The following is a 204,993-nucleotide window of genomic DNA, read 5'->3' on the forward strand; positions in this document are numbered from 1 at the left end:
CTGAAGCGACGGTGGATTCGGTGCACGCTGCTTTCTCAATTCCACAATATTCAACATACCCTTCTCTACTTCGAGCGTAGTACTGGTGTCCAGAATGGAAGCGCCTTCATATATCAGTGCACCAAAAACCTCATTGGAGTAATTAGCATTAGAAGATAACTCTCGACCGACATGCGACGTGCCCAAAGCATTACGATCATCAGAATTTAATGCCACAGACACTGAGGGATCATCTCCCGAGGATTTATGGGCAGTCAAAAGAATTTGAGGTAGCGACTCAGTAGATGAAACTGATTCGGTTGTTCGGGAACCTGGCGGTTGCCAACTCATGCTAAAACTTCTGTCCAAACGTGGCACAACGTTGCACGGAGGGATCGAACGACCATCCCAGGCGAGTGACTGTTCAAATCTAAACAATTCTCCATCACCTAAACTCCGCAAAGTATGTTTCTCTAGGCATGGCTTCATATTATTACAAAAGGATGGCCTAGGACGTCTAGCTACATATAGAGGATCTTTTTGCGCAGATACAAAAGAAAGAGAAGCAGCATTACCTTCAACCTCATGGCTAGAAATCTCGCTCTGCTTGCGAACCTGTTGTGATGCACACGAAAGAGCTACTCCCTCATCAGGAGCATCAACAACGATAGGAACTGTATCGACCACTGATTCTAGCATAAGTTTTTGTGAATCCCCTTCAAATAATTCCGGAGCAAAGTGATGATATGAACAAGTTGGTTGTTCAACTTTTAAAGCAGCAAGGGCAATATCTCCAGCTTGATATGCATCTGCTCTATTTGATACCCAACTCCCCTGAACAACAGTCGGAATTTGATGCACACGATCTACTACGATTGACAGCTCCTCCACATTTAATTCCCGAGCAGAGTACTTGTGATGTTCTCTGGCTTCAACATCAGCTAAGTCACCCCGTATCTCACATAGAATGTGCCTCCCCATGGTAGTATCCCCACCTATGTGATATTCGTCAGAAATCGTATCACACGAGACATCTTCATTGCTGCAAAAAACTGGAGCTGCATCCGGAATTGAAGAATCCAACGTGACTTTGTTTGGTGCATAAACAATAATCTCAGATTGATGGACATCGTCTACCATATGTGAATGCCCATCAAGGAACTCGGGGGTAAAATGATGATAGACTGCCACCAAGAAATCCTCCCAACCCTTGCCGGGATTTTGACCAGTCCAGTCAGCCATCCAGTCAGACGCCGGAGGATCAAACAAGTATTGAGTAAGGTACAGCCGATCGGATAGAGGTGTATACTGGTGGTTGTAATAAATCTGCATATTACAAATCCACTCTACGGTATTCTCTCCGTCAAAACGAGGAGGATCAACTCGTAAGCGCGGCAAGGTTGCAGGTGTTATGCCGGGCGGTGCCTACGTAAGCGATGGTGGTAGTGACCAGCTGCGCGAAGGCATCACAACTGGATCCGGAGGCTCTTTCACTCGTGCGCCGGTGACGGCGGCTATGAGTTTGGCGAGGGTTTCCTCAATTCTTTTGTGAACTGAATCTTGTTGTAGTGCCAATGAGTCGTGCCTGAATTCAGTCGCCATCGAACGTGTGGGAGAAGAGTAGCTCAAGAAAGCACCAGTTGATAGGATTTGAATCCTATCGGAATGATTAGAGCACACGAAATTGTGAAGAAGACGATAAAGAAACCTAGTTGCGTCAACTAGGGTTTCGAAACTTGGGTTTCAAGAAAAGATTTTTTATTTCTTTGTTCTTGAATGCCTTTTTTTGACTCTCTAATGGACCCTTTATATAGAGTCCGGACCCTTCTTGATTCGACTCTACGATTCGGGAAAGAATCAAGAAGAAAAACCGAAAAGATATAATAAAATCTACCTAAAGATATTGTCAATAAAAATGATAAAGCAAGGACATAATTAAGAAAAATAACTATTCTAACTAATATAACGAGTAGCCATTGTTGCTGGTGGCCGATCTTCGGCGTCGGACTCGTTCAGTTGATCATTTGGTTCGAGGTCCCTATCACATTGCTAGTGGACCCCATCAATGTTTAGAAACTTGGAGATATATCAAAATTGGCGAAACAAATTTTGGCCATAATAATTTATGGTGTTATTTATTCACATGCATGTATTTTATTTGTGGCAATAAGCCAATAATAGAATGTAACATCTTTCCCCTTAATTCCATATGCTACTCTTTTCCGTAAAGAACTAAAGATCATATTCGTAATATTGATATAAAATATCACAAACTTGATATTTTGTTTGTCATTTTCCAACCTAGTCCAAATAAGATATTTTTAACAAAAATTTTATTTTATATGGACAACCATGAAATGTGTATATGATATTTTATACTACTATTTAAATTCGTGGAAAATAGGATAACAAATCACGTATAACACGTTGATTTAGTAGTGTCAAGTAGGATAAATAATGCATGTAAATTATATCGAAAATTAATATAACATTTGTAAGATTTTAGACCAATTTCAAAACTCAAGGAAAAGTATGAACTTTTGACCAAATTTAATAATTTTAAAGAAAAATATTCCCTAAATATTACTACTACTATATTTTAATTTGTCTGACCCAAAATAACCGCCACGTGATAGTAGAGCGAAGCCCCTGGATTGAAATATTGGAAGATTTATGGGCTAATAGCGGGCACGGCCCAATTGAGTTTAATTTTATTTAACCTTGATTTATTGGGAGAATTATGAATCTTTGATTCACAAAGAATTCAAATATATGGTGTTCATATTTCTTTTCCATTTCTCACAGTTTAATTTGGGATATGAAATTTGAGAATTCTACAAAAAGAGACAATTCCAAAATTTTATCATTTTACTCAAACAAGCAATAATTTAACCACGTCATCAATTTAAAACACATACTTTAACCAAATCAACAACTTATTACCAACACAAAATTAAACTATTTCGTCATAAAAAAAATTAAAAAATACGCTATTAAAATTTATTGTCTTTACAGAAAAATGTCTCATATATTATCAATAGTGTCTAAAAGTAATTTTATTTCTTCAATTTCTATCTTAGTGTTACTAACCTCGGTTGGTTTTTGCCAACTCTACAAATCGGTCAATAAATGACATTGTTGTAATTATTAAAAAGAGTGAATTATAAAATATGTATTGGGTGAATTTCATTCGCATATTTAGGGTACCTCGTAGATATTAATAGCACCAAAGGTTTTATTGAATGACTTTATATGTATTACATTTGAGATTCTTTTGCTATATTTTCAAATATTTTTCGTTTTTCTATTTTTTTTTTCTTATAGGATATTTTGTAGTTGTACCTCGTACAATGTATCTTCACTTCGTCATTTGTCTCTCGTTTTTCATTAAATGATTTATGTCCAATCTCTCCTCTTCTTTCATCCACATATATATATATATGAATATGATGTCCAATCTCTCTCCTCCTGTTATTAGTATACATTTTCTCATGTCACTCGCTCTGTCGGCGCTCCTCCATATACTAACATATGGACGTAAAAAATGATGAATTTTTAAGATTTTCAGCATCACTCATAGGTTTTGGCTTTTTTTCAGTCAACAACTTGATGAAATTAATGTGTGTGTATAGATGTATGTGGAGTAAAGAGGCCAGAGAAATCAAAAGGAGATTATTACATTTAAAATGATGAAAATGTGTGTGTATACATGTATGTGAACTGTGAAGTAAAGAGGAGAGAGAAATTAAAAGGAGATTAGGCGAAATTTTTCGACACAGAATTTAAGAAAGAAATGTTAAGTGTGTTAAATAAATAAAAAAATAAATAAAGTAAGAAAGAGAAAAATATAGAGAGAATAAAGTAAAAAGTGAATAAAGTAGAGAAAATAAAGTAAGCGATAGTAAATAAGAAAGAGAAAAAAATTATATATGTGCAAATGATTCAACTATGATGGAATTTTTCAAAATAGAAAAATGACTCAACTACGAGGGAATAGATGGAGCATTTAAAATGCGTGGTATATGTATATGGAGTAAAGAGGGGAGAAAAATTAAAAGGAGATTATATTTAAAATTATAAAAATGTGTGTTTATGTGTGTGGAATAAAGAGGAGAGAGAAATCAAAAGGACATTGCATTTAAAACGATGAAAATGAAAGAGAAATGGAGTAAAAGGAGAAGTCAAATTGTCTAAAATACTTTTCAAAGCAAAAAAATGAAGAGGCAAAAATGTTAAAATAGTGCAAAAGTATTATAAACATAATAAATTTTTTGACCAAATACGAATGAGACTATTAATTTTTATGAACTAACGGAAAGCAAATGTGCTAATCACATATATCGGATACCTTCTCCTTCGTGGAGAGCTAAAGATACCTTCTCAAAATAGAAAAAGTATAATAGTTTCTCATTTACCTCTTCCTTTAAAATATAATTTTTCATTAAAAAGAGGCAAATTTGACGGTTATCACATATTACCTTCCCCATTTATCTTTGGAGTTGGTCTTAGAGCACTCCCAATGGTCCGGCTAAAAACTCCCTTATTTCTCCCTAACTCCTGCCACATCAGCACCAACATTTATCCCCAGTTTTTAGCCAACTTTTAGCCAACTGCTCCAATGGTTTCTCCCTTATTTTTCCATAACTCAACATTTCATTTTTACATCATCATTTTTAATATTGTTTAATTTTCCCTACAAATATCTTTAATAAATAGATTTATAATAAACAATTCATCGTTGTATTAATCATTGGAAAATATAATACAACGAGAAAAAAAAACTACAAATAAAAAACCATAAAAAACAAAGATTTAAAAAACTAAGAGGGAGGGGCGTCCGGCGGGAGGCCCATCAGGTTCTTCATATTTTGGATGGTCGACCAGAGGGACTGCTTCTCTTCTGGGGTTCCGCCGCCGGTGAAGTACAGCGTGTACAGCTGCGTCAGATTGGCGACATTGGCAGAGAGCGTGGCTTGTTGTATGAACTGGGGTTCCGACTGGGCATCCGACGATGCGCCCTTCCCCTTCCGCCTCCCCTTCGCCTTCTTCGTTCCCACAGGGCGCTCGTGCGGACCATCCCCAGTCAAGTCGATGGGGGTCGCGCTTCCCTCACTCTCCGCACCGCTAAGTCGCGAGCGCACCGATTTCCCGTGCAGCGCGGTATGCATCCCCGTTCGGAATTTGGGGAGATCCTTCAGCCTATCATAGATGTTCCAATACTTGAAGCCCTTCGACAAGAACTGGCCATTATACCTCTGCATGGCCTCATCTCGGACCATGTGCTCGTTCTGGCCACTCGTCATGTTCGTCATCAAGTTAGAGTATATACCGTTGAAGTGGCCACAGTCCCTCATGAGGCGCTCCCAATGCCGGCGGATCGCCTCGCTGCCATGGTCCTTCATCGAGGCAGTCTTGTTGCTCGTGTACTTCTCCGCAACCCGCTCCCAAAATATGAGCTCAGTCTGGTAGTTGCTGCGCTCCGCGTTCTGCGTCGTGTCCGCCCAGCAGTTGGCTATAAGCTCGGACTCTTCCAGAGTGTAAGTAGTCCTTACCCGCTTCGGCTTCTCATCGGAAGCCGTATCAGTCGCAGCCGTCGATGCCGGCGCCGGCGCCTTCCCCTTCCTGCTCCTGGAAGGCGGCTCGGCGGGCGTTTCTTCCACCTCGTAGTCATTCGTGCTGAGTGTAGGATCCGTTGTGTACGTCGCGTCCTGAGATCCTTCGTCGTCTGGGGTGGATCTAGGGGTGTCGAACAACGATGTGACTATCTGGGGGCGATACACATCGTCGGCTGGAGAGGGCATGCTGAGGGCAGACTGGAAGTACGGAGAAAGTCTGCGCACCGGAGGAGTCTGCAATGGGGACGGACCCGCATATGGATATTGGCCGGGAGGAGAACCTATCGACAACAACGAGTTCATCCACTGCTGATTTGCTTCATCAGTGGGAAATTGTGTACTCGGCTCTTTGCCCTTACCTTTTCGGGAAATTTTCCTACTTGAACTCATAATTTTGAAGATTGAAGATTGAGATAATGAGATTGAAAAATTGAGAGAGAGAATGAAGATTGTGTGTGATGAATGGAGGAGGAGGAATTATATATAGTGTAGGAATTATAGCCGTTGGTTGCAAAAAAAATAAAAAATAAAAAATAAAAATAATCGCCGAAAATCGCCGAATCGCGCCTACAGTGGGCGCCGATGATTCGGCGATGAATCGGGAGTTGGCGATGAATCGGTAGAATTAACGCCGAATTATCGCCGAAATCACCCCAACGCCCGGCGAAAATCCGGCGATTTTCGGCGATTTTTCGCCGACCCTAACGCCTAACCATTGGGAGTGCTCTTAGGTGTTATCATCTGTGGAGCTAACTCATGTAAGTCACGTGTGATTACTCTAGTTAATACAAGTAGTTAATAAATTAAATTTATCTATAATTATTCACATAATGAACTAAACATTATAAATGTATATTGAAGAGTTACTTTCACTCCCCCACGAGCTAATTTAGGACTGTCAAAAAACTAGCACACGTAGTTCAATTAGTAAAACATTTAATCTCTAGCCAATAAACTTGAAAAAATTATTCGGTGGCCAAGACGGACCAAAGTGTCAATACTATTTGGTATATCCTACTAATAAATCTTTGACAAATATAAATATGTATATTCATATTTCCAATTAGATATATTAACAATGTACTCCTTCTGTCCCGGCTAAGATGACACATTGCTTAGCCGGTACAAGATTTTAGGAGTTATTGGTTAAAGTGTTTAATTGGAGAGAGCAAAGGTGAGTGTAAGTATTAAAGTAGAGAGATAAAGAAAGATGAATATTTTAATGAGAGTGAGAAAAAATGGTTGAGTGTATTAATTGAAGAGAGAAATTTTCCAAAAAAGGAAATGTGTCATCTTAGTTGGGACAAACTAAAAAGGAAAACGTGTCATTTTAAGTGGGACGGAGGGAGTAACATTCTAAATTATATGGAAAGCATCTACTCATTCCATGTATAATTCATACACTAATATGTAGTATTTCAATATTTAATCATTTTTCACAATTATTGTCAAAGTCGTTTTACACATAACAGAAAATAATCACGTCACACATTTTTAGATTTTAGGAGATTACTTTTTTTTTATCTTTATTATATTAAAAAATCTAAATAAATAAAATATGTAATTATAACTGCAAGTTTATTAGCATTGAATACTATCAATTAAATTAACAATATAAATAATTCTAATGTGTATAAATTAAGTTAATTATATGACTGTTTATATAGTGTAGTTTTTGTTTAATTTTTTCATTGCACACTAATTGTATAAATATCATATACGAGTATAATATTAAATTATAAAAATAATTAATAATAATATAAACAGATAGATGAGAGTATATTGATTTATGAATAACATTTAAATTTAAAATTATAAAAAACAAAGCTACTAGTATAATAAAAGTGACCATCAAAAAATTCCATAAACAGATAGATGAGAGTATATTGATTTATGAATAACATTTAAATTTAAAATTATAAAAAACAAAACTACTAGTATAATAAAAATGACAGTAATCTCCAGTTAAAAATTTTAATCTTACCAAAATTACTTGATAGTAGATAAAGAATGAAAATTTCCCAGTTTCATTATAAAATAAACAACTAATAGTTGTTTTTTATATTTATGTATAAAATGATTGACGATAATTATAAATGATGATTGAATATTTAAATAAATAGAATAATGAATATCTCCTGCATATGTAATGTATTTATTATACGTATATGGAATATGGAGAAACTTTCTATATAATTTAATGTTTCCATTGTTTATATATCTAATTTAATGTTGTTAAAAAACTTAGCATACCGTAATTGTGCCTACACAAAATATGTAGAAAGTACTCTCTCCGTCAATCAATAAATGTCTCATATATTTTATTGGCTCGGATTTTATAAAATTGTTTGACTTTGTAAAATAAAGCGGTAGAAAAAGTTAGCAGAATGTGTTTTCAACTTTTATGTATTGATTTACTTAATTACTGAATATAGTAAAAAAAGAAAAATGAGATATTTAACAGCGGAGGAAGAAAATATTATAAGATTTTGGAAATTTTTGGCAATCTTGATTTTACTAGTCTTATGAATTTTGATATGGTGGAGGACCACATACTATGATTTTCCTCGTATTATGATATTATATTTTGGTAGTTATAAAAGAGGTTTCGAATTTAGTACTGGTAGACCACTACGAGCCTACGACTCTAAAATTTTTGAAAGAGATGCCACATATATAAATGCACGAATATTATCTGTCTACAAATTTTTGAAACAATGCGACATAAATGCACGAATATCATCGACGATCACCACATATATATTGTGTGACTGATATTTGTTTTATCATAACTGTTAGTGTATTTTTTGTGCAAATAATATAATATGTTTCATCATTAATTTGGAAATAACATCAAAGCTACGCTACATCAGTTTTTTTTTCTTTTTTTTTATTGAAGGATTCAACAAACTCAAATATCTACATGGAAAATTTTGGTTATTTATTCGAAATTGAAGATGTCATATGTTGTAAATAAGCCAACGACATTACTGTCATTGGGCATTGAAATCATGATATTCTAAAGTTTTGATGTAATTCATAAAAAAGCGAACATTGAAAGATTATAAAATATCGAAAAACAAAACAGCAAAATGTTTTCACTCCTCAAGATGATTCTTGCATAGCTCAAAACATAGTAAAAAAAACATATATTTCACGTTTTTTCTATACTGATATAGTACTCTACCTAAAAAATAAAATATCTGATCATCTGTCTATATATATGTGTATCTTCAAGCTTTACAACTACAAAAACCAAGTTTGGGATTTGGATTTGCAAACATATATCAATGACGGCTGCGAATTTGAACAGTTTGTATCATCGTCCAGAGGCCAACTTCTCCCCCAGCTTGTGGGGCGATCGCTTCCTCAATTACATTTCTGACTCCAATGTATGCATGTCCACACACTCCTTTTTTTTTCTTTTTTTTTTTTTCCAATTACCTATCAATTAAGTTTGAAGAAGGAGATTTTAATTTTGAATCTTTTGTGGTTGTGAGTTATAATTATTTGGCATTGTAGGTGAAAGAAAAGTATTCCAAGACAGTTGAAGAACTGAAAAATGATGTTCGAAATCTGCTAACAGCTCCAGAAACCAACATGATAGACACCATGAATCTGATCGACACCCTTGAGCGTTTAGGCATCTCGTATCATTTTGAAAACGAGATCGAAGAGAAATTGCAACATTATTTCCATCTCAATACCAATTATCAGGATGATGAAGTCTATGACTTGTGCACTGTTGCTCTCCATTTTAGATTGTTTAGGCAGCATGGCCACCCTATATCTACTGGTATGTCTACTACATTCTTCATTAATTTCTTGTTTATTGTTTTTAGTTGGAAAATAACTGATAATATCTGCTTTCTTTTTTTTCAAGAAATATTTGGTAAATGGGTGGATGTGGAGGGAAAATTCAAGGATGACCTCAAGAGTGATGCGAAGGGTCTGCTGAGTTTGTATGAAGCTTCGCATCTGAGGACACGTGGAGAAACCATACTAGATGACGCGCTTGCTTTTACTACGGCCACTCTCAAATCCATGGCCCCAAACCTCGAATCGCCCCTTAAGGAACAAGTTGCGCATGCCCTCGTGCAGCCCCTGCATTTAGGCATTCCGAGAGTTGAAGCACGCAGTTTCATCTCCGCTTACAAAGAAGAAGAGCAAAAAAATGAAACCCTGATGAAATTCGCCAAGATAGACTTTAACTTGCTGCAAATTATTCATAAAGAAGAGCTCAGCCATATCTCAAGGTAACATATTTCCAACCTAGACAATTTATCTTGATTGCTTACTGTACTGTATAGTGTATACATAGAAAATAATCTTGACTGCTTTATATACATACATATATTATATATATAGGTGGTGGAAAGAATTAGGGCTTATCTCGAAACTTAGTTATGCAAGAGATAGGGTGGTGGAGTGCTACTTCTGGGCGTTGGGAGTGTGCCATGAGCCACAATATTCTCGTGGACGTATCATGCTGGCCAAGACCATTGCTATGACATCTCTGATAGATGACACTTTTGATGCTTATGGTACAGTCGAGGAACTCGAGATTTTTACTGAGGCAATACAGAGGTAAACCTTAAACCCCAAACTCTATTTTTAGGCCAAAAAAGTTGTGTGCATCTTTCCTGAGGGTTTTTTAATCACAATAAGGGATTTATAACTTTGTCTACAACTTAGGTGGGATGATGGAGAAATTGCTCAACTACCCGAGTATATGGTACCTCTCTACAAAGCAATTTTAGAACTCTATGAGCAATTCGAGGAAGAATTAACTAACGAAGGACGATCCTACGTAGTATACTATGCCATTGAAACAGTATGGATTCAATGGCCTTCTTGACTCTTCAAATAAACATTTATTGCTATTGTAAAAGTGTGTATACTTATCAAATTTAATTTAATAACCGTAGCTAAAGGAATTGGTGAGGTGCTATCTTGGTGAGGCGAAGTGGTTCATAAAGGGATATTTGCCACCATTTGAGGAATACCTAGACATTGCTTTCACAACAAGTACCTACCATTACCTCACCACCTCTTCTTTCATGGGGATGGGATCCGCTCGAAAAGAAGACTTCGAATGGCTAAGTAAGAAGCCTAAAATGCTTGTGGCTGCACTCACAATATGTCGATTGGTTGATGATGCATCTAGTTATGAGGTACACATGCAAATTCGTTCCATGATTATAAATATTTTGGAAACATATTTTGATTTTAAGAAAGTAAGGTTTCTTTCAAAAAAAAAATTCATTTGATCATATCAATGATGATGATGTGGCATGCATTTGAGTCTCACAACTTAGAATGAAATGTTTTAATTTGGTGTGTTTAGATAGAGAAGGAGAGAGGTCAAGTTGCTACTGGCATTGACAGCTACATGAGAGAGAATGGTGTGACAAAAGAAGAAGCCAAGGCTAAATTTTGGGAAATGTCTATGGATGCTTGGAAGGATAGCAACGAGGAATATATAAAGGCGTCTTGCAACATACCAAGGGATATTCTTATGAAAATATTGAATTTGGAAAGAATCATCCATGTTGTATACAAGAACAATGAAGATGGATTTACTAATCCTCGGAAGGTTTTGAGGCCTCATGTTATTGCATTGCTAGTGGACCCCATCAATGTTTAGAAACTTGGAGATCACAATTTGGCCATAAAAATTTATGGTTTATTCACATGTACTAGTACTATTTTATTGTGGAAATAATAGAACGTAACAACTAATTTCCCCTTTCCTATGCAACTTGATTCTGATCATACTCGCAAGGTTCACAAGTTAAACAACCATGGCGGAGCTAAAATGGGGAGAAAGAAATTAGGTCGATGAGGAGAGAAACGTCAACTGGAAAAAACCAGAAAAAAAAATTTCTCCTTTATCAACCAATTTTACTTCAATTTTATCCCCTTTTAGCTCCAATTGCCTGACCAATCAATGGGTTTTTGATTCTCCAAGCGCAAAGAAAGGGGGATTCCCACCCGCCGGAGCCTTTGTTTCGCCGCCGGGAAAGTTTTACCACCACCGTAACTTACACGAGAACGGCGTCCTTTCTTTCCCATTTTAGGGTTAAACAAATGTTACCTGATGTAGGGCTTGAATCTTTAATTTGAGGGCTAAAGGAATTAGGCCCCAATGCATCAATTGGACTTTTAATATATTTCAAAGCCCAATATGACATGTAAGGAGTTTATAACATTTTCTGAAGATGGAATTTAAATGTCATTTTTATTAATTTTGTTATAGTAAAATTATTTTTATAAGTATATAAATACGTTATTTAATCATCGATTTTAGTGACAAGTTGTGGTGTAGAATGTAAAATTGTAATATACAAAATGATTGAAATCAACATGTGTCTATTATTATAATTTTCAAGTTATTTAATTTTATATTTGTAGTTATCTAATATAGTGTTATTATATAATACTTCATCCGTCCCTAAATTTTGTCACTTATTTCTATTTTCTTCCGTCCCTAAAAATTTGTCACCTTTCACTTTTACCATTTTTGGTAGTAGACCCCACATTCCACTAATCATTCTCATTCACATTTTATTATAAAACTAATATATAAAAATAGGACTAACGTGTCATTAATATTTCCAACTCACTTTTTATTATATTTCTTAAAACTCGTGACAGGTCAAATGGTGACAAATTATAAAAAATGGAGGGAGTATTTTTATTTTTAAAATCCACATAATAATATTATTTTTATTCTTTCATATATATTGATTTATTGAGAATGAGTAATCAGTACTTGAAAAAGATTTGGCCCGTGCATCGTACGGGTGACAACGCTAGTTATCTATAAAACCTTAGTGGTTCTGATTACAATTATTCATCATTATTTTTCCAAAAGAAACAAAGAATGATTCAATTTCAAGTAATCCAAATAATATTAGTACTTAGTAGAAGTATTTAATTCCGAGTTCGATTGTGAACAAATAAACAATTAATGTTGCAAGTGTTGCGGAGACCTATTGCTAATTATATGCGTCTGAAATGGTATGAATGTTGTTCCAGCTTTATTAAAATGTGGTTTTTGATTTGAAAAGGAACAAAAGACAAATAAAAGACAAATATAAGAAAGAGAGAATAAATTAAGACATAGTAAATTTATTATATTTTTACTAAAAAAAGAACACAATTCAATTTATAATGGAATGGTTTAAAAAAATAACTCATTTATTATGGGACAAAAAGGAATATTAAGAAAGTAAAATTAAGATATTGTATATGAAAATTATTTTGAAAAATAATCATAATTGATGTTACTTTTTACAACTATAGTATCAAAAACTAAAAAAAAAGGAAAGAAAATAGGAAAGAAAAAAATGCTGAAGAAAAGGAAAGATAAATGGCTTACTAGTATACAAACAAAAAAAAATGTTTTTGATTGAAAAAGAAGACGACAAACAATGTCGTTGAAATTTTTTGAATATGTTATTATGTCAAATTATAATGTTACCTCTTATTAAAATAAAAAGGTCGGTCATCTATTTATGTCAAATTATAAAGAAATGCTTATTTTTTCATTTTCGTCGGTCCCACAAAATTTGTCCAAGTTCAACTTTTTTCCATTTTTGGTGGTGGATCTCATATTCCATAGTTCATTCCTACTTAAATTCCGTCGGTCCTACTTACATTTTGCAGACTGCAAATCCATATTCCACTAACTTTTTCAATTCATTTTTCATTACATTTCTTAAAACACATTCCCAGTCAAAGTGAAATAATTTTTGTGTGGCGGTGTAATACCTGCTCTTTTATTTGCTTAAGTTTTAAGAGTTCTACCGAACTTTGGAAAAAATGTCACTCTCTTTTAAGTTGAAATAAATAAAACTCGTTACTTTTATTGATACTTAAATAATGATGTTTCGCAAAGCAAAAATAAAGAGGGTGCAGACTGCAGACTGAACTAAAACAATCACCTATATTTATAAAACATAACAAACGTCGAGGAAGAATATGAAGAGTTCATTCCCGAACTAGAATGTTTGACTACACCCCAAACTACACTTTAACTTACTACATAATGTGGGTTTATGAGTTAAAAAAAAAAAAGGAATTATGGATGCTAGTACAAATACACAAGTATGGGCCAAGGAGCCTTAGAAACTACTCCCTCTGTCTGCGAATAAGAGTCTCGTTTTTCTATTTTAGTCCGTCCGTGAATAAAAGTCCCGGTTCATTTTTACCATAAATGGTAATAAAGTCCCACCTTTCACTAACTCATTCCTCACATTTTATTTAAAACTAATATATACAAGTGGGACCCCTATTATACTAACTTTTTTCCACTCACTTTTCTTAATATTTCTTAAAACTCGTATCGCCCATGAATGAGACTCCTAATGGTGGACGGAGGGAGTATATTGCTATATAGCTTGCACTTTTGCATTTTATTTCGAAATGAGTCAACGTACGAGCCAAGTCCTCTTCCCAGCAGCTGTAGCATGAGGTACTAAAACTAGCTGTCTCCTAAGTAAAGAAAAGGATGCAGCAAACTTTCCAAAATAGACCAAAATAGCTTGCCAAAAAAGGGGCAAGGGCAGCTGCAGCTCTGACTCCCAACAAATTGCAGTTAAAGTTGGTGCAGAATCATAAAAAAGAGGATTTGCTGCAGGCCTCACGAGTAACATATGAACACTCTCCTACACACTCTCAAAGTAAAATACTACTATTACTACTATCTGACCATCTACTATATATATGTGTGTGTTTTATTATCAACAAATATTCAAAGCAAGTTTGGGATTTGCAGACATACATACATACATAAATGGCGGGTGTAAATTCGAACAGTTTGTATCATCGTCCAGAAGCCAACTTCTCCCCCAGCTTGTGGGGCGATCGCTTCCTCAATTACATTTCTGACTCCAATGTATGCATTTTTTTCAATTTACCTATCAATTAAGTTCGAAGAAGGAGATTTTAATTTTGAATCTTTGTGCTTGTGAGTTATAATTATTTGGCATTGTAGGCGAAAGAAAAGTATTCCAAGAGAGTTGAAGAATTGAAAAATGATGTTCGAAGTCTGCTAACAGCTCCAGATACCAAAATGATTGACACCATGAATCTGACCGACACCATTGAGCGCCTTGGCGTCGCCTATCATTTTGAGAACGAGATCGAAGAGATATTGCAACATTATTTCCATCTCAATACCAATTATCAGGATGATGAAGCCTATGACTTGTACACTGTTTCTCTCCATTTTCGATTGTTCAGGCAGCACGGCCATCCTATTTCTACTGGTATGTATATACATGAAGTAATGCGTACACTTCGTTTAATTTATTGTTTTAGTTTGATTTTTTTTATTATTATTTTTGCGTTTGTTTTTTCAAGAAATATTTGGTAAATGGGTGGATGTGGAGGGAAAATTCGAGGAGGGCCTCAAGAGTGATGCAAAGGGTCTGCTGAGTTTGTACGAAGCTTCGTATCTTAGAATACATGGAGAAACCATACTAGACAACGCGCTTGCTTTTACTACGGCCACTCTCAAATCTATGGCGCCAAACCTCAAGTCGCCCCTCAAGGAACAAGTTGTGCATGCCCTCGTGCAGCCCCTGCATTTAGGGATTCCGAGAGTTGAAGCAGGCATTTTCATCCCCATTTATGATGAAGAAGAAGAAGAAGAAGAAGAAGAAGAAGAAGAAGAAGAAGAAGAAGAAGAAGAAGAAGAAGAAGAAGAAGAAGAAGAAGAAAACGAAACCCTAATGAAATTTGCCAAGATAGACTATAACCTATTGCAAATGCAACACAAAGAGGAGCTCCGCCAAATCTCAAGGTAACATGAATTTCAGCCATACAATATTCCATCAGATCAGATAGACGTGTAGTAATACTAGAAATTAAATTAATCTTGTTTTGTTTTTTATAATTAGGTGGTGGAATGAAATAGGGTTTGTCTCGAAACTTCCTTATGCAAGAGATAGAGTGGTGGAGTGTTTCTTCTGGGCTGTGGGAGTATACTACGAGCCACAATATTCTCGTGCCCGTATCATTCTAACCAAGACCATCGCTATGATATCTGTAATAGACGACACCTATGATTCTTATGGTAAAATCGAGGAACTCGAGCTTTTCACCAAGGCTATACAGAGGTAATCAAAATCCAAGAATTTCATGCATTATATTCCTGCTGTTGTTGTTAGTATTTAACTACTACTTTGCTTGCTTAGGTGGGATGATGGAGAAACCTCTCAACTGCCTGACTACATGAGACCTCTCTATAAAACTATCTTGGAACTCTACGTTCAATTTGAGGAAGAACTAGCTAAGGAAGAACGACCCTATGCAGCAACCTATGCCAAAGAAGCAGTATGATTCATTCGTATATATCTTTCAACAAAAAATGTGTTAGTTACTAACCGAAATTTGATTTGATATCCGTAAATATATAAATATAGCTACAGGAATTGGTGAGGTGCTATCTTGTTGAGGCGAAGTGGTTCATAGAGGGATACTTACCATCATTTGAGGAATACCTAAAGAACGGTCTCGTTACCAGCACTTCCTGTTATCTCCCCCTCTGTGCTTTACTAGGAATGGGATCGGTTCGAAAGGAAGACTTTGAATGGCTAAGTAAGAGGCCTGAATTACTTGTTGCCGTACTCAAAATAGGTCGACTCGTTGATGATGTGGCTACTTATGAGGTATAATTTTGAAGAAATACACCATAGTCCATATATATAGATTACAGTATATATTATGCATTTTGAGTCTCGGTTTTCTGATATTTTTTGTGTGTTTAGACTGAGAGGGAGAGAGGTCAAGTTGCAACGGGAATTGGGTGCTACATGAGCGACTATGGTGTGACAAAAGAAGAGGCGATGTCCAAATTCATGGAAATGGCTAGCGATGCGTGGAAGGATGCCAACAAGGAGTCTCTAAGGCCGTCTTCTTATAAATCCAGGGATGTTCTTACACGTGTCGTCAACTTCGCACGCTTAACAGATGTTACTTACAAAACCGAAGATGGATATACGCATCCTGAAAAGGTTTTGAAGCCTTTTATTGTAGCCATGCTGATTGACCCATTTCAGCTCTAGTCATTTCATGATCGATCATCTCTTGCCAACAATAATCAATTCACCATATATGGTGTTCTATTTGTGGCATATGTATTGCTATTGAAATTCAATATTATAATTAATCAAATTTTACAAGTCTATTTGCTAACCATGGATTTGTGTGAATATAAGCAATATCACAATAATATTGTAATGACTCCGATGATAAAACCAAGTTCTAGATTTGAATTAATATAACCTTATAAAATACTATTGTAATGACTCCGATGATAAAACCAAGTTCTAGATTTGAATTAATATAACCTTATAAAATACTATAAAGTGGAGATAGAATTATCAACTTTGATTCATACTTTCTTTTTTAGTTATGGAAATGAACGAATCCAAATTATCCTTAGAATCAAAGTATACGAATACATATTAAATAATTATATAAATATCTCAATTTCCAATTAAAGTATACTACAAATATTCATCATTATTGTCGGTAAATAAACACAGGTAATCACAAATATGAAAGAGAATGAACACAAGAAATTATTTACCCAGTTCGATACGATGTGTATCTACATCTGGGAGCGAATGTCTATAGATACGTGAAAGGATAGAAACAAGGAATATTTAAGGGAGTCTTGATATATAACAGAGGATATTCTTGTAAAAGTATTAAATTTGGGATGAGCAATCAATGCTATACAAAGAATGAAAATGGATATACTCATCCCCAAAAAGTTTTGGAGCCTCATATTATTGCATTGCTAGTCAGTTCAAGATCATAGTTGGCTAAACAAATATTTTACCATAATAATTTCTGGTTTTATTTATTCACATGTATTTTCTTTGTGGCAAATTGGCAATAATAGAAAGTAACAACTTTCCCCTTTCATATGCTAGTCGATCCATAGAGGCTAGGTCTCATAGTGTATTCAAAGCAGTTTATTGACATACCGATCGAATTTCATTTGTGGCACTAGCATCATACACTCATTGGCGAAGCTACATAGAGACTAAGGGGAATCGTGAACCCCACCAAATTTCATATGTTTTTTATATATACTTCCTTTATCATATAAAATTGTAATTTTATTGATGAACGAAAGAAAAATAGTACTCTCATTGGTGATCGAACAATGAGATCGAGAGAAAAATAGTACTCTCATTGGTGAACGAAAAAGAATATTGTAGACCGAATATGAGAAAAAGATTGAAAATTAATAAATAATAAATTTAAAATAACTTTTTATTTTTAGTACGAGACTAATTTTGATTAATAAATGAAATCAAAAGTTAGACTTTTTTTCATATGGACGGAAAAAGCATTACATATTTATGATTGGGGAAACAACTTCGAGATCTTAAAAATGAAAGGAAAGCGATGCTTCATATCGGGCTCTATTAATTAAAAATTTGTGGGCTGTATTAGTGGGCAGGGCCCAAATGAGTTATTTTATTTACATGGGTTTAAAAGAATTGAGTCCAAAAAAATTCATATTTAGGATGTTCATATTTTTTTTTCGTTACTTTAATTTGGGAGAAACTGTATCTAACGTGCCATTTGAAGAATTTTGCAACCTAAATTTTATCACGATTCTCAACACACTAAGCAATAACTTGATCACATCATCAATATAAAATACGTATTACCAGTATAAAATTAAACTATTTTACATTAAAAAAAAATAAAATCCATGGTGTTTACAGAAGAAATGTATCATAAACTATCAATACTTCAATAGTCTCTAAACATAATATAATTTCTTCAATTTTTATATTAATCTAACCTCGTTGATTTTTCCCAACTCTATAAATCGATCAAGAAATGACATTGTTTTGATTATTAAAAAGAGTGAACAGTAAAAAAAACTATATCCGGTAAATGTCATTTGCATATTTAAAAATTGAAATTTAAAATTTAATTTTGTAAAATTAAATCTAATATTGAAATAAAGAAACAAAGTGAAAGATGACAAAAGGGAAGAAGAATGATAATTTTGAAATAATATCAAATTTAGTACGTAACTGAAATAATATCAAATTTAAAATAATAAAGATGTAAAAAGATCAAATTGTCCAAACCCTCCTCCCCTCCCCCCAACTCCTTTGATATTAACCCTTAGTCCAGGGACTGCTTGTGATATTTTTAAAGTCCAGGGACCATTTATGAGATAACCCCATAGTTCAGGGACCATTTTTGTAGTTCCCTCGTATGAATATGATGTCACTCGCTCTCTCGTCTATCCTCCATATACACATGGACCTAAAACAATGGTAAATTTATAAGATTTCCAGATGACTCTCAAACTTTAGATTTATATTTCTATTGCAAAAAGTTGTGACTAAATAACACTAGTAATTAATTTATCATATTGCGCTAACATTCGAATTACACCCAAAATATATTTTGTTATATTCATTCTTGATTTCATGTCTTTCTCTTTCTTTTTGTATTTTTATATTAAAAAAATTCCATCTCAGCTACTGTTTATCCAAAATTAAAAATTAAATCATAAAAAATCCCAAATAAATTGATGAAAATGTGTGTGTACATGTACGTGGAGTAAAGAGGAGAGACAAGTCAATTAGGAGTTTATATTTTAAATGATGAAAATGTGTGTGTATATCAATTATCAGATATATATGTGGAATTAAGAGGAGAGACTAATTAAAAGGAGGAAATTATAGTATAAAATACTAATTAAAATGTGTGTGTATAATATATGTATGTGGATTAAAAAGAAGAGACAAATCAAAATAGGTGTTCTCATCTGCCACCTCATGCGAGTCACATGTGATTACTTCATGCGATTCATCACATCTGATTACACTATTTAAAAGTCAATAAACTTAATTTATATATTTATGGGGATGTATAGTATAGGGATTTAATCAAATGGCTAACTAATTAGCCATCCCAAATTGAGACCAATTTTCAACTATTAGATTAGAAGATCTTGTGGTTAATATAATGTCAAGTGTAATATATTTTAAATTTAAATAATTATTAATTAAATTAAAAGGGTATTAATGTCAAATTGTATATGTAGTAATTATAACTAACTACTTTCTCTCTCCTCAAAATCATCTCAAATCTTTAAATTTACGTAACTCTCTCAATTTAAATTATTTTTTCGTAAAAAATATATCAAATTAAAGATAATTTAATAAGGATTCCAACGATATCTCAATTGCATATGTTCCGACGACGTTCGGATGATGAAATTTGATATTTTTTATTTTAGTTTTCGTAAATGTTGATACCCAGATTTTTATCAACAAATACATCAAAAAATCTCAATAAAACCATGTAAAAATCTCAATAAATATGTGTTGATATTTTCTTGTACTAATGTTGATATTCTTATATCATATTGTTGATATTTGTAATACACAATGTTGATATAAAAAAAACACCCACGAAAATTATCATATGATAACATAATGACGATATTACCCTTTTGTTGATATTTTGTCTACTATTTATTGAGATTTGTGAGCTTTAATCTCATCCACTCATTTTAAAATTCAAGGGTGGAGATTTAGTCTTGATTTTGGATTAGGGTGCTATAAGCATTAGAATAAGACCCGTATAGTATATATAATATATGATCAGTGTAATTATTGAAGTAAACATTATAAATGATAGAAGAGCGCGTATTCATGTTTAATTTTACTATAAAAATTTTAAACTAAAGCTAATACAGGAACAAAATTGTGCGAGAAGAATTAGTTTTTTTTTTTTTTTTTGCCCTCAACGGCTAATTTAGGATGGTTAAAAATGATTGAACGCAGTTCAACTATCCAATAACTTGGGGATTGACAAATTATGGGTAGATGAGAACATAATTTTGAAAAGTTTGGCAATCTAAATTTTCCTCGTCTTATTATGAAGTTTGGTATGGTGGAGGACCACGTACTAAATGTATACTACTATGATTTTCCGCGTCTTATGATTTTTTGTTTTGGTAGTTATAAGTGGTTTGGAATTTAGTATGCAAGACAACTACGATACGAATTTTTTAAAGAGATGCCACATATATTAATGCACGAATATAATCGACGATCACTGCATATACCTTTTGTGATTGATATATGCTTCATCATATTTATCTTTTTGTTTAACTTTTAGTGTATTTTGTGTGATTAATATATCTATTTCTTCATTAATTTGCATGTGCGAGCATTCATCATTAATTTGGATATAACATCAGTCTTTTTTTCTTTTCTTTTTTTGGGTTATATTTATAATTAGATACTCAGATTTTTCTGGTGCCGTGTGATTGTTTTTATTGAAGGATTCAACAAACTTACATAACTACGTAGTTAGAAACACTGCTACTAAAATTTTGTTAACAATTTTTCATTTTTAAATTGCGAGATAGAGAAAATGGGAAGTGTACCTAGTCTTTCACTCTTTTTTTACTTTATTAATAAATATAAAGAAATTTTTAAAATAGATGAACTTGAACTCAAAAAACTTTTAACATCAAATATTAACCATTTTACAATCTCCAACCATTTACACCAAACTCAAAATTTACACCATTTTTGGGTTTTTGCCTCACAAATTTTTTGCAGTAACACCATATTTGGTGTTATTTCACAAAAAACACAAAAAATGGGTTTGAGTTTGGTGTACGATTGAAGAAGATTTCTACACCAAAACTCATTTATGGAGTACGGTTGGAGATGATCTTAAAAATATAAAATATATTTTCAGTCAAACAAATTAATTAGAGACTTATTGGATATTAAATCATCTTCAATAGTACAATAGTACAGTAAAATTGGAGTAAATAATTAGTTCCAATGGTATTCTAAAATCAATCTCATTCAAAATCAATCTCATTTTTTGTTTTTGAGTAAAATATACCTATAAATCCAAATATTTTTAAAAATTTTGAGTAAAAAAAAATAACATAGAGAATAATTTTTAAGTTTGAAGTTAGTGTAAATGGTTGGAACAAAATTATTATATAATATGACATTTACTTTAAAATATGTTTAAATTTAATGTAATTAATGGTTGAAAATACTCTTATGTAAAATTATTATAATATCTTCCGCTAATTATGTGTATGGTAGCGTTAAAGTGAATCGAAATTTGAATCAAATTTAAAGTCAAATGTGGTTTCATCGTATCAAAATTGAATGGTGTAAATCTAATTTATCGAGGAACATCTTTTTTTGTCTACAAACTTTGTTAAAGAATCATTTTAGGTCGGTGAGCTTTGAAAATATCATTTGAGGTTTGTCAACTATGAGTTAATATTAATTGAAGTACTTTTTTACTATTTCCAAATTTTTCTGGACGAAAATACCCTCAATATTTTAAGGATATACTATATTTTTAATAAACTTATCATATAGTCATATTTTTTATAAATGTCTTTACTCTATATTTTTGATGAATTTTCAAAATATAATTTGACCTTCAATATTATCACTTAATTTTGTGACATGCAAGAAAAGATCTTTATTCAATTTTTTATTATTAAAGAAAAGTTTTTATTTAATTTTAAAATTCTTTAATATAAAAAATTGAAGAAGCAATTTGACTTGCATGTCATAAAATTAAGTGATAATATTGAAGGTCAAATTATATTTAGAAAATTCGTCAAAAATATATTGTAAATATATTTATAAAATATATGAGTATATGATAAGTTTATTATATACTCCCTCTGTCCCATTAAAAATGAAACGTTTTCCTTTTTGGATTGTCCCATTAAAAATGAAACGTTTCCTAAAATGGAAGCAACACTCTCTCTACTTTTTCATCTCTCTTACTTTACTCTCTCTTCAACAACTCACAAAATAACACTACATAAAATCTCGTGCCGATTCCCAAATATTTCATTTTAAGTGAGACGGAGGGAGTACCTTTTAAGGTATTGAGGGTATTTTCGTCCAGAAAAAACTTGGAAATAGTAAAAAAGTACTTTAAATGATATTAACTCATAGTTGATGGACCTCAAATGGTATTTTCAAAGTTCACGGACCTAAAATGATACTTTGGCAAAGTTCGTGGACTAAAAAAGATGTTCCCTCTTTATTTTATGCTCATTATATATACACAATTTTAAAACAAATGTGGAATTTTTTTTTTTTACTCAATCCGTCCCAAATAATTCGTCTCACTTTGACCAGACACGGATTTTAAGAAATGTAATGAAAAGTGAGTTGAAAAAGTTAGTGGAATATGAGTCTTACTTTTATATATTAGTTTTATAATAGAATGTGAGTAGGAATAAATTAGTGGAATATGTGATCCACCACAAAAAATAATAAAAAGTGAAATGAGACAAATTATGTGGGTTGGACCGAAATGAAAAAATGAGACAAATTATCTGCGATTGGAGAAAAAATTCCCTAGTCAAGGAATACCAAGTTGGCAATCCTACTTGGTATGTCCTACCAATAAATTTTTAACAAATGGAAATACTATATATCTCCAATTCCAACTAGATACATAAATTATGCAAACAATTTAAATATAACTACACAGTGTTAAATAATATGGAAAGTTTATGCACATTCCATAACAGATGCACTAAATATAAACATTTATTACTATATAATTGGGGATAACAGTCATTTTCATTATACTAGTAGTTTTAGTTTTTAAAATTTGTTAATTTAATGCTTTATCATTCAACAATTTTCTGTCGTATTTAAGTTTTTAAAGTTTTTCATATATTAAAAATAATTCATATAATAAAATCAATTTTTAGATAATCTAATTATTATTATTACTATTATTTATTTTTTTAAAATTCTTTCTATATTTTAATATAATGTATAATATTCATAATGTTACTATGCAATGATAAAATAAAACACGAGCTACACTATATAATTATTAATATACTTAGTTTAATTTATACATATATAATCATTCATATTGTTATTTTAATTTATAGTTTCCGCTAACAAAACTGAAGTTATACTTACACTTTTATTTGTCTATATTATTTTTGTACATATATTTATATATATTTGAGAAAAATTATAATTTCCTAAAATCATAAAATAATTAATCACTTCTTTTATATTTACGTGTGAGATGATTGAAAATAATTGCAAAAATGATTAAAAATTAAAATATACAAGTCTTAAATATTTTTCTACTACAATACATGGAATGTACATAAAGTTTTCATATAATTTAATTGCGTGTGGTTACATAGATTGTTTCCATAGTTTATATATCTTGTTGGAATTAGGGATATATATATTTCCATTTGTCACAATTTTATTGATATGACATACCAAGTAGGATTGCCAACTTGGTATTCCTTGATCATGGAATTTTTTCTCCTGGAATTGAGGGAGTAGCATTTAATAAATGAATTATTAAGGCATCATCTTGCCTTATATTCTGAAATTAATATTTTATACTTAATTAGTGAAAATTATAAAAAAAATTGTTCGACTTTCGAAAATTGTAAAAAAATTAATATAATATGTATTGAATAAAATTACTTTCTCCATTCCATAATAGTGAAGTCATTTTCTTTTTGGTAAAGGAATACATTTCTTCTCACTTACCTTACTCTTTCTTCATCTTTCTACCTTTTTCATTTCCTAATTTATTCTTCATTTACTTAACTCATTTAACACAATTTTTCTTAAATCACGTACCGAAAAAAAAACATCACCAACGGAGGAAATAAAAAATATGAATATTTTATTAAAATTATAAAAAGTAATGAATATATTAATACTCGCTCCATCTCATCTCGTTGTCATACTTAAATCAAAATAACTTATAATCAATTTATAGAAAATGTCAAAATCAACCCTTTATCCATCATGATTCCAAATCTATATTCATACATAGTTCCCAATATCTATGGGATTTTCAATTCATGACCTTATGTTACATGTGTTTCCTATACTAATTTACTCCTTACCTAATTAACAGAAAAAGAAAAATAGTATTGTACTACTTCCCATCTGCCTATATATGTGTGTCTTCATGCTTTACAACTACACAACTAAATGGCGGCTGTGAATTTGAACAGTTTCTATCATCGTCCAGAGGCCAATTTCTCCCCTAGCTTGTGGGGTGATCGCTTCATCAATTACATTTCTGACTCCAATGTATGCATTTTTTTCAATTTACCTGTCAATTAAGTTTGAAGGAGGAGATTTTAATTTTGAATCTTTTGTGGTTGTGAGTTATAATTATTTGGCATTGTAGGTGAAAGAAAAGTATTCCAAGACAGTTGAAGAACTGAAAAATGATGTTCGAAATCTGCTAACAGCTCCAGAAACCAACATGATAGACACCATGAATCTGATCGACACCCTTGAGCGTTTAGGCATCTCGTATCATTTTGAAAACGAGATCGAAGAGAAATTGCAACATTATTTCCATCTCAATACCAATTATCACGATAACGAAGCCTATGACTTGTACACGGTTGCTCTCCATTTTCGATTGTTCAGGCAGCATGGCCACCCTATATCTACCGGTATGTCTACTACATTCTTCATTAATTTCCTGTTTATTGTTTTTAGTTGGAAAATAACTTATTATATCTGCGTTTTTTTTTTCAAGAAATATTTGGTAAATGGGTGGATGTGGAGGGAAAATTCAAGGATGACCTCAAGAGTGATGCGAAGGGTCTGCTGAGTTTGTATGAAGCTTCGCATCTGAGGACACGTGGAGAAACCGTACTAGATGACGCGCTTGCTTTTACTACGGCCACTCTCAAATCCATAGCGCCAAACCTCGGATCGCCCCTCAAGGAACAAGTTGTGCATGCCCTCATGCAGCCCCTGCATTTGGGCCTTCCGAGGATTGAAGCGCGCAGGTTCATCTCCGTGTACGAAGATGAAGAGAACAAAAACGAAACCCTGCTTAATCTCGCCAAATCAGACTATAACATGTTGCAGATTCTATACAATGAAGAACTCCAGCAAGTCTCAAGGTATCATTTTTTTTTCAATACGAAATAGAGTGACACTATTCAGCCATATTATGACTTCTATAATTCAAATTTAATTACAAATTGTTTCGTCGATGAAATAGAATTAGATTAAATTAAAACTTTAGGGGTTGATCAGTAATGTTGGAGTGATCAAAATGTAAGTAAAAATCCAAAATGATTACTTAAAGATAAATTGGAAATTACTTGGAAGAAGCAAATTAAGTCCGAAATATCACTAAAAGATCATTTTTTTTATTACAACTTCGGTAGAAGAAAATTCAAAGTTCTTCATGACTTGTTGAAAGAGATCAATTACAAGTGATCAATAGTTCATCCATCCCTAAGTCGTCTATGTATATGTGTGAAGGGTTGAAGGAAAAACATATAACAAACATATCAACATCACAACTTCTCTTCTCTCTCTAAGTTAGTCTCTCATATAGTAGCTACTTTAGGAGCATCGGTGAAATTGACACTATTCAGCCAAATTCAAATATAATTAAAAATTGTTTCGTCGATGAAATAGAATTAGATTGAATTGAATTACGTGATATTAGGGGTTGAGTAATTAATGCAAGAAATTATCTTTAATTTTGTAGGTGGTGGAAAGAAATAGGCATTATCTCGAAACTTCCTTATGCAAGGGATAGAGTGGTGGAGTGTTTCTTTTGGGCTATGGGAGTGTACCATGAGCCGCAATATTCTCGTGCTCGTATCATGCTCACCAAGACCATTCTTATGATATCTCTACTCGATGACACATACGACTCTTATGGTACAATCGAGGAACTCGATGTTTTCACTAAGGCAATACAGAGGTAAGTCCCGAATTTTCAATTACACGTATAGTTGATAACTATTCAATTTTGTCAAATCGTTTTAACATTTTATCTCACTTTTTGGGTCAGGTTCAAAATGGCCTAAATATAATTTCCCAACGAAATTCATATGTCTTTAGAATATTTCTAAAGTCTCCTACTATCTAATGGCGATTTCGTCAAGCTTGAAACGTTTCTTATAACCTAAGACTAAAATTGAAACATTAGGCATTATAACTTGTTCTTTTTAAAAAAAGCTTCTTGGTTAGGTGGGATTATGGAGAAATCGATGGACTCCCCGAGTACATGAGACCTCTCTACAAAGTTGTTTTGGAACTCTTTGAGCAAATCGAAGAGGAATTGGCCAAGGAAGATCGATCCTACGCAGTGCACTATTCCATAGAATCAGTATAATTTCTTAGCCCTTTACTCTTTTACAATTCTTTTTATTACTATCATTAATATAGTAGTAGTAAGATTTTAATTTTATGCATCTAATGTTTGGTGATTGGTATGCATGTATAGCTAAAGGAAGTGGTGAGGAGCTACTATGTGGAAGCGAAGTGGTTTATAGAGGGATACTTGCCACCATTTGAGGAATACCTAGAGATTGCTCTCATTACTTGCACCTACTGTTATATCGCCACCACTTCTCTTCTAGGAATACAATCAGCTATAAAAGACGACTTCGAATGTCTAAGTAAGAAGCCTAAAATGCTGGTGGCCGCACTCACAGTGTGTCGAGTGGTTGATGACATAGCTACCTATGAGACAGAGAAGGAGAGAGGTCAAGTTGCTACTGGCATTGAATGCTACATGAAAGAGAATGGTGCGACGAAAGAAGAGGCGATGGCCAAATTTGCTGAAATGTCTACAACTGCTTGGAAGGATAGCAACCAGGAGAATCTTTGTGACAAGTCGAGGGATATTCTTATGAACATAATAATCAATATGGAACGCTTAGTCGATGTTACTTACAAGAACAATGAAGATGGATATACTCATCCCCATAAGCTTTTGAAGCCTCATATTGTTGCATTGCTAGTCGACCCCATCAAGATTTAGTCACATCATGCATGCTTGTCAAAATAATTTACCATAATATATACTTTATGGTTCTATTTAGTATTCACATGAATTCTGTTTCATAGAAAGTTGTACTACGTACCAAGTTGCTTAATGCTCCCATATAGATGTTTTTAAAAACGGCTTCGTCTCCAAGGTAACATCACCTCAAACCAAACTAGCTCTGACGAACTACGCAAGGTGAGGACATAACTTCGAGTATGTATTTTTATAGAAATTAACTATGCAAAGTTAAGTAATATAGAAATTACTATTAAGCAAATTTTATTAAATTGAATTAGAATATTTACATTTCGAATTTGACTTAAAAAAAGTGGATGTTCGTATATTTCGATTAAGTTTGGAATTTTTTTATTCTTTTAGAATAAAAGAAGAGCCATACTACTCACTAACAAAGAATTAATAGGAGATAGTAGTACTACATGTTTGTGATGGACAAATTCCCTTTGTTTGAATTAGCTAGCCTTTGTTGGGGCTAAATTAAACTATTCAACACGCTTTTTGTTTGATTTTCTCTTCTCACATGATATGACACCTCATTTTAGATTGCTTTTGGATTAACCTTGGTTGGGGCTAAAATTATTCAACATCCATGCATTTTCTATAGTAGAGAAGAATGCGATAGGGACAGAGAGTTGACTTTCAGTGTGAGGTGGTTGGATTTTCACTTACTACGAATTTTCATAAATATTTAAAGATATTAAATTATAAATAGCAATATGTTTGGTCAAATATAATTTTTAGAAATCGGTTATTAGTATAATTTTATATTTTTCTCAATTATCTAATGAAAAGTTCTCGCATGCTATGTTTCTGAATTTATTTATGTGACGAGTGCATATATAAAATTAAAGATATGACCGATAAGTATATATTAAACAATGTCGTTTAAGTTGCCGGATGTTTTGTTCGCATAGCAAATAATGATTGACAAGGGTGTTTCGCTGAACCATTAAAATTTTCAGTTACATATTAAGTATTAATCTATAGAATTTGATTTAACCAAAAGGCGTCAATGTTTCCATAGTCTTGTATGAAATAAAACGTAGTAATGAAGTGGAGGTATGTTAAGAGTTATTGAATATATACAAGTGGCAGTAAAATACAAACATATAGTAGGAGTAGTATGAGATACATATATGAGATGTTAAAAAGTGGAGTATACTAATCCGTACAATTTCACCAATCAGTTCCTAATCCTCTTGTGTTGAAGAGCTGGTCAAGGTACTCGCCGACTTGAGCTGCTGAGGATATGAACTTCTGCATCTCAATTCTTGATGAACTTTCTGAAAGAGGAAAATCGATTTTCTATCAGTTCATAGTAAGTAAGAGATGTGCAGAGGCATAATATATAGTAGAACATATTCACCATCTTCATTGAGTTTGATTAAGAGTTGTGCCCTTGTGGGAAAGGCATCAAACATTCCTGCAGTCACGTCTTTTCTAATGGTAAATCCATGGTGTGAAGAGAAGACTGAGAAAGCTTCTATAGCTTGATCCTTTAGGGAATTTCCCCTACACACAACAATCTAGTGAATGAAATGATAATGATAATGATAATGATCACTTTTTTTTAATTTCATACTCTGTAGAAATGATTTTCTCAAACAAAATATTGATCATGTCAAGTACACGCTTGAGTCTCAAAAGATTTCTTGTGTGACTCCCGGCCTTGCGCACACAATCTGATCTAACATCCTCATCTATCATCTCCGCCACCACAGATACTGATTTTGAAGCCTCCTCAAGATCCTTCACCTTCTCGTCCAACAATACAACAGTACACACATAGCAATCAATAATTAATCGCAATTTTGGTAAAATTATCATCACAGCTAATAATCGCAATTAAACTAAATCCACAAATCAACGATATTTTAATTACTTTGGAAACATATTCGATCTCAGCGTATAAGAAAGCACCGCCGAGACATCGGATGAGAGGAGAGACGGAAGAGCAGGCCTTAACAAACGCAGCGACTTCGAGGCCAGCTTCTTCACCTTCGGGAAACTCATTTAATCTGTTGCTCAATTCTTTGAAGGCCTCCGCCATGTTCTGCAGCGGTCTACCTTCCTCCATTGCTTCACTTTGATTGGCCTAAGTGGAACACAACTTCTTCTCATATATATACACACGGATTCTAAATTACTCCATACTAATACATCTAGTAATTATTTACAAAAGATAAATTATCATAGGTTTGACATGTAATACACATTTTTGTAATACTATTACTTCTACTACTAGTAGTATTTATTTATTTCAAAGGACTTTTATCGATCATACGTGTCACATGTACTAGTAGTATTTATTTACTTCAAGAGATAAATAAGTATACACTACTACTAATATTAGTACTTATTTACTTCTACTAGTAGCATTTATTTATTTAATAGTAGTACTATACTAACTTAATTAAATTGTTTATTTTCAATATAAAATTTAAAGGAGTAGTGTTTAATACTTTCTCCGTCCCAAAAAAATAGAGCAGTTTGTGTATGGCACGAGTTTTAATGTAGAATTAATGAAGGAGGAGAGAAAGGAAAAAAGTACTGAGAAGGAGAAAAAGTAAATGATAAGTGGTGTTAGTGGAATGATGTAATATAAGGTTATTATTTGTTGAAAACTTTCCATTAATGAATGTGCTCTATTTTTTGTGAACGGCCAAAAATGGTAATTGTGCTCTATTTTTTATGGACAGATTGAGTAATTAAGTAATGAATAAATGGAGTAAGAAAGAGAATAATATAGAAAAGATATGACAATGTGAGAAAGAATAAAAAATTTATTAGTATAAAAGAAAAAATGACTCAATATAATTTAAACAATACGGTCAAGGAATTTAGTTTTACAAAGCTATTAATTTTACAAAATAAAATAATTTTTTTAAAAAAAATCATATAAAAGGACCAAAAAGTAGCAACTTATTATAAATACTTCCTCTATTTCTAAAAATAGCTTCATATTAGTTCGTCCCAGAAAATTAGTCTAACTTCTATTTTTTTTAAATATTTTCACCAGATATATATTACACTCTGAATAAGATAGGTCCGCTATGCTAGTTCAATTACTCTTATCTTCATCTCCTATTACTACTATACTTCTTGTATTATCATGAAAGTCTATTTTTATGGGACCAACTAATTAAGCATATAAAAGCGGCTAGTGTGGCCCATGTAATGACTTGAACACTCAAGAATGGAGTCTGTGGTTTTTATAGAGATGACAGAGTGGCGAGCAAATATAAAATATAGGTCAAATAAAATAAAATTAATTATGGTATTAAAATTTTGGAATTTGACTTCAGAATATTTTTGGATTTTGGGGTTCAGGGTTTATTTCAATTTTTCGAATGGGGTTAGACTTAATTAAAAAAAATGGGTGCTCTTATATTTCGATTAAGTTTGGATTTTTTTTTTCCTTCTAGAAATTTAAAGCTTCGAATAAATTTCAAACGACAAAAAATTGATCCAGATCTTCATGCTTTCATATTTGAGTGTGACCTGGTGCCAACGACTTGGTGCAACGTAATTAAGCAACCACCAATTTTAAAATGTTTTGCTTATAACTCTATTTGCATTAAATTTTGTGGAAATTGTGAACTACTACTACTACTAGTACTTTGTTTAATTATGAAAATTTGTTACTTGCAATTAGCAAATAGCATGTCGCATTCTGAAGCCTTGCCATTCCTCAATTAACAATGAATCTATACATGTTTGTGATGGACAAATTCCCTTTGAATTAATTAGCCTTAGTTGGGGCTAAAATTATCCAACACGCTTTTCGTTTGACCTTCTCTCTTCATATGAGATGGCATGAGACCTCATTGAGCATCCGCAGCCAATGGCGGATCCAGAAATAAAATATCGTGGGTTCGAACCACATTATAAATATTTAAATAATATTTATATTAATTATTTTTTAAAAATATATTTTAATATCAATCATTTATGCGAGCATGGATATTCTTAAAACAATATACTCCCTTAGTCGCACCCTTTGAATACAGATTTAAGAAAATGATGTTTAAAGAATTAAGTAAAATAAAATAAAATAGAAGATGAGATAAAGCAAAGAAGCAAAAAGATAAAGTAAACGAATAATTATGTTATATTTTTCCAAAAAAAGACTTATATTATTTGGGACATCCATAGAATATACGAGTCGCTTATAGCGGGATGAAATGAGTATACTTTTTTGTAACATTCCAAATTTTTTAAAATTAAAAATAATTTGAATATAAATAATAAGGTTGAAATTTTAAATTATAAAACTGAAATTAGAAAAAATTAAAAAATATTTACTTCATATAGGTACGTGTTTATTTAGTGATATATAAAAAATACATGTAACAATAATTAAAATATTATGTGAGAATACACATTCAATGTAATTCTGAGAACTAATATAATAAATAAAGGAAAATTCAAAGGCCATTTTACAATTAGATTACATAATTCAAGATCACTAATCTTTTAAATTTAGCAAATGATGTCATTTAATTCTAGGTCCCTAGGTAAATGGAGTATTGGAAAAAAAGCAATAATGACAAATTCCGTCTCAATCCTCACTCATATTGCCAAACACCCATTTCTTTTCTCTCTCCGGCGAAATTCCTCTGCCGATTGCCGCCTCCTCGACATCTAACGCCTCCGCCATGATTCCGCAGCCAGATTCTGGACTACTTCCGCCCCACTTTCTTTCTTTCTCTATGTGCGGTCTCATCTCACACTGCGTAAGGTGGGGGCGGAGATGCGAACGCCATAGGGTCGGAGGTCGAAGAAAGGAGCTTTCCGGCGGCACTCCAGGGCAGGGTGGTGGGGTCGGCCGACCCCACTCGACCCCACCTGGATCCGCCGCTGTCCGCAGCGGTGATTTTTTTGGCGTCAGTCCATCCGTTCCGCTGAGCAGGCAGCGTCCGTCCGCCGCTGAAGCTCGTCCTCCGTGCCGCTGAACACCATTACGTGGCAGCTTCTGATTGGCAAACGGCATAGTCGTTGGAAAATTCAATTTTTTTATTTATTTTTTTAAAAAAATTTGAAATTTATTTAAAAAAATGTTTTTAATAAAAAAAAATATTTTCCCAAAAAATTATATCCGCTTTCTACCCACTTTTAATTTTTTTTTTCAATTTTTTTTCCCCCAAAATTCACATTTTCATCTATAAATACCCCTACTTCAACACAAAAAAATCACATTCTCATCTATTCTATCATCTACATTCACTCATCTTTTTTCTCATATTCTCTCATCTAAATTCCCACCACACTACACAATGTCCGGCTCCGGCGATCACCCCTCCGACAATCGCGGTTGGAACCACGATTGGTTCGACTCCGGCGAATTCCCTAGTCCGGAAACGCAATTTACGGTCCCTCCTCAAACCCAAAGTTCGCAATTTTCAGGTGGCTACCGTCCTTACCCGGTGCACGACCAAAACGCCTCCGGGTTCGGGTGGGCACCCGAACCCGGATCGGAAGGGAGGAGCAGCTCTACTCCTACTCCTACTTCTATTCCTACTCCTACTCCTACTCCTACTCCTCATGTTCGTGGCACCGGCACCCCGTACACTCCGAGTGAGATGATGGCGATGTTCAAAGCCTACTTGGCAGTCTCCGAAGATCCGGACGTTGGCACGAACCAAACCGGGGATACGTATTGGTGGCGCATCACTCGCCTTACAATGAAACCCGGTCAGCGGGAACCATCTATCGCAATGAGAGTATGATGCGCAATTGCGTCTACAGATGCAACTTGGCAATCGGTAAGTTCCAGGGGTACTTCCAACAGGAAGAGCGGGAGGCGGGGAGCGGCACGAGCGAGCTCGACATCATCAGTGCCGCCTTGGCGACCTACCAAAGCTTGGAGATTATACTGTTCAAGTACCTCGATTGTTGGCAGGAGGGGCACCGACATCCGAAGTATAGGGGCGGCGTAGTAGTATCCTCCTCCAGCTCCTCTAGCAAACGGTCGAGGTCGGTAGCCCTATCCAACGGCGCCTCCGATGATGTGGCTACCCAGCTTGCCGGAACTAACTTGGGTAGCCCCGACGCTGGCCTGAGCAGTTCCCGCCGACCGCAAGGAAGGAAGAAGGCGACGGCTACCCGCCGTCGCGCCCCGACTCTAGCCGCCCCCGCTCCCTTTGTGCCTCCTCCACCCCCAAACAACTCGTTGTGGACCCTCTTGGGTCAACTCTATTTGAACGATACGTCTAAGATGACTCCGGATCACTTTGCAACACATGAGCAAATGATCCGGGGTCTCAAGAGGCAATTGGGGTTAGAGGACTAGTCTTCCACGTGTGTAATTTTTAATTTGTAGGATTTTAATTATGTGTTTTTTTTATTTTCTAGGATTTTAATTATGTATTTTTATTTTTTAGTATTTTAATTATGTAATTTTTATTTTTTAGGATTTTAATTATGTAATTTTTATTTTTTAATGTATTTTTAAAATGTAGAAATGTTTTTAATAATTGGAGTATTTAAATTGAATAATAGAATGGTGGGACCCTTGAGCTTGTACTTAGCTAAGAGCACGGATGTGGGTGTTGTGCTCTTAGCTAAGGACAAGGAGTAAAACTGGGTCTGGACCCACTTCCGTGCTCTTATCTAAGAGTACGGATGGGGATGCTTTTTTATTAACCTCTGTTGGAGCTAAAATTATTCAACATACATCCATTTTCTCTGTAATTACTAATAATTATTTAAAATAAATGTGAAGAGTACATTTCAAATCTTACACCAGGAGTAGAAATTGGAGGAATTATAGCTCTCATCTTTGCTTTCGGGTTAAGTATTTTTAAAATTTTGGAGTATTTATTCATGAAGAGAAAACAATTTATCGACCCTGCGAAAATGTGTATTGGGTATTGTGAGGAAATAAGTTGTACTTAGAGATGTCAAGTGGGTCGGGCCGGCCCAGCCCGGCCCAGGCCCATGTCTGTGCCGGGCCGGGCCGGGCCTGGGTTTTCATATATAGAATGAGCCCAGCCCAAGCCCGGGCCCAGTTGGTAAGTGGGCCGAGCTGGGCCGGTCCGGGCCGGGCTGGGCTGGGTCAAATTCAAAATTTTTTATTGTGCTAATTAAATAATATTAATCTCTACTTGAATAGTACTAATGATGTATATAAATACATATTCCCACAAAACAAGGAATCAAGATTTTGCATACATGAAGTTTTATATATTCACACAAATTTTGTGTATTATATTTATAAATTACACACGCATAAATACCCACAAATTTAAGAATTATAATACTATAATTATGGAACTATTTTTAATGGAGATAAATCTATAAAAAACTAATATCTATAATTATGCAAATCAATTAACAATTAATATTTATTAGTATTATGCAAATCAAAATGGAAATATATTTGTTATAAGTTTTTATTTAGGTTGAGTAATTAAATTAATTGATTATTTTACATAATTTCATTAATAAAATCTATGATTATCATGAAATATACAAATACATATATCCAATCAATTTTCATACTCATATACATACACATATATTATATACATCTAAATAACTAATCAATCATTATATTTATGGAACTATATTTGATTGAGATAAATCATTGACAACTAATTTCTATAATTATGCAAATCAAAATTATTATAACACGTTATACAATCAATTCTAGGATGCACTTTTTTAAAAAAGTCAATGACTAATCTATGTAATCATAGAAAACAAATATACAAATATAATACTTCATAATCATTCTAATAATAAATTAACTACGGGATATGGTTATTGGGTATGTAATTATGTATTAATAATATTCACTCTTCACTCATGTACATGATACATATATTCACGCAATATATTTATACACATAAGATTGATATAAGTATGCAGAGATAACTCTATTGAAATAACTAATAATATAAAATTAAGTGCATAAGTTATATTCTGTCGGGCCTGGGCCGGGCTTGGGCCTGAGCCTGGGCTGGGCTTTGACTGTGCTTGGGCCTGGGTCGGGCCTGGGTTTGTAAAAAGGCCCAATTGGAGCCCGATTAATCTACTGAGCCCAGCCCAAGCCCGCACTGTTTCATTGGTGGGCCGGGCCTGGGTCGGGCCATACCGGGCCGGGTCCGAGCTGAGCTGGGTCGGCCCAGCCCATTTGACATCCCTAGTTGTACTTCATCATTTAATTAAGTGTAATGAGGTAAAGTTTGATTGGAAATATTTTAGATATTCTATTAAGAGCGATTAATTTCGAGAACACGATTAGATAGGAAAAAATTATACTACGTATAAGCTAATTTATGTTTATTTTGATGGATTGAAATTTTGCGATATAATTTATAAATTTCTTATGAAGATCAAAATAATTATAATTTACTTTATTAATTAGGAAAAAGTAAATATTTTTTGGGTATAAGAACTTGTAGCTATTTTGAATCAATTTAGATTTATATTCTCTCAAAATTCAGATTTTCAAATCGGTTCAGATTAGACATAAATATGATCCAAAATCCAAATGCTCATTCCATTGAAGTCGATTTCTAGTTATCCAAAGTGTGAGTGCTACAAATCTGTATTATATATCTTCACTGCTCTCCAATTCTCAGGAAATGCTGGATGATCATGGTGAGTGGAAGTGGGGCGCGTTCAGACATTTCATCTCGTCGGAAGCAGCTGTCGTAATTGCTGGTATTAGACCTCCATATGAGGAAGCTGGGGCTGATTTATGTATTTGGAGATGGGAGAAGAATGGTAAGCTATCAGTGGCTAGTGCATACGAATCTGTATGCAAGCACTCCTGGGACAATATGGATAAGAAATGGGCATTGGCGTGGAATTATAAAGGGCCGCAACGCATAAGACACTTCTTATGGTTGGTTTTACAAAAACGGCTAATGACTAATGTGGAGAGGTGTCGACGACATTGCGCAACTGATGTTGCTTGCATCGCTTGTGGAGATGCCCAAGAGAACCTAAATCACATTCTTAGAGGGTGCCCAAATGCGATTAAAGTGTGGGAATCTATCGTCCCTCGAGGTAAATTAAATCAATTTCTTACAATGAATTTGGATAATTGGTTGATGGATAATTTGAAATGTTATGAGATTGATGGTGAGATATGCTGGAGCACTATTTTTGGTATGATTTATTGAAGGTTATGGAAAAATAGAAATCAGCTAGTGTTCCAAGGAGATCTTGTGTCATCGTACGCTACAATGGCACAATGTAGAGCTTGGGCGAGATCGGTACATAGTAATGAACTTAAGCTAACCAAATCGATAAATAAGGTGTTGAAGCAGGTACAATGGCATGCTCCCCCGGATGGGTGGTGCAAATTAAACTGTGATGGGGCTGTGAAATACGATTCTGAACGTGCAGCGTCAGGAGGGGTATTGTGTGATTCAACTGGAGAGTGGGTGTTGGGCTACACAAGGCACTTGGGAAGAAGCTCGGTAGTGCAAACTGAATTATGGGCAATATATGATGGGCTTAAGTTGGCGTGGCAAAGGGGGCTTAGAAATATACTTGTGGAAAGTGATAAAATGACAGTTGTTCACGTGCTTAATGACACGAAATCGGATTTAAGTGCTTTATCACTTGCTAGAAATATAAAAGGTATCATGCAAAGAGTGTGGAATGTGAAGATTGCTCATGTGTTTAGGGAAAGTAATCAAGTTGCAGACTTTATGGCAAATTTGGGTGTGAACATGCAGCCTGGGCTAGTGGTGTTTGACGAGGCACCGAGTGAGACGATGAATTTGTTGCTGAATGACCGGATGGGGACTACCCACGGTCGTATGTGCCCAATGTAGGGGCGTTGTTTGAACTTTAGGGCGACGCCCTCTTCTTGTTATTAAAAAAAAAAAAGAACCTTTGTATGTGTGAGTTGGCTAAACGGTATAGAGGGTAATAATTAGGGATGTGATCCCGCTCGCGTTCGGGCCAACCCACTCGGGTTGTCGGGCTATTTGGGTGCGAGTTATTCGAGTTGTGAATTTTTCGAGCTATAAATTTTCTGCCCTAACCCTAGATCTTCGGGTTTCGAGCTAACCCACGAGCTATTCGGGCCAAAAGTGATCTTATGTGTTACTTTATATCCAATTCAATATTCTAACTTATAAAAAAAATACTATAGATCATACAAATAGTAAACTATTGTCAAAGTGATAAAGAGAAATAAAATAATAACAATTGAAAATTGAAACAATATACATAAACATATCGCTAATTAGTAGAGCACGTGAATCTGACTACAGTTAAATGGAAATCAGACATTTAATAGGAGTTGAATGGCATTCTTAATTATATACCCATAAAATAAATTATAGATAGTTAAAAAAGATAGTATAGATAGTAGTGTGTCAAAAATAAATTCTATAAAGTTGAATGACATTCTTCTACATCAATAACTTTTGAAGCTTCGACCGGATCATTCTTTTCGAGAGGAAAGACGTAATGCGGCATTTAATATGAGTAAATATCAATAACATCTATAATCCATATGACCCTAACTTTCAATTTGAGAGAGAATACATAATTACTTCATATCAATGTTGCTTTTAATATTGTAATTACCATATACACTTCATATCAATGTTGCTTTTAATATTGTAATTACCATATATACTTCATATAAGTATATAACCCAAAATTTTAATTATATTTTTATTTTAAATGCTAAACCCATGGGCTAACCCGCAACCCACCCCGGCCAGCCCGCATAACCTGCTGACCCGAACGGGTTGGCCCGTGTAGCCCTATTATGTATCCGGGTTGCGATTTTTCGGCCCTAATCCTATGATTTTATCGAATTATTCGGGTCAGCCCGCGGGTTTCTGACTAGATTGACATCCCTAGTAATAATGCCTAAGTCCAAGCCAAAGGTCTCATGTTCGAATTTTCATTTAACCATAAAAATAATACTAGTTCTAATTCATTCCCTGGTGAATTTTCATTAAACCATCAAAATATGCCCTGGTGAAAGGCCTAGGTACAACGAAAAGCAACGACCAATTTAAAATGTTTTGCTTATAAGTCTATTTGCATCAAATTGTGTCGTCAACAGTGAACTATGTATTTTATTTAAAGAGGGAACATCATTTTTGGTCCACGAACTTTGCCAAAGTATCATTTTAGGTCCGTGAACTTTGAAAATATCATTTGAGGTCCATCAACTATGGGATAATATCATTTGAAGTACTCTTTTACTATTTACAAGTTTTTTGGACGAAGATACCCTCAATATTTTTAAGGGTATATATTTTTAATAAACTTATGATATACTCATATTTTTTATAAATATCTTTACTATATATTTTTGATGAATTCTGTAAATATAATTTGACCTTCAATATTATCACTTAATATTGTGACATGCAAGAAATAATCCTTATTCAATTTTTATATTATTAAAGAAGTTCTATATTCAATTTTAAAGTTCTTTAATATAAATAATTGAAGAAGCAATTTAACTTGCATGTGATAATATTGAAGGTCAAATTATATTTAGAAAAATCGTCAAAAATATATTGTAAAGATATTTATAAAAAATATGAGTATATGATAAGTTTATTAAAAATATATATCCTTTAAGGTATTGAGGGTATTTTCGTCCAGAAAAACTTGTAAATAGTAAAAGAGTACTTCAAATGATATTATCCCATAGTTAATGGACCTCAAATGATATTTTCAAAGTTCACGGACCTAAAATGATACTTTAGCAAAATTCGTGGACCAAAAAAGAAGTTCCCTCTACTTTATTTAAAATGAAAACAGTTACTTGCAAGCAAATAGCATGTCGCTTTCTGAAGCCTCGACATTCTATTTAACACCGAATCTGTACAAAATGAGTTAGATTTTAATCCATCATTTAATTGTGTGAAATGATGTAATGTTTGGTTGAAAACATTATAGATATTCTATTAGAAGTGTTTAATTCTGAAGATTAGATTAGATAGGGAAAAAATAATGTTATAAGCAAAATAATATGTTTATTTTGATACATGGATTGAAATTATTTGATGAATTTATAAATTTTTAATGAAGATAAAAATATTTACTTATAATTTTTTTAAAATTATGAAAACTTAACGTTTTTATAGAGAAGAATGTGACAAAGCTGACTTTATTCATGACGCGGTTGGATTTTTACTACGAGATATAAAAAATAGCTAAAACAGTTTTACTAAAATATTTACTCTATAAAACCATCGAGAGCAATAGTATTGATTAAAAATGGCAAATCAAAAAAAAATATTACTTTCTCTGTCCAAAAAATATAGGTACATAAATGGACGATACAAACTTTAATAAGAAATTGATAAAATAAAAAAGAAGGAGAAAAAGTAAATAAAATATAAAAGAGAGGAGAAAAAGTGGATAAAGCATAAGAACAACTTTCCATTTTTGGAAATAAGACTATTTTTCGTGGACGCCTAAAAATAGAAAAATGAGACTATCTTTAACGGACGGAGGGAGTATGATGCTTGATCAAATTCTAGTTAGTTTTGCAACTTTTAGAAATATTCAATTTTATCATAACTTTGATATTTTTTTTTTTATTATTATTTCATTTTATAGCGAAAGGTGAAAAACTCTACTTTGCTACATTTCAGAATTTATTAATGTGTTGCATACACATATAAAATTACTGACATTAATGATTAATTGTAAGTAGCCGAACATTTTGTTCTCATTGTATTTTATAATTGTAATGTAAGTATAATTCGACTTAAGGAAATATATTTTATACTACATATCAAATGTAGATATGCTCGTAACATACAGAATAAATCATTTGCAATATTCATAAATACACTGCAATTAATTTAACTAAAAATTGACAAGTGATCAATTTATTACTTCTAGTACTTTATCTTTTTGGATGGATACTTCCGATTTCCTTCTCATGGGAATAATAGGATCAATTTTGTTTCTCTTGTTAAAACACAGGCTCACGTATATGTATGTGGAATAAAGAGAAGGGAGAAATCAAAAGGAGACAATATTAATAATGATGAAAATAGAGAGAAATACAAAAGAGAAGTTAAATTGTCTAAAATGTGCTTTAAGGCAAAAAGAATGAAAAGGGGCAAAAATGAATCAAATTAGTGCAAAAGTAACTCAAACCTAACAAAGTCATTTTCACAAAATACTGCAAATATATGCAATGTTCCCCATAGTTTTAATACTATATCCAATACAGTACAACTTAGTAAGTTCTGGTATGATTTGACTTATTGAATATACAAGTGCAGTAAAATCAGTAAAATACAAACATAGTAGTATCAGATGTTGGGGAATACACTAATTAATCCCTCCAATTTCACCATTCAGTTCCTAATCCTCTCGAGATGAGGAGTTGTTCGATATACTCGCTGACTTGAGCTGCCGAGGATATGAAGTTCTGCATCAGAATTCTTGATGAAGTTTCTGAAAGAGGAAAATAGTTTATAATTGATTCTATCAGTTCATGTTTAATTCAAACATATACATTAATTAAGTAGTAGGCATAATAGAACTCACCATCTTCATTGAATTTGTTTAACATCTCTGCCTTGGTGGGAATGGCATCAAACATTCCTGCAGTCACGTCTTTTCTAATGACAAATCCATGGTACGAACTACGAAGTAAAGGCTGAGTGAGCTTCTAAAGCTGGATCCTTTAAGGAATTTCCCCTACAGACAACAAGGTTTGAAGCATTACAAGATAAGTTATCAATGAAAAAATCAATATCATCGTTACACCAAAGGATCGTTTTCTACTCTGTTAATCGCAACATGGAAAGTACAGAACAAACAACATGAAACAACTAACATACTCGGAAGAAAGGATTTGCTCAAACAATATCTTCCTTCATCATCTCAAGTACACGCTTCAATCTCAAAAGATTTCTCGTGTTACTCCTGACCGTGCGCACACAATCAGATCTAACATCGTTATCTATCATCACCGGCAGCACAGATACTGATTTTGAAGCCTCCACAAGATCCATCACCTGAAATGAATCGTACAAGAAATCAGGCAACCGTGTCGAACACCAATCATACATCGCCTCTCATAGTCCTATATATATCGCGAATCAACGACTAGCTTCAAGGACATATGATTATGGAGCAAAAACGTACCACATACCAAGATATATATAGGTCAAACCTTACATCTGTAACGAAGTACTTATGATGATGGAGCAAAGTTAATATACTCCATCATGCACTATGACATGACCGAAATTGCAAAACTTACCAACATATACTAGTATACTGTTACAAAACCAGAGAAGATTATGGCACAATCAAAACAGCTAATACAAAATATTTAGGATCACAAATAATGCACACAGACACGGCAATAAACAATTGCAATTTTGGTAAATTTAGACTGATCAGTAAACTGAAAACTTGTAATGACAATTAGACTAAATTCACAAAAACAAGCTAGAGTTAAAAATGAATTACTTTGGAAACATAATCGATATCAGCGAATAAGAAAGCGCCGCCGAGACATCGGATGAGAGGAGAGACGAGAGAGCAGGCGTTAGCAAACGGAGCGAGTTCGAGGCGAGCTTCTTCGCCTTCGGGAAACTCATTTAATCTGTTGCACAATTCTTTGAAGGCCTCCGCCATTTTCTTCATAGGTCGATCTTCCTCCATTGCTTCACTTTGATCAGCTGAAGGTGGAAAACAACTTCTATGATATTTAAAGAGGGATTCTATACCAAACACTAATTATTTATTGAAAATGATACGTGTGACTAGGGATGTCAATTGGGCTAACCCGCTCAGGTTCGGGCCAACCCATTCGGTTTATCGGGCTATTTGGGTGCGGGTTATTCGGGCTGTGGATTTTTCGGGTTATAAATTTTTGGCCTTAACCCTAACTCTTCGGGTTTCGAGCTAACCTACGGGCTATTCGGGTCAGAAGTGATATTATTTGTTACTTTCTATCCAATTCAATATTCTAATTTATAAAAAAAAACAGATTGTCGTAAAGTGAAGTATTATCAAAGTGATCAAGAGAAGAAAAATAATAGCTATTGAAAATTGAAACAAAATACATAAACATATCGCTCAATAGCACGTGTGAATATGAATACAATTAAATGACAATTAAATGGAAATCATGCATTTCAAAAGGAGTTAAATAACGTTCTTAATTGTTTACCCCAAAAATAAATTCTACGAAATTAAAAAATATAGTATAGATAATAAGTATGTCAAAAAATAATTTCTATGGACTTTAATATGATTATACGAGTACATATTATGATATTAATATACTCTATATTTCATTTAACCCTAACTTTTAATTTGAGAAAGAAGATATAATTACCATATATAGGTTCATATGCCATATATATTTCATATATATAAGTTTATAAACCCAAAATTTGATAATATTTTTTTTAAATGCTCAACCCATGGGCTAACCCGCAACCCACCCGGGCCAGCCCGCATAACCCGCCGACCCAAACGAGTCAGCCCGTGTAACCCGGTTATGTATTTGGGTTACAATTTTCTGGCCCTAACCCTATGATTTTACCGGGTTATTTGGGTCGACCCGCGGGCTTCGGGCTAGATTGACATCCCTACGTGTGACATGTACTATTTACTTCTATGATTATATCTTATGTTATTTTCAAATAATAGGAGTACTAGTGTTTAAGAGAAAATAAAAGTTTTTTATTATAAAAGAAAATGACTAAAATAACGCAAGATGTTCTGAAAAATACGACTAATAACTTTAAGATAGTGACATGGAGGGCAAATAATACTCAAGACTAGAGTTTTATCTTAATTAGTGACTTGGAGGGCAAATAATACTCAAGACTAGAGTTTGTGATTTTAATAATAATATGGATGACATAAAGGTGAGCAGTGCATGACTGATGGGAGGCCAAATTTCTGATTGATAATTGATCGGGTATTTTTTTTTTTTTTTTTGTGTGATAATATTGTCCAGAGCCGTTCGAATTTACAAATAATCAAATTATATAAATATTTACATTTTTGAATTTGACTTTTGGATATTTATTGGGAAGTTGTTTTTGTCAGTTTTCGAATGGGTGAGATTTGAAAGTTGGATGTTCGTATATTTCGAATAAGTTTGAATTTTTTAGAAATTCAAAGCTTCGAATAAATTCGAACAAATATCAAATTCTGAACTCGTTCCTAAATACTAGTAGTCCTTCATTCTGCCATGTATGCAACCACCAATTTAAAATGTTTTGCTCATAAATCTACTTGCATTAAATTTTAATTTGTGGTCAATTGTGAGCTGCTCCTTTATTTAATAAAATGAAAAAATGTTGGTTGCAATTAACCAATACCACGTCGCATTACCGAATCCATGCAAAATGAATTAGATTTAAACTTAGAGGATTTCTACAAAAATGGAGTAGTACTACTACATGTTTGTAATGGACAAATTCCCTTTATTTGAACTATCCTTGGTCGGGGCTAAACTTATTTAACACACTTTTTGAACCTCTCTTCTCATATGAAAATATGAGATGACAATTTATTTAGGTTGCTACTGGATTAACCTTTGTTGGGGCTAAATATGAAGTGCATTTCAAATCTTATACCCAATAGTAGAAAATTGAAGAATTACAACTCTCCTCTTTGGTTTCTGGTAACGCTATTTTGAAACTTTGTAGTGTTTGTTCAAAAAGATCTAAAACATGACCTTTTTATCAACTCTGCGAAAATTGAGCTTCGTAAATTTTACTAGCGTTTCATTCAGAGGCTAATTTATGTTTATAATTTATTTTATGAATTATGAAAAGTAATGTTTTTTGGTTATAAGAATTTGCAGATGTTTTAAATCAATTTAAATTTATATTCTCTCAAAATTCGGATTTTCAAATCGGTTCTTAATTTGATATAAAATCTGAATGCTGAATCCATTGAAGTCTATTCCAGTTTTCCAAAGTGTGAGCGCTACATATCTGAATCTCCATATACTTTCACTACTCCCTAATTCTCAGCAACGTAGCAAGAAATCAAAATAGAGCATGTAAAACCAAAAAATTATTACAATCACTCTCTTCCAAATAGAAATGAGAAAAACCCTCCATCAAGATTACATCCTCAAATTCAATACAAAAATTTCAAGTAGGGGTGGGGCTACCAATATATAATTCTGAAACTTAGGTCAAACACAAAAATGTCATTTTTTTTTAACTTACAACTATACCCTGAAGTTTATCCAATAACTAATCAAGTTACAAATTCTGCGAGCACCACAGAACCAATGAAGCAAGAGACCACTCGAGCCCAAAAGGAATAGCAACAACTACTCATCGTTCAAACAGTGAGGGTCTAACCTCATTCTCGCAATTGGACGACAATAAGGCATAGTTTCAGACAGGAACACCCAGAAGAGGCATAATTCACTCGTATAACATTGTTAAGAAGCTTGGACTGCGAGCCTTTGAAGGTGTTCAATGAAAACTTGTAGACTCACGTCATCAGTGAAGATGACATCTGAGCCCGGGTGCATCATATCTTGTGCATTACTGTAGGTAGCTGAAGGATTCAACTTTGCCAGCAAAAACCTTGCCTGTGGCAAACATTTTCCACACGTTTAAAGATGAATCAATAAAAAACAAAGTTTCACATAAGTTACATAAACACACATTTGAGACATGAAATGTAGAATAAATAATGTCATGGGGTTAAGTACCTGAGAACCGTGCTGATCACAGACCACGAGCCTTGGTACAGGAAAACGGTCACGGAGAATTAATTGAGAATCCTCCTGTGGAGCTTGTAACAACATAGCAAAACCCTAGGAATGCAGGAAGGCTTATCAGATGAAAATTCTCATGTACGTGGAAACACAGTATCACCCTAATGTAGTGCAGCAAAGATGAAGCTATGACCCGTAAAATTATGGAATGGAACAGGAAGAACAAGAAAACAACTGCATGAACAAACCTAGAGTAGGAATTGCAATTGTTACAATACAAAAGACCAAGAGCTCTTAGAACAGGATGGAATAGATAAGATGTCTTCTCGATACACATTATTAGCCATAATAATACTCCATGAAAAGGAACTTGAAGATCAGTGACCAGTTCATAAATTAGAGAAATACATCAAAATTCCAGAAAGTTCGAGCATACTCCTATGCTCTCGTGAATTAAAATTGGTTTGCGTAGCAAAAGAAGCTTATTAGCTATTATAAGCTAATATGCAGTTTCCCAAAAGATTTCCCTTCTATGTGTTCGGTGTCATTTTACCCACACTAAAAGACAGCCAGAGCAGGAAATAAAATAAAATGTTGAATTTCAGTACACAAAATTGACAGAAAGCTTAAATTCAATTGAGAAAACAATAGGCTCTCTACCTAAAGAGTTTCAATGTAACAACATTCACCAAACAGGAAGAGCAGAATTTATAAAACATACCTGATTTTCTGGCTGGTTCTGGTAGCCCATATTCCTCCACTGGGCAATAGTCATTCCATGAAAGATAACAACACTAAAATAAGAGTCCAGCAGGAGAATACGATCCGCTGCAATGGACTGAACATCAAGCAAAGCTGGTCCAGGAAGTGAATCAAAGCCGTATGATATCAATGATGGTTGAATCATGACTACAGCATTGCTTATAGTCTCACGATTCAACAAAATGCGGAAATAGGCTGTCTCATCTGGACTATTGTTGAACACCTAGAGAGAGGGAAAACTAGAGTGATTAAAAACTATAACAAAATATTAAAAAAATTATAGAAGAAACTTGAACACTGAGAGCACCATATGACCTGTACAAATTGTGACCGTCGTAGATTAAACATGAACTGAGGAAACAACGAAAAAAAGGAGTTTAAAGTGAATGACGCCGGATCCTCTTTGCGGTATTCCCCAAATTTGGAACACAGGCGTATCAGATTCCTATCTAACCATCTTGTCGCATCAAAACCTTCCTGAAACATGTTCACCAATTAAAGTATATGAATCAAATCAAATTAACCTCTATAACACCAATTTGATTGATTGTTTATTCTTTCTACCCTTGACAAACTAGATTCAGTTCTAAATACGTTCATATATAAACATTATTATTATCGGAAAAGTAATCAAAAGGATGTATCACCAAAGGGTTGGTATTTCATAATAAAACCAAACTAGATTTATTAACCAAGAACTGAATATTATACATAGTGTTCATTAATTGTATAAAAGTCATATGTATGATATTTGGTAACCCAATTATTATCTTCTGTCCATCTTAGTAAGTCTGTTGACATTTTGTCAAAGCTATTTTGCTCTAAAATACAACCATTTGTTTTCTTAATAGCAATCTGTCACAAATTTCACACATTTCATTTTATCGGTTAAGTAATACTCCCTCCGTCCCAAGATATTTGATTGACTTATTTTTTGCACTCGTTTTGAAAAAATTGCAATAAATAGTTAGAGTGGATAAATAGTAACGTAAAAGCGAGAATAATGTAGATAAGATGCTTCTCTACATTATTCTCGCTTTACGTTACTATTTATCCACTCTAACTATTTATTGCAATTTTTTCAAAACGAGTGCAAAAAATAAGTCAATCAAATATCTTGGGGCAGAGGGAGTAATATTAGGCAGAAATAACACAAATTTCACACATTTCACTTTTCAAATGCCCTAGTGGAAGAAACCCATTATCCAGGTTTACTCTTAGGCCAAAGATATAAGACATGTACTACCTCCATTTCCATTTTATAAGAAGCTAGTCTAGCCATTACTACAGCGGCAACCTCTTGATCAAATCCTTGAACTAAATCCTGCGCATACAGAAAATGGGGAAGAATTTCAGGCATAGCTAGATATATTCAATGTTAAACTTGGACTGTGCAATATATGAAAGACTAGGATCCAACATAATCATTTACTATACTTAAAAGTTACAACTAAGTTTAAAATCAAATAGTTTTAAGACACAAATCTATGAACTCATATTTCCAACATGCATTTAATCATGAGAAGCCAGTGAACATAAATCACTTACATATTAAAACATCGCAGAAAAGATTTGACCATAACCATTTTTTTGTCCCAAGAGGAAGGATTAATTCACATGCTAAAAATGTAAACATAAGGAACAATGCAACCTTATACTCATTGAATAAATTATACTTTCCTATATGCACAGCAAATCAAGTAATAATTTCCTAAAACATGTTAACATGCTAACAACACGTTGAACAATGACTAGTTTCAATAAATAAATGTCTCCTCGTCTTCTTCCTCTTCATCATCTAGAGGTATCTTTTTCCCATCATTTTCACTTTTATGAACTCTTTTTGTATGTTTTAGTTTGTTCTACAAATACTCTATCTAAGAACGCAACTTAAAAGGTCCTTGAGAGAGACGCTTGCACCTCGGATGCATTTTTCAAAAAAATATAAACGACATTTTCTTATCAAATGATCTTCCCGGAAAAATGAAACAATAAGAAAAATATTGGGAGAAAAAGGAAATAACCAACCTCATTGCCCACAGCCCATCGTCGTGTAACAGTTGTGACTCTTAGCCGCATCTGACCATCAGAGCTTTGATAACTGTATCCAAGTGAATAAAGATTTTATTACAACTCACAATCTGTAGGTTGAGAATACTCATTGATAAGATGGAAATAGCCATCTCCACAAAGATGGGAAGAGCTAGGATTACCATCTTGGATTACAAAATTGGTAGAAAAATTTTGATAAAGAAAAAAAAGACCAACAAAAGTTGGTACCACTAGTTGAAGTTCATTCACATGCTTTTGATAGGTTTTGGTCCTGTTTCTAGCACTCATAAAGGTCACCCATACCTAGTTAGGAATTGTAGGTATAATTGAGAACTTGGTCCTGAAGGATCAGACTTTTCACTAGATGAAACGTCAAAGAAAACCGTTAAGCATGTACTTTTGTCAAGGCCACACATCTTCCAAGCTGTAGAATTGCCCTGCCCTATAACTGTGCTAGCAACAGAAGGCCCTTTCTGCATAAAAATTTGTGATCATCACATCAGTTTCCGAGAAGATGACAAGTCACTGTAACAGCATAAACAACATTGCACAAACAGAACTATAATTGGAGTCTAACACTGATTACTAAGCCAGTAAGATGAGTTTAAAATAAATTACCTTCTCAAGTGAGGTACATGGGCCAATGATTCCTTGGACTTTAATATCCTTTGAGCAGTTGATCTCCAGCGTACCACTAGAAGTTTGCAGCGATGATTATTAATTCAGATTTTAGAAATGACCATAACATTCTGACAGACAAAACTCAATGCATCATCAAATCAGGTTCAAAATCCAGACAAACGCAATATTTCACCTTAAGTGAAATAGGGTTGTATTTCTAAGATAATTGTTCAAGTCTACGAAACAAACAAGAAACGGCATAATCCGGATTCATATAAATAAAATAAGCAAAATGCTGATTAGAACAAAAGATAGTACATCCTCCTTTGCTTTGTTAACATGCCACTGGGAAAGACCACTTCTAACTCTTGTATCAACTTACTTGAATGCAAGCCCCAATGACTGCTCTCCTCCAACTTCAAAAATACGCTTGAATGAATCCTTAAATACAGAGTGGCCAAAACTCTCAGACAGAACGACAAGTCCACCAGTTTTTTCAATGGCAACCTTCATCTCAGCAATCCCAACCTGAAGAATCACACTGTTAAGCAAAGCCAGAATTGGTTGAAATTGGAATCTTGCAAAGGTATTAGATGCATCAAATCCTAAACAAATCAAGGAAATTGGTTGAAATTGGAATCTTGCAAAGGTATAAGATGCATCAAATCCTAAACAAATCAAGGCAATGCTAAATATGGGTCAGGAAATAAATTCGAAAATATACCCACCATCCATGTTTCACATTTATCATAATGGTTGAAAAAGAGGATGCACTAATTGTGCATAAAAACAATTTCTAGGTATGTAGTCTGGTTTTGGGGGAGCTTAAAAACATCGAGATTCATGCTAGGATATCCATACAAGGGAATGCGAGAGACGATTTTTATATAGGAGCATTCGTTTAATAGGCAAGTATATAAGGTTTCAAGTATGATTCTAATAATGCATGTTGTATACAATTGTGTTACTGTTAACTTAAAATATGCATTAGGTTATAAGTTGCCATCCCCAGCACATGTAATCTCACTTCACTATCACTATGAAACCTCGCTCCAGAAAGATGATAGAGAGGTCAGAAAAGGCAAAATTTTGAACCAGCAATTTCCTTCAGTTTCACAAAAACACATGTAGCATGATGGTGAATGCACAATTAATACAAACCTGATCGAGAGCAGAGGCAAAGACGTCCAGCACATGGCCTTGATTGACCAACTGTTTTCCAAGTTCATCGTAAAAATGGACTGCTTTTTTGAAGAAGGGTGCTGCATCCTTGTCAAGATCCTTATGTGAACGGACTGGATCAGATAGATCTTTTGAGACAATCTACAAGCCAAAGACCATTGTTATTACCAGTCCATCCAATTTTTGTTATATGGAGCTTATATGTAAAAATTAAAACTTTACCGATCCAGGACCTTCTGTGCATGGACCTCCGACTAATAATATCATCCTGGCACCAGTCCCTGCAGTTGATGCACTCAAAAGTCCACTGCCAACGCTCAGCGCAACTCCTGTGCATCTCAATGCTCTATTACCCGGTGCAATTGGCCATTGATCTGTGGACAACTCATCCAACAACTGCAACACAATTCAATTGCTAAATAAAACTCGATGTGCAAAGTCCAAAGCAAAAACTTAATATGCATATGACAGTAAAGAAATATTACTGAATCCAATGTGTATTCGCATTCGGAGGCAGGTAACAAAAATCTGTTGATCCCCGGCCCAGCTCCAGCCACAGGGCTCGGTCCACCACCACCACCCTTGTGCATACCGGGACCAGGGCGCCTACCCCCTGATACAGAAAGGCCTAATTGCTCCAAGACCTGATCTTTAGATATGTCTTTGGATCCCCTAAACACATAAACCTTTGACATCTCCGAGAACCCCAATTCGTGCACCTGCACCTGCGTGCCATACGATATAAACCCAACCATAGCATTTTCGGGAAGCATCCCAAGCGCCCGTTTGAGCGACGATTTGGCAAACTCCAACTCCTCCTCGATCATGCACGTATCGAGAATAAACAAATAAATCGGAGAAGCCTGGTTGAAATTCTGCGAATTCTGGTAATTGGGGATCAAATACTCAACCGATGGAAAATTGGGGTACAATTCAGCGGGCAAATTGGTCTGCGAAATGGAGTTATAGTGCTGCGGGAAATGGTTCCTCTGGAAGCAGAAGGGGCAGATCCATATAAAGGCAGTGAAATCAACTCGGCAGAAGGGGTTAAGGACGGCGGAGCAGGTCTTGCAGCGTAGAGGCGCGTATGGCAGGATCTGCAGATCCACATGGGGGCGGATCGGCTGAATTGAGGTTGCGATCGGGATCACGCTCTTGGACGCCTCCACCTTGGATCGCGGCCAATTCAGCCACGTCATCCGGACTCCCTCAATTCCCTCCGGTTCGGTTTGAGCTAGCTCCGGCGCGGCCATTATCGGCAAATCGGAAATTGGTCGGGGAAATTAAGGAATTGGGGGTTTTCTGGAGGAGGGTTTTCGAGAAAAGAGGAGGAAGAGAATGGCGATGAATGACGCCGGCCCGGAAGAAACCAAGTCGTGTTGTGTGTGAAAGCAATTGGCCTATGAAACGTAATTCAAGCTAAATTACCCCTCCATCTATAATCTATTACTCCTATTATTATTGTGTAATTCTCCTAATACTAACAAATATCATTATGCTGCTAGGGTTCACCAAAATTTAATTAATTTCAATTACCAATATTAATCACTTCCAACTTTTCTGATGCATCCAATCCAATTTCTTTTTCTTCTATCTTAGATACTAATTTATTATCCCAAATCACTCATGCTATATACTACTACTTATCTCTTAAATTATTACTCGTATTGAATAATATTTTTATGTTAAAACTTGAATTGAATATATCTAATTAAATATATTCAAAGTTTTTATTTGGATTTTTTGTAGATTTAGTTATGAAATTAAGATTTTCATAATCAATTTTTTGATATTTTAAATTCATTTGAATTTACTATATTCTTTCAAATTATGAACTTTTAAACTGGTTCGAGTTAAATAAGATTCTGATCTAAAATCCAAATGTCATGGACTTTTATTGTAGACCGTAAGTTGAGATTCTCTTTAATTATTTTTTTAAAAATTGATCTTAATTGCAGACAATATAATTACTATTTTCATAGTATATTGTTGTTTTTTCTCGAACATTCATATATTGTTGTCTGCTGCATTAAATTTATTTTACATTTGAAATATTTCTGACATGGGTAATATTTGATGATTTTTTCTTTATTTTGCTCATGTGTTAACTCGTAAAATTTATCTCCGCCATTTTGATTAAATTAAAAATTTCGATTTGAGCATTTTCACATAGATTTCTTTAAGCTTTTACATTTCACTAAAATTGATTCTGAAAAATTGGTGAGCGCCTACTTATTTGTTTAATTGGGCCAGACATGAACCGGACAATATAGAGGTTGGGCCTATTTGGAAATCGTCTGCTAAGCCCAACTCGCATCTCTAAATTGTGTCTTATTACGAAAAGATTTGGACTATAATGGAACCATATATATTTGAAGGCTCGTTCACTTTGTGTATGTATGTGACCAAATCGAATTTCTAATGTCTTGTTTCAAATTACAATTGTTTGAAGTTTATACATGAAATTTTAAATGTGAACATTGGACTTGTGTATGGACTATGGACTACTGTGAGGGGTCATCAATGTTGCAATAATTACCTATTTTAAAGCATTATAAATGATGTACATAATAATTATAGTGGCGCGTTATCGATCCATTAAATTCACGTTTAATAAAATAAATATAAGCAAATAAGGAGAAGAAGAGATCGAGCAGAAAAAAAGAAGAGAGAAAGTGGGGGACTGCATAAATCTCCCCATAGAATATTAGGGAGGAAATTAATGATGGTCTTAAATTGCTTTTAATATATTAGTAGTAGTAGTACTCCCTCCGTTCCCAAATAAGAGTTACTAATTTTTACATTTTGGTTCGTCCCCAATTAAGAGTAGTATTTCATTTTTACCATAAATAGTAAGTGGGCCTCACATTTCACTAACTCATTTCACTCACATTTTATTATAAAATCAATATAAAAAAGTGAGTCTCACGTTCCACTAACTTTTTCAACCAATTTTTTTTTACATTTCTTAAAATCCGTGTTCGGTCAAAGTGTTACTCCTAATGGAGGACGGAGGGAGTAATATAGAAAGATGGGAGCACTCAACGTTGGTGAATTATTCTACGGCAAACAAAGGAGTTTTCGTTGTATGATAATTTGAATCGAAAACCTATGAATTATGATTTTGGATTTTAAGACTTGGCTTAATTAATTAAGAACTAAAAAAGGTACGCATCTTTAAACTTTGGATAAGTTCAATAATCTAATACTATCATACTTTATTTGTTAGAGAAGACATTTATAGTGTATTTCTACATCAACTTTAATTGTATAATAACTAAGCTAACTCTGTACTACCAATTGTCTTCTCCAAACGTTTATTACTTGGTGTTGTCCTAAATACTTATGAGAATTTTTTTATGATGTCAGAGTAACAAAGGATGTTTGATATTAAGTTATTGTCAACTCTCAGTTGAAGAATCTTAACCATTCATATTGATGCAAATACTATACAACAACCTCTCGCCCTTGGAAAATAAAAAGAGAGAGAGAAAGAGAAGATGATTTAGCATAGCTTGTTGTTTCCTCTTTCATTCTCTTTGTGTCTTGACTTCCTTCCTTTTTGGCAGTACAAACAGTATTCATCACTTGTTTTGTCTGTTTATTTAAATGATCAGCATAAACGCAATCAGCCAATCACCCTTTCCTGCTCCACATTTTGTGTTCCAAGAAAGATCTTTTCTCCGCAAAACCCCGTCATCAAATTCAATGGAGAATGATCCCTTTGAGTCAGCAATGGTCTCCTCTCCAACTGCTTCAAACTACAACAACAACAATGGCAATGCTGGTGAAAACCGATTCAACGCTTTCCAATCACATCCAAACAAAGAGACCTCATCTTCCAGAACCACCTAAGGACTACATCCATGTCTACACACGCCCATAGCCTCGCTCAAAGAGTACTAATCAAATTCACTCTTTCAACACTAACACAATACTTTTACTTTTACATAGAGCGCCTCTTTCTTAAAATGTTGTTGGTTACTTGGTTAGGTTCGTAGAGAGAAGATCAGTAAGAGGATGAAAATGTTGCAACATCTTGTACCTGGTTGCAATAAGGTAGTATTGTGGTCAGATTCAGAGTTTTCAGGATAATCACTTCTCGCAAAAATAAATGGTGCTATGTTTAGGTTAGTGGCAAAGCCGTTATGCTTGATGAGATCATTAATTATGTGCAGTCTCTACACCACCAAGTTGAGGTCAATGTCTCTACAGTTTGTTAATTGGCAATGTTTCCTTTCGATGAAACTGGCTACTGTTAATCCAAGAATGGATTTCAACATGGAACCACTACCAATGTCCAAGGATGTAAGTGGCAAGAAACTATTCTTGAAAAAACAGATCATCAACTTTTTTTGCAGCTTGTGTTCTAGTGTGGGGCTGATTTGAGTGTAATGCTACAGATGTTCCACTCTCGTGGCTCGTTGTACTCACCGTGTCCATCTCCATGTGGGAACGATCCGCCTTTCCAGCCTAGCAATGGGAGAAACAAACGGATTCAAATGGACAACTTTGGTGCCTCTCAAGTATGTGGTAGTTTGAGCCTTGATCCAGCTTTAGAAATGAGAATTTTGTGTGTTAATATGATCTTGTGTAGGTTTCTTCGTTTTGGGAAGACGAACTGCATAGCGTTGTGCAGATGGGATTCGGACCAGGCCAGATGCAAAACTTTCAAGGTGTGTTACATTTTGGTGTGGAATGTCAAAAAAGAATGAAATTTTGATAAGTGTTCAGTTAATATGTGCAGGGATTCTTCCCAAAGCTCAAATGAAAGTTGAGCTATGATGGACTCATTTTCATATACTACCATTCTTGATTTCTATTCAATTTGAAGACCCAAGTGAGAGTGGCTTCTGTACATAGCCTTTTCAAGCTATAGAAGTGGTGACAGAAAATGGAGCCTTCCCCTTCATTGCTTCTTGCTCTGTATTTTGATATGATTATCAATTTTTTGGGGAAAAAAGTATCCACAACAAAACTAGTTAGTAGTACTACTAGACGATGAAGGGACAATTATCATGTTAGAATTTTTTTTTAACAATATTCTTCCTTTTCTCCTTGTGGATATTCATATTAATCATTTATCTAGTGCAATTATTATGGTTCAATTTAATGAATTTTGAATTTCAACTTTGATAGTTGGGAATGTAATGGAAACTATAAAATTTTTCAAGATTAGATTTGTCATACTTTAAACAGCTGTTAGTTGGACCAAATGTCTTCTTGAAATTGAGCTGTAATCCAAATTACATTTGATTTATTTCTTGTGATTTTACTGTTTACTTGTTTACACTATCTAATCAATGGTTTTAATTTTTTATTTAAAGATTGGAAGTTGCATGCCTCAATGGTGATTTTTATTCTACTAGATGGTTAATAAACGTGTGTTACCAATGGTTTTAGCAAACGGCGAATTTGCGAGTGGGCAAAATGAATTGCAACATAGTTTTATTTATTTTTTCTATTATTTTCCTACTTTGATAGAATCGGAAATTTTTGTAGTCAACTCTCTCCATCCTTCATTTGTAGTCTCATTTTAACTCGACACAAATTTTAAAATTTTGTTTGATTTTATGAAAATAGAGAAATTAGTTAGTGAAATGTGGACTCAAACTTTTATAAATTGATTTTATAATAGAACGTGACCCTAATGAGTTAGTTGAATGATACTGTCATTTATGGTTTATCTAATATTGAAAATTAAATAAAATTTTAAGTCACCGACATTCCAAAATAGTAAAATGAGATATTTTTTTAAAATACCGCAGGAGTATTGATATCTAATTTAACATTATTTTTAGGTACAACATTATCATGTTTTCAAACAAAAACTACTATCCTTTCAACCTTTTTTTCCTTTTTTAGAGACACTTCTAAAATTTCAAGTTTGTATTCTCTTTTTTAAAAGGATATGTCCTACCATTTTCTTAGTATTCTCATTCGACACATTTGGATTCAGAATTTTCAACAATGTCTGATTATTATATAAGTACTATATTACTCCATTACTAGTTTTATAGTGAAATGTGAGTAAAATAAAGTTAGTTAAATGTGAGGTAGTAAAAAAGATAAATAGGATATTTATTAGTAAATGAATGAAAATGACAAAATGAGATGATTATTGGTGAAGGGAAGGAGGATAATGTTTAAGTTATACATTATGGTAGAAAAGGGATCATATCTTGATTTATTAAGTCAAAGATGGTTGGTGAAAAAAGATTTCGATCAATTAAAAAACCAATAAATTAAGTCAAAGCAAATATCATAAGTTGAACATTAGACTTTCTTAAAAGTTAAAACAATGGTGGATAATGGATTTATTGACATGAATTACTCCGGATATATGAGCATCTTCATCCGTGCTTTTAGCTAAGAGTACGGAAGTGTGCCCGAACCCACTTTTGCTCCTTATTCTTAGCTAAGAGCACAACATCCACATCCGTGCTCTTAGCTAAGGACAAGCTCAAGGGTCTCACCATTCTATTATTTAATTTAAATAAAAACATTTCCACAATATTAAAAATGCATTAAAAATACCCGAAATACTATTACAAATTACAAAATAATTAAAAATTACATAATTAAAATCCTAAAAATTAAAAATTACACAATTAAAATCAATAAAATTAAAAAGACACACTACTCGTTGCCGAATTTCGCCCAAATGTGATTGATTAGATCTTTTTGTAGCTCAATGTGGGCTCCTGTATCGCGCATTGTGTATCTTCTTTCGATCCTCTCGTTCACCATCGTATGCACACCTCGGCGTGGGGGAGACCTCGTCGTATGCACACCTCGGTATTTTTTGGGAATCCAATTTTATTTTTATTTTTTGGTATTATTTTGAATTATTTATGAATTTTTTTAAAAAAAGAAATTTCAAATTTGTCAACGGCTATGCCATTGGCCAATAAGAAGACGCCACGTAGGGCTGCTCAGCGGCACGGACGTGCTCTTAGCTAAGAGCAGCGCTGTGCCGCTGGCACGGACGGACAGCTTGCAGCGGCGGACGGACGAACTCGTGCTCAGCGGCACAGACGGACGGACGGACGCCACCGTTGCGGATGCTCTAACGAACCAATAAAGGGTCCACAACTACTACGAAAGGTTCGTAGATTGATGTTACTCCCTCCATCCTTCCTCAATAAATGGCACCAATTTCTTTTTTAATCAATTCCTAATTAATTGATATTCTTATTTTTACTATTTTGGTTGTAAACTTTATACTTCACTAATTCATTTCACTTACATTTTTATTATAAAATTAATATATAAAAGCATTAGGTACCACTAACTTTTTCAACTACTTTCCATTACATTTCTTAAAATTTTGTATATAAAGTCTGCTTTAGTACATGAAGCTTAGGTTAAGAGCATCCGCAATGGTAGGCTAGCCATCGGCTAGCCGATTGACGTGGCTAGCCAAACCATTGGAGTAGGCTAGCGGGAAATCGGCCAAAATTTCGGCGTGGGCTAGCCGATCGCGTTGCGCTGGCCGATGCGCTAGCCGATGCGCGGGCCGCCATTGTGGCGTGCCGATCGGCCAGCGATCGGCCAGCGCTATTTTTTAATTTTTTTAATTTTTTTTTTTTGAAAAAATATATAATGTATTTTTTAAATGTTTTTTTATGAATTTTTTTAATTATGTAATTTTTAAATAGGCACACAGACGACGGGCTAGACCCAATACAAATTTAAGACCTAAAACAGAAACATGTCATACCGTCGGCCCGGGGACCTCTCCGCGCCCCCGGACCGAGACCCCCGTTCGGCTAGCGGCAAACTATAATGGATTCAAAGCATACTAACATTTGTTAATGTATTTTTTAATAAATTAGTGAGGAGTAGAGTGGGGCGGTGGCTCGTGTGTGGAAGCCCAGATTTTATTTTATTATGTAATTTTTTTTATTTTTGGTTAATGTACTTTTTTTATTTAAATAAAATTAACGAATTTTTTCAGTATATGTGTCGTAAATTTAATTCCGTAAATATAGTATATTTTGAATTATTTTTATTGCGGCTGGCCTATGGCTGGCCTAAATCTGATGTGGCAGGTGGTTTTTTTAGTGTTGCTGACGTGGCAGGGGAGAGAATGGCTGGCTTATGGCTGGCCTACCGACCATTGCGGATGCTCTAAGTTGCGATGGGGTCGGACATGTTGGGATGTTTAGAATAAAATACAACACGAGTTAAATTTGCAATTTAAATAATTCAACCAATGTCAAAGGATTCTGTTTTCTTTTTAGTGTGTTCAAGTAAAATATGTACTACAAAGTATTTCCGAGTTATAAGTTTTAACGAACTCGTGATTGATTGCAATGCAATTGTAACAATGACTATTGAGCTTTTAACAAACTCTGCCAATTTAATAAAAAACAACAAATGTCTGACAAACTCCTTTTATTTCAATATACTAGCAAAATTTCAACAATCCGATGATCGATCGTTGCAATTGAGCCTACGATTTATAATCTCACTGTCTTTTTAATCCTATATCGATTCAATGCCACACAATTCCATCTCGAATAGTCTCAGTTCTAGCAATTGATATGGCTTGTAAACTGACATTGTTCATTTGTGGTCTCTCTATCTAATTGACATAAAAACCTACAAATATGTTCAATCTCAGCATCTCTCAACAAGTCCCATTTGTCTCACAAATCAGGCCCCACACTATGAAAATACCAAACAAACATTGCATTTCCTGTTCCAAAAAAGCCTTGTCTCTCCCTCTCACCATCGCAGCAGGTCGACTCTGTCCCTCAACTCAAAACCAACTAACTAATTCACACCAACAAGCAGTAAATGAACATATTTCAAATTTCAATTGATTTGGCAATCGTTAGAATACATTTTTTATTTATACTATCTGACAGGCTGTGTTACATACAACAATGGACCACACAAGGACAAGGTAATGTCATCTTGGAAAAAAGAATTTATGAGTTCTATATGTTGCAACGGTCATAACCTGAGAACCATGATGGGGGCTCATCTTCAGCACCAAAAGATGGCTCAAATTCCTCTCGCCATCTCTGATCATCATCAGCTCCATTATTTTCAACACCAGCATGTTCATCTTCTTCAGGCATGTCAGGGGCTACTAGCAACTTGTTTAATTTCTCAATCTCTTTGTAGGCATTCTCAGTCTTCAGCTCTGCCTCTATAGCACGTTTCTGCATGTTAAAAAGCATGTTGATTTCTTATATTCATGTCACTTTTGAGATAACGTTTACAACAAATATGTAAAAACTAATAGGATAACTTTGCAATTGTTCAATGACAATTACAAGGAACAGGTTTCCTTGACAGTTGAGAACTCCAGCAGTGACAGTTAATCTAACACAGCACACCAATGAGAGAGGAAACTGATCATCAAATTCACTAGAAATACAACAATAACCACAGAGGTTGATAACACACTCTAATTTTGACTTGCCAAAAGAATTCTTTCCCCTGTGAATTAATACTATATAATAATCATTTGAAAATCTATTGGACATTAAGAGGCCATAGAAATATTATCAAACTTAAGTGTAACATTTATTTACAAAACTATGCAAGTCCAATTTGATAATAGCAAGAAGTCCTGATGGTCAGCCATGTATTGACACAGGATATTTTTACTGCTCAGCTGTCTATTAGTGCTGCAAAATATAATCCCAAACAACAACCTCAAGAGCATTCACAATCAAAAGTTAAAATTCTTTTATGGAACAGTTTATGCCTGAGCAGAAAGATAGGAATACACTCCAAACTCACCAGTTCCCTAAAGCAACTGTTTTTTTCCTTTGTGCCAAACAGAGAGATGTATTGAATTTCTAGTTCCTAAAGCACTAAAAGAGAATAAGAATTTCCACATGAATTAGAGATGGTCCCAAGATTGTTGTTTTAAAGGCAAAGTAAGTTGTAACCCACCATATGGGAATCCACACAAGGTTTGAAGCATCTTCATTTTTTACTTTTCAATTTTTTCCCCAGTAAGACAAATTGAGAGATGGATTGAACTTACGTTCATCCAATTTAGTTAAGCAGCCTTCTAAGCTATTAAAAAGACTTGAGACATAAATATTATCAATGTGGACAGGAAATCATGTTGGTAAAGTGAGTCCAAACTCACCTCTGCAGCAGCCATGGCTTCATCTGCTTCTTTAAGCCGAACAAGTAATTCCCCTGCTGCTTGAACAGCTTCTGCAGTATCTCTCAGTTGGGCTTGAAGCCCTCTATTTTCATCCCTAAAGTGCCGCCTCTCCTTTTCTCTTTCCGCTTTAAGCACTGAAATTTCAGCTGCTAAAGCATTGATAAATTTTGATTCAGCGCCTTTTACCCCTGCTTTTACTGCTGCTTTCTTGACATCCTCAACTCCATCTTGGATACTTCTGTGTGTGCCAAGTAATAGAATGTGCTTTTCTTCAAGCTCAGCATATTGCTCAAGCATCCGCGCATGGCCTTCCATTGCCATCTGCATTGCTTCTTTAAGCTCTTCAGAGCACTTCTTTTCCATGTCAAGTTCTTGCTTTTGTCTTTGACAGATCGACTGATTGGCTTCAAGTTCCAATCTAAGTTCATCTACCAGAGAAATCCATTTGCTCTCTGCTTCAGTCCATTGGATTCTCTCCTCAGGACTCTCTGATATATGAGGAGCAGAAGGTGCAGGAGCAACTCTAGGCTCACAGGATGTAAGCTGTAGAAGAGCGGTTTCACATTTTGGCATCTTTGGTGAAGAATCCAGATAATATTGGAGTTGAGCTCTTAAGTCTTGTATCTCCTCCAACAAAACATCCCTCTCGCCTAAATCAAAGAAATTTTGATATCTTTCTAATTCATCTTGAACTCTCTTAAACTCAACTTGTGTTCTTAAAATGTCTGGATGATTATCACATTTTTCCTGAAGAATCTGCAGATATGAGTTCACGTTTAGACACAATAGCATAATATTTCCATATTCCAGTTGACTTACAAGAAATGTATGATTGTACCTTATGTTCATGAGTTAATGACAAGAGTTCCTCCTCCATGAACTCCTCAGTGGGTAATATTCCATCCATCAGGCCCTCAAGCCGAACAATTTTATCTTCACGAGTTTGACCAATTATGGCATTGCATTCTCTCTCATGTTTATATTGTTGGACCTGTACAAATGTTCAATAAGAAGAATTGTATCAAATAATTTGCAATTGAAATAGTGTATTCTAGATTAGTTGACAAACTTACCAAACGATTAAGCTGTGTTATCTCAGAAGTTTGTTTTGCACAAATATCTTCCAATGCCATCTCTCTGCGGATAGCTCCAGCCAGAACCTTTTCCACTGCCTGAAAGATGATCGAACAGCAAACGTAAGAAACCTTGAAAATGGTTGGATGTAAAGCATGCACCAATTAACCAGATGACGTACTTTTGGAACTAGTTTGTTGCATGTATGTGATGATGACTCATTAATAGGTACTAGCTGCATATCTTGGGCTTCATCGTTATTTACGGCCTCTGGCTCACGTACTTTTGGAGCTAGTTTGTTGCATGTAAGCATTGATGACTCATTAATAGGTACTAGCTGCATATCTTGGGCATCATCGTTATTTATGGCCTCTTGCTCACAGATTCTACTCATGCATTTACTGCATAGGAATTCTCCTGTGCCCTTGTCAATTGATTTTTCATCATGAGAAAGAGTTTGAACACCCACATCAACTTTGACAACAGGTACCACTGCCTTAAAATCAGCTGGCATGCAAGAGAATCTAAATGATGATCTTCGCATTGCAGGAGTAAGGCGCTGACTCTGGAGTATATCAAGTCCATGGTTGAGAGTAGCAGCTAATTGTTCGGCTGAAGCCAAGCAAAATTTGCGAGTAGATTGAGAGTTCAAAAGGATGTTACTGGTAGGCTTTGCAATAGATGCATTTGCAGCATTGAAATTGCCCTGTGAAGCAGTTGAGGTCGATGATAACCTAAGACTTTTCCTGCTACTGGTCACTATGGGTGAAACACTAGGAATGGGTGACTTTAGAACAGGCTGTCCACCCAAACCCTTCTCGGATGCCATCTCTGATTCGATCTCAGGAGATATCTCTGGATGCACTATTATCCTCTGGCTTATGACATTAGATTTATTCTTATCAGCAGTTTCAGACGATTCATCTTCCATATGGACATCTGCATCTTCACAACCAGGAGTTGAGGCACTTGTTTCCTCACGGATTAACGACGTTGTCTCACATGTATCCACTATTTCCATTTCTTCATCACTATCATCCTCAACATGAGGCAACACCATTGGCCGGTTGAGGCTAAATCTTAGGAGATTCAAACTTCTTTTTGCACTCCATCCAGTTGCATAAGCTCCAGTTTGACCAGTTTGATCTTGATTAGCCTTCATTCGGTGCAATTCATCCCTCAATTGCCCGATGACTTTTCGCAAGACATTTACATCTTCTTGCATCTCCTCATTAATGATTGCTTTGTTCTTGATTGCTTTAGCTCTTTGGGCAAATCGCAGAGTACTGAGAGTCTCACTCTTACAGCTGCCAAAAGTAAATTAGGTATAAGTGATACAGCAAATAAATATCATTATAAACTCAGGTTTTTCCATTTCTTATGGGTCTTTGGGTTGTGCCTGGCTCAATAACACACTGCCCCTACAAAAATACCAGGTCATCTGACACATTTTAAAAAAAATCAAGATTATCCTAAACACTTATGCGTTATAAGCAAATTAAGAAATTTTTAAGGGCAATATTTCCCCATTCAGATTTCATCACTAGCATAAATGCATGTTCTATGATAGAATAGATTTTTCTTTGATCTTATAACTCATACGGAGGCCCCAGATATCACCTTTGAGATGGAGAAATGGCACATATCATCGCCAACTTTGCATTCCCCCCAAGTGATTCCTGCAGCAGGAAAGTCAACTTTGAATCCCTGTAGGGGATGTGCCTTTGTTTTCCTGATTGGGAAACTTCTGCCAGAATATTTATCAAATTCCTACAATTCCCAGATGAAACACAATCAGCCATATAATAACTAAACTTACAGATACCAATGCATGGACATAAGACAAATGACAACAGAACACAGAAAGCATGAGTAATGTTTGTAATAAAAAAGATGATTATCATGCATATTATGGAATCATGAGTGAAAAGCACTTTAAACTTCAAAAACACGTTCTAGAATCAACACAGTAGAAAAAAAACATGTGGCCTTAAACAGATCACAACTTATGTGCAAGGAGTGTAAACAAGACAATACTCCCCAAAACACATATACACACATAGTATTAATCTAAAAATCATAATTGTGTCAAAATGACTAATGCTGAAAGCCATACATACCCTAGCTGTGAAAGAGAACGATTAATATTCCCCGCTTCCTTCAAGCGTTCTCCAGCTGCACCTGTTTGCTTTTGTCTCTCAGATCCAGCAAGATCAACAAAATTGATTTTGCTCATTTTCAACCGGGTTAAACCATCAGCTGCACTCTGTATAGATATATGATACATTCTAGTTAGCAATCACTTAATAAGTTTTAAAAGTTAGGTGGTCAATCAAAAGAAACAAAACGAAAAAAATATATTTTATGTGTCATGCAGAACCAACAAAAAAGTTATCCTATGTTAATCAATTCTCAAAGACTCAAGATAGAGAGTACTTTTAAGTTTTAACTTCGACAAGAGGAACATATGTTCAGTTTAAGGACTCCACTACCTTGCCACGAGATTCAACAACACAAGTGAAAACACTGTGAGAGCGAGAACTTTCAGCATTTACACATGTAGCACCAGTTCTCCGATTTGACAATCCCTGTGAAGATAGTATACAAAATGAGAGGAATGAAGACTCGCGATCTTCGAATGTCCAAAGTTACTTGATAGTTATAATCAGTTTCCAAAAGCATTCACAAGAGAAGCCAATAAAATGTATGCTACATTGAAGATGTGTTATTCCAGATGAAGATTCCAAAAAGCATCACCAAACCTTTAGCAGCAGTTGAGACACATCCTTCATTGAAGATACACACTCCTCTCTTATATTTTCGACATAAACACCAATTTTAGCATCTTCTCTAATCTGAAATGAGAAAGGAAACAAAACAATTACACGTATATAAATACATACAGCATACAGACTAAAGTGTTGAAATAATTACCTGAAGATTCTTCTGACTTGGCTCCAATAAATCCGTTATTTGCTCATTATAGATCTGTTTACATGAAATATAGATTAGATAACAAAAAAAGCTTAGATAGTATTCTGCATAACAAGGAATCGATTATAACCTACCTCAAGGAAAGAGCAGCGGCACATATAAACCAGGTTTCTGTCGGCTTGCTTGTTCTGTTCCTGAAATGAAAAGGTATTACATGTTTGAGAAAATAATCATGCATGAAATTTTACAAATTCACTGTAGTAAATAATCAGGCAGCAACCTCATTAATCCGTTCAAAGAGTCTGTGAAATACACGTGGCGCTAGGCCTTGCCCATGTTTTTCCAACAAGGCGTTGGATGCACCCCAGATCGTGTACGTCTTTCCACTTCCAGTCTGATAAAACAATTGGTTTAAATGTGTAAAAGTCATTATACCACGAACAGTTCATGCTGAAGAAGTGGAAATCAACTTACCTGTCCATATGCAAAGACGGAACTATTGAACCCAGCAAGACAATTCTCAATCAATGGCGCACCTACGAGCTCGAATATGTCACTCTGGAACAAATATTTCAAGACAAAGTTTCATCGGTTATTCATATTCAACTTTTCTTGCTGCTCCCAGCTTAATTCAACGAGAAAAATGTTCGACGTGCCTGTTTTGAATGAATATCAGCCACTGAGTCAAACGTAAATGTTTGACCTGATATAGTTAAAGAATCTTGGGATTTTTTGTAAACCACATCCCCTACATCTTCTTCCTCGTTGTTTGGTGGTCTCACTCGCACAATTACCTAGTTTACAACGGCAATTCCTTCAGTTATAAACTCGCATTTAGGGGGAAATGCAGTATGAAAGCAATAGGTCGTTACCTTCACGCCGGAATCCAATAAATTGGCGGCAGGCGCAGAGTAATCAGAGTCTGCGAGCTTGCGCTTGAGCGGTGGGCGCGGCGGAAGTGGACTCTTCATCTTGGCGGGTGCTGGAGACGACGCGATTGACTTGGGATCTGAGGCTGGCGTCGGCGGTGCATTCTCTTTGCTGGATTTGAGCTTCCGATTAGGGTTTGGTGTGGTAGGCTTCGATTTGGGGTTCGGGGATGGTGCGATGTTTTCATGATTCTCTCTCATGACTAGATTTCTAGGCGACATGAAATTCTTCATCGTGAAGATTGAATTATGGTGGAAGAACTTGTATGTCTGTGGAAATGAATTTTGAGAAGGAGAAGGGCACAAGAATTGAACAGTAGAGAGTGAAGAAGAAGTAGCCGTCGGAGAAGAGAGGGAGATTTTTGAATTGAAATTTAGGGAAACAATATTATAATTTCAATTTTCGGAACGTTTCAATTCGGGGCCCCATTTTGGTGGACGAGATTCGGGGCATAACCCGGTCAACAAATCATACTACTCCATATTATATTAATTTTGTTTCTTGAAATGATTTTTTGGTCATAAATTGATCCATTTTTTTATAATTGTTACATATTTGAATATTATTGTTCGTCACTATATATATCTTATTGTCATTTGTGGAATGTGTGTCATTATATTATCTCATTTCATTTGACTTTTGTGATTTAAAATGTTGTTTAAAATTGACGACGATCTCAAACAACACACTTATTAAATTATAGGAGTATTTCCGTCGTCCCAAAGTATTGACTCATTTTGTAACTTTGGTCTACCTACAATTCTTACTTATTTAATACTCTCAATAGTACGTTTGTAATATTGTCATAATTTGATACACTAATGTTTATGTTTGTACCGATTAAAATGTCATATACGTTGAATGATACAAATTTTTAGGAATTGTTATTTGGTAATTGAATGTATTAGCAATTAAGGACATTTTTATTTGTCTTATGTCTCATAAAAATATCTCATTTACATTTATGGAAAATTCTCTTAAATTTATTATGCATATACATCAGTTTATTCACAATTTATATCACTAGGACTTACTATTAAACATTAGTAATAATATGGTCTCACTACACTAACTATTTTAACCATCATTCTCCTCATTTTTCTTGCTTTACTAATTGGTGGTGTTTGATTTCTTAGATAAAATAGTAATACTAAGATATAATCTAAAATTGAGTTGTGAGATTATTTTAGTTTGAGGAATTAGCTATGACTAATTATCTCATGATTATCCATCTAAAATTGAGTTGTGGAATTAAATCTCATGAACCAAACATACGATATAGTATTTAATTCATTGCAACCAAATACCCCAATTATGTATAATTCTTGTGTAGTACTAGTAAATGTTCTTATTTTTTGGACCAAGAGAATAGAAAAATTAAAATGAAAGTTATGAGATTGGGATTGGATACCCTATTAAACACTAAATAATAATGTTGGTTTCATTATTTACTAAAAATTATTTTAAATTTTTAACTACTATTTTTCCCATCACTCTTATTTTATTAATTAATTTTCATACTACTCTTATTTTATTAATTATGCATTAACTTGGTACCATTGTAAATATTGTTATTTCTTTTGGGACGAGAACAGTAGTACTACCTCCGTCTATCAAAATTTGTCCCATTTTCCTATTTCCGTCCTTCTCCCAAAATTTGTTCCATTTCACTTTTACTCTGTCCGTCCCAACAAAGTTGGATCATTTCCTCTTTTAGCAAAAGGCAAAACATCTAATCACTCTTTTTTTATTCCATCATTTACTTTACTCTCTCTTATCTTTCCTACTTTTTTAATCTCTCCTATTTATTTAACATAAACTTTTAATCCCCGTGCTTAAAAGTTTTGTCTCAACTTTTACGGGATTGGGGGAGTATCATTTTTTGTAGTGAACCTCATCTTCCACTAACTCATTCCTACTCACATTTAATTATAAAACTAAATATATAAAAGTAGGACTCACAATCCACTAATTTTTTCAACTTATTTTCTATTATATTTTTTAAAATTTGTGCCGAATCAAAGTGGGACAAATTTTGGTGGAGAGAGGTTGTATAACTCAAAACAGAATTGGAGTCAGGCACATCAAACAATATAAGCATAGCAGCATTAGGTAGGCCCCAGAGGCAGAGGGCCATAGTGAAGGATGAGAAGAGTACAAAAAGAGAGCATAACTCTATCTTCTGGCCTCTGCATTACATAAACGCGGCACCTCGTTGCTGTGCCACACCCTTCCTTACGTGTCATCTCTCTTGAATTACTCAACACATCTCTCTCTTTATATATCTATATGTATATGTATTATTATCACAACACAACAGCACAACAACACATCATCTTCATCTCATACTGAAAACACACTCTCACTCTCACTGAAATAGCCAAATCAAGATTCCCTTCTCCACCGCGGCTCCTCCTCGTCTTCGTCCTCTTTGCTATCTCGCAACACAGCCACGCCGCTGCGGTGGGCAGAAAAGTGGGGGGGCGGATGCAGGTGAGGAACGTGAGGGACAACAAGGAAGTGCAAGAGCTGGGGAGATACTGCGTCAGAGAGTACAACGACCGTCACATTCACAAGGCCAACGGTAGCGACAAGCTTCTGGTGTTCTCGCAGGTGGTGGAGGCGGAGACGCAGGTCGTCTCCGGGATCAAGTACTACCTCAAGATCTCCGCTGCCACGCTCGGAGGCGGGGGGCCGCACGAGACTTTTGAAGCGGTGGTGCTGGTCAAGCCGTGGCTGCATAAGAAGGATTTGCTCGACTTTGCGCCTTCTACTAATAGCGCCGCCAACTAGGATAACATAATTATCAGATTTTCCTATTTTCTACTTTTTGTTGAGACTTTGTGAATCGAGTACGGGTAATAATGGGTGAGCTTCTCCTCCTAATCTCTATTTTTGTACACAACCTCCAACTTACATGTTTTTTTATAGCAAAATTATAATCTACTAATTAATCATTGGTAAATTATCATTTCTCCGGTCTTAATCAATCATTCCAAAGTCATGAAAAATAACCACTAGTTTTTCTCCAACTAGTACTGTTTTCTTTTAATTAATGATGACGTACTTATAATTTACAGTAACATTATCATCGTGTCTGTGTGTGTTAAAATTATAATTATAATGTTAATCATAATCGTTTTTGTATGGTGTAGTGCAATATCTCAATACCTTGTGTGGTAGCCATGGGTAATTTGAGAACAATTGTAAGAAAAATATTCAGACAACTTTTCAGATATCATCATATCGGCAATTGGATGAGCATCTTTCTATTTTTTTTTAGTCACACATATGTATCGTAATAAAGTGGAGTGTTTTAGATAGCACTTTGCATCCTTAGAGTTAGATAAGATGAGATTCTACTATTATCTTTTTCTCCACTTCTATGATTTATACTGTAATTATGATTTTATCAGAGGCAGAGATTCTACTATTATCTTTTTCTCCACTTCTATGATTTATACTGTAATTATGATTTTATCAGAGGCACTAAATGCAAACTTTATCCAGGAAATTTAATTTTTGAGAATGCATTCTTTCATTGACCTCACTCACTTGGACGAAAGTAAATTTTCCCATACATACTATTTTTCCCCCCATCTTAGATATAAAAAAATACTACTACTACTAGATAAACAAGGAGTAGTAGTAGTAATTTCTTCTCTCTATTTCATAACTGAAATGGGTAGCCATGACAGGACACATGAGGATTTTGACAATCACTTTGTTTATCTACAAATGCCGTTTGTTATACATCTACTTGTCATAGGGGAATTCCAAGTCATTCTCCACAACTTTGAAGTGTTGGGGATGCTGCCCTGAGCAGTACAGATTCCACATCTTGAAATAGGAACGCTCCAAATTTCTCACCTGATCATACAAACCCCATACATACCATAAAATCAGCAAGACAAAGATCTGATTAAATTTGAGTGGAGTGATGATGATGATGATGATGATGATGATGGTGATACTAACCCAGCATGCTGTGTCGAAAAGAGGACAGCTTAGGCGCGCCGCCTTCAGCCTCTTGGTAAGATCTTCCAGCTTTTCGCGATTAAGCGCCAGAGAAACTGCCTTCTCTTCATACTCTTCCATACTGATCATGTTAAAAATCCAGTCACAGTCAGCCAAACAGCGAAAGAAATTTGATAGTATGAGATTAGCGTATGTAAAGATGCATTACTTATTCACAATCATCTCTTCCCCAACCCCGGTTGCCAAACAAAGCGAACCAGCAACTCTAGTAGCCATTTTCTTGAGAGGAAGAGTAACCATTGGTAGACCAGCCCAAAGAACATCTGTCCCGGTAGTATGTGCATTGCAAAGTGGTCTATTTGACATTAAAGCAGAATCAACATGAGATCAGAATAGTCTAAACAGCATACTAATTGAACTTAAAGCTGCACTAAAAGAACCATACGTATCAAGAAAGAGGTCTGCTAATGAACTGCGCCTTATGTGCTCCTGTTTCATTGCAACATCTGTGAATATTATTTGGTCTGGTTGCACCCCCTGTGCAGCAGCATCTGGACAAGAGGGAAAAAGTTTTAGTAAATGTCATCCAACTACACCTCTCTCTTACTGAACATAATACAGGTACATATGAACATACAAGCACGCAGCCTCATCTCTCCTGCCTCCGGAAATCTGAGAAGCCAAAGTGCACTGTTTGGAACACGCTTAAGAATATTGCACCTGAAGTCATTAAAGAAGATTCTTAGCGCATCATCAACTTGTAAGATGGCAATTTTCAAACATAATAATTTTGACCATATATACCAGGTTGTAAAAATCTGAGGATCCATCTTGTAGAGTTGATTGAAACAAGCAAATATAAATTTGTCTTCGGGTAACCCATAGTCTGACCTCTTAGGTTTGCAGTTTGGATCCAGGACATCGAGATTTTTCTTAAAGACATTGCAACAGGTTAGGAGTCAGCAAAATATATATACAATATCAGCCAAAAAAAGAATAGTTCCTCTAGGAAAACAGAAAAGAAAGAGAAAATCTCAATGTTTACCTGCTTATAGTCGTTCACAAAATAGCAATGAGGTAGATGGACAATCTTTTCAGAATAGATATTTGAGTAACACATAGGTGACACAAACTGCAACAAAAACACGGAACAGTTAGGGAGACCCGGAAAACATTGAATTATGGATCAATAACAGCACTTGGATGCTAGGGGACGACATGTATCAGATTCCAATACAAACAATGCAGATAGTACAACACTAGTATTATACCTCATCAGTGACCAAATAATGTATGTACTTTGCTCCTGTGGTCCCAGGAAATCCCATATATGAAACCTGAATAGGAGCAGGCTGCATTGAAAATATTTCATTTCTTGCCCCCTGCAGATATGCAAACAAACCAATCACTATCGCACTGAAGATTCAATCTACAGATATGCAAACAAAACAAGCAAAGAATCGGCAATGGGATATGTTTAATACCTTAGTGTAGCCATTGAGGTTAATAAGAATCTGAATCTGATTCTCATTGATCATCCTTGCAATAGTATCGGATGCCATAGATGACACGTCAATAAAATGCTCAGCTTCCGATTGGATTCTCAGCCTCCATTCAGAACCATCATTTGGACTTAATGCATAGCAGAAAACCTACAATTATAACAATCTTATAGCACACCAAGAGGAAGTCAGAACTTAACCAATCTATGTACAGAATACACTAACCTCAATGTTATCTTTGTCATGCATTCCAAAAACTGAACCCATAAGATGTGACAAAGGGTGGTTACCAAAGTCGCTGCTCACATATCTGTGAGATACACAAAACAATAAACAAGTTAATATATATCAGTCACTGTGAAAAAAGGAGGGTACTTCTGTACACAATAAAAATCGTCAATGGACCTACCCAACTCTTAACCGGCCATTCCTGCCCCCACCCCTTATTGGTAGTGGAGTTGGATGGTTGAAAGGAGGAAGTGAGTATCGGGATGCAACAACAGTACAGTGTGCAGCATATTTCCAACTGCATGTATCAAAACCTCCAAGTTACAAAATTTACTAATGAATTAGAGAATGCCCAACCAAGAGTTGTGAACGCCATTACCTGATTTCAAGAGCAAGCATGGGGTCAAGAGGATAAGCTATTGCATGAAAAGGCTGCACACTTGGAATAACTGACATCTACAACGAATACATAAAAGGCCGGTGATGAACAAAATGAATATCTGAAGTCTATATTTGTTCAATCAGGAAATGATGAATGGTGGTCGCCAAATCAAGATGGGACTAGAGAGTCTGATTGTGATGATTAGCAAAACCTTTATCTGTCTTCTAAGTATCCCTTCAACTTCAGCAAACATCTTGTCCCGGTCTTCCCAGTCGCACACACACTGAGGTAAATTTTATTCAAGATAATCATGTTAGAGAAAGATCAACTAGGCACTAGATAAAATACAAAAGAGACAAAGTGCAAACAACACAAAATTATAAACATTTCACTAAATTGTGCAAGAATTTAATACATTAACAAGTTAGGAAGTAAACAGTTGAACAATTACAGAACTGTATCAATTTTAACAAGTATAGTGAAGACTATAATATAGTTGAAGTAACATGGTAGATGGGCTAGAATGAAAATCCAAATGCCAAGATGTACAAATAGATACTGTTAAACGATATAGTAAAACCAGCTGAGTATCCTGCTCAACACCACATAAATTGATTATTAGAACCTGCTCTTGCAGACCCAGTTTTCTATCATACTATCTATCTCTTAGGGACAAACAGAAAGTCTTTTTGCACATCATTCTTGTTAGCATTAAAAGATTCACAGCTTCAATAATACAATGAGTTCCCTTGAACAGTATACAATGCCACTATTGGGTTGGTTCAAATTATGGCAGTGCACCCGTCACAGTGTACGTCAATAGCAGCAACATGATTAGGTGTTATGTTGCACAAAAATTTCATCAGTTCATCACTTTTATACTCACGCTAAGTCCACAAACATTAGATCAAATTGGACCACTGAATATAATCATATTCCAAGACTTCACTAAGTTACATGGTCAAGAGTTAGACACTTGCACAAAGTTCGGATGACAGCAAACCTTTAACAACATACTAAATATGCAAAATGTGCGTGTAAGAACTCATGAATGCAGAAGGAAACAAACAGAAGCAGCTATTCATGTAGAGGATGAGCACACGATCTGGATGCTTAACGCATGATTAATTTATAGAAACTTCAAGAAAGAACATATAGAATACGATATGTACCTGCAAAGTGTGAAGAAGGTTGCAGGTCGCCTCTGGAAAATCTGGACGCAATGCCAATGCATGCTTATAGCTCTTAATCGCAGCTTCTACATGGCCACTGCAGGTACCCCAAACAAAAGGATGTAAAGCACATGCTGACAATTTCTAGAGAAATAGATACTCATAAATATAACTCCATGTGTGTGTGTGTCTGCGCGCGCGTGAGTGTTTGTGGTGAATAGCTCCTGCAAAGCACTAAAGGTAGCAAATAGCAAGAGCAAGTGATAGACATGAGTAGCTAGACCTTCTCAACTAGTTCAAACATCTGCTGGAAGGAACCTAAAAATGTACCTATCCTTGTAAGCCGAAGCTAAATTAGCATGAGCCTCAGCCATGCTTGGTCGGATGGTAATAGCACGCAAATAATCTTGAATGGCTTCATTTACTCTTCCAATTTCTTTGTAAGTGTTACCCCGATTGACAAGCCCATCAACAGCCAATGGATCAATTCTGAGGACCTCATTGTAGCACGATATTGCATCAGGATAATTACCCTGTAATACAGCTAAACATGTTAGTTGCAACTCTCTCATCATGACCATGTTAATGTGTAATTGAACAGATCAATATCATTCACTCCAATCAGGCAAGAAATTATTGTAACAAAAGACAACTTTGAATTCTATTAACTAGGGCACTGCACAAAATTACAAAAAAGGAAAATGATGGCTCCATACCTGTTGCTTGTATATTATGGCTAAATTATTGAAAGGAGCAGAGAGTCCTGTGGTAACAGTTAACGTTGTCTTGTAGCATTGAGCAGCAGCACTCATCATGTTCCTTCAACATACAGAAGACAGATTTCATGACCAACAACCCAGCAAAGAGCAAAAGAAACAGTATATGCAATCTGCATAAGTTAGTCCATTGATATCAAACATACCACTCCATGTAAATATTTCCAAGATTTGTAAGGGCTTGAGGGTGACTAGGTTGAAGAGACAGGCATTGCTTCACAAGGAAACAACATACTTAGTACATGCAGAGATCAGTTATATAATAAACATTTTAATATAACTGAACAGAAACTAACTCGGTAGCAATGAATTGCTTCATCTACTCTTCCAGCATCTTTCAATGCATTACCCTAGTAATCAAAATCCAACACAGAATAATCAGCTAAATTGCTTGAGGTTTTCGACTAAAGAAATATAACTAGATGGACTTATAAAAAAGACTTCTGACCAGATTATTGTACGCCTCCAAAAATCCAGCATCACAGGCAATAGCTCGCTTGTAGTTAACTATTGCCATATCAAGGTTACTTTGCTCATAGTATACACTTGCCAAGTTGCCTGCAGTTGAGGATCATAAAGCACTTCCACTTAATCACAACTTGTTCTAACAGAGTAACAGTTCTGTGAAATATTATGCAATTATGTCACCTACGAAAAAGATGAAAATGTTTCCTGAATCACTTACCAAAAGCCATAGCACTATCTGGTCTTGACTGCAGGGCTCTTTGGTAGCATACAATAGACTCTTGCAGCATTCCTAAGGCCTGGAGAACATAAAGGAGACTTGTCTTTCTCCATAATCTTGCCCCATTTGCAGCTAACTTACCATACAAGTAAAAAGAATAAAACTAACCTTGTAAACATTTCCAAGATTTAAGTAGGCATCGGAGAAGTTTGGCTTCAACTTGACGGCTTCCTGGATGTAACATGAAATAAAGTGAGAAGAGCACACGAGAACACGACACCAACCATATCAAAAACAAACCAGAAAATATGAATGTACACAGCAAGGTCATTGAAATGATCATATCCAAAAAGACTAAACCGGTTATTCTACCTTGTAGTATTGCAAGGCCCGGTTAAGATCACCAGCCTCCATAAAAAGACCAGCAAGATTGGACCATGCAATAGCAAAAGTGGGTTGTATTCCAAGTGTGTCCAAATAACAATTGTATGCCTGAGAAAAGGAAACATAGCATCAAAGCAACAGATCATGGAAAACATGCTTGATGGAAAAAATTGTCACATCTGCTAACTTACCTCTTGTACCAAACCTTGAGCTTTCATCAGATTTCCAAGATTACTATGGGCATCAACCTAAGGAAATTAAAGTGAAATAGATATAAGAAGATACAACATGTTGGAAATAATAGTAGACAAGTCTTAGATGAATGAAAGTTACCAAACGTGGATTTAGAGCAAGTGCTTGACGACAACATTGAGCAGCCTCGGTGAACCTTCCCTTGCGCATGTAAGCACTAGCTAAATTTGACCATGCATCGGCAAAATTAGGCCGGAGCTGCAAGTAAATTGTTCAGAAATGCTGTTATTTATGCAAGTCCAGTGCATGAGAAGTTGCCAATTACCTCGTGCATTAACCTTTACATATCATTTCATATATTTAGAATGAGAAAATAGAGCCTATAATGATTAATGAGACAGATCACAGAACCAGAAACCATATGACTAGTGGACGACAATAAAGAAAAAGTAGTAGCAAAAACTATTATTCAGCTAAAGGAAGTGGACATGATGGTTAATGTGATTGACGAAGGAGATATCCCAGGAACATCATAATGGGAGAATTTTATCAGTGATTTAACTCAAGAAAGTACTGCGAAACTGTAAGAGTTAGGAAGAATCACTTCCACAAGGTTCTCACACATACACACACTCACACGATAATATTTATCAATAGTTTCAACTAATTATATCATAATTTCAGAAAGAGTGGTTCTATTATTGCAGTTGTGCAGAGGGACACTGGTAACAATCAGATAAATGAAGAAACATAGAAGACCGGTCAATAAACCCATTTATAGGACAAAGTCTTACTAAGTTTCTCCCAGTACACTTATAAGCAGATTTTTTTATAAAAAGAACACCCAGTGACTGTATGCAAAATGGAATTCATGGATATCAGTCAACAGGAAAATCACTGGAGACAAACGACAAGAAGCTGGAGGTCAAGGAAATTTTTAAAGAAAAATCAAATTGATGTATATTTCATACGCACATAATTGCTTTTCATGCAAATAGATCAAACTGCAACTGAATTCCAAAGGAAGACAAACCTCAATTGCGATCAAGTAATAACGAATTGCAACATCGATGTTTCCCTTTTCCTGGCAGAAAACAAGAGCAACATATTTAGCATCTCTGTTATATACATCCAACCTACTAAGAAGAGTGCACTACATCTAAAGGAGCACCTTCCAAGCATTAGCCATATTCCCATAGCACTCGGCAAACTGTGGATCAATTCTAAGAGCCTCTTCATTCTTTGCAACACATGAATCAAAGTCATGCAACTGACCAAAAAAAAATCATAATATAAGTTCGAATGTCTGCTTTCCAGGTCCAGGAGCTGTTTCGAAGAGGTAAAAGGCAGTAATCAGGTAAATAGGTAAAAATGAAAGTAACCAAATAGCAACCTGATAATAGGTTGCACCCAACAGAAGAAGGTTGTCGGTGCGGCATGGGTTTCTCTCGTAGACAGCCTTTCCATGTTCTAGAGCTTGTTCATAATTCCCAGCTTTATAATTTTGATGAGCAAGGTTCAAGAGTGTGTCTTCATCAACTACGTCAATACAAAAAAGGGAGATGTTAAAAGATAAATTATCTCCAAGTTTGATCAAGAAGACAAGAACTATATAATTCTACGTAACATGCACACATAAAAGCAATCAGAAAAAAAGGCTAAAGAACCCGATACAAAGTCCAATTCCATTGAGGTTCCAAGTCAACTTAAAAATAAAACTTTGACAAACACGGCAATTTCTGAAATACATAGCTAGCATTTTCAGAATCAAGATAACACTGACTACAATCCATGATGTACCATCTCAAACCAAATGAAGTGGCATGGTTCACAGGTAGCTGATTTAGTTTAAAAGGGTCATATAATAAGATAGAAGCAACAACTTATCACAGCACAAAAAATTGAAACTTGGAAGCAATGCTTCTTCAAACTGGACAAGTCGTAAAAACATTTTCAATATGAAAATAGAAAAGCCTACACAGTTAGCAAATCCCTATAGCAGATAATAAAACCCACAAAAATCGGTGTCTAAAAGTTCGATGGTTAAATGTAGTTAGAACTTATAAGCTCTTGAAGGGGATAGCCTGAATTCAACAAAATCATCAAAGCAACGGAGTTTTGCGAATTCACATGTGATCTTACCAACCAGATACTAATCATAAAGTTCCAGGTTGAGGGTAATAATCCTCCAATGAAAAGTGTATAAAAATTCAATAACACAAAATCAAAAAGAAAATTCATAAAACAGCCAATTATAGCAGCAGTTTTAATTAAAAATTAAGCATCAGAGCACAACTCCTCCACTAAAAGCACAGTTAAGGTTTTAAAAAAATCAAACCTTCACGAGAAGTCTCTTGTTTGATATTACTGGAAGAGACCAAAGCCAATGACGATTCCTCCCGGTGATGATCGGTGCCGACATTGTACGGAACCCTAGCCACATGCTGGGTCTGCTGCAGACTGAGGTTGTACTGCCGCGGATCGCTCTGCAACGACAGCATGACTGCCGATCCTCCCGATCACGATCCCCGCCGCCGCGGAATTTAAATTACCAGCACCGTATTAAAAACTGAATCTTCACAGACCCAATAAAATAAGAATTTCGGCAAAAGGAAGAGGGGGTGGCATAATTGTGCTTCAGAAAGGTTTTGCCATGAAAAAATTGAAGATACTCAAATCATTTAATACTATTACTTCTCACACTCGCAGCTCAGAGGTGAGGAAAGGGAATGAGAGATTAGAGAATAAATGTGTTTGTGAAGAAAAGGAGAGAGAGAATCCCCTTTTCCTCGTCACACTATTCTTCGAGGTAACATCTGGTTCATTCCAATACTCACATACTCTAATACAGACTTAGTTTGAAGGATGATTTCTCCAATTTAATTTTTAGGACAATTCGGTCCCAATAAATTGGATGAATATTTTAAGGTTAGAATTAAAATTTTGAATATTTTGTGCGATTATCACAGATTTGTAAAAATATTAAAAGATTTGGGAAAAAAAGGAATATTTATTATTTCCCTTTTGAATGCTGGGACTTCAAAGGAATCAAAATATTCAGTGACAATGTAATCGAATAAAAATTGAACAAGTGGTTTATTCGATGACTTTATGTTAAAAGCTAGTAGTACAATAATACTAGGAGTTGTATTCTTTGGAATGTTTTATACGGAGATGGACAATATTTTATTAATCCTGTCGTAACAAGTCAAACACCTTATATATGTATATTTAATACCAATGCAAGGTATAAATACTCCTTCTGAGTGAAGTTAATTTTTTTTTAGACATGAGATTAAGAAATTGTGTTGGAAGATTAAATAATAATAAAATAAAATTGAAGAGATAAAAAAGGTGACGAAATAAAGTCAGAGTGGTTAGATGTTTTATGTTTTTTCCCAAATAATAATAACCCAACTTTATTGAGACGTCCCAAAAAATAACATTATGATTCAATTAAATTGGGACGGATGAAATAATATTTTTAACTCTTTTTAGGTTTAGATATTGATTTGTAAATATTACACCCAAAAACATGGAGTACTACATTTTTTAAACAGACCTTTTGATATTTTTCAAGTACAGATGTATGGCTTATTCACATTGTAAACTTAAAAACAAGTTTAAACTAATTTTTATGATTATAACTACTCATTTACAGTTCCGTGGTGCCAATATAGTTTTGATTATGCTTTGGTTAATTTACCCAACATATTAACGATTCATTTTTAGGTAACGCGTCCTACTCATAATCATAAGACGTAGCATAATGTAGATTATTTTATAGCATACACAAATCTAATAAATAAAGTTGATATTAGTCAAAACACAATGTAACACGTCCCTATTTTTAAATTATGAGTTCCTGTGACAATTTCGATTTGTTGATCTGCTAATAGACCAACGATTAAACACAACTTTACTCAATATCCTATACACAAATACTCGAATATTTTTATTTGTTAGTATTAATAAATATAACAAAACCAAACAGGTTTCTTATTTTTATTAGTTGGGGTAAATTTCAGATTTTGTTCCAAACTATGAGCTCCAGAAGAGCTGCAAAAAAAGTGTCCAGGATATTACAATAAGTGTTAGTAAAAAATGATTGTGTCCGACTGATTAAAAACTATTGCTTGCACAATCAAATTGAAAATATTAATATGTAGCAGATGATAAATAATGTTATAAATGTGAATCTAAAATCAAAACTTTTATCAATATCAAATAAGATTGAGTTCTTGGTATTATTAAATAGATAAAGATCTTATTTTGCCAGAATATAAGATTTTCCGTTCATATAGTACTACTAGTATATTGGGCCTGTAAACACTCAACTTAAATTTGTTCAATTAATCAAGCTATTAGTTCTCGACATTACGAATAGATTGATTATTTTAGCCCATTAAAGTCTTGGGCCTGTAAACACTCAAATTGATTATTTGCACAATCAAATTGAAAATATTAATATGTAGCAGATGATAAATAATGTTATAAATGTGAATCTAAAATCAAAACTTTTATCAATATCAAATAAGATTGAGTTCTTGGTATTATTAAATAGATAAAGATCTTATTTTGCCAGAATATAAGATTTTCCGTTCATATAGTACTACTAGTATATTGGGCCTGTAAACACTCAACTTAAATTTGTTCAATTAATCAAGCTATTAGTTCTCGACATTACGAATAGATTGATTATTTTAGCCCATTAAAGTCTTGGGCCTGTAAACACTCAACTTAAATTTGTATAATTAATCAAGTAAATTGGTTCTTAAAATTGTACATATTTTTTAAATTTGTCACCGTCATTATAAACTTGCATTATTTTCAGTTTTCATTCTAGACAAATATTTAATAAATTTAACTAATAAATTTAATTGTATTTTTTCTGCAATAAACAAATGGATTATAAATGTGAAAAATAACAGAATGAATTAGTGGTGAATACAAAATTAGACTTCATTCGTTGAGTCATCGATCCGTACAATAACAGGTTATCAGAGTTCCTCCATTGACCCACAACAAATGACCAATTAAATCTGCAAATAGATTTTATTTTTCTAACTTTTCTTTGTCTATACAAATAGAAATCTGTCCTGACGCCTAATTGAAGTTGGCGCTAGGGTTTTATTGTTATCTCCTCTTTCTGCATCTTGCGCTTGCTCTCCCCCTCCACTCTGCTACTCCACATTTCGCAGAGGTAATCGCTTAGATTTCAGATTTCCTTTTGTTTTATGTTTGAATTTTGCTTTATTTCCCAATTCTGTCGGGAAGTGAAGGCTGGTGGTTTTCTACTTTGATGTAAATCGGTGTATTCATTCTGATTACTGCGTCGCAATCATTTGCTCATCCTATGATTCTGCAATCATTTTGGTTTATCGTACTATTGTAATTGTGCCTTTTTTCTTGGTCTTGCACAATTTCATTACCAGATGCTATTGGTTTAGTTCAAAATCTGAAATTTATTGTTCCAATGATTAGTTTTACACTTAAACAATCGTATATGGCTGTTGTATATGCGCCGATATGCTGTTGGACTAATTCACACTGGCAGTTGCGTTTGTTTTTGGCATGCTGTAGCTATTTTAGATATATATCAGGTACTAATATACTACAGACCATGACATTTTATGCTACTCTCTGTGCTCTTCATTATAGATGAATGTCGAAAAGTTAATGAAGATGGCCGGTTCGGTCCGCACTGGTGGGAAGGGTACAATGAGAAGGTTTGTTCTTGATAATATGCAGCAAGATTTTGTTTATAGTTTTTGACTAATTTTGTTCTCAAGACAGAACTATGGGTTGCAGAAGATCAGCATCCATCATCCTTTCATCTTTGCTCTGTTTGTGTTTCTAAATAAAAGCACTTATGTGGTTTGCAGAAAGAAGAAGGCTGTACACAAGACGACCACGACAGATGACAAAAGGCTTCAAACTACCTTAAAGAGGATAGGAGTGAATGCCATACCTGGAATCGAGGAAGTTAATATTTTCAAGGAAGATGTGGTGATACAGTTTGTCAACCCCAAAGGTATGACCCACTGGCCACTGCCATTGTAGTTTATCCAATACTCTGGATTTATCATCTTTATTTGCTTTCTATTAAATAATTTTGTATACTTTTTCTATTTTTTTATTTTCAGTTCAAGCATCTGTTGCAGCCAACACATGGGTTGTTAGTGGCACTCCTCAGAACAAGAGTATGTTTGGTTCTACTGACTTGAAATCTACTTTATATAGCTGCTATGTTAGAACTAAAATCTTAAATTAAAGTTTAAACACCCTCTTAATTTAAGGTTTGAACAGTACTTTTTAAAAAACAGCATTACTATGACATCATGTACTTTTGTTTGTTGATCATCTAATAAACTTTCTTCATACTTATCATTTACTAGTACTATTATTTTCCATTTGCTAACGTTCAACTCAACATTTGTTATTCAATGAATGTGCTTCGTTCAACAGTTGTCTTCTAATCTTAGATAACATCAAAAGTTGAAGTCATTGTAATTCTTTTATGGTTTTCGCAGAATTGCAGGATATTCTTCCTCAAATTATCCACCAGTTGGGTAAGTGTAATTTTTCCTTTCTTTTGGTAACTTGTGAATTCCAGTTTTTACAAATATCTGTACTCAAAACAACTTAATTTTTCATAATTCCCAGGCCCGGATAACATGGAGAATTTGAAAAAGTTAGCGGAACAATTCCAGAAACAGGCAGCGGCAGATGGTAGTGGTACAGCTTCTGGTGCTGCAGAAGATGATGATGACGATGTACCCGAACTCGTAGCCGGTGAGACTTTTGAGGCTGCTGCTGAGGAGGGAAACACAAACACCCAGACCTCTTAAGGATTATATTTTCCAGTTTTCGACTGTTCTTATATTTTCCATATATCTAAAAGATCTCTTACATTACTCTGTCTATGTCACGATCAATGACTCAAATAGATTCACCTTTCTTAATTAACTTTTCAAATATGTTTAGTTACTTGGTGATTTTGAACGTTTGAGTTTGATTAATTATTTCTCATTTGTTTTCCCTCTTGTTGGTTAGTGTTCAAATATACTCCCTCTGTTTCCTATGGGTCTTTGGGTTGTACCTAACACATTTACACACTGCCCCCTAAACTCTTCTTATGCGTTATAAGCAAATTAAGAAACTTTTAATGGCACTATTTCCCTTCTATCACTAGCATAAATGCATGTTCTATGGTAGAATAGATTTGTCTTCCATATTAAAACTTTTATGGAGGCCCCATATATCATTGCAAACTTAAACTCCTACACTTCCCAATGGCCACACAATCAGCCATATAATAATTCAACAATGCATGGACATAAGACAAATGGCAAATGAATATGCAAAACACAATGTAATGTTTGTAATTAATGAAAAGATGATAAGCATGCATATAATGATAATTAAACTTCAAAAGCAAGTTCTAGAATCAACACAAGAAAGGCAAAAACACATATTTGGCCTTAAACAAATCACAGTTTACATCCCCCCAAGTGTTAATAAGACAGTATTAATCAGAGTACTCAGTATATACACACATTAATCTAAACATAACGTACTATATCAAAAGGACTAGTATTGAAAACCATACCTTAGCTGTGGAAGCGAACGATTAAGATTCCCTGCTTCCGTCAAGCCCCCTCCAGCTGCAACTGTTAGCTTTGTATCCAGCAAGATCAACAGAATAGATTCTGCTCATTTTAAACTATCAACTGCATTCTGTAATAGATATACGATACGTTGAAGTTCAGCAGAAGATCTCAAGCAACAAGTTATCAATCAAAAGAGAAAAAAAAATGATTTCAAGTGTCATGCAGAGCCAACAGAAAACTTATCCTTTGTTCATCAATTCTCAAAGACCTAAGATAGGTTACTTATAAGTTTTAACTTCAACAAGAGTAACATATTTTCAGTTCAAGGACTCCACTACCTTGCCACATGATTTAACCATACAAGTGAAAACACTGTGAGAGCAAGAACTTTCTGCGTTTAGATAGTATTCTGCAGAGCAAGGAATAGATTATAACCTACCATAGGGAAAGAGCAGCAACACATATAGACCAGGTTTCTGTCGGCTTGCTTGGTCTGTTCCTGCCATAAAAAGGTATTACATGTTTGATGAATCAAGAAAATAATCATGCATGGATTTTTAATAATTTGCTGCAGTAAATAGTCAGGCAGAAACCTTGTTAATCCGTTCAAAGAGTGTGAACTACACGTGGTGCTAGGCCTTGCCCATCTTCCTCCAACAAGGCATTGGACACACACCAGATCCTGTACGTCGTTCCACTTCTAGTCAGATTAATCAATAGGTTTGAATGTGTAAAAGTCATTATACCACAAGCAGTTCATGCTAAAGAAGCAGTGTGTATTTTTCAGAAAGTAGTAGTAGTATTAAACAGAAATTCCTGAAGTGGAAATGAACTTACCTGTCCATATGCAAAACAGAGCTACAAAACTCCACAAGACAATTCTGAATCAAAAGTGCACCTCAAATATGTCACTGTGGAACAAATATTTCAAAACAAAGTTTCATCAGCTATTCATATTCAACGTTTCTTGCTGTTTCCAGCTTAAATCAACAAGAAAAAGTGGTAAACTGAGGTAGATCGTGCCTGTTTTAACGAATAGCAGCTACGGAGGCAAACGTAAAGTTTGACCTGAAGACTCTTGTGGCATTCCTAAGGCCTGAAAAACATTAAGAAGACTTGTGTTTCTCCTAATCTAGCCCTGTTTCCAGCTAACCAACCATACAAGCATAAAGAATATAACTGAAAGTATTGACAAAGAATAAATCTAACTTTGTCTAAACATTCAACTAGTAAAACTATACTACTAGATAATAAAACTGAATCCATTCCACCTTCAATTCTGAATGCATATCAATTTAAAGAAGAATGCAGGAAGTGCAGAAGATAAAGCCAGCACAGACATACAAGAATTATAAACTGTCAATATTTGAGATAATACAGAATCACCTCAACCAGTACAGGTTTTACAGAAACGGCATCATTTTGCAGTATAGCTAGAAGAAGAATTACAGAAACTTCAGCGTTTGGAGACATTACAGAATAGTCTCAAGCAGTAGAGATTATTAAAAAACTGTCATTATTTGCAGTATAGCTACAGAAACTGCCAGCGTTTGTAGACATTACAGAATTTCCTCATTCAGTAGCGCTAGAAGAATTCCGAGAGAAAATCATCAATTATCGACAGCAGGTGGTCCAGCAGTCTCCACCTGAGTGAGCTTTGGCTGAAACCGTGAGGCATCGAGAGCTACAATCCAATACAGAACAGCAATTATAGAAACGTAGAACACTATGCGGTTCACAGGCTTTCCTTGAAATGCTAAAACAGTGAGAAAAATAGCATCTGCGATAAAGCAAATGCTAGCTATCAGAAAAACAGGAAACCATGACGTTCCATTGAAGTGTCTAACACAAAGCACAAAGTTCCAGATCGAAACAATGATAACAACCACGGCTAGTTCATTGTTTTGATTGAGAATATCGTGGCGTTCCAGCATTTCCACAAACGAAAAAGCGAAAAGTGAGATGAAAAATCGCTTGAAAGGGTTCATGTTGAGAGAGAAAAACAAAGAAAGTAGAGATTATGAGAAAGGGAGAAAATGGAGGAGTCAAGTCAAGTAATGAAGTTATATAGTGGAATTTAAGAGAGGAGATTAGGCGATAATGCAGATTGTAGAGAGACTGTAATCTGTTTCAATGCTGTTACAAAAGCTGGCGGATACGAATAACAGAATTTTTTATATAAATTATAAAAAAAAACTGCTTGCGGATTCAGTTAATTTGCTATTTTAGTGTTTTAGGTGTTTAAAGTTTAAACCCGGCCTAATAAGAAATTAAAATATAAATTAGATTTGATACCACTGTCCTTCACCGATCCTCTGCATTGCGAATTGCCGCCTGCAATTTTCTATGGGGCAGCAGGTGTTTAAATGCTAGTTAAGTGGAATGATTCATTATGTTCTCATTTTTTATAGAAAAATTTAAAATTATAGTAGTAGTACAATTTTGTTTTGTTATGATTTTTGGTATACATGCAGAAAATAAGATTAAAAGGAATGAGCACTTTTACTAACTTTATTATGTACTACTACTAAGTACTCCTAACTTTATTGCAGCAACAAAGGTATGAAAATATATATTTTTCAAATTTTTTAATATGTGTAGTTGTTCAAGTTTATTGAAACAAAAAAGATTAGTACTATAGTAGTAGTAGTTTTTTTTTTATCAAGCTCATTTTAATTATTTTATTGGATAAACGCATGCTGATGGGTCAGAATGCGAGGGGGATTGAAGACAAGGATTTCAACACGGACGAAGGCAACAAGGAGAGAAGGAGCAGAAGCACGGAGTGCAGGATGCCACCGACCATCACCCTCCCCTCAACCCAAAATACCACAATTAATAAAAAAGGAAGACTATGGGTATGCATGAAAACAAACCGTGTTACATGCCAATCTTGCATCAAAAAAAAGTGTTGCAAGCACCCAATCTCCAGTTTCAAATTTGTTCTTACTCATTCAAACTTAAGTCTCCCATCAGAATTAGCAACCGTTTGAACATCCCGGCAAGTTAGAGGTTCGATCAGTGTTTCTTAAGGAATGTAGGACTTTTTGTATTAGACGTAGTAATATATAAATAGATTTTTTGCCTTATAGAATAAGATCAATAAAAGTAAACACAAATTATAGGAGTATGTAGTAGTACTACTAAGTAGTAGGAACTACTAATTTTCATGGTTACATCTCATAGGAGTACATCTTTTGTATCGTATGTTCAAAAACAATTCCCAAACCGTTAATCGCGTTGTACCTCAATTCCACCCGACTAAAATCAAACCATCAAAACTCTCTGTTTCTCTCTCTCCTCTTGTTGCAATTAATCAACATTTTCTCTCTCTTGTCTCTGTCATCTATGCAATTTGCGGCCTCTTGAGATCATGGCAAAAATACTTTGAGGAGCTTCTTTACAGCCCCATTACATACATAAACACATCCGAGGCGACGTCGTTTGGTGTTGTCGCCGATGGCCCATCCTCTCCGCCTACCGGGCACCACTCCTCTCCCCGCGGCTCCCCCGGCGCTCGAAGCGGTGTCGCCCTTCGACAAGATCGAAGGCCTCGACCGCGACGACTTCCGGGAGGCCGCGTACGAGGTGTTCTTCACGTCGTGCCGCGCGTCCCCGGGGTTCGGGGGGCGGAGCCAGATCACGTACTACAACAGCTTGGATGAGGGCGGCGACGGGTCGCCCAGGGGGGGCGGGGTGGGGATGGCGGTGACCAGCCGGGTCAAGAGGGCGCTGGGGCTGAAGATGCTGAGGCGGTCGACGTCGAGGCGGAGCAGCTCGTGGGGATCAAACCCCTCTTCGCCGAGCGCCGGGAGCCCCAGGTCGTCGGTGGTGAGGAGGCGGCCCATGACGTCGGCGGAGATCATGAGGCAGCAGATGTGGGTGACGGAGCAGAGCGACAATAGGCTGAGGAAAACCCTTATGAGAACTCTTGTTGGACAAGTACGTTCAATCTCATTTTTCTTCTAACTTTTTTTATTAGTGGTAATTAATAATTAGTAGTTCGTTGTAATCCTATAAATATTATACTAGTTAGATTCGGGTTTATAGTAGAGTGAAATACATGAGTTTTGATGATTTTTTAATTCAAAATTCACATTGGGATCAAATCATGGCTAGTGTGGTTCATTCAACAATTTTATTTTACTCCTTTCGTCCGTCTGTGAATAAAAGATAACGTTTTAAGTCGATATGAACCTTAAGAAATTATTTTGACCTAATAAATAAAATGGATATAAAAGTTAGTGAAATATGAGTTTTATATTAGAATAAATTGAATGAAATGTAATGAATTAGTGGAGTGTGTCTATCAAATGAAAAAATAAATATATTTTTTATTGGCGGAATCGAGAAAGTTGGTTAAATAGACTTTTAATGATTTTTACACTAGAACTTTTAGGCGATAATGGTAGTTTTGATTGTGGAACAATAGTATAAGCCCCTATATTTATTCACCAACTATTTGTAGATGGGGAGGCGAGCAGAGACGATCATCCTACCTCTAGAGCTGCTCCGCCATTTGAAGCCTTCAGAATTTGCGGACGCGGACGAGTACCACCAGTGGCAGAAGCGGCAGCTCCGAGTCCTCGAAGTCGGGCTCCTCCTCTTCCCCTCCATCCCCCTCGACCCCTCCGAACCCTCCGCCGCCAAGCTCCGCTACATCATCGAATCCGTCAAGAACAAGCCCCTTGACACCAGCAAGAACTCCGAGACCATGCGATCCCTATGCAATTCCGTGGTCTCCCTCGCCTGGCGCAGCACGGCGCCTAAGCCAGAGGGCCGGAAAACCGACGCCTCCCACTGGGCCGACGGGTACCCCCTCAACGCCGAGATTTACAAGAGCCTCCTCCAAGCCATCTTTGACATCAGGCATGCACCCACCCCCTCTTCACCTTTATATACTCCTTCTGTCCAACAATAGAAGTCACTCTTATTGTGGGCACGAGTTTTAAGAAATGTAAAGAATAGTGAGTTGGAAAAGTTAGTGGAATATGAGACTCACATTTTTATATTGATTTTGTAATAAAACGTCGGCAAAGTGAGTTAGTGGAACGTGGGACCTACTTAGTAGTTATGGTTAAAATGAAATGTGACTCTTATTGTGGGATGGACCAAGATGACAAAGTGTGACTCTTATTGTGGAACGGGGGTAGTACTATTTGTTTCTCCATTAATCTAATAATAAGAGTCCATTTTTTCTATTTTTGCCAATCCTCCTATAATGAAATCCTGGCTACGTCCATCAGGGATGAAACCCTAGTGTTGGACGAGGTGGACGAGATGCTGGAGCTGATGAAGAAGACGTGGTCGACGCTGGGGATCAGCAAGCCCGTGCACAACCTGCTGCTGGCGTGGGTGTTCTTCGAGCAGTACGTGCGGACGGGCCAGGCCGAGGCGGACCTGTTTGCGGCGTCGCTGACGATGCTGAGCACGGAGGTGGCGAACGACGCAAAGAAGGCGGGGAGGGAGGCCGGGTACATGAGGATGCTGGCGGAGATGCTGGCCGCGATGAACAAGTGGTGTGGGATGAGGCTGGTGGACTATCATGGGAATTTCGATGAGGGGACGGTGAGGTTGATGGAGAGTATTCTGCCTTTGGTGTTTTCGGCGACCAAGATATTGGAGGAGGATGTACACACTTATATTACTCCTCACTTGGATAAGGGGGGAGAGATTGATTATGATTCTACTGGGAATAAGGTTGATTACTTTATCAGATCCTCTTCAAGGAATGCCTTCGCTAAGGTAACTTAATCTCTCTGGATCTCTCACTTTACATGAAGTAATTCTGAGAATATAAATGATACTAGTAAATAAATTGGTATATTAAATAAGGAACTAGTAAAAAATTAAGGAAATATATCTCATAATGTAGTACTCCAATGAGATAAGTATAATAAAAACAAGGTAGAAAATTCAAATGAAAGAATCATAGAATTATCAAAAAATATAGTACAATAATAATCAGAAATGAAATTATGGAGTACAAAATAAAATGGATGGATTACAAGGTATAAAGTTCAAATAGAGGAAATATTGAAGTGTCTCAAAATATTGTAATAAGATGAAGGAAATAAAAGGAAATAAAAAAAACAAGATTAACATACACTTAACCAAAAAAAATGAAAAAATAATACAATAATAATCAGAAATGAAATTATGGAGTACAAAATAAAATGGATGGATTACAAGGTATAAAGTTCAAATAGAGGAAATATTGAAGTGTCTCAAAATATTGTAATAAGATGAAGGAAATAAAAGGAAATAAAAAAAACAAGATTAACATACACTTAACCAAAAAAAATGAAAAAATAAAAAATAAATCGAAAATGCGGTGAACGTGGATCGAACACGTGACCTTCAGATCTTCAGTCTGACGCTCTCCCAACTGAGCTATCCCCGCTTTTGATGTACCAACTAAAGTAAAGATTCTTATACTTGTTATCTATATAAAGCTCGAAATTTTAACTACATGCATGGAGGATTAGTGTGTCAGTCTAAGTGTCTAACTACATTTCTTTGATAATAATATTACACTGAAAAAACATAAACCTTGTAAACTTGTCCCAAAACAGAGTGAATCACTCCACATGATAATTGCGTGAAAAATCAAAATGAAATCTCCATGAAGATGAAAATATAATTTTCGTTTCGTTTAGCATTTGATTTTAGGCAAGTAAGCCTAGTAGTATCACTCCCTAAAGCATGTGGTTTTGAAGATGATGGAGGAGCAGAATGCATCAAATGTGGAGACACACAGAGTGAGCGAAATGATGATAAAATTAGCAAGAGAAACGGAGCAAGTTGCATCAAAGGAGAAGGCCATTTTCAGCCCGGTCACCAAGAAATGGCACCCGATCGCCGCGGGAGTCTCGGCAGTGACGCTGCACGCCTGCTACGGGACGCTGCTGCGGCAATACCTCAACAGCTCCGCGGCCGCGCAGATGAACGAGACGATCCTGGTGCTGCAGAGAGCTGGGAAGCTTGAGAAGGCGCTGGTGCAGATGGTGGTCGAGGATTCTGTCGAGTGCGCAGACGGAGGCAAGGCCATTGTTAGAGAGATGCTCCCTTACGAAGTCGACGCCACTACACTCAGATTCTTGAAACACTGGTTGCAGGAAAAGCTCAAGATTGGCAAGGATAAACTTCACACAGCTAAAGAAACTGAAGTATTTCACCTTACACCTTATAATCACTACTAGTATAATTACTTGCCTAAACATTTTCTAACAGTTTTTTTTTTTTTTTTCAGACATGGAATCCGAAATCAAAATCAGAACCATATTCTCATTCAGCTGAGGACATAATCAAGTTTTGCAAGGAGACTATTGAGAATTTCTTCGAGATTCCGATCAATGTATCGGAAAGTGTAGTCTATGATTTGACCGAAGGCTTGGAACACCTTTTGGCAGAATACATCACATTTATTGCTTCATGCGGTAAATACTTGATTGTGTTCTTTTTTTTTTTACTAACGAAACTCATATTTAACTAACTTTATATCACTCACATTTTATTATAAATAAAAGGATCAAAGCAGAGTTACCTCCCAACGCTTCCACCCCTAACCCGATGCAGCAAAGGCTCGAAGTTTGTCAAACTGTGGAAGAAAGCCGCGTGCAACGTGGGAACAGAGCAACAAGAAGCGAACCAGAGCAACACGGCAGGGGCAGGCGCGGGCGCAGCGGAGGAAGGGAACTGGAACCCTCGTCCATCGACGAGCCGCGGGACGCAGCGCCTCTACATCCGTCTCAACACCCTACACTACCTCACAAAGCACCTCCACTCATTAGAAAAGACGCTCTCCCTCTCCCCGAAGGTGACCCCTTCGAAGAGCCGGCGTCGCCGCCACTCGTACTTCGAGCACACGAGGTCGGCCATCCAGGCGGCGCAGCAGCACGTGGCGGAGGTGGCCGCCTACCGCCTGGTGTTCCTCGACTCCAGCTCGGTCCTCTACGGCAGCCTCTACAACCCGGACGTGGGCGCCGCGCGGATCAGGCCGGCGCTGCGGGTAATGAAGCAGAACCTGACCCTGCTGTGCGCGATCGTGACGGAGCACGTGCAGGGGGCGGCGGTGAGGCACGTGATGGCGGCGTGCTTCGAGGCGTACCTGATGGTGCTGCTGGCCGGGGGGAGCTCCAGGATCTTCTACCGAGCTGACCACGCTATGATCGAGGAGGATTTCGAGGGGCTGAGGGGGCTCTTTGGGGAGGGGCTGGATGAGGTGGCGGGAGCGGAGGCGGTGGAAGGGGTGGTGGCGCTGATGGAGCAGACGACGGAGCAGTTGGTGGAGGATTTGAGCGTGTTGGCGGGGGCGGGGGTGGCGGGGCAGAAGATGGCGATGCCGCCGACGACGGGGAAGTGGAGCCGGACTGATCCGAATACTATATTGAGGGTGCTTTGCCATAGGAATGATCGAGCTGCCAATAGCTTTCTCAAGAGAACGTTCCATCTAGCCAAGAGGAATGGCTCCCTTTGAACAATTTTTGTTACTGTGTACATATATAAATATGCAATTAAAGAGAGAATCCTAATTATAGATTCAACTCTTTTGTAATCCCAGGCATAATATTTTTTGTTGATTAATAACTAAAAGTTCATCCAAACAAAAAAATTAATTAAAGATCATAGTTCGTATACTTGAATAGTGGCAAAAGTTTAAGCCCTTTTACTTACTTGAATTTATAAATCAAAAGCTACCCAGCTTCGACCCCCGGCCAGAACTTCTCGGAGTCCTTCAGCACCAGATAGCATTCCCGGAAGGTGAACTCCTTATAAATCCCTAGCACGGGGAACTAACTCTCCGCTATCCTCCGGGCGTCCTCCTAAGTCTGCCCACTAGTCATCATGCGGAGAGCGTTGGTGTACAACCCCGAAAATCGGCCGACCGCGGTCCTGATGCGTTCCCACCCCTTCTGGCACTCCTCCCCGCTGTAGTCCTTTCGTGCGGGCAGTACCTCCTGTAGGCTGCTCTAATCTTAGCCCACATGTTGACGATCCGCTGGTTGTTCGCAACCAGCGGATCGTCGCAAACCGACAACCACGCTTTGGCCAGGGCGACGTACTCATCCTCCGTCCACTTCCTCCATGTGGGGGTGTCGTCAACAGCTGGCTGCGACGACTCGCCGACCACCTTGCTCTTCCCCTTGGTCTTCTTCTTCTTCGGCGCGGTCCGACCCGCTGGAACGGCAGTGTCCACCTCCCCGATATCGATCCCCAGCTCATGCAATGAGAAACGGTCATCCCCAGTGAATTGCGTCTCCACTGGGGTCGACGTGTGAGACGAAGCCGTCAAAAAATTAAGAGAGGGACGATAGACCGTGTCCTCCCCCGGTGACCCTTGCATCCCGGGATGCATACCGGGCTGCATCCCTCCCTGCCATACCGACATCATCCCCATCATCTGTTGCAGCATCTGCTGCGGCATCTGGGGCATACATCCCCACCCGGGCGTTGTCTGCCCGCCGCTGGCCTGCCCCCCGCCCCGCATCCCCCCCTGCACCCCCCCCCTACGCTCCCGCCATCATCCCCAACAACTGTTGCCAAGGGATGTTAAACCCTTGGCCCATCTGGCCCCATCCAGACCCCACGGGTACCGTGGGAGTCTGAGATCAGCTCGTCGCCAAAGTGGACTTGTTGTTGCTGTCCATCGCTCGATGTTGCTTTTGTACATAAATTTAGAGAGAGAGAAAACTCGTTAAAACAAGCGGTGCAGATGAAAATGAAACTAAAATCACGTATATATAGTTTTTCAAAAAATTTCAAAAAAATAAAAATAAAAAATAGCGCTGGTCGATCGCTTGCCGATCGGCACGCCACAATGGCGGTCAGCGCATCGGCGAGCGCTCACAAATCGGCGTGCGCTCGCCTATTCCCTCGCCGAAAACGCGCTGGCCGATTTCAATGGTTCGACTAGCCGACCAGCTAGCCGCTATTGGAGATGCTCTAACAATCACAATTAAGTCAATACCTATATATAGAAAAAAAGATGAAAAGAATTGTTGAAGCTTTTATGTAACGTCCGAAAATAGAATATTCATGTTTTTATGGAGGAGGAAAATTTCCAAAACAATTTTTAATAAAACAAATTCATAAAATTTAAACGAAAATCGTAAAGGAAAAAATGAATCAACAATCTCTAAAGAAATACTTTCTTATTCCATATTAATAGAGTCATTTTATCATTTTGGTACGTTTCATAGTAATAGAGTGATTTTCTTTTTTAGTAAAAATCAATATATTTTTCCACGCTCTCGGACGATTCCGTTACTATTACTATGGTACACAAAATATAAACAACAAAATTAATTTTTAGGATGGAAGACATCCAACAGAGCGAAAGAGGAATAAAAACAATAAAATACTACGCATCACTTGATGAAATTCAGGAAGCTTGTTACTACCTCTATCCCTGAAAATTTGATACAGTTTACTATTTCGATCCGTCCCTGAAAATTTGATACACTTCACTTTTATCATTTTTGGTAGTGGACCCCATATTCCACTAACTCATTCCTACTCACATTTTATTATAAAACTAATACTTTAAAAGTAGGACCCACATTCCACCAACTTTTTCAACTCACTTCCCATTACATTTCTTAAAATCCGTGTCGGGTCAAAGTGTAGCAAATTTTGGGGGATGGAGGTAGTAATAAATTCACTCCATTCACTGGTGCTGTGCAAATGCAACCCTAAAATTAATACTAGCATTCCTATTGTCTTCACTCTTCCCCAACAAAGAATTGGCCATCCTACTCCACCCCCTTCTGCGCACCGCCGTCCTACCGACGCGACTTCCATCTTCTTCTTTCCGTATCCACCTCATTTGCAGGCGCAGCCGCGCGGCAATCTTCTTCCGCCGCGAAAGGGGGCTATTGCACCAAACAACCGCCACTTTCTTGTACTAAATTGAGGTAAATTTTCGGTTACCCTCCGCCCTCACTTGTACACTGCCTTTAAAATGTTCTGTTAGCTGCTGGAGTTTTTGAATATGTATGAATTTCTGAGAGCATACCTATTTTATTGGAAGATATGTGTAATGATAACAGATAAATAAGCACCTTTATCAATCATATTTTTCAAATTCTTCCGTTTATTGGAAGAGCGCTGGTGGTAGCCTTTATATCTGTGTGTAGAAAATTGGGGATTTTTTCATGTTCTTGGTTATCCTTCTTGAATATGTTGCTATTGTACCAGTGTGGAAGTGTACAATCACGATGGCTGGATCTGATTCACAACACGGAAATACTAATGAAATGTCACTGGAGGATATCTTGGATGGCACTTCAGCGAGAACAAGACCAATGAGTTATGATGAGATAATGCGTAAAAGGAAAAACAAGGGAGATACAGCTCACCAAGTTTCCAGCAGCTCTGGTGCAGTTGATAGTGAATCAGCTCAAGAGAACATGGAGAGAGCATCTGATATTCCAGAATGTCTTCCGCGAATAAGTGATGATTCGAAACCACTGGCTGAAAGCAGAAACATAAATGATCATGTGAAGGTAAGGTCTAGGAGAAAATCGGATGTTAACACATCTAGAAAGAATGAGAATTCGGTCCAGGATAATGCAGACCAATCTCGATATCCTGATGCTAAGTCAAAGGACAGAGGAGACAGGATTCCGAGGCGCGATAGAGTATCAGATGAAATATCTGAGGGAAGAAATCATGGCAGCAGAAAAACAGAAGACCTATCAAGAGTTAGTTCTGATAATGGACTTGACAAGAGGAGGGATAGTGAATCATATAAACAGGATAGAGTTTCTGAAAGAAGCAGAGTCAAATCTGAAATAGTAAAAGCACAACCACATAAAGATGAGAGACAGATTCACAGAAAGAGGAAAACAGATGAGCAGATACGCAGTGATTCTGATCATGAGCATAAGAAAAGAGATGTGAGAGATGTTAGGAAAACAGATAACTTAAATGCCAGAGGCAGAGAGAAATCTGTAAAGGAAAAGAAACGCAAACATCACCCTGAAGAAGATAAGTCTAGAGGCAGGGATAGTGTTAAAAAGAATGATTCTGTAAGAAAAGGGACAGAACCAAAACGGACATATCTTGAAGGATCAAGGTCAAAAAGAAGACGGTCGCAGAGCAAAGATCGTGAAAAAAATGTAGGTAAAAGATCTCTTTCACATTCACCAAAGGCTTACAAGCACACATCGAAGGATAAAAGGGAGATGGCAGAACCATCATCTCATTCTACAAAAGACAAATCAGGAAGAGAACACTCTAATGTTGATAACAAGAGGATGCCCAGTACTGGATCAACTAGTCACTACAGGCGTAATGCTAATAATTCGAGTGGTCTTGGAGGCTATTCACCTAGAAAGAGAAAAACAGAGGCTGCTGCTAAAACTCCTTCCCCAACTCGTCGTTCTCCAGAAAAAAGAGCTGCTGGATGGGATTTGCAACCTGTTGAAAAAGAGAGTGTGATAGCTACATCAACTCTTTTCAATTTGAATGCTACAAGCCAAAAATTATCACTGTATAATATGGAGTACCCTGTGGTTCCTCCTGTAGTGAAGCCTATTGGAATTTCTCTCCATTCCATATCTTCACAGCTGCATGCTGTTGAGTCAATTCAGCTAACTCAAGCGACAAGACCTAAGAGGAGGCTTTACCTAGAAAACTTGCCTGATTCAGCATCTGAGAAAGATTTAATAGAGTGCATTAACAAGCGTTTGCTGTCATCTGGTGTTAACTATGTCCAAGGGACCCAACCATGTATCAGCTGTATAGTATGTGTCCATTCGTTTTCTTGATCTATTAATCTGTTCTGCATGTTCATTATTAGTTGAACATTCAGCAAGCTCTTGCTCTTTTTGAACTGCAGATACATAAGGAAAAGAGTCAAGCTCTTTTAGAGTTTCTGACCCCTGAGGATGCTTCTGCTGCTCTTTCTTTAGATGGAATGTCATTTTCCGGTTCCGATCTTAAACTCAGACGCCCCAAGGACTATGCTAATGTAACTGTAAGAATAATTTCCATGCTGTTCTCCATTCTTATTATAAGCGTTGTTCATAGTATGGTAGATGCTTCTTTCTATTGAGTGATGACTAATGTTTGATAAGTAGATCACAAACTCAGTATTATTACTTGATATTGGTGAAAAGTAATTTTGTGTACTTGCATTTATTTGCATCTCATTCCTAACCTCTTATTGGCATACATGATTTACCTTTCTTATTTGCCTCCTTAAGTCATGTTTGTTTTACTTTCCCAGAGAAGACCCCTCATTATTTTAATTTATTCATTTATTGGCTTGGATGGTACAAAATAACAGAAATGTGAATTGTGCTACTCAAAACTGTTGCTTATGTTACTAAGATTATTGGAAGTTTGGAACTGATATATAGATGAAATGATGAATAAAAATGTATAATTTGATTTCTCCCAAATATAATACTTCAAACCTTTGCTTTTGTTCATGAGATGTAAATCTTTTGTAGGGTGGCGATTGACAGATCTTGTTTTATATTGAATGACTGGGATGAAAGGATGAAATTTCTGCTAAATGAACATCATGATTTGGCGTTGGCTTTTGGGGAACACTTTTTTTTTTGTTAAATCACAATTAGTAATTTACTAATTTGCCAAAGATTTGTGCATTCATTACAAAATATAGCCTTTGCCATGTTTAGGAAATATGCTCTGTATCGTACACCTCTCCGTGTATAAGTTGCTCTGAAACTATTAATCTTGATATTCCTCTTTTTGTGCTCCTTTCTTTCTTGCACACAAACTTCTTCATCTTAAGCTTTGTAGGATGGTATTATACTGAGAAAACTACTTACCAATTAAGAAAGTGTTTTCCATTACTATATTCTTTTAGTTTCTAAGGTACACTGTCATTATTATTCCATGTAGCAGGTTTTCAGACAGTTCCTATTTTCATGCAGACTGGTCCCTCTGACAAATCTGTGGGTGTTGTTGATTCAATCAGTGACATTGTAGAAGATTCACCCCACAAGGTATGCTTTGAAGCAGCATAACTTTCTACTTCCGCAGGAGGTGTTTACTGTTTAAAGATGCTGCTTCATGCACCAACAAATATTGTTCATAATCTTCATATAGGTTAAATATTCATTATGGCTTCAAATGTAAGTGTTCTGCTGGAAACACTGCTTGAGCTCAAAGTGAAGATCTATAACGGTGACCAGAAAACTAACATGAGTCTGAAGCATGTTTTTAAGTGATAAAACTTAGTCAGGGTGAAGCTCTGAACTCTAAAGATGAGCTGCTAAGCTGGTGGCACCAGAACCCTGCTCCTTCTCTCATATTCATTTATTATGTGTCGGAATTTACTATTGCTTTTATTTTACAAGGAAAACTAACTCATAATTTATACTCCGTACTATGTAACTAGTTATTGAGTCACTGAAAAGAATGAGTTAGAACCTTAAGTTACCACATAAGATATGAACCACTCGTATATATATCCAGAGTTCACTCTCATCTATGACACCCATATTCAGATGGCTAAGTCTTCTGGACCAACCTCTCTCTATACATTATCTGGATAAGGTTGTTTTCTGATTTTCTTATTGTTTGTTATGCTGTATCAATCCTTACTATTTGTAAAAGATAATACAGAGTGTTTGTTAGTGTATGTAAATTGTGTACAGTGGTTCTCTGTACGGTCTTACTTTTTATTCTTCTCCTGCTATTACTAGTTTACCAGTGAATATTTCCATTTTCTTGACAAACTTTGGCTTCACTTTTCAGATCTTTATCGGTGGCATATCAAAATTACTTTCTTCTAGAATGGTAAACTCACAAGCAATCTTGTTTTCAGTCAGACTTCTTTTTTGTTTTATTATGTTGTATCTCACTAATTTTTTAATGCTCTTCAGCTTTTGGATATCGCTAGAGCCTTTGGACCCGTGAAAGCATTCCACTTTGAGTTAATAGCTGATACAAATGAACCATGTGCATTTCTTGAGGTACAAATTTAAGGGTTGAAGAAAGTTCTGCAATGTACTCCCTCCGTCCCACAATAATATGCACTCTTTCCTTTTAAGTCTGTCCCACAAGAATATGCACTTTCTAATTTTGGAAAGTCTTTTCTCTCTAATGAGGTGGGACGCATTCTCCAATAACAATACTTTAATTACTTTTTCTCTCTACCTCTCTCTTACTTTACCAATTTTACATTAAAACCCGTGCGAACCCAAAGTGCATATTCTTTGGGGACGGAGGGAGTAGTAACTAATGCATTGCACAGAGATAAACTAAATAGGCAATATTCTTGAGTCTTCGGTCTTTCAATTTTTTAGGGAGTGCTGCATCTTAAACTTGACTTCTTTCATTTATGTTCTTTTAAATCTCTCTCTCTCTCTCTATTGTGTATGGTGAGAAACTAATTGTTTATCATCTCAGTATGTTGATCATTTAGTGACTTCAAAGGCATGTGCTGGTCTTAATGGCATGACATTGGGCGGACAAGTCCTAACCGCAGTACTTGCTACTCCAGAACCTGATTTGGTGGGTGTATTTTATCTCTATTTGCTTGTTCACATTTGACTGAAGGTTAAAGGTTTTATTTTTTCCTAGAAGTTTCTCAAACAATCATTGGCCATTGTTTTGTTAGGAAAATGCTGGAAAATTGCCTACTTATGAGATCCCTGAACATGCAAAGCCCCTTATCAAGAAGCCTACAACCGTTTTAAAGCTGAAGAATGTGGTAGTGTATCTTATTATGTTTATTCCAATTCACGTTCTAATGCTAATTGATAAAACATAGTATGACCACTTCCCTTACAATTTGCAGTTCAACCCTGATGACCTCATTTCATTGTCCGAATTGGAACTAGAAGAAATATTGGAAGATATAAGGCTGGAGTGTTCCAGGTTGACATAACTAAATGGTCGAGTGATTCAGTACTTTTTGTTGTTGCTCTACTTTTCTTACCTTTCCTTTATATTGTAGGTTTGGTATGGTGAGATCTATTAATGTTGCCAAGAAAACAAATGCTGTTGGCACCATGGAATTGAATGAGATAAGTAACAGGAGTGCTGGTACTGATGCATATGACTTTCACTTTGCAAATAGGAGACATAGAGTCGAACAACCCAGTGAGAGTACATCTGGGGTTAGAGAGTTAGAGAAATCAGAAACTCTGGAGGCCCCAACCGAACTGGAGAATAATATTCGGATTTTGGAAGAAAAAAATGGTTGTGATAGTATTACTGTCTCATCTGATGTGTCAAGTGGATCACTTGAACCCGATAATATAATTAGCTCCATGGTGGCTGATGAAAGCTTGTCTAATGAGATAACTGCCAGCAATATTGCAAGAGATGAAGTATGTGAACTACCATTCAATGGTGAAGATGCTTCTTTCAAAGAACCTGCAAGCCAATTAAACCTGGGAGATTTTACTGGAGAATCTGGGAACCAACAACATACGTCAGATACTGAGCAGATGACTAGATGCAATAATTCCAGTTCAAGTTCTGTAATGAACTATGAACTTGAGAACAAACCATCTACCAAAAACTTGATAGAAGACCATAATGCAGAACTGCAGAGATCTGAGCAAGCATTGGAAATTGAAGAGAGAAATGAAGTAGTAAATGTTGAGTTGGACAGCATTGACAGACAACAATTGGATGCTCCAGAGGAAGGTGATAGAAATAATGTTTTTGTGGATCTTGGGCATATCTTTGAGCCTGGCTCTGTTATTCTAGAATATAGAAGATTGGAAGCTGCTTGTGTGGCCGCACATTCTCTACACGGACGTACATTTGATGGGCGTGTTGTGACTGTGGAATACGTTGGTCATGACTTGTATCAGATGAAGTTCCGCAGGTAACATAGCCTAATGTAGTAGAATGATACGGGCATTGCTAGCTGAGGGTGCAGAACTGAGGTGAGAAGCCAGCTTTTGCTCTGTTAATATTTTGTTATTCCAGTTTTCGTCCCATTTGGGTTCTCTGACAACCCACATGCAGTGCTCTCACCATCTGGCGCCATCTTTTGCCATTTCCATGACTAAGTAGAATGGTTGACACTTGAAAGTGTGACATCGTTGATTTGTCATGTATAACACTCATTACTTGTGTTTTTCTGCCAGAAGTTGGGGGCAATATCGTTGTATTTGTAATCTTGTGCCGGTTCATTTGTAACCAAAGATCGAATGTTCTCTAAAACCATGAATTTAGGCCCGTTTCCATATTTTCTCATAGTGTGTGTATGTAGTGTGTATATAGTGTGGTGTGTGTGAAGGTGCTCAACTTTATAACTATTTGGAATTCCAATTATGTACTTTTGATATGTAATTCAAATTGTAGAACCGAGAGAAATTGGAATTGTAATTCAATTATAAATCTAAATATTTTGCAGTACAAAACTTTGAATTTGACAAGCTTAATTCCATCATTGCAGAGCCTAAATTTGGTTGAATTAATTTCGCATTTTTGTAATCTTATCAATTACTACCACCTATGACAGATGGGGACTCATCAAATTCAGAATCCAATCAATCTGCACTGGCAACTTTTCTAAACATGTTACCTCAGAAACTAGACGTTTCCAAACCACGAGAATAACATCTAACTACTCTAGTAATGGTAAATATAGTATTTTGGAATGAAACGAACGTAACAAACAGCAGCCAAGTTTCACATGAAAATAACCATCTTGATAGAGATAAAAATAAATTAATGAAATTAAAGCTAAAGCCTTTAATTTCATTGATCGTGTAATTCTTGTCCCACTCCCCAGTGATGCTTTTTTTTTTTAGAAAAAAAAGACGGTTTCAAATTCTGCACAAGGATCGTGTTCATAGAATGAGAAATTGGTGTTCAATTATTTATAAATAGTACAATGATATTACAACTATTAAAACGAAACATAACGACTTTTGAAGGAGAATATTGGTGTTTTGTTAGCATGCCTTGAATCCATATAGTTTGCCGCTAGCCGAACGGGCGGATTGCTCCCGGCCCGACGCTATGATATGTTTCCGTTTTAGACTTTAATTGTCTTATTGGGCCTAGCCTGTCGACGCTATGATATGTTTCCGTTTTAGACTTTAATTGTCTTATTGGGCCTAGCCCGTCGTCTGTGTGCCTTATAAAAGTAGGACACATAACTATGTAATCTGAAAACAAATACAATCTGTTCTCCGTTTTCTGCCCGGACATAGTCAATACAATGTTGGTGAACCACGAAAATTATGTGTCACTTTACATTTCTGTTTGTCTCGATTACAAAATTGCTCTATTCTATCTCAACATGTTCAATTATTTATAAATAGTCGTACTAAATTATGGCTACATATAGATTATAAAAGTGAATTAATTTAAATTAGCCAACAATAACATAGGGTTATTCTCTATAACATCAAAGTTATCAAACCGTTTAAATTAGTAGTAGTATTTTGTAGCAGGTTCGGCAAAGTTTATACGTCTATTTTGCTATGATGAATAAATTTCAGATTAACATTCTCACACCCAACCGGGTTCCTTATAGTAGTAATAAGCAAATGCTTTCAGTTAATTACCTTTAATATAATTTAATTGTTAAATAATACACCAAATAAAAGTTGGTGAATACCCAGATTGATTTGCTACTTCTTCTTCACCATCTCGCTCTGCTCTCTGTATGACCTTCCAGTTTATTACCTTCCCTCTTTCTCTCATTCTCTCATTTCCCACCTTCCATTTCTAATTCCCCCTTTAATAGTAAATTTTTTAACACGGCATATTCCATTTCCATCCAACAGTTTTTTGCTGCATTGGAAAACAAATTTGTGCCATCAAATATTTTCGCCCCACCATGCAAAAAAAAATTTCTGGCCTTTTCCGTTTCCAGCGCCTTCATAGTCCCTCATGTTGACTTTCTTTTCCTGAATATGTAGAAAAGAGTCTCCTTTTTCATGGGTTTTCTGATCCTTTTTGATCCCGTTAATATTTTTATTTAACCCCGCCTCATCATTCATCTTCGCCCATTAGTCTTATTTTTTTTGTTTCTGATTACAATTTTTGTGGAAAATTTTCTAGTGGGTGCATTTTTGTTGGGTCATTTAGGTTAATGGGTTTGAAATGGATCTGAAGGGAGTGCACTGAAATTTGAGATTTTCTTTGTTTTGATTATCTTGATTGCCTTATTTTCATTCTCAATTGATCATTTGGGAAATCAAGAATGGATCATGTCATTGGAGGAAAGTTTAAGCTGGGGAGGAAAATTGGTGGAGGATCTTTTGGGGAGCTTTATTTGGGTAATTTCAATAACTTTTTGTAGCTTTGCTTATTGTGATTGGTATTGTAAGTTTATATAACATTCATATTTTCATTCAGGAACACATACACAAACTGGTGAAGAAGTGGCCGTGAAGCTGGTGAGTGATTCCCTTTTTCTTTATCTCCAATAACATGAAACATACTTTTAATGGTGATGCTTTTTTTAATATGATTAATGATGTGCTTTGTGTAGTCTATTTTTTTTTTTAACTTTTAAAATTGGATGTATCTTTGATCAATTAACACACAAAAAAAATGTTTCTTTCAGGAATCTGTTAAGACTAAACACCCTCAGCTTTATTATGAATCGAAATTGTATATGCTTCTTCGAGGCGGAAGTGAGTTTTTCCCATGGTTAGTAGTTGGTGGTGTGAATACTTCAGAGCAAGCTCTTTAATCTGTAGTTTGTTTTGTGAAGCTGGGGTTCCCGAGCTTAGATGGTTCGGAGTTGAAGGTGAGTACAATGCCATGGTTATTGATCTTCTTGGACCAAGCTTGGAAGATTTGTTTAACTATTGCAATAGGAAGTTCTCACTGAAAACAGTTCTCATGCTTGCTGATCAATTGGTGAGTTTGAGTCCACTGCAAAACGTATTTTATCTGCTTGTTTGAAGCTGTTATTTGCTCATCACCTCTTTTTGATTGTAGATTAATAGAGTGGAGTTCATGCACTCCAGAGGTTTTCTCCACCGTGATATAAAGCCAGATAACTTCTTAATGGGCTTGGGACGCAAAGCGAATCAGGTGGTTATGGGTTCGTTTTCAGTTGAATATGCATAGCTAATACTCTGTTTATTGTTATTTATCTTTAATCTACTCAAGATCACTTCTTTTACTATTGAGTTTTAAAGGATGTTGCCAGATATTGAGTACTTATTCATTTTCACTGTACCATAGTAAAATTTTATAGCAGTAGTAATGCCGTATATTAAAGGATTCATTCATCCATTAAAGCTAATAATTTCTGAATGAGTAGTAGTATGGTATCTGAGCGAGGCTGTTCAAGTTTAGCCTTCCGAATTAGAAGATATATTGAAAAATGAGATAAAGATTTCATGAGATACTCTTGCATGCCTTAACCTGCTGTAACTCAATTTAATGTAATTTTTGTAACAGGTATACATTATTGACTATGGACTTGCAAAGAAATACAAAGATCTTCACACTCACAAGCACATACCATACAGGTGTTTACTACTTGATCAACATTATCGTGTTCGTCTATTTTACTTTTCTCATACTTGCCTGCACATCACCTCTATTAGCGTGAGTTTAAGAAAGAGAAATGTCAAATACTTACTTACTTGGTTGGATGAGTTCCCAACATTCAGTAGGGCTGCCTAGAGCTTTGTATTTGATGTTGAATTCTGCTTGTGTAAAAATAATCAAATACTTCCTCTTGTTTTACAGGGAAAACAAAAATCTTACTGGTACAGCTCGTTATGCTAGTGTTAACACTCATCTTGGAATTGGTGAGTGCCACAATCACATACCATCCTACTTTTACTTATTTTTATTTAGTTTTTTTTCAAAATTTTGGAAGAGTATAGGAACAAACTTCGAGGACATCTTCTTTCTACTTAAATTTTGTATCTAATTTTTTGTTTCAGAACAAGGCAGAAGGGATGATTTGGAGTCTCTTGGCTATGTCCTCATGTATTTTATCCGGGGAAGGTTAGTAGAATGGCATCTAGATTTCGACCATTCTTCAATATCCAGCAAACACAATCCTAACTTTAAAAAAAATTAAAAAAATTATTGTAGTCTTCCCTGGCAAGGACTGAAAGCGGGCACAAAGAAGCAGAAATATGACAGTATCAGTGAGAAGAAGATGCATACAACGATGGAAGTATTGCAGCTTGCTTTAGCTGGTTAACTTTATACTAGCATTGTCCAAAAAGTGAATTATCGTATTATGTGTATTTTTTTGGCAGGTGCTTTGTAAATCCTACCCATCCGAGTTTCTATCATATTTTCATTATTGTCGATCATTAAGATTTGAAGACAAGCCTGATTATTCATATCTGAGAAGGCTTTTCCGAGACCTATTTCTTCGAGAAGGTAAAAGGATCCGTGCTTACATATTTTGTACTCTTTTTTGTCTTTCATGGTTAGTCTTATACACCAGGGATTGATTTCCTCTACTGTAACTGTAATGATTTTTGGTTGATGACTTGTAATTGAGCAGGTTATCAGTTTGATTATGTGTTTGACTGGACCATATTGAAGTACCCCCAAATCGGATCCAGCTCACGGACACGAGTGAGTATTCACATTCACATTTTTCTTCACAAGAGGCTAGTTTATTGCAATAGTAGCTCGAATCTTGAATGATTTTCTATATGCAGCTAACTGGGAAACCACCTGCAAATGCTGGACCATCTTCAGAAAGGGTGGAAAAGACACCAGGTATGTGAGGCTTCTAGTCACCTGATGTTTCACGACAAGCCAATATATTGAAAGATGGGTGGTTCATTATTTGGTAATCAACCCTCAAGTTGCTGTTGATTATAGCCCTAATGGCATAAACCTACACTGCTGGCACACGAACTTAGTTTTTTGAGCTAGTCAAGTGATGTTTTTCAATTAGACACGGGAGTCATTCGAATTGTATTCAATGCAATCAATCTCCTAGGCTGATGAATTGCTTCGGAATTGCATGATAGTGAAACAAGAAGCTCGAGAGAGACTTTCTGGTGCGGTCGAGGCATTTGCCAGGAGAAACGTTGCTAGTCATGGAGATCACTTGAAACACAACAAATCTTCAGAGGATGTCCCATCATCCAAAGATGTGGTAAGGCAGTAGTAATTCATGGAAATCTTTTCATCCGATCCAATAAGTTGATAAATGTTAGTATCTGTTTTGATCAGCTAGCTGATACTGAGAGAGGGCGAGTATCCCGGAATAGTGCCCCAAAGAGGGCAGTGGCATCCGGCAGCCGGCCCAGCACTTCAGGTGGAGGTCGCCTGACAACCACTCAAAGACTACAGCCCGGTGCTACAAGAGGCGTCCGAGATGAAACTCTCAGAAGCTTTGAGCTGTTGACAATTGGGACGGGGAAAAGGAAATAGTGGAAATGTCGCAGCTCTGCACAGTTTTATCTGGGGACCAAAAACGATTCCCCGTTGGCCTTACCTGCCTCACAGGTCCATGGTTTGGGATCCCAGTTCCCATTACGGGGCAGAACATTAGTTAACGTCGTCGATATATTCCGTCATCATTTATGTCTCTCTTTCCTTTCTTACCTTGTCTAGTCATATGCATATTGTCATGTAACAGACCAGGATGACTATGTTAATGCCATTGGAATTATTTTTATATGTAACATTCATCTTATAAGGTTCTTTGCTGTGCATCAAATTGAAAATAAAGATTTATTTTTTTCATCATAGCCTCCACCACTTGTGCACTTACACAATACTAATAAGAATTCCTAAATGAAAATAGATTAATTTTTTTACAGAGAAACTAAATGATAAAAAAAAAATACTTTTAAAAGACCAAGACTGAAATGGTGCTGTAAAACCAAAATTGTGAGTTTCAATTTTACTGTACACGAAACACCAAATGTGTATTGAGCTTTAGAACAATGCAAACACAAACATTTAACTTATCCTAAAATTGCACCCAAAGCATCTTATTTCACTATATTTCGATATGGAAAAAGTGTATAAATAAATTTATTGTTTTAATTTTGGTGTGTCCATTCTATATATGTAAGTTTTTATTTGAATCTTAATATGTCAATTCTTTTTACATAAATATAGGTTTTAGGTTTAGGGCTAAACTTAATTCGATTTGTTTAGTCTCTGCCCCCAGCTTCGCTTAATTGCTTGCAATTTTGAGATCGATAATGAAGGGAGAAGAAGAGAGAGAGCGAATTCCAATAAAGGAGAGGCCCGAATGGGCTGATGTCCGGCCGGTACCTCAGGACGACGGCCCGAATCCGGTGGTGCCGATTGAGTACACCGATGACTTCACTGAAACCATGGATTACTTTAGAGCAGTATACTTGGCCGATGAGCGATCCCCGCGCGCACTTCACCTCACTAAAGAGGCCATTCTTCTCAACTCCGGCAATTACACTGTAATTTCTCTATTCTCATTCTAACTTTGTCCACTGCAACTGGAATTGAAAGGATGTAATTTGATTTGATACTATTTAACTACTGATTTGATCGCTTAAATCTGGATACCGTTCTCTTTCTCTATGTGTATGTGTGTTCGGATTATTGACCTATGACTGCTAACTTTTGTAATTGAACATCTGTAAGCATAAACCTCTATTTGTAGCATTATATTTCAGAAGTTTATATAATACGGAAATTCTGAGAGGAAGGCTCTGCTAAGGACTTATGCTTTACATATTGCTAGTTGTTAATGTCCAAGTTATTATTCATGTTGTTATTCTTCGGTTCAAGGTTCTGAATTTTATACATACAACTTTGAAATCTAATTAGGGCTAGATGGGTGTGTTTTTATGCTTATTTGTTGTGGGCTGACTGGTATTGTCTACAATGTGTTTCATTAATGCCCTTGTGATTTCGTTTCTACTTTGTTAGGTCTGGCAATTCAGGCGTCTGATACTTGATGCGCTTAATGCTGATTTACATGAAGAACTGCAATTTCTTGACCAGATTACAAGAGAAAATCCCAAAAACTATCAAATTTGGTAAACAATGTTATTATACTGTTCATCTTTGTCTTGCATGTCTAAATGAGTTTTACAATTTGATGGATGCTTAAAAAGCACTGGTATGATCAGATAATTACTTCTATTCCATATTGAATTGAATCCGGATGGATGTTTTCTTACTTTATACTGGGAAGAGATATTGCTTATATGGCACCCTGCAACTTAGTGTAATAAGAACTTGGTTAAGTTATCTGATATTTGCAGTTGCATACATACAAAACACATAATACAGTGGTAGAAACCTATAAGAAGAGTTGAAGACTCACTACCAGAGTTGTCAAGAACTAAAGGGTAAATATATGGGAAAGTTCATTTCGAAGTTCCTGAAGAATGACGGTCATCACCACTGATTTCAAGAACCAAAAAGATGAATATTTAGAATATCTATTTGAAGCTCTTTTTTTCATTTTTGTTTCCAAAATTCTCTGGCTAAGACCTTCCATCCAATGATAGTGTGCTTCATACGCCCGACCGCCCTATGGTTATAACCAAAGGCTTATAGTAAAAGAGTTGCTAATGATATGGGACTGCTGAATCCTGAATGATGAAGATTTTTCAATTGTTTATTGATTTTAATCATGTTGGATGATATTGTTAATCACTGAACTTTTAGGCATCACAGACGGTGGCTTGCTGAGAAGCTTGGGGGACATGTTGCAAGTAAGGAGCATGAATTCTCCAGGGAAATATTCTGTAAAGATGCAAAGAACTATCATGCCTGGTCCCATAGGCAGGTCTGTGTGTTGTATTCATATTTCCTTGAAGATAGCAAAGAATCTCATGCATAGAACTCATCCTTTATTGTATTTCGCTAGTTAAAGTAAAAATTTTGTATGCAGTGGGTTCTTCAGGCTCTTGGAGGATGGGAAGGTGAACTTGCCTACTGCAGTGAACTTATTGAAGCCGACATTTTCAATAATTCTGCTTGGAATCAGGTATAATATTTATTTTGCTGGCATTTGGGTCCTGTTCAACATATTTCTTTTTGAGTGGTTAAAATGGCTTGCTTTCTGATTGTTGTTTGTATAACCATGTATTTTACACACTTGAATCTTGACTTTTGATAGCCTAGTGGTTTATTAGTTTAGAGGATGTCTGAAAAAATCGTAGGCCTATAGCTAGGCTTGTGAAATGGGTAAATATAAAAGAAAATGCAGTCGTTATACCAGACTATCAATGAGGCCCTGAATACTAGCCCTTGAGCTAATCAAAAGAATTACAGTTACTGATTGAACTGATAAATTTACTTCCTGGTATTGATTTGTTTAATTTGTACTATCATATTTTTGCAGAGATATTATGTTGTAAGTAAATCTCCTCTCCTAGGAGGGTTAGAGGTTATGAGGGACTCTGAAGTTGCTTATGCAATTGAAGCCATTTTAACCAAACCTGAGAATGAAAGCCCTTGGAGATATCTCCGTGGTCTTCACAAGAATGATGGTAACTCTTTGGCCAACGATCCCCGAGTGGCATCAGTCTGCTTGGACGTTTTGACGGGCAAAACAGATTGTATTCATGCTCTGAACATGATTCTTGATCTTCTTTGTCATCGCCATCAGCCGAGCAAAGAGTTGAAAGATGCTGTTGATGCTGTGTCTCCAGACCCGAATCTGTCGGATGTTGGCTTAGCTGAGAAAGTGTGTTCTATCTTGAAGTTGGTCGATCCCATGAGAGCAAATTACTGGGAGTGGCGAAAGAGCACTGTTCCTGCTCAAGATTAAACTATTCAGAGTCAGAAAAGATTTGTCTTTTTTAAATAGAATGTATAACAAGCTGGTTTTTATTTTGGATTTGTCCACCTCTTATCTCTCTATTATTTATGTGTATTAGATTTAACTTCTTTGTCATTCCACCCCAAATCCTGCAGCTCTGCATGTTGTGCTCAAAGGCCAACCAACATCTCTCTTATAATTAACATATACAATCAAAATTGCAATGGTGATTTTATTGGTATAAGTTAGAAAAATAAACATGGATTGATTCATGAGTTTTTACAGGATTTTTCTTGAAAAAACAAAAAAAATGAGTAGCTCCTGATAATATTAGTACAATGCTAGTGTCCAAAAGAATTAAGAAAAACAAATCTTGATTAAGAGAAGCACAAAGTGGTTTCTTGTTCATTGATGTGCAGCAGAAGGTAAGCAACAACTTAGAGGAGCTACAAATGGACACCGTCATGAAGATTTCATATTGTCCAATCCACAACTCGCCTGCACCAATCACAATATTCATATCATCAAATCAAGATTTTGAGGTTAGTTACATTAAATAGCATAAAAGTGATGTTAAATGAACTAATGAATTTGGTTTGTGAAATAATCTTACAAGAAACTTGTGGATCTTTCGTAGGATTGGTGAGAATTCCGTGCAGAACTTGTGCATATCGCCATTGGTGTCACCGGCTGTGCCTAAAGCCTCCATGAATTTCTTTCGGTCAGGTGCAAGCTTCAGAACAACCTTTTTCCCAACAAGAAATTAGAGGTTTTTCTTTTATAACACAGTCGGACTTTAAATTTAATGTTGCAATTACCGCAAAACTTGAAGAAGCAAGCCAACCATGCCATTCCTTCAAGGTTTTGGCATATGCGTCGTTATAAACTTGTGACATCGACCAATCTTGATGCTCAACTAGATTGCGGAATAGCTCAACTATGAAATCCATCGCTCTGCAATCGTATATATTAACCTTCAAAACTAGTACATTTTCTTTAATGTGTGAGAAATAGAAATAGATATAGAAATAGAAGAAAAAGGTTGCACCTGGTGAGCCAGAGGAGTCCATTGGTGCAACTGGAAGATGACTTGGCAGTTGAGGTTTCAACTTCAGCTTGCACCAAGGTGAATAGGTAATTAAATCTTGATGGATTTGAATCATACTTAGACTCCAGCCTCTACACATTATTCAAAAATTGAACCCTCTTTATTTACACTATATCAATTGTTTTGCTTCTATTTTTGCTTAATACTAAAAGTTTCAGTTGTTTAATAAACTTAGTAGCATCACAACATCAATGTTCTTCATATACGCCGGCATTTAAAAAGTGTTTTAACGAAATTACCAATAGTCTAACATGTTAGTTTTCACTTGAAAATGACCCAAAAAATAAATTCCGGACAAAATTGGCCATGGATTTTCGGCTAGTTGCCAACATTGTTCTTGGCTTGCTAGCATGTCCAGCGTCTACAGAAAATCTAGGGCACTTTCGTTCGGAAATTTATTTACCGGATATTTCTAAGATGTTGGGTGTCTTTTGTCAATTATCTTGAAGTTGTGACATTTTGGTTAAACACTAAAACATATTTACCCTTAAAATTTATTACTATGTCAAAACACAACATATTTGTAGATGGCCAAAAAGAAAGAAAATCTTACCGATATATTACCACCAATGTCAGATTTAACCACTATCATCGCAGCGCCAAATTTATCTATTATTGTAGAATGCAAAGAAGTTAACTCGTATTCTTGGTAAAAAAACAAAAAGATAAATCTTTGATTATAAAAAAAAGTGTAAATATTATTGATTTTGTTCAAACATTTTATTCGAAAATGTAGGAGCCAGGGTTCCCAACCCGATACATTTTCAAAATCAGTAATTTAGGATAGAAAGAATATGAAAATGGAAAATGATAAACATAACAACAAATGAAAGGGACCTAAAATTGGCAAAACAAGTTTGCAGACATCCAAGAAAGGCTTGGTCATCAGATCTCCATGATCAGATTTCACATGTTTTAATCCTTCCACACAACAACTGAACACACTACTTTCCGCCATTTCTTTCTGCAAAATTCAACAAAATCCAGATCAATATTTTGCCATTTAAAAAAAATATTGCTGTGGAATTCATTGATCAATCGTAAACATGTGAAAACTTTAGCAAAAAATTCATATACCAGAGGATGGGGATCAAGAACCGATCCTGAGAGAAGTGGATTATTTATATGAGGTTAAAATTCAAATGAAATATTCTTGTGGAGTATCATATTATTATTTCCACTAAAAGAAAAAAGAAATAGAAAATGGGAATCCATGTTGCTAGTTGGTCGGAGTGCCTGGAGGATCGGATTTTCATCCAATATTCACATCATATCTTTTACTTTTATATATGTTACGTAGTAAAATAAAACATGCATGCATAACGTAATTTAAACATTATATTAGTTCTCGACAATATTATTGGCTAGATTCTCTATTTTTATTGCTATTAGCTAGACGAACTACTAATTAATTTAGGTCTTTGTCACAAACCATAGACATGATAATTCACCAAGTATAAACCAATTGCTTTTGTATTCAATTTTACATTATCAAGTAGTCCAGCAAAATTAAATCCAGGTGGTGTGTCTAGTGGCAATGTTTTTGTGACGCGTAGATGAAATGGAAAAATTCAATTTCCCAAGATGGAGTTTTCCGGCTAATATGCGGTCCAAAAATCCTTAAGAGGCCTGAGAGTGCGTCCCTCCTCTTCCACAGCAGCTTAAAATTACAAGATCTGGTACATCGCCGTCCACTTCCAGCAGCCGGCGAGTGCTTGCTTCAGGGATTGCTCTGCTAACTATTTCAAATTCTCCAAGTTATCTGGAGCCGGGAATTATGAAAATTAAGTTATTTTGGGTAGATTTTTGTAATGACAGTTGATGATTTGAGGAAGAATGTCCTGTAATTCTGGAAGAGCCAGAAAAGAATTACAAATGAATTCAACTTCTGATATGTTTTACTCCATATTAGATGACAAATGTTAAACAAAGCAAGCTTTCATTGAGATAACGAAAGAACCAAAACAAACGGAGAATAACGAATGATCAAAGAAAATCAGATGATCAAAGACCAAGTATACGGTGTAATATTTGTAATGTGACTAAAATCCAGAGTTGTTTAAACCTTAAACACATGTATTAGAAAACTAATCTGGCGACAGAAACATACTCTTGTTTTGTGGAGACCCAGTTTAGACCCTAAAACATGAACAGATCTACATCTTGAATTAAAATTATGTCAAAATTGTTCTATTATCAATTTTATAAATTCCATAAACGTGACCCGTTACCACTATAATGCAAGACTCTTTTTTTTTTTAATCTAAATAAACATTTATCAACGTAACAACCAAAACATATACCAAGCCGGACTAGAATTCAGCGAATCTGAATCGATTTTTCATCTTATTGCAAAATCAAACCAAATGTAATTAGAAGGTCAACCGACATAAACCGAACAAGGCATATTGATTCAATCATATTTTGCTTACATAGAACGTTCATTCAAAATATGGTGACATAGAAACTAGCTTGCAAATAGGGCTCATAATGTAAGATCTTTCAGAAACATGGAAAATGTAAGCGACGGTCAAAAACTGGAAAATAGAGGTCCTCAAGAGGTCTGTTTGTGTTCCTCCTCTGCGGCAGCTTCAAACGTCTCACCAGCTACAAGTTCGGGTACATCGTCGTCGTCATCTTCACCAGTGCCAGAAGCTGTACCACCTGGTGCCTGCTTTTGGAACTGTTCTGCTAACTTTTTCAAATTCTCCAAGTTATCCGGACCTGAGAATTACATACAGTAAGAAAGTTTTAGTAGAGATTTTCCAGAAAGACACCAAAAGAAAGAATAAACTGCACTTACCCAACTGGTTGATGATTTGAGGAAGAATGTCCTGCAATTCTGAAAGAACGATAGAAGAGTTGCAACGAATTAAACTTCCATATAGTAAAGGTTAAAAGACTAATGTTGAACAAAGCAAGTTTTCTTTGATACAACAAATGTTGAGTTGAACATAACAGATATAGAATAACAAATGATACGCATCAAGAAAGAAAATCAGACGATCAAACGAGAGAAGTACTGTACATAGAGCCATATATGTGTAATGCTGGCCGTAAACAAGTCATGTTAAAGCCGTAATCTTTTTTGAGAGGGTCTTTAAATCTTAAATCAGCTATGTAAAGTAGGTTTTCGAGTCAACATAACCAAGTAAACATACTCTTGTTCTGAGGAGTGCCACTAACAACCCAGGTGTTGGCAGCAACAGATGCTTGGACTGAAAATAACAAAAAAAGAAAAATTAGAAAAAAGGTTGAAATAACAATTCAGATGAGAACGTGAGAGTATTGCATAAAATTAAAATCCCAGTAGCTCATACCCTTTGGATTGACAAACTGTATAACTACATCTTCCTTGAAAATATTAACTTCCTCGATTCCAGGTATGGCGTTCACTCCTACTCTCTTTAAGGTACTTTGAAGCCTTTTGTCATCTGTTGTGGTCGTTTTGTGTACAGCCTTCTTCTTTCTGCAAACCATAAATAAATGCTTTTGTTAAAACACAAACAGAGTAAAGTTGAAAGGATGCTTGCTCTTCTATAACTCATAGTCTTGTCTTGGCAACACAGTCAAAACTATAAATAAAAGTTGCTGCACATTATCAGGACCAAACCTTCTCATTGTACCCTTCCCGCCGGTGCGGACCGAACCGGCCATCTTCATTAATTTTTCAACATTCATCTGTAAAGAACAGCATAGAGAGTCAGATAAAACATCATAGTCTGTAATGTGTGCCGGTTACATATATATCTACAATAACTCAACACACCAACAAACAGAATCGCCATAACGAAGTCGTCCACAGGACTGCCTCTCACTCTAACAGTAATTCAGCACACATATAATATAATATAACAACAATAGACAAACATTTACAAGAACTTATAACCACAGCAATAAAGATCACATTTTGCAGCTAAAGGAAGAGCATCTCCATCATTTCAAGTGTAAAGATCACATTTTGCAGCTAAAGGAAGAGCATCTCTATCATTTCAAGTGTGCAAGACCACGAAAAAAGCACAAGTAAGAAAAAATACAATAAATAAAAGGGGACAACACAACAGAAATCATATGATGAGCAAATAATTACCACGCAATCAGAAAATAATGGGTACATGATACGCGCTTGATCCAAACATAAACTACAAGACCATCGCCTCCGACGAGAAATAAACCAACCAATCATGCCAAAAATTCTTATTCAGCGGGAAAAGAAACAAATCGCTAAACACCAACAGAGAAGAGAAGGAATACACTGATTTACAATCAAGGAAGTATAAGCAGGGTTTAAAAGTAGAAAACCTCCAGCATCGCCTTGCCCAACAGTATTAACAAAAGAAAGTAAATTCGAAATAAAACAAAACGCAAGCTGAAAGTAAATCTACATGCAAAGAAGAGAGAACGGCAATTACCTCTGCGAAAATGTGAAGAAGCACTGTGGAGAGAGAGGGAGAGGTGCAAGTGCCAAAGAGAGGATAACCAAATAGTAAAACCCTAGCCCCAAATGCAATTGCAAGAGCACAAACACGCTTTCTATGTTAATAGTCGCAAGTTTATTGATTACTAAAAATTTTAAGGGACATATTGGTCCCTATAATCATAAATTTAGGCTAAAATTTGTTATTTTCAAGTATTAACATTAAAATTGGACTAAAATATCATAGATGTACATTTTTGTTTGTTATTTTCATCAATTACTATATCCTAATAGCTAATGTGCATATGGCTTTTTATCTTACACGTTTCATAGTTGTCCACGTAAAATAAGTTATTCTTGAAGATATCTATTTGGATTGAGTTAGAAAATAACAAATACTATAGAATGTAAAATTTATGATATTTTAAATAACTTTTACATAGAAATTACCAAAATTTAGCCAAAGTTTGTGATTTTAGTGATCAATATATCTTATTTATAAAAATTTCCTTTGCATAGCATCGTAGATCTAACCCTTGAACTTTGTCAATTATATAAAACAACCCTACTTATTTTGTCCATTTTAAATTTAGAATAGTGTTTAAAATATATTAATTGTTTATTTAGATGATAGTACTAGTATATCATTGCGAATGCAATGACAAAATATACTACGGAGTAATTATTCCCTAAATGAGTTATCACCGCTACCAAACATTTAGTAAAATAGTCCTTGACTATAAATATAACACAACATCTACGTATATTGTATTTATATAATAGTTCTAAAATATTGTTCACTAGTTAACTAGTCAAATATCGTTGAGTTCAATTCATTTACTAACCAAAGTTCATGGATATATGTATATAAATAGGATCACTAACAATCAAGCATCAAAATGAAATTTAGCAAGAAAAAACTTCTAATGAATTACTATTAGTCATTAGAGTAGTCGGCTCTGGTGCTCAAGCTTGAGGATTACACATTAGGCCACAGAATACCAAATGAATGAGAAGACAAAATTACCAACTACTCATCAAAACATAATATCATACTTGAATGGCTATCATGGATGCTTCACTCAAAGCAAAGTGATATATGAATCGAGTAAAGCACGGTCGATTTGAGTTACTAATCTGAGACATAGACCTAGTTTCATCATAGACAAAGTATTGCAACAGATATTCCAAAACTGATAATAGAACCCTTAAGAGGTATCGGTATGTCCCTCTTCTGCGGCAGCTTCAAACGTCTCACCAGCAACAAGTTCGGGTACGTCGCCATTACCCTCTTCTGCAGCAGTAGCAGCCAGGAAATGTTCTGCTGTTAAATTTCTAAAATGCTGCAAGTTATCCGGGCCTGGAATTTTTGAAAATTAAGTTGTTTTAAGTACAGATATTTGTTAAAACTGTACATCACAAGTTAACAAACGAAAGAAAAACTACACTTACCCAACAGGTCAAACATATGTGGAAGAACCTCATGCAATTCTGAAAGAACAATAAAGGAAATACAAATGAGTTGCTCTTCTGATATATTTAGATAAGAAGACAAAAGTTGGATGCAGCAACCTTCCATTGAGATTTTAAAAAAGTTTCGAACATAAACAAATGGAGAATAACAAATGATGAGCATCAAGATAGAAAATCAGATAATCAAGAGAAAGTAGTATGTGTCATTTGTCATGCTGCCTACATACCAGGGATGCCTAAAGTCTCTAAACTATAAATTGAGAAATGAAGCTGTGTCATTTGTCATGCTGCCTACATAAAAGGGATGCCTAAAGACTCTAATCTATAAACTGAAAAATGAAGAAAACTAATCTGGTGACAGAAGTACTATCAGTTTATATGGACTTTTAGTTCAACCACATGGCCTATATAACGAAGGTTTCGAGTCAAAAGAGCTAACATACCCTTGGTCTGAGGTGTGCCACTAACAACCCAGGTGTTGGCTGCAACAGATGCTTGGACTGAAAATATCAAAATATAAAAATTAGATAAAAGGCTAATAATAGAGCAAATTAAGGATAAGAACGACAGGGCATTCGGTAAAATAAAAACACTAGTAAATCATACCTTTGGGGTTGACGAACTGTAACACAACATAGTCCTTGAAAATATTAATTTCCTCAATTCCAGGTATAGCATTAACTCCTATTCTCTTCAAGGTAGTTTGAAACCTTTTTTCATCTGTTGCAGTCGTCTTGTGTACAGACTTCTTCTTTCTGCAAATCAAGTGAATGCATTTATTAGAAACGCAAACAAGGCAATGTCATAAAGACTACAAATAAGATATTATTGCATATAATCAAGAACAAACCTTCTCATCGTACCCTTCCCACCAGTCCGCACCGAACCGGCCATCTTTGTTAGTTTTTCAACATTCATCTGTAAATAACAACAAATAGAGTTGTAGAGCAAGTCATGAGTCTGTACTGTATACATTTTTACACAAGTAGAACATGTCCGTTGATCACAATCGCCCAAGAGAAGTCATCCAACGGCCTATTATTCTAAGCACAAGTTCTACATTACATACAGGAAATTCAGAAAGACTACCCAAATTCACCGGGGAAGATATTGATTTCAAGCACCAGCATAGTTACATATTCACGCGTGTTTCCTAATACATTAGGCGTGAACATAACAAAAACAGGCAAATGAATACGTACAAAACTAATCACAAGAACAATAAGTTCCACATTGTAAAATAAACCAATGCTACTTGACTACTTCTATCATTCCATATGTGCAAGATAACAATAAGAGGAAAAAATATCAAAAGAAGAGAAAAATAGATACACTAAATCAAAAGCACAACAAAATCAACAAATTATCACGCAATCAGAATAAAATTGATACTAGTAGCCATCGCATTCGCCTCTGATTAGAAATAAACAGATGATGCGAAAATATCTTATGCAGCAAGAAAAATGAACAAATCGCTCAACACAACAAGAAACCATACCAATTCCATTTAAGAAAACAGCATGCAGAGTTTAAGAGGAAAACCACCAGTAGAATACAAAAGAAACTAAAATCGAAAGCATAAAACCGAAGGCACGCTGGAAATCTACATGTAGTAGCGAAACAGGGACGATAATGAGCAGTGATTACCTCTGCAACACCTTCGGATTAGAGGCTGAGGAAGAGGAAAGCAAAATTAGACGAAAACCTCTAACTGAATAAAACCCTAGCGCCAACTTCGATCAGAATCATAACTACCACCTATATATCTGTACGTATATATAGAGACGGGTGTTGAGCAAAATAAAAAGATTGCTATTAGTAAATTAGGAAATTAAAAATGTTTTATTTATTTGTGTGATAATTCAGAAAAATGACAAGATTTTATTTACTTTTTTAGTTTGGCTGCAGACATTGTTTCTCACTGTTTTTTCGTTTTATTTACGTATATATATACTCTTTCTCTTCGTCATATTTATTGTTGATAAATTATCACTTTTAGTTATGCTTTTGTGTCTAATGTTTGTTATCACTATTTTTATTTCCATTCAAAGGTTTGGCTCCATTAATTGTTGTGGGGTTGCTTCAGTGTCATTAGCACGGAATTGTGGTATCTGTTTCTATAGTTCGATGTTAGTATTTGGAACATGAAAGTTCAGGTTTTGTACCTGATAATATTGTCCCATCTCAATCTATTGTCCCATCTCAATCTCTCTGACGTACACATTTATATTAAACAAATATTCTTTCTGTTCCATAAACAAAATTCATAAAAATAATACTATCTCTACTTTTTCCTTTTACTTATTTTACTCTCTCTCTCTTCATTAACCCACGAAACAACATATATAATCATACAGAATACAAAGCATATATCATAAATAATTTCATTTCCATATGAAATTGCCTCTATAATCAATTTATTATTCTGTGACAAATCAAGCCTGGTATTTGTTCGAGATTTCCACTATGCCAATATGATTGACCCGTAGGTCCCAATATGATTGACCCGTAAGTCCCATTGTGATTTGACCCGAAGGTCCCAATGTGATTTGACCCGAAGGTCCCAATATGATTTGACCCGTAGGTCCCATTGTGATTTGACCCGAAGGTCCCAATATGATTGACCCGAAAGTCACAATATGATTTGACCCGAAGGTCCCAATATGTCCACTGTGCTTTCAGATCCAGGGCAAGATTGTCGCAGATCATCTTTAATTCAATGATTCAAGAAATTCTAATACCATAAATAAACTTAATCATAGCACCATTCACATATCTATTGCACCAATCACATATACATGTCATATTCCACAATCGATATTAAATAACACAACTATATCAGATTCATATAGTATAATCTAAATATTCACCCCAAGTCAATACATAGCAATTAACTACGTAACGCGCGTAAAATTAAAAGTGTGATTTATACACACCTGATCACGATAAATGGTAATCTAATCCAGTCTCTGATTCTATTTTCTGATCTACAACTATGTAGTATATACATGAAGGTTGTCTTCGGTTATTTTTCTTCAGGTTCACTTCTCCACCCGAAATAGTATAAAACAAATACCACCTATTTATCTAACTATATTTCTCCCATCCTCCTCCCCACTCTCTAATGTTAGCGTGAATTTATATTTTTTTCTATCCCTCTCTTTTTAATGATTTATTCTATATAATTAATGTATAGCTCAGCCTTGTCGACTAAGCTACTAATGCAATTTACACATGTCATTTCTTTAAAATACAATTTTCCATGCATGCATGCACTCACACAGTCACTATTATTTTTCCAAATAATTTCTTATTTAAGAAAATAAGTTATTTTCAGAATATATATCTACTAATGTTACACTCATAGTATACACGTATATGTAGTTATAATAATATTGAACTAATATATTCTATTACTTCAATTAATTTATAAAACTACATATATATTGTATGTGTCACACACACACACACATATATAGATTTAACTATATTTTACCACAATCACCTCTTATTAAGTGTTATCCTCTATGATATATTTTTAATATATCCATTATGAAAATAACAACGTCAAGCGCAAAAATAAATAAATATTAATGACATATTTTAGGTTAGGGATGTTACAATTCTTCCCTTCTTTAAGAATTTTGTCCGCAAAATTAATTTCTCAACAAAGTTAATGCACTAAAAAAATTACCAAATCCATATAAGTCTTCACATCTTCCTCTCAAACTAATTAGTCATATACTCCGATATAATTAATAGGTTCTTTACATTTTCATTTATTTTTGAACACCTAAAAATTGTTTATAGCTTTGCTTCATAACTTAAATCTCAATTTTCTGTAGATGATGACATACTATTAATCTAAAAACACATAAGTTCCTTTATCTGTAAAAATCACAAAAGTATAGGAGTAATATTAAGTTCTATTTTGATGGTGTCATTCGATTCTTGCTATCAATATATCATGCAATTGCTATTATTAGCGGAAGGGAGCATAACCCAGTTCAATTCTTTAACACACCATTAAGAGTTTTATCCTTAAAATTATTTTTCAGCCATACATTATCGATACATGTACTTGTTTCACCTAGCAAAATCTATCATTTCCGTATAATATTACAAATACGTAAAATACTTATATTATTAAAACTGAAGCCAGACGGCTGCTCACTCTCTCCTCGATGAGATATGTTCAGAAATATCTACTCTCGATATGTCAAATGCAAATGCAACTTATAACCATCAAATTTTATATGTATAATGCATATTATCCCCACAAGATCATATCCCTGCTCTGATACCACTTAATGTCTGATAAGGCTCGTTTCATGCCTCGTTTAGGGTTAAAATTATGTGCATTTGGGGCGCTAATGTGCGTTTATGAGTTCAGGTGCGTAGTAAATCTGCCGGACCCAGGAGTTGCTGTTACCTGACCTGGCAGATGCAAAAGAGATGGAATTGAAGTAAAAATCAGATGTCGTCGTTCGGACCTGGGAGAATCAAAAGTTGGCGACAGGAGCAGAATGGAGTGAGAGCAAATTATTTTAAAGAGTCTTACTCAAGGGCAAGAGCGTCAAATCACCAGAGGGATACCCCAGGGATCAGAGCCTCACATATATAAAGAGCTCAACCTTGAAGAACAAGACATCCGGGGACAACCACTTCTACACTTTCCTAGCTCTAGCTCTAGTTCCACACTTCAAATTTTCATTTCGTCTGCTGCGCACTTGGATATGGAAGATTCTGGCCACCGTGGTTCTCATCATCATCGTTATTTTGCTGTGTAACACGGCCTTGTGAAGGCGAAGAAACAATCTTATTTGCTTTCGTTTAGTACTTTGTGGTTTTTAAGTTTCGCAACTTTAGCTTCTGACTTTGATCTACTGGATTTTCAAACTTATTTCGAGTTATTATGGAAGTTTATGTTTGCTTTTGGTTGGATATCTCTGAGTTTATATTTATTTCTTGCTTTTAGCTTTCGTCTTGTTATTGTTGGATGTTTGGAGCTGAAATATGTTGGTTTATTGATGGAGGTTGGGGATTTGCGTATAGAGATGTTTGGATTTGTTGAATCTTGGTGTTTTTGAGTTGGAGTTTCGCGTATTTGGTGTTTGCTGTTTACGTTGTGCATGATTATGGCTGTTTACTTTCTGTCTCTGCATCCTTTAGGTCCAGTAGCGTAGATCTGTTAGTTTAGGCTTTAATTTCTCGTTTTAAGTCTAGATCTGAAGTTTGCTCTGTTTTCATGGTGTTTAAAACTCTGTTTTACCTGCTATTCTCGTTTGATTCCCGAAGAAGATGAAGTTGTTGGTAGTTAGAACCCGATCTGCTTTATGTAAGTACTTTTCAGCATGTACTTTACTTTTTCTGCATGTCCCCTAGACCCTGTCAGTACGATCTGCTTGTCTTTTTACTATTCTGCATGCTTTGCCAGACCCTGGTAGTTTAAGGAAATTTGTCTTTACTTTTCGCTTTATACTTGTCTGTCCAAATTAGGAAAGTCCGTCTAGTTAAGTTTACTCCAATTGTCTTAGAACTTTAAAATATCTCAGTTTCTCTAAGTCATGTATGTTCCGTACGTTCTCAGTTATTAGACCCAGTAGGTAGAGTAAAGTTTTTTTTATCTCTCAGACCCAGTAGTTTTAAGTTCTCGACCCACAAAATTGCGTGGCAGCAGCCAAACCCCTTTTCCCAAAACATCCTCGAATGCAGTTTCGTAACACCTTCTTCCTCGTGGGATCGATCCTTTACTTCCCTGTGCTAAGTTGTAGTATAGTGGGTTGAGGTTTTTTGAAGGAATAGAGTGCACCCAACGACCCCTTTCTGATAGTTTCACGATCTTCTAGCCTCTGAAGTCTAGTCGAATCCTCTGGACCTGTTAGATCGAGTGATATCACATATAGCACAAACCTGCACTGCACTCTAAGAGCCTGTCAAAATGGCGCCGTTGCCGGGGATAGCATGGTGTTGTTTGTGTGTTTGCGAATGTTTTGGTGTAAATAGTTTATTTACTATGTTTTCTTTTGTTTCTTTTTTCAGTTTATGAACAGGAGCTACCGGTACGGATACTGGAACAACTCATCTGGTTGGAGAAGCGCCCAGACTAGTTGGCGGGTCAAGGAAGCGATATTCCCAGTTACCACCAGATCGGGGCTTACAACAGGGGATCCAGTCCACCTGAGTTCGGAGAGCGACGAGGAGTCAACTTCGTCAGTTAAGAAGGAACCAAAATCAACCTCAGAAACAGAGGAGGAAAGCGTTGAAGATATGGCCAACCCAGGCGACGATGACCCGGAGATCGGCTGGCTCACTGCCCATTTAGATGGCGAGCCCGCCCAGGCTATCGTCTCTAACCAGCGCCAGAGGGCGATCGACATCAAAACTAATGTGCTGGGTATTCTACCCAATTTCTCGGGTCGGAGGAATGAATGTCCATACGAATTCCTCAATGAGTTCAGTAAGCTTTGCAATATTTAGAAGAGGCCCAACGATGCAACAGAGGAGGATTACCGACTACGCGTGATCCCGTTTGCGCTGAAGGGGGAGGCTAACACGTGGTTATTAAGGTTGCCACCCGATTCGATCCATATGTGGAAGGATTTCAAGTTGGAGTTCCTGGATTACTTCTTCCCTTCTAACAAAACTAATGCTCTTAAGAAGGAGATCCAGGAATGCAAGCAAGAATATGATGAATCGTTGAGCCAATACTTGTCCAGATTTAAGGGGCTGCTCGATGCTTGCCCAAACCACAGGATGATGGAAGCCGAAACCTACTATCTATTCTATGAAGGGGCAAAACCTGAGTCCAAAGACCTGATGAATACAGCTAGTGGAGGAAATTTCACCAAGAGGAAGGTGAGCGAGGCCCGAGAGATAGTGGGAAGATTAATTGATGCAAAAAAGGCATACGATTCACCTCGTACCATCCTAAGGAGAGGAAGTGCGGATGCAGTCACAGTGCAAAATGAAGAAAGGATGGATGCCCGAGTGGATGCAAGGATGGATGTTAGAATGGAGCAGCTGGAGAAGACTATTTTAACCGCCCTGTGGAAGAACGACTCACCGGGTCCAACAGAAAAAGAAAAACAAGCACTAGGTCCAGAGGATGGTTACAATTATTGCGGATCTCAAGGAGGGATGGATTGTCCAGCCCATATAAATGCTGTAGGAAATTGGAACCAAAATAATCAGGGCAGCAATTGGAACCAGTGGAAAATTAAAGACGCTCCATGGAGGGACAATCCATGCTTCAGGTGGTCCGATGGGAATCAAAATCCTCCACTCCAGATTACTAACTCAGAAGGAAACCAAGGGAACCAATCCAACTGGCCCGGAAGGAATCAAGAGGGACAGGGCAACTGGAATCAAGGAGCACAAGGTAATTGGAGTCAGGGAGGTCAAGGAAATCAACCCAGCTGGAACAATAGGAATCAGAATAACCAGAAAAGCTCATATGTACCCCCACACCAAAGGAACAACTGTTGGGGTTTGGTGCCCCTTGCACAGCGGAAGACTTGTACAAAACAAATAAATCAGACGTAGGATCTATTTGACCGATTATGCGATTAATCAATTCACATGTTAAACAGATAATTGCATGCTAGAACGCAAATAATTCATGCTCATAGAAAATAAATCCTAAAACATGAATTCTACGGTTTAGGGTTACCGATTTGATTCTTCAAAGAATCGATGATTGCTTGCGCCTTCTCCACGATGATCTTCAATACTAGACCACGGATCTTCTCTCTGGTTCCCGAACTGTACTCCAATATCAGTGTGGGCTGATCTTACTAGAATACTAGGACTTAAATAAAGAAGACAGAAGAAATCCCTTTGAGAATAGGTGAAGAATTCGAAATCCTCCACAGCTGGAGAGTTCGAAATTTTCAAAAAATTTGAGAATAAAAATTGTGATCATTCTGTCTCCTTTATTCTCCTATTTCTATTAAGTTCCTTTTGGGCCCAGACAAGGATCTATGGAAGGTTTTGGATATGGGCTCATCCAATTTACTTTTTACTAATTAAATTGAACCCACAATTTAATATAAGTTATAATTGGAATATTACGAGCAACCACTATAGAAGTAATATTGAACTCTCCCCATCCAAATCCGAAATTACAAGTAATCCGGGTTTCCGTTGTTTATTATTTATTTCCCACGCTTAAGATATAAATGTCCATTAATTAATTAATGTCTGCTATGGACTTAATTAATTAATATCTTATTAATTCCAAGAGTGGACTTAGCAAGAAACATTTATTTATTATTCATAGAGTAATAAAACTCCAACTGGCCAGTTTTTCGAATAATAAAACCTTGTTCGAGCTCCTCTTGAGGACATTATCAAACGAGACTCACCTCGCGCACGTTTCAACATAATAGCAATCCTAGCACCGCTAGATATTAATCACCACTGCCCAATATATCAGGATTATTGGGTTGCGAAAAACCCGCACCATTTGATAAGTCAAAGTAGTGCATAATCAATACCGTATGCTCAATGCTAACATATGCAGATTAAGAAATATTATTTTATCAAGACCTAGTCTTTCAGTAGATAGCATAAAGACACGTCTTACTGTTAGATCCGTTCAGTGCTATACCACACCAATGTCATCTTATTTCAGTAAGGCTTAGAAATATGCGGACTGACATTGCAACCTTTCACGATAGGTAGCCAAAGCCTATCTAGGTTGTGAAATTCTTCTTTTTCTTTTGCAAAGCATTGCATAGATCTGACCGTGTTACCTTAAAGGGGACGACGCCCACAACCGGTCTACTAAGCAAAAGACTTAGACTTTGTTTACTTCTTATGCATTTAAATGTTTGTAAAACATCTTATAAATGCACAAGTAAACACAATGTAATAATAATAGTGATTCTATTCGTGCGAGACTGCTCGAATAATACTGAATCGGGTTAAAAGTGGATTGTAGAGTTTTACGTATACAAGCAAGATTCTATTCTCGCGAAACTTGCTCAAAACATGCTTTTCAGTATACCAAACCTAACAACAACAACTACCAGGGACTAGGGAATCAATACAACAATAACCAAGGAGATCAAGGAAACTTTCGCCCGCATCAAGGGGGTGGACCAAATCATGGTCAAGGGCCAAGTGGCAGTCAACCGAACTCCAGGACCCAGAGGAATCTGGATGATATGGTCCATGACCTAGTGAGTTCTCAACAGCACATCCAGAACAACTTGCTGGCAAATAATGACGTGGTCCACAAGCTCCAGGATGCTCAGCAGGAACACAAGGCCGCGATGGATCTGATGTCGAAGCAATTATCTCAGATCGCAACGTCTCTGAGCGACATGCGAGGAAATGAAGGGAGGATTCCAGCCTCAGTAAAGCCACCAGAAAGGGCAAATATCAGCCAAGTTACCCTGAGATCCGGGAAAGCATATGAAGGACCTAAGCTGAAGGTAAATGATGAAATGCCAATGCCGATGAGCGAAGATGTTATCCACCCGATCCAGCAAAAAGAGGAAGTTAGGGCAGAGGACGATATCCAAGCCGGTGACTTGGGATGATCGTTACCTCGGATGGCTAACCCATTTTTCTTAGACCCGGAGCCTGAGGTAGAAACTGAAAAAGAGAAAGGAGAGGCGGAAGAGCCTTCTAAGGAAGATCCGACCATCGCAACAAAGAGGATTAAACCTTTTCCCTAACGAGGGGATGCCAAGAAGAAAAAGGACAACCCCGTAGATTTCATGGAGATCTTTGGAAAGCTGGAGATCAATCTCCCGTTCCTGGAGGCTATGAAGCTGCCCCCGTTCAGCAAATTCATTAAGGAGTTCATTGCGGGCAAAGTAAAATCCGATGGAAAGATCGTGATCGGGGAGAATGTATCTGCAGTAATTCAAAAGAGGATAATGCCGTCGAAGCAAACTGACCCAGGTATGTTTACCTTACCTATCACTATAGGAGGTGTCAGAGTCGAGCATGCTATGTGTGATCTAGGTGCGTCTATTAATGTGTTACCGCTTTCCATATATAAAAAACTGGTAGAGACAAGAATGACTGATACGAAAGTGGTGATCCAGTTAGCTGATAGATCATGCATTAGCCCTGAAGGAGTGTTAGAAAATGTGATAGTAAAAGTTCATGATTTCCTATACCCTGCTGATTTCCATGTGATAAAGATGAGTGAAAACGAAACTGCTGAGTCTAGTGGCGTTCTTTTAGGAAGACCATTTTTGAGGACCGCTAAGACTATAATTGATGTTTTTTATGGCACCATCTGTTTAGATTACAATGGGGAGAAATTCACTTTTAGCATCGATGAAGCTATGAGAAAACCACTTGACGTGGAAAACCTCCATTTTGTTGATGTCATTAACCCCCTGGTCCAGGAGTTTCTTGAGACCGAACTATTGCAGGAACAGGCTGATACCTTAGAGATGACAGAATCTATGGAAAAAGAAGTTGCAGGATGGTGTGAAGCAGTTATTAAACAAGGGCTATCTGATGAATAAATCACAAAGGCAATAATGGACTTCTGTGGCGATGTAGGATCCCCTAGGTCCAAGGGATCAGTCCAACTGGTCAGTGGGGAAAAGTTGCCAGAGTTGGACGAGCTGGTCAAGAAAGGAATGGAGAAGAATCTGTTGCCACCTGAAGTACCCCTCCAAAGAAAGAGTTGAAGAACCTTCCTCCGGGTCTGAAGTATGCCTACTTAGGCGAAGGCGAATCTCTGCCTGTCATAATCAACAGCCTTCTGACCCAGGAGCAGGAAGTCAAGCTATTAGAAGTGCTGGGGAGGAACCAGAAAGCAATAGGGTGGACTCTATCTGACCTAGTGGGGATCAGCCCCGATCTATGTATGCACCATATCCGTTTGGAAGAAGGAGCCAAGGCACACCGGGATCTCCAGAGGAAACTCAACCCCAACATGAGAGAGGAAGTGTTAAAGGAAGTATTGAAGCTGCTGGCCCTGGGAATCATATACTCCATTACCGATAGGAGTGGGTGAGTCCTGTCCACATGGTGCCGAAGAAATCAGGGATACAAGTAGTCAGGAATGACTGCAACGAGCTTGTGCCCACAAGGCTAGTCACGTGGTGGAGAATGTGCATAGACTACAGGAAACTCAATGCGGCCACATGCAAGGATCATTTCCCGCTACCCTTCATCGACCAAATGCTGGAAAGGTTAGCGGGAAAGCAATACTTCTGCTTTCTAGATAGCTACAGTGGATACTTCCAAATCTATGTCAATCCGGAGGATCAGGAGAAGACCACATTTACCTGCCCCTTTGGAACATACGCCTACCGGAGAATGCCTTTTGGTCTGTGCAACGCACCTGGGACATTTCAGCGATGCATGGTGAGCATTTTCTCGGATCTACTGGAGGAATGCATAGAAATTTTTATGGATGATTTCACCGTATATGGAGATTCTTTCGAGACTTGCCTGGGGCACCTAGATATTGTTTTGGAGAGATGCAGGAAGAAGAACCTGGTGCTGAACTATGAGAAATGCCACTTCATGGTCAAGGAAGGGATAGTACTAGGACATGTTGTATCTGAGAGGGGCATCGAGGTAGATCAAGCAAAGGTGGAGGTAATCTCTAAGCTTCCACACCCAACGAATCAGAAGGAAATTCGAGGATTCTTGGGGCATGCAGGGTTCTACCGAAGGTTTATTAAGGACTTCGCAAAAATCGCCCAGCCCCTTACAAGACTTCTGCAGAATGACGTGGAGTTTGAGTTCGATGATAAGTGTAAAAAAGCTTTCCAGCTACTCAAGGATCGTCTAGTCACAGCTCCGATAATCCGCTCGCCCAACTGGGATTACCCCTTCGAGGTAATGTGCGACGCAAGTGACTTTGCAATAGGAGCAGTGTTGGGCCAGAGGATCGACAGAAAAAGTTATGTCATATTTTATGCATTGAAGATGCTCAACCAGGCCCAGAAGAACTATGACACCACCGAGAAGGAGATGCTGGCTGTGGTGTACTCATTTGAAAAATTCCGACCATATCTACTGGGGTCGAGGGCAATAGTGTTCACTGACCATGCAGCCATTAAATATCTCCTAGCCAAGAAGGAATCCAAGCCAAGGCTAATCAGATGGGTGTTGCTATTGCAAGAGTTCGACTGGGAAGTCAGAGATAAGAGAGGGATCGAGAATAGAGTGGCTGACCATTTAAGCATGATTACCCAAGGAGAAGATGAGGAAGCCGTACCCGATACTTTTCCAGAAGACCACTTGTATTACTTAGGGGGATCCGCTAGACCGATTAGATGGGTAGCAGTGTTAGCATTAACTGGGCCCGAGGAGTCAGAGAAACTGAAAGGCAAGCCGAGTGACGGGCCTTGGTTCGCGGACCTGGCAAATTATTTAGTTACTGGAGAACTACCGTCTGCACAAGAAATCACTAGGGCCCAGAGGATGAAAATTAAAAGTGAATCCAAGTACTACTTTTGGGATGACCCATACCTCTGGAAGATGGGTTCAGATCAACTGATAAGAAGGTGTATTCCAGAGTGGGAGCAAAGAGACATGCTAAACCATTGCCATGCACTAGCGTGTGGTGGCCATTTCGGCCCAAGGAAAACTGCAAGGAAAGTTCTGGATAGCGGTTTCTACTGGCCTTCGCTGAATAGAGATGCTTATGAGTTTTGCCAAAATTGCAATAGGTGCCAACTGACCGGAGGGATTTCTATGAGAGATGAGATGCCACAGACTCCGATAATAGTCTGCGAGATCTTTGATGTTTGGGGCATGGACTTCATGGGCCCATTTCCGTCCTCATATGGAAATACGTATATATGGTTGCTGTGGATTACATGTCTAAATGGATAGAGGCCAAGGCTACAAGTTCAAGCGACGCGAAGGAAGCTTCAAAGTTCCTAAAGGCCAACATATTCAACCGATATGGCGTGCCTCGAGCGATCATCTCAGACCAAGGGACTCACTTCTGTAATAGGACAATTGAAGCACTGATGAGAAAATACGGAGTCCACCATCAGTTATCTACTCCGTATCATCCCCAGTCAAATGGGCAGGCTGAAATCTCAAACCGAGAGATCAAGGGCATCCTAGAGAAGACAATGAATACATCAAGGAAGGACTGGAGTAAGCGTCTGGGTGATGCCCTCTGGGCCTATAGAACCGCTTACAAAACACCGATAGGAATGTCACCCTACAGATTGGTATTTGGAAAAATGTGCCACCTGCCCGTGGAGATAGAGCACAAAGCGTATTGGGCAGTCAAGGAAATGAATATGAAGGCTCATGCCTGTGAGGAAGAGAGGAAGCTGCAACTGCAGGAGCTAGAGGAATTGAGGTTGGAATCATATGATTCAGCCATGTAGTATAAGGAGAGGACCAAACTCTGGCACGACAAAAACCTTCGGGTCAAGGAGCTGCAGGTCGGGCAGAAAGTACTCCTTTTTCAGTCAAAGCTCAAGCTTATGCCTGGAAAGCTGAAGTCCAAGTGGATAGGGCCTTACACAATTGTTGGCATTCGACCGCATCGAGCAGTGGAAATTCAGGGAGTCAATGCTAACTCTATTCCTTTCCTTGTTAATGGTCATAGAGTGAAAGTGTTTAGGGATAGTTCGGAGTTGTGTGAAGTAGAAGAAATTCCACTCCACACACCTTCTACTATTGCCTAGTAAGCCATGTTTAAATATTCTTCGGGAATTACTGGGTCAGGGAGATAGGGTAAAATTTTCGATCAGTTGACTGAACCAGTTAATTCCCAAGAATATTTAAACATTTAGGTGTAAATAATATGAATAAGTTTTTTTATTATTAAAATACAATATATATATATATAGGGTTTTGATCTATGAAAACTAGATTTAAATACAGAAACGCAGAATACGGTCATACGTAGGGCATTTTTAGGTCATAATTAGTTTATTTTTAGGTCATGCTAACAAAGCATGACCTAAAATGATCTTAACATGACATAAAATCGAATTTTATAATATGGCCTAAAATTGCTTAATTATGACCCTTTGTGTCTTTGGTTAATTATTGACCATTAGATCACTTAATCTAAGGGCCAAGATTTGGGCTGCATTTCTGGATTTAAATGCATACTTGTTTTGATCATCTCCCTATATATATATATATATATATATATATATATATATATATATATATACTTCTAAAACCCAAAAAGATTTTTGAAACTCTGAGCGTCTGAGGAAATGCAAAAATTTGAAAAGCTTATCTCTTTGACCCCGGCGTTAAATTTCATTTTTTTACTAAGTGTTTAAGATTACCCGGTCAGAGGGAAGTGAGAAAAATCAGGGGGAAGTTTGAATTTTGAAATTCAAAAAGCTGGCGAGGCGTACGGTTGCTTGCGTTAGAGACGCGACCGTTCGCCTGCAGCCAATCATGATATTCCTTTTCTTATTTTTATTTTCTTTTCTTTTCTTTTCCTTTTATCTCTTTTATTTTCCTTTTATTTTCTTTTTCCTAAAATAACTTCCCTAAAAACTAATTAACTTCCCTCACCTAAAATTATTTTCTCATAACTCCTAATTCCCAAACTTTTCTTTCTCTCTCTGCAGATCCGAGAACCATCAAACCCACCGCCATTAACCACTGCCGTAAAACACCGCCGTAGACGAAGATGCAGAGAAATCCGGCGTCACACATAACCCACGGGAAGAACCTGCCGAAGGAAAAAACCAAAAATAAAGCAACAAAGGCGGCGAGTTCGACTCCCGCGGCCGAAAAAACACCCACGCCGCCACCAGAAGAAAACCCCACTCTGCCAGAAGTTCCACCGCAGCCCATACCGACCGAAGTGCAACCAGAGACCAACAGCGGACAAGAAAATCCCGCCGAGGCGAAATCAGACGAAGCAGAACCGGACCCCGAGGAAATCATACAAGAATTCATGAGGAAGTACGGAAAGGGGCTGAAGGCGAGCAAATTCTTTGCCCAAATGTCGGAGGCATGCCGGAAGCAAGAAGAGGTAATTCCTGCCCTAACCCCACTTACAATTCCACCAAGACCCCAAACCTTAATCGAAACACCCACTGCACAAGCCTTACCCACACACCCAGAAAACCCCCAAATTTTACCGAAACCCTAACTCAAGAGACGAACCCCCCACACACTATTCCTCAAACAGAAACTGAGCCCCATGCCGAACCCTCTGTAAATATAGAAGAAACTGATGCTGAGGAGGGTGATAGGATGGATACGGAGGAATCAGAGAGAGGGGAGGGAGGGGGTAGTCTAGGTGAGCAAGAAGAAACACCAGATGTAGAGGCCGCTGGGTCAGGGGACGAAGGGGAAAAAGAGGAGGGTATAGATGGTGGGGAGAATGATGGAGCAGGGGAAGTAAATCAAGAAGAAACTGGGGATGTGGAAGAGACTGAGGAACATGGTGTGGAGGAAACTGTGGATGGTGGAAAGGGTAGTGAGGGCAGCGTGGGGGAAGAAGGTGAAGCAGTTGATGACAAAGAGGCTGAGAAGGAAGGCGAGAGTGTTGATGAGGAAGTTGTTGAGAAGGAGACAGAGGAGGAAGAAATTGCTGATAAGGAGGATGTTAGGAAGGAAGAGGAAAGAGACGGCGATGGGCAAGATGCTGAAGAAGTGTGTGAAGAGATAGAGACTGACATCGTCGTGGTAGACGATATAACTACCGATGACCAAGGGACCCCAACTGATGAGAGGCTGATGAGGAGGCAATCCCATCGTAATAGGAAGCAAGAGGATGAGGCAGAGGCAGGCAGGCCCAAGCGCCTGAGGCTGGAGGACACAGAGGAGGCAGTGGATGATATCCCCCTGGTCCAGGAGACTGTGGCAGCCGAAAAGGAAATCTCTCCGGAGGCTATGGAGACGAGATACGAGGCGAAAAGGAAAAGGAAGGGGAAGCATACTGCTAAGCCCCAACAGAAGAAATCTCGCCCCGCGAACACCACTGTGGTGATTAGCGAGCCGGAGGCGATCCGTGTGCCGTTTGCCCATCCAACTGAAGAGGAGGAGGCTAAGATACCAGCCGTGGAGGAGAGCCCTTTTGAAACAATGGAGGTCCTTGTGACCAAGAGGTTGCTGGAAGCCATGGTCCAGTTTGAGGACCCAAAGCTGCAGAAGGCATGTGATGGCCGAGCTACGAATGGAAAGTCGACAAAATTCGGAAAGAAGCTGTGCCTCTCGGACCTGGAGGAAATGGGAGTGGAGAAGAAGTTCATCTCCTACTTCAAAAGCATCGGGTTTGAGTGGCTTCTCAACCACAGCAACGCGGAGGTACCAGTGGCTCTGGCGAAGGAGTTCTTCACGTCCTTCAAGTTCAAACAATCTACAGATCCTGATGCAGACACAATCTCTTTCAGGCTGTTCAACGAGGAGATGGAGATGAGTATAAGGGAGTGGTCGTTGAGACTGAGACTACTGACACCCGAGGAGGAGGAAGAAGGAGCGTGGAACGAGAGAGAGATCGGCGCACCCAAGTATACAGCAGGCTTCGATGCTGAGGAGGCCTGGAGGATGGTTGCCCACAAGAAGGTGGCCAAGTTCAAGACAAGCACATCGAAGGGGATATACATCACTGACCTTGTACTCCGATTGGCACAAGTATATATCGGGTACAATCTCTTGGGTCAAGTGGGTGCAACCCTTACTACTCCAGAGCTGTATTTCATGTGGTGCATGCTGAACAACGTGAAGGTCCACCTCGGGTACTGGACTGCCTATGCATGCCAGAGAGTCAGAACTCACTCCGACCGCCATCTCTACACGTGCAACTTGCTGGGAGCATACCTCCAGAGGAATGTGTCAATGAAGATAGCCAACTCGGTCGCCAACCTGCCAATGTGTAGCGACCCAGGATACTTCGATCTCCCGTTCTTCTTCAACAAGGGATTGACGATAATGAAGGATGGCGTGCTGAGATTTTACAAAGTAGGGAAAGCTGATGGAGTAAAGATAAAGACCGAGAAGGCGGATGAAGAAGGTGATGAGAAAGTGGCAAGTGAAGGGTGGCAGACAAGGATGGAAGAAACAATGTTGAAACTGGGAGCAAATACGGTGCAGCAACAGGAGATCTTGCTGAAGCTGCACCAGGAGGTGGTAACTCAGAGGGAGATGATGGTCGCGCAAGCTGACAAGATGGCCCAGGCCGTGGAGACAATGATGAAAATGGTCACCGTGGTTGACCAGAAGATCCTCCGGGCCCAGCAGCAGCGCATGCCTCCGAAGTTTCCCACAGAATCTAGGCAACTAATCCCGGGAGTCACCCCAGAAAAGCCAGCCTCCAGCGTCCAGGGAATGCCAGCAGAAAAGAAGAGGAAGGACAGTGAGACCACCACCAGTGTACCAGTGAAGAAGGATATCCCTAGGCCAGGGGAACAGAAGGCCAAGAAGGATGATGAACCAAAGCCCAGCCAGAAGAAAGCGAATACGGTGCCCAAGAAGTCTGGTCCCACGGGGGACCAGAGCCAGAATTGACCCCCCCTCCCCCTAACCAAGTAATTTTAAATTTTAGTTTTTTTATGTCTTTTTATGTTTTAGTTCTTTTTACAAAGCATGCCCGTTTTTATGTGTCTGTGAATATTTGTGTTATCTTTTTATACATATGTGTTAGCTATCTTCTCCCACTTAGCCCGATGCTCGGTCTAAGTGTGTGAAGTTTATTTTTTTATATAGCATGCTTTGGTGTCTGTTTAATTGTGTATCTTCTCCCACTTAGCCCGATTCTCGGTCTAAGTGTGAGAAGTTTGTTTTTATATAATATGTGTTTTGTGAGTCTGTTAAGTGTCGCACTAACTTAACCCTGTTTTCCACTTCACCAAAAATGCTTGGGGACAAGCATGGTGAAGTGGGAGGAGGGAGGGAGTTAGTGTCAAGTATATGTGTTTGTTTACTAGGTCTAGGAGCAAGTAGTAGTCGTTTAGTAGGAATTTTTGTGTTCTGTGTTTATGCATAACTGGTAAATAGAAAGCAAAAGCCCCTTAGTGAGAGTAATTGAAGAGAGAATGCATGTCAACTTTGATGCCCTTTTCCTTAATAAATCAAAATCGGTTTGGATGAAGTAAGGACGATAGAATATGCCTCGACTGATCTAGTTGTGAAGCCCTCTATAAAAGTGAGTTATAAGCCTTAAACACTTCATACTAACACAAAATGAGAGGGCTGCCACTTGATGCTTAGGAAGAGAACTTAGAAGGAGAAAATTTTTGGTGATAGAAGTAACCTCTCGGGCCTAGGGGAAGGGTACTGGAGGTATAAGCTGGACGAAGTCCAGGGTCTAAAAAGGAGGAATAAACTGGACAAGGTCCAGATATATATAAAAAAAATGGAGGTATAAGCTGGACAAAGTCCAAGGAGGAATAAGCTGGACGAAGTCCAGAGAGGAAAGGAAAAAATTATAATAAGAGCTGAGACAGGGGAACTCTCTGACCTGAGGCATCAGTGGTATATCACTATAAGAGAGAACGATCCTAACATCCTGTTAGAGTTTGTATACTAGAAATCACGTTTCGAGTGATTGAATACTGTAAAACTCTTATTTTATTTTCCAATGAATAAAACAGATTATTTTTGTCATAATGTTGTTATGTTTTACATTTAATGGATGTTAATGCATGTTTAAATGTATAAGTTAACTTAACAAAGTCTAAGTCTTTGTTTTAGTAGACCGGTTGTGGGCGTCGTCCACTTTAAGGTAATACGGTCAGTTCTAAACAAAGAAAAATATGAATTTCACAACCTAGATGGAATTAGACTACCCATCGAGAAAGGTTGCAATGTCAGTCCGTATATTTCTAAGCCTTACTGAAATAAGATGACATTGGTGTGGTATAGCACTGAACGGATCTAACAGCAAGACTTGCCTTGGGCTATCTACTGAAAGGCGAGGTCTTGATAAATATTTATTTCTTAATCAATGTAGGTTAGCATTGAGCATACGGTATTGATTATGCATTGCTTTGACTTATCAAATGGTGCGGGTTTTTCGTAGCCCAATTATCCTGATATATTGGGCAGTGGTGATCGATATCTAGCGGTGCTAGGATTGCTATTATATTGAATCGTGCACGAGGTGAGTCTCGTTTGATAATGTCCTCAAGAGGAGCGCGAAACTAAGTTTTATTATTCGGAACCTAGCTAGTTGGAGTATGATTACTCTATGAATAATAAATGAGTGTTTCATGCTAAGTCCACTCTTGGAATTAATAAGAAGTTAATTAATTAAGTCAATAGCAGACATTAATTAATTAATGGACATATTAATCTTAAGCACGGGAAATGAAAGATAAACGGAAACCCGGATTACTTATAATTTCGGATTTGGATGGGGAGAGTTCAATATTACTTCTGTAGTGGCTGCTCGTAATATTCCAATTATAACTTATATTAAATTGTGGGTTCAATTTAATTAGTAAAAAGTAAATTGGATGAGCCCATATCCAAAGCCTTCCATAGATCCCTGTCTGGGCCCAAAAGGAACTTAATATAAATAGGAGAATAAAGGAGACAGAAAATACACAATATCTCATATTGCATTTTTCGAAAATTTCGATCTCTCCCAGCTGTAGGAGATTTCGAATTTGAGTCCTATTCCAAAAAGGATTTCTTCTGTCTTCTTTATTTAAGTCCTAGTATTCTAGTAAGATCAGCCCACACTGATATTAGAGTACAGTTCGGGAACCAGAGAGAAGATTTGTGGTCTAGTACTTAAAGCTACACGTGGAGAAGTCGCTAGCCATCTTCAATTCTTTGGAGAATTAATTAGGTATTATTCTACTCCGTAGAAAAGCATGTTTTAGGTTTTCAATATTCTTAAAGCATGATTAATTCAAGTTATGAGCATGATACATGTGATAATTACGCGAATAGATTTTGTCTAAATAATCTGCTAAATAGATCTGATTATTATGTGATTTATTTACATGCTCTTCCGCTGCGTGCACCAACAATTGGTATCAGAGCCAGTCTTTGGCTCTGATTATTTGGATTTAAATTTCGCGAAATTCATGTATGCATGTCTTGATTGATTACGAAGCATGTTCTTGTGTTTTTATTTTTTATGTTTATGCATGTTGAACTCAAGAACATTCGAATCATAGAACTTGAATTATTCGAACGAACTAGATGTGCGATTCGTCGGCGCTTGCGCCGGGACGAATTGCGCTATGATCGATCGAAGAGGGTTGCCAATCGAGTGGGAGCCGAGGGCGACGGGCATGGGGCGACGCGCCGGCGAGCAAGGGCTCGCGCGCGCCACCGGCCAAGCCCGCCAAACCCTAGCCGGCCCCGATCAAACGCGATGCGACGCGACAGGAGCCGAGGACGTGCGATCACGCGGCGACGCGCATGCGAGCAGGGGCTCGCGCGCGCCGCCGATCGAGACCGCGAGCCCAGGCGGCACCAGACGCGTCGGACGGAGGAAGCCTGGCACGGTGGCTCGTCCGAGAACCACCGAGGCGCCGGTCTTCTTCGCAAAACCCTAACCCTAACCCTAATACCGAAACCCTAGCCGACCCAGCCCTAGCGAGGCGCAACCGAGAGCAGCCGCCGGCTGCTGGTGCGCGCGAGCTCGTCGGGCAGTGGGAGATCGCCGGGAGGTCGTGGCTCTGGCTGCGCCTTCTGGCTCGACGACGACGGAGGGTGAAATCTCGGCGGTTGTCCGCCGGGAGGAAGAAGGGAGAAGGAAGAGCGCGCCGTAAGGCGCGGGTTTTCCGGCGGTCGTCGGGGGGCGAACACGCCGTCCCGGCGAGAATCTCCGGGGATATCTTCGTATCTTCGTTGTGTAGATTCGTGCCAACCTCGAATCTCTAGAAATTGACGAAAGATTATTTTAATGATTATTTAATTGTTTAATTAATAGATATCATTAAAAATAATATTATTTAATGAAATAAAACATTTTGGGAAGATTTCCCTAGATTTTAGGAATATTTGGATTATTTTCTATATCTATGAATATTTTACATCCTAGATGATATAGATAAGAATAATTTAATAGTTTCCTAATTATAATATATATCTAGAATCTATTATAAGATATGATATATATAAGAATACATTAAATAATATAATTGATATTCTTCCTAATCTTGAACTTGGAAATTATATGAATTTGATTTTTCATGTCTAATTAAGATTATAAATAATGTATTTTATTTTAGATATATCTTATAGTAAGACATGAATGAGAATTAAATTCTAGATTAATAGTTTCTATATTAAGATATTAAAGATTATAAAAGATTTAATTATCCAGTAAATTAAATACCAACAGAATTTAATTAGTCTTAATCTGCCTTAAGGCTAAAGGATAATTAATTAAAACCATAACCCAAATATCTAAGCGATAATTATGAACTAATGGTTTATATATGGTCTCCATCGGTTGGACTGCCAAATATTGTGAAGCTGATTTTCTAATATTATCGCCACCTACAGAGTAGGGACAATAATCCTACGAAAACAGTAAGTTCATAAGGGCGGACTTCTCAAATAATGAATAGAGTGAACTAGAAAGTGATTCCTAATATTATCGCCACCTACAGAGTAGGGACAATAATCCTAAGGAATTGCGAGTTTCAGGGTTCAATCGGAATTTATGAGATAGCTTGATTTTGTTATCAACACATGAACATTGTTATGGGAGTGTGTTGTAGAAATAAAATACTGTAATGCTAAACCAGGTGGTCGTGCTTAGGAAGCATTTGACATGTCAACCTCCAGAGGAGGAAGCTATTGATATGTCGGTGTTGTGACCAGTAAATTGTCGAAATTTTAATGCGTATTAACCTCCTGAGGAGGATACAATTTATTAATTTTGCTGTTGTAAGATTTTGAAAAGTTTTATGGTTAATCTACTCAATTTCCTTACATAAGTTTATGACAAATAGTAAAATCTTCTGTTTGCAGTGCAATAAAATTCGTCAAGATGTCTTTTAATCCTCTTTCTGCCATTCTCAAAGAAAACAAACTCGAAGGCCAAAATTACATCGAATGGAAACAAAACTTGGATATCGTTCTCACAGCAGAAGAGTACAAGTTCGTACTCACTACTCCACGCCCAGCTGTCCCGGCTGCTAGTGCCAGCCAAGCATTGCGAGATGCGCATAGACGGTGGCATAAGGCGAATGAGATGGCTAAGTGCTACATGTTGGCTTCTATGTCATCAGTACTCAAGCATCAGCATTCTGCCATGGAAACTGCCGCCGAGATCATGACAAATCTCGCAAATCTTTTTGGTACTCAGAATCGAACGGCTAAGTCTCAAGCCTTTCGGAGTATCATGACGAAGTCTATGAAGGAAGGCTCGTCTGTGAGGCAACACGTCCTCGAGATGATGAGTCACCTCAACCAGATTGAGGTATTGGGAGGGACGATCGATCCCGAGTCCCAGGTTACTATAATCCTTCAGAGTCTTCCCCCTAGCTTCCAGCAGTTCAAGCTCAACTTTGAGATGAACAAACGGAATTATACTTTAGCAGAGTTGCTGACTGAACTTCAGTCGGCGGAGGACCTTATGGTTCAAGCTAAAGTAGCTATGATGAGTATCGCGCCTAATTCCTCTGGCTCTAAGGCTAGAAGAGGAAAGAAAAAGGCACCGAACCAAGTAGCAGTCAACAATGCTAAGGGAAAGAAGAAACAGCGGGGTGACAAGAAGCAAACTGGAAAATGCTTCAAGTGTGGAGAGAAAGGTCATTGGAAGCCAGATTGTCCTAAAAAGGGCAAGGCTACAGGTATGCACCATGCTCTAGTAGTCGAGTCATGTTTGGCTTTGACATCTACTCATACTTGGGTTATTGATACTGGAGCAACTGATCATATATGTTTTGATCCTGACTTGATGCAGGTGACAAGACGGCTACATGATCGTGAGATAGAGGTCCAGCTGGGCGACGCTACGAAAGTGGCGGCCGTTGCAGTGGGAGACGTTTATTTACGTTTTTCTAGTGATAGATTTTTGATTTTGAAGAATGTTTTGTTGATACCCTCTTTTAGAAGAAATTTAATTTCAGTTTCTAAATTGTCTTATGATGGATATTCGATTTCTTTTAATGACAATTGCGTTATTAAGAAAGATGGTTCTTATATCTGTCGCGGTATCATGGAAAACAATCTGTACACGATCACTTCTACACAATTTAATCAACGTAAATCAGAACTCAATGCTACATCGAAAATTTCTAAGAAAAGAAAAGAACCTTCAACTTCAATGAATGAAACGTACTTATGGCACCTTAGACTTGGTCATGCCAACGAAAGAAGGATTCATGCGATGGTTGATCAAGATCTTATTAAAGGTCTTGAGAAGGAACCGTTTTCGAAGTGTGAGTCCTGTCTCGAAGGCAAGATGACTAAGAGATCTTTTAGATCAAAGGGGAATAGGGCCAAAGAAGTACTTGAGCTCATTCATACTGATGTGTGTGGACCAATGTCAACCGAGGCAAGGGGCGGTTTTCGATATTTCGTCACCTTTACAGATGACTACTCGAAAATCGGATACATCTATTTGATGCGCTACAAGTCTGAAACTTTTGACAAGTTCAAGGAGTTTAAGGCTAAAGTAGAGACGCAACATGGTAAGAGTATCAAATGCCTGCGATCTGATCGCGGAGGCGAATACCTAAGTGCCGAGTTTTTGGACTATTTATCGGTAGCTGGGATTGAATCCCAAACGACTGCGCCGGGCACACCCCAGCAGAATGGCGTGGCTGAAAGAAGGAATAGGACCTTATTAAATATGGTCAGATCGATGATGAGTTATGCACGGTTACCTGTTTCGTTTTGGGGTCATGCTTTGCTTTCTGCAAACTATCTCTTAGACGTCTTACCTTCTAAATCTGTTCCTACTACCCCATATGAGTTGTGGAATGGGCGTAAGCCCAATCTAGAACATCTCAGAGTATGGGGGTGTCCGGCTCATGTATTGGAAAAGGATCCAACTAAGCTGGAATCTAGGACTGAGGTTTGCGTGTTTATAGGATACCCTAGAGGAACGAAAGCTTATGAATTCTATAGTCTCAGAGATCAGAAAGTGATTGTGAGCACTCATGCCACATTCTTAGAGGAAGACTATGTAATGAATCATAAGTCCAGCAGTGAGATTGCTCTAGAAGAGCTAACTCAAGTTTCAACTTCCATTAACCAAGAACAATTACCAAGTGTAACAACAATTCCAGAAACTTCAACTAATACTCCAGATATTGTAGTGCCGCGCCGCAGTGGGAGGGTCTCTCATGAGCCCGATAGATACATTGGTTTGGGTGAGTGTATGGATCACTCCTCGGACAGCAATGTACTGGATCCCTGGAATTTTGCAGAGGCGCAGGCTGATGTCGATCATTGCGAATGGGTGAAAGCAATGGATTCGGAACTACAATCTATGTTAGACAAAGACGTCTACGATTTGTCTGTCCTACCCGAAGGCTGTACTGCCATTGGGAGCAAGTGGATATACAAACGTAAACGTGGACCCGATGGACGAGTTAAAGTCTTCAAGGCAAGACTAGTGGCTAAGGGGTATACCCAAAAGGAAGGTATCGATTACGATGAGACCTTCTCCCCAGTGGCCATGCTCAAATCGATCCGTATACTTTTGTCTATAGCAGCTTACATGGATTGGGAAGTATGGCAGATGGACGTTAAGACTGCGTTTCTAAACGGGAGTCTTGAGGAGACCATCTACATGGAACAACCCGAAGGCTATGTAGTGAAGGGCAAGGAACACATGGTTTGGAAGCTTAAGAAGGTCATTTATGGTCTCAAGCAAGCATCTAGATCATGGAACCAGTGTTTCGATCAAACTGTTCAAAAGTTTGGATTCGAAAAATGCCCTAATGAAAGCTGCGTGTATAAGAAGGTTGAAAAAGGAAATGTTGTGTTCTTAGTTTTGTATGTAGATGACATTCTTCTAATTGGAAACAATAAAAAGATGTTGTCATCAGTGCGAACTTGGTTGTCCAGCCAGTTCGAGATGAAAGATATGGGTGATGCGGGACACATTCTCGGTATCAAGGTTCTTAGGAACCGAGGTAAGAAAATGTTGTGCTTATCCCAAGAATCTTACATCGAAACGGTACTTAGACGCTTTAGCATGCAAGATGCCAAGAAAGGTTTCCTACCTTTTAGACATGGCATCCAGTTGTCTCAAGAGATGTGTCCTAAGACAGCATCTGAGATAGCAGAGATGAGAAGAATACCATATGCCTCGGCAGTTGGTAGTCTCATGTATGCTATGCTTTGTACTAGACCCGATATCTGCTTTGCTGTTGGCATGGTAGCAAGATATCAATCAAATCCCGGCCAAGGACATTGGACTGCCGTAAAGAACATACTCAAGTACCTTAATCGGACTAAGGACTATGTTCTAGTTTACAATGCAGCCGAGCTCTGTCCTTTAGGATATACAGATTCAGACTTTCAGGCTGATCTGGATTCGAGAAAATCAACTTCCGGATATGTGTTTACCTTAGGAGGTGGAGCTATAGTTTGGAAGAGTGTAAAGCAGAAATGCATTGCAGACTCTACCATGGAAGCCGAGTATGTAGCCGCTTCGGAGGCTGCAAAGGAGGCTGTATGGCTTAAGAACTTCCTTCTGGACTTAGGTGTGGTTACGAATATGCCCAAGCGCATCACCGTTTATTGTGATAACTCTGGTGCTGTGGCAAATTCGAGGGAACCACGGGCTCATAAGGCGAGCAAGCACATAGAGAGGAAGTATCATATCATTCGAGATATAGTGCAGAGAGGAGACATACAAGTGGTCAAGATTGAGTCAGAAAACAACCTGGCAGATCCTTTCACGAAGGCGTTAGCGGTAAAGCCGTATGAAAGCCATGTTGAAGGAATGGGAGTTCGACTAATTCAAGACCTCAATCCGCTTTCAGTATAAGTGGGAGATTTAGACGTTAGCACATTTTGTATACTCGAAAGTGTTTTGAGTATAAGTGGGAGATTGTTAGAGTTTGTATACTAGAAATCACGTTTCGAGTGATTGAATACTGTAAAACTCTTATTTTATTTTCCAATGAATAAAACAGATTATTTTTGTCATAATGTTGTTATGTTTTACATTTAATGGATGTTAATGCATGTTTAAATGTATAAGTTAACTTAACAAAGTCTAAGTCTTTGTTTTAGTAGACCGGTTGTGGGCGTCGTCCACTTTAAGGTAATACGGTCAGTTCTAAACAAAGAAAAATATGAATTTCACAACCTAGATGGAATTAGACTACCCATCGAGAAAGGTTGCAATGTCAGTCCGTATATTTCTAAGCCTTACTGAAATAAGATGACATTGGTGTGGTATAGCACTGAACGGATCTAACAGCAAGACTTGCCTTGGGCTATCTACTGAAAGGCGAGGTCTTGATAAATATTTATTTCTTAATCAATGTAGGTTAGCATTGAGCATACGGTATTGATTATGCATTGCTTTGACTTATCAAATGGTGCGGGTTTTTCGTAGCCCAATTATCCTGATATATTGGGCAGTGGTGATCGATATCTAGCGGTGCTAGGATTGCTATTATATTGAATCGTGCACGAGGTGAGTCTCGTTTGATAATGTCCTCAAGAGGAGCGCGAAACTAAGTTTTATTATTCGGAACCTAGCTAGTTGGAGTATGATTACTCTATGAATAATAAATGAGTGTTTCATGCTAAGTCCACTCTTGGAATTAATAAGAAGTTAATTAATTAAGTCAATAGCAGACATTAATTAATTAATGGACATATTAATCTTAAGCACGGGAAATGAAAGATAAACGGAAACCCGGATTACTTATAATTTCGGATTTGGATGGGGAGAGTTCAATATTACTTCTGTAGTGGCTGCTCGTAATATTCCAATTATAACTTATATTAAATTGTGGGTTCAATTTAATTAGTAAAAAGTAAATTGGATGAGCCCATATCCAAAGCCTTCCATAGATCCCTGTCTGGGCCCAAAAGGAACTTAATATAAATAGGAGAATAAAGGAGACAGAAAATACACAATATCTCATATTGCATTTTTCGAAAATTTCGATCTCTCCCAGCTGTAGGAGATTTCGAATTTGAGTCCTATTCCAAAAAGGATTTCTTCTGTCTTCTTTATTTAAGTCCTAGTATTCTAGTAAGATCAGCCCACACTGATATTAGAGTACAGTTCGGGAACCAGAGAGAAGATTTGTGGTCTAGTACTTAAAGCTACACGTGGAGAAGTCGCTAGCCATCTTCAATTCTTTGGAGAATTAATTAGGTATTATTCTACTCCGTAGAAAAGCATGTTTTAGGTTTTCAATATTCTTAAAGCATGATTAATTCAAGTTATGAGCATGATACATGTGATAATTACGCGAATAGATTTTGTCTAAATAATCTGCTAAATAGATCTGATTATTATGTGATTTATTTACATGCTCTTCCGCTGCGTGCACCAACACATCCCTGGTGAGGAATGAGTGATTGAGAGAATCCAATAGTTAGTGAAGTTAGGGGCTATCTTGACAAACTGACAAGCCAATTAGATAAAAGAAGGAAAGGGGAAGATTCGGAGACTGTAGGTTCTTGGATTGACCTCAATCTTGTGGGGATGGCTGCTAGAAAATGAACCAGTTTATGCATTTATTGGTTTATGTGTGTTTTTATCTGTTTTCTTTGTTAGTAGAGTCGGTTAAGGGGAAACCATGCATTGAAACTTGCCTTATTCTTTTTTCTTGTCTTTATACTTGAGGACAAGTATGGTTTAAGTGTGAGCAGTTTGATAAGGCTCGTTTCATGCATCGGTTTAGGGTTAAAATTCTGTGCATTTGGGGCGCTAATGTGCGTTTATGAGTTCAGGTGCGTAGTAAATCTGCCGGACCTAGGAGTTGCTGTTACCTGACCAGGCAGATGCAAAAGAGATGGAATTGAAGTAAAAATCAGACGTCGTCGTTTGGACCTGGGAGAATCAAAAGTTGGCGACAGGAGCAGAATGGAGTTAGAGCAAATTATTTTGAAGAGTCTTACTCAAGGGCAAGAGCGTCAAATCACCAGATGGATACCCTAGGGATCAGAGCCTCATATATATAAAGAGCTCAACCTTGAAGAACAAGACATCCGGGGACAGCCACTTCTACACTTTCCTAGCTCTAGCTCTAGTTCCACACTTCAAATTTTCATTTCGTCTGCTGCGCACTTGGATATGGAAGATTTTGGCCACCGTGGTTCTCATCATCATCGTTATTTTGCTGTGTAACACCGCCTTGTGAAGGCGAAGAAACAATCTTATTTGCTTTCGTTTAGTACTTTGTGGTTTATAAGTTTCGCAACTTTAGCTTCTGACTTTGATCTACTGGATTCAGACTTATTTCAAGTTATTATGGAAGTTTATGTTTGCTTTTGGTTGGATATCTCTGAGTTTATGTTTATTTCTTGCTTTTAGCTTTCGTCTTGTTATTGTTGGATGTTTGGAGCTGAAATATGTTGGTATACTGATGGAGGTTGGGGATTTGCGTATGGAGATGTCTGGATTTGTTGAAACTTGGTGTTTTTGAGTTGGAGTTTCGCGTATTTGGTGTTTGCTGTTTACGTTGTGCATGATTATGGCTGTTTACTTTCTGTTTCTGCATCCTTTAAGTCCAGTAGCGTAGATCTGTTAGTTTAGGCTTTAATTTCTCGTTTTAAGTCTAGATCTGAAGTTTGCTCTGTTTTCATGGTGTTTAAAACTCTGTTTTACCTGCTATTATCGTTTGATTCCCAAAGAAGATGAAGTTGTTGGTAGTTAGAACCAGATCTGCTTTATGTCAGTACTTTTTCTGCATGTCCCCTAGACCCTGTCAGTACGATCTGCTTGTCTTTTTACTATTCTGCATGCTTTGCCAGACCCTGGTAGTTAAGGAAATTTGTCTTTACTTTTCGCTTTATACTTGTCTGTCCAAATTAGGAAAGTCCGTCTAGTTAAGTTTACTCCAGTTGTCTTAGAACTTTAAAATATCTCAGTTTCTCTAAGTCATGTATGTTCCGTACGTTCTCAGTTATTAGACCCAGTAGGTAGAGTAAAGTTTTTCTTATCCTCTCAGACCCAGTAGTTTTAAGTTCTCGACCCACAAAATTGCGTGGCAGAAGCCAAACCCCTTTTCCCAAAACATCCTCGAATGCAGTTTCGTAACACCTTCTTCCTCGTGGGATCGATCCTTTACTTCCCTGTGAAAGGTTGCAATGTCAGTCCGATTATTTCTAAGCCTTACTGAAATAAGATGATGTTGGTGTGGTATAGCACTGAATGGATCTAACAGCGAGACAGTCTTTATGCTATCTACTGAAAGACGAGGTCTCGTAAATTATTTCTCAATCAATGTACGTTAGCATTGAGCATACGGTATTGATTATGCACTACTTTGACTTACCAAATGGTTCAGGTTTTTCGCAACCCAATAAGCCTGGTATATTGGGTAGTGGTGATTAATATCTAGCGGTGCTAGGATTGCTATTATGTTGAATCGTGCGCGAGGTGAGTCTCGTTTGATAACATCCTCAAGAGAAGCTTGAAATAAGGTTTTATTATTCAGAACCTAGCTAGTTGGAGTTTAATTACTCTATGAATAATAAATAAGATTTTCTTGCTGAGTCCTCTCTTGGAATAAATAAGATATTGATTAATTAAGTCTATAGCAGACAATGATTAATTAATGGATGTTTCTATCTTAAGCGCGGGAAATAAATATAAAGTATTGGAAACCCGAAGTACTTGTAATTTCGGATTTGGATGGGGAGTGCAGTATTACTTCTGTAGTGGCTGCTCGTAATATTCCAATTTCAAGCTTATATTAAATTGAGTTTAATTTAATTAGTAAAAAGCTAATTGGAGGAGCCCATATCCAAAGCCTTCCATAGATCCCTGACTGGGCTCAATATGTGACTTATTATAAATAGGAGAATAAAGGAGACAGAAAATACATTTAATTTTTCTCTAAAATTATCGGCCCCCCCTACTCCTAGTGGTGGTCGAATTTTCTCTCCTCCGAGGGAAAGGATTTCTGTCTTCTCTTCTCTATTTAAGTCCTAGTGCACTGGTGAGATCGGCCCACCCTGATATCAGTTCACAGTCCGGGAACCAGTCAGAAGATCCGTGGTTTTGTACTAAAGATCTTCACGTGGAGAAGGCGCTAGCCATTTTCGATTCTTTGGAGAATCATCAAGGTATAATGGTTGAACCTTAGAAAAGCATGTTTTAGGTTTCAATTAATTTAAAGCATGTTATTATTTGAGTTATGAGCATGATACATGTGATAATTACGCGAATAGAATTTGTCTAAATAATCCGCTAAATAGATCTGAATTATCTGTAATTGATTTATGTGAGCGCTTCCGCTGCCAACCCCTTCACAAAATTCATAAAAATAATACTATCTCTACTTTTTCCGTTCTTACTTTACTCTCTCTCTCTCTCTCTCTTCATTAACTCACGAAACAACGTATATAATCATACACAATACAAAGCATATATCATAAATAATTTCATTTCCATATGCATATGCCTCTATGATCAATTTATTATTCTGTGACAAAGCAAGCCTGGTATCTGTGCGGGACTATGCCAATATGATTGACCCGTAGGTCCCAATATGATTGACCCGTAGGTCCCATTGTGATTTGACCCGTAGGTCCCATTGTGATTTGACCCGGAGGTCACAATATGATTTGACCCAAAGGTCTCAATATGTCCACTGTGATTTCAGATCCAGGGCAAGATTGTCGCAGATCATCTTTAATTAAATGATTCAAGAAATTCTAATACCATAAATAAACTTAATCATAGCACCATTCACATATCTATTGCACCAATCACATATTCATGTCATATTCCACAATCGATATTAAATAACACAACTATATCAGATTCATATAGTATAATCTAAATATTCACCCCAAGTCAACACATAGCAATTAACTACGTAACGCGCGTAAAATTAAAAGTGTGATTTATAGACACCTGATCACGATAAATGGTAATCTAATCCAGTCTCTGATTCTATTTTCTGATCTACAACTATGTAGTATATACATGAAGGTTGTCCTCAGTTATTTTTCTTCAGGTTCACCTCTCCACCCGAAAATAGTATAAAACAAATACCACCTATTTATCTAACTATATTTATCCCATCCTCCTACCCACTCTCTAATGTCAGCGTGAATTTATATTTTTTTCTATCCCTCTCTTTTTAATGATTTATTCTATATAATTAATGTATAGCTGTCGACTAAGCTACTAATGCAGTTTACACATGTCATTTCTTTAAAATATAATGTTCCATACATGCATGCACTCACACACGTCACTATTATTTTTTCAAATTATTTCTTATTTAAGAAAATAAGTTATTTTCAGAATATATATCTACTAATGTTACACTCATAGTATACACGTATATGTATGCATAATAATATTGAACTAATATATTTTATTACTTCAATTAATTTATAAAACTACATATATATTGTTTGTGTCACAAACACACACGTGTGTATATATATATATATATATATATATATATATATATATATTAGATTTAACTATTTTATCACAATCACCCCTTATTAGGTGTTATCCTCTATGATATATTTTTAATATATCCTGAAGAGCTAGAAACGTGCAGTGGAGGTGCGTGCTGTGTGATATCACTCGATCTAACAGGTCTAGAGAATTCGACTAGACTTCAGAGGCTAGAAGATCATGAAACTATTAGACTGGGGTCGTTGGATGCACTCTATTTCTTCAAAACCTCAACCCACTATAATACTACTTAGCACAGGGAAGTAAAGGATCGATCCCACGAGGACGAATGTATTACGAAACTGCATTTGAGGATGTTTTGGAAAAAGGGGGCTGGCTGCTGCCACGCAATTTTGTGGGTCGAGAACTTAAAACTACTGGGTCTGAGAGATAGAAAAAAAAACTTTACTCTACCTACTGGGTCTAAGAAATGAGAGCGTACGGAACATGCATGACTTAGAGAAGCTGGGATATTTTAAAGTTCTAAGACAACTGGAGTTAACTTAACTAGAAGGACTTTCCTAATTTGGACAGACAGGGACAAAGCGAAAAGTAGAGACAAGTTTCCTTAAACTCCAGGGTCTGGAAAAGCATGCAGAAAAATAAAAAGACATTCAGAAGGTACTGAAAGGGTCTGGAGAACAATGCAGAAAAGTAAAGTACATGCAGAAAAAGTACTGACATAAAGCAGATCTGGTTCTAACTACCCACAACTTCATCTTCTTCGGGAATCAAACGAGAATAGCAGATAAAACAGAGTATTAAACACCATGAAAACAGAGCAAACTTCAGATCTAACTTAAAACGAGAAATTTAAGCCTAAACTACCAGATCTACGCTACTGGACCTAAAGGATGCAGAAACAGAAAGTAAATAGCCATAATCATGCACAACGTAAACAGCAAACATCAGATACGCGAAACTCCAACTCAGATACACCACGATTCAACAAATCCAGACATCTCCATACGCAAATCCCCAACCTCCATCAACAAACCAACAGATCTCAGCTCCAAACATCCAACAATAAACAAGAACGAAAGTAATAGGCAAGAAATAAACATCAAAGCAAGAACTAGAGTTATGAACTTCCATAATAACTAGAAATAGGTTCGAATCTAGTAGATCAAAGCAGGAACAAGAGTTATGAAACTTAAAAACCAACAAGAACTTGAAACGAAAACAAACTAAACAAAATCAAGTAAATATTGTTTCTTCGCCTTCACAAGGCGGTGTTACACAGCAGCAAAACGACGATGAGAACCACGGTGGCCAGAATCTCCCATCTCCAAGTGCGCAGCAGATAAAAAAATGGGAAATTTGAAGTGTGGAACTAAGGCATGGAACGAGAACTTGAACTAAGAGTGTGTAGAAGTGGTTGTCCATTCTTCAAGGTTGAGCTCTTTATATATGTGAGGCTCTGATCCCTAGGGTATCCCTCTGGTGATTTGACGCTCTTGCCCTTGAGTAAGACTTTTAAAATGATCTGCTCACGCTCCATTCTGTTCCTGTCGCCAACTTTTAATTCTCCCAGGTCTGGACGACGACTTCTGATTTTTACTTCAATTCCATCTCTTTTGCATCTGCCAGGTCAGGTAACAACAACTCCTAGGTCCGGCAGATTACTACGCACCCCCAAATGCTTAGAATTTTAACCCAAAACCAATGCATGAAACGAGCCTTATCGTATCCATTATAAAAAATAACAACGTCAAATGAAAAAAAAATATTAATGACATATTTTAGGTTAGGGATGTTACAAATATAGTATTTTGCATGATGAATTCTTGGGGGAAAACTTATTGTTGCTAATATTTCATTTAAGATAAGTGGACATAAATTGAAGATGTTGAACATATATATGCTGATAACATATACTTTTAGTTGTGATTATTTTTTTTTTTGTCTGAAGTTCTTACATATTTCTGTATATGGAGGCAATCTAGTCTGATGGAGAACATGGCGGCGATATAGAACGATAAAAGTACTGGACACAATAACCAAAGAAGGTGAGCCTATTGGAGATAGATGGAGGCAGGCATAAAAGATTGGGGAGAAGATAAAATGGAGGCATACTGGAGTGGAGTAGAAGAGACAATAGAGACATATTAATTCTTAATTTGTGATGGGTTTTTTTAATAGTTCTAGTTGGTTCAGTTATTTTATTGAGTATTTAACTAATCAATATATTTGCCTAAATTTTTTTATTTTGAAATTTTATTATATATATTTATAATTTTAGATTTTGTATGATAGACATTGTTTATCATTTCATAGAATTATTTAAACAATGTAAAATAAGTCTAAAAAAAAATAAAATGGATCGTACTATTGTGATACTAGTTATAGATTTCTTGATTTTAGTGTTTAAAATATAATTATGTGTAATAAGTGTTAGTATTAATTTTACAAATGATAGCCGGGAAGCATTGTCACTTTAGTATGATACACATTTTTCGCTTGGATGAAATGATATTTTTTAGATTGAGCTTGTAATACCGTTCATTAAAATTCAAAAGTATATATCGTTAAAAAAATTGAAATGATAAGTTACATGAATGATTAAGTGACTAATATGAATTAATTATATTCATGACACAATAATTTTCACGTCAGGACTTCATTCCATAAGATGGAATGCTTTGTTGCGCATGCTTTGGATTTATTGTTATACATTACATAAGCTGGTATGCGCTTTTGCTTTGGATTCAAAGAGGAGTGTATATCTATGGTGACCTTGACGAGGTTACGGGTTCAAACCCGCCACCCGCTAGAAGACTTTCGGTCTTGACTCTTGATCAGCAAATCCGATTGAACAAGATTAGTCGGATTCCGCCAAAGGCATGTACGGTATACCTGTGGTCAAACTAAAAATATTTTTTTTTTTAAAACTTAGTGATAGAGAAATTAATATGAGTTCAAAAATTTCAAATTCAAGCACATTGTAACTATGATCCACTCGATGCAAGAGGCGTCTCTCCCTCCAAAAAAGTAGATTTTTGGATGTAACGCCATTTAAAATTTTTTTTTTTTTTTTTAACTAAACGCCATTTAAAAGTTGAAAAGTATATATGCAGATTACACAACCACCTACCTATATATTTGATTAGAGTGAACTACAAAGGTTTCTGGACTATTGGGTTATATGATCCCTAGACTTTAAAAATATCACTAGTAGTCCCTGGACTAAGGGTTAATATAAAAAACGGTCCTTTTGCATTGTTTCGAGACAAAGATGCCATTTTGAGGGGTTTTGGAGGGTTTGGGCAATTTGGTCTTTTTACACTTTTAACATTTTAAATCTGATATTATTTCAGTTACGTACTAAATTTGATATTATTTCAAAATTATCATTCTTCTTCCCTTTTGTCATCTTTCACTTTATTTCTTTATTTCAATGTTAGATTTAATTTTACAAAATTAATTTTTAAATTTCAGTTTTTAAATATCAATAAATTTTTTAATTATAAAAGTTATTAAATAACAAAAATTAATAGCATAATCAATATTTGATTAGTGTCTAATATTTAATCAATAAGATATGACAACGCCTTAGTTTTAATAAATATTTAATAGTTTTAATCATAAATAGATCATATAACACGATTTATTCTGAAATAAATATGCATCTAATGTAAGACTAATATAATTTTCGTATATTAATTTGAAAACAATCAAAATTACTAGAAAATTTCAACAAAAATACTCCTATATAAATTTTTTAGTCAACTTCATAATATTCTATCACAAGCAATTATAACAACCGAACGGATGCTAAATAGAATAGCTCTTATTTTTCCATCATGATTAATATTATTTTTTTGTATTTCTTCAGTTTAGCTGAATATTATATTAAATAACAAAAATTAATAGTTTTAATCAATATTTATAGTGTCCATGAATTAATAGTTTTAATTAAAAAAATTTATTGATATTTAAAAATCAAAATTTAAAATTTAATTTTATAAATTAAATCTAATATTGAAATAAAGAGAAACAAAGTGAAGGATGACAAAAGGGAAGAAGAATGATAATTTTGAAATAATATCAGATTTTGTACATAATTGAAATAATATCAGATTTAAAAGATTAAAAGTGTAAAAAGACCAAATTGCCCAAACCCCCCAAAACCCCTCAAAAGGGCATTTTCGTCTCAAAACAGTGCAAAAGGACCGTTTTTGATATTAACCCTTAGTGCAGAGACTGCTGATAATATTTTTAAAGTCCAGGGACCATTTATGAGATAATTCCATAGTCCAGGGACCATATTTGTAGTTCACTCATTTGATTATCCATAGGTTATATGTCCATGTAGGGATGTCAATCGGGCTAACCCGTTCGGGTTCAGGCCAACCCACTCGGGTTGCCGGGCTATTTGGGTGCGGACTATTCGGGTTATGGATTTTTCGGGTTATAAATTTTCAACCCTAACCCTAAACCTACGGATTTTGGGCTAACCCATCGGACTATTCGGGCGTAAAAGCTTTCGAAAATAATTTCTTGTATCGAAATTTTCTTCTATAAAATGATTTTAAATTTTAGAGACATTTTTTTATAGTTAGAATCATATAGAATCTTCATATTTTCATATTCTACAATAATACTTGGAGAGAAGCATTTCATCTCGATCAACTACTACTTGTGTTCGTGTCATTATTTTGGCATTGTTCGTAACTAATTCTTTGTGAAAATTAAAAATCATATCTTACATGAATCATTATTAAAATGATAAATATAAGATTTTAATAAGTTATTTCTTAAATTTTTTTTTTATTGGCTTTGGTGGTGGTAAGATGATGGGACGGTGGAATAATGAGTTGAGGTGGATCTTGAAAACTGATATTGTGGGATCGAATGAAAAAATATAGAATGAAAATTGAATAAGGCTAATGATTATGTAGAAATATTGAGGATTCAAAATATAAGAAAAAACCCCTAAAAGTTAATAATTTTAAATTAAAAGTTACAACCCATCGTGCCGACCCACAACCCGTTTAACCTGCCAATCCATTCAGGCCAACCCGTTTAGCCCGTTTTGTATTCGGATAATAAAATTACAATCCTAACCCGCTCATTTTACCGAGATGTCCGAGCCGGCCCACAGGTTTCTGGTTGAATTGACGTCTCTATGTCCATGCATTCAATAAGTTACCAAATATCTTAAGACGAAGTACTATATAAAAATGGCACTTTCATAAAAGCGACAAGTAAAAACATAAGGAAACACTTGGAATTGTAAAAAAAAAGTAAATAGATCCTACAATTATCGAACCTTATATTTAATTTAAACAATTTCGGAATGGGATAATCTATTCATACACAACAGCCACTTGAATGTAATACTCAAATTTCTTGTCCCTCTTGGTTGTGTTCCAAATAAAAAAAGCCTCTTCAAGTCGGTCCTATTTCAGCTCTCCAGCCCGGAAAATTCCATTTTGTGGATTAAACATGACCATATAAAGACTCACTTTTTTCAGAGCATTGCAATCATCATTGGAATACACAGTAAATGCTTCATGTCTCTGATTGATCATCGTGCTCCTCAGGCAGCCCAAATACTCTGAGATTTCTATCCATCGACCCAACAGCCACATATTTTGCATCAGGGCCAAACTTAACACTTGTTATTTTTCCTGCACCCATGAGTGATATAAAGCCCAACAGTTTGAGAAATTAAATACCATTAGCACCACAAGCAATGTTGAAAAGCTAAGCAATTAATATTTGCAGTATGTCTTGTGCAGGGAGGATGAGGAATATACCTGTGCCAGACAGGTCAGGGAATGTTTTAATGCAATTCCATTCAGATTTGACGTTTGCAACTTGATAGACTCTGTAATATACCATAGATGAAATGAAGCATTCACAATCACCAAAAAAGAAAACATAGTTATCACTTTAAATCTTCTTGATATGTTTGTAACTCTGTATGACAACTGCAATCAGATTGAAGAACTTTGAAAAAACTAAAGAAAACAGAATATCCCTGATATAATCGATTAATGTTTCTTCTAGGTGTAGAGAGGAGAACGTTACAAGTGGAAGTTATGTTACTTTTAATTCCTTTATTTAACATGTTAACTTGAACCAAATAATGGGTAGTACAATACCTGATGTCTGATCCTCCTAGAGCAAGGTAACTTCCACTATGGTCAAATTCCACTGCAAAAGCAGAAGGTCTCAAGTGAGGAATTAGAAAACTAATCAATCTTGCAGGTTTTCTTGTACACTATCTTATAATAGAGTAGTATACTGCTTAACCTCTGCAATATGCATATGATGACCATCAATATACAAAAATAACCTGATTGTGTAGGTGTATTGTCATCATAAGGGGAAAAAGTCCTAAAATTTTTCAGCCTGCGAAGATCCCAAAGCTTAACTCCATCTTGTGCTGCAGTCTGAAAGTTCAAACATGATATTGTAGGCATGAAAAACTTGGATGTCACATCATCCACTTTCTATGAAAGGAAAACCTACCGCCAGGAAGTAACCATTCTCTGAAAATGATATGGCTGTTACAGCCCCTATATGCCCATCAAATTTTGCAACATTTGCCTGCACATTGCCAATGGCAACTAGATTAAATGAAACATCAAACAAGGAAATAACGAAATAGATGAAAAATTCATATAGATGAATATGCACCTGACTTTTTACATCCCAAATCTTAACAACCGCTCCAGAAGTGCCCGTTCCAAGGATAAGACCATCAGGATGAAAGGCTGCTGATGTGCATCCCTCAGCAGATCCTGATGTATCTTCAACCTGCAAAAACCATATAACACAAGTGAGAAGTAAAATTCCCAACTTAAACAGAAATAAAATGAAAAAGGCAGAATAATAAACATATTTGGTTCCTTTTGTGTATAAAGTTGGAGAAAGGTGGGTACCTGAGTAAGACATAAACCTGAAGAAAGTTCATAGAAGCACCATGTATTATCAAGAGAAGCAGTGACAAAGTAGTTATTGGTTGCATGGACTGTAACAGCTTGCACCTATCATACAAATGTATTGAGCAAAACAAATCAGGTAGAAAGCAATCAAGAGTGTGAAGATTTTAAAAACTGCAAAAGAATGATGAAACAAAAAAGAAAACACTCTAATTTTCTGCAAAGAGCGTAAATTTTTGTCAATTTCTTCACAACCCAAATCATAATTCGCTCTTGAGAAAACTTTGTCTCGCATTCAGTAGCTAGTTAGCTGCTACTAAGTGCTATTCTTTGGTTTTTTTTTTCTAAACATCTTTGCTATTGCAATATTACTTGTGTGTGAAGAGTTCTGAAATACATGACTTTCAACTAGAGTGATCAAGTAAAAGCGAATATCAGGGTGCTATGCATGAGAGAAGTAGAATGCAATGCATGAGAACCCAGCAAACAAATTGTATAAGATTTACAATTCACCAACCAGCATACAAATTAATTACCTCAGCAGTATGATCCTTCAAAATGTGCCTACAATCAAAGTCTCCACCTTCAGACCCTCTCCATACACGAACTGTCTGCAATAAGTAGAAAAATATGATGTTGCACAGTACACAACTTGTAGAAACTGTAAGTAGCAGAATGGTAATAAGGGCCACATAGTTCACGAAGCACTTCACATTGTACCAGGAAATCAGAGAACGCTCCCTTTCCTCTTCGCAGTTTTACATTAAAGAGGCTTATTTGACCAAAAGCTGTTAGGGACACGCTGACTATCAAATAATAGATAACAGAGTGCATGCCTAACAAGAAGAGGTTTCTTCAGAAGAAGAGATTATAACGTTCTCTCTCGTAGTAATTTGAGTTTTTGACACAGTTTCAAATCATCACAGGATAAAGATAAATATAGAGCAAATACGCCTCAATAAAAATTATGAGAGCAAATAGCATGTCCATAGTACGGTAACGTTAGTCACCTAAAAGGAGAGAAGTTTGCATTAAAATCTCAGAGAAAGTTATCAGTTAACAACTAATAAAACATGGAGCAATAGAATAATAAAATAGCAGGAAAATGAGAGTGTAAATAATCAGCTAATAGAATGGGGGGAAATCATGGTTGGTATTACCTTATCAGCAGAACCAGTAACTACTAATTCACCTTCCGCAGCAAATTTGACACTTGTAACCTAGAGAAAAACAAAGAAAGTTATTCATCTTCATCAATCATCAAAGAGTTCAAACTAAGTAAAACAGGGGGAGATAGAAAATGAACATTCAGGACAAAACAAGATTTAAGGCTGACCTTCTTTGAATGACCACTGAGAGTAGATACTACTTGGCCTGAAGATCTATCAAAAACTACCGCATTCGAGTCAGCCCCAGCAGTGGCAATGAGATCCTAAGAGAAACATCCAAAAGAAGTTGCAAAATGTCTTTGTAAGAATAAAGTTAAAAAAAACGAGAAGGACAAAAGTAGATACTAAGAAAGCTAACAGCTCTAGAATAATTACCATCAATGCCATAGTACCAACTGAACAATGTTTAGTAGTTACAGATGGACAATCTATAAACTAGAACTGAATAATTTCAGATATCTATTACAGGTAAGAATTCAATTATAGTTTGATAAATTGGAGGCTTCCATACTTAAATGTTCAAGCTATCATGGTAAATAAGCCAGCAGCTTGATGTTTATTATGGTAGCATCTTATATAGACAAGTGTCAGAAACTGATTAATTTTGTAAAAAGTAAACAGTTCAGTAGAGTATTGCATTGTCATGTACAATTTGATAACTTGTTCATATTATCAAAAAAAGTGACAGAAAAAAACAGGACAAAAGTAGTTAAGTGTAAGAGCCAAAACTAAAATCCAGCAGCCCCATTAAGTGCAGAAGATAAATTTACGTTGGAATATCCTATTGGCTCTCTAAAGTAAGTCAGTAATACAGTTAAGTTCCACTTAGAGCAAAAAATAAGACAAAACATAATAATCACTCATTTGCTTTAAACTAACATGCAAAGCATACTGAAATTACAAAGAAAACAGGACATATAAATTAAGAAAACAATATGTTCCTAGAAGCTATTACACTAATGGCTCTTAATTCAGACAATAAGGCATGTCATGCATTGGAACATTCTTTATTAGCTTAATTTTTATTTCCCCCAAGGAAAACCCGCAACAGAAGCAAAAGTCATCATCTTGAAATCATAAGATGGGCCAACAGCCCAACATCCACACATAGTATATCTCTTTGGGGATCGTGTTGAGTATTGTCCAACAAACGGTTTATCAATGTCAAAGAATATGAGCTTTTTTTTCCTAGAGCATATATCAGAACTTAACTTTTTTAATAGTCTTGAAAAAGATAGAAATGGATGAGGCATCACAATAGGATGGAAGCAAATTGTTGATGCTCAAGGAAATCCATCACAGAAAGATATAGATAAAAAGTGAACTTCCCATACCTTGGAGTACAAGATGTCCATCGACAAAATCCCAGGTTTGTTGGTTTTATGAAGAGGATTAACAGTGAGTTGAGTGTACCTCTCCACAGCATCAATAGAAGCCAATGCTGATGGTATCTGGTAGACCACACAAACACACACTCACATACATATCTATGAAGGAATATCACATAAATATCTAGGGAATAACTCAAGAACATCAAAACAGAAGTTTCTGTGAAAATTTAGATTCAAGCCACTCCACATGACAAGAGTCGGAGCCACAGAATACTAGATTAATCCAGGACTTACCTGTCGCTTTTTCCTTTGTTGTGAAAGGGCAGCATTACAATCTGTAAGCTCAGAAATGATACTATTCGAGATTCCTTGACGAACCCTTTTCCCATCAGGACCCATCTCACCATCCTCGATTGCTACAAGCATAATTGAAAAATGAACAAGACAACCCCACACAAGCTCAAAAATAGAATGGACTTCAATCTCAAAAAACAAGAACCTCTTTTCCCATTGCTTAAAGCAGCAGCATTCACTGCATCTTGTGCAGCCACTGACATGGGTATTTGTCTTTCAGCTTGTGCCAATAACTCTCTAGCCTCGTCTCTTTCTTTCTTCAGCCTTGAAATAACACGACATGCCGCATCATGCTGCAAGGATCAAAGTAAATGTTAGTAAAATTTATGTACCATGCCAACTTCATGAAGGTACACTGCTACAGGTTGACAAATCCACACCTGATACAAGGCATGGCTCAGCTCTTGCCTGGCAGTATGTAATTGTTGCTCCAATGCAAAATTTGATAGCATCAAGCCATCCCATTCCTAATGTAAATGAAATTAGAAGAAAAGAAGTGTTAAAGTTCAAATTTGCATCTTAATGTCTAAGCTAATTGTAAATAAACTAATAGAGTATACTATCAAATAGGGAAGAAAAGTGGGAATCAATTGAATAACAAGGCAACATTACATTCCAGTAGGCCAATTATTTCCTCTAACTAGCTGAAAGATATACATCAATGAAGTTTTTGGAAGTAAATACTAGTACTTGCAAAGTGTCTCCATCCAGTATCAACAAATGCAACTCATGAGTAATTAAATGACAGCATTCTCATTGTAGCTTAATTAAACTTATGTGCTTGTTTCGCTATTACTAAGTAAGAAGTTCAATTATTATAATAAGCAGCATACAAAGTATTTCACCAATGCAGGAACAATGCTGAATTTGTATAGGGAAAAGTACATTTTTCTTATATAGGATAAACCCAGATACAGGATGTAAATAAAAACAAAACCATCAAAAGATTCAAAATGCAGTAAGCACCATTTATCTCATTAACACAGATTTTTCTTCTCATGCAAGAACTTGCAACATGAGTCTCCCAAGTTCAAAATGATGAAATATATATCAAACATCCAATAGTTTTAGGGGACTGTGAAAAAATGTTAAAGAAGTTCAGAAAGAGAAACACATACTATCTGAAACATTCCCAGCATCCCAGGAATACTAGCAGTTTGCATTGGCCTGGGCTTCACTATCTGGCACAAAATAATCAAGCTCAAAATATAAACATGATTGCTATAAGAAATAAACAACAACTGAAACAAAGGGAGCTAATGTCCATCCAAACTATTAGGCATCCCACAATCATACCTTCCCAGTCTTCACGGGTACAATATCATCCATTGTCATAGGATCTCCAGTAATGGGACATTTACCAAAGTCCTGATCAAATAGAAACATAAGAGAAAATTGAAAAGGACAAGAAGACATGAGTAATGGTGTCTTCCATCACAAATACATTTACTAACATACTTCACCAATAAAAAAGATTTAAGACTTCAGGGGAACAAAAAATAGCAAAAGATCACCTAGATATATATCCTACAGTTCTTTTGGACTGGCTTAGGACAATAATTCGAATCTTATCTCTTAAAAAACAAGCCTTCACTGAATGTTTCAAAAATTAGAAATATCCCCAGCAGAACCAGCACTGTGGAAGATTGAAGGAAAAGCTTATCCATGTTCAATGAAAGGATGATTCAATTCAAGTATTCCTTAAGGGGCTAAATGACTCGTATAGAACTTCACCATCTTGTATACTAAAATGGATAACAATAATATTTCGAATTGAAGAATTGAAAATCTAACTCAAAACAAACTTCTTAAAGTCCACTTAAAATAGTCATTCTATTACTCACTACATTGAGAGGTATCAGAAATCAAACATGCCAAAATTCCCTCCGAAAATTTCAAATATCCTTCCTAGATAAGTTTCTCCAGGTAACCAAGCACGCCATAATTAAACAAAATTGAAAATAGACAAAGGCCAGATGAAATCAATCAACAAAAGGTGTAAACAAGCATATTTAACATAGAAATGCTAGAGAGTAGTGAAAATAAAAGGAGAGGAAAACACAAACCGAGATGTGGCGCTCAATTAAGCGCTTCTCAAAAAGGAGACCGGAGCTTTTCGAGACAACAGGTTCCTCCGGCACCTCGCCAGTAACTGCGAAGAAAATATAGCGTGTAAAACACAAAACAAAAGCAATTTAAATGTATATGTTGGTTGCAAGAGTGTATATAGTAGATTTACTTGAACAATTCATGGTGTGTGTTGATTTGTTCTGTAAGCGCTAGGGTTTATGGTCCGGCGAGAGGAAAATAGAGAGAGGGAGAAGGCGAAGACACTAAAATCTCGATTCAGAGTATATAAGTTTTGGAGGGGTGAAATTGATAATGCCAGAACGCTTATGCTAATGGCACGTACAAATTTAAAAATAAATTTCAATAGGTCTTAGTAATAAAATAGTTGGAAAAGTTTAGAATATAAGTTGTCAAATAGCGAGGTAGAGAAATAAAAATTTAATATAGTTCTAATAAAGTATAAGATATATCTCAAACAAGTAAATCAAATTGCATATTATAAATATAATTAATTATATTGTGGTGCTGGTTACTGGTGTTATTTTTATTTTGAAGAACGAATTAATGACAATATCTAGAGGTGAGATATTCAATTAAAATAAATAAATAAATGTAATATATAAATCAAATGCCAAATTATCAATGTATAATAATTTTTGCATTTATGATGGTATAGCCATTTTTTATCTATAACAAAATTAAAAAAAAAATTAGTTGGTATTATTTTCGAAAGACTTTGTAAATGTTTAACTTCTTATTCTCATATTAGCCTTTAGTTTTTCACTAAAATTCCTCAGTCTTAGGTAGAAATTTGCACTCCCCGATCATATTATTCAACAGAACTCTGAATATTGAGCAAAAGATCGGAGATGACCTATCCAACTTCTTGAATTCCAAATTAGGAAATATACCAATTGAAGTGAATGTTGGATCTTTCTTATCATATATATCATGGTGTAGTCATTATTAGACATAACTTTGATTCTAAAAACTGCATGAATTTACTTTTATATTTTTTCAAAATAAAGATTATAAAAAAATTGTATGGCCGACTAAAAAGTCAATATATCAACAAACGGTTATTCATATCGAATGTAAGACAACTTTACAAATTGTCCTTTGATCTTTTCATTGATTAGGTGTATATCTACTTCAACTTAATTGATTCGGGTTCTGTGATATGCTCATTGTCGTCTCATCTTTACTAATCTAAAGTGACAGTTTGATGGAAAGACATATTTACCCTTTTTGGAGGGAAAATGTGAAGCTATTTTGTTTATCCTTATGGTCATTTTGAAAAATGATAGCCATCGGATAGAAAAAAAGCAGCTCCTATTGAGTAATAGTGACTTCTCAAGTAAGCTTAAACAGTTATATATAACCACACCATTAATTGAATCTGTATTTTAGTGGACTAATTATCTGATTTTTTTATTGCAGTTGGCGACAGCTCCAAGCCTCCACCGATGGATGACGAGGGCAGCAGGCTGAGGTTGTTGGGCGGTGACGGTCCGATCCGACATCGTTTGCTGTGGTGAATCGCCGACGGGAGGGAGGTGACGACGGCTCTTATTGCCGGAGAATTGAAAGGGAGAGATAAATATGAGTTAGACAGTGTGATGTTCAGTCTTCAGAGTTTTATTTGGAAAGAAAGAAAGGTAGTGGCACCGATTGCCGCGGAGTAGATAGAGAAGGCAGACGGACAGGGGAAGAAGCTGAACCGTCGAGCTCAACTACGAACAGAGAGAGATGGAAGGTGGTGAATCAAGTGCACAAAAGACAGAGGCTGACGATACATAGCGGCGGACGGAGCTCCGGTGAGGCAGAAGGGGCGGTGCTTGTGGCAGATTGATGATTTCCGCCGATTACGGGGAGATAGAGACCGACGGATAGAGAGGGGTGGGGATAGATGGAGGCGCTGTTGTAGGGTTTTGAGAAGTAGGGGCGTGTTTTGTAGATGGGTCAGGATTTCGTATGTTATGATTGTATATTGGATTAAGAGTGTGGACTAAGCATAGACAAAATCAAATCCGGCCCACCGTTTTGTAGCCTTGGACAATGCGTATCCCATCAAGCCCAACGTTTTGTAGTGCCACGATTTTTTGTTGATTAGCTTTAGGTTGTCCATTTTGTCCCCAAATTTTTATTCTTAAACCAAAATTGTCCTTCTCACAAAGCCCAGTACCAAAATTGAGAAAAGACTCCCCCGCCATAATTTTTCTTCCCCACCATTTTTTAGATGCTGGCGGTAAAATCAAATTTGGAAAATTTTGGTGAGCGACAAATGAATTTTTTAAGAACCAACTAGATTGAGTTTCATACATAAATAGAAGGGGGCGTTCATTCAATTAATTACACCTACCGCATTAATTGAAGGTCAAAACATGGGTGATTTAAGGCGCAACCAGATGCATCGTGGAGGAATGGGTGGCAGCCAAGGTGCACGATCTGTCAAGAAGGGGGAATTGGGTGTATTTGTTTAGGATTTCGGTTTTAATGTAAAATTTTGCTTATGCTCTCTTTGTTTGAATTTGCAGCAACTGGAGTGGGGCGTTCTGCTCGGAGTCAGAACCATGGTGACCGATCTAGGAGGGTTTGGAGCGACAGGGAGAATATGTACTTCATCGCCTCACTGAAAGAGTTGGTCGCGACTGGCTGGAAGGCCGACAACGGCTTTAGGTCCGGATACCTTCAGAAGCTAGAAGAATCCATGCGCCGAGAGTTCCCCAACACTGATTTGAGGGTCAGCCCTCATATCCAATCGAAGCTTCATACTTGGAAGAAGTTCTACTCGGCTGTGTCAGCAATACTGGAAAAGAGTGGTGTTGGGTTCAACAACCACGATGACTATAAGATTGACTGTGACGAGCATCAATGGAGTGAAATCATCAAGGTATTATGCAAATGAAAATATGATCAATGTAATCGAACTAGCAATCATTATTGTTATATAAATGTCTGATGGTTCGGTCTGGATTTAATTGTTGGTTCTCTTAGGCTGACAGCAGTGCTCGGTTTATTCGCCACAAGTCTTGGCCCTATTACAACGACTGGAAGGTAGTGTTCGGCAAGGATCGGGCAACCGGAGGCAGCGCACAAGACACTGTTCGGGCAAATACTCTGAATGACTTTGCTTCTCCTGATGCGAGCCTTGATCGCGTCAATGAAACCCCCTTTGGTGCGGATGACCATTTCGAGAGAGTCGGAGCAAATAATCATGGCACATCCGACGATTTGACTGTCAGTGTCTACAGCAATGCAGTGGACAGCCAACGCAACCAGAGGGCGCCTAAGAAACGCAAGAGGGGTGACCTCATAGATGGTCTCATCGATGTCATTGGCCAATTGCACGGGGACACAAATGCAAGGTTAGACCGCCTCTCGGCTCACATTGGATACGAGTTCGACTTGACTAAGGCAAGGAAGGAGGTGTTCGAGATGATGGGTGCTATACCGGGGCTGACCCTATCCCAAGTGTTCATCGCCTCTGATGCTATCCTTTCTAGGGTTGGAAGCCTTGACTACTTCATGAGCCTGCCGGAGGGGGCACGACAAGCTTATGTTTGACATGCCCTTGAGCACTACACTCGGGTTTAGAATGGGCTGCTGTTCCTAAGCATTATAGTCCTGCTTTTGCTATGTAATAGAACTAGTCGTATGTAGAGGACGAGTTAGGCAGCTCGCAATAGACACAGTGTGGTGTCTCTTATTTTGTTATATATATATGTCGTATATCATCAAGGCCACTAGTGATTGCCTGATGCTTTTCTAAGTTCTTAGTTGTTCGCGACCACCAAATCTATCAAACTCAAGCACTCCCTAAGAACATTAATATTGAGCAATACTAATTCCAACACATATATGTCCATAGAGGTTTATATCAGAGCTAGCAAGTTCAAAGCAGTTAGTAATTTATAGGAGTTGTAGCTACCATCAGATGAAGTCCATTTATACAAAATATAACATTCATTATGTGCACGACAAGTAAAATTGGCACACAATTTTCTGAAGCTTAAGTTCAATGAGCGTCGTGGATAAGGGTGCATAGAATAACCTGGAATAACCTTATGTCCGACACTGATCAGGGGTGGATTGTTACGTAGAAGTGAACCTCCTCTGAGTTGACCAGATAGAAACGACATGACATCCCCTTTCGGAGATTGTTCGTTTGCTTGAAGTGCATCCAGCCGCGTTTAACGCGGATTTTACCATTTCCATTAGACAAACGCATCTCCCACGTTCTTCCGCCGACCGTGAAATATGCCTCCTGCTCCAAACCAGAGTCACGGACGAATTGTGACCAAAATCCTACAGGTATCTCCTACAATCAACCAACAAGATGGAGGTTATACGGTCTTATATAAAGTAATCAAGAAGGTCCTACTATGCATTAAAACTAACCAATGTTTGCCTAATAGAAGTTTCATTGAAAGTGACTGTGAACGAAGGGTGATCATTCAGGTCTCTTTGGTCTCCCCATATTCCTTCGGTGGCATTGCCATCATCATCAGGTTCACCCTCCGATGTTTCATAGTCATCACTTGTGTCTACGTCCGACATCACGTTTTTCTCCGAAATTGGCCACAATGCCCCTGCATAATATGGTAGTCATTAGTTTGAAGATAGTAACAAAGATCGATGATCAGAAGTGCATATTTGAGTTTCAAACTCATACCATCACAATCGTACAATGGGGGTAGCCAGTCATTGAACAAGTTCGGATAAGTTTGAATACACCTCCGCCGATGTAAGTGAAAATCAGAGTATCCCCGTTGTTAATGTTGTTTGCAACCGTAAACGACGACCAACCGCTCCTAAAGTAGCATCCGTTTTCAACAATCAGCAGTCTTATCCCACTTCCCGCCATGGGGCATCTCAAGGGTATAATACGGTGGCAAATCTCGTCCATACCTGTTCACCCATTCAGGGGGGATCCGCTGCCAATTACAAAAAAAAGGCGTACTAAAATTGTTGAAGTTCATTAAGATTAAACAAAGGGATAGCCCGCCTTTAAATATAGACTTACAAGACTTTCGGCATGAGTGAGAGCGTGGTAATTCTTAACAAATGGTGGAATTTGCAAGCGCAATCCTTCAGCTTCGGCACTGAAAAGAAATTAAGAGCAATACGTCAGTTAACTATGCTACATCTGAGTTCAAATTGCAGATTAGAATATACGATAATGGACTATATTTGGTTTCCTTACTCGTTCCTTAGGAAATGCGGAACCATAGAGCTTGAAGTGAAAAAAACCACCTCGTTGTATTTCTTCTTGCTTTTTGAGGATAAATTGCTAATTTTTTTAGATTTCTCTGATAAAAAATGGTGCGTTCACCTACTTAATTAATTAACTGCATTTATGAATGTTATTATTGGATCATCTACCCCCACCGACTACATTTTAAATGGGATTGACGGCTAGAGTCATGACGGTACACACCCGCCGCTAGCAATTCATTACCATTGGTAGTAGACAATTGTCAATCAAAGTATTTAATGTTCTGAAGTAACAAATAGAACTTGTATTTACTAACCCCAAAGATAAATACGGCATTGTCCAAGCACTCTACACACCAGTCAACCTTAATAAAACTCTAAGATCAAACATGAACATCCCGCCTCAAGCGATATTATTCTACAAGGGGAAGTGGTCTGCCGATGTAGAGGACGAGTTCTTGACCACCGTCGTGCGCATGAAGGAAGAGCTGAACGTCGAAGGGTCGGCCATACCGGAGGAAGCTTTAGCCGAGGCAATGGCGAAAATACATGCCCGCTTTGGCTTGGGTTTCAGCCTTGACGAGCTGCGAGAAAGGTTGCAGTTCTTAAAGACACGATTGGAGACCTTCAACTTGGTCGTCTCGACCCCTGATGTTTGGTGGTATCCAAAACTGAAGGTGGTGGATGCCACTGATGACGTATGGTCACAGATGTTGAAGGTAATACAAGTCATTTTACACGTTACTTAAGTTTGTTTACTCTTTATACCAGCTATATGTTAATGTTGTTTGCATGTATGTTGTGTAGTGTCACCCCCTAGTAGGCGCTTACTACCACGAAGACGAGGCCGAGTACCGTCGACTGACTTCCCTTTTCGGTCCTCTAGATGTGAAGGAAGAGAGCTCCCAGAGCCGTGCAAAGTGTGCAGCACTTAAAGAAGTCATCGTACTGTCCGATACCACCTCAAACTGTCGCAATGTGGTCGACTTAACTGCGTGTGACTCACCTTTCTCTGAGGAGGTTAACTCACCGGCAACTATGATCACTGCAAAGGTCAAGCGCAAACTATTCGATGAGGCCGACGTCAAATCATCTGACCGCGAGTCGTCGAATAAACCACCCACTAGCTTTTACGTACCAGGGCCGCGTGGAAAACCTATCATGAAGACAGCACTTGCGTGTACAATGCCCGTCCACCTCCATGTTCCTAGTCCGAAATCGTCGCCTGGTGGTTCATCACAGGCGTCGAACAGTCCGAAGTCATGGTCTTCTTCATTTCGCAAATGAAGAAGGTGAGGGCACATATCTTCGCTGAGTTTGCAGTATTGGCGAAGTCTATGCGTATATGATATGTAATGGGCAATGATCCCTATGTTTATGTTTTCATGTGCACTTTTGTCTTCATGTTTGTTTCCTACTGACATTGAAGTATGCACTTTCTAATTACCGCTATCATAATCTATGTGTTTGTATAAGATAAAATCCTACTATGTTGTGTATCAACTTCAGCAGTGTCAAATGAGGTGAAAAAAATGAAATACATCGGTAAAATAGTTCATCATACAAAACAGAGTCGGGTAAAAAAAAACAACAATAATAAAGACTTCTTGTCAAGCAACTGAAGAGTTATATCATCCATCCGAAACTACAACCCTACATTCGCGATGTCGACCATCGACGATGCGTCTTAGAACATGCTGAAAATTGAGCATTAATAGGCCGAATGTCATACAACTTGGTCCACATACTGCACAAGTAACACACAAAAATCTTAGAACTCGTTTGACACAAATATTATGTATACACAAAATTCACAAACATTATCATACTTACTTCATCCCACATGGAACCCGCCAAGTTATCGCGCATCTGTGTCCAAGCAGTCGAAGGCTCCACGGATTTTATGTAGTTTCCCTGAATGTTCTGCTCTTCAACTTGATGGACTAAATCATCATCTTCTAAATCCGCAAGTTCATCGAGTGGGTCTACTGGCATAGCTGATTTTGCGTAATTATGTAGCAAGAAACATGCTAAAATGAGCTGGGTTTGAATTTTTACTGGGTAATAAGAAGCATTCCTCAATATCCCCCATCGCATTTTCAAAACGGCAAATGCACGTTCTATGACATTGCGAGCCCGTGTGTGTCTCATGTTGAAAATTTCCCGTGGATTCTGAGGTGCACCTGTTCCAGGGGCCCATTCTTGTAGATGGTAGCAAACACTTTTGTATGGAGTGAGGAACCCGTCGCAATTTGCATAGCCATTATCGCAAAGATAGTAATTTCCTTCCAAATACAAAAATAAGAACCATTTCAATTTCAATAATGTGAGGTATGTAGGGGGATAAATCAGATTAAGATCTATGTTGAAGCTATTTATTGATTCCTAGCAGCAGATTAACATAGGACTGTTTTAGATTCATACCAATAGGTACTCTATAGCAGGTCAATATTCCAAAGCAACGGGTACTAGAGGAAATGGTGAAGATATTTGAGGCCTATATTCCAAAGCAAGTCAATAAACCCTGAAATTTGTCCGGGTCAGATAGTCCGCAATATTCCTATCAAATGGGTTAAAAGCAACGAGTCACATGGACTTCATCCCGGGTCAGGCGGACTGTTGTCCGAGCAACAAAATGGTTGGACTACACAGGATACACACCCGAAAACCCATCCTGACCCATCTAAAAAAAACGCCCTAGTAGTATTAATTTATGTATTATTTGGGCTTTAGTTTGGGTATTTAGTGGGTTTAGTGTGCTAGATTTAATGGAGTAATTTAAATTTTAATAGTAACAATATATAGAACTTTGTAATTACTACTGTACTAATTATTTTTCCATACTAAACAGAATTTTAATTTGGGTATTCGATTCTATTTATTCTGTTTTGAGCTAAATGTTTATTTGTACTACTAATTTATTGAATATTTTATAATATAATTTTAAAATTATTTTTTTATTAAGTAATTAAATTTATAGTATACAGCTAGCATTGAGTTGACTTTGAGATAATATATTCTCACGTTATATTGAAATGTGTATACATATTATCACGTAGTTAAAATTAAATTTGTCTAAACCAAATAATATTTGGCAAAATGTATACTGGCGGGGGGTTGTTTTTTAAATTAGATGGAAAATAATAAATGACTTGGTAATGAGAATTTTCGTAAGTTTAAAATAATTTATCAAACTTCTTAAATAGTATTTTCTTTTATATTGCAACTATAAAAGTCTTGAGCAATGATGACAAATTTAAGAATAGAAGTCAATCTCATTGTGAGCACGGGTTTTAATCAATATAAAGAATAGTGGAATAGAATAGTTAGTGGAATATGAGATTCACTTTTTTATATTAAGTTTATAATAGAATGTGTGAAGGAAGTTAGTGGAATGTGAGACCTACTTACCATTTATAATAAAAATGAAGTGTGACTCTTATTGTGGGACAGAAGGAATATTAAAGGTGTTGGGTATTGCTCTTTGTTTAATAGAGACATTAATTTTGTGTTAAAGATCATCTACGTGCATGCGCAATGGAAGATGTTCAAAATATTTTCCAAAGATATATGCTGATGACACAATTTTTGCTATATCAAAAGTCACAAGTGAGGGTCTAAAAAGCTTAGTTTATTAGTCATTTGTTTTTATTTTTAGTCACACATCTCATGTTTGTCATTTGCTTTAATTCAAACATTTATTTTTATTTTATCTTACTCCGCTTATATTATACATTAAAGTTTTATTTTATTTTTATTTGTTAAATCAGAAATGTTCGTTTGAATTGGTTTCAGAGGAGTACATTTCTATTTTTATTATTCTAATTGGTTTCAGAGGAGTACATTTCTATTTTTATTATTCTAACTATACTCTTTAATCATTTTAATCATCAATCTTTAAAATAATTAGTAAGAAAGTTATTACACAAATATCTTTTATTAATTACTAAAATAGTAACATTATAAAAATCTAAAAAAAATTAAATGTATATTAAGAAAAAAGGAAGAAACGAAAGGAAGAAATTACACTATACATGTGCGTTTAATTCACTATCTTTCGCTTCTTGAAAATAACATTGTATTCTACTCCAGGTTAATATTTTAAATATATGTGCATATATAAAAGGGGAATTTCTAGAAACTTACTCATTGTTATTAAATTAAATTTATATAGTAGTAATAATTTTAGATCTTTACTCATATATATTTTCTTTATTTGTATATGTTATTCTAATTAACTGATATTCTTTGATTATTAGCCACACATCTTCTCTTTGTCTTAAATTTTATTGTTTTTACTCCACTTAAATCATAAATTAAAATTGTATAAAATTGTTTACCGACTTTGAATTGTTTCATTTAATGGAAAATAGTGAATTCTTCATCTAGAATGAGACAAGATAAGTACATTTTTATTTTTGTAAATCTTCATGTTGCTTTGAATTCTTATTTTCTTTATATTCATTATATTTTGTACTCCCTCTGTCTCACTAGAAATAAAACGTTTTCCTTTTTGGATTGTCCCGTTAAAAATGAAACGTTTCTTAAAATAAAAATAACTTTATCTCTACTTTTTCCTTTCTCTTACTTTACTCTCTCTCTCTTCTTTAATTAGCAAAACAACACTACATAAAATCTTGTGCCGAAAAGCAAACGTTTCTTATTTATTGGAATGGAGGGAGTATTTATTATTTGAAACTCTTATGTCCTATGCATAGCACATGTGTTAATACTAGTTCTCACAATAAAGCTAACCATCTCTCATTTTTCCATATGAAAATAAGAGTACCAGTGACGGACCCAGGTGGGGTCGGGTGGGGTCGGCCGACACCACCGCCGGTCCGTGAATACCACCGAGTACCTCCCAAAATTAGCCGTCGACCCAGCTCTGCATCAGCTCTGACCCCAGGCTATGGCTAATTCATCTCCATGGAAGAGAATTAGAAGAAGATAGATTAGGGGAGAAGTGAAATAAAGTTTCATGAGAAAATTGAAAAAGTAGAAAATTTGCAGAAATTTGGAAAAGAAGATAACGAAGAAGAAAGCGGCGCAAGGCTAGCTGTAATTTTGTTTTAGTAAACCTAGGGAGTTTTTTTTTAATACGGCATTATTTTGTTTCTAGCATTTAGTTGTAAACTTAAATACTCCATAGTACTATTAACATGTGTGTGTTTGATTTAATTAATGTTGTATTAACAGACCAAGTATCCTTAAAAATGATATAAAATATTATAAATAATTTTCATTTAGTGTGACTCGTATTAATTTGATTTAATTTGACTTTTATATTTATTTGTAGTTTAACAACAATAATATTTGTAAAATTACAAATAAAATTAAATTATTGTGTGATGTATTTTTTTCATATCTTCAAAAAAATGATATGGCATTAAATAATTACTCTGCTTTGACAAAAATAATGCAATATTAAATTATATTATATATAATAATTATTTAAATATTATACTATATTATATATTATTTGTTATTTTTCGATCCCACGAGTTCGGTTTTCTGGATCCGTCATTGAAGAGTACAATGGAAAAAAAAGAGAAGATCATTCAACCTATCTCCATTATCTCAGAGAAAAACTACCATCGACAATTGAAGATCACTATATAATGTACACAGTTTTTAGTATTAGTGGTATAATTTCATTAGCATATGTGACTAGATTTCTTCGTTGCTCCACATGTAATATGGTATGAATTATAGAATAGGTGGTGCGTGAACTAGTATTTAGTTTAATAGGAGTACATGTTTTTATTCTATTATATGGATCGAAATTTTATTTGCTGTTTTTTTTTGGACGTTTTTAGGACATCCACAAAGCGTCCCGATAAATTCACCCCATGGACCCATTTTAGAACTGTCACGTCAGTTTTTGTCATTCCAGCCCCAATATTTGCAATGCAAGTAGCTTCATTTTCAGCCCAACTCAATTTCACAACTAAGTATTATTAAAACTAAAATCCCAATTATTTGAAAACAAAAAATTACATCAATTTAAATCTAAAAACTACAATTAAAAACTAAAATCTCAATTTTTTCTCGAGTTCCTCGTTCATCTTGTTCAAGCGAGTGCACTTAACCTTATACAAATGGGAAGTGTCCATAACAATTGCATTAGTCTTTGCAACAGAATACTTTTTTAGATAATCCAAGTTTCTGAATCGTGAGGATCACACCCCATTGCAGATGTATAAGCCATGAGCTGTTTGAGAGCTAGGATCCATTTCCAACAAATTTGAAGATTAATAATAATTTTCAAAGTGTGAAGAAAGAGAGTGAGGTGTGAAAAATGAAATGAAGAAAAAACGTGGGTAATTATAGAGAAAAATAGTATATACTCTCTTCATTCCGCCATAGTTGAGGTGTTTTTTTTCGCCACGAAGTTTAAGAGAAAAATGTTTGTTGTGTTAAATGGAGTGAGAGAAAAGTAAGGAAGGTGGAAACGTAGAATATAGTAGAAAGTGAATAAAGAAGAAAAGAGATAATAAAGTAAGAGGGAGAATGAAGTAGCAAAAGAAAAGTATGTTCATTATTACCATGTACATAAGCAACTCAACTACGAAGGAACTTCCTAAAATGGAAGCCTAACGACCGTATGGGGAGAGGAGCTGCAAATTCAGCCGCGCGGAGCAGGCGCCCGAGGCATGACTACATTGTGAATGCTCTTAGTTTAAATTTGGACATAAAATATAAGCAAGAAGTTCGAGATTTGATAATGAGAAATTCTCGAGTAAACATATGAATTATCATTTAGGAGTATTAGAAATTAGACACTATAAATGAGATGTAGTGTAGTTGGCAGCGTGGAGCTGACACTGTGGTGACTTTCGACCATAATCCGCAAACCCGATCATACAAGATTAATTCGATTCCATTATACGTGGTCAAACAAAAAAAATCAATTAGGCGCTATGTCCTCTTCTTATGCAGTAAAACGCCACACTTCAAATAACATTGATTGATTAATTCTTTGAACAAAATTGATATTTTTATAGTGGAAAATTTACATAAATTCGATTGGAAAAGTAAACCAATACAATACTGATAAAATTCTCATACCAAAATTGTTGGAAACATTATCCTTTTTTTCACTTAATGAGTTTTAATTATTCAATCATTTGCATTTAATTTGTTAGTGTGTAGTATACTTAACGATTCAAACTTTCAAAGTAATAATTCTAATTTAATTAAATAACCGTTCGCATCATGGAATTGATACAATCTTGTAATTACAATTTAACATAACAATCTTGTAATTACAATTTACATGAATAAATAAATTTATTGTGAATAAAAAATGGTGTAAATGACTTTATTAAAATTCAAAAAGTACCAAGTTGAAAAAACACATGTGCATAAGGTACAAGTTATTTGAGCGCAACTTCATTTGCATATGAAAGCTTCAGCCCAAGAAGTTGAACAGAAATTTATTGTTTTGGTTCTGGTCGACTGAGAAATTATGATATAGGAGTAATTAGCTTATCTGTGTCTTCAATTTAGTAGTACTAGATAAGTGTAAGCGTTAATCTCGTTTGCACGGAAAAAATTTGTCTTCTGATTGCAAGTTTCAGCCAAATATGGTAGGATCCTTCGAAGTTTCTATAAAATTTGTTTTCATTTTCGGTATGATTTTTGTTTTTAAATTTCCGATTCGTGAATTTTTCTCATGTCTTCAAAGACGATGGAGGCAAAGACCGAGCCGCCAGGAACGGTGAGAGATATGTCTGAAGCGGAGAGCTTGAACCTAGGCGTGGAGGAGATGTTCGTAAAAGTTGACCAGGTGCAGCTTATTGGAGTACAATTTTGATTACATTGCATTTTTTCTGACTGCGTCATATTTCTGATATTATTTTCAATGGATTTCGTTGGAATTACTTGTGACCAGCTGTTGTCGCCTTGTTCTGAATATTGAGTTCTGATTGAACATTGGATTTTAAGATGAACCTTTTTGTCAATTTACAGTTCTGAGCTAAAAGGTTTAGTTGGAAGAAAAATTTGTACAATTATCTCAAAAATGGGTGGTGGAAGAATAAAGAATTACATTTGGGGGAAGCAATGCGTGATGATTATTTGTGTAGTTATGTGATCTAGTGCTTGTAACACTACGGCCGAAGCCGTATATGCTAACTAGTTCTTTGAAGTGGTATAAAGTATGCATTTTTACACATTATGCATTGTCTAAGAAGACCTGGCTGTTTTCGAGATCTTTTACGGTGTTCTTAGTAATAATGACCGTGTATTGTTAATTTGTTAGTCGTATCAAATAAGGGAGTGGATTTCCGAGACCAAAAAAGGTTTTGATGACTTTATATATAATGAAGTTTGTATACACTATGCACTTGCAGCTTGAGCAGAAATTCAATGAGGTTCAACAATTCTACTCCACTTCAAATGCAAAGCATCTGGACACTCGGGTTGGCTCTTTAGTGAAGGAAAGAGAAAAGGACAAGTTTTCTGCGAGCAGCTTTAAGAAGAAGCAGCAAGATATAGCAAGTAGGGAAGCCGTTGCTGCTCAGAGAATGCAAGAGCTTATGCGCCAATTTGGGACGATATTGCGACAGGTAGCTCTATTGTTTATTCTAGTTTGGTATCCTTTTATAGCTGAACAATTTCCATTCATGTTAGCTTTTAGATTGACGTAACATTAATTTGGTTGGTTTGACATATCCGTTGTCTGACTCTGGTTTTCCCCTCTTTAAGCCCTAGAGGGGAATGTGCTTATGAACATAGAGAATAGTCTCGAAATCAAGATAAGAGGATCGAACCGTTTCTTCTGACTCTTTTTCGAATTTGATAAATGTTGGTTGATCTATATTTCATTATAGTTCATGATTCAGAGTAAAAACTCCAGCGTAGGATTAAACAAAATAATCTTGTTGGTGAGGGAAGTCTATTTTTAGGGTGCAGTTGTATCATCTACCACCGCATTAAGGGGATGAAAACTTGAAAATAGCATGGTACCGAGTACGAGCTGTTTCACAATGTTAACCCTCTTTAGTTCTGTGCTGCGATTGTATTTCTTATTGTTAGTTTGCTGCTTCGTTATTGTTGATGTGTTTTTGCAATTTCAGTTAACTCAACACCAGTGGGCGGGACCATTCTTGCAGCCTGTTGACGTAGTAGGTCTTGGTTTGCACGACTACTATGAGGTTAAGCTGAATTTTCTCTATTTCATAACACCCCCCCCCCCCCCACAAAAAAAAAAAAAAAACTGCTGCCTGTCATGCTTTCATTCTTGCTGAAAATACCAAATGTTTCTGGAGAAATTTGAAGATCTGTTGATCAGTATGTTCGTCACTGAATAGGCATGAGGAGAATTTGTTCAGCATACTTTCATTTCGTAACTTGTTTCGCCCTCTTCAATCACCAGGCCGTTTCCTGTCCGTTTCAATCTTCCAGTTTCCTCTTACATTTCTGTAACTTCTTGCAAATGGCTATAGGTTATTGAGAAGCCCATGGATTTCAGCACCATCAAATGCAGAATGGAGGCCAAAGATGGTACTGGGTATAAAAATGTCCGAGAAATATGCGCTGACGTGAGGCTGATATTCAAGAATGCAATGAAGTATAACAAAGAAAGAGACGATGTTCATGTTATGGCCAAAACTTTGTTGGATAAATTCGAGACGAAATGGTTGCAACTTCTGCCAAAAGTTGATGAAGAGGTTGTAGTTTATTCCTTGAAAAGTTCATAAGTTGTTGTGATGTTTACTTCAAAAGTGCCTCTATTCTAACAAAAAAGAACCGCTTCAGTAGCTTTTTTGACATATATATTGTCTGTTTAAAGGAAGAAAGGCGTAGAGAAGAAGAAGCTGATATGCAACTAGATGTACAGCTTGCACAAGAGGCTGCTTATGCCAAAATGACTAGAGAATTATGTTTTGATGTAAGTGAAAAAGAACCTTAAACTGTATAGATGAGTTTCCCTTCTCCAAGCCAAATGAAGGTAATAAAGGAAAGGGAGGCAAATAATTTTTTACTTTCTGTTTCATATATTTTAGTCTCTTCTTTCTACCTAAGATAGCCTCATGGAAATGGTCTGAAAGCATTTCTTAACCATTCCAGCTGGATGAGGTTGATGCACAGCTTGAGGAACTCAGAGATTCGGTACTCCAGAAATGCAGGTTTGTTTTGTCTCAACACAGAACTTCTTGATTTTATCGTATGTATTTGCTCTGTTTTATAATATCTTGACTAAACACTTTTTTATATCTACACATGCCCTTATTATTTAAAGTTAATACTGGGTGCCACACGAGTTGGTTTGACACGCGGAATCAATTTGACGGGTGAATAGTTCTTTTAAGTATAATAAATTTACTTTTAAGTGAAAATCATCACTTGTATCTCCCATCTAATCATGATTTTGTTTAGGAAGGGGAAAATAGTGGGATTGAACCCAAGGTGCGGGTGTCCCCAAAGTGACATTAATTTGGGCAATATAGTATTCTATTTTATGAATTATTTGCTGTGTACTTGGTTTTAGGATCAAAGTCATAAACTAGGCTGCTTGGTTGTTGTGATTTCACCTTCTCAAAGAACCTAGCAACTGCACCATAATTGTGGGAGATAAAATGAAAACTTTTGTGCACACCTAAAAGAGAATTTATAACAGCTATGGAAGTCGTCCGCTGATATCCTTTTTTGGATTGGTTGCGTCCAAAGGTACACGATCTCATTCTGGATAATATCAGCCTTAGTGTTTCAAAAGGCTCTTTCCAACGGACCCACAAGGTTTAAGCCTTGAGGTCGTCTGGGGTGTAAGCTCGAGGAGTAAATCATAACAAAAACATGAAAATAATGGCAAGTTTAATAAAACACTTAAAAACTTAATTAAGAAACACATAAAGGCACAAAAATTATTAATAGTTATAAGTGTAAAGTGTTTATAAGTTGAGTCACCAGAGAGGTAGAGGACAGAGTGAGAAAGAGATGCGGGTGAGAGGAGCAGCACTGTAGGGTTAAGCATTTGGATTTCAGACCGGATTATTTCCGAATTTGACGTCTGAACTGATCCGAAAATTCGATCTTGCGAGAATATAAATCCTAAACTATCCGAAATATCTGAATCCAAAAACCCAATATAAATTTTTTAAATTATTTTATGTGTTTATATTATGTTAGAAATGTTTAAAGAAAGTACTATTTGTATAAAATATTTTATCTGAATAAAATACGATTTGCAAATTTGGACACTTAATAACGAGCATCGGTTCAGTTTGCATTACCATTTTAGGCAGCTGGGATGTGTTTTGCATCAGTTATATGGTAGTGTAATACTTGAATCATTTTGAGTTCATTTTATTGGTAAATATATGTCGCCTGTCATTGCACAAACATATCTGTTATGCGTAAATTCTTGTTCTGTTTTAGAAAGATGACAACCGAAGAAAAGAAACGACTTGGGAGTGCTATCACTCGTCTATCTCCTGAGGACATCAATAAGGCTGTAGACATAATTGCCCAGAATGACCCCACGTTTCAAGCAGCCGGAGAAACTGTGGAAGTTGACATTGACGCGCAGGTCTCCCAACATCATCTGATCATATCACAATTCTCTTATCTACACCCTTCCTTACATGTAAGATCCATAAGTAACACGAAGTACTTCCTGACTTTGATGTTCTTTTTGCAGAGTGAATCCACCTTGTGGAAATTGAAATTTTTCGTCAAAGACACGTTACCGCTGCAGATGAAGAGTTCAACCAGCACCGGAGGGAACAACAATGGCGACAACAACCAGAACTGCAATAACAAACGAAAGCGAGATGTACCCGAAAGCCTAGCTAAAACTGCACAGAAAAAGAGCAAAAAGCCCCCAAACTGAGGATGACCCAGAAGTTGTATGTAAATGATGAATTATCATTGTATAGATGCCTGAAGAAATGTCTGAAATTGTCGTAGCAGTTGTTTCGCACTAGATAACGAAATTGTTTTCTCTTTGGTGGCCTGCAAAAGGCATGAGAAAAAGAGTAGTAGATAGGGTTCTATGTCATGAACTTATTACTATGACTTTTGGTACCAATTTAAATTATTACTTTCTCCGTCCAATAAGAACACGCATTCTTTCCTTTTTAATCCATCCCACGAAAGTATGCATTTTTTAATTTTAAAAACTTTTTGAGATGAGATTCATTCTCTACTAACAATATTTTAACAATTTTTTCTTTCTACCTAAAAAATGCATACTCTTATGGGCTGGATGAAGTATAAATGAGGGCTGCATTTTAAACAACTTACTACACTGCTCCTTTGTGGATGCGAATACTGTACTGTACAATATTTTATGGACGTATTTGTTTTTTTTTTCCACTATCAACTTGGGAAAACGACTCAATAAATTTATCGAAATTGTCTCAAGTGAAATCTTCTTAAATCCTTTTTCCAAATATTCGTCGACTTTCTCGACGTCTTTATAGCAACTAATCTCTTTTTAAGCGTATCATATACATATAGAGAAAATACACTACACAGTCGTATCTTTAACTTAAAAAAATAGTTTGAAAGTGTGGAGATAGTTGAGACAGACGATACAAGCAAGATGAGCAATGAGATACAGCAAAAATTCACCTGTGAAATCTGTATAGAACCAGCAATGTTGAGCCAGAAATTTGGCCACGACACTGATTCTGTTCACAATATTTGTTTCATCGTACGTTGTATGCTTTTCGTCTCTTATTATTTTTCTACTACTTTTCGTTTGCTTTCCATTTATAAAACCGTACATTATCATGAAATACTAGTAAACACATCCTTATTTGAGCAGTTTAAGTTAAACAAGTCATATAACTATAAATTTGATGTCGAATTTTGTGATTGATTAGTGCATAGGCAGATACATCAAATCAATGATTGATGAGAACATAAGTAGCATAAAGTGCCCAAAGCTGGATTGTGGAAAAACCCTAACCCCTCTGGAATGCCGGCCGATAATCCCATCCGCACTCTTCGTAAAGTGGTCCGATGCTCTCTGCAGATCATATGTTTCAGCTTACGCAACCTGCTCCTGCCCTTATCGGAACTGCTCTGAGCTGATCCTCAACGAGTGCAACGAGGAGACCACGAAATGTGCGTGCCCTCGATGCAAGAGGCTCATCTGCTACAAGTGTAGGGTTCCATGGCACTCCGGGTATAGGTGCACCGAGAGATCCCAAGAAAGGGATAGAAACGACGTTCGGTTCGATCGTTTGGTTAAGAAAATGAAGTGGACAAGATGCCCTAGATGTGGCCAGTCGATAGAGCGCGTTGGTGGCTGTCGCATTGTTGTGTGCAGGTATTTATTACTCCCTTCGTTCGATAGTAATAGAGTCATTTTGGTACGCTCCATAGTAATAGAGTCAACATAGATGTCACACCGGGGTGATAACATAAGATTTTAGAAGATATTGTTTTGTGTGTTAAGTGAAGAGAAAAATATTTACGCTTCATCCATCCTTTAAAAATAAAAACTATTTCCATTTTAGCCTATTCTTTAAAAATAAGAAGTTTCTATTTTATTTCCATTTTAGCCTATTCTTTAAAAATAAGAAGTTTCTATTTTAGGAAAAATTTTCTCTCTAGTAAGGTCAGACCATTCCTCCACTAATAATACTTTCTTTCTATCTCTCTTACTTTACCAATTATGCATTAAAATTCACGCAATTTCAAAAGTTTCTACTATTTTTTAATGACGAAAGAATTATACATTAATATGTAAGAGAACGTTTTCCAAAATAAAAATATGACATTTTTTGTGGGATAAATTAAATGGGAAAATATTACATCCCTCTTATAATGGAGGGAGTATTATATAATTGCATTTTTTTTCTGGTGCCATGCAGATGTGGGACAGAATACTGCCATCATTGTGGTTCACAAGGTTGTTCACATTATGCTGATGGTGGTGCTACATTTTGTTCATTAATTGTGACAATGTTTCCAATATGTATTACATTATTGGTATTTATGTTCTATGCGGCAATTCTTTTGTATTTGGGGATAGAACTCTATAGAGCTGTATCCTAAAATCTATTTATGTAAGATATTGTTATCAGACTCCTATTTACTATTTATGTTTTAACTGTCAACACCCTCTTTTAATTAAATAACTCTTCAAGATGAACTTTGGATGTTTATGATGGATTAAACTAGTCCTCTATTGAACTAAATTTCCTGTTGCGAGGTTCGACGATCTATTAAGTTCAATCAACTTCATGGTTGCATAATGTTTTTGAAGAATGATTTAAAAAGTGGATATCATTAGATTCGACTAAGGTGGGTGAGAGTGAAAAACTGCTTTCAAGACGTGAGATGTCTGTATGAATGGATGATCATGCCGTTTGGATTGTTAAACACGCCATGCATATTTATGCGTCTTATGAACTACAGTGTTAGACCATTTATTGGTAAGTTTGTGATTTACTTTGATGAATTCCTGTGTATAGTTGTTTAGTTGTGCAACATTTAGAGCACTTGAAACAAATTTTTTATGTATTGCGTGAGCAAAAACTTTATGTTAACGCAAAGAAGTGTCACTTCTTGACTGAGAAGTTTATTGATATGGTTCAAGGAGGCGGCTTGTCACACCTCAACTCATAAACTCTTTTGAGCGTACACATTTATAATAAACAAAAATTCTTTCTGTCTCACAGACAAAAATTCATAAAAATAAAAACAATATCATCTCTACTTTTTCCTTTCACTTATTTTACTCTCTTTCCCTTCATTAACCCACAAAACAACATATATAATCATACACAAGACAAAGCATATATCATAAATAATTTCATTTCCATATGCATATGCGTCTCTGATCAATTTATTATTCTGTGACAAATCAAGCCTGGTATCTACCCCGAATTCCTCTATGACCCGAAGGTCCCTCTGTAATTGGACTCATAGGTCCCTCTGTATATGGACACTAAGAAATCAATCACATAACACTTGTAAAATTAAAAGTGTGATTTATACCCACCTGATTATGATAGATAATCTATCGAATTCCCGATTCCACATCATACTGTATGACCCCTTTCTCTACCAAACTGACTTGGTTATCAATTAGCTGCTCTCCATATTACTTCCTAATAGTAGAAGTGTGTTAAAATGCCTGTAAGAGTGAGTTTTAGATTTTTTGAATTTCTGAGTTTTTGGAATATGCAAATCTCTTTTGCCCTTTTCTTTCATTTTTGCCCCCTTTTTTTTTCTTTTTTTCAATCACAACTTCCATCACATATTTATACAAATAAAAGAATAGCTTAATCGATAAGCTTCGGAACTTTATTTAACCTAAATCACTTACACGTATATACATTTTTGCCACATGTCCGGCCACCAATTATTTATACTTATTATGTAAGAGCATCCACGATAGAAATAGGTCAGCCATATGTCAGCCATTCTCTCTCCCTGCCACATCAGCACTAAAAATCCACCTGCCATATTAGCATAGGCCAGCCGCAATAAAAATAATTTAAAAACAACCACATTTTACGGAATAAAATTTACGATTAAATTACGGAATTAAATTTACGAGAAATATATAGGAAAATTCATTCATTTCATTAAAAAAAAAGGTACATAGATAAAAAAAAATACATGATTTTTTTTTTAAAAAAAGGGCTTCCACACACGAGCCCCGCCACTCTCTACTCCTCATCGTCGCCGCCGCCATCCTCGCCGCCGCCACCCGGGGTATCTGAGCCCACGTTTGAACCCCCCACCAGTGCCCTCGAGGCATCCAAATCCACCCGCATGTTCTCGAGCATCGAGTAGAGGAACCTCTTCTCCGTGGGGTCGGTTGCGGCCTTCCACTCTTGGAAGACCGCGAACATCCGTTCCTCTGTTTTTGCACGCGAGAATAAGGTGTATGCGCGTGGGGGGGCGGGTGCCGAGATGACCTCCTGGGGCGATAGGGGGGATCCTCCCCTCGCTGCCTGTTGCGCTCGCTTTTGGCCAACCGGGCGAGGGCGACGAGTAGAGGATGGAGGAGACGGAAACTCTTCAGCATTCGGGGGGAGGTCGTGGGATCCGCCGCTGCTGCCCGCTGTAGTCGCCGGAATAGTTCAACCTCTGCTTCTTCCGCCACCCAGCGTCGCACCCCGCCTGGAACTTCTTGGAGTCCTTCAGCAGCACATAGCATTCCCAGAAGAGGAACTCCTTATACTTCCCCGGCAAGGGGAACTGACTCTCCGCTGTCCTCCGGGCGTCCTCCTCATTCTGCCCACTAGTCAGCTGGCAGAGGGCGTTGGTGTACAACCCCGAAGATCGGCCGACCGCGACCCTGATCCGTTCCCACCCCTTCCGGCACTCCTCCCCGTTGTAGTCCTTTCCATGCGGGTAGTTCCTCCTGTAGGCTGCTCTAATCTTCGCCCACATGTTGACGACCCGCTGGTTGTTCGCAACTAGCGGATCATCGCAGACCGACAACCACGCCTTGGCCACGCCGGCGTACTCATCCTCCGTCCACTTTCTCCGCGTGGGAGTGTCGTGATCAGCGGGCTGCGACGACTCGCCGACCACCTTGCCCTTCTTCTTCTTTGGCGCGGCCCGAACCGCTGTAACGGGAGTGTCCGGATCCCCGAGATCGATCCGCATCTCATGCAATGACAAAAGGTCATCGCCAGTGAACTGCGTCTCCAGTGGGGTCGACGTGTGAGACGAAGCCGTCAAAAAATCAAGAGAGGGACGATAGACCGTGTCCCCCCCGGTTGCCCCTGCATCCGGGGATGCATACCGGGCTGCATCCCTCCCTGCCACATCATCCACATCATCTGCTGCTGCATCTGGGGCATACCTCCCCACCCGGCGCTGACTGCCCGCCGCTCTCCTGCACCCCGCCGGGCATCCCCCACGGCATCCCTCCCTGGTTCCCCCCCTGCATCCCCCCGGCGCTCCAGCCATCATCCCCATCAACTGTTGCCAAGGGACGTTAAACCCTGGGCCCATCTGGCCCCATCTAGATCCCACGGGTACCGTGGGAGTATGAGAGCCGCTCGTCGCCGGTCTGGACTCGTTGTTGTTGTCCATCTATGTTGCTCTTGTACAGAAATTTAGAGAGAGGGAAAACTCGTTAAAACAAGTGGTGCAAATGAAAATTAAACTAAAATCGTGTATATATAGGTTTTCAAAAAAAATTTTAAAAAATAAAACTAAAATAGGCGCTGGCCGATCGGCACGCCACAATGGCGACCAGAGCATCGGTCAGCGCACCCAAATCGGCTAGCCCACGCCGATTTTCTCACCGATTCTCAGCTGGCCGGTTGCAATGGTTTGACTAGCCGATCAGCTAGCGACGCGAATCGGCTAGCCGGTTGGCTAGCCGCTATTGTGAATGCTCTAATGATGTAGTGTTAAACTATTAAATAATAGTACGCCTTATTTCCATCTTCTATATTAATATTCCCATGCACACACTAAAACACACATTATACTCAAATTATTATGTATACGTGTAAACTATTTACATGTAACCAAACTCTAACACATTTATACGAATATGATTTATTTAATTTATCATATGATAAGGCTAATTTAGTTAGTTAACCAATTGTATAATGATGTTGAATATATATACTAATTTTGATAATTGCTATAAATATAATACCTATTAATCTAATAAATTACACTAGTGTACAAAGATGCATAGATTGGGTCAAGGATGTCACACGGCCTGCGGGTCATTTTGGGAGGGATAAATCCCTAATTTCCATCCACTTTTACTGGACTCGGATGGAACATGATGTGGCCAAGTTTGTGGATATTTGGGATGATACGAGAATAAATGCATAATTAATAAAATAAGAAAGATGAGAAGAAGTGTAATAACAATATTGCTGGTGGATGGTGGGCCCATATTATTATTAGTGATTAATGTTGGGTCCTAGTGGCATAAGTTGTAAATAAACTGATATATATGAGTAATGAGTTGGGGAGAACTTTCCATAAATAGAATGACACACTCTTATGAGACAAACGGAAAAGGAAAGTGTCCTTATTTTTATGGGACAGAGGGAGTAGGTTTTACGGGACGGAGGGAGCAGGTCCTAGTGGTATGTTCTGCCATATTATAGTGTACCAAATATGGTACAGTATACCGCAGTAACGATACAATAATAGTGTTGAAAATTTATCATACCGAAAAATTCGATAAGATAAGATAAAGGTATTATATTTTATCATACATCCATTTTTGGTACGGTATGCGGTATGACATTTTCGGTGCGGTATACCGTACTGACCCACCCCTAACTACGACCATAATGATCATAGTGTCGTTCATTAGGTTCACATCCTTGGTCACGGCCACTATGAGAATTCTTACCTCGAGCAGCCATGGCAGAATGATCAGAAGAACTAGAACCAGCGGTGACACGGAAGAAAGACTTAGATAATGTGGATACTAAGCGACGAGAATACTACTCATGCACATTCTGGACTACTAAGAAATTCGAATTTGGACACTTAGATTACGAGCACCAGTTCATTTTGCAATTTGGGATCTATTGAATTAATTGAACTAGTGTTAACACCTGTGCTATGCACATGACAAAAGAATTTTAAATAACGAAGATATATTAACTTAAAATAAAGAATATAGAGTAAATAAGTATAAAAATATATTTAAAGATAAGAACTAATTAAAATAAGTATTTCTAATATTATAAACAATTAAAAATATTATAAACAACAACAAAAAGATATTTGTACTTCTCTCAACCCACTCTCAAGGAAACATTTCATATTTTAGCAGATGATTTTATACTATTTTAATATTTGATATGAGTGTAGTAGTATAAAATAAAATACTTTAAATAACAAAAGAGGAGATATGTGGATGAAATAGAATAAGACATACAAATTAAGAGTTCTACTTTGTTTTTCTATATATACCAATAATGCTTCAAAAAACATCTTTATTGTTGGTGTCCCAACTAAAATTAGAGGACTCAAATGAAAACATCCTAAAATTTTTTTTATGTAATTTGTCCTTAACTTAAGATTAAGAACGCTTTACTTTACGTCATAAATTGTTATTATTTTTAAATTTTTTCAACGCAAATAATTGTTTCCCAAATTTTGTGTACTTGAAATTAAATTTTTTGTAGTGTATGTTTCTAAGAATGGAAACATATATCATGGTAGGGTCTTGTTAGGTTGAGATTATTTAGCTAAATTGAGAAATGAGATGCAATATGGGCCACTAATCCACAAACTAAACAAAATGTCAACAAATACTACATTATGTCAACAAGGGGGTAAAATGTAATTTCATTAATAAGAAAAATCGTAAAACACACAACTGATTTCAAATCAGTTTCTAAAAGTTTCTCTAAAATCTCTCTTCAAAAATCTCAAATCTCGCTGATCTTCATACAATTCGAATCCCTTCAAATTCTGCAAAATCTCGTTGATATTCAAAATCTCGCTGCTCTAAATGACGAATGAAGAGGAAAATCGGAAAGAATCGGTTGAAAAATCAATTGAAGCTAAGGAACAGAAGTCAAAATCGGCGATGCATGAAGCCACTTCTTCAGGTTAAGAAATTGATTCAAATTTTAAGTATATTGCTTTGATTTTGGTGTTTTAATAAACATCTCGATTTCGTTTTTTATGAATTCGATACTTGCTGAATTTTTTTGTTGATTTACGATTGTAGAATCGGAAAAGATGGCAACGAAAAATGCTGCTGTAAAAAAAGGAAGAGAAGAAGCTTCACCTTCCAGTTAAGGATTTGTTTAAATTTTTAAGATTATTGACATTCTATATACTAGCTATTGACATAACTATAATAATATACTGTTGACAGTAATAACAGTAGTGTATGCTTGTTTGAATAGGTATTGACATAATAATATTGACATATTGTATGCTTGTTAGAGTGACCGTAGACATAGGGTATGCTTGTTTCAATGGCTGTTAGGATGGCTGTAGAAAACATGTGTATGGGTATAGTAGTATGTCAATAGCTATTGACATATTCTAAGCTTGTTTAAATAATAGTTGACATAGTCATATTTATATAAACAGAGTATACTTGCCATAAACTTTATAAGATAATCAACAGGTTATGTCAACTTTAACTGTTGACATAATAGTAATAATATAATTGTTCTAACTATATATGGAAAATACCTTTTAATGACAGAGCATACTTAATGCCTGAAATTCTGTTAATTGTGATTGGTATATCTAATGAAATAATTTTAGTAATATACACACACTTGATGTCAACAGAGTACACTTGTTATTGTCATGATACTTTGTATAATTGATATAGATTTATTATGTTTGATTTTAAACCAGAAAATAGAAGAACATCCAAGCGAAAAAGGAGTACCTCAGTATCTCAGAAAGAGTTAATTATTGTTAACAAAAAGCAAAAGAAAAGTGTAGAGGATGGAAAACAGATTGTTATTGCTGAAAATCTATCTCAAAGACTTCTAGTGAAAAGGAAGCCGATGTATTTTGTTGATGCAATAAGCAGACTGGATGAGGAACAGATTAATTCTGTGAAGGAGTTGGGTTTCGAGAGTGTCCTACATTTCAAGATTGATTACATTCCTAGCAGATTAGCATTAGTATTATTAAAATTTTTTGAAGAGAATAAGTGCAAGATAAAGCTTAACAATGGTAAAAAAATTCATATCACTGAAGAGGATGTGGAGCTTGTATATGGATTCCCAAGAGGTGACATTACTTATTCTAGAGATAAGTGTAAAAGTAATGCAGCTTTCATGAGGAAGATAGCAAAGAAATGTCGTACGAAAAAAAAAAGTGTGAACCATAACGATGTTTTAAAGGTTATGTTGAATGATCTTCAAGGAGGAAGGCAGTTTAAGACAATGTTTTTGTTATTGCTAGAATCAACATTGATTGAGCAATCAACATGTGGAATGGTAAAATCTAAGATTGGAGAGATAATTGATGATCTGGATAACGTGAGAAATGTAAATTGGTGTTCGTATGTAATATCTGTTCTCAAATTTGCAAAACAAAATTGGTCAATCACATAGAAGAATGCATTTGCTGGACCACTTCCCTTCCTTATGGTATGTTTTACATTTTGCATTGTTGATTATTAACATTATTACATTAGGTTGTGTGTGTAGTTGATATAGCTCGTACTATAGTTGACATAAGTTGTATTAGTTATTTTAAGTGGCTTTTGTATTTAGTTGACACGACACAATAGTAATTGACATGCATTTTTTAACATATGCAGCTCTGCTACGTAGACAGAGTTATACAAGACAAGCGTCCTGTTCCTCGGACATTTCCATTAATGAAAGGATTGAAAAGTGAGCATCTTCAGGCTAGAGAAGATAGAGAGATTAGTGCAGGAGTTTTTGGTTAAGGAAATATAAAGAAGAGATACATTCGAAATGAAGAGCAGCAACAAGAGAATGAAGAACAAAGAGTTGATGTAGATGACAGTGGAGTGGGGTCTTCTTCTCAGAACATACTCCCATCAGATATGGTGAAAAATGTTTTAAAATACATCAATCAGATAAATGATGGCAGGACCAATCTTGTTAGAGTCCTCAAAGAAGCTTCTTCACAGATCAAGAATAATGATTTATTCGGATTTGTTTGTGACATTGCTAGAAGCGCAATTGGAAGCCAAAAATCTCCGGTTGTATCTGTGAGTGACACTTTCCTGCATTTATCCCAATCATTTCATATAGACGACAATGTTGTTGTTCATAACTGGAAAGCGGTATTTGACTCAATACGGAACGCTGAAAAAGAAAACGAAACACTTGAAGATTTGAATGAATTTCCAACTTTCAGATTGAGAGATTTCTTCGATAAAGTAAGCACATAATCAACCTATATTTAGATTAATACATCATTTTGTTGATACATTGTTGAACTAATTTTTGAACAGGCTGTAGAAGAAAGAAATAGAGAAAATTTACCTACATCACCAGTTGATAATCCTGAAGAGGTCAGACAAAGCAAGATGAACAAACTGTTGAAGAAGATGAACAAAGCAAGGAGAACATGATGTGTGATGGTGACAATGAATCAAACTCTCCTATCTTGACAGCCGTATTAGGATCTCCACACACAGCATCCCCATCTCTCCAACAACAAGAAGCCAATGCTTCAGAGCATGTCAACAATCAAGCATCAGTTTTAGGATCTGAGAACAGAGGAAGTGAGATGGAAATTCAAGTACAAGTTCAAGCTGATAGGGCATCACCAACTACTGAATATGCTGGACATGTCAATACTCAAGAATCAATTATGGAATCTGAGAACAGTGGAACTGAGTTGGAAATGCAAGAAGAAGTTGAAGCTGATAGGGCATCACCAACAAATGAATCTCCTGGACAAGTCAATAATCAATCATCACTTATAGAATTTGAAAACAGGAGTAGTGAGTTGGAAATTCAAGCAGAAGATGAAGCTGATAGGACATTACCAACAAATGAATCTCCTGCACATGTCAATATTGAAGCATCAATTATAGGATTTGAGAACATGAAAAGTGAGTTTGAAATTCAAGCAGAAGATGAAGCTGATATAGACTTAAGAACACAAAATGCCTTGCATCTATTATCAAAAGCATGTACTGACTTTGAAATCAGCAACAATGAAGAAGCAATCAAGGCAACAAATGTTATTGTTGATATCATAAATGAACAGGTACAGTTTATAATGATTATATTAAACTCTTGAATATTTTTATATAATTTTATATTAGTTATTGACATTGTGGATATCATAGTTGACATAGATAAAAATATAATTGACATGGTATAGCATGGAGTTTCAGGAAGACAGGGAGGATGCAACTGCATGCTCAATTGTTGAGTATATGATGAGAGAGGGTATTGAAACACTGGATGACACTCCTCCTGAATCCAACATACAAATACAAGAACATAAAGGGAAAGAGAAGATGCATGAGGAAAAAGAAAAAACTCCTGAAAACACGGAAAGAAGAATGATTGTTTACAAGGTAAAAAAATGAATGAATTATTGTTTACATTGCTTGTAATAGTTGTTAAAATGTAATTGACACGGTTATTGACACGATATGTAGTGCAGTTGACATGATATGTAGTGTAGTTGACATAATCATATTAGTTATTGAAACAGTTAGTGTAATATAGTTGACATGATTTGTAATTGCAACTAACATTAAATTCACTGACAACAGCATCCGAACCCTGTTCCGATCTCTAAGATTCCACTGGCTGAAGCTAGAGAGAAACGGACTCGTGCTGAAATGCGTCCTAGCCCAGTGCTACGCTCACCATTTGAAATACGAGCCGTGCATATGAAAACAACCCTGAACCTAGACGAAAGAGATATGTACTACTACATAGTAGAAACTGAAGGAACAAATGAGTATGCATAATTTAATTCTTTGAATAATCTCTACAATCCTTTTATATTTACATGCAGTTGACATAATTTATGAATGATATTTAAATGTTGTCTGCACGCTTTCATTTCAGTGATTTATGTGTCTACACTAATGGCTTTGTTTGGGCAAGCAAAGGAGTGTTTTCATCTCTGAAACCCCATTCAGAAATCAGTACATGTGTAATTGATGTATGGGCAGCACACCTGAACTACAAGGAAAGAGAAAGGGCAAAATCGTCACCTCCGCGCCTGTTTCTGACAACATCCCCATGCGTGAGTAATCTAAATTTCTGTGTCAACTATTTGGATGACAAATTTCACTAACAAAAAAATGTTAAATGCAGTATTTGAATATAACAAATCGGCAGCCTCATTGGGATCCATTACAATCCCAGAACAACTTTGTGTCGCGAATTCAACAGGAGATTAGAACAATAGAAGATTTCGATTGGAGAAAGATTGATTTGGTAACAAATTTATTTTTGTGCAAAGATCTCAAAGTTTCACCTACATAGTTTTTGACAGGAGTTGTCAAATTCTTTTCTCTAATTTTATCTAACATACAATACAGGTATTCTTTCCTGTTTTTAAAAGTGGCTATTACTATCTTGTGGAATTCTGGATGAGGATGAACAAAATTGAGATAATTGATAGTGCCAAACCACCTAGAGACAAGAATCCCTTGGAAAAGTATAGCTTTGATGTTGCAATACTGGTATGCTTTTTTAAATATAGCTAACATTATGTTTAGATTTTTGTTGACATAATTTATGTATCTTGCTAAAATGCTTTGTATGCAAATTTTAATTTAGTTGTTTATATATTTGCAGAAAGATATGTTTGAGGCATACTTTATAGAGAATAACATGACAGATCTATCACAAAATATAAAGAAGTCTCCTTACAAGGTTATTCCTTTAGATTGGGGCACAAGCACCAATAAAGAAGACATCGGTGTTTATACGATGAGACATATGGAGACATACTTTGGCAGGAAGGGAAGGGATTGAGATATTGGCTTTACTCCACGCGGCTTGAAGATTCTACAGGTACTCAGAGGAAGATATTGCGAAGCAATGCTTACATCAGAGAGCAACAAGAAGTGTATGGATATGATATGCCATGCTAACATCTGGATGAATGCAAACAAACAAAGATTATCTGCGTTACAGAACAAGTACAAGGAATGGTTTAGCCGTAGAACCAATAAGTAAACAGTTGTTTTATTTTGATTTAAACAAAGACTGGTTTGAATATTTGATGTTATTATGTTTTTTAGATGGATGTGTAAAACAATTATTATATATCGATTTGAACTACGCAGCCTGTAATAATATATCAACTATGAAATCAGTAAAGCAACTTCAATAGTAATGTCAACAACTTGAATTTTATGTCAACAACTCAAAAAAAATTGTTTTAACTAAAAAAAATGTACAACTATTTTTCTTCATTTTTTAATTTTAAATATGTACTGGCATCATTATCATAAAAAACATGTTAATAGTTTCCATATAAAAACTCAACAAATGTGAACAGCTTGTCAATAGGCTTCATATAAAATTTCAGATAACTCAATATTTTGAACATATTGATGAATTATGGTCATACAATACATTTCATTATAAAGAAAATTAAACATGAAAAACAAAAAAGAAAATATAAATAAACTCTATGTAATGCCAATAACTAAATAATTGTCATGTCAACTGCCTTTTTTTCAAATATTAACAATGTCAACTGCCTTTTTTTCAAATATTAACAATGTCAACTGCCTTTTTTTCTAATAAAATGGATGAAAAAAAATATAATTCAAAACCATCTACTCTACAAACTATTCCGCTAAGTCATAAAAAAGCAGAATAATAAATATTTCTCTACCACCTACTCTCTCACACATAGATTACCGCTCAAAGAAATTTCTGCTACTCTCTTATATTCAAACCCTTCGTCTAACCGATTTCATCTCTTTTCTAGGTTTCTAAATCGATTTAGAGTATTAGGAATGTCAACAGAAGAAAGAAACACAAGTGATTCAGTATCGTCGACCGTTCCTGGAAAAACGACGTCAGAAATGGAGGTCAACAGCAAATCAACAAATAGTACTGAAACGACTCATTCAGGTTAAAGATTTCTTTCGTTTATTAATTGTATGACTTCAATTTCAGTTTTTTAAAACACAGTTTGATTATTTAAAAGATTTTATTTTTAGATTTCATTATTTAATAATCTGATGAGTTCGACTTTTGCTTTTTTAAAACAGCAGAAGAATAATTTTGAGGTTAAGTAGTATGTATTTAAATTTGTATGATTATTGACATTAGAAGATGTCTGTTGACATAGTAGTATTGACATTTTATAAAATAAATGTTAACATAATGTATGCTTGTTTGAATTGTTGTTGACATAGTCATATGGTTCCTATAAAATAGATATGTTCTGTACAAACAAACGTGAATTCATATGTGAAGTGTCAGAGGATTACAAAGTATATCAACAGGGTATGATTGCAATTGTCATATGTATGATTGTAGTTGCTATAAATTTTGAAATGATAATACTGTATTGTTGATATTTTGTTGAAATAGTGATATTGACATTTTATACAATAATTATTGACATAATGTGAGCTTGTTTGAATGGTTGTCAAGATAGTTATATGGTTAACATTATATTACTGTATTTTTAACATTTTTATTGTACTTGCTTTTAAACCAGAAAAAAAGAACACAACTAAAAGAAAAAGAAGTACATCAATTGATGGGGATGAGTTGATTACATCTGAGATTAGAAGTAAAAGAAAAAATGACAAGAGACCATTAATTGCTTCTGAGATTAGACGCAAAAAACAGAATGAAATGTATACAGAGGCTAAGGAACAGAAAAAGAAAAGTAATTTCTTTTCTAGAAGGCTTCTAGTCAAAAGGAAGACGTGGTATTATATTGAAACACTGAGAAAATTGAATGAGGCCCAGATTAATGCTGTCAAGGACATGGGTTTTGGGAATGTTTTTCATTTCAACATCGATTACATTCCTACCTATTTGGCATTTGAATTGATGAAATGTTTTGATGAAAAAGAGTGCAAGATAAAGCTAAATAATAGGAGGAGTGTTAGTATAACAGAGGACAATGTGGAGCTGGTATACGGATTTCCGAGAGGTAGGATAAATTACTCCCTAGATAACTGTAAAAGTAATGCGTCTTTCATGAGAGATATAGCCAAACATTGTAAAATAAAAGAAGGAGGAAATGTTAGCCATAAAGCTGTGGAAGAGCTTATGTTAGAAGATAGTGAAGGAGGGCCATGGTTCAAAAGATTGTTCTTGTTACTATTAGAATCAGGATTGATTGAGCCATCAACATGTGGAACAATAAAGTCTAAGATTGGGGAAATAGTTGACGATCTGGACAATATTCGAAATGTCAATTGGTGTTCGTATACATTGTCTGTTCTGAAGTTTGCAAAGGAAAATTGGTCAAAGAAAAAGATGAATGCTTTTGCAGGACCACTTCCGTTGCTCATGGTATATTTTACGTTTCACACTAAAGATTATTAATAGTGAACATAATGTTGACATAATGTTGTATATGTAGTTGATATAGCTTATAATTGTTATTGATATGTATTTTATATGCAGCTCTGCTATATGGATAGAGTTTTACAAGCTAAACGTTCAGTTCCTCGCACATTCCCATTAATGAAAGGCTGGACAAGCACACATCTCCAGGCTAGGGAAGATAAGGAGATAGATGTGGGAATATTTGGTAATGGACTTATCTTCAGAGGATATGTCCGTAATCTGGAACAGGAGCAGGAGCAGGAGCCTCAACAACAGATTCCACACGTAGTTGACAGTGGGGTTGGGTCTTCCCAAAGCGTTGTCCCAAAAGATATCATGCAGAATGTAATGAAATACATTCTACTCATAAATTATGGGAAGACCAATCTAGTAAAAACCCTTGAAGAAGTTCCTACACACGTCAAAACTAAAAATCTATTTGGATTAGTGTGTGATATTGCTAGATCTGTAATTGGAAGCCCAACAACTTCTGTTCAATCTGTGGAAGACAAGTGTGTAAAATTGGCAGAGTCATTTCTTCAAGACAAAAATGAGGCATTTGACAACTGTAAAACAATATGTGAAACACTAGTTACTGTTGAAAAGAAAAAGGAAGCACTTGAAGATTTGACTAAATTTCCAACTTTCAAATGGAGATATTGCTATAACAAAGTAAGTACATCATTTTGTTTACATATCTTTTCTCTAAGTTGAAATTAATTTAATATTAATTATAAATAACCCTTTCAATAGACTGCTGAAGAAGAAGTACGTGAAAAACAACAATGTGAAGGACAAGAAGAACAAGAAGGATCAAAAGAGGACAACACATGTGGCATCAATAATGAATCAGCGTCTCCTATATCACCACCTGTACTAGAATCTGATAACAAGGGGAGTGAGACAGAAAACCAGAAAGATCTTGAACAGGTACAATTTACAATAACTATCTTAAACTATAAAGAAATTCTGCATATTATAGAAAAAAATATAATTAACATAACATAATGTGTTTTAATTGAAATAACAGGAAGATAAGGAGAACCAAGATGACACACATGGTGAACCGGACAGAGAAAATCCACTGGATAAAGAAGATAATATTGTTGAGGTAACTAAAACTAAGATTACACAGTATATTATTTTTATAAAATGAGTGAAGTGTTGTTGACATGACTTGATAGTGTAGTTGATATAAGTTATAATAATTATTGACATGGCTTCTACGTGTAGTTGACATGGACCATTTTGTTTACATACATTTCTCAAAGTTGAAATTAATTTAATATTAATTATAAATTACTATTTCAATAGACTGCTGATGAAGAAGTACATGAAGAACAAGATAATGAAGAACAAGAAGAAGGAGAAGCATCAAAAGAGGAAACAACATGTGGCGTCAATAATGAATCAGTGTCTCCTTTATCAACACCTGTACTAGAATCTGATAACAAGAGGAGTGAGATAGAAAATCAGAAAAATCTTGTACAAGTACAATTTACAATAATTATCTTAAACTCTAAAGATATTCTACATATTATAGATAAAAATATAATTGACATAACGTAATATATTTCAGTTGAAACAACTTGAAGATAAGGAGAATGAAGATGACACACATGTTGAAACGGACAGAGAAAATCCACTGGATAAAGAAGACAATATTGTTGACGTAAGTATAACTAAAATCCATTATATTATTTTTATAAAATGAAAGAAATGTTGTTGACATGACTTGATAGTGTAGTTGATATGATTTATAATAATTATTGACATGGCTTTAACGTGTTGTTGACATAGCCTCTATGAGTAGTTAACATATTATGTACCATAGTTGATAAGAGAAAGAAACAGAATACATATCCCTACATTGCCAGTTTCTGATCCTAAAGAGTTGAGCCAAATCTTGTCTTTTGTTATTTAGAATTAATTCAAATTAATTTAATATTAATTATAAATTACTAATTTAATAGGCTGTTGAAGAAAAAGAAGAAGAAGGAACAAAAGAAGACACAATGGGTGATAACAATAGTGAATCAGCCTCTACTATTTCACCACCAGCTGCAAGTTCAATGGATGACGTACATGTTGAAATGAACAAAGAAAAGCAACATGAGAAAGGAAAAGAGAAAGAAGAGAATATTGTTAAAGTAAAGTAACTGAAACTAAAATTAAATATTGTATTGTTTTTATGAAATGGCTTGAAAGTGTGGTTGACAGTTAGTTATAATTGTTATTGACATGGTTTGTACGTGTAGTTGACATGTCTTATAATTGTTGTTGACATGATTTGTATGTGTAGTTGACATGTCTTATTATTGTTGTTGACATGATTTGTATGTGTAGTTGACATGTCTTATAATTGTTGTTGACATGAATTTTATTTGCTGTTAACATGGATCTGTGTGTAGCAGACATAGTACATACTTTTATATAACTCGTATGTGCGGTTGACACGATATGCACCATACTTGACATAATTATACTAGTTGTTGACATGGCTAGTATATATAGTTGACATGATTTTTAATTGAAACTAACATGAATTTTATTTGCACTGACAGAAAACTGTTGTTCCATTCTCTGAGATTCCTCTGACAGAAGCTAGTGTGAAAGAGTCTGATGATAAAACGCATTCCGACCCATTCCTAGGCTCTCCAGTTGACATTAGAGCTGTAGATACAAAAACATACCTGGAATCTTATGAAAGAACTGTCTACTACTACATACTAGAAACAGAAGGAACAGATGAGTATGCATTATTTAATTATTTCATTGATCTAAAAAGTATTTTTAGTTTTCTATGTAGTAAACATAATTTATGAATATTGTTCATATGGCATTTGTATAACTTCATTTCAGAAATGCATGCGTTTATGAAGATGATTTTACTTGGGTGACCAAGGAATTGTTTTTATCACTGAAGCCTCATGTTGAAATTAATGTGGGTGTAATTAACGCGTGGGCTTCACACCTGAACAACAGAGAAAATGAAAGGCCAATAACATCACTTTCACGCTTTTTTATGAGTACATCTCCATGTGTAAGTAATCTTAAATTATATGTAAACTGTTTGAGTCAGATGTCTCCCTAACCAAAAATGTTAATTGCAGAACTTCAATGTAACAAATCGGCAGGAAAATTGGGATGCTTCGACAGCCAAGAGAAATTTTATTTCTCAGATAGATAATGAGATTGAAAGAAGACCAGATTTCAACTGGAGAAAATTTGATTTGGTAATAAGATCTAAAAATGATATCTATGTTAGAATATGAACAAATATTCTGTGAATATAATTATATATTTCATGTCATACAAGTCTTCTTCCCAGTTTGTGCAGATAACCATTACTACCTTGTAGTATATTGGATGAAGAAAAACATCATTGACATCATAGATAATATAAAGCCACATAAAGATACAGATCCGTTGAAGAATTATGACATTGATATTGCTTTACTGGTATGCTTTTATCTATGTTATAGACATATTCTCTATATTGTGTTGAAATACTTTGTATGTGTAGTTTAATTTAGTTATTTATATATTTTGCAGAAAGATATGTTCGAAGCATACTTCATAGAGAAGAAATTGGTAGATCTTTCAGAAAATATAAACAAGTCTTCATTCAATTTTCTGAATTTAGAATGGGCCACAACCACAAATATAAAGGACTGTGGTGTCTATTTGATGAGGCACATGGAGACCTATGTTGGGAAAAAGGGCAATGATTGGGATATCGGCTTTTCTGGTCGTAGTCTGAAGATTATCCAAATACTCAGGGGAAGATATTGCTGCACGATGATTGCATCAATTTACAATAACCAGAGATCGGCAATGTTACAACTAGCTCATGATTGGATGGAAGCAAATATGGACAAATTGTATAAGCTAAACAACAAATACAAGAAGTTGTTTACTTGTAGAAAGAGGAAGTGAACAAAAACTGATTTTAATGTTTGATGTTAACTTATTTTTTGGATTGGTTTTAAAACGATTATTATGCATTCTGACTTTTATTGACATGGCTAGTATGTGTAGTTGACATAACTTAAAATTGTTATCAACATGTTTTCTATGTATTGTTGACATGGATGCGTAAAACAATTATCAAATGTGGTTTTTAAACTATGCAATCTTTAATAATATGTCAACTATGAAATCAGTACAGCAACTTAAATAGAAATGTCAACAACTTGAATTGAATGTCAACAGCTCAAAAACAATTCTTGTAACTAAAAAAAATTTACACCCTTTTTTCTTAATTTTTAAATTTTAAATATGTACTGGCAAGATTATCATAAAAAACAAGTTAATAGTTTCCATATAAAAACTCAACATTTTGTCCATACCTTAATTATCAAATGTGAAAAACTTATAGGAAAAATTTGAACATCTTGTCAATAGGCTTCATATAAAATTTCAGATAACTCAATATTTGGAACAAATTCATGAATTATGGTCATACAATACATATCAATATAAAGCAAATTAAATGTCAAAAACAAAAAAAGAAAATATAAATAAACTATATGTAATGTGAATAACTAAATAAATGTCATGTCAACTGCCTTTTTTTCAAAGGTTAACGATGTCAACTGTCTTTTTTTCTAATAAAATGGCGGAAAAAAAATTAATTCAAAACCTTCTATTCTACAAACTATTTCGCTAACTCACAAAAAAGCATAGCAATAAATGCCAACAAGAGAGAGATGAGCTAACCTCTATCCATTTTCTACTCTCTCACAAATAGGTTACCGCTCAAAAAATTTCGATTACTCTCTCATATACAAACCCTTCATCTACTCGACTTCATCTCTTTTCTAGATTTCTAAATCGATTAAGAGTATTAGGAATGTCAACCGGACAAAAAAACACAAATGATTCAGTTGGATCGTCGGCCGTTCCTGGAAAAACATCAAAAATGAAGGTCAACAGCAAATCAACAAATAGTACTGAAACGACTCATTCAGGTTAAAGATTTCTTTTGTTTATTAATTGTATGACTTCAATTTCAGTTTTTTAAAACACAGTTTGATTATTTAAAAGATTTTATTTTTAGATTTCATTATTTAATAATCTGATGAGTTCGACTTTTGCTTTTTTAAAACAGCAGAAGAATAATTTTGAGGTTAAGTAGTATGTATTTAAATTTGTATGATTATTGACATTAGAAGATGTCTGTTGACATAGTAGTATTGACATTTTATAAAATAAATGTTAACATAATGTATGCTTGTTTGAATTGTTGTTGACATAGTCATATGGTTCCTATAAAATAGATATGTTATGTACAAACAAACGTGAATTCATATGTGAAGTGTCAGAGGATTACAAAGTATATCAACAGGGTATGATTGCAATTGTCATATGTATGATTGTAGTTGCTATAAATTTTGAAATGATAATACTGTATTGTTGACATTTTATACAATAATTATTCACATGATGTGAGCTTGTTTAAATGGCTGTCAAGATAGTTATATGGTTGATATAAACTAGATATGTTCTATTTAGAAAGGATTGTTTATGTTAAACAACATATGACTGCACTTGTCATATATAGGGTTGTAGTTGCTATTAATTTTGATATTATATTACTGTATTGTTGACATTTTTATTGTACTTGCTTTTAAACCAGAAAAAAAGAACACAACAAAAAGAAAAAGAAGTACATCAATTGATGAGGATGAGTTGATTACATCTGAGATTAGAAGTAAAAGAAAAAATGACAAGAAACCATTAATTGCTTCTGAGATTAGAAGCAAAAAACAGAATGAAATTTATACAGAGTCTAAGGAACAGAAAAAGAAAATTAATTTCTTTTCTAAAAGGCTTCTAGTCAAAACGAAGACGTGGTATTTTATTGAAACACTGAGCAAATTGAATGCGGCCCAGATTCATGCTGTCAAGGACTTGGGTTTTGGGAATGTTTTTCATTTCAACGTCGATTACATTCCTACCTATTTGGCATTTGAATTGGTGAAATGTTTTGATGAAAAAGAGTGCAAGATAAAGTTAAATAATAGGAGGAGTGTTAGTATAACAGAGGACGATGTGGAGCTGGTATACGGATTTCCGAGAGGTAGGATAAATTACTTCAGAGATAACTGTAAAAGTAATGCGTCTTTCATGAGAGATATAACCAGACGTTGTAAAATAAAAAAAAGGAGGAAATGTTAGCATAAAGCTGTTGAAGAGCTTATGTTAGAAGATTGTGAAGGAGGGCAATGGTTCAAAAGATTGTTCTTGTTACTATTAGAATCAGCATTGATTGAGCCATCAACATGTGGAACAATAAAGTCTAAGATTGGGGAAATAGTTGACGATCCGGACAATATTCGAAATGTCAATTGGTGTTCGTACACATTGTCTATTCTGAAGTTTGCAAAGGAAAATTGGTCAAAGAAAAAGATGAATGCTTTTGCAGGACCACTTCCTTTGCTCATGGTATGTTTTACGTTTCACATTTAAGATTATTAATAGTGAACATAATGTTGACATAATGTTGTATATGTAGTTGATATAGCTTATAATTGTTATTGATATGTATTTTATATGCAGCTCTGCTACATGGATAGAGTTTTACAAGCCAAACGTTCAGTTCCTCGCACATTCCCATTAATGAAAGGTTCGACAAGCACACATCTCCAGGCTAGGGAAGATAGGGAGATAGATGTGGGAATATTTGGTAATGGACTTATCTTCAGAAGATATATCCGTGAACCGGAGCAGGAGCAGGAGCCTCAACAACAGATTCCCCACGTAGTTGACAGTGGGGTTGGGACTTCCCAAAGCGTTGTCCCAAAAGATATCATGCAGAATGTAATGAAATACATTCAAATGATGAACTATGGGAAGACCAATCTAGTAAAAACCCTTGAACAAGTTCCTACACACGTCAAAACTAATCATCTATTTGGATTAGTGTGTGATATTGCTAGATCTGCAATTGGAAGCCCAACAACTTCTGTTCAATCTGTGGAAGACAAGTGTGTAAAATTGGCAGAGTCATTTCTTCAAGATAAAGATGAGGCATTCGACAACTGTAAAACAATATGTGAATCACTAGTTACTGTTGAAAAGAAAAAGGAAGCACTTGAAGATTTGACTGAATTTCCAACTTTCAAACGGAGAGATTGCTATAACAAAGTAAGTACATCATTTTGTTTACATACATTTTCTCTAAGTTGAAATTAATTTAATATTAATTATAAATTACTATTTCAATAGACTACTGAAGAAGAAGAACATGAAGAACAACAAAGTGATGAACAAGAAAATGAAGAACGAGAAGGATCAAAAGAGGACAACACATATGACGTCAATAATGAATCAACGTCTCCTATATCACCACCTGTACTAAAATCTGATGACAAGGGGAGTGAGATAGAAAATCAGAAAGATCTTGAACAGGTAGAATTTACAATAACTATATTAAACTATAAAGATATTCTGCATATTGTAGGTAAAAATATAATTGTCATAACGTAATATGTTTCAATTGTAAAAACAGGAAGATAAGGAGAATCAAGATGACACACACGTTGAAACAGAGAGAGAAAAACCAATGGATAAAGAAGATAATATTGTTGAGGTAACTAAAAATAAAATTAAACAGTATATTATTTTTATAAAATGAGTGAAGTGTTGTTGACATGACTTGCTAGTGTAGTTGATATGAGTTATAATAATTATTGATATGGCTTCTGCGTGTAGTTGACATAACTTATAAGTGTTGTTGACATGGCCTCTATGAGTAGTTGACATATTATGTACCGTAGTTGACATTACTTTTATGACAAGATATGAACCGTAGTTGACATGGCAAGAATTTATAGTTGACATGAATTTTATGTTCACTGAAAACAGAATATTGCTTCATTATCTGAGATTGCACTTCCAGAAGATAAAAACAAATCAGAACTCTACACAGCAGAAGTAAATGATGTTGATATACTGCCATACCTCGAAGTTCATGAAAGAGATCTCTACTACTACATAGTAGAAACAGGAAGAACAGATGAGTATGTATAATTTAATTATATTCATGATATAAAAAAAAATTAGTTTTCTAAACAGTTGACAAGATTTATGATTGTTGTTCATATGTCATTTTTATAACTTCATTTCAGGAATACATGTGCGTATGATGATGATTTTACTTGGGCAACCAAGGAATTGTTCAACTCACTGAAGCCCCATGAAGAAATCAAATATGGTGTTATTGACTCATGGGCTTCACATTTGAACAACATTGAAAAAGAAAATCCAACAACATCACCTGCACGCTTTTTCATGACAACATCTCCAACCGTAAGTAATCTAAAAGTTTATATAAAATATTTGAATTACAGGTCTCCTTAACCAAATATGTTAATTGCAGAATTTCAATGTTACAAATCGGCCAGAAAGTTGGAATACTATGATGGCAACGAACAAATTCATTGATGAAATGGAGAATGAGATTAAAAAAAGACTAGAATTTGATTGGAGAAACATTGATTTGGTAATTAGATCTAACAATTAAATTTTTGAGAAAATATTAGGATGTGTTTTTTGAATGTAATTTTATCTTCCATGTCATATAGGTCTTCTTTTCAATCTGTGAATACCGACATTACTACCTGGTAGTATTTTGACTGAAACAAAGTAAGATTGAGATCATAGACAACAGAAAAGTTAATGGCATGGATGCATTAGAGGAGTATGGACATGAAATTGGTTTACTGGTATGATTTTTTTTATCTTATTGAAACAGTCTCTACATTTTGTTGATATAATTTATGCACAATGTTAAAATGTTTTTTATGTGTAGTTTTATTTATTTATTAATATATTTGCAGAAAGATATGTTGGAGGCATACTACAAAAAGAAGAACTTGTTAGAGATATTCGAAAATATTAACAAGTCTTACATCGATATTCTTTCCTTGAAGTGGGCCACAAGCACCAACACAAAGGACTGTGGTGTCTATTTAATGAGACACGTGGAAACTTATGTTGGAAAAAAAGATAGTGAATGGAATGTTGGCTTCTCTGCATGCGGCATAAAGATACTCCAGGTACTGCGTGGAAGATATTGCTACAACTTGATTGCATCAAGTTACAACAACCAGAGAGTGCCCATTTTAGAAGTAGCTGATGCATGGATGGAAGAAAACAAGCACAAATTGAATAGTTTAAACAACAAATACAAAAAGTGGTTTGTTAATAGAAAGAAGTGAAACAAAATTTGGAATGTATTTAACATTTAATGTTGTTAGCTTTCTTGTTTTGAGATGGATTTCAAAACAGCTACTATTGTGGTTTCTAACTTTTGAACTTATGAAAATGTATATTTTCTGTTGATTTTGTTATGATTCACATGACTTATTTTTATTGTTGACATGACTTAAAATTATTGTTGACATAGTTCTGTGCGTAATTAACATAGTATGTAACGTAGTTGACATGGGTCTATAAGTAGTTGATATGACTTATAATTTTTATTGACATGATTTTATGAGTAGTTAAAATACAATGTAATATAGTTGACACGACTCTAACGTGTAGTTAATATAATTGTAATACTGATATTAACATGTTCTCTATGTATAGTTGACATGGCTTGTACGTGTAGTTGACATGGCTTGTACGTGTAGTTGACATGACTAGTATATGCCGTTGACACGATGTACACCATAGTTGACATAATTATATTATTTATTGACATGACTTGTAAAATAATTGACATGACTTGTACGTGTAATTGACACGATATGTAGCGTAGTTAACATGACTGATATGTGCCGTTGACACGATGTGCACCATAGTTGACATAATTATATTACTTGTTGACATGACCAGTATATATAGTTGAATTAATTTTTAAGTTGTTGACATGTGTACATTAAAAACATAAAGGAGCATGAAAGCAAGGCGTGTCTAACTTGTATTGAAATGTCAACAACTTATAAACAAATGTCAACACTTTGTATAAAGGTGTACAACTCAGAAAACAAATCTTAAAATTAAAAAAACAGAATCATGAATAGATGTTAATAGAGATTAAAATCAGATATAAACAACAAACGAGAAAATGTCAATAATTTATAGTCTATGTCAACAAATAAAAAACAACTCTGACTATTAAAAAAAAAAACAATCATGTCTGATTTCTGCCACAACTTCTAGCATTATGATCAGTAACTTTGTGACACTTTCCACAACGCCTATGAGGTTTATTTGCTTTTTCAGTTGCTTTCTCTATGCTTGACTTAATCCTGCTTTTCTTGTCACTTGCACCTCCTTTTGTACTAACCACATCTGGAGCATGGGCAGTTATTTCTTCAGGAACAGCAATACCATATATGTTCATGATTGAATCATTTTTATCAAGAGAAGACGATCCAGCACAGTCGTCTTTAAAGATTTGAGAACCAATACCCGCAAGCAAATTATCCAAAGCAATCAAATGATCTTTATTCCTAAAAGCACGCTGATATAGACCAAAGTAACGTCCATGACACCTATTAGCAATCTGTAGTTCGTCATCTTTGTTAGAACCTGCAGACATATAAAATGTCAACAGCCTATATAAGATGTCAACAGCCAATATAAGATATGTCAACAGCTAATACAACACATGCTAAAACTTAAACTAAAATATCTATAGAAAACAGTTTGCATACCTCTGTCAGACGCACTTTCATCAATCGTGAGACCATGAACTGCCTTTAGTAATTCACTTTTAAGCCAACGGTTACCAACATATTTCTCTGGAATATTGTTGACATCTTTGTTTCTGAGAATGAAAAAAAGGTGGCTGCATAGATAAGCACACCTTAAAAATAGTTTACACTCACATTCATATGACTCAGTCTCTATCTCATGTCTAACTGTAAAGATCTTCTTTCTAGCATCAGAAACTTTGAAGACCTCGATGTTCTCCAATGTGGACATGCTAATCATCCGACAACTCTTATCAGCCTCATCAATCAAATCTTGTACCACTCTAAACATCCTATCTGTGTAAACAGATCCCAATTGCTTCTCAAATGCTAAATCAGTGACATATTTTGGAGTGATTACAGAATCATAATAGTCAAGCTTTTCAGTTTGATTCCTTTGAGCATCAATGACATTGTTATACTGAAGAGTGAAGTCAGCAAAATTGAACAACGGTTTCGAGTACCTCTTAAAAAAACTGTTTTCAGATTCTGAAAAAGATGTTGTTCTCATTAAAGAACCCATAGGAACATCTCTAAAGAAGGCTGGGATCCACATCTGTCTGATCAAAAACATATCCTTAAACCACTTATGATCTTCTACACTATATTTTTCAACAATACTAGTCCATAATATATCAAACTCATCCGGATCTAACAACTCTGACCAAACACAAGACTTAAACTCCTTACTAAACTTTTCTCTATCAGAAATTGATTTAGGTATCTTCTAAAATAACTTGCTCATAATATGCCACATACACAAACGATGCCTTGTACCAGGTAATACCTTCTCAATGGCAAGCCTCATTTCCCAATCTTGGTCAGTGATTATGATTCTTGGAGCAACACCCATGCATTCAACAAATACAGTGAAAAGCCATGAAAATGCATCACAATTCTCACCGGATACGAAACCAGCTCCAAACGCAATAGGACACCCATGATTGTCTTTCCCGGTAAATGGACCAAACACCATACGATACCTATTGAACAAATACATCAACACAAAACATCAATAATGTCAATTATAGGTATATGCTATGTCAACTATTAAATCAGAAATGATGCAAAGTACAAATGTATCCTATGTCAACTACCATATCAACTATTATCTATGTCAATTACTAAGTATAATAAATAAACTACCTGTTTGTTGAATATGTTGTATCAAATGCTACAACATCTCCAAACATGTGGTAATGCTTCCGAGACTCAGCATCAGACCAGAATAAGCTCACTAACTTATTATTTTCAGGTGATAATTGATATTTGTAAAAAACCCCTTCACAAATTCTCTTCTTCTCTTGCATCTGATTTAGGATCATTTGCACATCCACTTCTTTTAATTTCTCTTTAATATCACGTGAACAATTCCTAACATCAGTCAACGTACACCCAACAACATCATAACCACCGAAAAACTTCTTTAATAAGTTAAAAGTAGAGGTAGGACCGATGTTAGCTTTGGTGCAATCTTCAACAAACTTGTGATGAACATCATTCAAACTCCGATTACCTTTCATAAATCTCTTATGATCTTTGTCAACCATAGTATGATTGTGTTCCTCAACAACCAAAATCAGAAAAAAACTTAAAACTAATTCTCGCTCCACATCCACACCTTTTGGTGCCACGTCTACGTCTCTTCTTTGAAGATACTTCATCATCATCAGACACATTACCATCCTCAGATACACTAACATCAACATCCAACGAATCTACTGTATGAAATCCTTGTCTATTGCAAACAACATACTGAAAAATAATAACACCACCACTAGACCTATTTCCAAATCTTCGACAATCAAAACAACACTCCTGAGCATACTTTTCATAAAATGAAATTCCTTCCTCAAGAGAAGAAAATTTTTGACCTTCATAAGGCCTCAACTAAGGCTTGCAAATTGGAATAACAGACCCTACAACATAGAATATTTACCAAGGAACATAAATCATGTCAACAGATTTTCAAGTAATGTCAACAGAGCATAAATCAACAACATAAAACCTTTAGTTATCTCTAAAGAGGTGGCTGCACTCTTGTAAAATTCTTAGACAATTGTTATAAGTTATGTAAGCCAAAATATCAGAACAAGCTTCAAATTACCAGAATCAAAATGTCCAGTTTAATTAGAATACACCGATTGAAACACACGATGTCAACATAATAATTAACAAGTACACATAAATCATGTCAACAGAGCATAAATCACCAACATAACATAACACGACAAAATAATGTTAATGAAACAGAATGTCCACAAAGAGTATAACAACAACACAAAATATTTACCAACTAACATAAATCATGTCAACAGAGCATAAATCAACAAAATAACACCTTTAGTTATCTCTAAAGAGGTGGCTGCACTCTTGTAAAATTCTTAGACAATTATTATAAGTTATGTAAGCCAAAATATCAGAACAAGCTTCAAATTACCAGGATCAAAATGTCCAGTTTAATTAGAATACACTGATTGAATCACACGATGTCAACAGAATAATTAACAAGAACACATAAATCATGTCAACAGAGCATAAATCACCAACATAACACAACAAAATAATGTTAATGAAACAGAATGTCAACAAAGAGCATGGCAACAACACAGAATATTTACCAAGGAACATAAATCATGTCAACAGATTTTCAAGTCATGTCAACAGAGCATAAATCACCAACATAACACAAAAAAATCTTATTAATGAAAATCAAACCAAACTACCTCCACCATTCATAAATCATGTCATCAAATTTTCAAGTCACGTCAACGCAAATCAAAAGACTTGCGTAAATTACCCCTATAGTTATCTCTAAAGAGGTGGCTGCACTCTTGTAAAATTCTTAGACAATTGTTATAAATTATGTAAGCCAAAATATCAGAACAAGCTTCAAATTACCAGGATCAAAATGTCCAGTTTAATTAGAATACACCGATTGAAACACACGATGTCAACAGAGCATAAATCACAAACATAACACAACAAAATAATGTTAATGAAACAGAAAGTGAACAAAGAGCATGGCAACAACACAGAATATTTACCAAGGAACATAAATCATGTCAACAGATTTTCAAGTCATGTCAACAGAGCATAAATCAACAACATAACACAACAAAATAATGTTAATGAAACAGAATGTCAACAAAGAGCTCATAACCCATATTTTTCCCTTGAAAGCTCACAACTGATTAAGAAAAAAGGGTTAAACAGTCTACACCTAAAGTATCCATAGATTCCAAAACTCAACCATGTTTCTCAACCTTCTAAGTATTTATGGTCTTTTGTTTAGCCAATAACTAACTGATTTTTTTAAGTCAAGTTAAGGACTCTGATTATGGTTATATCATATGAACTTTTACATTCAAGAAAATTCAACCAAACATTGATCCACTAAGACTAACATTTATTTCCTCGGACAAGAATTATTGAGCTAATTTCTTAAGTAGCTTCACATAAATCAGAAAATTACCCCTATAGTTATATCTAAAGACGTGGCTGCACTCTTGTAAAATTCTTAGACAATTGATATAAGTTATGTAAACCAAAATATCAGAACATGCTTCAAATTACCAGGATCAAAATGTCCAATTTAATTAGAATACACCAATTCAAACACACTATGTCAACAGAATATTTAACAAGTACACATAAATCATGTCAACAGAGCATAAATCACCAACATAACACAACAAAATAATGTTAATGAAACATAATATCCACAAAGAGCATAACAACAACACAGAATATTTACCAAGTAACCTAAATCATGTCGACAGATTTTCAAATCATGTCAACAGAGTATAAATCACCAACATAACACAAAAAAATCATGTTAATGAAAATCAAACCAAACTACCTCCACCATTCGTCGACGTAGACTCGGAATAAGATGAAGAATCCATCAAATAACACTTAGCTGTTGATTATGAACTGAAATCGAACCTAAAGATGAGAAAAGAAAAAAAAAAAAAAAAAAACTAATTAGGAACAAATTTAACTGGGCATCAACAAATAAAGGATAAAAACAGAATAAAAGTGGGTATAATCGACCGAAAAACGTCAAAATCAACAGAGAAATCCGTGGAACAGGTCGTCTATTTTTCGAAAATTGAATCGCAAATCAGGTATCGTTGAAATCGTTGAAACCGTCTGAGTCTAATTTTGCAAATCAATTGAATCATAAATCGTTAAAATAGATTCAATGAGAGATATGATTCAATCCTTAAATCTCACCAGAATCGCCGACGAAAAATAAAATCTGATGAAGAACCCTAAATTAAAACGGGAAAAGACAGTTTTACCCTTTCATATTAAATTAATCTAATAATATTTATTGTGTGGCAAAATCTGGACCACTCATTTAATAAAAATGAGTGGCTGATATTGCATCTCAT

General features: G+C 36.1%; 19 protein-coding genes, 1 non-coding gene and 2 pseudogenes across 23 annotated transcripts; 12 read left to right on the forward strand and 10 right to left on the reverse strand.

Annotated features, from left to right (window-relative positions):
- Positions 1 to 8,838: 8,838 nt before the first annotated feature.
- On the forward strand, positions 8,839 to 11,350 carry LOC125197460 (germacrene A synthase-like). Its single transcript, XM_089057128.1, has 7 exons — positions 8,839 to 8,986; positions 9,117 to 9,390; positions 9,478 to 9,850; positions 9,963 to 10,181; positions 10,290 to 10,428; positions 10,523 to 10,768; positions 10,942 to 11,350. Exons 1-7 carry the CDS (start codon positions 8,885 to 8,887, stop codon positions 11,239 to 11,241), a joined length of 1,653 nt encoding a protein of 550 aa, XP_088913254.1. The 5' UTR covers positions 8,839 to 8,884; the 3' UTR covers positions 11,242 to 11,350.
- Positions 11,351 to 14,351: 3,001 nt separating this feature from the next.
- On the forward strand, positions 14,352 to 16,733 carry LOC125196777 (germacrene A synthase-like). The gene is made up of 7 exons (XM_089057127.1): positions 14,352 to 14,496; positions 14,596 to 14,869; positions 14,964 to 15,405; positions 15,503 to 15,721; positions 15,800 to 15,938; positions 16,028 to 16,273; positions 16,373 to 16,733. Exons 1-7 carry the CDS (start codon positions 14,395 to 14,397, stop codon positions 16,667 to 16,669), a joined length of 1,719 nt encoding a protein of 572 aa, XP_088913253.1. The 5' UTR covers positions 14,352 to 14,394; the 3' UTR covers positions 16,670 to 16,733.
- Positions 16,734 to 24,652: 7,919 nt separating this feature from the next.
- LOC125196776 ((-)-5-epieremophilene synthase STPS3-like) lies at positions 24,653 to 27,611 on the forward strand. The gene is made up of 6 exons (XM_048095395.2): positions 24,653 to 24,754; positions 24,855 to 25,128; positions 25,215 to 25,587; positions 26,187 to 26,405; positions 26,675 to 26,813; positions 26,931 to 27,611. Exons 1-6 carry the CDS (start codon positions 24,653 to 24,655, stop codon positions 27,468 to 27,470), a joined length of 1,647 nt encoding a protein of 548 aa, XP_047951352.2. The 3' UTR covers positions 27,471 to 27,611.
- A 943-nt stretch (positions 27,612 to 28,554) lies between these two features.
- LOC125197166 (accelerated cell death 11-like) lies at positions 28,555 to 29,609 on the reverse strand. The gene is made up of 4 exons (XM_048095876.2): positions 29,377 to 29,609; positions 29,077 to 29,249; positions 28,861 to 29,006; positions 28,555 to 28,777 (listed from the first exon to the last, which is right to left on the reverse strand). The coding sequence occupies exons 1-4, from the start codon at positions 29,569 to 29,571 to the stop codon at positions 28,671 to 28,673; spliced, it is 621 nt and encodes a 206-aa protein (XP_047951833.2). The 5' UTR covers positions 29,572 to 29,609; the 3' UTR covers positions 28,555 to 28,670.
- Positions 29,610 to 40,659: 11,050 nt separating this feature from the next.
- Positions 40,660 to 42,128, reverse strand: LOC125203593 (accelerated cell death 11-like; annotated as a pseudogene). Its single transcript, XR_016137604.1, has 4 exons — positions 41,934 to 42,128; positions 41,297 to 41,473; positions 41,001 to 41,153; positions 40,660 to 40,907 (listed from the first exon to the last, which is right to left on the reverse strand). The product of XR_016137604.1 is annotated as an accelerated cell death 11-like (transcript).
- A 2,366-nt stretch (positions 42,129 to 44,494) lies between these two features.
- Positions 44,495 to 51,206, reverse strand: LOC125195283 (protein transport protein SEC23 E-like). Its single transcript, XM_089056494.1, has 12 exons — positions 50,271 to 51,206; positions 50,008 to 50,181; positions 49,765 to 49,926; positions 48,986 to 49,131; positions 48,601 to 48,676; positions 48,286 to 48,455; positions 47,959 to 48,031; positions 47,177 to 47,254; positions 46,246 to 46,407; positions 45,890 to 46,153; positions 45,163 to 45,267; positions 44,495 to 45,039 (listed from the first exon to the last, which is right to left on the reverse strand). The coding sequence occupies exons 1-12, from the start codon at positions 51,036 to 51,038 to the stop codon at positions 44,887 to 44,889; spliced, it is 2,331 nt and encodes a 776-aa protein (XP_088912620.1). The 5' UTR covers positions 51,039 to 51,206; the 3' UTR covers positions 44,495 to 44,886.
- Positions 51,207 to 53,882: 2,676 nt separating this feature from the next.
- LOC125192528 (transcription factor bHLH49-like) lies at positions 53,883 to 55,150 on the forward strand. Of its 2 annotated transcripts, none has more exons than XM_089069674.1 (4): positions 53,883 to 54,093; positions 54,189 to 54,311; positions 54,383 to 54,461; positions 54,520 to 55,150. In XM_089069674.1, exons 1-4 carry the CDS (start codon positions 53,908 to 53,910, stop codon positions 54,561 to 54,563), a joined length of 432 nt encoding a protein of 143 aa, XP_088925800.1. In that variant the 5' UTR covers positions 53,883 to 53,907; the 3' UTR covers positions 54,564 to 55,150. The 2 variants fall into 2 exon arrangements, with proteins under 2 accessions (XP_088925800.1, XP_088925801.1); XM_089069675.1 differs by having other exon boundaries at positions 54,533 to 55,150.
- A 3,437-nt stretch (positions 55,151 to 58,587) lies between these two features.
- Positions 58,588 to 65,210, reverse strand: LOC125192795 (kinesin-like protein KIN-12B). Its single transcript, XM_048090449.2, has 15 exons — positions 64,807 to 65,210; positions 64,591 to 64,728; positions 64,409 to 64,492; positions 64,215 to 64,328; positions 64,069 to 64,128; positions 63,935 to 63,988; positions 63,763 to 63,855; positions 63,493 to 63,588; positions 63,121 to 63,266; positions 62,621 to 62,770; positions 61,182 to 62,307; positions 61,000 to 61,098; positions 60,765 to 60,917; positions 59,906 to 60,682; positions 58,588 to 58,961 (listed from the first exon to the last, which is right to left on the reverse strand). Exons 1-15 carry the CDS (start codon positions 65,095 to 65,097, stop codon positions 58,734 to 58,736), a joined length of 3,609 nt encoding a protein of 1,202 aa, XP_047946406.1. The 5' UTR covers positions 65,098 to 65,210; the 3' UTR covers positions 58,588 to 58,733.
- A 1,949-nt stretch (positions 65,211 to 67,159) lies between these two features.
- Positions 67,160 to 67,750, forward strand: LOC125194248 (cysteine proteinase inhibitor B-like; annotated as a pseudogene).
- Positions 67,751 to 68,378: 628 nt separating this feature from the next.
- On the reverse strand, positions 68,379 to 76,993 carry LOC125194246 (putative UDP-N-acetylglucosamine--peptide N-acetylglucosaminyltransferase SEC). The gene is made up of 28 exons (XM_048092363.2): positions 76,502 to 76,993; positions 75,557 to 75,702; positions 75,335 to 75,433; positions 75,197 to 75,247; positions 74,305 to 74,421; positions 74,163 to 74,219; positions 73,960 to 74,079; positions 73,756 to 73,818; positions 73,588 to 73,666; positions 73,351 to 73,460; positions 73,199 to 73,252; positions 73,049 to 73,116; positions 72,843 to 72,945; positions 72,457 to 72,659; positions 72,127 to 72,223; positions 71,166 to 71,237; positions 70,952 to 71,028; positions 70,754 to 70,870; positions 70,570 to 70,654; positions 70,327 to 70,494; positions 70,114 to 70,224; positions 69,888 to 69,974; positions 69,647 to 69,774; positions 69,480 to 69,562; positions 69,288 to 69,393; positions 69,051 to 69,197; positions 68,843 to 68,963; positions 68,379 to 68,734 (listed from the first exon to the last, which is right to left on the reverse strand). Exons 1-28 carry the CDS (start codon positions 76,662 to 76,664, stop codon positions 68,621 to 68,623), a joined length of 2,946 nt encoding a protein of 981 aa, XP_047948320.1. The 5' UTR covers positions 76,665 to 76,993; the 3' UTR covers positions 68,379 to 68,620.
- Positions 76,994 to 79,208: 2,215 nt separating this feature from the next.
- On the forward strand, positions 79,209 to 81,128 carry LOC125192056 (basic transcription factor 3-like). The gene is made up of 6 exons (XM_048089509.2): positions 79,209 to 79,366; positions 79,825 to 79,892; positions 80,049 to 80,197; positions 80,310 to 80,366; positions 80,697 to 80,735; positions 80,830 to 81,128. The coding sequence occupies exons 2-6, from the start codon at positions 79,825 to 79,827 to the stop codon at positions 81,012 to 81,014; spliced, it is 498 nt and encodes a 165-aa protein (XP_047945466.1). The 5' UTR covers positions 79,209 to 79,366; the 3' UTR covers positions 81,015 to 81,128.
- Positions 81,129 to 85,109: 3,981 nt separating this feature from the next.
- On the forward strand, positions 85,110 to 90,333 carry LOC125195285 (protein unc-13 homolog). The gene is made up of 6 exons (XM_048093458.2): positions 85,110 to 85,718; positions 86,245 to 86,645; positions 87,023 to 87,521; positions 88,496 to 88,945; positions 89,029 to 89,215; positions 89,306 to 90,333. The coding sequence occupies exons 1-6, from the start codon at positions 85,236 to 85,238 to the stop codon at positions 90,253 to 90,255; spliced, it is 2,970 nt and encodes a 989-aa protein (XP_047949415.1). The 5' UTR covers positions 85,110 to 85,235; the 3' UTR covers positions 90,256 to 90,333.
- Positions 88,107 to 88,179, reverse strand: TRNAF-GAA (transfer RNA phenylalanine (anticodon GAA)). The gene has a single exon. It is a non-coding gene; the product is annotated as a tRNA-Phe (tRNA).
- Positions 90,334 to 92,476: 2,143 nt separating the features above from the next.
- Positions 92,477 to 98,964, forward strand: LOC125194104 (uncharacterized). Its single transcript, XM_048092145.2, has 10 exons — positions 92,477 to 92,692; positions 92,976 to 94,525; positions 94,621 to 94,758; positions 95,687 to 95,758; positions 96,513 to 96,554; positions 96,641 to 96,730; positions 97,167 to 97,271; positions 97,378 to 97,470; positions 97,558 to 97,637; positions 97,717 to 98,964. The coding sequence occupies exons 2-10, from the start codon at positions 92,996 to 92,998 to the stop codon at positions 98,600 to 98,602; spliced, it is 3,036 nt and encodes a 1,011-aa protein (XP_047948102.1). The 5' UTR covers positions 92,477 to 92,692; positions 92,976 to 92,995; the 3' UTR covers positions 98,603 to 98,964.
- A 1,364-nt stretch (positions 98,965 to 100,328) lies between these two features.
- Positions 100,329 to 104,378, forward strand: LOC125191864 (casein kinase 1-like protein 10). The gene is made up of 14 exons (XM_048089291.2): positions 100,329 to 101,011; positions 101,091 to 101,131; positions 101,302 to 101,371; positions 101,452 to 101,600; positions 101,682 to 101,777; positions 102,150 to 102,220; positions 102,444 to 102,505; positions 102,644 to 102,707; positions 102,798 to 102,882; positions 102,968 to 103,094; positions 103,222 to 103,295; positions 103,382 to 103,442; positions 103,700 to 103,827; positions 103,905 to 104,378. The coding sequence occupies exons 1-14, from the start codon at positions 100,936 to 100,938 to the stop codon at positions 104,103 to 104,105; spliced, it is 1,305 nt and encodes a 434-aa protein (XP_047945248.1). The 5' UTR covers positions 100,329 to 100,935; the 3' UTR covers positions 104,106 to 104,378.
- Positions 104,379 to 104,732: 354 nt separating this feature from the next.
- FTA (farnesyltransferase A) lies at positions 104,733 to 107,566 on the forward strand. Of its 2 annotated transcripts, XM_089056390.1 has the most exons (6): positions 104,733 to 104,750; positions 104,841 to 105,121; positions 105,597 to 105,706; positions 106,344 to 106,464; positions 106,570 to 106,665; positions 107,023 to 107,566. In XM_089056390.1, exons 2-6 carry the CDS (start codon positions 104,888 to 104,890, stop codon positions 107,449 to 107,451), a joined length of 990 nt encoding a protein of 329 aa, XP_088912516.1. In that variant the 5' UTR covers positions 104,733 to 104,750; positions 104,841 to 104,887; the 3' UTR covers positions 107,452 to 107,566. The 2 variants fall into 2 exon arrangements, with proteins under 2 accessions (XP_088912516.1, XP_047945221.1); XM_048089264.2 differs by lacking the exon at positions 104,733 to 104,750 and having other exon boundaries at positions 104,794 to 105,121.
- An 89-nt stretch (positions 107,567 to 107,655) lies between these two features.
- Positions 107,656 to 109,694, reverse strand: LOC125191841 (glycolipid transfer protein 1-like). The gene is made up of 7 exons (XM_048089265.2): positions 109,628 to 109,694; positions 109,388 to 109,514; positions 109,104 to 109,159; positions 108,491 to 108,621; positions 108,261 to 108,396; positions 108,056 to 108,187; positions 107,656 to 107,940 (listed from the first exon to the last, which is right to left on the reverse strand). The coding sequence occupies exons 2-7, from the start codon at positions 109,506 to 109,508 to the stop codon at positions 107,905 to 107,907; spliced, it is 612 nt and encodes a 203-aa protein (XP_047945222.1). The 5' UTR covers positions 109,509 to 109,514; positions 109,628 to 109,694; the 3' UTR covers positions 107,656 to 107,904.
- Positions 109,695 to 110,940: 1,246 nt separating this feature from the next.
- On the reverse strand, positions 110,941 to 113,092 carry LOC125191618 (nascent polypeptide-associated complex subunit beta-like). Its single transcript, XM_048089010.2, has 6 exons — positions 112,963 to 113,092; positions 112,164 to 112,231; positions 111,871 to 112,019; positions 111,712 to 111,768; positions 111,354 to 111,392; positions 110,941 to 111,274 (listed from the first exon to the last, which is right to left on the reverse strand). Exons 2-6 carry the CDS (start codon positions 112,229 to 112,231, stop codon positions 111,105 to 111,107), a joined length of 483 nt encoding a protein of 160 aa, XP_047944967.1. The 5' UTR covers positions 112,963 to 113,092; the 3' UTR covers positions 110,941 to 111,104.
- A 791-nt stretch (positions 113,093 to 113,883) lies between these two features.
- Positions 113,884 to 116,213, reverse strand: LOC125196863 (basic transcription factor 3-like). Its single transcript, XM_048095522.2, has 6 exons — positions 116,088 to 116,213; positions 115,291 to 115,358; positions 115,047 to 115,195; positions 114,884 to 114,940; positions 114,420 to 114,458; positions 113,884 to 114,327 (listed from the first exon to the last, which is right to left on the reverse strand). Exons 2-6 carry the CDS (start codon positions 115,356 to 115,358, stop codon positions 114,176 to 114,178), a joined length of 465 nt encoding a protein of 154 aa, XP_047951479.1. The 5' UTR covers positions 116,088 to 116,213; the 3' UTR covers positions 113,884 to 114,175.
- Positions 116,214 to 151,147: 34,934 nt separating this feature from the next.
- Positions 151,148 to 158,038, reverse strand: LOC125200142 (pre-mRNA-processing factor 19 homolog 1-like). Its single transcript, XM_089057681.1, has 18 exons — positions 157,901 to 158,038; positions 157,728 to 157,813; positions 156,958 to 157,029; positions 156,780 to 156,842; positions 156,042 to 156,128; positions 155,807 to 155,954; positions 155,602 to 155,723; positions 155,311 to 155,427; positions 154,144 to 154,239; positions 153,968 to 154,027; positions 153,344 to 153,418; positions 152,808 to 152,912; positions 152,563 to 152,682; positions 152,395 to 152,472; positions 152,219 to 152,315; positions 152,025 to 152,076; positions 151,677 to 151,747; positions 151,148 to 151,547 (listed from the first exon to the last, which is right to left on the reverse strand). The coding sequence occupies exons 1-18, from the start codon at positions 157,911 to 157,913 to the stop codon at positions 151,429 to 151,431; spliced, it is 1,581 nt and encodes a 526-aa protein (XP_088913807.1). The 5' UTR covers positions 157,914 to 158,038; the 3' UTR covers positions 151,148 to 151,428.
- Positions 158,039 to 160,345: 2,307 nt separating this feature from the next.
- On the forward strand, positions 160,346 to 161,298 carry LOC148929340 (uncharacterized). Its single transcript, XM_089056806.1, has 2 exons — positions 160,346 to 160,624; positions 160,729 to 161,298. The coding sequence occupies exons 1-2, from the start codon at positions 160,346 to 160,348 to the stop codon at positions 161,296 to 161,298; spliced, it is 849 nt and encodes a 282-aa protein (XP_088912932.1).
- A 9,024-nt stretch (positions 161,299 to 170,322) lies between these two features.
- Positions 170,323 to 175,017, forward strand: LOC148929341 (transcription factor GTE6-like). Its single transcript, XM_089069859.1, has 9 exons — positions 170,323 to 170,540; positions 170,639 to 170,740; positions 171,306 to 171,521; positions 172,032 to 172,109; positions 172,401 to 172,625; positions 172,748 to 172,846; positions 173,026 to 173,084; positions 174,334 to 174,484; positions 174,596 to 175,017. Exons 1-9 carry the CDS (start codon positions 170,538 to 170,540, stop codon positions 174,785 to 174,787), a joined length of 1,125 nt encoding a protein of 374 aa, XP_088925985.1. The 5' UTR covers positions 170,323 to 170,537; the 3' UTR covers positions 174,788 to 175,017.
- The last annotated feature ends 29,976 nt before the right edge of the window (positions 175,018 to 204,993 follow it).

The sequence above is a fragment of the Salvia hispanica genome, chromosome 4 (assembly GCF_029641045.1).
Source record: "Salvia hispanica isolate PSC_SH4W2 chromosome 4, Shi_PSC_v1, whole genome shotgun sequence".
Lineage (NCBI taxonomy): Eukaryota > Viridiplantae > Streptophyta > Magnoliopsida > Lamiales > Lamiaceae > Salvia > Salvia hispanica.

What these genes read in the sequence shown, in the direction of transcription:
- LOC125197460 (XM_089057128.1), top strand. Translation starts at nt 8,885, where the DNA reads ATGACGGCTGCGAATTTGAACAGTTTGTATCATCGTCCAGAGGCCAAC. An exon ending in ATTACATTTCTGACTCCAAT is followed by an intron (nt 8,987 to 9,116) that starts GTATGCATGTCC and finishes TTGGCATTGTAG; the next exon opens with GTGAAAGAAAAGTATTCCAA. An exon ending in ATGATGCATCTAGTTATGAG is followed by an intron (nt 10,769 to 10,941) that starts GTACACATGCAA and finishes TGGTGTGTTTAG; the next exon opens with ATAGAGAAGGAGAGAGGTCA.
- LOC125196777 (XM_089057127.1), top strand. Translation starts at nt 14,395, where the DNA reads ATGGCGGGTGTAAATTCGAACAGTTTGTATCATCGTCCAGAAGCCAAC. An exon ending in ATTACATTTCTGACTCCAAT is followed by an intron (nt 14,497 to 14,595) that starts GTATGCATTTTT and finishes TTGGCATTGTAG; the next exon opens with GCGAAAGAAAAGTATTCCAA. An exon ending in ATGATGTGGCTACTTATGAG is followed by an intron (nt 16,274 to 16,372) that starts GTATAATTTTGA and finishes TTGTGTGTTTAG; the next exon opens with ACTGAGAGGGAGAGAGGTCA.
- LOC125196776 (XM_048095395.2), top strand. Translation starts at nt 24,653, where the DNA reads ATGGCGGCTGTGAATTTGAACAGTTTCTATCATCGTCCAGAGGCCAAT. An exon ending in ATTACATTTCTGACTCCAAT is followed by an intron (nt 24,755 to 24,854) that starts GTATGCATTTTT and finishes TTGGCATTGTAG; the next exon opens with GTGAAAGAAAAGTATTCCAA. An exon ending in GAACTCCAGCAAGTCTCAAG is followed by an intron (nt 25,588 to 26,186) that starts GTATCATTTTTT and finishes TTAATTTTGTAG; the next exon opens with GTGGTGGAAAGAAATAGGCA.
- LOC125197166 (XM_048095876.2), bottom strand. Translation starts at nt 29,571, where the DNA reads ATGGAGGAAGGTAGACCGCTGCAGAACATGGCGGAGGCCTTCAAAGAA. An exon ending in GAGAAAATCATTTCTACAGA is followed by an intron (nt 29,007 to 29,076) that starts GTATGAAATTAA and finishes TGTTGTGTGTAG; the next exon opens with GGGAAATTCCCTAAAGGATC. An exon ending in AATCAAACTCAATGAAGATG is followed by an intron (nt 28,778 to 28,860) that starts GTGAATATGTTC and finishes TTCCTCTTTCAG; the next exon opens with AAAGTTCATCAAGAATTGAG.
- LOC125195283 (XM_089056494.1), bottom strand. Translation starts at nt 51,038, where the DNA reads ATGGCCGCGCCGGAGCTAGCTCAAACCGAACCGGAGGGAATTGAGGGA. An exon ending in TTGCCTCTGCTCTCGATCAG is followed by an intron (nt 49,132 to 49,764) that starts GTTTGTATTAAT and finishes GTGATTCTTCAG; the next exon opens with GTTGGGATTGCTGAGATGAA. An exon ending in GTGATCAGCACGGTTCTCAG is followed by an intron (nt 45,040 to 45,162) that starts GTACTTAACCCC and finishes TGTTTGCCACAG; the next exon opens with GCAAGGTTTTTGCTGGCAAA.
- LOC125192528 (XM_089069674.1), top strand. Translation starts at nt 53,908, where the DNA reads ATGTTTAGGTTAGTGGCAAAGCCGTTATGCTTGATGAGATCATTAATT. An exon ending in ACAACTTTGGTGCCTCTCAA is followed by an intron (nt 54,312 to 54,382) that starts GTATGTGGTAGT and finishes GATCTTGTGTAG; the next exon opens with GTTTCTTCGTTTTGGGAAGA. An exon ending in CCAGATGCAAAACTTTCAAG is followed by an intron (nt 54,462 to 54,519) that starts GTGTGTTACATT and finishes ATAAGTGTTCAG; the next exon opens with TTAATATGTGCAGGGATTCT.
- LOC125192795 (XM_048090449.2), bottom strand. Translation starts at nt 65,097, where the DNA reads ATGAAGAATTTCATGTCGCCTAGAAATCTAGTCATGAGAGAGAATCAT. An exon ending in CAAGTCAGAAGAATCTTCAG is followed by an intron (nt 63,856 to 63,934) that starts GTAATTATTTCA and finishes TTCTCATTTCAG; the next exon opens with ATTAGAGAAGATGCTAAAAT. An exon ending in CGTTCTCTTTCACAGCTAGG is followed by an intron (nt 62,771 to 63,120) that starts GTATGTATGGCT and finishes TGGGAATTGTAG; the next exon opens with GAATTTGATAAATATTCTGG.
- LOC125194246 (XM_048092363.2), bottom strand. Translation starts at nt 76,664, where the DNA reads ATGCTGTCGTTGCAGAGCGATCCGCGGCAGTACAACCTCAGTCTGCAG. An exon ending in GGGCCTTGCAATACTACAAG is followed by an intron (nt 73,819 to 73,959) that starts GTAGAATAACCG and finishes TGTTACATCCAG; the next exon opens with GAAGCCGTCAAGTTGAAGCC. An exon ending in ACCTTCTTCACACTTTGCAG is followed by an intron (nt 71,238 to 72,126) that starts GTACATATCGTA and finishes AATTTACCTCAG; the next exon opens with TGTGTGTGCGACTGGGAAGA.
- LOC125192056 (XM_048089509.2), top strand. Translation starts at nt 79,825, where the DNA reads ATGAATGTCGAAAAGTTAATGAAGATGGCCGGTTCGGTCCGCACTGGT. An exon ending in GGGAAGGGTACAATGAGAAG is followed by an intron (nt 79,893 to 80,048) that starts GTTTGTTCTTGA and finishes TGTGGTTTGCAG; the next exon opens with AAAGAAGAAGGCTGTACACA. An exon ending in TCAAATTATCCACCAGTTGG is followed by an intron (nt 80,736 to 80,829) that starts GTAAGTGTAATT and finishes CATAATTCCCAG; the next exon opens with GCCCGGATAACATGGAGAAT.
- LOC125195285 (XM_048093458.2), top strand. Translation starts at nt 85,236, where the DNA reads ATGGCCCATCCTCTCCGCCTACCGGGCACCACTCCTCTCCCCGCGGCT. An exon ending in TGAGAACTCTTGTTGGACAA is followed by an intron (nt 85,719 to 86,244) that starts GTACGTTCAATC and finishes AACTATTTGTAG; the next exon opens with ATGGGGAGGCGAGCAGAGAC. An exon ending in ACACAGCTAAAGAAACTGAA is followed by an intron (nt 88,946 to 89,028) that starts GTATTTCACCTT and finishes TTTTTTTTTCAG; the next exon opens with ACATGGAATCCGAAATCAAA.
- LOC125194104 (XM_048092145.2), top strand. Translation starts at nt 92,996, where the DNA reads ATGGCTGGATCTGATTCACAACACGGAAATACTAATGAAATGTCACTG. An exon ending in CTACTCCAGAACCTGATTTG is followed by an intron (nt 97,272 to 97,377) that starts GTGGGTGTATTT and finishes TTGTTTTGTTAG; the next exon opens with GAAAATGCTGGAAAATTGCC. An exon ending in TTTTAAAGCTGAAGAATGTG is followed by an intron (nt 97,471 to 97,557) that starts GTAGTGTATCTT and finishes TACAATTTGCAG; the next exon opens with TTCAACCCTGATGACCTCAT.
- LOC125191864 (XM_048089291.2), top strand. Translation starts at nt 100,936, where the DNA reads ATGGATCATGTCATTGGAGGAAAGTTTAAGCTGGGGAGGAAAATTGGT. An exon ending in TATGCTTCTTCGAGGCGGAA is followed by an intron (nt 101,372 to 101,451) that starts GTGAGTTTTTCC and finishes TGTTTTGTGAAG; the next exon opens with CTGGGGTTCCCGAGCTTAGA. An exon ending in CACAAGCACATACCATACAG is followed by an intron (nt 102,221 to 102,443) that starts GTGTTTACTACT and finishes CTTGTTTTACAG; the next exon opens with GGAAAACAAAAATCTTACTG.
- FTA (XM_089056390.1), top strand. Translation starts at nt 104,888, where the DNA reads ATGAAGGGAGAAGAAGAGAGAGAGCGAATTCCAATAAAGGAGAGGCCC. An exon ending in TCAACTCCGGCAATTACACT is followed by an intron (nt 105,122 to 105,596) that starts GTAATTTCTCTA and finishes CTACTTTGTTAG; the next exon opens with GTCTGGCAATTCAGGCGTCT. An exon ending in ATAATTCTGCTTGGAATCAG is followed by an intron (nt 106,666 to 107,022) that starts GTATAATATTTA and finishes ATATTTTTGCAG; the next exon opens with AGATATTATGTTGTAAGTAA.
- LOC125191841 (XM_048089265.2), bottom strand. Translation starts at nt 109,508, where the DNA reads ATGGCGGAAAGTAGTGTGTTCAGTTGTTGTGTGGAAGGATTAAAACAT. An exon ending in ACTTGTTTTGCCAATTTTAG is followed by an intron (nt 109,160 to 109,387) that starts GTCCCTTTCATT and finishes CTACAATAATAG; the next exon opens with ATAAATTTGGCGCTGCGATG. An exon ending in TTGCTTCTTCAAGTTTTGCG is followed by an intron (nt 108,188 to 108,260) that starts GTAATTGCAACA and finishes GTTGGGAAAAAG; the next exon opens with GTTGTTCTGAAGCTTGCACC.
- LOC125191618 (XM_048089010.2), bottom strand. Translation starts at nt 112,231, where the DNA reads ATGAATGTTGAAAAATTAATGAAGATGGCCGGTTCGGTCCGCACCGGC. An exon ending in ACAGTTTGTCAATCCAAAGG is followed by an intron (nt 111,769 to 111,870) that starts GTATGAGCTACT and finishes TGTTATTTTCAG; the next exon opens with TCCAAGCATCTGTTGCTGCC. An exon ending in TCAAATCATCAACCAGTTGG is followed by an intron (nt 111,275 to 111,353) that starts GTAAGTGCAGTT and finishes TGTAATTCTCAG; the next exon opens with GTCCGGATAACTTGGAGAAT.
- LOC125196863 (XM_048095522.2), bottom strand. Translation starts at nt 115,358, where the DNA reads ATGAATGTTGAAAAACTAACAAAGATGGCCGGTTCGGTGCGGACTGGT. An exon ending in TGGCACACCTCAGACCAAGG is followed by an intron (nt 114,459 to 114,883) that starts GTATGTTAGCTC and finishes TTGTTCTTTCAG; the next exon opens with AATTGCATGAGGTTCTTCCA. An exon ending in ACATATGTTTGACCTGTTGG is followed by an intron (nt 114,328 to 114,419) that starts GTAAGTGTAGTT and finishes CAAAAATTCCAG; the next exon opens with GCCCGGATAACTTGCAGCAT.
- LOC125200142 (XM_089057681.1), bottom strand. An exon ending in TGAAGGATCATACTGCTGAG is followed by an intron (nt 152,913 to 153,343) that starts GTAATTAATTTG and finishes TTTGTATGATAG; the next exon opens with GTGCAAGCTGTTACAGTCCA. An exon ending in CAGGTTTATGTCTTACTCAG is followed by an intron (nt 152,683 to 152,807) that starts GTACCCACCTTT and finishes TGGTTTTTGCAG; the next exon opens with GTTGAAGATACATCAGGATC.
- LOC148929340 (XM_089056806.1), top strand. Translation starts at nt 160,346, where the DNA reads ATGTACTTCATCGCCTCACTGAAAGAGTTGGTCGCGACTGGCTGGAAG. An exon ending in AATGGAGTGAAATCATCAAG is followed by an intron (nt 160,625 to 160,728) that starts GTATTATGCAAA and finishes TGGTTCTCTTAG; the next exon opens with GCTGACAGCAGTGCTCGGTT.
- LOC148929341 (XM_089069859.1), top strand. An exon ending in CTAGAGAATTATGTTTTGAT is followed by an intron (nt 172,847 to 173,025) that starts GTAAGTGAAAAA and finishes TAACCATTCCAG; the next exon opens with CTGGATGAGGTTGATGCACA. An exon ending in AAGTTGACATTGACGCGCAG is followed by an intron (nt 174,485 to 174,595) that starts GTCTCCCAACAT and finishes TTCTTTTTGCAG; the next exon opens with AGTGAATCCACCTTGTGGAA.